Below are 288,358 nucleotides of genomic sequence, written 5' to 3'. Positions count from 1 at the left end.
AAAAACGTAGTGAAAATTAACATCAGTGACGTGCATCTTTCTAATGTCTGTACAATAATTCCTAAACTAGCACCATCCTACTTTCATTTCAGTATAGATAAACCACATACTTTTGGGCTAGACTGTTGCTTTCTCAAGTGACCTGCATACGCAGTAACAAACAGCACACCCCCCTAGAAACAGTACAAGGAAGGAAATGTACACACAGAACAATTCCCTCAAAGGCCTCATTGGCTTGAATGGCCACATACTATTCAAGTTGAACCAGATGTGCCGACACACTGAAAGGTATCATTACAAGGCAAGGTTCTCCCAATCCCCTCCACCAATTCCCAGGTTGAGTTATATAATTAATGAGTGCACAGCACTAGCTTGGCTCTTCCAGTTGCAAAGCCAATAACCATCCCTAAGGGAAGACTATACGATTTATTACACCACGATATACATATTTACAAGAATCCCATTGTTTTTTAAGGTTATCATTAAACTCATTAAATGCCCTCCATCTCATTTTTTTTTCAGTTTATTTTCTATTATCATTAAAATTACTCCATTGCTAAACTAAAAAAAAAAAGTATAAACAATTTACTCAGGAAAAGAGAAAGGTACATAAAAGCCAGCAATGTCTTGGAAATCCTAATAGAGCAGAAGTCCTTTCTGAATATGAACTCATCACAAATGCCCTCCATTAAAAGCTGTTAGCTTATCAGATACTGTAATCTTCCTCTTGTTGAGTCAAAAGCAAGTCATTCTATCTAGAATCATAAACTAAATTCCTCACTTGAATAGAATCACTTTATTTTCCTTTCAATTGTAATGGCATATTTGCAATTCAAAGGGTGTTGCTATCCCAAAAATGGATTCTGGCACTTTGTAGAGTTATTTTGTTGTGTTTTTTTTTGTTTGTTTGTTTGTTTTTAATCTGAGGCTGTAAAATAAGAGTGAAGAAATAATTTCAAAAAATTCAGTACTGAGGATAATCACAATGCAACAGAGTAATCAGAATACAAAACTGATTAAGGTAGCAGACAATGTTCTGAAATGCAAACTGAAATTAATTTACAGAGCGTAAACACCTTTCTTTTTAAGACACATTAGCTATACTTGAATGTCTCTCCAGCTGAGTAATACCACACTTAAAGTTCTTCTAGTTAAATTCATTAACAATTTGTGAAAAAATATTAACAAGAGTGACAGAATTGGGCTACACACCTGACAGTCACTGGGAAATCCCTTCACTTTCAAGTCTTTTAAATCAAGTCTATAACGATTAAGTCTGTTTTTAGTCACAGTAATCAGCCAGCAATAACAAACTGAAGCCTTCCAGTTCATCAGAAGTCAATTACACAGGGCTGCAGTAAAGTTAAATGATAGTACAACACGTGGGTACAAGGCACAATGCATGCCACAAAGAGAAAGTGTAGCTAATTTTAAAATGTGAGATGCAGGCTAAATTCAACCCAGACAGGATACCACATCAGGTGCACAGTAAAGTGTGGGCAGATCAATACTGCTCTGTTTGTAATCAGGCCTGGGTGATACAAGGGAGCCCTACCCCAGAATACAACTGGCCATACAAGACTGAGCTGGTGCAGTTTGTCTGCTAGCTGGACTTGCCATGGATCCAGCTTTGCTGCAAGGTATTCAAGTGACATTTATATCACAGCCTGTTCCTCAGCTGGAAGCACAAACCTGTGTAATATGCATTGTTTCAGCACTTCCCATCATTTGAGAAAATAAAATTGTGGAGAAGAGAGTCAGCCAGAAATTCTGGGCATTTGGTGTAGCTTACATATCAAAGAATATCCAGACTTGTGCTAACTGTTCTTCTGCCACATGTTAATATATGATGACCCTAAGGAGGTTCCTTCTCTCCCTTTCACCTTACCACATACCATCTGTCTTACGCAGACTCCTATCAGTGTCCAGCAATTCATAGTTCAAAGACATCTAGGCTGAGCCAGAAATGATATCTTTGTATTTAAGTGTCCTTCATGGGGCCATAATATCCTGTTGCAGTGACTGAGCTCTAAAATTTAGTTACATGCTGTGTGAAGTGAAGAAATACCCCTTTTGTTTTGAACATGCTCCTGATGATTTCATTTTGATGCCAGCAGTCATCATATCATAAGAAAGGGAACAATCGCTCCCTTTCTACCTTGTCTGTATTACTTGTGATATCACTGACCTTTTTCATATCCCTCTTTATTATCTCTTTCCAAACTGAGCAGTTCTAGACTATTTAACCATTTCTCATACGCAAGCCATTCCATTCCCTTGCTCTTTCTTGTTGCTTTTCTCCATACAATGCTAATTCAATTAAAGGTTTTTCAAACAGGGACAAGAAGCATATGTAGAATTCCAAAAGAAAGTTCAACATGGATTACTAACTTAAAAAAAAAAAAAAAAACTTTTACTCTCTACTCTTTTTTACTCTTTTCCTTTTGTTCATGCTCTATGCAGTTTACTGAGCTGCAGATATTACTCCACACTATTAAATTTTGTAGCTCGCTCAACAAGACTCTAAGAGTCCATGCTAACTACATTTTGTGCTGCCATAGCTACACATTCTAACACGTCTTAGGCTAGCTGAACACCTCTGGTGCATCTAAATGAGATGCAGAGAAGGTGCATTAGGTCAGGCTACTCCTTCCTACCACTTCCATCAATTTTGAAGTTCTTTGTGACTCTGATCCTTTTAGATGGAAACACCTACTTGAAATATCTCCTACCTGACAATAAAAATAAAAAAAAAGTAGCAATTTATAACAACTGTGTCATGATACAGATTTTCAATCACTGTGAGATCTTTCATACCGGAAACAGCAGCATTATTACCATATGCAATCAGATTGCTGGAATAGAGGACAAATTCCAACTTTCCTAGTTACATACTAAGCTGCAAATTGGGGTTGTCATCTGCCTAGAGGTAATCAAGACAGTCCTGATTTGATGAATGTGTCCTGACCACAGAAAAAGTAATCATCCTGATTGTGTACAGAATAAGCAAATCTAAATTCGGTCAGCAAATGGCCAACTATCTGAATAAAGACAACATGCAAATCCAGAAATGTCTTGCTTCTATCAGATCTAGTGTATCCCTCCAGCCCACCCTGAAGTTAATAAATGCACATGCACTGTTACATGTGCATTTATTCCCCTGGGTTTACTTACTAAAGGGAATAAAGTGTTACAGTTCCAGGTTGTAGCCTGTATTATACCATATTCTGTGAAGCATTCACTAACTACTTGCGTGTACCTTCAGACAAGAGAAAAAAATCTTAGGTTTGAAATGGTTATTTCTCGCCTGCCATCTTTAATCACTGGGCTTTGGATCCAACACTTTTTGATAAAACAGAGTAAACAATAAGTGTTTCTAGAAATAAATCAGTAATACAGAATTTTGTGCCTCTTTATTCTCTCACTTGCCCAGTTCTTTCCATATTTAAACAAAATAACTATAACTGTTTGTTCTTCTCTTCATAATTGAAAGTACTAGAAGCTGGAAGAAAATTAATGTTGGATAAATAACACACAATCAATTTACAAAATACCTCCTTCTGTTCAGAATGGCCCAGCCATATCACAGGCTTCCTCACTGTATTTGAAATTCAGCATCTTCGTGTAGTTTGTCTACAAGAAGCTGGATTAGACTGATGGGAACCAGCCAATCACTCAGTTTCAGTCTATTACCTTCAGTGTTAAAGAAATCTTATAAAGCTTTCCAATGCAAAAACACGCTGTCACATTTTAATCCGAGCTTCTATAACATTGTGCAACATTCTGATAAAATTGATTGTTTCCACTAATGTTTCCTTAGTAGATCTGCAATACTTTGCAGAATGATATACAAAAGGATCATAAAATTGAAGAACAATCAGTTCCAGGCAAACATTAACAGGACACCTACAAACACTACCCTTCAGCAGAAGTATTTTGAGTGAAGAGACTAACAAGGTTTCAACGTGCTTATATGCAGTATGGTCTGATGGGTAAAGAAAACTACATTATTATTTCCAGTTCTGTTGAGTCACGTCTCTTGGTAATAAAGTACAGGAGAATCCGAGAAAGGGAGGATCTTTTCTACTAAGAAAAGACTTCATAACATCCCTGAATACAACAGTACTAAATCCCCCAATATAAGATGTTAACAGATTACCTACAGTGACACTGCATTCTTAAAGATGGTGTCATTTATATTGCTGTCAGCTCACAAAATGACTTTTCTACTTTTTATTGCAATACAAAGAATTACAGAAAATCTTTTGTACAATTAAATGTCAAAAGAACTGCTACCACATTTCTACAAAGCCATGATTCATTCTGATTGTTGTACAGGTGTTAGAGAGATTAGTTCTGGTTTACTTTTCTGCTTATCTCTACTGAGAACTATGGCATATGTGATTCAGTAGAAACAGCTCTGAGAGAAATGTTTGCAAGAGCAAAATGTGTCAGAAAAGTGAAATTACCTTTCCATCATGATGTCAAAGAAGGCTGCAGATGCATATTCTCTGCCTACCCAACAAAAACCCACTGGAATTTTATGTGACTTTACTGCTTTGTAAAAAAAATAAATTTGATTTATACAAGATTCATAGCATTTTCCATGATCATTTAATTCTAATTCAAATTCACAGCAGATTTTTCAAGTGGCTTAAGTGTACTACAAAACCAAACCCTCCTCCTTTTTTCTGAGTAAATTTAAACTATTGGTAGGTCTTGGAATTACTCAAGGCCTTAAAAAGTTATCTAAGGATGTCTTGTTCATTAGATCAAATAGATCTTGTTCAGGATCAAATAGCATCAGCATTAATAAGAGGATTGATAAGAATACACTTGCCAAATTCTCCATGAATACTGTATATCCCATTGCTCCCATGGCAGGTGAATTCTTCATTAAGTATGCAAAGCTGCAACAACTTGCTTATTAATAAAATACAGTTCTCTCTGGATTAATCCTGTGCCTACCAACAAGGAAATAACAACCCAAAGCTCACAAAGTTCTATTAGTATTAATGAGTTTTTTCACAATTAAATCACGAAGGTGCCCAACAATTTATTTTAATGTGTTTTATGTATATTCCTATTATCATACTATTTTTCCATCTGTATTCCTTTCTTGGATGCCCTCCTTTGTAGTTTGTTCCCTTAAAAAAAAATGTTGTGTTTTTATGACTAAAATTATTAAATCTAAAGCATGATTTTATCTACGTTGCTTGCTTCTGGTTTTTAGACACAAGAATTTCCATCTTTAAAAGACCTACAGGTAAAACATGAATTATAGCTTCTGGGACATGAAGTCCACACCTGACGTTCACAAAAGAAACTAACACAAAATATTCAGAGATGATACACTTCAAAACTATCAGAACATGACAAAACCATTAGCTTGCAAAATCCTTATAGAGTTATAGTCAATCTAATCAGGTAGGAATAGCTTGTATTGTTGTCTTGTCAATATCAATTTAGACCACCCACTGGTTCCTATCTATTTTTTATCATTGATTCTGCATCTTTCCTGCCCATATCATACAGCTAAATTCATTCTAATATGACAAGGTCTTGAGGATTTATAGACAATTCTCTAACTGTAACAAATTGCTATTCTTGTTAGGGTTCCAGCTACAATCCCCATTGGAAAAATGTTATGAGAGAGATACTATCAAAGTGATCGCTGACTGCTGATGCAGAAATGAACACAAGTCATTTTTAGTTAAAATCACAAGGTGCAGAAATAGTAGTAGAGTGAGAGGATTTATTAAGTTACAGTCATTCACCAGAAAAACAAAATTAATTTTTAAAAAAGTAACACACTTCAAAAGTTTTGAAGGTCTGTAAATCCTAGGTTTAATAGTGCAGCTAAGAATCCTTATTTATTCAATAAAAATATACATGTGGGATCTTCTTGTAAACAATACTCAGATTTTTTCTTTAGAGATCAGATCACATGGAATCGTAAGATAAACTTCATATATAAAATGGTTTACCATTCCAAGCTCTCCTGGCTACTGCAAAATTTTTCTTTTTAATTTAATGTGCCATGTATTGGCATATGACCATTGATGGACCTCTAAATGTCAGGAAGATGCATGAACAGGATGCAGCCTTAGACAACATTTAGATACAATAAAAGTGTCTTCCAGTTAGATCAATTATTTGCTTCCGTCTTTGAAATATTCTGAAAAAGAAAAGGTCATTTTCCCTTCATCAATTTTTTTTTTGAAGATTTCACTGAAAAAAAAAATTCTATATTCTTTCATTCTTACAAATAACAAAAGTATGGCTTCTGTTTTCTAACAATAGGAGCTGCTCTTTGCTGAGATCAAGAGACTAGTAAAGTGGGAAAAGCTTGAAAATCTACTCTGACTCAGAATTTTTAAATATTTGGCATATGCTGGATAACTGGTATGAGTAACAACGGTTTGAGGTTTTTCACTTTGTCAAGGATTCCAAAAGATCTGTTCAGTGAGACTAAATTGGGTTAACTACGACCCATTGGCCCTGATCAGAGCTTCTGACAACGAAATCCAAACAGAAGAGTAACACAGAGGAAACCTAAGAGGGATCCAGCTCAGGACAGTTTCTACAAGTATCCTAATAGAAGAGATGGTATTTGACACCAGGAAGGAGCATCCAAGAGAGCAAAACTCATCATTCATAAGAGTAGGGTCTTCAGTGTTTCTGTTACTTTCCTTTTTGCACTCAGTATGGTTACATATGACATATGTGGTAAAATCTCTCACTACCAGCCTAGTAAAGCGAGCCTCCAGAAATCATGAGGCTATCATTTCCTTATTCTACATCCTATTACAGTTAACAAAGTGCAATTGAAGAGTTCGATAACCTTATTCGCTTTTCTCAGTTTATACCAAGAGCAGCAGTGTCGGAGTCCACCAAGTCAGATGAATTTCTAAAGGATTCAAGAGGGACACTATGCAAAGCCAAGGCTGCTGGACACTTAAAAGGGGTTCCTTAGTCTGATCTCATCATTTCTCTGATTACCTTTCTGTTTCTTTCCCTCTTCATCTGCTCAATTCTTCTATTCAGCTGAAGAGATTTTCTTTAACCTCTGTTTCTTGAATCAGTTTTTCCTCCCCATTCTATTTTCTCAACTTGAAAATGACATTTTTTTTTTGCAGAGAAAATCCTTATTTTCGATATTTGTTTCCTCACAAAAACAGGTGATACAGTGCTACAGGTAAAGGAGAAAAAAATACAGGTGTTATTCAGCTTATTTAAAAGCTTTTTTTTTTTTCCCCTCAAAATACACATTTACTGAATGTAAAAATGAATAATAGAAGAAAAGAAAAAATAGACCGAGACTATAGTGAAAGTAGCAAGCTGAAGTAGTCCAATACCTTGGAGGGGAAGACAGAGGTATACTTAGGTATGAATTCAATAAATATATAAAGATCATCTTATTTAGTGCAATGAGGAAGACATTCCACTTATTCCTGGTTTATTCTGGGAGAATACTATTTAAAGAAGATAACATGCTTAGCTACATCAAAGTGGGGGAAAAAATCAAATAGAGTTACTTAAATTAGATATTATGTAGCACATTTAGAGCCACTTGATAATGTTTTAACGATCTTCCAGTTAAAAGCTCTTTAAAAGAGTTACCACACAAGTATTTCGTAGGCTGGCTTACACCACTAATAAGAAAAGAAGCATTTAAGTGCAGTAGCAGAAGCTACCAAAGACTGAAGTCATTTTTACTTAGTAAGATGACACCAGTGCTATATAAGCAGCTAAGAGTGTAATAATGCTGTAGCAATAATCAAAGAGTACCCTCCTGTGTTGAAAAGGAGTTACTCTAGTTAGGATGAACAACATAATTTCTTTCCTCATCACAAATGTAAAATTAAAGATGACTTTATTGCAGTGATTTATTCTAGTCCTTCTAGACATTGTAACTATTGCAATAAAGATAATAAAGCATAGTTAGATGAAATTAATTACTAAAACATAACTTATCATTAATAGATAAAAATACTTTAAAAAGGGAAATATCAGTTGCTACTATTTAACAGTAAATTCTTACACTGGTTATTATATCAAGAGGGCCAAATAAAAGTACTTTGCATGTGTAATGTAAGTAAATTACAAATTTGACTAAAATAAATCACATTTTTAACATAAGAGTTCTTTCAGCTGAGACTCTAGTGGATACATCTGACAGCCCTGTATGCCACCACCCTGACGTACAGTTATTAGGAACAGTTTGTAACATTCCCGTTTTGTCTGTGAAAAGACACTTTAATTGAAAAATCATTTGCCCATAAAATTATCATCATCAGTTTACATTCTACAAAGGGACTGCATTATGACCATAACAGAAATTGTAAGTGGATTCATTTTACCACTAAATCACTTTACATTATGCTGTGAACAGAATGATTAAAGCAGGTTAGCATTTTCTTGGCAAAGTAATTATGTGGTTATGCATTTCAGCCACACCGATATTTATACTAGCTAGTCCATTTATCTTGGTGACAGAACATCTATACTAAATGGACAGAATACATTTTATTTACTTGATGCAGTTCATTTAATGCACAAAATACTTTCAAACTTAGTTTTTGTAATCATGATAGCTTTATCTATTTATTTATTTATTTCATTTTCTTGCAGAACAAATTTAATCTAGTGTTTAAGTAGTGAATAAAGTATCTAGTAGGTCAGCTACACAGAACTTAACATGGTTAGATCAAGGGAAATCAAGACAGTACGATTTGATGCACTACTCTTGTTTTAGGGACTAAAGTACTCTTAGTGAATTAGAAAAAGGAAATGCCCATTCAAAACTGATGGTAATGGCCACAGTGTTTCAGAACATAAACAACCTCAGTGAAAACTTGTTAATTGGCTTGCTGACTGTGGTGAGCAATAGCAACCTGAATATTTGGCTGAAAGCCACCTTTTCTCAATGCAGAGAAGACCAATCAATGGACACCAACTCCTAAAACATCCTGCTGAAATTTCACCTGTGACTTGGAACAGCACACTCCTGCTCTCACGTTCTGGACTGGGCTCAGTATCCAGCTCTTTGTATTTGATGATCCATATACACATGCCCACTAGACAATATACATGGGATAGTAGCACATTTTTATTTGACGTTCAACTCTTTTTTTATCTGAAGAAAAGAGGCTCCATTCCTGTTCAAAGTAAAGAACTCTCAAACTGATTTTCTCAGCTGCACAGCCTTTAGAAACTGGCAGAAGCATTACAGCTCCCCAGACACACTCCATTCTCATTAAATGACTAATCTAAAACCAGCCAACCAAAACATATCGAATAACTGCACAGAATACGAATGTTTTACTCCCAATGTAGAACTCAAATTAAAACAAATCACAGTTATACCTCAGGTCTGAGTGACCCACAGGGTAATGCTCTATGGTGTGCTTTGTACAACACTGATGACATGTGTTTTGTTTTTTTGGTTTGTTTCTGTTTTGTTTTAATCTAATGACCAAAATTCAGTTCATGAAAAACAATCAACTGTAAATTGTACAATTTTAAAATGTAGGTGCAATCCCTCAAACTGGAAACAGAAGTCTGGCAGTAACAGAGCACGACAACTCAACCACATTTTAAAGCAACATTAATAGAGCATATTTGTGCATCTACCTTTCAAAAATAATTTATCGCAAAAAAATGACTAGAAGCATTTTCCTTAGTAGCATCAAATTACTACAATCAGTTACCCACAAAAAATAACACAATATACTTATGAATTTCAACAACATTCTAGAGGCAGCAATTTATAGGCAGTTAAATATCTAACAATATTGGAATAAATAGACTTTGTTTAAAGATGTCAATATTGAATAATTCAAATTATTTCTACTTAGGAGAATATTGTCTGAAGCTAAACTTTATGTTTACCTAATTTCTAATATAGAACTTATCTGCAAATAAATGGTGTAGTGATCCTTAGAAATTGTTTGAACACAAAACACATACATTATCTTGCACACCAAATTAGACCAGACAATTATCAAGTATTATATTAACTTGCTCTATTCTATTCTTTGTACTAGTCGAACTGCTCCTTCCTTAGATCCAACAAAATACACTTACCTACGATGTGCACTAAAACATGCCTAAATCATACCCACTCATAAGTCCCAGCAAACCTCCAACTTAAAACAAGTCGCTTATACACAAGAATCTCCTTTGCTTGGCTGATATTTGCAGGATATATGTCAATTCAGAGACAGCACAAGCAGTGACAGGAGTGATGCTGTATAGTTTTGACACAAAAGGCTTTGGTCCCTGGAAGAAAAGAAACTCTATCCTTCCCTTATTGTCTCAATAACATGCAAATTCTCAGTAGGGATAAATCAGAACACTCCTACCACCTACTGACCCTAATACTCCCCTTTAACTGTTTATTTCCATTATGAACAAGGTTTTCCTGCCCCCCTGACACCTCCCCAGTAACTAAACCTGGTAAGCCAGCTTTAAGATAGCACAGTTTTGTGTTCCCTTGCACAGAAGTACAAAGCCACAGAAGACTCATAATCTTGTAGTCTATTAGGTACCTAAACGTGAACTGTAATTTGATGCGGGCAGTTGCTTTACTTTTAAATACACCAGGGTCCCAAATAATAAAACTATAAAGCAGCACACATTGTGCTTGTCTGTAGCACATACAGAGATTCTTCTAGTTCGATCATTCTCAGTTCAGAGGCTGAACCCTAACAATGCGTTATTTAGCCATCCCTCTAGTTGACCAAGGAGAATAAAAACTAGGACAACACTCAAACTGAACGTTGAGACATCAGAAAAACAGAAACAGAGTCTGAGAACCATGAAAAGGAAACAGGAAAGGAAAAACTAGCACAGGTCCCAAGAATAACAAAAGCACATCAAACACATGACTTTGAAAACCACCTATTTATTTCATTCACCTGAAAAACAGTGAAAATTAAAGCACCGAGACAGTACTGTAACAGCGTTCAGTATCTCTAAATAACTTTGAAATAACTTTGGAATAACTTTGAAAAACTGCCTGTATGTTGCACTGCCTTATGTTAAGATGCCTACTCCTAGGTAGCCATTTGAAAAGCAAGCATTTCAGAAAACACACTCCATGAAAGGGTTTTGTCTTTATTTTGCTACCAGCCCCTATGAGAATCCCCCCAAATCCAAATAAGACATTCATATCTAGCCACTGCAAACAGAAACTTCTTATAAAGTTTCCTTAAAACACTCTAAGCTATTTTATGGTCTTTCAGTCCACCTATGTGTCTACAAAAGCCAGTACTCATTTAAAAACCTTCAGAGCAGTTCTGGACAGCATCCATCAATATCTTTTGAACAATGTTTTTGCCTAACAGCCATTAGTGAAAAGTTTGAACTCTTTGTAGCATACCCTGCATGAAAGTGTCATTCACTGAATGATTTAAGCAATGGCAGATGACACTATGCACCTAAGTGCTTCTCGGTACTTTATTAGTAATAATGCAGAAAGACTGCCTTTCATGTGAAATTTAGTGGTCAAGGTTTCAGATGTGGAAGACAGCCAAGTACACTGTTTTAAGGTGGCTTCACGTACAATAAACTGTGACAACTCCATAGTTAACTTCTATGGACTTTATGGACTCTATCTCCCCTGTATTTTGTTATATACATTTATGAACATAATTATATTAATATTCTCATTTCTGTCTGAGACCTAAAAAATATCACAGAAGTAAGGCTTTAAATCAAAGGCTATTTATCTTGGTAGTGATCAGGAATAGGACCACAGTAGGGAAGCCTTTTATTTGGCGAAATCTCAGTGACACTAATGAAGGAAACAAAAGCCCCATATTTTCATGGCAGAGACTGTCATATGAAAACCACAAATATAGTTGTAGGGTCATAGTGATCATGAAACAAAGACAACACACGTGCGGTTTGATTGTTCTATTACACTTTCTCTAAACAGCCCAGCTATGCAGAACTCTAATGGAAGCTAACTCTCAAGAAGCTAATTTCTAATGGTTTAAATTTCTTATGGTTTCTGGTCTTATCTAGAACGTTTAACACAGGTGAAAAAAAGCTGATGCCATGCAATACCAATAACAAAAAGCCAAAAGACAACCAGAAAAGGATAAGTTATATACCTATACAACTCTATGGGGAGGAAAAAATTTAAAAAAAAAAAAAGCCTTTGGCAAAGTGCTGTCAAAATAAAATAACATAAATCTTAAAGCAGAGAAAGTTCCTTCTCATGTCAGAATCCCACAGGCCTAACCCCCAACACAGAACACAGGAAAGGATTGTATCCTACACCAATTTTGGAACAGGAATCATCTAACAGATGGAATTTTGTGTAACAATTTCAGTCAAAATCTAACTTCAGATTACAATGGAAATGTGGAACTGAAATGTCTGAATACAAAACCTCACAAACATTAAAGCATGAAAGCAGGGATTCAGGAATATGAAGGTGTATATAATTAAAATGTTCACATCTCTACACTTATTTTCTGAGCATGCATTTACAGGCTTTTTTTTCCCCCAAAATGAAAATATAATTTAAGGTTTTATACTTCCCAGAATTGTACTTGTAGTCAGGGTTATATAACAGCCCATAAGACTAACAGCTTTACAACTGTAAGAAAAAATTCATTAAAATGTGCACTTATATTTGGATTTGGGGTGCATTTTTGAAGATCCTGTGTTCGTTTGTTTGTTTTTTAACATGGTATTTCTTTCTCTCAACAGAGAGAAAACGTGACAATTCGGAGGCATAAAACTAAGTTTGCCTTCAGGTAACTTAACATCTGATCCTGTAGCTGGGCTGCTGTTTTGATGTCCTCGTTGATGATTCAATTTTTCCCAGAAGTCCTACATCTGTAGCTGGCTCATTTGAGCAAAGCTGCATAATACTTTTATAAAGAGTCTGATACTCTAGATAAATGTGAGAAGAAAAAAAAAGGCTTTGATAACTTAGAGGAAGAATACTCCAACTCTCCCTTTTAAAGGAGAATCTGAAGTTCTCTCATTCTGCTATTGACCTGCTGTAGAAACTTCCTTGGACAATCCATTTCATAACTCAGTGCTTCTATTTCTCTGTGTATTTACTGGAGGCCATAAATGATGATGATCTTCAATAGTAAATCATTTTGAAATCCACAGACTACATGTTGAATGGCCAAACAGGATTTATAAGTAAAAGTAAGCCATAGACTACATAAATAAATGCCTAAGGTTTTTGTGATGAACAGTTATATGGATCTAATTTATGAAAATATTTCAAAGTATTCCATTGACGCAACTGGTAGGTTTATGTTTGTCTTGCAAATGAACAACTCATCATATATTCCTTTGTTATACTTCTAATTAGTTATCTTAAATTGTCCTGTTCCTGCAACAAGGACTCCAAACAATTGTGATTATGATTTCTTAATTACCTCTTTGTAAACATGCTACAGGAACATTGCAAAGAGAAGAATTGACAATTTTAGATGAATTACTTCTCCCTCTGTTATTTTAACAATTCTAGTCAACAGCTAGACAATGAATAATAGTCTATGTTCTTAAAATAATACAATTAGCACTTTCTAAAAGCTTTAACTTAAGACATAGGTACTCAGCTGATGTAAAATATCTAATCTCCCATGAAATCAGTAGAGTTAGATTAATTCACATCACTGAAAAAAAAAAAAAACACCTTACGTTGTTTTAAAACAGTATCATGTTCTTCGTACTCTGTAATCCAAGTGTACTTCAGCAGAATATGCTCATGGAATACATGCATCTCTATATGAGTTTAGAGATCAAGGCGGCCAGAATCAAGGAAGCTATATATAATAACTATAATATATACAAGCTGTAATAATATATAGGTACATACTGTATCATCACTGGCACAATGTATGCTTTGCAAGAAATGTGTTTTATTTAAAGGGGGGGAGGAGAACATCAACAGCCCTCAAACATCAAGAAAATAAAACAAAGAGCACAGGACACCTTCACATAGATACTCAAAAACTATGCTAAATCACTCTTTTACAAAAATGATTTCGAGCATATTCATTCATTCAGTTATTTAATTATGAATAAAATAGTGTTAGAGCACAAGAGAAAAGTACAAATGTACTTGGAGGCCTTAAAAGTATATGTAAATGTAAAATTTACCTTAAAGGTAAATATACACTATAATAAAACCTAGCACAGTACTTTTCAGCCAGTGGCTCAAAGCACTCAGATATGCTTTTGGAGAAGCATAAACAATGCAAAAACCTATAACTGCAATGTCAGTCATGGTGTCCATACAGAATACCAAGTACAAAATCATATCTTACTTCATTTGTTTCCATGGGTCTTTGTCAAAATAAAAAACTACAATGCCAACTGTAGAAGCACAGTGTCCTCTGCTGGGAAAAATTACATCCATTTCCTACCTGAACATAAGAAAAAAATATAATCTGTAACTCTCATAACCAAAACTGAGTTAGACCAATCAATCATTGTTACAAAATCCCATTTTTCACAACCTACATAAAAATAGTAGGAGACAGAAGACCATCCTGCAGATACTGCTTCAGTGACTTCTAACAATTCAGACTTGATTAATAGCTCAATAGCTATTACTTATATAATTCACCATAAGTGATCTTAAAATACTTTACTTTTTCATGCATACTGTCATTACTGAAAATGACAGATCCAACCATTTGTCAAAGCTAACTAAAAGGGCTCTGAGTAACAAATGCTCTTAATCTTTTTTCCTAATGTCGGAGCTTAGCTATAACGTGTGCCATCTGTAAATTCAGAACAGTACAAGGACTGCAGGATAGTCAATAGGTCTCTGATTACTGGACGTGATCAATTCATTCACCTGAAGAAGTTGTACCTTTCTCTTCTAAGAAACTAAGATCTCATTCCTAAAACGGAGGCTTAAAAAATAATAATAATAATAATCTACACCTATCCTGCATAAAGTATCTCTTTTAACAGTCAACAGGGCAAGGGAGTAAACTTGTCAACAGGACACAACCATCAGAAGTGAGTCTCCAATTTAAAGAGCAAATGCACCATTTGAATATTAACTATAGCATTTGAAGGGAAACAAAAGAACAAATGCATAGAAAAATAGGAAACAAAATGATAGAAGCATCAACCACTAGTGCCCAGATAACAAATAATAGTCCTTGTACATAAATGAATTCAAACTCCATGCCCTTTATACATTGTTTCTGTATTTTAAGACAAGATGAATAAGAAATAAATCTTTTTTTAAAATATTCCTGTATATTTAAGCCAGCTGAAAGAGTTACATGTTTTGCTTTGTTAACCAACATAACCCTGAAGAAACCTCACAGCAGTGGTATTATGAATTGACATTACTTGTCTTCACAGACAAAATATATTGTGGCATACCACACTCATGACTGATGCTAGGCAAACATCATATTTTTAGCTTGCACTATTATAAGCCCCAACATCCACAAATGTTAAAAATTGAATGCACACCCAGTGTAGAAATGAGTCTTAGTAAGATGGAATATGCAAAGGACAGAACAGACCATAGTTTGTACCAATCTGAAACCCTGAAAAAGGTATCGTGGTTACACACGAGGTAAAAGAATGCAAAACAAATCACCTTCTCATATACTGGTTGCACCCCTAAAAATGCTATCTGCTGTAAAAAAGGCAAGAACAAGCTCTCCAAAACAGGATGGCAGTGTGTAAAATCTTCAACAATGCTACTAGTGACAATTTTTAGTCTTTTAGTTGCTGTTTATATACACCATATATACTAGGCTGGTTTAAAAAAACAGTAAAATTCTGAATTGTTGACTTAACAGAAACAACTCAGGTTTTAATTTCCACAAGCCCACTAAAAGAACACCCAAAAAAGAAGATATTTGCAAGATTTAACAAAATGGAGGAGGTGGTGTAACATGTGATTGGGCAGGGAGATGAATTTATCATATAGACGCATTAGTCATTCAGTATTACAATGAAAAGTGTATGATTCTAAAATGCATTAGAATCCTCAAATAAAGATGATACACCATACCTACATATTATTATAATGTATTTGCGTGTTTGATTTACAGTTATGTTTACCATTGTTCCATGTGCCCATTGCCCTGTTGTGCATGCCTTATTTTCATTTCTGCACATAACTCAACTTGTTTACACACCTGTAATTGTTATTTGCCTAAAGTTTCCAAACTCTGTTTTCAGATGAATTTCTTTCATTCAGAATATAGCTTTCATGAAAAGGAGCCAATGACACCTTAACTGTCATGCACATTAAAGTCAGCCAGGTACACAGCCAAAAAGCAAGGATATATATGTGTGTAAGTATACAGGGCGAAAAACTCTCAAATACGGATTCCTGAACTAAAACCAGATGTTATTTCTCTAAATTAAATGGTAAATTTAAAGAAAACAGGAGGGAAAGATAATTCTATTTTTCTATGTCATTCCAACTAAGATAATCATGTAGCAGTAAAATTAGCCCAGCAAGGTACAGCTGTGAGCAGTTATAAAATTTATCAGAATTGTACTTATGCTTAAGACTAACTTAACTGGATAGTACAGTAGCCAGTAGTTACTATACAGCAGATATGGTACCATATACCTATTTATTGTCTTTAAATATACAAATAAGTGCTTTATCTACAGGTTTGCATGGAAAGTCAGAGACCAGACAGCAAAAAAAGTAAACAGTTAGTCATATAAAAAGTAGGAAAAAAAGATTGGATCTTTTTTATTTAAAAAAATAAAATCCAGAAGCCATGACTGTATCTCTTCTGCTGCATGCAGGCCTTTTTAAGGCACTCCTCCACAAAACGTTACTGGAAAATCCACCCACATCAATTCACTGTGATGATATAACGTGTTTCATGGTGAATCACACACACACATATATACACACACATGCACGTTCTCACCAGAAATACCAATCCCTTTCTCCAGCTGTCCAGTTCTTACCTTTCCCTGTCTAAGCGCTGATCCCTGGCACTAGTCCACTGTTCCTATGTGCTGCTCTGAAGTCATCAAATCAGCATGTGTGTACAAGTCTATATACATATAAACATAGACACACACATGCACACATCTACATGTATATACATATACACAACAAAGCACATACTAACATGCAGTAAGAGCTGGATCTTATTAGCATTTCACTTGTCTCCTCATCTCTTTTAAAAGCCAACTGCTTTGCAATGTTTTCCTCTTTTTTTTTTGCACAGGACCTTTACACCCATCTCTGTTGTCACTCAACACACACTCCCAGGGAAGGCAAGCAGAAGAATAATGCCTTTGGTCTACATGGTGTTCCTGTAGCAATGCTCAGGAACTATTTCATTCAAACATCTCACTGGATCTCTAATGTCACATTATCTTAAGCCATCAAAGTCTAGAACTACCTATAATTGTTCAGTTAGTATACCAATATATTCATTTTATGGAACGAGGAATAGAGTTGACGGAGAACAAGGTCGTGTTGAACAGATGATAAAGGGGGTTGCTGTTTCATCTGCAATGGAATCCACAGATGTTTTATATTTCCTAGTCCACTAATGGAGTAAGAGTGTCATCACTCCTGTCTGCTGGTAAAACTAAGGAAAAGCTACCACAATTATTTAGTAGAAGTCAAAGCACAGCTAGTGTGATCCCCTAAGGCTGCTTTCTGAAACTGGAAATAAATGATTTTTCCTCTTTGTTTGCCATGCCAAGAAAAGATAATGCAGCTCATTCAGTTAACATTTGTCACTGAAGCACATTATCCCTCCAGGAGTAATACGTGGGAGTAGCACAGACCTAGTGTTTCAAATTAATCAGAAATAGGATTAATCATGCAAGAAACAGAAGAAAAATATAATATTAAAAAATAAAGTTAGAGAAGTAGCAAAGTATAATTAAAACATACTTCCTAGCTACTATTTCTGTTGCCATCTGAAGCTTGATTTCATCAGTTACCTTCCTCTGATTTTTAATTCCTCAGCCATAGCATGGACAAGCTTTACTGTATGCTGATCTGAATGACTTTAGAGCAGCATATGCAGACAGTGGACAACAGAGTGCCAGGGAGCAGTGCTTAGGCAGGGGAAGGTAAGAATTGGGCAGGAGGACAAAGAGAGCAATTTTTCCGGTGAGAATAGACAATGAAAACACCTTTTGACTGCTTTTGACTGCATTGCCAGAGCAACTGGTTGGCATCAGGGAGGATGGAAATTTACTAGCCAAACTTCAATAAAAACTCTCACATGGTGGATAGGATTCAAAAATGAATATTATGATTTTGTAAGCATAGCCAACAATGCACTTCTTCCGTTTATATCGGTGTCTTTGTGAGGCAGCTTTTTCATCTACAACAGCCATTAAAACCGAGTATTAAAGTAAACTGAATTTGGAACCTGACCTTTGAATCACTGTGCCACGAAGTGTTAAACCAAGATTTCCAAATACAATGCATATTCAATCATACTCTTCTCACTAAAAATATTATAATTTTAATAATGACGTTACTTGTAATGTTTTTAACAGTATTTAATCTTTTTGCTCTCAAAAGTAATTTAATAATAATATTTTCTTATGATTGTTTATTTTCAGGTTTTTAAATTTTTATGTTTATATTTTATAATGTGCATAAAACAACAGTGGTGTACATATACACATATTGTGGGTGAATGCTCAGAATTTATTTATTTTTACTAATGGCGTGCACAAATCAAAAAGGCTTGGTAACCACTGCAATCACATAGTCAGTATGATTCATTCAATCTGAGTGCACCTCAATGCAAGTTCGTAATTTATTTATACTAAAGTAAAAGAGAAAAGCTCAGTTTCATGGTATACTCAAAGTTATACACTGGACTGCAAGTATATTAAGATTTAAGAGCAAAATTAAAAATTCTAAATAAAGCTCCAGTTACTAGAAGGCATCCAGATTTTTTTTTCTGGATTTAGTAAATTATCGTTCATGCATAGCGCAAAATTTAGGACGACAAAAATCCTATTCTAAACGTGAACACCTTAGTTATTTAAATAAATCCTCCCGCCACAAGGTGGTAAAAGAATCCAAGAATCCAAAACATGCTTTATTTTCAAGGAGGCATAGCTTAACGTCAAGAATTTTTAAGTCTAGGCTAAATGTGCCCTTTTGTATAAACATCCCAATGAGGTCTGTTAAAACGAAAGGCATGCCAGATTGCTCCAAAAAGTCTCCAAAAGGTACTATTTAATGGCAACCTCTCAAGCATTTAGCAAGACAAACTCCAGGAGCAAATTCAGCAGAAGCTCTGAAAGAGGGACCACAAGAGACAGAAAAATCCTATGGGTTACCCTGCTTTATGATTCAAGTTTAAATCATTAATTTATGATAGAAATTACACTATAGATCTACTGGCTTGAATCAAACTACTGCTTACAGTAGGTCACAAAACAGTTATAACCTCATCTTTAAAATCAGCTTCATTTAAAAAAGAAAGAAGTAAAGTGTACTGAACAAAATACAAAACTATATTTGTAATCTAATAAAAGGAAATAATGCATGTAAATCTTTCTAGATTGGGGAAGAAGGGATGTGAATATTTAAACGTTGATTAGCTAGTTATTAACATCACTGGACATAGTTTTTTGGTGGCAGTGGTTTTGTGTTTTTGTTTGTTTGTTTGTTTTTAGGTCCGACAAATTTTGAAGTTTAAGAACAAAATTAAAACACCTAATGTCTTTACCTTTTCTATGAAATTTCCATTCTGGTCAATCAAAATCTTTCAATTATGGAGTTAATACTATTTTTAGTCTGTTTTTTTCTTTCACGCATACTAAAAATACCATTAGGTGAAGAGAAAATATAAATTGCGAGGGTTCTAAGTACCTTTCATTGCCTATTTGCACTTTTTTTTAAATTAAACCAGATTTTTTTTTTGTGGAAAACATACACTGCCCAATTTTTAAACTTTATGTCTACAATATTATCAGCAAATTCATTCGTTTTGTAATGTCCCTATAGCATATTTTAATACTATAAAATGTTTAATATATTTTGTTTCTAATATCTGAATTTCTAGAATTCATTACTGTTCACAGATGCATCGTAACTGGCTTTTTCCAGTTTATTAATGATGTCATGACTAATTATAATGCTTAATAGGCCATCTCAGGTAGAATTCCAAGAATACATTCACAAAACTGTGTTTAATGTGTGAAGAGGGAAATGTTAATGGAGAGATGAAGACAAAGTATGAATCAAAAATGGAGACTGAAGACAGGAGATTCAGAGATAAAGAAGTATCTGAAGAGAACAGATGTTGTCAACTGACTTCTCATTCAAATTGCTCAGCTGCCCTTTCATTAGTAATTAGAGCAGTTTCCTTTATCATATGCTTATTCAGATGAAGAAATTGATCTGTGTTTCCTGTATTTTTTAAATAACCCAGTCATGAATGCGGTCAAAAGTGCCTGCCTAGTCCAAACGGATCCATCTAGACCCACTTCTAAGGACTATGGAGGGTTTTTTTTTTCCTCATCACAACCCCAAGGTAAGAAACCTATACTTTTGCAGTAAATTTTGTGGAAAGTTTGTCATATTATTAGATATACACACCAACACCAGGACAGCCATTTTCTTCAGGAATTTACAAGAGAAACCTAATTTGTAACTTGTGTATTGCATCATTAATAACACGAACTTCAGTATTTTGTATGGCAGACAACTGCTTAGTGATATTATTGTTCATAATCTCGTGTCTGTCTCTCAATCTGTCTTTATCATGAGATTAAGTAAACTAGGCAAATCAGCACATTCTGAGGACATGTGCATTTCTGCATGTATTCACATCTGCCCACCTGTGCCTCTGAAATCTCTGAATTTATCTGCCAAGTTCAATCAACAATAACTGCATTGGCATCTCAAAGTTAATTACATTCTTAGATGCATTATTAAAGCCTGCAATATGAATCCAACTCTCATCATATACCAGAGAAAGAGTTATGAGCATCCCAAGCACAAGAAAAACTTTAATCTGCATTTGCTGATTTACCTTTTTAGATAAGAGAATCTAACCATGGATTGGAAACAAGTCTAATTACTCCCACTGCTTTCATAATTAACTGCTTGTGAAAAAGGTAATGAGGTTTATTTTTTATTCTAACACAGAACAGGAATGTCAGAACACTAACAGTCTGAAAAGCATCAGATTTTTTTTTTTTTTAAGCCTTGCAAGTCTGAAATCAGTTGGTTTTTAGATGTCTGGAAATGAGTGCTTAACAGCAAGCACTATGAATTCATAGTTATTGCTGAAACTTGTGACCTACATTCTTAAATTCTTCCAGTGTTTGCACATTTAAACTTCCTCTTACTAGAAATGGCAAATGAGAAACTATACATGTCCAAGGTTGTCTTTATCATTAATAAAACTGAAAACAAAATAGTTTAAATAAATCAACAAAAAACAACTAAACCCTTGGATAAGCAAAGGAAATAGGAAAAGGCTAAAATAAGCCAGAGACCTTTAATGAGAGAATTAAGAGCGTCAAGGAAAAATGAACTGTCAAAATAGCCAAGAAAAATATTCAACTTTCCCTTTAATTTTTTTCTAGATTTGTAATTGGAAAGCACTTTTCAATACTGAAGAATTTGTATTCAAACTTTACTTTCAAAAACTGTGTGTTATTTCAATTAGGAAAGCTACAGTTAAAGGCAAAACAACTTAAGGCTACCAAAGGATAGAAAGTGACATAGTAAATGCAACAAAAATTGTTGTAATAAAATTTTGGTGAAGTCTCATCCTTCCCTCAAGCACCACAGATTAAGAATAACCATTACTCTGCATTTTGATAGCAGCAGCCATCAGTAATCGACCATTAATTTTCTTTTTCAGCAATAATGAATCAAGAGAATCTGATTAAGAGAACCTTTTCATATGCTTCCAGTGGTAAGACTTATTCTACAGAACTGTCCAATGACATAACACCCAGAACTGCCAAACTCTTCTTACACATCTCTCAGTGTACTACTCAAATCATATATGTCCTAAATGAACCATTCTTATGCTACCTGTAGTTTTAGATTTAGGCATCTGATCACAAAGGGGCTTTAAGAAGTTACCTCCTTCTGAAATATTACTGTGTTTTGTGAGGTCTCACATCATTCTAGAGTTTGTTCAACTTCCTATTAACTTAAGAAGGAACTGATAAGGCTTGCATCTGTACACGTGTTCTCTGAGTATGTGACAGAATTTTGTCTTTAGTTTTAGAAAGCTTAAAACAGTAAAATTATTTGATAGCTTCAGCTGTCAAGCTCAATAAAAACACACTTAAATGAAAACAAGAGTCTCTGGTGTTTGTTTTATTTGAACTAGCTCTCTTTCATCAGCAAAGCTAAAACTAAGGGAATGCTGCTGTTCAACTAGAATTCCAGTTTATGTATAAATAGCCTTAGCAGATCCTAGCAGAGGTGACGTTGCCAGAAGAGCTGTGTCGTGCTCTTCACATTGTACCTCCACAATCTTGTCAATGTGTGATTGATTCACAGCAAAACTGAGAAATCTAAGAGCACTTTGGTTTAAATCTGCTGTTTCTGCCTTTGGCTTCTACATCAGGATGATTCGTTTTCTGAATAGCAATTCTGCTTCCTGAACAAAAAAAATACCACTTTTTCCAGCACTAACTACAGATATAGTCATTAAAATTTTGTCAATTGTTACTTTGTATTATATTAATTCCTTAAAGTCTATAATTTCTGTCATCTTTAAACAGATGATAAATGTAGGGGTTCAAGGAAAGGCTGCTCTATTTTTTGTTTTCTCTTTTTATAGGGAGACTCTGAATGTCTAAACCAACCTCCAACTAATCCCTTTACAATTACAGAAGTTTATGAAATATCAGAATCAAGTATTATTGAACATGCACTGATATAACAGAAATAAGTCAAAGAAACATTTCTATCAACATGTTTCAGCTATGGGGTAATTAATCAAAACGCCACAATGTCAACAAAATGTAAGTCCATACTCAAAGATATATGGCGAGGTCACTGAAGACAAACATCGAAATCTTAAAGTAGCTTAAATTTTAACTAGCAATTGTGATCAGTCCAGGACCACAAAGACTTACAGAGCTTTTGGTTCTAAAAGAATCTCTCAGTAATAGCAGTGCGAATCTATAAAATTTACTAACTGTGTTCAGTTAATCTGGGTTCACACACATTTAACAAGCCAAAATATTGACTAGGTTTGAACAGAATTATCCAGGAGAAATATAATATAGAGTCACACTTACAAGAAAGGAGTTCCTGTCTTGTCTAGTTTCTTCAATAAAATTGCTTGTTCAGGATTGTGTGTGGACAGTTCTCTCCACTCAGTTCACTTATTATTCTAGAATAAATTAAAATATGAGATACTACATCAAGGGGTTAAAAAACACATGGAGAAGAATAAAACAAAACAAAATAATAAAAAGTGGGTACTGAAAAACATAGTGTAATAGAGACTAGTATCTTTGTTGTAGTCTCTTTTACTACAGGGTAAGTTATTTAAATTTACCAACCAGAGATCTAAACAGTGTTAGTATATGCACGTATTTTCAAAATGAGTGCGTAGAACCTCATATGACTTCTCCTAAAAAGAAACTAACATATATTTCCCTTTAAGATCTAGATAAAAACTCCTATTAAGCTTTAAAATTGTTTCCAGAGTACATTTAGCTTTCCCAGCCTCTGAAATGTAACACATTCTTCAAAGGGCAATTATTGGAATTCACATTCTCAACGCTATCCATAAGAATGATCACAATGCCCAAATATCTTCTAAGTTTTCCTTTAAAAAGGAAAAAATCCTTGCAGTAAATCACACTTCAGTTAGCTGAAAACAGTTAAACTAATATTTTTGTATGGATATTGAAAGGTAAATGTCCAGAGGAACAGCTATACTAAAAGGTAGGGCCTGTGAATAGGTACAGTGTACTTTCAGAAGACTTTATAATGTAAGTATCTCTTGATATTTTCATTGTTGGAATAAATGACTACAAGACAAGGGCTTTTGAGAGGCTGCTGATTAAACTGCCCTTTATTGTTAAAAGCATAATTAAGTAATACTTGAATTTACAATTCTCTTCAGGGAGTCCCCACTCCTAAAGAAATTACAAAATGGTTCAGCCTCAAAGTCATCTAGTTAATAATACTTTTTAATTATCACAGCTAGCCTGTGTAACATTCACATTTGCAAGGTTTCACTTTATTTAAAGAAATTAAAGTGCAAATCAAATCATCAAACTCTCCTGTTATGCATTGTCCAAAGTCTTTTAAACAAAATATAATTTTAAAACAGCGTGGAGTTATAAATAGCCTGCTGTTTGGAATAGTCTGTCAGTCTGTTCCCAATTATATATGTTTGGCTAACAGATCTCTAATTAGCACTCACTTCTCATCCTGCAGCTCCCAAAATGTTTACATTTGAAGTCACAAATTACTGTCTAATTATGTCAGCTACCTTGTTTTACATAAAATATAAATATCTGTCCATGCTACAAAAGCAAAAGATGCTGTCATCACTGGGTTTCTAGAAGATATCCCATTGATATCTCAAGCCTTAGAAAATAGCATTTAATTAAAACACTTCAAAAAACAAAAAAAACAGCAGCAACTTTACTGCATCAAATAAAAACATTTTCAGTAAGAGAGACCATTGTTTCTGAAATTTATTTTACTTGGTAAACCAAAGTGGAATGACCTGCTCCCTTAACTCTGTTGAACCTCTCCTTTCAAAATGTGCATGTTGTGACATTTCCTTCTACACCCCCCTCGGAATTTGCCATGAAGGAAAGCTGATGAGCAGTGAGAGATGCAAAATGAAGTGAAGACTGGCAAAGAGCAGGATGAAGGTAAAGTGGGACACTTCAAGGGCTGTGTGCAGAGCCCAGCAGCTACCCCATGCCAGAAAAGAGCCAGCTCCAGCTGCTTCAAAAGAGACCTGCCGCTGGCCAGAGCTAAGCCAGTGACACTGCTTGGGCCTGTGGGAGAGCAGATTGAAAGAAGGGAGAACAAAACTGCTGTGCTACAGCAGCTGGGAGAGGAGTGAGAAAATGAGAACTGCCTGTTAACTGAATAACACTGCCTGTTAACACTTCCTAGAATAAGATGCTATTTCAGACACTTTCGGTGACAGAACTGCAGTATTTTTGGCAAGAGATGCATTAAAGGTACATGAATATCCCCATCCCATGTCCTTAGGGGCCGGCACTGAAAAGTTAAGAAGCCAGCCAGACTTGTTCTGCATTTTCTTTACAAAATAGTTGACCTCTGCTTGTGAATTATTCTCCCTCTCTCTCAAGAAGAAAAAAAAAAAACTACCAACAACAACAAAAATAATAATACAAAAAGCAACCACCACACAAACATGAAATAGAAGTTTCAATTTCCTCCAGGCCCTAAACTATTTCTTTTATATATTCTCGCATCCTTAATTATTAATTTGCTCTCTCATCTGACCTGTTTGGTGAGCTCTCCTCACAAGTACTAATGTATTTTTCAGGCTGCAATTTCTAACTTATAGATGATCCTTCACTATATTAAAAATCTACTCCCTAAACACTTCCCTATCACTAAGAAAATTAGCTGTCACAGATAATTAGGTTAATTTAGCTTTATGTTCGATGAAATGTGCACATTATTAATGAAAGCAAACATATGGAGCAGATGACCTTGCTTCTGCCAAAGAGTGTACTTCATATATTCAGCGCTTGGTAGGCATGGCCTTTACATACAGTTAATTGGCCAACTCAATTACACTGAATGATGGAACATTTCTGTTGATGCTAAACTTATTAGGGCCAAAAATGTTCCCAGAGGAAACATTACCAAAGCCACAAAATTTATATTAGATACTAAAAACTTTATAAAATAAAGATTATATTGCAATTAATGCAGCACTAAATTTGAAGGACATTAATCCTCTTTTTTAAAAGAATATTGCCATAGCTGTTTTCCAGAACCTGAAATTCCATGAGCAAATCAGAGCGATAAAAAAACAGAACACTGACATTTCAGGCTCAGACCCACCAATATGGGGCTTCAACCAATCACCAAAGGGAAAAGAAATGCACTTCCACTTCTTGTTCATCCATCGCTTTTAATTTGCACATGTCACTGAGGTCCCACTAGTTGTATCACACCTCGCCAGAAACTCAAAATACCTACTTCCTCAGCTCAATGACTGCTGAGGATGCTCTGTGAGTTTAGCAGCTAAGGATTTCCTGCAATAACCTCTGAGAAGCTTAAAGTATAAGAGCCTCCCTCCCTGTGACTCAATACTTTCTACAGAAATTCAACAATCATCTGCTACACATTCATAAGGACTAATTAGAATCTACTCAACAGATCAAGTATAAAACTGGTACTTCCCAGAAACACATTTTAATTTTGTTTCAGCCCCACCTCTTCATAACATAAATACATTATTAGCATTGTGTTTCCTAAATTTGTAGGGAAGCTGACACAATTATGAAATTTTAAAACCATGATCTCGTTAATTAATTTTTTTTTCTTCCTGCTTTGCACTTGTGACTGTCAATTCTCCCTGCTCTTGTGCTAGGTCTCAGTGACACATATATGTGCCACATCAAGGAGGCAGTCTTAGAACTTCAAAGTCATAAAAGACTTGAAATAGAAGCAGTTTCTCTGATGCTTGTTAACACAGAGGTGCCTATCTGGAGTGAACAGGGTACATGCACAGCCTTTGCACAAAGCCTCCAGAGTTACAAGCAAACACTGCAGATATCCTTAGAGAGATTCCCAGTGAATCTTTAGACAATACTGTGGTTAGTGCTGTTGCTGTTAAAAGCCATTTTAACCACCATTATTGTTTCTATGATGAAAAGTTTTGTTTCGATAACTGTGTTCCATAGTCAATATGTGGCAAGTAAAATTTGCAAGCTTACACGTATTTTCATTTTAATGAAGAGTCATTCCAATTTGCATTCAAATTGATTTTTTTGGTAAATATTTTATTTTAGATTAACTCTGAATAATTTTTAATCTCATTACTATCAACAGAATTCAATACTTGAGGGAGGAAAATTATGCATTTCATCTGGCTAAAAAGAAAACTTCGTTTGGTTTATGGTTTATTAAATTTTACTTGAATCCAGAGCAATCACAGCTGAATTCAATGAATTGTTAATTCCCAGCATTAGAGGCCTGCAAGTTGATGGAAGAAGATGAAATATATTAGTATTTAGTGAAACTTCACTTTTTTTTTGCCACCTAAAAAATTCTTTAGCTACCTGCCTGAGTACCTCTTATCTTCTGGATGAAAACTATTTATTTGTAAAGCGAGACACTTCACTGTTGCAACTAATGTGTCTAAGGCGAGGCCGATCAGAAAGAACTGCCAGCTCCACACTGGAGAAATCTCAGGGCTAATGTGAGCTGACTTGCATGCGTTAAATGTTTGTTTGTTTTTCTGGGTTCACTAACTTTATAATGCAGCTCCAGTTCACACTTGGCTCCTTATACCACCAAAAGACAATTTGTTAAAGATCTCTAGGCTGTGTGGATTCTCAACACATTTCCTTCAACTTTTTAAGCGTAAATAGAAAAATGGAACACTGCTTTTCAATATTTTTACTCCAATTACAAGTTTTCCTATGAGAGACAGGCATGTTGAACTTTTTAACATTAGATTGGTTTTATGCTTCGTCTCATTAGAATTCTATAATGCAATATTGGCTTTGATGTGTTCAGTTGGACCTGAAGGAAAAGAAACAAAAACAAAAGATCATGCTAACTAAGGAGCTGCATTCGTACTGAGAATGCGACACTCGCAGTAGCTTTGGTTACCACGAACTGTTAGTACTTTAGATAAATTCATTTCAGTTACACTTAGCTCCTTATTTTCTGCTTTAATTAGAAATTTTAAACTATTTTCTTGTTTTGATTTTGCAACCTGAAGCAATTTAAATCTGCTTTCTTGATTGACACTTCAGTGTGAAGCAGGGAAAAAAATCAGAGAAGGATGTGTTAGAGCACTATGAAATCAACATTTAACTTGTGATCATGGAAGACGGACCTTGAGCATTTCCTTTTGCTATGGGCAGCGCAGAATTTTTTCTTAACTCTCACTTTTAAATGAGATTTGTATTTCATATGAACCACTGTTTGCCTTTTTTGTTGTTGTTTTAAATGGTGAAAAAACTGCTAATGGTTTTCATCAGAGCCTGCTTAGCAATATTCAGACAAGATCATGTCAAACCATTCTTCCCAGTCCCATATGTCTACAAAAATGAAAGTTCTACAATACTTTGGTCACATGAATTATTCTCTATAGATTCTCTATAATTCCAACTGCAACTATTACTACAGAAAGCCTAATTAGTAATTTTTTTAATATATTTAACCACACAGACTTACACTGTAACCTCTTCAGAAACTAACAATAAGCAAGCTTTACCTTCTCTTTGTTAAACAGAAAGAACAGTTTAACATGATAGATTTAAATGTGTTCAGATTTATGTTGAAAGGGACTGTCAAGGTGGCATTATTACATTCTGTGGCTGAAGAGTCCTAGTCTGAGTAGTTATTCTTTATAAATTTCTACTCAGCTTCATTTCGGACTCTTGCCTAACCTATGAACCATTGTGCTGGGCAGATTTCCTAAAATCAGGAAAAATCCAGTGTACAGAGCAAAAGACTCCAAGAGACCTCAATGAAGGTGCTAGTTAATGAGAGTAAGTGTACAGAGGGTCATTAAAACTCCTCTCTCTGGTTCACAGCTGGTGAACAGGCTGTGGAAAAGGAAGGGTTGGCAAGAAATGCCACTGTGTTGTTTTCTAATGATCATGGAAAGCTAGTGATCAGAGGCCACTTTTTGTGAACAGAACTGGCACTGGGACATGAATCAAACAGTGGGTGAAGGCACCTGATGCCCATGTTCCTATGATTGGTGCAGGTGCAAGTGTATATAAGGAATCCACTTGTGTTCCATCTTCGCAGACTCCTTGTAGAATCACTTGTGGTGGTAGGACTTTGTCCAATACAACATCCAAAACATTTCTTCATATTTAATCATTTAATTTGCCTCAAGGGGTACAATAAAAATTGCCCAACATGAGCTACTGTTCCTTAGTTTCAAAGTACATAAACAAGGAAAATCACTTTCACAAGGAAATTGGCTTTAAGGAGGAATGAAATTTTGCTTAGAAATAATCACATGTACATAGATATTAACTTACCTGCTATACATCATAAGTCACGTAAGGGAAATAATGGTGGACTGTGAAAGAGTCTGACTTGGAATATCTAGAATTAGAATCCTACTCCATTAAAACTGTTTGCCTTTCCTCTGACACCTCACTGCGGTTCATCTGTTACTTTAGAAGTATGTATTACTTCCCTCACAACATGCAGAAGAGGGAAAATAAATTAATAAAATAAATAAATAGTCTTGTGGAACTATAGTATTGGAACCCAGAATTCTCTAAAAAAAAATTAAGTAGATTAGGAAAAAAAATCATGGAACCTGTTAAAATACTTAAGACCATGACAGGTTTCTGTTCAACTTTTAGTCTGAAATCAAGTATTTTCTAGGGTGTTTCAAGTGTCAGTATGCTATAGCTAAAGTTCAGCTAAACATAGCTTACAATTTTTTCATAGAAAATAATTTCTTGTTTCTCAAAAGAGCCTGTTTCTTCAGTATTTCAGAAATTACTATCATCACTTGTCATTAGCTACACAGATAAAGGCAGGTATCTGCTTTGTCATGTTACAATTTGCAAATTCCCTTAAATCCTTGCATGGCAGCATTTCATTTTAGTGCTGTCATATTTTTCTAATAGCTCATCAGCTTTGCTAAAAATGAAGGTTTTTAATCTTTCCATGACTTATCTTCGATAATTCTTTTTAAGTTAGCTCTGACTTCTGCGTATTATGCTCTGTTTGACCTACGCTTATTCCTGTACAGAAGCAAAAATCTCTCAGCCTCAGCTAAATGCTTACAATTTACTGTTCAGTGACAGCTGGAAACACTACACTCCCTCCAGGCACTTCATTCTGTTCTCTTTATTTCATAGAGAATTTGGAGGTAAAACAGCACTATTTTTGACTTCTCTGTCTCTTGAAAATTTTAAGACAAGATTAGCTGCCACCCTAAAAATACTAGCAACCTCAAAGAAAATTTAGTGGTCTGGGGTTTGGTCCTATACAGCTCAAGTCAATGGGATTTTTCTCAACTTAACTTAGGGTCTAGTATTTAGACCCTTGATGAACTAGTGACTGTTGTTGTGGCACATATTATTCAGAGACTAATTTGATAACAAAATAGTTCCTTTAAGGATTAAGATTTGTAATTATAAACAAACAGCATGACATCTACTGAAATGTCTGAATACAAGAAATACTGTAATTCACATCTTTAGTGAAAAATGTGTGCAAGCCAGGGTTTCTAGAGAGAGAGTATCTTTTACTAGACCCCCATGACAAGCCTTGAGAAATCACAATTTAAATATTTTTCTTTTTCATGACATCAACTTTTGCACCCTAAAAGATAATAGGATTCCTGACAATTTCAGTTCCAACACAGTGGTAAATCAGTATGTTTTCTGGAAATTTAAACAGATCCAGATCGCATTGCCCTAAATTCTACAGCAATCACTAAAATCCAAAGAACCCCAATAGCAAATCAATTTATATGACTGAATTTAGAGTGGTAAGCCTCCCTGTCATAGTTTTCTGATCCAAAGCTAGCTATGCTTTAAAAAGTTGAAACCATATTTCCAGGATGTCTTTTATAAAATGCTGTATACACTGTAAGCTTACAAAAATTGACCTTATCCACCCTGTGTCCTTATTCTCTCTCTCTCTTTTTTTTTCCCCTGAATGTAATTGTTTCATGTAACTGCATGAAAAGAATTCTTTGAATCTGAATTTAACTAAATAGCATCTTCCAAATCTTCCAAAAGCACTGTAGGAACCAGCAAATCTACCAGCAAGAGCAGAAGCAATTTTTTTTCTCATTTCAGAAGCATGACAGAACAATGCCACAGTTGTAAAACCTAAACCATTAAACTGATATTTATATTTATGCATTTGAAGATTCTGGATATAATGAATGTTTTGTTCCTTAAGGCCTCTGATAACCTAACTACATGTTTTATACAGAGGTTAAGAGTGTTATAAGGTTTTCTTTTAACACGGCAGTGTATAAGGATATAAATATGCAGAAATTAGAAAGTACATTGCATATGAACATGAATCAACTTTCTTATGTTTACTGATTCAAGCTATTTCCAGTCAGTTAGTGACTTACAGAAATTAAAAGAGCTAAGAGTCCAGATATGGCCTGATTAGGGTCAGGCTCCTGTTGTGTTGTAAAACAAAACCATAAATCCCTATCCTGAAAGCACCTCTTAAATACATTCATGAGATAACTGCTTTATCTAACAGGGTTTACTCACACCTTCAGGAGAGAGGTTCCTATCCCCTCATCTAATAGTTACTGTTGCAGAACGTTAACCACATGCCGGAAAGGCAACTGAACCGCAGAACTCATCCTCTCATGTGAGAGTAGACAATGTAGCTCCCTCAGGTCTCTTGAAGAACATACAACACCACCATTTCAGACTTGCAAAGTTTGTTACATATTATACATGCATCAGATAAAATAAATAAATAAATAAATGACAGTTTTCTGAGAAACCTGTGAAGTTTTCTTACCTGCTCCTCCAGCCACACAGCACTTCCAAATGAGAGGCTGTAAGTCGCATAAGGGACAGGAAGAAGCGTAGCTTCATCCTCAAAAGCAGCATGTTCTCCCTTCTCTTTTTGCTGATTTTGACTGAATAGTCTGCTCCACCTCAAGGAGGACTACCACTTCTTGCATAATCCAGAATGGATAGTCTTCCTTCCTCCTAAACAGAGAAAACCAAAAGTTTTGGCTTACTACTTCGGTATAAAAGGTTATGCACTATGCTCATCATGCTGTGTTAGCTACCAATGCAAATCATCCAATGCAGAATTGAGATGGGGAAAAGACACTGGTCCTTCTCAGGAACATCCCTCCAAGTTTACAGTTAGCAACTCCAAAAAGGGACACATAGCAAAATTATGATTAGTGCAAGGCGTACATAACAAATTACATGAGTATACATTGCAGGTTTTCTTCAGAAAATAGCATTCTAAAAATACTCATTAGAGCTGCACAGCTGCTGTCAACCTAAGCTAAATCTGTATATAACTTTCTAAGTGAGGCAGCATCAGTTTCAAGCCCTCATATTCATCCAATTCACCTACATTCACAGAAGAGCACTAATCTCTAGTTCTAACTTAAAGGCCACAAGCTATTTTCACATTAGTCAGAACTGCCCAACACCACAAACAATGACTGAACCAGGGAGCATTAGCTAAGTAATCTCAGACAGCACGTTTCATCTCTTGTGAAACCAAGAATTCATTTGTGAATCCTCTGGCATAACTTTTCTTGGGGATGACATGGGTCCTGCTAGTTCTACTCTGTGCACGCTGACTGGATTGTGAATTTATTGCAGTATCTGGTTTCAAATTAGGGGGACTGTGAAATGCTCTACAGGAAGTCTCACAGACCATCAGTAAAAGGAAAAAAAAAAATAAGTTTTTTCCTGCAAACCAATTACTTTTAGTCAGCCTATTACTGACACAGCCTTCAGTCTCTATACTGTTCTCAGGATATTAAAATTAAACTAAAACTGCCACAGTCTTCTCAGAACACCAAACTGGCTCTCAGTATATCTACAGTAGGAAAACTAGATCTGATTACAGCCCATTCCAGTGCCAACTTAACCTGGTTCCCATGGTGAACACAGAAGCTGTGACATGGGCTTTCATGTGTGCCAGCAACCAGCCATGCCCCTCGAGACACTGATCACTAATTCAAGCCAGAGGCACACCATGCCTGTGAGCTCCTGCTTTATCCTGCCCCATTTATTATTATTATTATTGATTATTTTTTATTTTTTTACTTTAAGCAGAATGAAGAAAATGAAGAAAGCAATAGTAGATTTCTTAAGAAATCACCTGGCAGCAAGAGTTAGGAGCACATCAATATTCAGCCAGCCAGCCACATAGCATGTAAGTTCTAACAATACTGACAAAGTACACGTAAAGGAACAAATACATATAAAAAATCAGGGAGAAGTAAAAAGATTTGACGCTTAAGTCACAATGTCACAAATTCATTGCTTGTTCTGCTTTCAGAGTGCAGAATTAAACTATTTTTGTTACCTAACCAAACAAAAGAGAAACAAAGCAGTTGCGAACATCCCACTCACAGCTGCTTGAAAGTGCCACAAATGAAGAGCTTTTCCATCCCACCTGTGTTTTAAAGAATTCTGCCCCCTGTTTTTGCAGTGACTCTGTAGGCTCTCTCATATTTTTACCTAATGTTTATTTCTAGTAAATATTGGACTCTGCCCTTCCTCTCCTTCTCCTCTCTCTTCCCTTTCTTTTTCTTACTGCAAACATGCGAACAATGTATGAAGTTTCTCACTCACTAAAAATACTTTAAAAAAAAAAAAGATTTTTTTTCTTAGTAAGGTTTTCAATAAAAGCATTACAGAAATTGCAACAAAGTATTTACAATATTGATGTTAATGCAAAAAAAGCAGCCATTAAGATTTTAAAACAATTTCAAAATTCTATTTTTATAGAAAGCAAATTTTCCACCTCATACCACTAATGATCAGCATGTGCCTACTACATACAAAATATAAGCACCATTATCTGTAATGTTTCTCTTGCTTTTGGTTCATTTTTTCTCATTTTATAATGTTTACTGTAGAACCCAATGCTGCTTATTGTTGCTGGCAGTCTAAGCCAGAGCAGTGTTCCTTTGCTTATGAGACATAAAAAACATCATGTCATAATTACAAGCATATTTGTATCAAAACAAAATGTTGGGAGGAGGTAGGGAGGTGAAGGTATAATCTACTTTGCTTAGGAAGAGAAACAGTTCAAATGGCTTAGATGCTGTTTTCATTTTGTGAGCCAAAGGCTCATCAGATTTCCAGGACCTCTCTTCCTTAAGGGTTGGCATTAATTCCTAATGCCTACTCCCCGCTTAGAACCTATTTCCTTGATTTTTGACCCTCAAATGACTTCTACCACAACCAATTACTTTTTTTTTTCCATGAAGAGATGAAAACTTTGATGGAAAAAACAGCAGGACTGGATGAACTCTTACAAAATAAAAAGCCAGTGTTGCATGCTGTAGATGTACTCAGTGGGGGTGGGGGGTGGGGTGGAGTGGGGGGAGTGAAAGCAAACATTCTATGACACAGGGCTTTTCTGATCAAAAAGCTTTCTAATATTATCTCTAGAGGACTGGACCAATTTAAAACTTTAAGTCATCTTTTGACTGCCCATTTAATATTTTTGAAAGAAACATGTAGTCTACCAGCCTTCTTATTGCTATAATTACATTCATACTCACACCCAAAAAGCCTATGAATAAATCTAGTAGAAAACAAGAATAAAAACTATTTATTTTGCTGTATCTACTTTTATCCTATCCTTTCAAGTAATTTAAGTAAATGTATATTATTCAATTTTGAGAACACACTATTTAACATCACCACTCTGGGGAGCAAAGGATGATGAAAAAGGTTTTATTTCAGACATCTGATGGAAAATTTCAACATGAAGTCCCCCTGGAGAGTTCCATGTGAAAAAAATATTCTAGATTAAGGTAGGGAACCCATTATTTTCCGGATTTTTACAGAGTTTACCTCACAAAAGAAACCATAACAGAAAATCACATTCATTCTTTTGTTTACATTTTAATGAAAAAATAGTAGAGTTCTGTGTAGATCTGGTGACTCCAACAGGCAAGTTTTAAGTGTAGCGTTGTTGGTTTTGTTTGTTTGTTTTGTTGTTGTTATTTGTTTTCATTTTTGTGGTGGTGGTAATCTTTTTGTTTCGTTTTGTTCTGTTTTGTTGTTGGAGGGGCGCTTTCTGTTGCTTTAGAGGTTGTTTGGACAGGTGGGTTTTCTTGTTTAGAATGATCTAATTCATTTAATCGAGATACCACTGAGCAAAATAGATCTGTTCCAGACTTTGTCCCAACTTGTTCAACGACCATCACAATTTTATTCCACTTCAGTTTTCAAAGAATAACAGAGAAATTTTCAGAGAAGAACAATACTAGTGTTTATCTAGAAAAAAGCAAACAGCCCAATATCTCTACAAACAGCCCTGTCAACATTTCAGTGAAGCAACATAATTTCCTGCTTTGTGATACCAGAAATAAAAATATTAGCAATATTTGGTAACTAATAAACTAAACACACTTCCAAACTGAGCAGAAGATAACACCATCAGCTACAGTTGTTTGAGACTATGCCAGGAAAAAAATATACTCCTAAATTTATACAGAGCTTGCTCCAAATCTGTAATCCAGCTGTGAAACACACAACGTAATCTTTCTTAGTTATAAATTATTAAATAATAATTAAATGTAAGTTGCTGCAAGTATAATTGGACCATTAATTTGTAGTTTTTTCTCCTGTAGTTATTCAACTTCAGCTTTAGTGGAGGTCTCTGAACAGTTTCCTATTACCTTATAATGACGTTTGGTAAATGCTTCTCTGCATCCAACAGATTGCTCTGCTTCAATATACTGTACTGCAAGAGGAGGAACTAACTGGAGAATCATCACCATGGACTAATTATTTATGGTTGGAAACGTCAAAGACCCTCATAACTTGCTGAAGCATAAAATTTGCCCTGCCTTTAACTTGTTATAGTCTAATGAGATTTCAAGTTATAACAGCACATCTCAATGCTTTCTCTGATCCTGTTTTAATCAGATTTCTTTTTTTGTTTGTTTATTTGATAGGCTTCAGAGAGAAAATATTGTCTGTTGTGAACATCACCTTAAAAATAATCTCTAGCTGTTAATGACCCACAAAAATGGCTTATGATTATCATACAACTTCCACAACCAGAAACTATTCAATGGATGCTATTTGCTAAGCTCTGCTATGTGCTCAATAGACCCAGAAGAGTCCTTTTGCAGCAAGTCCAACATTTCCTTCTTAAACAGTGTTTTGCTTCTGTCTTACAAGATGATAATAAAAAACTAATTTTAGTAGATTTATATCAGTAAGTCCACAACCAAGCACACATCACAGGACAATGCCATTTAAAAAATAAATAAGGAATAAAGAATATTTATCTCAGCTATCAGCTGCCTACTGAATAATACAGAACTACATGTGTTCTACTAGCCAGACTCCAGCAATTTTTAAGAAATGGTTTTCTAATTCCCTCTATTGCTTTTACAGTAACAACCACCTAACACATTCCTATGAACATTCAGAAATACAGGAGATTACCAGCCTGTTTCAGGGGCCATCCCTACTATTAATATGTGACAAGTTAACAGGTCTTAATTATAAAAGCAACACTAAAGCAATTAAGCAAACTGAGAGATTATGAAGAGTCCCAGCTGCGGCAGCATGTTTCTTGCTTTAAGATAACAAATATTTTCTATTGAAAGTGAGATTAATCTTGTAAGGTATATCAGAAATCTTGCCCTGACAAAGTTCTCCCCTCTTATCAAAATGAATTCTGGTTTTGGCAGTGACTGTAGAAATAACGTGCTCTGCATTGCTAGTTGTGTACAGTCACTTGAACTGTCACCCAGTGAGACCCAATAACAGTAAGAACGAGCTACAGGACTAAAATCATCTTTGGCCTCGGGCATTATGCCAGGTATTGCAATAGGCAAAAACAGACAAAAATATTCAGATGTTATTCCCTGGAATTGTTTTTCTGTGTATAATGTAACCTCCACACACACATTTTATTTATTTATTTATTGTTACCAAATCAGCTTATCACTTGCATAGACAACCTGATTTTCACCCACTTACCTTCAGGACTGTACATACAATTCTGGCTACATATAGCCAGATGTACTAATTATCACTGTGAGCTAACTGTACATGTAGCAGATGACAGCTTCACATGCCAGACCTGACAGCTTCACCTGTATCTCCGCAGGTTAACACCCATGTTAGAGTATTCCTATGCACACTAAGATGTTGGTGCAATGCATGCACCTTTGGTGGTGTATCAGCATCACAAGCAGATTAAAAGCATGTAAAATTATACACGCTATTGAATACTTACTGAAAACCCAGCCATAACTAAACATTTGTATCATCTTTAAGAATAAGAGTTTTTTTCTGCTTTTGGAAATCTGAAGCATTAGGAGGAGGAGTTTGGGGATGTGTGATATGTATTTTGCCAAGCTAGGAGACAACTTTCACTACTAGTTTTCTAGGCATTTCAATTTGAAATCCACTGTATGAAAATATAAGAAGTTAAAAAATGTTTCTCTACTTTATACACAACAATCTTGTACTATTACCTTTAACACACCTTTTGATGATTAGTAAATTCAATAGGCCCTTGCAAAACAAGCTTCTGAGCTGCAAAGCTGGACTACCTTGAGCAATCCCACAGCAGGTGTTTGCAATAATTGCTTGTAGTACCCCTGCTATAGTTGAGTTGAAAGTCAAGCTAGTAAGCGGCCTTTTACAGCAAAATATGAGTCTACAGAACAAACCACTGCATCGCTGTCTAATGAAAATCCACTGCATTGAGACTACTGAAATGGCCAGCCAGGCTTTCAAAATACTAATAGAGAAAATATCATTAGAATGTAGCATTAAAATGGCAAGTCTTGTGTTCTTCCAGGAAACACTCTTAATAAAATGAAGTTGAATTTCCCTCTAAACAACAACAACAAAAAAATCATACTGAGTCTGTAATCATTACAATATATTATACATTTATATTAAACAACTTACACCTATTATAAGCTTCTTTACACAAGAAATAGTAAGAACAAAAATGGGCCACCACATAACAAATTCTGCTCAGTCTTCTCTGCCCCCTTAGTTATTTTTCTTGAATAAATATTTAAGTTTAATATTAAAATACCAGCCACAATACAGTAGAGAAAAAAATAAAAATAAAAAATAAAAAAAGGAAGGTATTCATAAAGATACTATTACATTAAATTACCACAGGTATTTATTTGGCTTCTACCTGCTCCATTTGTTTCAGTAGTCACAATTAACACAGAACATGAGATATTTTTATGCTTTTTCTGTCATTAGCAGATGCAGCCTGAAAAAAGGCACATCGCTGTCCCATCAGATCACAAGTCATAAGCACAAACCTGAACATCCACATACTTTGCTTTCTTTCAAGTGCCACTAGTACCTAAGGATATCTAAACTGCAATTTCTCAATCTTTCAATTTCCCATGTTTCCCTTTTTAATACGAGTGCTACCACTAAGGACCCAAAACGCTGATACCCAACAGCAAAGAGCTCTGTACCAAATGGCCAGCAGATCAGCATTCTGAATGTATTACCTTTGGAAGTTCAAGCTTGCAAACAAGCTTGACTTAGTGAGCTGGAATTGATTTATCATACCTTATATACAACATTTTAAAAAGCTCTTCTGGGCTAATTACATACTCAGTTGATCCCCAAGTGATTTATAAAGTTCCTGACTAATTTTCTTTCTCTTCTGAACTGACAGATGGAGTACAGAAAACTCATCTACATCCCATAATGCAAATTTTTCCCATTATTGAATAAGGCTTACAGATAGAATAAAGTAGGAAGATTTTATCTCTGCTTTATTTTTACATTCCTAAAAAATAGAAACCAGACTCACAGATCAGGCTTATCTTTTCCTTTAGTTTTCAGATTAGGTCAGAAATCTGTTTGCATTGGCCTTTGTTTACACAACAGTACTATTACCTCAATACTTTGCAACAAACATATCTTTCATTGTACAGTTCAGAAGCTATTACCTTTACATATACATATGCCACCTAGAGCTGATGTAACATCACCACAGCATTTGTAGTCCTCATGTTTTTGCAAGAACTGGTGAAGAGGAGTTAGTGTCGCTCTCCTTTGTTTTTCTCACAAACAAAAAAACCCAAGGTGACCTTGGTGTTCTTTTTTTAAATTTCATAATGAATGCAAAAAGCAATCAAAAAAGATGTCCAGACATACAATTCTTTAATTCTTTAGAGATTGCTTCAAATACATTTGTCCCTTATAAGAACCAAAAGAAGAAAAAAAAAAAAAAACATCATTAATTTAGGCAATTAAGAGTACTTTGAAAGCAATATCCAGTATATTAAAAAACCTGTCCCTGAAGTGCTGCCTACAATCTATGAGAAGTTAATTTTTAGAGCACTTCAAATGAAGAAAGGCCATTTCCTAGATGTGCTCTACACATTACAATTTTTAATTAGTAACTTAAATGAGAAGTTACTTTTATAAATATGGAATGAATGGTTAAGTGAATTGGAAATGAAATTAAATACATGTATTACATTTATCATGTTGTTTTAAATGAAATATGCATACCAACATTTATCATTTCTTCCTCTTGTGTATCAGATAGGAACATTTGGTTTTCTTCTTTAACACTACACTGTGTACATACCAAAAAAAATTGAAGAATTCTCTAGAGTTGTAGATGAAAAAAATATACAGAGGACAAAAGAGTTAACATTAAATCTAGATAGTTCCTAGGATCAACTTCTATAAATGAAAACTAAATAAAGCCCATACAGACCGTAACTTCAGTTCTTCAGGAAAAGGGGAGTGACTTACAGCGCAACATAGACTCTGCCATACAACCCTGCCACTTAATGTTCAGGAAGAGAAGGCAGCCCCCCAAAGCATACAATAATTGGATTCTCTTGGCTCATCTACAAGTTACCAGTCACAATTTTGTGAAGTGCAGGAACAGATTACCTAAGTGAAATTTTACTCTTTACTGATAGCATCAATTCTATTATTGTATACATTTCATAATTGCAAGTGGAAATACATTAAATTATGGATAATTCTCTAAAATTATATCAAGAAGTAAAGAGTCTGAGACAGACAGACATAGTAAATTTCCCTCACAGCAAAGTCAGAGAAAGGACAATACCGTCACCGAGGCAGAGGGCTGTAATTAAAGTTTCAGTCCCCTCTGCAATAGACTTTCTATACAACTATAAACAGTGCACATCATGTGTAAGTTCCTCCATGTCTCATTTATTAAAACAGAAAAATCTTTCCACATGGTGCCGGAAGTACATGTTATTACTAGACAGAAACTTCAGAAGCACAATGAATTTATCACAAATTACGACAAAGTTGGTCCTCACAGAAGTTAGCAGTTTGTGGGGGATATTTCTCTTTGGTAAAGGCAATGTTAAATGCACTTGCTTAACCCTAGTGAAAGATAGTTTCCTAGTGTAATGCTGTAAGGTAATATTCTCTGATTTTTACACAAGTATTAAAAAGGTAACAAAATGTGGTGAGGAGGTTTCATGCATGTTCATTACAATACGGAAATGAAATACTAGCATAGAATCCTTTCCAAATTCATTCATATGAATAATGAAGCTAGAATAGATAAAAGCATGGGTTTTGTATTTGTTATTATTCTGTATGTCTTCAGAAATGCTTGATAAAATGTTCCCCATTTGATCCTTCAATCATTAAGAATAATTACCATAAAGCAGGAAAAAAAAATCCACAGAAAAGCCTACAGCCTAAAAAACTAGCGTACTCTAACTAAAATCTTTCCACAACATTAAAAATCATCATCAGTTTGGAATAAAGGTTTGTTTCAATTAAAGGATACAAGTACACATAGTCATACAAATTACCACATTCTGTCTAACTGGAAGACAGTAATAAACTTCAATTTGATAAAGCAAAAAGATTTCATGGGCCCACATTTCATAATACAAAATGTGTGTGCAAATATACAGGGAGGTAATGGTCCTACGTTCCCTCTCTTCTGCCTCTACTGGGTAATTCTCAACTGATGATGAAAAAGTTTGCGTGCAGGTTAGAAATTTCTTCCTCTCACACTGAAAAAGATACCAACCGTGCTTTAAAGGATGACTAGATACTTAATGAAAGCATTTAAAGAATTTTAAAGAAATAAAGGAAGAATTTAAATTATGACAAAGATAAACAAGGTAGATAATGAAATGGAGCAGAAAAGCAGATCTGTAGGGGATGAATGCAATTAAAAACATGGGCTGACAGGGCAGAACAGAGCTAAAATAGTATGGCTCAAGGTAGCAGAAAAGCACAGATCTGCAAATACAGTATGCCATAACTGACGAAAGAATCAAACTAAGGAGCCTTAAGAATAAAACCTTCTTCAACCACCCAAATGATCAGCTCACTCAACCTGCTGGCAGTGCTATTTGCAATGCAGCCCAGAATGTTGTTACCCCCCCTCCTTTTTTTTTCTTTTTTCCTGTAAAGGTGTATTGGTGCTTCATGTTCAACTTTTTGTCAGCCAGGACTTTCAGGTGTTTTTCTGCAGAGATGCTTTTCAGCCAGTCAGCCCTCAGGCTGTACCAATAAATTGAGTTATTCCTCCCCAGCCACAGGACTTTGCATTTCCTTCCATTGAACTCCACACAGTTTGTGTCAGCAGTACCCTTCCACAGTCTAAGTTAGTCATAATGCTGTAATAACGCTGAATACATTTACATCAAGCAACCCCACCAAAGACTGTGGTAAGCCCAGCATAACTCCACTGTGAAGTAGATTAGTTAATTTTTATTTTTAGCTTTTATTTTTTTAAACCACCAAGACCTCAACAGAGCGCCTCAGCAAGAGAATGGGCTTTTTGTCAATGACAAGAATATGAGGAAAATGCTTTTGCACTCCTCAAATAACTTTGTTCTTGAAATTTCTTGGTTAGTCACCACATCCCTCTTCTGTCTCTTGGTTGTGCCTGAGACCTGATCTCTGGACTTGATCCAGAGGTGAATGTACTATTCCAGTAAACGGCTTGGGCTAAAAGTCAGAGTTTGCATAACCTGAAGTTTTTCTCCTTTCTTTTCTTACATGGCTTACAAGATTATGCACTAAGTGTGCCTCACTTGTCTTTGTTTTAGAAATAAACCATTTTACTAGCCTTTGTCAGGCATGATTAGAAGTATTCCTTATCTCAAGCAACAAAGGTTGAGTCGAATAATTCTTCTGTTCCATTTGGGCATTGCTAACTGCTTTAGCTCTTAGACCACTGCCTACAAAGCATGTCATGTTTGTGCATCTTTCTGTGGTAAGCCATTTCATTGACTGTGTACCATTTAAAACTAAACAAACACCTTCTGTCTTTTTCCTGGCTCTACCTCAGCTTGTTAAGTACTACAGCATATGTCATCTGTTTCTCTAAACAACCTACATGAGCACAGCACTATGGGATTAGTAATTTAAGAAAATGAAGAACAAGCAGCAGTTGGCACACATATGCAGTCACATTTGATTTGCTTTAAGTAGCCATTTTAATACAATCTCTTCCACCCAATAAACATGTCTATAAATAACATTAAAAAATAACCTTGTTCCTGTAGGCACCACCTTCTTAAATACCGCAATACATGAGGCATTAGAAGAAACAAATGAACAGAAGCCTCTAAGCTGTCCTACAGAGATGGTAGAAGAAACCTCCTCTTTGGAGCATCTGCTGGAATTGTTCTTTAATAAAGCTAAATCCATTTTGTGAAAGTGTTTACCAGAAACAAAAATGAGTTTGTTAACCTAAAAGAAAGGTAATTATTCCAAGTGTTGTTCTAACCTTCCTTCTTTAACCTAGCGCAGACAATGTTGCCGATATTACCACTAGATAACTGGTTGCAAGTATGTTTATTTATCAAGGACAGAATCAGACATTTTCACAAAATATTCTCAACTCCTTCTGCATTGGCAGAAAAATGTAGCAAGGTCTAGAAGATAACCTATTCAATGCAGGAGCAAAAATATTTCCATTTTTGCGATGAAGAAAATTAACTACAGCACATGTGGGGCCTTAAACTTTCACTATGTAAGCCTGCACATGAAAATACAGCCATACAAAAAGTTGAATATCATTCAGTTGCAGATGAGTTTTATGTATATGTTCACATTATAATACTCTTCAGCCAGTTTAATTTCACAGAAGTCAATGGCCTGGCCTCCTAGTTATACTGAATTATGTCTGGAATTGCATTCAAATTGGACATCTCTGTTTGCTTGTTTTTCCAGTAGTAAAACAAATTCAAACACAGCCTCTGTATCACAGAAAGCACTGTGAAACCTGAATACACTAAATACATTTGGTTCAGGCAAAAATGAAATAAACCTAGAAACTTGGTAGAGATTCCCTCTCCTTTACAGCTCACTTTGTCATGCAGAGATGTCAGCAGAGATGCTCCTGAAGATCACTCCCCAGGAGAGGAACCTCCCTCACCTCATGGAGTTATCCTAACAATTATCTGTGGGGCTTTGCTGTGGCCTGGATCAGGGAACAGAATCAACTGAAATAAAATCCTGCTCAATAAGGTGGTTTACACATGTTCTTTTCCCTGTTGTGGTTCACAATACAGGCCACATGGTAAGGGAGCCATGAAGCTCCTTTGGTGATGCTGACAGTCCCACATAACTGCCCCATATTTTCACCTGACAGAATGGAAAACATTGGCACAGATGGTGAAAGGGGAATAAACAACTGTAACATGTTGCTTACAGTACTCACTGTGGCTGGCAGCAGGGGAACGGGGAAGTATAGTTCTAGTCCCCATTCCAATTAACTGAAATATGCTAAAACAGAACAGTATCAAGTAAATTAGAAAGATGAAAACAAACAAACAAAAAAAACCAGCATATGCAAGAAGTAAGCAGCTAAGGGAGAACTTGCAGGAGACAGGACACTCCACATCATCTCTGCTTTGACTGAGAGCTGAAGTAGGTATTTGAACCTGGATTTTCATAACTAGTTAGAGCACAAGCACTGGGGAAGAAAGCTTCAGCATTTTATGCTACCTTATTTTACAAATAATATTGAAACTTTTCAAAGTCTAAGCCAAAATTTCCAATGCCCTTCTTTAAAAACAAACACACACAGACACACAAAACACTAAAACTAATAAAATCAAAATATTTTTCTTTGAGGCAAAAAAGAATTACATGCAAGTTGAAGCTAAAAATGTTCTTTATCACCACTTGCAAAACAAAATGTGAAGTGAACAGAAATGAATTTATCTTAAGTGTAAAATAGTTTTTTGGGTAGAGGTTGTTCCCACACACACACACACCCCCAGTTACCCAAATGAAACATAAAGCTGCGCTCCTTCTAGAGCTTATTAGGAGAAATGGTCCTAAACAAATACAGGTCAAAAATAATTAATACGGATACCTACTGATTAAACATTTCTAGATATTTTTTCTGTGTGTAACGAAAAAAATGTTTGCAATAATCCATATTAATTATGTTGATCCTGTGAATTCCTGTAATCTTCCTAATTGGAAGGGAAGCCCTTCAAGAGATTTTAATTTTTTTCTGACCCAATTGCACGGATTGTCGAGAACGCATCAGTGATACAGTTAATGCCCCAGCTTTCCCAGGAGCAGCCAGCCAAGCAGCAGGTAGAGGACAAAGTTCTTCCAAAAGCTTTTTGGAGATGAAGACTAAAAAACTTCAGGGCATATTAAAAAACAACAGAGTGAAATATTCATAATCAAAATATACACTGCTTTTTGAGGGTCTTCCCAAATACACATACAGGAGTCCACATTTAAGCACCTGCATTTTTACACTAGTCACATTCAGTTGGTCTGATCATCAGCAAAGCTCTGGTTGCCTACAGTGGCTGTTATCTGTCCTACCAACATATCAGGTCTGCATTTCTAACTATGGTCCCCAGTAAGAAAGTATTACAATAGCTAGCCATTTAAAAATCGCAGGTCAAGAGTTCATTCATTTTTCCCAGTCCAAAATATTTTCAGACGCACAGCCAGTTCTAAAAATACCTACTTGCAAAAGGGATGTGTTTGGCACATCTGCTTTTTCACTCTGTCATGTGCTCCATTTCCTGTAATGGCGTAAGTTTGATCACAGTTTTGTGGGTCTGAACAGAGATTTCGCCTAACAACTAAATAAAATGAGAATGTATAAGAAAAGTTAGGGCTAAGGATAGCTTAAAACCAAAGTGATTTAATACAAGTGAAAAGGAAAATCAGAACACTTCTTTATAGTATACCTCTGAAGCCAGTGAAGCACAGAACTTAATGACAACAACCTGGAATATATTTTTTCTGCAAAATAAACAAGTAATTCTTTCTCTTCCCCAATACATTAAATAAACTGAAAAACAATCTGGACTGAAAAACAATCTAGCACTTGGGTAATTGAAAATGCACAGCACAACTCTCCCAGGATGACAAAAAAAACCTATGTCACAGCCTCCTATTTTTCCTTTAAAATTACAGTAACGCACTGAAGATTTCTGCCACTTATTTTTCTCAAAAACTAACTTTACTGCATGATAGGGAGGTAGATAAAATATTTAATATTAATGAAGTAACAACTTCCTTGCTTTTTAAGTCTTTACTGATAGGAAGTAGAGGAAGTGTACTAACCCCTGGCAACTTACAAAGACAAAAACAGGCTTTTCTCAAGTCATTAATATAACATAGCTAAGGAGCTTTACTTAGCGACCTTTACATTTTCAGCATTTGCTTGTCTATGGCTTAAAATACTGTCATTCTCTCCCAGTTCTTACAGACATTAGGAAAAGAAACGTTTTTGTTTTCATTCGAAGTTTATAGATGAACATGAAAACATTGAGTGGTTTAATGCTTGTCGGGGTCTCCCATCAAGACTCTATCACTCCCTTTGCAACTGATGGGGAAATCTGCCCCCTCTACACTGAGTGAAGCAAGGGAAAAAATGAAGTGATTCCTTCTTTGCTGGGAGTCCTTTTGCCAACATACTATAAGGGACATAACTCATTTTAAACTCATAACCTATCCTGAATCCAGATCAAGAACAACATCTGTTCAAGTCTGTATTTCAGGTAACGCATTGAAAGCAACTCCAGTATTCCCAGAGTAGCAAGCCTTGTATTTGTAGGTTCTAAGTACTACAACTAAAGTGAACACAGAGGTGGACCATTTACAGGAGTGGTTGCAGCAAACAGTCCTTGAATATCTCTCCGCTGCCTCCCGGAACCTCTGTATCAAACAGAACAGAATTCAGTCCTTAGCTTCTTCAGGATACAAAAGGGGTTCATTCTATGGACTCTGCAGATAACTTCGAAAACTCTTCATCCAAATCTCAGGCTTCATTTATGATTACTTTGGAGTTTTCCTACATAGGATGAATAACGTGAAGGACAGAAACATTTTTCATTTCTGCACATGCACTCCTCCCATATAGGTTTTATTTTCAATTTTGATACAGGTAAAAAAGGATATCATAAAGAAATACTCCCTGTAAGGTCACCTAAATTATGTTAATTTGCCTTTTCTGCCTAACAGAAACACTCAGCTGGGCCTAATATGATGCATTTTTTTTGGAAGTCTGAAAATAAGTTAGGAAAGTGATTTGGCAGGATTCAGCCACTATAAAATTCAGGTATGAATTAATTTACCATAAATTGAAAATGCCACTAGGCAGATCCTTCCAAGTTTTCATGGCTCTGTGCAAGTTACCTTCCTTGAAGTATATTAATTTTATCTTCTTTTAGAGTAAGATATGAAAAGAGCTTCTTTTCACATAAAATGCTTTCAACCAAACAAAAACTTGATACACTTCTCTTCAGTATTTAATCTTTTCTCAGCACTAGTCTGCTGATGTAAAACAATACAGAGTCATTAAAACATGTAATGCTGTATGGACTAATAAGGAAACCTGAGTATCTTCTACATTTGCTTCTGCTACAAAAATAATAATAACAATAATAATAATAAAGATGTATTCTATTATTACAAAAGGAATATTATATCTTCTCTTTTCCAATATATTACCAGTTAAGAAAAGACCAATACTGAAAGGCAAAGTTTAAATCTAGTATCTACCATCTGTTTCCCTTTGCATTCTCAAAGGAAACAATTCTTTAAAGAAACTCAAACAGGGCACAAAAAGCCAGGAAAAAATCAGTACTGTTAAAATATAGAGCTAAACTTTGCCTCAAGTATTTCGTAGAATAGTTGCTGCTATATCAGATCAGGCTATGCTCATGTAGCTATGTGGAGAAAAAGAAAAAAAAAAAAAAAGGTATTTGCCTACATGAATTTTATAGAACATGCAATAAATTACTTTTTTGCCTATTAAGAGAATACCTACGCAAATTTTACAGATACTTCTCAGATTACTTGTTAGAACAATAAAAAGTGCCAAAAAGGTGTCTCACTCAGTTTGTGGTTTGCGTCCCCCACAATAGCAATTATAACGTATGTATGTATTTTATAACATACATAATATAACGTATATATATTATAACATACATATAATGTATGGAACTGCCTGTCAGTATAATAGTTAAGTTGATGAATCAATTGGGGTGGGGGGGGGGGGGTTAGAAAGCTATAAAAAGATTAGGTGGTTAGATAATGAATTATAACTAAACTGATCAAATAGAGGGAAGCATAATGTTGAAGACCAGGTGTTCTTCCCCTCTTGATACTTCCTGAAAAGTAATAATCTACTTGATGTTAATAAATGCTGTTATTCTGTAATTAATGGTCACAGGCTTCCATAGAAGCTGGAAAGATTTAGACAACTGATATACCACTTGCAGGCCGGAAAACTAAGGACAGTATTCCATGAAAAGCAAATGCAAATGGCTGAAGACCATAAGGATGCAACCAGCCAGGGCTGGCTGAAATTTGAGGCTTCTTGGAGATACTGGAAGAACTGGTAGTGTTAAATGACAGAATTTTGAATATTTTACTCTCATTAAAATCTTATAAGTACTTCATCTGCTCTTAGACATATCTAAGCAGCTCACAGATTTCTGGTAACGTCTTTTCTAAATACTGTATTGTAAAGGTATGTATAGGACTAGGGACAAGGCAAATAGTTTCCTCTTCAATCATTTGGATGAGTTGCAAGTTATAAGAAATATCTATAAGGGAGGCTGCAGGCCTGCTCATATGGCATTACCGTTTCTGAAGTGAAAAGTACACACTCAAAGGAATACAACCAATCACAAAAGAACACAATAGCTAATTATGCACCTGCAATTTGTGATATGTTGCCTCAACCCCCACTTAGATTTTACAATATATTAACACAGAGCTGAACTCCTGACTTTCAGTGTGAGCTTGCTTAAAACAAAACAAAAAAAAATGAACAGAGTACACTTCCCTGAAGGAAGTAACTTGTAGTCTTTTTGTTAACCCTATTATGTGCAATATCATTTCATCACCCTAATACTCCCTGCAGCTGCAGCAGTCTGGCAAGCACAAGTCACAAGAAAAACTCATTTACATATGGCTTCTGGCCTTGTTCACTAGAAAAAATTACTAAGACAAATTACAGTGTCAAACGAAAGCTCATTAAATTTTTATATCAGATTGCTATGTTACCCTTAGCTCCCTGGGTATTCATCCCTCTTTCTGTCGTTAGTTTTCAGTTCTTAAGGCTCAAATATTTTCAAGGGCAGAAGAGGACCAATTATTTAAAAAAAAAAAAAAAAAGTTATTTGCTTACTGGTATAAAATGAAGCATACAACCATCACAAATTCACATTTACCAAAAATATAGCTCAATTACCATGTCACACTAGACTGTTGAATAGCAAGATATTCCCACAAGCATTTAATCTAGTGCCAGTATTTCTGCTGAGGCTACAACAGCAATTAAACATACAGAAATTGGGATTAAGCACTTTTTCTACCATTTGTCTGTCCATTACAGTGATGTTTTATGCAAAAAAAAAAAAAAAAAAAAGAACCCCTGGTCCATTTATCTAGCGGTTATACGAATGTTTCAAAAGATTTAAAAATCCTTTGACATCTGGAGAGGTTGTAACAATTATAAGCTTCACCTTGAGCAACAGTTGTGTCTGATATTTTCAAGGAACAGTCATTTAAAGAATTGAGGGACATCAAAGTTATATTCCCATACACCCATAAAGTAAGTACCAAAAAGGTAGATAAACAATCCAAAAAGTTTTTTTCTGCTTAAAAATAAGAATGGGAAATTGAAAAATGCTTATTTGCCACCAAAATCCCATTTTCAGAATTTATTATTTTTCGTCTGTTCTCTTTTTTTACTGGGTTTAAAACAAAAATGTTTTAGAAATAAGTACTTACAAATTGTGTGCATGGCTAATATTCCATTATGCATTTCAAACTTTAGCTTTAGCTCTTGTTCAAAAAGAAAAAATACATTAAAAATGTGATTTTATTCACCACCACTTCAAGACGTTTTAATTTGCTTTTAGGCTTAGCACATCTAAGCATCACTTGATGGAAGGCAGTCATTCCCATCTGGCCCAAGCCAGCACAGCAACAGTCAGGTAGGATCCAAATCAAAGCAATTGCTTCTGAAACTTCACAGCAGGTGGAATCTCTCTTACAAGTGTCATGGGCAGCATATGTTAACCTTGCAATGCCTCCCCCACAACTGTTTTTTTTTTTTTTTTAAAGAAAGCTTTCTAGGTTCTTAGAGTTTTGCTTAATCGGGATTATACTTTAAATCCAATGTCAACTCCTGAACTGCACTTTATCAGCTACCAACGGTTTAGCTAAATAACTAACCCAAAGGAACATCACACAGACCCCCTGTTTTTCAGATGCCTGGCTCACACAAGCTACTACTCACCATCACCTGAGCAGAGTCAGCTCACTAAGCCCTGGAACAAAACCATTGATAAACAAACAAACAAACCCTGCAGAATAAAGTAAAACAAACAATACCAGGTGCTCACTAAGAAGCACTTCCCCAGTAGAAGGGGAGACAATCAGGTATGCACTCCCCTTCTTCCTGGCAGGCAACCATATTAATTTGTCACAAATCCCATCACAACAGGCTACTACATCACACTTGGTCAGCTTTCACGATGCATGACAGCACGATGGCCTCGTTCTGGAATGAACCTGTCAGCCAGGCCCACTAAGCGGACAGGCCTGCAATGAGGGGATTCCACCGAGGGGGGTTAGTGGTGAAGTGACCCAGCCAAGCAGCCATGGCTTCTACCTGAATGTTACAGCCTTTGTGCTGACGAGAATACAGCTACAAGTCGGACTTACTGATATTTCAGAGGCTTTCTACGTCAAGTATCCAGCCATGCAGATGCACGTTCCCACCGCGTCAACTAATGACTGAAAGTTTCATGCATAACAAGACAGAGGAAGACTTCCTTTTGAAGTACTAATCAAATTTCAACATGGAAATTGAATTGTATTTTAAAAACAAGCTTTCCAGCAAACATTGTTTTCTGAACAGAAAGGCTTCTCCCTTCAGAGGAAGCACAGAGCTAATCCCAACAGGTAGCGTCTTGACTGACATTATCTCTTCCTGGGCAGAAAGCAATTTCTGCAAGAACTCTGCAATTTGGAGCTTCAAGTTATAACATACATTCGGGGAGTCATTTTTCTAACAGAAATTATAGGGATGTCACTTAAGAGGTTCAATACTGCTATTGCTGCTTCTCACTTTTTTTTTTTTCTCCTCACTGTAGCAACCATCTCTGGACACCATCAGAACTGTCACTATTTGCTTTAAGTAACAACACTGGAAGCACAATTTCCATTTTGCAAAATATCATCCTGGGACTTATTGTAATTTAGAGGATTTGTGGTAAGAGGTAAGGAGTATGGGTGCAAACCACTGGAAAAAAAATGCTGTGCCTCCTACAGATGAAGGTAAAAGTGGAAGGTACTGATTTTTTTTTTCTTTCCCCACCGATACAGAAATCAAAATCCTGCAACTTCAAATCAACTGGCTGCATCAGAAAAGAAACACTTGCTTAAAGAGAACTACCATTCCTAACTTCCCAAATACTTAAAAGTGGAAGCAGAAGACTTCTAATCGCATTTTAAAATTTATGTGAGGTTTGCCATTTATTTTGTAGAACAAGACATATTACTGAAGTTTTTCTAAATCTTGTACATGACTCTCTTGGCTCAAACATAATAGATTTCAATAACTCCTGAGGGAGCTTTCAGTCTTCTGATGTCAACAAACCAATATTACTCATGCACATTTCCAGAAACACTCAAAAAGTCCTCACTCTCCTTACAGACAGATGCCTACCACAAGAGCTGAGTGGCTTAGGCACCCACCAGCTGCCCCAGCTCATATGCACAGACCCTCTGCTCACTCCTATTTTCTACCTATTCACTAATTTATAAATAGCAAATTACATTCAGCTATTCATTTACTTGACTTACACCAAAGTATTTAATTTACTATGGCCTTTCTGACTGGAATTAAGTCAAGGGCAGAGCAACCCATTTGACATCTAATCTTCCTAGCTATTGTTGCACAACAGCATTTAATGCTGGAAATGGCTTGAAATTGAAAACAACTTGAAATTTTTGCAGACCAAAGGCAATGTAGATGAACAAACTTAATCGCAGGTAGTGCTTAAACACCTGAAGTTGTCTTCTAAATTTCCAAACATCAGCTACAGAATTGCATTTTACTTTCTGCTGCTAGCTGAGCAAGGCCGCTCTTTTATCCAGAACCTGTCACTCTCCTAAATTAATTAGAACCAGTTCAGTGATCCATATCCAGGGTACTTTCTACAATCATTGACAATTGATTTCCATCTAATTCACAACGGGACAAGCTCTGGCCTTCAGTATGACCCAATATTCTTTCTTCATCCATGTGTTACATGACGGCTGAATTCACGTAAGGATTTCTAATCAGAAATCTCTGCCATTGATGTCTCAGCTTTCAACAAGCTAATTATGGTATCTGTGAATAAATAACACTCAGGGGATTTTCTAGTTTGTTTTTTTTGGGGGGGAAGGTTATTTGACTTCTTTGTGAAGGCTCCCTTCCAAATTTATAATATTAACGAGGCAAAATTATCTGACACATGGTATGTCACTAAAATAAAGAACATTTACTCTAGACACATAGGTCCCACTGACTTCAGTGAAAAGTTCTGCATATTTGATATGCCACAGAAAACTACAGAAGATCAGGAGAAATAAAACTTCAGTAGAATCATGGCATCTGCTGACTAAAATTTGACACAAGCACATCATTCTTCATTATCCCACTTGAGACTTTGGGATTACACTGGTGCGACACACTACTGAATCAGGCTTTTGTCCATTGGGAATATCATGGGCCTTCTAGTGCCTGTGAAGAGAAGAGCTGGATATTGTTCCTAAATTTGGGCATCTACATAAAGGGTGCATTCTACCTACAGATGGTAATTCAGCCTTTAAACATACTTCTGCATAAGGTACTGTTTAAGTCAACATGGCTTCTGAAGCTTTCGAGGCATGATTAAGAAATAGAATCAGCCTAGTTCAGTTAACCAGTGTGATTAAGTCTAAACTGGCTATTTTTCCCATCTATAGCAATTTACCTTTAATTCACAATATATTCCATATTTGTTTCTTTCTCAATATTATTTTAAATCAACAGCGAATGTTTTTTTAACTGCTTTGAAAACTGTGCATTGAGCTTAGAATAAACAGAATAGTTTGAAGTGACTGCAACAGAAAAACTACATACAGAAATGTCTAGGTTTGGGGTTTCTCTTTTTGTTTCCCCCAATGCAAAGTTGAAGATACTTTTTTCCCCTTTTTCCTTTTTTTTCTTCCCATCAAGCAAAAAATAAATAAATATATATATGTATATAATATATATAGCTTGCCTATTTTTAAGCTTTTCAGCATGGAAAGTTATTTCTTTACAGATTCATTGGCATGAGTAAAAATTTGATTTTGCAGTTTAGTCATAGCCATCACTGTTAACAGAAAATGATCTCTTGGAAAACAGACCTTTGCCACAAATACCATCAATGGCTGTGAACATGTTTGCAATAATAAAGAATAGTATCACCACCTGTGTCCATTCTTTTTTCATATCTTTCATAGGACTACCTTTACAGCCCCATAAAAACCTATGTGACAATACAGGAACCCTTCTCTGCTCTTCATGGCAAACAGTGCTACTGGGATAGCAAAGCAACAGTGATCAGGATGTACCAGAACATAATGAGAGGCCTCACCTCCAGAATCCTACAGGAGCTGTAGCAGAAAAGGAGATAGTTGAGGCAAAAAGATTTCAAGATCAAGGACATCTAAACAGAAATGTTTCAGATTTTAGGCATTTAGCTTTTGAGAAATAGGTACTTTTCATGAAGTATTTAATTTCATTAAAAAAGAAAATGTTTAAAACATTCCAGCACTTTCTCAGCCTCTGCTAGCTTGTGAATTTCATTCATACTCAAAAACACTTAGTGGAAATACCCAGCAATGAGACAATAACCTGTTTTTGTGTCCTGATGAAGTTATAGATTTAGCAGCACTGAAACCTCAAAATAGGTCTTAAACAATTAATACATCTGTTAATTTCTGACAGCAGGAGTTTAACTGCATACAAGAATCTGGAGTTAAAAATCAAGGCAGTTAATTATGTCCAAACCAACTCTGGAAAACCAGTCTGGAGCAGTGGAAGCAAATGCTTCTTAAGGAGTTAGTCTGTAGCACTGTTGGGAACATGTTAGAAGATGCCAGTTAATTCTTTCTGAGTCATTGACAAGTTTTGTTTCCTCCCACCATCACATTATTAATCCAATAGACATCGATGCTATATAGAGAAATAGCTTACTGCAGAGGGGAGTTGCTTCTTCCCTGGGAAAAATAAACTGCGTATTGAGAGCAGTTATAACAGACATCTTCACCAGTAATTGTTGAGTTTGAGCTTAATTTATGAGAGCAATGTGCACAGAATAATGTTAAAAGAGGTAAAAATTTGATTTGTTTGAAATACTAAACTTCCTCTAACCCCCCAAAAATATGTTTTAAGTTCTGACACACCAGGTTGGAATAAGACATGTCCGAAGGTAATGGCCATCTTTTGTTATTGTGCTCAAACCAAAATCTGTTGTCATTCTTTCCGACAAACCATTTATCATATTTATTTCAAACTGCGAACTGACATGTTTCCAAAACCCTTTAGCCCATGCCAATGATTTTGCATAGCCATTTTAATCCTCAGAATGTTTAACCTAATACAGAATCAGATGTATTTATAAATTGTAACAGAGGCATCCCTGCAACATTTATTACTTGTAGCTTCAAATATTTGAGCTTTATAGATTAAAAAAAAAAATAGTATTCCTTGGAATTTTAACATATCAATGTCAGCACTGCCCAGATAGGAGTTATTCTCATTAGATTATCAAGCACTTGCACTTTTTAAAAGCAGGTGAATACTGTATCATTATAAAGGCTGACAGTCCTATGATTAAGATTAAAATGAGCTATTTTATTAGTGAAACCCCACAAAACACTGCAACTGAAAACCTTTGCTGTTTGTAATATAGCAAACTTTTCAAGCAGAAAAACAGTATATTTGTGCATTACCTCCTATATTGATTGGATGCTGCAAGCCAGTGTCTGTGGGGGGTGTGCCCGCTTGAGGAGAATTTCAACAATTTTTGCCTGAGCTGCACGTTAGAATTCACATCACATCTACAGTTTGTCATAGGCAGTACCCTTGATACCATTTGATTTCAAAGCTGCTTGCTACAAATCCTCTGCAATCAGGTTGTGCTTGTTATTAATACCTTTAATCTGACCTCAGACAGGAAACCTAGTGCAGCGTGGTTTTGCCAAACAGACTGAACAGTAATCAGTGACCATATCTGATGGATTATATTCTTTGTACACTATTTATGGTGAGCAAGGAACACAAAAATGTGTGTATGTTCATACCTGTGTGTTAATGTGCATGCAGGCTTTGGAGTTAAGTCCATTTGTATTCCCACCATTATGTTCTTTGCAACCAGATCAGTTGAAAAGAAACAGTATTTGGGGGAAAAGGGACATACTCTCCCTCTAATCATACGAAACATTCACAGCTTTTATCAGTTAAACATAACAAGTGCTACAATTTGCATGTACTATACATTAAGTAATAACTTCAAGCACTGCAGCATATATATTGCTTTCTTTTGTATATTTAACTGAAAGTCCAGGAGCTGCCTGGATCTTAGGGAAAATAAAGAATAACCATTTCTGTTCTCCGTCAGGAAAATGTCACTCATGACTTCACTATTACTCATCCCTTCAATTTCAGATTAATTTAAGCTGCCATTACAGCTGTATTTCTGAGACCCCTGAAACTAGAAGCCAGCCACTGTACTAAAGTGAACTTTCCTTCCAAGGAATTCATTCTGACAACTGCTCCTCCCTATTTATATGTTTTAATATAAATGTTAATCTTCTCAGAACTAATGTAAGTCACTCCACTATTCCACATTAGCAACCAGTAAAGGACAGCAACAACCCCTGCCTCTTTACTGTACTTCAGAAATGAGTAGCTTCACCAGCTTCAGGTATGTTCTCAAGACTCAGGACCTACTGAATCAGCACCTTAAGAAGAACGTTATGGAAATCCTAAAATGCTACCTTCAGTTCCCAAGATTATCCTCTTGCATTTGGATATACCTCCTAATCCAAATTCAGGAATCCATGCACTGCATGTCATTTTTATCTAAGCTTAAGAAACAAAAGGCAAATATGCAACAAGGATGTTTTCAGTTTAGTAACCAAGATCAAAATAAGGCTGAGGAATTTCACTGCAGAGATCTGGTGGCATTATGTATTACCCTGACTGCATTTGGTGAATAAATACCTAGATTGTCATGTGCAGAACAGACCGGAATGGGTCAATCACACTGATAGGCTGAAGGGAAATATTGATAATCAGTATCTCATCACCAAGATTAATACAAGTAAACATGTCTCACTCATAAAAATTTCCTGGAAAGCCCCTTTTCTGAAACAGTTTTACTTGTCAGATAATAATGATCATCACTGACACTCTGAAACATTTTTTGTTTGGTTGGTTTTGTTGCTTTGTTTTTGGTTTATTTCATTCTGTTTTGTGGGTGTGGGTTTTTTGTTTGTTTTTTTGGGGGGAGGAGGTGGAAACTAATACAGTAATTTCCATCTGCTCTCTATTGATTTTTTTCTACCACATAAGCATGGACCTGCATGTTTAGCTGCATCTAAAATGTTCGCTTATACTGATCTCTGGAGCCCACCACGTCAGGGTGGGAGAATAATTGCTCTTTTACTTTGTCATTTCCATTTACTTAACAATAGGCTTTTTTTTGCAGTTGTTCTTGCTGTTTTATCTAACTCTAGTGGCTATTTTAGTATTTTGGAAAAACAAAAAGACATTTAAAAAAACTAATACTAGAAAGAATAGACCATCTTGGGAGAAAGGAAGAGAACTAATAATCCAGTATTCATGTAAGTAAGTAGCAGGCAATGTGCATTTAAAATAATAATAATAATAATAAGTCAAACCAACTTAATTTCCTTCTATCACAGGACACCAGAGCTTGTAGACAGTGAATAAATGGCAGGCCTGTAACTGATCTGTATGACTTTTTTGTCACCATTTCATATGACAGTCCTAAGCAAGCTGAGAAATCAGAAAGACAAACTGCTGCACAGTAAGGAAGAAAATGGTTGAACAATCCCACTCAGTTATTAATGATTACCTGACAAGAACTCATGAAGAAGGTTTTCCCAAGATCTGTTCAGTAGTTTTGTGAATCACCTGAATGATGGAGTAAGGACTACTCCTAACAAAAGATGCAACTGATACAGAGCTAGGGACAACAGTCATGTTGTAAAACAGGCTTAGAATTCAACATGAGAGTATGAAACTTTAACAGTGGTCTCTATAGGATATAAATATTGCTACGCTTAAGGAATGATATAAAGACAGAAATAACCAACAGCCACTACTAATACATGATGATGACAAAGTGGTTAAGTAGCAAGTCTGTTCTGGAGTTGCAGTCTACCACAAGCTGAACATCTGTTAATAGTAACACTGCTGCTTAAAAGGCAAGTACCATACTGCAATATGTGACAGGAACACAGGAGAACCTCCCCATTCTACAAAGATTATTGAAGTCTCAGCTGGAGAATTCCAGCATGCTCTTTAGGTACCACACTTGAAGAAACGTAGACCAACCGGAAAGATTACAGAAACTGATCCCTGTTCTTTGGAAAGAGGTCAAGGAACCAGTACTACTTAATCTGCAGAAGTAATGACCATGGTAAGAAAAGGAGAAGAGTCTTGAAACATTAAAAATGCCACCAGAAAGAAAGATCAACAATACAGTGGAGAAAAATTAACATACTTATTTTTGCCCTCTAATCTTGAGTGTACAGTTAATGGCATAACGAAGGAACAAAAGCCAGGCATATTATACTTCCAGTATGTCTGCAAACAAGCCTTCAAATATAATTTTTCCATGAAGCTACTTTCTAAATCTTCAAGACCTTTGAATACAAAACCATTGTTAAGCAAAATTATGTACCCAGAAATACAGATGTTGATAAAAAGAGCGATGTCCTCAGATTTGGAAAGAGGAAGGACTAAAACATCAACATCAAAGCTGAGTGATGGGAGAGCTTGTGCAGTCTTTGGCAATATGCATTTAACAACATCCTCAAAGAAAAAAAAATAAATTAGTTAATGGAAACAGAAGGTAGGTTAGATAATTATTGGCATATGAAAAATCCATTCTGAATGAACAATTCATACAGGAGATATTAAAATAACTTGTATTTGTCCTTAAAAGTGGACATGATCATCATGTGGAAACCATCCATCATCATTTTATAATCCTGCTTACAAATGCCAAGAATTAGCTTGTAGATGAGTAATTGCTGAAAGACAGACAGCTATTCTCTGAAACTCATATCCCATGTACACATCCTTTCTAAGTCAAAAGGGGCAGGGACTAGCCCCTGCCTATTAAGCTCTAAATAAGAAGAAGGAAAAAAAAAAAGTGGTTCTTGGAGAGAATAAACAGAGAGAAAAAGAGAGAAAATAGGGCTGCTGGAAATGTTTCATTCCTACACATACATTCACAGGTTAACATTCTTATAATGCAACAGAGCATAGACTTGCCCCAGCTTTCTGGGAGATCACACAATTCATTTGTTGTTGCTTTGTAAATACCTTGATAAATTCCTTAGTAAATTCCTCAAGAAAAACAAACAAAACTATCCAGCTTGTCAATAGCCCAAATGCAATTTGTCTGTTTTCCTCCATCAGTTTATGCCACACCACAACATTTAGTAAGTAAAAGCACTACTCAGGCAACATTTGTCTAGGCTTTAAGTGAAAATCAGTTCAAAACTATTTTTAAAATGAAGAAATAAAATATGGACCTCTGTAAAGAGAAAAAATATCAAAGCATACATCTTAGTGAAGAATTTCCTGCCATCCTATCTTCCTTATATTGCGCACTGCTATCATTTTTACTAGGTAAAGTGTATGTATCGCTTAAAGAACAGAAACCAGGCCATAAAACATTACTGTTCTTGCGCTGAGGCACCACCTCAACCTAGTGTTTGCCAGTTAACAATTACATTGTTCAGTCTAACCCCATGCCCACTACTAATACATTCCTCAGTTCAGGATGAAACTCCCTTGCTGTGAAAAGACAGAAATGCTGACTTTATTAGCTTAAATTATTTTTAAACATGAGAAAAATAATGAATTCTTGTTTTGAATAAATGCCACAGCAGAATGAAAAAGCGCTGCATTAAGCACTTCACTGCTTGCCAACCCTAATGACACCTTGATTAACACAGCAATCAATGGTAAGGGAGCCAAGCAGCCTCAATGGGCCACACACAGCAATACCATGACTTATGGCTTTATATTTTCACATTGGCCTCTCCAGCACCATCTGATAAATCAACACACAAGTCATTAAATGGTTCATTATCCTAGTAATATGATTCATTCTCTCTGCCAGGAAACACAAGAGATGATGGGCACCTTCTACTTGCAACCATGACTGTCCATCAATATAACAGATTAACTGTATGAGGGAGTCCGGTTTGGTGTAGAGGTCAATGAGATGCTTCACATGATAATTTTTCTTCCCCAGTGCTTGACCTCTTATCAGGAAAAGGTAAAGAAAAGAGAGGAAGAGAATGTGGTTATCCTGCTGTGTGGATAGCTTTTAAAAACAAAACAATTGTGAAGTTAAAAAATAAGAATCATGACAGTGGACACAGAATCAGGGCTCATGTGCACCTAGGTGGTTATTTTCACACATGCAGTCAACTGACTTGAGTTAGACAGATTCCTTCTTTCTTAGGAAAGCAGAAATTAGTTGTAGTTTAAAAAGGAAAATAACTTGAATTATCCGAACATGATCACTTAGATAGTCCTTACTCACTCTATCTTAAGTTACCATAAAATCTGGCACAGTTGGTAGTCTGTTCTTAGAAAAGGCCAAAAATGAAAAATCATGGCAATACACTACAGACAAAGAGTGAGCTATGCGGTCAGCATTACATGTGTAAGCTGACACTTCTTGTGTGAGGCTAACAGGTGCTATCAGTTCCTATTGTCATTACCACTTAAGCAAGGAAAAGTCTTAGCAATTACCAGTACACTAATAGAGTTAAAATGTAAATGTTTGAAGTATACAGAGAGTGAACCTGTATACACTGAGTGAACCAAATCCAATTTTTTACTGTGCAAGCATACTTCAGATTGTCCAGAAGGTTCAGAAAGCTATAGAAATACCACAATGCACTGTATTTCTTAGTGAAGAAACAGGAAATTTCTCTAGAAGTCATTTGTCCTACAAACACTTTACTACCATTCTTCTGTTCCTAAAGCACTACTTAAAGATACCAGAGTCTGGCTAGATCCTTCAGGAACTTTGAATCACAAACTCACCAACTGGCTGAACTATGACCTGGTCCAGTTTTAAGCACTTAGTCAAAAGAGCCTTCACTTAAAACAATAGGAGACTTGGGCTAGCATTACCTGCAGTAAAAGTGATAGAAGCTCTTTCTTGATACTGATAGACATAAGAGCAACACACCCACTGTGGCTCCCCAAGGAGGTGAACAGCATTAAAATGCTGTATGTCCATGAGGTAACAGAGACACCATTTGTACACTGCTCATTCATGAGGCTGATTAATAAGGACACATCCGGATGTTCAAGCTACTGCTCTATTTTCTAACTAGTTAGACATCGATCTCCATTCAACATTAAAGTTCTCTGGCTACCAAGCAACATGTCAGAAACCTCTTACTTCTGCTTTCTTGACATTCAGTTTAAAATACCCCCTTAGACTCCACTGGCCTCTAATTCAGTAGACAAATAATCTTACAGTCAAACTGTCTCATCAAAACATACATTCTTGGAACTGCTACTGCATAACCAACATTTTTTTTCTGAGATTTACTTTAGTCTACAGGATTGTCTCAGTGAAGGAAATCAAATGTTTCTGTCCTGCAGTTTCAAGCATATTCTTCTGAACAGAAACTTTCACCTGTGGACCCCCAGAAAAAGTGAAGTTCTCACAAACTTCTGACTTGATATAAGCAGGCAAAAGCATTTGTGCTATACAAACAGATGCCTCTTGTGCCAGCCTTCCAACACTCACCAGTCAGCACGTGGATTCAACCTTCTTATCCTCAATGCTTGGGGTGGGACTGATTGCCTCATTACCTTTTTACTTGTGTTCAAACGTGAAGTTCATAAGGAACCTTTCTTTCCATGCACCTATACTGTGGAAAGAACAGCTCTATTCTGCAAAGTCAGGTTACCCTTGCTCTCTGCAGGTTTTCCCTCCTGCCCCCCCACTTACATTAAGCATTTCCTTGAGAAAAGGAGGGAAAGTTGTTCAGGTTAGGCTTTGTTGTTGTTATTTTTAACCCTCCTGGGAAGCATTCCTATGTTTTTATCTTAGAATAAGAATTAATCTAACTGCTTTAATAAAATCCATACTTGGAAAGGCAGAACCCTCCATTCCAGCAAGGTGACTTGGCAGAGTTAACTTGTATGTCTAACTGTTCTTACGCTTGAGAATAATCAAATGACCAAGTGTAAAACTACAAGCGTTCCGCGTCTTGCGGGATCAAGACTTCATTCTTGAAATTAAACCAAGCTTTTTATCACTTTATTTCTTCAAGGTGACATAAAAATTTTGTTTGTTTGGATTTATTGTCATATACTATACTATTTTATTCCTTGGGTTTTATGTCAGCTATACTTCGCACTCCAGCATTTTGAAAAAACATTTCCTGTGAGGTTTTAATTTTAAATGTCAAAGTATTCTAAACAGTCCTACACTTCCACAAAACATTGATTTCAACTTTATCCCACTTCAGTAAGTGTTCCCTAGGAACTAAACGGAAGTGACAGCATCAGAATTAGTTGTAGATAATATATTTGGAACCAGATTACATAAACTGGTATTATGTATAATTAATAGATGTCCAAACTGAAAGATCTGCCATTCTAAATTCAGTTACAGAAAGAGAGCCTTATGGCATATGTTTGCAAATCTGTTTTCCTATGCTTGGGAAAAAAATGTCTAATAATAATGCAATTTGACAGTCCTTCAAAGAAGAGATATTAACTTTCTCTGAAACTAAAGTACACTAAGTGAAACAAATTAGCATAGGATTAATATTTTTGAAGGACTCCTAATATGCAAAATTATATTATTGAAATTGACAGCAGTTAGGTCTCTCTCTTGACATGGTACTAGTGATGTGGAATCTCAAGAGGGACTGAGGTGCCAGCCCCGACAACTAAACAGGGTTCAGATGCTTACTAGAAGCACTGGAATCCTTTCCTACTACAGAAAAATGTGTCTGGAAATAATGTTTGAGCAGGCTTACCCATAAGACACAGTAAACTAGATATGCTGAGAAAAAAAAAAAAAAAAAACACATTTATGAAGTTTCAGATTCTGACATGCAACGTTTAGCTGTGCTGATCAGGTTTAATGCTGACATATACTGCAATTCACTAGTCAGGTGATTTCTTCCAATATGACAGCCTTTTCTGATCAGGATATATATACCTGCATTCGTTTTCAGTGAAGATTGGTTAAGTACTAAATGCTCTGTAAGTAATTTCACAGAAAACCTTTCAAAAATGTTGAGACTAAAAGAATTACAGTATTGAATTCCAGAGGTCTGGGATTTTTTTTATTTTATTTTTTTTAAAACAGTTTATAATAAAACTCCATATAGAGACAGAAATTTAATCAACTACACATGAAAACAAAAAATAACACATTATATACAATATATTACATGTATATCAGTTATCTGTAGCAGTGTTTTGACTTGAAAGCTATTGTTTTCTAAAGTACTCACTAAACTGGAAACATCTCGTAATATCACAAAACAGAAGTAATTTCCAAGTGCAACTAGATGACATAAAAACAATTTAGTGTTACTATAGCAACATTTTCACATTTCTATACTACTATGTTTATTTTAACTATCAACTGTAACACTGAATGAGTGTATTTTTGCACAAATACACAGTGGTGGAGTGACATCACCCCACAGAAGCCAACAGAGATTTGAGCTGATTCGATTTGGCCTGTGAAAAATCCCACCTGCTAGCTCAAGTCAGCAGTGTGTTTAGAATACATGTGTACAGGCCACAGAACTTGAGACAACCCAAACTCTTTCTGGTTTCTAAGTGCTACTTGTAATAATAAAATAAAAGAGTAATAAGAATCAACATACTGATTACCATGCATGCATATGCATGCAGTATGTACACATTTGAGCATAAGCACTGGTGTAGCTGGACAAATAATAATTTGAAGGTTATCATCTCATATAAGAGTGAACAGAACTGTCTTTAGAAGGAAACTGCTTAAAACTAGTCATGTTTGTTTATTTATGTTTTGTCCTTACTTAGAGGCAGGTTTTGTAAGCTGTTACGCAGGAAGTTTTATACCAGAGTGCCTTCTAGTGGTTACAGAGCTACAAATCTCAGCTCGAAATAGAAATCATAACATTGACAAAATAATTACTCAGTAAATGAATCAACACAAAAACATATTTATAAATATCTTATTGGAAATATTTGCTGTGTGTCAGAACCACAGTTTTACATTGTAATGTTATTTATAAATAGAAAGATAATTTAGGATTGAAAAGAGATTATCTACCACATAAATAAGCAAGAAAACAACTGATAAATACACTGTTCAGTTCTGGAAATATACCTTGTCTATATTGCAAGCTTATGCCATGTGTTAAGAATTAGCAATGCCATAAAATAATTTCATTGAACAGTTATATTAGCAGTATTTATCAGAATGATTTTAACTATAACTGCCACATATCAGAAGTTCATGTAATATTAAACTATTAAAATAAAAAATAAATTTAAAAAAGGCACACAAATTTATTCTTGACTGTGCTTAACAGCTTTCAGACAGCCACCTGCCACCACAGTAGTTCAACATCTAATAGATCGACACTGTACTGAGCCCAACCCCAACTACCCCCTTTGTTATCAACCAACTCAACTCTCAAGAAAAGGAGTCCCAAAAATGAAGCAGCAAATGGATACCATTGGCTCCAACTCAGCAGTTCAGTGCAGGGGAGCTAATCGTTGGGAAAGGAATAACCATAGACTGCTGCCTGATGCTGCAGGGCATTCAGCTAGTTTGTGACAAAGTACGGGCTGTAATTCTTGGAAGACACTACAGAACAAGACCAAGAGTCAGACCAGTACAGAAGGAAAGCACAGCAAGTATTTTGCAACAACATTCTCAGGCATATCAAGCGCCCAATAATCAGTCTTGGGGCTACAGAGGAATTACAGACAGACCCTCTGGCTTCCAAAGTTACAGGAAGAAATGGAAGCTACTGGAGAGGGAAAGGATGGGGAGGGATCTTTCTGCTCAAAGCGATGTGTGCATCTTCCCCTAACCTCCAACTTAGCTCACCAGCACTACATTGCCCTGAAGTCACTTCATCGCATGGCCTTTGTCTTTTCTGGATGTGTAACAAACCACCTTACAGAAGATACTGGGAAACTGCATCATAGCCAAGGAAAAGCAAAAGAGATTACACACTGAACAGAGGCTAAACTCACCTGAAGGTTTCATACACATTTTGGAAGAGGCCCTTACAGAAAAGCTAGGGAGCGGGCTTCAGTCAAATTTACACCACAACGCTAAAAGTTCAGAAAGACTCAGAGCCAACTGTAAATTAATTTTTACAGAAGGCAGATTAACAAGCCATACTTTCCATAAACACTTCTGTGACTAGCAACCAAGTAATCGTGTACGCATCACCAATAATTACCTAAGTCTAAAAGTAAACACTGCTGTTAACATAATCCCCGATGACAACTTCTCAGGACAGTTTTATTCCACAGAATTTATTTCTCTCATATCACTCTGCGATTAACTTATTTACATTTGTTGAAACGCATGGCGAAAGCTCCAGTAATTTATGGAATTATGCACGTCGAGAAAAACTGAGAATTATAAACACCAACTGAAGCATTAGCCCGTTAGAGTGCCCTCAGGCAAACGCCAAGCAAACCACCCGTTAGCCAGAAAAAACGGCTTTTCTTTTTCCCCGAGCACCTCCCGGCTCCGCCCCGGCCCGTCCCTGAGGAGACGGCCTGAGGAGGGCTGAGCGCCTCGGGGGCGAGCGGTGTCCGCAGCCGCGGCCCCGCAGCTGTACCTGGGGCATCCCGCGGCTGCCGCACGCAGCCCCCGGCGAGTTCTGGGGCGTGGAGCCCGCTCGAATGGGAACCTTCTGGAAGCTGCGGGCCCCGAAGCCGGCAGCCGGTGAGGCGTCGGCCGGCCGTTAGCCCCGGCACGCGCCGCCGGCCCCGCGCGCTGCTTCAGGCGTTCCGCGGCTCGCGACCAACGGCGGCCCCCGCGGCAGCCTCCCTCAGGCTCGTCCCGGCGGCGCTGGCGACACGGCTGCGCTTCCCCGGGCGCCAGGCGCCCGCAGGGAGCTGCCTCACGGTCCCGGGGCACCCTGCGGCGTTTGGGACAGGGCACTGCACTGCCCTGAGACTGCCGCCAAAACCGCGCTGGTGCATAGAGGCACAGAAGCACAGAATGGGTTGGTGTGAACGGGAACTTAGAGATCATCCAGTTCCACCCCCCTGCCGTGGGCAGGGACACCTCCCACCAGACCAGGTTGCTCAAAGCCCCATCTAACCTGGCCTTGAACACTTCCAGGGATGGGGCATCCACAGCTTTTCTGGGCAACCTGTTACAGTGCCTCACCTCCCTCTGAGTAAAGAATTTCTTCCTTATGTCTAATCTAAATCTCCTCTGTTTTAGTTTAAAGCCATTTCTCCATGTCCTGTCGCTACACTCCCTGACAGAGTCCCTCCCCACCTTTCCTGTAGACCCCCTGTAGGTACTGGCATCCTCCCTTTTGGGCCTGCTGAGCCTCTGAGAGGCTCTGCTCCCTTTACGTGTTCTCCGTTGTGATACCAACTGCTCAGGCCTCTGTTACAGTCAATGGGAATCTGTACCTGAGGAACCACAGACACCCAGGGTTTCTGTGGCATTCACCTTCAGCTCCCCCATGTACACACAACTGTGGCTGTGGCCTTACAATGAAGAGGCCATGTCACCTCACCCCAGCCCAGAAAAGTGTAATAAAACAATGTGCTTTGTTGCACAGCTTTCAGACAGCCCAACAGGGCTGTGGTATGGACTCACTCTGTAAGGATTTGCTGCCTCAGTCGACTGTATGAGAATAATACAGAAGAATAGTTAAGTAGACACCAATGAGGCTAACTCAGACATACAAAACTAAACACTATGGAAAGTAGAATCTTATATAAACAATATGTTTAGTATATTACCAAATTCACTGAGACTAAAGGAAGGCTTTTAACCAAAGAAGGGGTGTGCCACTGCAACAGCAAAAACTGATTAACTGCATGCATAGTTTCTTAGCAGTTATTGAGCAACCACATTGCCAAAGATAAGTGCTCTCCCACCAGCTGGAGCAGGTAGCCCATGCCATTGCAAAGCAAGGGACCTGCCTGTAGTCTACTTATCAGGACTACAAAAATGTCAGAATGCAATTATCCAAGTGAAGCATCAGAAACCAAGTGCAGGCTTCCACTCTTTCAAGAGATTTTCAGTTACAGTCTAGCTCAGCATAACTTTGTTGGAAATCTAAGCCAGGTCTGGTCTTCTGCTGTCTTCTACTTCAGCAATAATTGCGTGGATGGGCCACTTTTTAACCTTTTAAAAATAATTTTTACATGGAAAGGCGCTTATCTCAAACAGCAGTAGCCAACATTAGCCACAGATGGTAAAGCAGTTAATAATCAGTGAGCTCGAATAGTTGTTTAGCAGATGATTTCTAAGACAGGCTTCTTAAAGCTTCCTAGAGAAAACGGGAAGGGCGGGAGGTTGTGCCCTTTATAAAACTAGTAGTTATGAGCTCCTATATTCCCACCTTTTTGCTGGTGCTATGTAGTTCAGCAAGACACATAAGCTGTTTGTGCCAAGTTCTCCTTTGCAAGACAAAAGAACATCATTTACCGCATTTAGCAGATTTGTGAGAATGGATAATTAATTGTCTTCAAAATGCTTTAAAGATAAAGCAGGAATATTGTTGTCTTTTGTTGTTTGTTTGTTTGTTTGTTTTTCCTCCTTCCCCTGCCTTCAGCCTTACTAGAACTTTCTCCTGCTGTGTGCTGGTTATAACTGTTAGTTTTTCCAGGAGGCTCTCTGCTATACTCTGAACTTTTTCTTCTGTGACCTTTCTAATCCTCTTGTGAGTTCCTGCTCTTTAATCCAGAAATTATTGATTACAGTGGATCCATTCCATTCTACAAACTGCATGTCAATCAGCTATTTTGTAGAAATGCTAATTTCTTAATAATTTATACTGTATGTTTGACCAACAGACACTTTTGAACACTTCCATAGATTGTCTTTTTCACTGTTGATGCATATCATGTCAATAAAGACACTCTTTTAACTGATATCAAGTCCTGAGGATGGGTATTGTTCATTTAGTATATATGCTGACAGCATACTCTTGAGCTTTATTTCTGTTTGACACCTTATTTTATATTTCATACTTAGAGCAGATAAACACAATGGTAAAACATGGAAGAGCACGGTGGTATTGTGACAGACTGTACTCTGATAGCAATTAGAGAGCTTAAGTGTACTAGTATTTTTGAAGATTTCATTTCAAATCCAAACATTTCCTGAAGATTTGTTTTCTCATTTTTCAAATACATGCAGATGCAACACAAACAAAATTTTTCATATGCCCCACGTATGTCAATAGTTCATGATTAACCAGACAGCTCTCATCTAAGACTGCCAAGAAGAGACTGAGTTTGTTTTTACTGAAGAAAGCAATGAAATGGTATACAACAATAAAAAAATGCAGAATTATCTATAATTATGGAAATATAAACAGTATTTAACCAAGTGGGAAAGTTTCAACTAGATAGCACATGGATTTGGCAAACACTTATTTGCTAACACAAATAAATTCTGTCTTTTCAGAGCTTCAGTGAAGAGGAGCAGCACCTGTACAACTGAAGGAACTCTTCAAAGATTCTGGATTGGGAGGTATGTGTATTTGCTATATCAATACAGGTCATTTAAAATGGAAAGTAGTAGTATTGGACTGCTTAACTAAAGTAATTGGCCTGCTTTACTAAAGTAATTGAAATCCCAGCTTTATGGTTTTGCTCTTTATCAACATATTTTATTAAATTGCTTCATAAATAGTCTTACTTGCCACTGAAATGAGGAAAAGCTCATACTACTGCAGGTAGTGAATCGATGGAATCAATATCCATTTCTGATTGCTATCAGGTAGACAGCAGTTTAGAAGAACACTTTAAAGAGCAAGCTTTAATCTTACTGGAGACAATTATGTTCTAAATTTAAACTGAAGAAAATAGTTGTAGTACCTTCAAAAGTCTCATGGTTATGTTCAGCAGTAAGATATATATTATTTGTAAAAGGTAGTAATAGAGTGCCTTGTACACAAAAATATAAAAGACAAATACAAATTACCCGATTATCAGATGGGATTTGTAGTCATGTTTCTAGTTTGATTCATGTGCTGTCTGTAAATTATTATGTGACAGTTTTGCTACTCAAGTGTCGATAAGATTGCTTAGGACTCAAAATACATCAATGAAAACATGTGTTGTGAAGTTCCCAACCAATTCTATTAAGAGGGCTCAGAAAACTCTTTTCTAAAACTAATTTAAACTAAAAGCAAATATTACCTGTCTTTTATTCTTCCTTTTTACAAAAATCTTTGAGTCTAATGTAGAATTGAGATAATTTTAGTCATATTCTGGACTGGAAATTCTTTAAAGAAGCCACAAATGTCTGATCAATTATACCCACAGTTATGGAGTAAAGGTAGATTTTTGGCTTCAAATGACATACGGTATTTCATTGTCAAATATTAAGAATATTGGTTGAAAAAAAAAAAACACAAACTGGGTTGCTATCAACAAATCAGAAAGCAATTAAATGCAGTATGGATTTGTGTATGTAATACCAAACTGCAAAGAAAATAAGTTTATGTTTTTCAAAGTAGCAATGTTAGTTCCACAATAATTGCATGCACTAAAAGGTTTCATTTTACTTGGAGGTATTCACATTAACATCTTAGAATCACGGGTTAAGTTTGTATACAGGTCACTGACAACCTAGTATTTAAGTTTATGTAAGTCCATTGTCTGCAAATTACTTCTCACCTAAAAGGGTTTTTTAGGTACAGACTCACAATTTTGCTTCACCAGGGTTTTGGTATATGTAAGACTACAATTTGGCCTATGGGAAGTTGTTAAACTAATTTATAGTACAAAGAAGTAGTGACACAGAAAATGAAAGCAGATGCAATATCCATAAAAAGCTCTCTTATGAACATTCAAACTGTTACTTTATGTAATAGTATACATTCTCCTACTCACACACAGTCCAAAAAAAAAAAAAAAGGACATGACATTATCAGGAGAAAAGAAATTTGTGATGTTAGGCAGTCCAGGATTAAATTCCACTTACAAAGACGAAGATGTAAACTTTCAGTTTGGCAACATGTATTATGTAAGAGATTTATAATTCTACCTACATACTAGAGGCCTAAATGTTTAGATTTGCATTCAGAGGAGGTGTTGGGCAGGGCATGCAGAGTCTCATTTTCCAAAGGTTTACAAACCAGAAAATATCTATCTTTTTACAAATATATATCCCACACCCAAACCACAAGAACATGTGCACTCAGACATTGCAAATAATCATCTGGGAAGGAAATTAGTGTTTTGTTACCATTACGTATTGTTTGCTTAGTGTTGCTTTTGACCTTGAGAGAGAGATACCCTCGTAGGTGGGAGCTATTTTAAGTACTGGCTTTTAGAACATCTGAATTGCATCCCAGTTCCATGAACGTCTGTCCTGTACTGTATAAAGTGGGAAAGAAAAATAGCTTTACACATAAGTGGCCATGTGCCACGATTACTATAACTTGGATGGCTTTAGAGTGCATCCGTGTTTTGAGCCAGTAGTGGCTCAAAGCTATGCTCCCAAACACACCTCATATTCAAACAGGGCCAAACTCAGAATCACAGAATCACAGAATCGTCTAGGTTGGAAGAGACCTCCAAGATCACCGAGTCCAACCTCTGACCTACCACTAACAAGTCCTCCACTAAACCATATCACTAAGCTCTAAATCTAAACGTCTTTTAAAGACCTTTAGGGATGGTGACTGAACCACTTCCCTGAGCAGCCTATTCCAATGCCTAATGACACTTTCAGTAAAGAAGTTCTTCCTAATATCCAACCTAAACCTCCCCTGGCACAACTTTAGCCCATTCCCCCTCGTCCTGTCACCAGGCACGTGGGAGAATAGACCAACCCCCACCTCTCTACAGCCTCCTTTAACTCGGGAGCACTGCAGGACGAAGTCCCATGCAGTTACTTTCAGCAGACTGAAAAAGCCCAGGAAAGCTCTGGACAAGTCCCAATTCTCATATCCTATCATTTCTAGTGAAGAGCTCAAACAATTAAAGTACAGATGGCTTCTGACAGTCATTTAGACATGTGGGCACAGATCAAGGAGTATGTTATGCTTGAGCCCGTTACTTGTCCCATGCTATTATGAATAGCCTATAGTTGATAATACAGGCCCACAGAATGTACTAACACCCTCACATCATCTTGGAAACCCTGTTACTCTGCATAATTCATTGTATGCCCACTTTCCGTGACTGCATAGCACAAAAGTTCCTTTCCCACAAATTATCTATGAGAGCAGAAGAAGCTGCTTTTCGCCTAGACCTATTTTGCATGCCATTATTCTAGAGTATGTTTCTCTTCTTTCCCTTAACAAACATGGCTGAAAGTTTCCTTATTCAAGGCTGAGTGGAACGGTTCCCTAGAGAACTCTGGACACTTTGTGACAGATTTGCACAGAGGCCCCCCGGGATAATCAACAACAGAGCTGAAGTACAGTATCTTTTAAAATGAACTGCAGATTGCAGTTTATCTCCACTGATCCATGTGTCAGAGAGCTGACCCCACCCCTAGCTGTGGGAAAATTCTGTAGTGACAGGAAACAAATATAATTAGATACAGTCAGCTGTTCATGTCCTTTAAAATGAGAAAGTGAAAATTAAAAACAGCCTGTGCAGAACTCCACTTTATCAGGCAGCCCTGTAGCTAGACCATTTCAGAAAAGCCCCTCCGAATTTTATCTCTGCAGCTATTTATCAAATATAACAGAGGTAAAAAACAAGGCAAACAAATTCCACAACAAACAACTGGCATGGAAAGATTTTACTAATCCCTTCAAGTTTTCAGTTATTGCTGTTTTCAGAAAGACCATAGAACTCCTGAGGACACAGTGGCTTGGCACATTTCATGTAAAGCAAAAAATTGACCTTGAAATAGGTTTTCAGGTTATAAGATCTCTATCCATACAGCTCTTCTGCTTTTCTTTAGGGAATGGGATATTTTTTTTCCCTGCCTGAGGTTTCAAAATATTTGCCTTTCAGCAGCCCCTAAAAGTAATAAAATGTTGTTCAGTTCCCAAAGCCCAGGAATGAAGGAGAAAGAAAAGACACTGTTATAATCACTTAGTTCTTTATTCATTACTTGAGGGAAGCAGGAAGACATTTCTGTATAAGAAAATAGTGTAAGACACATTTGACCCTTTTACTGCCAGAGTGAACCTGACTGACAGAGAATCCATCTGTTCACTGTAACACCTACGTATTTGCCATTCTGTCAGTTGATCACTAGAGATGTTATTTATTAATGCTTTCACAGTCCTATGCACATACAAAGTATTCATCTGTGTCTTCAGTAATTAACATCACATTACCAAGGGGAAAAGCAGTTTCTCAGTAGTGCAACTAAACTCCCACCTTACAAATTACACATTATTCTACAAAACTTACTCATGTAACAAAGATCTAGCTTTGATGATGAAACATAAAAACAGTGAGCACTGCCAAACAATAGGCTTGGCAGCCTTCTCTACGTGGGTTGTCCCAAAGCCAAATAACAAAGTCATCCTATAGTAGTTTCACTTAGGAATATTTCTGGAATTATGGAAAAACGTCATATGAAGCCAAAAAATAAATCTGCCTGGCTTGCTTTTTGCTTTCTAAGTAGTACATCTCCTGTAACAGTTCACTGACAGTAGGTAGTAGAGCTACATCAGTCACTACAAAGCTCTAAGCACTTCAAGACTCAGATGGTATCATCTCTGTGATGGTCACAAAACTTAATACAGATTATTTTTAAAGTTGTTGTGGTTTTATAAATGTTTAAAAACAGAAAGAGAGGCTCAGCATCAAAATTCTCTGCAACTGAGCCTAAGCAAGTCTGAACACCTCTTACTGTCATTAGCTGCCTGGAAAACTAAGCACCACCAATTTTCTGCAAGAGAAACCTGAGTATGATTTTGATAAGAATAACAAGCCAAATTAAAAGAGACCTAATAAGGACTCCTGATATAATTCCACTGACTTCAAGAAGTTTATCTTAGCATTTATTTTACTCCTTCAAGTTTGTTTGAACCTGAAACTGAGCCAAAGGCGAAATCCTGTAAGGAGAGAATATGCAGGCAGACTGCATTTGCAAACTTCAGGATAACTCTTCCTAGGATAACTTCCTTTCCCAAACCTGGGCAGGGAGCCTAAACACTAAGCCTATTAAATATAAAAAAAATAAATATAAATATAAAAAAAAATAAATATAAAAAAATAAAAAAAATAAAACATGGCTCACTGCCTGTGCAAATATTTTTCATAATTACCTACAGTAGTTAATTGATTAAAACATGTTCTAACTTCTTTAAAAGTCCTTCTTCTGCACACAGAGGCCTGAGCTACAGTTCAAAGTTCTTGTTAACATAATCATGCACGGAGTATTAATAACCTTACAGAACCTACCCCTTGTAGCCACAGCCAGCAAGAACACTTTCCTCAGTAAAATTAGTTTCAGTTTAAAAACAGAAAACATTACTGCAAGGTGAGTTTCCATTAGAGAAATTTTCCAGTATTTCTTTAATGTAGACACAACCCTAGTTTTAAATAAACAAATACATACGTGCATGCACAAACTTCAGTATTTCACTGTTTGTGTCTGTAAGCAACTCAATACCCTTGTGTATAGGGGTAGATATTATCCCTTGATTTCAGTAGCATAAAACTCACCAGCTTAAGATCAGTATTAGGTGTTTTATCACTTTGTTATTTTGACACCAGCAAAATACCCTCTCAGCAAATTATGCTGTCTTCCAATCCATGTAAAGCTTCAGCAGACCACAAACACAGCTACTTAACATCCCAGATTCCTTCCACACCCAACCAATTGTATGATGCAATTACACACTTCTTTTTCATGATCTAAGCCTAACAGAATATCAAGAATAGGCTGAAAAAATAGAATGAGATATTACAGACAGCATTAATTAAACCAGATTCGTCTGTGCAGCTTGCAAGGACTCATGTGGTTTTACAAAGCACATAAAATACTACGTGTGCCGAGTCATTTCACCCTGGAAGTTCCTGTCACTGGTTCGCTATTTCAGCCAACATTCTTACAGCTCTCAGCTGGAAGTGGCAGCTACCAAAATGTTTGTAACTGTGAGAGCTGCTGATGCTGGGCCAGTTAACTGGAGGTGCATTAGAACCCAAAAATCAACACTTTGGCACAAAGGAAAGAGGAACTAACCTTTTTATTTCTCTTACACACCACACATTGAAGAAGCACAGAAAATCAACTTCTTGGCATAAATCAGGATACTAGTGAAGCATATGTCTTTCTCTGTCATGGAAAGGGAAAAGATGTTCCAACAGTCCAAGGCAGTACGAAGCTGAGAAGGAATTTGTACTGTTGTCTTTGGTACATTGCAGTGCCAATACTGGAAGGTATACAAGTGACTGCAACAAAACTACTGGAGCTCCAAGGGAAGAGGTGGGAATGCTTGCCCCTGTCACTGCACCACATGACCAAAATATGCAAAAAAATATTGGGCCATGTTAGTCCTCCAATAAATCCATCTGTCATGTGCTAATCCTGTCTGGATATCAGAGCTTTAACTCAAGATTGTTCTTTAAAAGCTATTTACTCTATATTCCTCTGCAGGAAAGGACATTTCTCTCTGATTTGTTGGCATTGACTTGTCTTTGCTTTGTATGCGTGCAGTTCAGAATATGATGGAGGCCTGCCCCTGTATGGTGCTCTTAGCTTTACTAAGTTGATTATAATTAAAATAGATTGTTGTTTGACTGATCCTCTTTTCTTAAGTAGAGCTAATGCAGATTAACTGTCCATAGACAGAGACTTTAAGTATCCAGTGTAAGAAAAATCTTGCATTAAATATTAGCAGTGGCATCACTACGTATCACCATTGTCATTTAACGTGTTGTGCTTTTTGACAATATAATGAAAATTTGCAACTAAAAATATACTGCTATACATAAAAACCTCTCTAGGACTTAATACTCACTTGTGTTTCTTATGCAGTGTCTCACTGAATGGCAGTTCACTATACAGAAAAGTAATCCTCAGGTGTCTTTCTGTCTAAGATTTAACACAGTTGAATATACCCTGCTGGTCACAATGCTTCAGTTTTTATATGATGCATATACACGCTGCAAGGTATTTCAAACAAATTCTACAATTTTAAACAAATCAGTTAATTTAACTAAAAATAATGATAGAACCTACATTTCATTATGTGAATGATAAAATTTTTAAATACAACCTCAATACATGTGATTCTAGGACACAAATAGATGTGGAATTTAAGAATATTTTTCTCCTGATGCTGTATGTCCTGAGGCTGATAAGGGGAAAAAAAAAGCAATGCTAGGGAGGTCTTTGATTTTTCACTATGCATGACACTCCAGTTTCTGGCCTGTTGGTCAGATTGGCTGGCAGAATAATTGCACCTACAGGAATGACTGGTATAGTTGCATGTGAAGCACAGCAGACAGGCACGCCTTTTTTCATTCCAACAGAGATGGGTGCTTAATGCTGCAAATGGCTGCCTCGGCCATGTGCCTGAGCATACATCCTAGGTATAAAGATACTGGTTGTGCAAAACCTCATACTGAACCACAACTGAAATGAGGATAAATGGAAACAAAGCAAAATAGAAACTAACAAAATTTGCTCCCTTCTCTGCTCACTGTATGAATACAAAGGTTAAGCATAGCCTAACTTAAGCTTTTGTAAGCAAAGGATTTCATCTCTATACCAGAGAGTACTTCTATTTTGAAAATAGATATTTTGTGCAAATATATTTCAGGCTTTGAATTACAATTCACATATACAATACACATAGAATTTGTTGTAAGGTGCATTACCTCTTTTAACTCAAGTAGCCCATATGGGAAGGTTGTTTCAATTAGGAGTGAAACGTGATAATGAAAGCATAAATTCTTTTTATGCAGCCATCCTTAATCACAAAGAACATTGAGACAAACGTCACAAATTTCAAAGGCAAAGTTGTTCACCTTCCCAGTCAAAGCTCCATTTAAAGTTTAATTCTTTAATTTAACTCTAATTAATTCTGAATTAAAAATTAGCTGTGCCTAACAAGTACTTTTGACAAAAAGCTCACAAAGCAGCACAATCTAGTACAAGTCAGAACCAGACTTAGTCATTTTTACTCCAGAAGCCTCCCAAACTAAGTTTTCTGGCACCTCTCTGTCTGCCTGTAGTCCATCTCCTCTCTAATTAACAGTGAAGACTTACTCATGGATTGTCAAGTTCTTTAGCACATGAAAGAAAATCTGTACGGGCAGTCCCAGTTGCGTAGCTGCAGCTGCTGGAATCAAATAGAGAAAGAACCAGCATTCAGGAGAGCTACCTCAGAACCAGGTTAAGGACTTCCTCTCGGTTTGTGATCAGCTAGAGCTGTAAGAGCAGCAACATTTGCTAGAATGTGGAGCAAATTCACAAGTTGTTTAAATTGGAGCTAAAAGATATGCCTCTGTTACCTACCCTACTAACTGAAACTTAAGTTCTGCCTTTGATGTACGTAGTTTACGAGAGTCTCCAAAAACATGTTATATGTCTTTTTTCTTCTATAGGCCCAGATTCAAAGCACACTATTGATATTAAAAGCTGAAAAATTAGGACTGCCCGCAAAGCTGTACATTTGAAATTTCTCAACTCCTTTTCAATCTTAGTTTTGTTTCTAAACACAGCCAAATGCATAAAATTAAAGAGCTGTGGAATATCAGAATGACAACTGAGACATGACAAACTCTCACAGTAGACATGACATTTCTCACAACTACATTCCAATACATTAAAAAATAAATAAAAAATAAAACACAGGACTTTCAAAAATACATTTGTTGGTTATGAACACGGGTTTTATTCTGCTTTGCAGGAAAATTCATGCTCAAGGAAATCACTTCCAACATAAGTAAGCAAATGAACAGAATTTGTATAACTTGCTATAAAAAGAACACCAAGGTTTGTTTGTTTGTTTGTTTTACAAAACTGTTTACCTAGGAAGCAGGTGGATGCAAAGGACTGATTAATACAATACTTTAAGTGAAATAAACAGTAGCCTTGTTACACTCTGATTAGTCCTTGCAGAATAGATTGTAAGTACTGTATCTCACTAGCTGCTGAAGGTACAACAATAAACACCTGTGAAATTGTTTCCACACTGCTACAAGTCTACCAGTTTGTTAAATATTCATTTGCTTGTCTTCATTTCTCCTCCAGTGATTCACAGAGCTCAGACTACAGCTATTTAAACCCTCCAAAGATATTCCTGGATACAAACACGAAAGGCATGAATTGAAGCCAGTGCTAGGGGAAAAGGAACATGTTTTGATTCCTAATGTTCCCACACACGAATACTCCAGAATTACTGAAACATCACAGAAGGGTTATTCAAACAAAATTAATCAGTGCAATGTTTGTCAAAGCCTTCAGAAGAAATGCACTTGCTTAACTATAGTCCAATTGCTAGATGAAGATCTTAGCCCAGCTTTGGGAAAGATTCTCACTCCCAAATAATTTTATTCTTCATATTTTGGTATACAAAGAAATCTATGAGCTTTTAAATCTACACAAAAGTGTGTTTTAACAAAATGTTTTGCAACCACTACTTTTTTTCAGAAAGAATATTTACTGAATTGCAGCACAAGCATAGGTATTTAATTTGACTGATACATTCTTGATACTCCACTGCCTTTTGGGGATAGAGGGGTGTTAAGAATATAGGGGTGTTAAGAAATAAATGACATGCCAAAACTTAGCCGGACTCATAGCAGTATGAGAGAACACTGATGACAGCCATTACATCAGTAATGCAGTATGTGTTTGCACCAAACTGGAAGGAAACACTTTTTTCAAACTGGTCGTGCAGGGAAGTTTTAGGTCTGATGACGTTTTATCTCAGATGGAATTTGGCCAGGAATATTAGGTTAACTATCCTGTGCCAATAGAAACTACATTACACCAGCATAAAGATTTTGGGTGAAGATTTAAACATCTTCCTAAGTTAATTGTCAGAGCATTTTGACATTGCCTACCTCCTACAAGAGAGTTCTGTAGCACACAGAAATGCAGCTGCAGTATCCAGTGACTTGTAGGGATGCCAGTCTTTTCAGCAGTCACTAGACAGAATCATCTATTACTATGCAGCACGCATGCCATACACTGTACACTTGGTATTGTAATTTAACTCCCATGCACTGCATGAATATCATTCACAAAAAGTATTTGCATGTGGAAAGAGTTCTGAGAAGCAAGAACAAGGAAGGCAGCAACTGGTCTTCAGAACACACAAATTGTATTGTGGCAAACAACAACAGCAGTCCAGAAACCAAGAATACGTCCAAGACTATTGTACCATCTGGTATTTTTAGAAAGCTTTGTATTCAAATTTAAAACCAATAACCCACCAAAATCTTATATAACGTTCCTTTTTCTTTAGCATAGCCTGCTGCCCAAGCAGCAAAAAGCCCAAGAACGGTACTCTTTCATGTTAAGGGTTTAGACTTCATAAATTTAAACTGGAAAAGAGTCCCTGCTGAGAGAAGGGAATGTGACAGATGGCATGAGATATTGCGGTAATCTTACTGACAAAACATTAAGCATGTGACAGAATTTCAAAATAAAGTAATATTTCCCAGCTGAAGCAAGTTTAACAGGCATTAATGTGGAAGTCAAGTTATCCAGAAAAGAAGTTATCTACACCATTGAAATGTATGTATGACTTTTTTGTTTCTGTTTTCCTGATGAAGACTTAAAACTTCCACTTAAGAAAAGAAAAGAAAAGAAAAGAAAAGAAAAGAAAAGAAGAGAAAAGAAAAGAAGAGAAGAGAAGAGAAGAGAAGAGAAGAGAAGAGAAAAGAAAAGAAAAGAAAAGAAAAGAAAAGAAAAGAAAAGAAAAGAAAGAAAAGAAAAGAAAAGAAGAGAAAAGAAAAGAAAAGAAAAGGCCAATTTACAAACTATCTTCATAAGCTAGAACAAGATTAAGAGGCCTGGAGCAAAACTTTAGAGCACTGAAGGAGCAGGTTATTTAAGGTACTGTAATTGGTAGCCATTTTGGATTTGATACAGGCAAATACTTCAAATAATTCATCCATTGAAACAAATACTGAGAAGTCCATACACTTCTGTTGACAAAGCTGAATTCAGTTTAAAGAAGCAAGTAAATCGGTCACAAAATTTAGTAAATTTTTTTTTCAGTAAGATGTTAATTCTTTATGGATAATCAAATCCTCACAGATAGAAACACTTGTGTCATGTATTGATACCAAAATGCTCTTGTCCAGCAAATGGGGACTGAATAAAGGATGATTAGACTGATCCCAGTTCTTCTACAGCCCTTTTGTGTGACCTTGGGAAAGCCACTGTCCCTCTCTGTGTTTATGATTTGCCATTTACACCCTCAATTCCCCTTTGTCAGTCTTGTCTGTTTTAAATACAGAAGTTAGAGATCCAACTGCAATGCAAACAATCAAAACCTCAAAAGAAAGCTGTATGAAGAGGAAATGAATGCTTTTCTGTGGAAAGAGAAAATAGTTCAGCAAATGACTGGCATGCTAACAGCTGCATTCAGTGGCATTTGCCACAATACCAGTATTTGTTATCTTAAGCAAAAGCTCACACTGTAGCACCTCAGGAGGTAAAATACAGAAACCTTTACAGAAACCACAATGCAAAGAACCAGGCAGCAAGACTACAAAAAGGACTTTATTCCAGAATTTTTTAATTCTATTTTAATTCTTAGATTTTTGATTTAATACATGGCTGGGGGAGGTTAAATCTCACAGATACTTTACTTGCACTTTCTCATAGAACTGAGGTGCACATTCTGCTTATCAACGAGCTGTGCTATGCTTTCGCTGCACTACCACAGCTAAAAGCAAGTCTGTTGTTTAAAAGAGAAACACAGTAAGTGATGGTAAAAGACATCTAACAGCCTAGAAACAGCTTCTTCACATGACCATCAGCTTTTATTCATATAGCCCTACACACCAAGGATAAGTAATGGTGATTTTCCTGCATAAATATGAAGAAAATTCTAAATTTCTCCCCGCTGGATTTCCTGAGGGGAATGTACTAACACTGATGCCTGTTATGTGCTACTGATTTTTTGATGGTATGGATTATCTGAGAATACACTTTTAAGAAACAGTACTTCTAAAGGATGTGAGTCTTTGGTGATTCAGATCACATACCTGAGAATAACAGAAATAGTACTGAAATGAACTGAAAAATAAAAAACTTAGAAAATATAATGTATATAATAAAAGAAAAAACAACAGCACAGCTGATAGCTTGGTTCCAGAAACCTGATTGTTTGAGTAGTATTAACAAGATAATAAAATTGGTTAGTGCTGGTTTTGATCAAAGCTAGTTGAGTGCTTTAGGAATGATAAGAATATTCATCAAAATGCAAATACAAAGGATATTTTTCAAAATGAGTAACGGTAAACATGAAAAAGAAGCAAGCAGCCAGAAAAAAAAGAAGTCAACAGGGTCATTAAGGAACATGAATACACTAATAGTGACAGATAAGGCTGGTGTTGCTGAAGGCCTGAATAAGTTGTTTGCCTTAACATTCATGAAAGAATTTGGAGCACATCCCTGAGACCTAAATACATTTTCACAGGGGTGAGTGATATGGTGAATGAAATATGAGACAGACATTTATTATTCCAGAGCTGAAAGAATAGTTCAATAATTAAGACCATTAAAAACTGACATAGCATGCTTAAATTCCAGAGAAAGGTTTAGCCTAACATTGGTAAAATAATTCCAAATGGCAGTGAAAAATATCAAAATAACAACCAAGAACATAGGGAAAGTGCATTGTGCCACACGATGGTATATGGCGGACTGTAGGGCACCTAGTGAAGAGAGGTCATGCACATATCTATCTGCTAGGAGACTGTGACAAAGCACGAAGTGTAAATAGCTCAGAACACTGCAGCAGATAACATAATTTAGGAACATCAGGTACAGGAAAAAATCTGAAAAGACTAACATGCTTGTTGGAACATCAAAGTAGAAAGTTTAAAAGGATAAAGACAGAGAAGAAATAAATTGCTCCTGGCTTGCTCTTTTCTAGTAGGAAAGATGCTGCAACAGCAGAGAAAGAAATGCTAGAAGAAGAGAGAGTTGAGCCTAGACCTACGAGAAACAAAATGTCTGAGCTGCTGGCTACAAGTTTCTCACTTGCTAGCATGGAGTACAGGACAACTGCTTGTGCTATTTGTACTCTTTTGGGAAATGTCATAGACCTCACTTATCTAGCTTCCAATGAATTGGCGTCAGGAAAGTATAGATAATATATCATAATCACAAGATGAATTTTAGGAAAACACTAGATTTTCTATTGAAGAAGAAAATTACTCCTGTTCTTTTTATGAATGAGCAAGGTCATCCAGGAGGAATCATTCACCTGACAGTCTTGTGAATCACAGTGCTGAGTTGGATTTGAGTCCCACAGGCTACTTGGCTACTTTTTTTTCTTTTTTTAATAAAATGAAAAAGCCTCCCATGCACATTTCAGCATGAAAGCCACATAACTCCTTATTCTTTGTACTGATTGCAGCACTTACCTAAGAGAAACATCTGCTAGAGCACAAATTCTGCGGAATAATCTTTTGGTTACCATTCTGTGTTGCCATTATGATTTTTTTCTCCCTAACCAGATAGCTGTAATAAAAAAATCAAATCAATCTAATGCACTATGATTAATTGTTATCACAATTAAGGAGAAAACTAAGATCGTAAAGACTTCAAGGCTTCTGCAGCGTCCATACCCTGTTGTAGGTGCAGAAGAAGGGACTTGATACAGATGGAGGAAACTGAAACTTTCCACAGACTCTTGGAATACCAGAAAGATCATATATGACTGACTTTATGTGTAGTAAATGTACCTTTTTGTTACCTAACTGTAAGCTATTTTTCATTGCATTGTATGCAGATGAGATATTTAAGTGAATTATCATCTCCAGCAGTATCCACCAGGATGTTCTAAGATGCTCGTTTCTAGCAGGCACACAGCAGAATCATACAGAACAGAGAAGGTATAGCTGCTACAGGTCTGCTGTTGCTGTTAAATCCTTTCCCAAATAAATACTTCGGGTCATTTGGCTACAGGTGTGATTTATTTCAGCTGAGTGCTTATGCAAATCTAACCTACACACAAGAAAGAAAATATCTGTAATCATCATGCCTTCTCATATTTTGTAGGAGCTTTAAAGGCTGCAGAGCCTGTCCCGTTTACTTGTCCACAGTTACAAGTATAACAGGGACAGCTGGTGGACAACAGCTTTGTGAAGACCTTTCTCTTGCTGTGAACTGTCAGTTTTCAGTAGCTAAATACTTTCCAGGAATAAGGTTCAACACAAGTCTGTGATGAATGTAGCTCTCGTTCACTCATTTTCAGTCTCTTCTTCCATTAGAACTTACCTACACATACTCTTTACTAGTTTTTTATTTCTGTAGAAGTCCTATTTCAGCTAACAACATTTGCTCTGTGCAGTATGTTGGTATGGCTTTCACTTCTGTGCAATAACTTGAAAGACCTAACTGTATTTTGATATATAAAACTGTCTAGCTTGGCAGGATACTGTACTTTTTATGTCCACTCACATTTCCTGATGTTTTCACCTTGAGTTAGAGCATGCCTTTAAAAAATATTTTTTAATAAATAAATAAGACATGTTAGAAGAGGAAAGGTGAACAAATAAAGTACTAGTGCTTCTTTACAGCCTCGCACACAAAACATGACCGATGTACCTCAGAGGAATCAGGAAGCGCCACAGCCAAGCACGCAGGTACGTGATTTACGTGAGAGGAACACGCTGTACTTCCTAGTGCCCTGATTTATGTGAGATGTAAATTGTGTGGGGATGCTACACCAGCACGTGGCCCATCTGAAGGAAAAGACAACAAAATATAAAACCTCTCCCACAGTGAACTAACAAATTTAAATGAGCCTCTTTTGCCTGTTGCTATAGTTACCTGCTGCAGTAAGTGCATTTTACAGAAATTTCAGGCAAAAGCTGTACAAATTGTTTATGTAATCACATTTTATATGTACACAGATCTCCACCTTAATAAAAAGAAGTCACTGTATCACAGGAGAGACGTGTGCTTTACTGGCTGCATTAGCAGAACAGATGTAATACCTGACTAGTATTAATAAAGCAAGAGACTGAATTTTCACTATGAATTTTTAAGTTACGGCACATCATTACTGCTGGTGTATCTGTTCTGGGATGTGAAATAGAGCATTCTGACCATAGGGCTGTCAGTCAAACACATCCGCCAGCATTAAATTCATTTGTCAAACATGATAAATTTTATTTATCTTAAATGGTAAATATTTTCCAAAATCAAAAATATTATTGTATAATCATAGAGCTTAGAGAAAATAAAAGTCCTTCTAAAGGGACATCTACAGCCTGAAACCTTAGGAATGTCCTCAGAACATACAATAATCAGTCAGATATAACTGATCTAGCTCTAGATCCTTCTGCCTACATCTAAGTTGCAAAATTGGAAAGTTACAGCTATTTGCCTACTGAAATTGAAATGCAGTTTTAACTAACTTCTTTTCAGCATTGTAAAAGGAGATTTAAAACATTGCACATTACAAAAAAAAAAATCTAATGAGAAGTTTTTTTAAGGTTTTTTTTAAACCTTCTGCTAAAGTATTTCAATACCAAATTTAGAATAGAGAATAAAGCATACCAGGCTTAGCTTTATTTACAGCAATGGATTTAGTAAAAAGTTAGATAAAACACTCTCCAAAACAGCTTTTGGGGCAGCTCACACTCCAGTTTTAATTCTCTGCACATCCAGTGTTGTCACTTTGTTATGTGGTTGGGTTTGGGCTTGTTTTGTTCTTACCACTTGCTGACACAGTTTTCAGGTAAGCATCTCACTGATTGTTAATGATCTCACCATCTCTCATTTAATTGCTTGTATTTCTTTTTTAAAGGAATTAAACTAGTACACAGGTCAAAAGGTTGTATTGCTGCTGTGGTTAGCAAGAACATGAACCATCACAGTCCTGTGAAGGACTCAAGAAGTCCTGACTCTGAAGAAGTTCATCATCTCCTTAACCAAACCATACCCAACTTCCATTGATAAACAAAAGAACATGCATTGATTATATCTAAGGAGACAAAGCAGCCTGCTTTCTGCTGATTAATTTTTTTTCCCAAGTGTTTGTTATTCTGGTCTGACTGTTTTGTCAATCTCTTTAGTGAGGTACTATGGGAATTCTGTTAAAATCTATTTTTTCCTATTCCATTTGAAAACACCAATTCTTTTCCCTAATTATGACCCTAATAGTTAACATTGCCAGAAAAAAAAAAATCTGATTTCTACTAAACGACATTGCATTTGTGCCTCCTAAAATAACCTTAGAAGTTTTTTTGCCTGGCTTTGTGTTAAAACACCTGGGGTTATTTTTTCTCTATTAGTTATTTGATTAGTTTCCACCCTGAATAAACATTTAGATATTTATCTGAGCATAAATATATTTATCAGAAATAATATTACCAGAGTATGACCCCTTAGTCTATATGAGTTTAAATTGTAGGGGTCATCCTTTTAGAGGGAAAAAGATTAGGTATTTAAGGAGAAATACAGAGAATTTTAGAATAATCTAAGTGTATAGTAGTACACTATTCCACAAATGTCACAGAGGGAAAATAAAAGTAATAGATGCTAGTGGCAAAAATCCATTCAGTATGTTTCCAATGGATTTTTATTTACTAGAGCTGGAAATGAAAAATTGCAAAGTTTTTCATGAAATTTTACATTTCCTAAAAATCATACTAACAAAAATATTTAAACATTTGACACAAACATTATGATGAATAGTTTGAAAGCAATGCTTTTTGGAAATTTTGTTTCTTTTAGAGGGCAAATACAATTTGTATTTGGTACTGCATTCAGAGTATGCTTGTGATGGGTCCTTCCTGGCTGGCATTTGGGAGATTAGTGGACTGCTGTTCTGAACCAGTTTCTCATAAACAGCTTTAGTGCTTTACACACCCTCTCCACCACTAGCACCCTTCTGCTGAAGGAAACTCATCTCTGCCAATGCAGGAGTGAGAGAAGTCTTCACTGCATGCTCTTGATCAAGGTCATTTGTATACGCCACCCACCTTATAAAGTGCAGCAGTTGATAACACCTCTTATTTAAAACTAGCCCATCATTTCCAGTAATGAAACAAAAGATTTTTAAAGTATATATTCTTTTGCCAGTTCCCCACCCCTCTTCCTCCTCCTTACTTTGTATGTGGATGTTTCTAGTGCCGTGCTGTTGTGGTACTTGGCATGTTGGTCTAGAAATGGATCTGACTTACATGTGGAAGAAGAAATTTATGCTATGAAGACAAAGACGACACAATTTAAAATTAAAATTAAAAAAAAAAAAATCAACAGCATTTCCCCTACAGTTTTTCTTTAAATGCATCAGGTAGGGAGGAAATTTTGACAAATGGTATTGGTAGCAACCAATGGCAGATACATACAGAAGAACAGAATTAACAATATTATACAAAGTCTTGTTGAAATAGCATTATTACAGTAGCAAAACTACGAGAGTACATTTCCTTGTTATAAGAAGGTACATCATAATTTAAGCTCACTATGCATTTCCCCTTAATCATGTAGCATGAAGTAAGTACTTTAAAGACTAAGAAAAGCAGTTAGACGCAAGTAGAACAAGTGCTTTCAGCAACTCCTGCCATCCCATTTTAAGGTCAAAGACTGTCTGTCTTTCCAAGCAAGATCTAGGCTTGCAGTACCTTATTATTTTTCTGCATGTTTTTATCTTGCTTTTTGTCTGGTATCAATGCACTGGGACCTATAGTTAATACAAGACATGCCTGCCTTGTGATGCCATCTGCCATCAAATCCACCAGATTTTGGATACATTTTAATGCACCTTTCTTTACAGTTCTATTTCTAAAATGAGCATTGAAGATTGTCAGCTTCTTATCATGACACGGAACTCAGAAACAAAAAAAGGAAGGGTTGGTGGGTTTTGGTTTGTTTGTTGTGTTTTTTTGTTTTGTTTTGTTTTTGTTTGTTTACCACATGGCATGAAGTTAAATGTTCAGAGTAAGCATACGAAGAAGAATTGAGGACCCAGTCTTCCAGCTGAAGCACAGAGAAACCTAGTTTAAAAAGAAGAATGGCTTCCTCTTAAATTCAAAAGAATAACCATATTCACAGTTAGTTTACATAGTTCATTATTTAGTAGAGCAGCAGTAATCATCTTTGGATACACTCCCAAGCTGACTGCTTGTAGGAAAATACAGATGTATCCATAATGCAGACTGACTCTTTCAGTACTCATTGGCTATTCCTACCCTAAACAGCAACTGGCTTTATTTCTGCTGTAAAATAGCTGTAAGAAATAGATGTGCATATATTCCCATTGCTGGTGGTGAATGTCGGCTTGGATCTGCTTTGTTCAGTTTTTTTATTTGCTTTTTTTAATATACAATTAAACTCTGCCTTGACTCATTTATGCATCTCTTATGAAACTAAAAACTGATGAAGTAACAAAGCAAACACCATCACAGGTAAGACAGATTACATTTCCTTCAGAATTTTCCCTTGGGCACACTTAAAATTACTCAGCTCATTACAAGTGAATACAGTATATTAGACTTAGTTTTCTGACCCACGTGGCACAAGCTGTAGTTTCACTTATGAGAGTGCTGCCAGGCCTGCAAACTTCATCTGCTTCTGAGAAAGCAAGCAGTGCTGGCTGGTTTCATCTCACACATGAAAAAATAAAATCCTTTTTACCATTTGCACCATATTAGAATGGCCTTAAAGAAAAACAGAAGCATGCTTTAGAGAGGAAATTTGAAGAGAAAATAACAGCAACAACGTCAGCCTGCAGAAGAAAGATTCATATGAAAACCTACATGGGGAAGAGATGAGAGCAGAGTGCAGAACTGGCCATCACTCAAGGACCTTGAAGAGCTGGAAGGCACAGCAGTGAGGTGACAGAGGGTGACGGGAGGGAATCAAGACAGGAATTCATTTGTTCAAGGAAATATCACAGGACAGCCTGAGCTAAGTTTATTTTCTAATTGCACAGCATGAAAATACTGTCTGTGCCAGTCACGTAGCTCAGAGAGCAGGTAGGGCAAAACTGCATTTGTGAAAGAGGAAAACTATCACCAAGAGGTGGTGGTGGTTTTTGGTTTTGTTTGTTTATTGGTTTTTAGCTTGGGTTGGGCTTTGTTTTCCTTTGTTTTGCTTGTTACATACCCTTTTCTTAGAAAAAACATGGGGGAAAAAAACAGAAGGGAAGCATGGAATATATTTGTGCAAACATGATTTTCTCTGTTTCTTCAATGCCATCTGACATGGTGGTGGCCAATGGTCACTCCCTTTAATGCATCAATCTGACTAGGGGGCTGAGAAGGCTGCTTCTGTAATGTTTTCAGCTCACTATTTCATCAACATCTGAAAGCTGGCAAGAAAACTACAGCATAGCCTAGAAAAAAGGGCAAAAGAAGTGAATAAAGTGGAAAAATAATGAAGAAAACAAACATGGAACATGCTTCAAAGACGGGAAACTAGCGGTTAGGATTACAGCTTGTGCAAATATTTGCTAAGTAACACACTGGTTTGAAGACGAATGTGCTGAGGTAGAAGAGTTGGATATGGTTATAATGGGAAAAGTTTCTGATGCACACAGTCTTGCAAAATGTTTTTATGTTTTCTTGAGGAAATTGTATGCAACAAATAAACTGTCAAAAATCTCCGAAACTGGTGCAGGGTGGAATCGACGGGCTCAGGACAGAAGAGGGGTTTAAAACGTTCCATTGTTAACTGTGCAGGCTAAAGCATCGATTTAAACTCTCTTGGTATTTAAAATAGAAATTAAACACTACAATACTCTGTACAGCAACTAACCCTCTATGGAATGTATATGATCAGTTCATATGTGTTCCTTGTGTAAGGGGAGCCAAGCTTCCTTCCCTTCTCACTTAAACATTAAACCTTGTCCTGGTGAGATGATCATTGCTCTTCACATCCTTCAGAGACATTCAGCAGGAGGTGACTGCCATGGGACACGACCACAGCACCAGCTCCCCTCATTGGTAACCAGCTGGATATGCCAGGCCAGGCCATATCCATTGCACATGGTCCACTGCCTGGGAGAGTTGAGCCATTTCCCTTGATGACCGCCTGAAGGGAAATTTCCTTGAAAGCATTTATGTGCTGTGGACTAAGATTTCTTTAATGATAGTTGTATACATACATAATCCTATTTGGATACAGGTGATTATGGACATGAATAGCAGTGTCACTTCCTGCACAGAGGGCAGCTGGGACATATTTTGGCATCTTACAGAAGTACAGTAGCCTGAGATATATCTACTCTCTTCAGTCCTGAGTCAAATCTTACCAAATTTATTCTATCTTTAAGGGCTTTCACTTGCTAGATGTTGACATCATATGCAGATATTGCACCAATCCCAGCTGTGCTGCAGTGTGAAGAGTGCAGCAGGAGATCCTGACTGTGGGCTGTTTGGACTGTTATTGCTTCCAATGCTACCATCTCTAACCTCATCGGAGGAAACTGAGACAACACCATAATACCCTGCCACATAACATGGCAACATTAGTCACAGCTATTTACCCCCTAGAGAAATAAATTGGGTGGAAGGACAGTACATGGTCAGATACTCTCCAGAGTATCTTCTGTTTGAGAATATCAAAAAAAGGGTTTTGGAAAGCTTTAGAAGCACTGAGCATTAGCCCACTTCAGTTCAGATAGAAGGTAATCTGCCAGCCAAACACAAACTTGAACCTGTGGTATTTCTCTCCCAAGCTGCAATGAGCTGTGGGCATATCAGGGAATAGCACTTCCTTTAAAAATAGCCCCATGGGGAGACTCTGAGGGTCAGGAATGTGCTAATGTGATAAATACCTGTGACAAACATGCTTCACTCGATTAAACAAGCACACCAAACCTGGAGAAGTGTTTGAACAAAAGTGCTTATTTTGAAATAAGCTTTTGAAGGGAAGATCTGAAAGACTTTGAGAACTCTCAATAAAGTGGTACTTGTGTTCTACCGCTGCTTTTAAGTTTTAATTTTCTGCTGACAGATTAAGGCCTACTAGAGTTGGTTAAAATGGCCTGGTCATTTAACAAAAATCACACAAATGCATCACACAGTGTGACACAAGTACTGTGGTCAGCAGACGATGAAACCTGCCCGTGGAGCCCCACAGGGCAGTAGTCAATCACAAGAGTCAGTCCAAAGCAGCTAGAAACAGCACGACTAGGAAGCTGAAAGTAGTTTTAACACTTTGTTGATGTTTCTGTATAATCCACAGCCACACATGTAAAAATGAGGAAAGAGCAACTACTTGTGCTAAACAGCAGACAGCTAGTGCAACTGGATAGTTGGTTCACCCAGTAAAGTAAGAAATCTGCTTGTCCAGGACATAAGGAGGAACTCTGAGTTGAGGAGCTTTGCACTGCTGAGCAATGAGAAGTCCAACATCTCCAGCCTGTTTCCAGCACACAACCTGGAAAAGCACCTTTTTGAGTTTCCTCAATATCTCACATTATCTAGCCTGTTACATATTTCAGCAATGTGAGCTTAGTCTCCCAGAGGCATTTGTAATATTACCAAGTATTCGGACAGTGGTGCTAGGAGCAGCACTGAAATGATGCAACACACACATTAACTTCCTTCTCCTTCATTTCTCTTTCCACCCCCAGGGGATCAATACAGTGGTTGGTTACATACTACCCAACCCCTGACCTATCAAAATTGCTAACCTTCTCCATTTTGCTTTCTTTCATCCTTTCTTTTTAATAAACTTAAAAACCAACAGGTGTCATCTAAGCAGACTGCTCAGTCAAGGATTTATTTTTTTAATGATTTGGGCCAATACAATAAAATTCTGTAATTGTGTTATAGTTGCAGGTTCAGCCGAAGCTTCTGGCTTTTTATTACAAAAATCCCAATTTGTGATAATTGTTATACTCTGAATAAGATTTTTAGTGAAAGAGGAAGATTGAAGTCAAAGGGGTACTATTAAAAGCACACTTTTAAGCCACATTGAACTAAGATACCTACACAAAATATTTTTTAAAGATCCTGCCTTAGCAGATGCAGGGGTACTACTTTCAATGGCAACAATTACATTTGTTTACAGTGTCATTTTTACATCTACCCACAGAGCACATCTGTAGCTTTAAAACTGCTAGCTCAGATACCAATGTGAGCTAACAGGACCAACCCAGGGCACTGGCTATTAAAGCAGTTGGTTGCTCAGCTGCTGCAGCTACCCTGGCTACAGGTACACTAGAAAGTAAGAATAAAACTCCATCAGGCAAATCATCAGAAGCTGTAATAGCACATTTGATCGCCCTCAGTCATCTGCTAAGGAAACCTTCTTACATCCAGGCTGTTACCAACTGCTGCTTATATTGAGAGTAGAACTCACACGGGATCATCCAGGCAGATCATCCATTACACCAGCTCATCAGCCCTTAGCTCAGACTTCCCAGGTTTTTAAGTCTTTGCAACAAGTGCAGTCTATAAAATTCCTTCTCACATCACTACACTCACAGCTAACTAGAAACAAAGATAGGAGGGAATGTGCTGCTAGTTTCTGGACGTAGAAGACTCATAATTACAGACTGGTACAAGAATAGGCTCAGCTAACTCCTGCCCTCCTTACCTTCTTCGGTGTTGATCAATACCTGTATTACTTGTATGACTCTTGATCCTCCCTTAACTAGTTTAGATATCACTCTAAAAAGTTGACTTCCAAATAAAGCAAAAAGGTTTTAAGAATCCGTAATCCACCCTTGAAAACAAGGCAGATCTTTTTAGAAAATAGGTGGATAACCCAGAACACTCACATTAAAAATAACATGTCAAAATACTGATCTTTCAACTCTAATTACTACCACCCTGGTATTAACAATGATTTATATTACCATTTTTTTTGTTTGTTTGTTTTAAAGCAGTTTTAAAACAAAGACATTGAAAATTCCTCCTTCTCAGAAATTCTGAAAATTATGCTTTCATTTTATCAGTAAACAGACGAACAAAAAAAGAGCCCTGCATAACGCTGTTTCAAATTGCATCATGCAGAAATCATGTCCGGCCTATAAAACATTAACCTACCAGTTTCAGATCAGTTTCCGTTTTAATCCTCAGTGTTTGTATATTTCCAACAGATTTTACGCTTGCAGGGAAAAAAACACTACACATCAGTAAATGATGCAAAATGTTGCCTTAAAAAGCTTCCAGCCAGCTGGCAAAATTCCTTCACACCAGAAGAAAAAAAAAAATTTGACACATAACAACATACTGCTGCTAACAAACCTGCTGCAACGCAAAATTATCATTTTGACAACATACATAGACATTGTTATTTAATTCCACATAACAAAGGACAAAGGCTAGACTTATTTCAGGTCTCCCTTACCTTGGAATAAGAAACAGGCACCTTGCAACATTGATTGCTCCTCTAATCAAGTCACATCAGCAGAAGTTATGCAGTAGCTTTTTTTTTTTTTGAGCCAAAGTTAATTTCATTGAGCTCTGTGTGTGTGTGTGTGTGTGTGTAGTATTTTCCAGATCTATGATGCTGAGTAGGAAATCGGGGAAGGGGAGCAGGAAACCTGCGTGGATGAGCAAGGAGCTAATCGATAAGATCAAAGGGAATCGATAAGATCAAAGGGAAGAGGAAGGTCTATGAAATGTGGAAAAAGGGCTTGTCCTCTTGGAAGAGTATAGAAGTGTTGCCAGGGCCTGCAGGGACGTGACGAGGAAGGCTAAAGCCCACCTAGAGATGAGGCTTGCAAAAGAGATAAAAGATAACACAAAGGGTTTTTTTAAGTATGTAAACAGTAAAAGGAAGACTAGGGATAATGTAGGTCCCTTGCTGAATGAGGTGGGTGTCCTGGTAACAGGAGATGCCGAGAAGGCAGAGATACTGAATGCTTTCTTTGCTTCAGTCTTTGCTTCAAGGACTCCCCCCCAGGACTCCTCGACCCTGGTGGGGGAGAAAGGGGCTGGGAAATGGAGGGCTCCCCCGTGGTTGACCTGAGGGTAGTTGGGGAGTGCCTGAGTGGGCTCAACGCACACAAATCCATGGGTCCCGATGGGATGCATCCACGTGTGCTAAGGGAGTTGGCAGAGGTGATCACCGAACCGCTCTTTATCATCTTTGAAAGGTCCTGGAGAACAGGAGAGGTGCCTGAAGACTGGAGGACAGCCAATGTCACTCCGGTCTTCAAGAAGGGCAAGAAGGATGATCCGGGAAACCACAGGGCAGTCAGTCTCACCTCTGTCCCTGGAAAGGTGTTAGAACAGCTCGTTCTGGATGTTATCTCCAAGCAATTGGAAGAGAAGAATGTTATGAGTAGTAGTCAGCATGGATTTACCAAGGGGAAGTTGTGCTCGACCAACCTCGTTGCCTTCTATGATGGCATCACCAGCTGGGTAGATGGGGGAGAGCAGTGGATGTCTAGCAGTGGATGTCACCTACCTTGACTTTAGCAAGGCTTTTGATACTGTCTCCCATGACATCCTGCTAGCAAAGCTGAGAAAGCGTGGGAGAGAGGAGTGGACAGTTAGGTGGGCTGAGAACTGGCTGACTGGCCAAGCTCAGAGGGTGGTGATCAGTGGCACAGAGTCCGGCTGGAGACCTGTGACTAGCGGTGTTCCCCAGGGGTCGGTGCTAGGTCTGGTTTCGTTCAACATCGTCATTGACGACCTTGATGAGGGAATAGTGTCTGCCCTCAGCAAGTACGCCGATGACACAAAGCGGGGAGGAGTGGTTGACACGCCAGAAGGCTGTGCCGCCATTCAGCGAGACCTGGACCGGCTGGAGAGGTGGGCAGGAATAAACCAAATGAGGTTTAATAAGAGCAAGTGTAGAGTCCTGCACCTGGGAAGGAACAACCGCACGTATCAGTACAGGCTGGGGGACAACCTGCTGGAGAGGAGCTCTGAGGAGGACCTGGGGGTCCTGGTGGACGACAGGTTGACCATGAGCCAGCAGTGTGCCCTGGTGGCCAAGAGGGTCAATGGGATCCTGGCGTGCATTAAAAGGAGCATGGCCAGCAGGTCAAGGGAGGTGATCCTCCCCCTCTACTCTGCCCTGGTCAGGCCTCACCTGGAGTACTGTGTCCAGTTCTGGGCTCCCCAGAACAAAAAAGACAGGGAACTCCTGGAAAGAGTCCAACTGAGGGCCACAAAGATGATACAGAGCCTGGAGCATCTTCCCTATGAGGAAAGGCTGCAAGACCTGGGTCTGTTCAGCCTGGAGAAGAGAATACTGAGAGGGGATCTCATCAATGTGTATAAATACCTGAGGCGTGGGAGACAGAGGGATTTGGCCAACCTCTTCTCAGTGGTTTGTGGGGATAGGACAAGGGGCAATGGCCACAAGATGGAGCACAGAAAGTTCTGCACCAGCATGCAAAAGAACTTCTTCACCGTGAGGGTGACGGAGCACTCGAACAGGCTGCTCAGGGAGGTTGTGGAGTCTCCCTCTCTGGAGATATTCAAGGCCCATCCAGACGCCTACCTGGGCAGCCTGCTCTAAGGAGCCTGCTGTGGCAGGGGGGTTGGACCTGATGATCTTTCGAGGTCCCTTCCAACCCTTTCGATTCTGTGATTTGGAATAACTCTGCAAACTCCAAAGGGAGGAAAAAAAGTCCTACTACTGTCAGGCTTTGTTTCTTTTGCAAATCAAGCAAATAACCCGGACAACTATAAGGCTGCCAGCCTTACAGCAATCATTGAAGTAACAATGATATGGGCCTCATAATTAAATGAAATACCAATCAACATGATTTGTGGAATACAAATCTCATCATTACAACTTTGAGAACACAAGATTTCTTGATTAAGGTGTTGTAGCATCAGTGTAGTACAATTATACAGCTATAAGAACTGAGCAACAGATCTTAGTATCACAGATCTGTATGGAAGTAACCATTAGTAGGTTTTAAAATTGTAGTACAAGGAAGTGAAGTGATTTTACCTCTGTGATCCTGCTAGAAACCTGAATCCTTGGCTTTGTGCTGCTCAGCAACGATAAAGAGACAGGGAAAAGGTTAAAGACAAAGCTCAAAGTTGCCAAGAGAATAAATAGTGGAAAGGCCAGACAAAGAATAAGCTGGATCATCAGTGTCCTAGACAAGCCATAGGATAAACTACATTGCACATTAGGGGCAAAACAAGGCAAGTCTAAGAACAACAGGCATACACACAGGCTGGGAAAATATCCTGCAAGCGATTTTGCAGCTGCTTAAACATTTCTTGAAACTAAATATTTTCATTAACTTTCTTTGACAGCTACGCTAGAACGCATTCAGGAATTAGTTTCTAATTTAGGTGGCAGGGAACATTCCCAGAGAAAAGATCATTAGTCATCACTGTAGCATCAAATACCTTTAAGAAAAGTTTAATAAGTTTAAAAAAATAAGAACTTCGAGGAAAAAAATAAGGAAAATATTTACACAGAGCAGAAAACGCAAACATAACCTACAAGCAAAATACAATACTAAGATGAAAGATGAGCCCACATCTCATTTTGGTCAACAGTTCCTTCAGTTCCTTTCCTTCATATTTAAACATACCTCCTTTGCACAGGCAAACCAGTTGCAGTATTGAAAGCAGAAGATGAATATTTTAACTTGTACCTTACCCGACTTAAAACTGAATTTTAAAAAGGGAGATAAGCTTTTTTTTTTTTTTTTTTAAAAAAAAGCAAAGCCAGCTTTAAGATGAATTGCAAGAGAAAGAAATACTATGTACACATCATGAAGGCAGCTCACTCAAGGAAAATCATGGTTTTGAAAAGATAAAAGAACAACAACATCAGTTTTAGCCCCAGTTCTTTAATTAGTATTACACTCAGGAAATAAAGGCGTAATATCAAAGCATTAAACATGGCATGTGACTTGTTGAATAGCCTAAGATACTAAACTAGTCCTAGCTTGAGCAATGGGTTTTCACCTGACTCAAGTATTTCTTTAGAGTCACTAAAATGCAAATATTTGTTGTTTTATGCAGGATGAGACACTGTAATGGTTTTCAGTCTCATTAAAACTCAAAGTGCAGTCCTGAAGTCGTGTCCTGAGCAGAACAAAGCCAGAAGCAGTGGGATAGAAAAGCTTCAATTAATGCTCCATGGTTCGTAAAAAAAAAGTGCTTCTAACATACATTTCTTCTTCTTCTTCCCATCAGCTGCTCACACAAATTATGTACTGAAGTGAATTTTGATTCCCACTGCAGTTTAAGAAACAGATGGAGTGAAAAACCTGGAGCAGACAACTGACATCCAACTTAGGCAATGCACTGCATTTCCAGCAAAGGTATATACCTGCTAAGCTACTTGCAGAAACTATTCTGAATTCTATTTGATGGCAACATGCTTTCTCCTTCTTAATACCATATTGTATAGGACATCCTGCATCACTTTTGATTATCTTCTCACATGTACTTCCACATATCAGTTCAAAAACTGATCTACAATAACCGAAGACAGTATAAAAATTTGGAATAAGGCATTTGGATTTGCAATTAAGGATCAAGGAGCACTGAGAAGGAAGAGTCTTCATTCAGACTGTCCGTTCAAGTCTTCTTTCAACTAAAGACTTAGAACAACAGTAAGACACTGAAACACCTTTGTTTTGCAGAATGTTCCACAGCTGTGTGCTGATGAGATTTCAGTGCAAAGTATTTTTATTTTTTAATTTTCCATTTATTTTCAATACCTCTGCTGCTACAAGAGGCAGAGCAGTTTTAAATATTTTAGAATAAGGCACAGAAATATACAGTAGGAACACACCTAACAGACACAAACAGCTGTTTTGTTTGCTCCTTATTCAGATTAATGGTTTATTTTGATGCTGTCTTCCCTAAGGAAAAGTTGCATAGGAACGGGTTGCTGTTGGAAATAAACAGATGGCACACAAAGTTGACTGAATGATGCTATGTTTCCAGATGCTAACTTTCCTGAAAAATCCTTCAAGTATAAAGCATGGCAGCTAACTACTACATTTCATAAGAGCATTTCACTAGCTTCTGTTCAACATAAAAATTCAGTCAGTCTCTCATAGGAGGCACCGCAGGCTAGTTGCGCTTTTACAAACACATGGAGGAAGGTGTACAAATTATTGCTGTACATTTGTCGTCCACTCTTCCATGGTGAGTCTTTTTCTGGAAGATTTTTTTTTAAGAGAGGTTAAATAAATATACTACAAAATTCATCAGAGCTAGCAAAGAACAAGTATGTTGATAAGCAGAGTTCTGTTTTCTACCACGTACATGCTTGCAGCAAGGAAGCAAAGTTTCCACATGCAATATATATGTTGTCAATAAATATTTGTCACATTCTAGTAACATTATGGAAGGCTGATAGAACATGTTAACTCCTTGGAAAGCAGGAGTGAAAATAACAGTTTGTGCAAATCTCTTATTGCAATGCCACTAGGAGTCAGGACAATCAGAAGAGAAATGTACCAAAACTCCCTTTCCCGTTCCATTTGAACTGATTGCCCACAATAGAAACAAACACTTCCTGTGACATTAAGTTGTCATCAGCTTCTGTGATTCCCAGTTTACTCAGCCTTTTCTTGTGCATCTGGTTCTTCTTCACAGAAGCAACACCAAGTTCATTTGCAATTTCATAATTGCCTTCAGTTTTTTCAGAAATCTCAACTTGCTCATAAAGCTCCAACTCATCAGTCACACATTCAGGTAGTTCTTGTCTGAAGTCCTCTATACATGCTCTCCCATCACCTGACAAGGTAGGCTGTGTATTCCCTAAGTCAGGAAACAATGAGAATGTCATCCTCAAAACAACCAAATCAGTTAAAACTCCTGGAATTATGTTTTCTTCAGTCTTAACATTTGCATCCCCCGTACTTTCTGGAAAACAATTTAATGGCAGCCATATATTTCAAATACAGCATATGATACTTAAAGAAAAGTTTTCTTCTTGCGATGTCTTCAGGCTTCCAAGTGACAATGATATTAGAGAAAGTTACAGTGGGTTTACACACTGCACTTGAAACCATGACACTTCTTGATTAAGACAGAAAAAGAGAAAGAGTTGTTAACATTTCATTTACTGCAGAAAATTTCTGTGCTGAGAGACTGGGCTAATCCATGTCTCAGATCTAATGCACAAAGGAAGAAAACTGTGCAGAGAACTATGAACCAGAACAGCTATAAGAGAAGCCATAGCTGCTTTCTTGCCGATTACACCCTTCTTTCTGTATGACTCAGGTAGCCATCAGTTATACGGGCTCTGCTTGATAGGGAGCATAGATCAGATGTCTAAGGACTTTAAAAGTGTAAGCATCCACATGACATGGAGCAGAGACATTCACAGGATTTGTGTGAAGTTTATAATCCATAACTATCAGAACAATGGAATTTGCTGAAGATGAAGATTTAAGCTGAATCAAACTATAGATCATAAGAAAATTTAAGATTCAAATTATGAATTAGGCAATCTAAAAACATAGGTATGCTATATTTAATGTTTTTACGATTTCCTCATAGGAAGTCAGAAAAATACCTTTCATTGCTGAAGCATCCTTTACATCAGAGGCAATTGTTGGTTTAACTAGGACCACACCATATCCTTCATTATTATGGATCACGTTATTGACCATGCTTATCTTGGGGATCTCATAATGTTCGTCTAAGAAGTTCTACAGCAAAGAAACAGATATCCAGCATGTTATGTCCAGCTAAAGAGATGCAAACCTTTTCACTTTTAGATAGTCAGTTCTCTGGATAGGCTAATAAAATGCTAGCCAATACAAGTGACAGTGCAAAAGGGATTTTCTTTCTGACAGATAAGGAATAAAACAAGTATATTGCTTTGGTGTACCAACCCAAGGCAAACAACAAGCACCATCATCATTAGATGTGACACACAAAGCAGCAAGTTTATAAGCCAATCTAAACAGCAGTTATTTGCACGAATTCTAACAGCTGTAAGAATTGAATACTAAGAAGAATACATATTTATTTTTTTAATTTTAAAAAAGTGCATTATGCTTTGAACTGACCTTTATAAGTATTCCCTCCTTGCAGTGGTGTATGCCATTGTCTAACAGGGTGCATGTACTCCCTGGATATATTTCCACACCAGCACCCTACAAAGTAAAACAGATTGCAGTTCACAAAACACAAATAATTTGGGGCACATTTACAGTTTGGCTTGACAACTCCATCTTTGTGCTCATTCAGCAGTTGCACAAGGTAAAATTGTGTTACCACTCCAGCTCCACAGCTCTGTGAACTAACTTGAGCAGTAATACAAACGTTGAGGCCCCATGAATAATACTATTGCCACCAGCCCATAAAAATCTGTGGTAAAGAGTAACCACACAACTTTGCATTGCTTTATTGATGTTCAGTCATCCACCCCAACACTCAAAGCCCCATCATTCTCCAAAGTGCCCTATTCAGAGTTCAATTCTGTGTTTATCATCATTCTGTAAGAATCAATGGATAAGGTGTCCAAAAAGGGCATTTAATTTGCCAAATACACGGTTTAATCAGAAAATTACTTATGTGCAAGAAAAAAAAAAGGAAAAATCATGTTAAAGGTATTGCAGGACAAGAATAAGTCCAGCAAGGCAGCAATCATTATTTCATAGATGTCCCCTGTAACTACATCATTTTCATATCATCACATACAAATCAACATAAGATACTTCACTAGATACTATTGAAGGCCACAAGACTGCTGTGAACAATTTCTTAAACCTATTAACGCAAAGCTGTCCAAGACACCTTTTAAAGGTACTCTTAAGAGTGACAGAAACCGCCCCTTTACTGAAGTATTATTTCATATCAGAACCCTTTATTTTAATTTAGGAAATTGCCAGAGTTAAGAATTCATTTGTACCTTGGCACCATACAGATCTGAGTTTTTCATCAATAGCTCAGCTGATGTTCGCACTGTTATGCCCGTAGTTTCACACTGTAACACACAATTCTCCAGAGTAGTTTTCCCATGATGGACGCCTATACACAGACAACAAATATTGTTAAATGAATCAGTTATGCAAAGGCAAATCCCTCCTACAGGTACATGACCTTGTAGCTTTTTCTACAGCGTGAGAAAGTGATCATTTTAATCATACTTTATGTTAGTTTTATTGATTTGCCCATGTGTAGTTGGAACTCACTGTTTTTCCTAATATCAGCAGAAAAACTGCAAGGGAGCCCTAGTCAAAGATTTGTCTTAGAAGTGTCTTTGTTTTGTGGTTTTGTTTGTTTGAAAGTGACAGCAATGATTCTTTTCTCTATAAGCCTAAGAAACCTCTGAATTAATAATGTATTAAATACAAGTATATGGGTATTAATAAACATTTTAAAACATTTAAAAACAAGGGTCCATCAAGGTGAAAGTATTAATTGGCACCTTCTGAAAAGACGGAAGGTCATGGCCAAACTCACTGGATACAACTTCGGATTATTTGAATGGCAGTTTGAATGCGTTTTTAGTAAACGAAGGTCTATATTTCTACAGTCTATGCCATTCCTCAATGGAGAGCTGGTTGTGTTCAGCTACAGGTGAATACTGCCATGGGAGTTCTTTTGTGGAAAGAGAAATTATTTTCTTTTCCAGGCAGCCTGGCAGAGGCTTTGCAGTGGTCAGTCAGGCTGCCGTAACAGCAGAAACATTAAGACAAATTATCTTATCCAAAAATAAGAATAAAACCTAAGAGCCACAACAACCTGAAAGTACAAACAACAGAAGTTATTTTGATGTCCACATTATAAACAAGTGGGAAAGAAACAAAAAGGAAGCCTTAACATTTATATCTGTAGGATTCTTTCCTACAATATTTTGTTAAAACCAGTAAATTGTAAGAGTGGATCCCAGATTTAATTCTAACAGAAAATTATAAAAGATTCACGAAAAGTTCAAGGTACTCTTATACTTACTTAAAATCCCTTCCACAGCATCATGTTGTATTAACTTCAAATTGGAGATCTTTACGTTGGCTCCTGTACAGTCAACAAAATTGTCTCCTTTCCCTTGCTTTTCTATCACAATATCATCTGGCAGGCCATAGCCTGAAAGCAGAGGTGAAAGACACAAGTTTGTTGAGTATCTGGTAATCAGATGCTCAGTACCTAAGCAGACATTCAGATTGGGTAGAGAGGGTTGGAACTTGAGATATCTTTGAGTATCTTGAATAGGATTTTTCCCCCAGTGGCCGAGGCACACCTTACATCTCCTCTATACCAAGACCCAGGTGCTCAAAAAATCCCACCACCAACAAAAAACAACCAAACTCAAAGTTCCCTTCCTTGAATGACACATAATATAATAAACTACAAAGTTATTTTAGCCAGTTAAACAAAAGGCTAACGCTGAGGGCAAAGTTCTTACTCCCCAAACTGCACCATGGTATGGAGGTGCAGTAACCACAGCCGCAATGGGCACCCACAGTCCGCTTCCAGTACAGCAGCTCACTGCAGCAGGCAGAGGCTCCAAAGAACACGGGGAGCAGGGAGAAGCAGTCAAGGAAACAAGTGCAAAGGACTCCACGTTGTTACTAAACTTCACTCAGCTTCTGTATTTAGATGAAGCCTGGGTCAATACTTGATGTTCCAGTGTTACATGGACTTCCAGATGAATTCAGATTAAAAAAGAAACTTTCAAAAGCATATGCCAGCATTGATTTACTAAAGCCATCCACACTTGTCAGCATTCAACCACTTACAGGGCAATTTATGAGCATGTAAAGCTTTTACTGCTTGTCACTGCCAAGAATCATGATAAGGAAAGCAATAATGCAACATCTATTAGAGCAGCATGAGTCCTATCGTTTTCTGAACACACACAGAAGCTTAGATAAGAAGTGCCTGAACAGGATGCTAGCTTTTAACCAAGTACATAAATAAATGCTCTAATGTGCAAGTAGAAAGGTTAAAAAAAAAAGAAAGCCTTTGAACAAGAGTTGGGAGAAAATTTTAAAGACAGCAGATTTAATGTAGTTAAGTGACTGATACTTAAGTACACTATACTACCCAGGAATCTTTTTCCAGTGCTGCTAGGGAGGAGATGACACAGAGCAGTTTACTTCCAGTATGTAAAGAAAGAGCATCATGGAACCGTAAATAGCAGATCCAGTTTAACTATGCACCAGTTGAAAAAGTTTTAGGAATAACTGTCCTACGGAGTGCCTACAGATTTTCTAACCAAGCTTTTAGTTTGCTTCACTTCTGAAGCAGCAGCTCTAGCAGTAAAGGAAGCTATTGACAAGGAATAGAGAAGGAATGATTCACCTGATATCAAATGGTGGTCAATACCCAGCCAGGTCAGGGCTGTATGCCCTGCCTGTAAGTTAAGGGACTCCACAGGAGCTAAAAGCAATTGTCATCCAGTAACACTCATCATGGATTTTGGACAGGTTGATGCTACAGGTTCCTTTCCAGCTTAAACTATTAAACAAGGTGGAGCAAAGTTCTTAAGTACCTTTGCTACAATTTTTTGTCAAGCGCTAAAGTTATCCTGACTAGGACTTCTGCATCTGTTACTGTTTTAACTTTACTTAGTTCTTGTAAGCCTTTGTTTATCCCTGGCTTACCAATCCTCATACTTTCAACCTTAGTACTGGCTTGCACCGTGACTGGAAAAGAAATAAAATCTCTACTAAGCAAAGCAACATTATTTCTTTGATGAGTCACCCTTTCATCCCAAAAAAGCCACCAAAACATCCAACTATTCAGATTAGTGCCAGCAGAATTTTTCTCGATGCTCTTACTTCAAATGTTTTCAGCTGCTATTGCTGCTATAAAAACTTCTAACAGAAGTCCATATAAGAAGATTAAACACCCTGATATATTCATTACCCGGAGAGTGGTTTGTACTAAAAATACAGTTATATGCCTTGCTCCTTAAAATAGAGTAGCTCATCCTTTAATAGGTGTGCTCTTTCACCATTTGCATTCCTGTTTCCTCAAAACTACAGAAGAAGTTGTCAAATACCATCCCACACAATTTTAGAACAATGCCATTTTGCAGACAAATAAAACAATTTGAGCTCCTTTATCCTGCAGGTGCATTGTCCATCAGCATTCATCTCTATGCAAACCAAACATACACAAGAGAAGGGCAAGAAAGAAAATGATACTCATAAAATAAGGACAAGAAAAATATAATCCAGAACAGCAAGAAATTAAACTCCCAGCCTTTCCCATTATGAAGCTTTGACAAGATAAAAAATGCAGCTGAAGAAGCATCTGAACAGCTGCACAAGCCCCAGTGATACACAGACTATTACGCTGCAACAGCATGCATACCAAAAGGAGAGACATTATGCTGAGGAAACAAGAATTGTGAGGAAGAGAAAGCAACATATCCTAGACAAGATAAAAGTATTTCAAACAAATATTTTGAGAAAAAAAAACAGGAACATACATGCTGCATCCGCTTCTACAGCATAAACGGGCATGTTAAGCCAATAGCACTCTCTGCATATGTGCTTCACATAACGCACAGATTCACATCAGTAGCCCCCCCACACATAGCTGACATGCAACAAATATCATAAACTAAGTTTGAATAGCACTTGGCTCTTTCTCTGTATTCACCAGTTCTACCCTGACAGTGAGTCTGACTATACCTCTGAGGTAGATCAGGACATGCAAACGAAAACAAGGACCTCTCTCAAGTACTTTAGAAACTGAAGCCTCTCAGAATGATTTTAGTGTTTATTAAACTAAAAATCAACACACTTGTGTTGCTGTTGGATCCCCTCTAGTACTTATATAACCAGGATCTATCCAGGCAAATAGTTAGGATGAAATAGCAAATTTGCCATTAATCAGCAGAAGTTAAAACTTACTTGCAGAAATAATCATGGGTAATGAAACAGCTTACTCCTTCCTGAAATAGACACAGCTCTACGAGCACAAATAGGAACAGTTCAAAGAAAAAAAAAATGCTCCAGCCAAACTCTGCAAAAATATAATAAACCTTTAAGCAGAGCTAAGTTAAAGACTCTTATTTACTTTATTTTAAGGACCATTATTCTAGCAAGCCTTCTACCTTCTAATTCAACAGAATCAGCAATGCAGAACACGCCATCTACAACATAATGACCAGGACAGATGATGACTCTGTCTCCTTCATAACAAGCACTTACAGCTGCCAGTGGATCGTTGTGAAACTGTAAGAGAAAAACAATATAATCAGCTCTTAAAAAAATGCTATAAAATGGATGCATTTATGCCCTAAAAGCTTGCTCTTCAATTAAATGTTGCTGCTTTTGCTTAAAAGAAGCCCTTTTTAATGGCACCAATAATATGCAATTTCTACTTTGAATTCAAGAATCATAGCACTCTCTGGACAAAAAAAAGCCTCAAAGCATTCCTTTGTGTTATGTCCATCCCCCCATGAGAAAAATGGGGCAGAGTGGCAGATTGAAGAACATATGCACCAGAAAGCAGACCTCAATATGGCCTGGATTCCAGGCCAACATTTGAATTCTGTTTCAAGTGACTTGTCATGAATTACTGAAGAAAGACATGACAGAAGAAAAAGAAAAAACTACAAGCAACTCAGCTATTAGATTTGAGCTTGGCCAAACACCACTGTAACTCCTCACTCCTGGAGCACGGCACTCCAAAACAGCATTTAGCTATTACAATGGCAAATACAGGGTCCACATGGCACTTTTTCTTGAAGAAAAAAAAAAAAAAAAAGTCAGTGCCTAAAGAGCACAGGCTGATGTCCTTCTCAAGTATTGGGCCATTCTGTATTGAAGGGTAAAAAATAGTACAGAAAAATTGCACATTTATTGCTTTCCAGCAAATTCCATGGTAAGCATTGTAAGAGAATTTTTCAGTTGCTGAGAAAAATCAGATTTATAGCCCAAGAGTTAATTCAAGAGTTTCCCTTTGGGTCTATTTTGCCCACCTGCAATTCACAAACATGATCAGAATACAGCAAGCAATTTAATTTGGGCCCAAGGATTCATAAGAATCATAAAATATCTCAAGTTGGAATGGACCCACAAGGATCATCAAGTCAAACTCCTGGGTCTCCAAAGGACCACCGCAAAAAATAAAAATAAATCCAACCATGCTTCTAAGAGCATGGTCCAACTACCATTCCAGACTGTTCTTAAACACTTAAGTGCTAAGTCCTATCTGAATTTAATTAAACTAAGTATATTTGTTCTTAGTAAGTATATAAATTTCCTACACAGAAGCAGAGCAACAGAACGCTTCATTCTTGAAACCCGATCTCATTATTAATAACTTCAAAAGAAATTGACATATCAAAATTTAAGTATTACACCTTAGCACATTTTATTATGGAATTACTACAGAAGGTTTGTTCCCCCCCCCCAACACTGCTCCTATAAAGTACTCAGACAAATTAGGAGAAATTACTCGCAACTTTAAAACATATTATTTATTGTTTAAATTAAAGTGCTGTTTTTAGACTGACAAAAAAAGCACTGTGCAAATGTAATATCTTCCACATGACAAATTAACTTGTTCTTCCAGATGGTTTCCTGAGGAGAAAAGAGTAATGGCAGATAGACCATTACTGTTACTTTACCTGTATTTCTAGTTCTTCACCACAAGATTCAGGGCAAAGTTTGTCCCTTATCAACGACTGCAGCAGACCTGCCATCATGGTGGAAGATACAACATGAGTGATCTTGGTTCCTGTTGGTCTCCGTCCTTTAGCTTGGAGACCACTGTATTTTTGGTAACCAAACACGTACCTAAAACATGAGCAAAGCCATCAGTTCATTCTTCAGTAAAGAACTTTCTACACACACTTTCCCACATGGGATCTCCTCCTTGCATTAAACCCACTAAGTACCTCAGCAGTGGATTCTCAATTAGTTTTAGCTTCTGTTTCAAGTGCTCTATTTTCTCATAGAGCTGAAGTCCCTCCACCATGGAGACGTTTTCTACTTCAGAGTCTGAATCGCTGCTTGATATGCTGTTCCTCACGTTTAAGAACTTCCTGTAGAGCTCTTCACCTTGGGACAAGTAATCCTGGTAATCAGCAACAAGCCCAGAAGGCACACGGTGTTCGAGGATGTCATAATGCCTGCAATTCAGAGCAAGGGGTCAGTGTATTTCCCTTTCCAATTTTGAAAGATCAAATACAAACCCACACAGAACCTGAGAAGTTCTATACCAGTACTTAAGTCAAAGCTCTCTGCAGTCTGCATCAACACTACGCTTTTTTTAAAAGCAGCAAAACCAAGACCCTCAGACACACACAAGTATATTACTTTCTTCTCTAAGTAGTATATAATTTTTAAAGGTGGATAGGTAACAGTCATCAGAGGCTTACTCTGAAACAAAGGTTTAGAGTAAGTAAAGTTGTATGTCATTCAGTTGTATGCTTACAAACTTCAGGATACTCATGCTAAGTTATGTGATTTTTAAAAAAGGAACTGAGCAGTAACCCATGGAAGACATAACAAACATATCGTGTCAAACGTCAGGGGAAAAAAAAACGCAGAAAAAAAAACACTTTTTAATTACCCTTCCCAGACATATTTTATTGTATGCTCTGGTTATTTAGCACCCTCAAAATTTTAACCAGCTTGTGCTCTTGTGCACTGCTCCAGTTTCATATAGCCAAATGGCATTAAAAAAATCCACCTTCAGTAAGCCTAATGCCAACTAATCCCACAAAGGAAAGAAATTAACACATTCCTCCTTCAGCATGACCAATTTACAAGTTTTTGTTTACATTCTGTTCCATTCTGGATCTTATTCTATGCCCAAAGGTATGAAAGCATTCCACACTAGCTTTAGTTAGGATTACATTTCATACAACTACAAGTTAAAGGAGGCAATAGCTGGATTTGGAGCGCCATCTGATGGGAGGTTAAAGATTACAGGGAAAAAACAAAAGTGCAGGACTCGAGCAGCAATTTCAGTTGCACCCTCTTTCTGTTAAAAAAAAATTTGAGCATCAGACAGTGATTGCTGCTAGAACAGACTTGCTTTGATTTACTAGTGAAGAGTTTTCTTTGAAATTTGTCTGTCACTATTCCCACATTGCCTTTCCCTGTGGTTCTACCTAATAATATCAAAGGTATCACACTTACAATCTCAGTCGAGGCTCAACACATCGCACAAAGTAATCCAAATCATCCTCCTCCTCCTCATCCCAGGTCCTCCAGATGTGTTGGTAGAAGAACCTTTTGAAGCAAAATAAGCGTTTAAACACAAAGGAGGCCAGATTTACTCAAGCAGAGACAAAAACACTGGAACTAGGAATGTTATCAATTTGAGAATCCAGCTCAAAACATCACCTCTCTCCCATTTCATGTCACCATCCTGTAAGCTATTTAGTAGTCACAAAAGTTATCTTTCTTGTCTGTTGTCACCTGCATAAAGAATTTTGTGTTTCGAGTTCAAAATTCATAACAGCCTGAGTCCCACTGACTTTCACCAAAATAGATGGAACAACTAAAAGCTGGATTTGAAAATAAGACCTGCATGCTCAAGATTCTAACGCTTTTTGGTTGGTTGTTTTTGGCTAGGCATTCTTCAGATTTCCTTTCTACCTGGAGTTTGTCACTTCCATAATACATGCTTATCTCTCTACTACTGAGCAATGGTCAAGACAAGGAGTCTCTTCTCCTTCTTTCCTCCCACCCCCACCACTTCTGGAACATAGCCTATTTTCTAGACAAGAAAGTCTTTCCTCCTGTTTTATCTTTTTTATCCAGTCCTAGTGTTAATTTGTAGACTTTTCATGCAGCACATAGTACATTACTATGAGAGAGATGAAGAAGAGACAGAGATGATAAAGAAAGGCCAAGAAAGTAGAATAAGTAAGACGTGAACAGACACCTGATGAAGAAAGAGTAAACTTAGGGGAAAAGACAAATTGCAGGAAAAGGAAGAATGAGGCAAAAGAGAAAAAGAGACATCAAAATGTTTCAGAATAGGAAGAAACACCACACTAGAGCCAACAAGGTGATACAGCCTGAGGAAGCCTGGGGTGGAGAAGAGAGGGAAAGCAATGCAGAGACTTCTTCCTCCTCCCACTCCTTTTGGCACAGAGAGTAAGTTGCTGAAAAGCGGACCTTGTGTTTGTGCTATCGCCTTCAGCTGCATAAGACAAAATAAGACCTTATGCATTTTTGTACCTGACATGCTCCACGGCTAGTGCTGTCTGATCAAATTCTCCTGACTCATCATACACAACCCACAGCTCCCGCAGTGGGATCTGACGCTCCTTCAGCTCCAAGAGCTCCTGCATGCATTCCAACGTGAAGGTGCTAACCTGCGACTCACACAGGAAAGGCTCGCTGAGTCGAACAACCGCTTTGAGAGCCGAGTACTCCACATCAACAACCTGTTGGAATGAACAGCTCTTAGGATTTCTCTAGGCAGAGCAATAGATGCAGCTGAGGAAGGTGAACATGACATGCCTCATGAACTGCCAGTTGACTCACATAAATCAACGCACACTGCATAGTACAGCAAAGGCAATCTGGTCAGCTGAAGTGATAACCCAGAACTGAGCTTCTCAGGACCAAAAGATTTGGAGCCTCTTCCACATTTACAACTTTGCTCAAAACCCTCTTAATATCCATATAAGGCTAGTAAATTGCTTCCCTATTATATTTTTTTCAGACAGGGAAAAGCAGTATTTTCAGACTTGAATCAATACTTTACAGTTCTCGTGAAATCCTTTGTAGCTCATTTTTCCAAGTACCCACAAGACACAGAGAAACCCCAGAGCTGGTCTGGGCCAGTGAAAGCCATTTTGTTACTAATTGTGCTGAAAAGCCAAGGGAATACAAAGTTCTTCCCCTCTGAAAACATACAATGGATGTCCAAGTTCACATAAAAAAAGATGAACGATCAGAGCCTGATATTTGAAAAATTTGTATTTCAGCAACCAGCTCTGAACCAAGTACTTAACCCCTCTGTGCCCACCGAGTCCAACCTCACAGCTCACTCACACTGCATTGGGTTCCTCCTTCCCCTGCTTCAGCAAGGACCCCTTGAAGATATCGCTTTCATTTAGGCACAGTCCTGCCACCAAAATATTGAGACACTAGAGAAGGTATCCCTGAAATTAGCCCACATGAGATGTTCTTGTCACAACCTTCACATAAGGCCAATTATACAGGCTTTGTATTGCCACATTGAGGTTGAAAGTCATTTGCCCAGCTCTTCAGAAACTCATGTAAAGGTAAGTGATTGTGCAGTGTTTTAACACATGCAAAGCATGAAAAAAATGCTGTACAGACTTTTTGGTTTAGCACTGATGAACCTATCCCAAAAGCAATAATCATGCGTTTTGTACCCTGCCAGGAATGCAAAGTCCAAAAAACCACAGATGACAAACTGTATCAGCACGATGGAACCAGATCAAGCTTATTCTCAAGATATCAATGACACTTTATTTTAGGTTGATGCCTCAAAGAAAATTAAATTCACCTACCTCACTGATTCTACTGTAATTCAACAGCAGAAGTAACTTAAATAGCAGAACAAATAACAGCCAAATTCCAAGGTTAAACAACTCAACAATGCCAAAAACAGCAAGTATATCTAGTGCATGGCTTTCTGGATTTGCAACACATGCTGCAGTCCTAAAGAACTCATTCTGAGGAGCAGTGCCTCACTGTCATGAGTGTCCCATGCGGGTTTGGAACCTGTGATCTGATACTCGTACTTTTAGGTGAAGGAAGCACACCAGCGCACAAGATAGTGCTTCAGAATAAGGCTCCTTTTGAAAGAAATTCCTATTGCTCTAGCTATTGCTGACAATTAGATACTGAACAGATATAGTTTTCTACTAGCTCATAAACTTCATAGATAAATTATCTGCCTGTTAGAGAGGTAAGTGATATTAATTGAAGACAAATGGCTGAACAACTGCATTCCATTTACCTCAACGACAACCTCAAACACATTAGTACGCCAGACTGCCTGCCATCCAGACGGTTCAAGGACCTTCTCCAGGTACTCAGCTATGAATTCTTTCACCTCAGAAGCCTTGCAGTCAGCTAAAAAGAAAATTAAAGCAGTACAGTTATGCAGGAAAAGTCCTCCAATTCACTGATAAATGAAATTCACAGTTAATATATTCCTCTAACTCATCTAAACTCAGACTTCATTCTGTTTTGCTCATAACTGTCAGTATTTTTGCTGCTTATCTCAGTAGCGAGAGAGATAGAGAGTCATCTGTTTTGTGCTTCTCCAGAAGAAGCAGTATTCAACCTCCCAGGTACTGAGGGTTTCAGTACCAGTACTATTAAACAGTTAACTTCTGCCTTATCTTAAACAGCCTTACTAAAGAAAAAAGTTCTAGTAATGCCAATTAAAACAAGGCACAGAGTCCAGCATTAGCATTTTCTCCTTTCGTTCACTCAGCTTTTATTTACTTATGTTAAAACCATTACCTCCTGCTCTACCAGTTAGAGAAGCTGAAGTTACAATACGATAATCCAACAGCAACAACAATACACTGCATCTTTTCTAACCCCTGTTAATAAGAGTATCTCACAGTATAATATGGAATTGATTCCACTTAAACTGGATGACTTAAGAAACCTGACTACATGTTCCTTTTCCACTAAGGAATTTCTTACCCAAAATGTAATCCTGGTAAGCTTTAAATCGCTCATAAAACAAAAGATGATCGGTACGAAAAATGTCTGGAAGAAGTACATTCCCATCTGGTACAGTCCGTCCTAAAGCAGTCCCTGGTTTGTCACGACTCCCATAGTCACTACTGATATCCTCATCTTCCTGAAGCAGATCTGGACAGAGGAGTTGGAACAAAGCACATCCCACAAGTTATCAATTGAATGCAATCATCACTCACTCCTCTATTCCCAGAGAATTCCTGTTCAGCCCAAGATCCATCACGGACCTGCTTTCTACAACACATCTTACAACACCTAACAAAAAGCCCTCCTACACCGAAAATGAAAAGGTGACTTTAATCATGTATAATTTCAGAAAGATTTCAATCAACTCCTGTAAAACTATAACTATATTACACACACACTGTAAATAAAATATTTTTACCCTTACACATCCCTGATCAAATCCAGCAGCTACGATAGCAATACCTGGCACAAATGCCAACAGGAGTCCCAGAGTACAAGACACCTTCCAGAACAATTTAACGTAGCTTGCTCATGGTTTGCAAGCCTATAACCACACAACACCAACCTGGCACCGAACAAGGGTACAAAGGTACCGAACAAGAGCCAACGTGACGGCATGGTGCCATTAAGTTCATTCCCAAAGCAAGCGCCAGCGACACCCGCGCCCCCAGCCACAGCTGCTCCTGCCCGGGCCCTCACCTGGTTTCGCCTCCTCGGCGCGCTCCCGCGGGTCGGCGCCGCGCCCGGCCTGCAGCGCGCCCTGCCCCTGCCCCTGCCCCTGCCCCTGCCCCTGCCCCTGCCCCTGCCCCTGCCCCTGCCCCTGCCCCTGCCCCTGCCCCTGCCCCTGCCCCTGCCCCTGCGGCCCGGTGCCGTCCATGGCGCCCGCCTGCCCCGCTTTCAAACTGCCGCCGCCGCTCCGCGACGTCACTGCCAGCGGCCGCCCTGACTGGCTGGCGGCGCGGCGGGCGGCTCGGGGCTGGGCGGGCGGCGGCCGGGCCGTTGAGGCCGTGAGGGACGTGAGGCGGGGCTCGCAGTGGCGCGGCCCCCTCAGCGGCCTCCGTGCGGCCCGGGGAAGCTCCCGGCGCGGGGAGCGGGGTCGGACCTCAGCCGGCCGCCGTGGGCAAACGTGTCAGTGAGCCTGCGCCTAGAGGACAAGGCACGGGCGTGCTGCTCGGGCGGGCAGTGCCTTCTGTCAAGCCAGGCACGCTTGTGCAGGTGTTTCGAGCACACGGCTTGCCCTGAGGAAAGAACCAGCCACACGCAGCCACAGAAATATTAAAAAACAGTAATTCACCACACAAATGCTTCACGAAACTCCAAGACGGTTAGCTCTGGCCTGTTGCAACACAAAATGTGCCTGCTCAAAAAGCAAATCATGCATTTTTTTCCCCTCAGTTTTCTCACTGCCTCAATCTATTGTCCTGTTTGTGTCTCACCCATTTTAGCATTAGCATCATGTTTCTGCCTTGCATCTCTTCAGGACCCAGCTCTCCAACCTACTTTGTATTTTGAGCTCTGAATTTCTTAGATTCTTCCTTTTCCATGTATTCGCCTCACCTTCCCTCAGACGGCCTCAGCTCCCCTGCTGCCCCTGCCCTGCCCGCTCCTGTGCCCAGGAGCTTGCTGCAGGGCCTAGTGCTCAGAAGAGGAGCCAAGCGGCGAGGCACTGGGCACCAGAGGCCTGGCACCTTCTGAGAGACGCATGGGTTCTGAAACAAGCCAGTGAAACAGAGATACTCTGAGATACTTGGCCAGATAAAGTTGAATGCAGTATATCTGAAGCACGCTGATAATTACAGTCTCATCAAGAAATAAAATTGCTGGATTACCTGCAAAACAGAGCATATGTCTTGGAGTAAAAGACACAGCTGTAAAAGACACAGCTTTTACTCCAAGACATATGTCTTGGAGCAAAAGACACAGCTAGGCTAGACTGCAAAAGACTGCAGCTAGGCATAGACCAGTGCAAAATCTAGACAGATAAATCCTCATAAATCCTGCTTTTAAAAGACACAGGGATACAGCGGGATTTCTGCTCAGAGATTAATCTTGCCTTCAAAGAAAAGTTAAATGCATACATGTTTCTACCAATAAAACATGCTTCTTTTGCAAAGGAAAATAAGCTAATTCTCACATCACTGGCAGACTTGCCAACAAAATCTTACAGCCTGGAGGATAAGTTACAAGGACATTTCTCCAAGTAGGCCATATTAGTGAATACATAAGATTTAGGTTGCAGCTTTCGTTTTTTAGTATAAGCTTGAACTTACAAGTCCTTTGATTAAAAAAAAAAATTTACTTGTCCATAGGAACAAATTTACCCTCAAACAGGGGCAAATGAGACTAACCAGCAGCCTCATTCCTCATGTTCAGTAATAATAAGTAATAAGGCAAATTTTAGAGAGCTGCTCCTGGAAATACCATCATTTCAGATTGATACCCCAGAAAAAGTATTTTTGACCAATATTAATACCACAGGTTGTTGGTGTTATCAACACCTTTAACAAGTGTAACATTACAGGGTAGATGTTTTACAGCGAGAGGCATTCATTTTTTTCTCCGAACAACGACTATTTTAAAATGTTTTTTTGAAACCACAATTGCTTCAAAACTTAAATGGCCACGAGGGGGCTGCCTTGGATTTCTAACCACATGGTTAAACAGCTGCCAGGCTGGAGTTTCTTCGTGCTAGCTTTCAAAATATTCATTGCTTTTGCAGCAGCAGCACGTGCCTGTAACAGTTTACACATTCACAGCAAACCGAGAGTGCTGTTTATCCCTACATTATACAAGTCAGGGTTGCCACAGATCTGCCGAAATCAACCTTTGCCTATCGTAACCCCAGCAGAAAAAAGCATGTCTTAGTCTCCATGACTTTTCTGCAGTATGCAGAATTTAACTACTATACTGGGTATGCACGTTTAGCTAATAGTCATATAGTTTTGATCTGTCAGTTACAAAATTACACTAAAATACCTAACTTTCTCCCAGAAGCTTATGTCTTGATGAGGTCAGCCTTCAAAGCAGAATATGTTTGTAAGTGAAGGGTTTATAAATTGATAGGTTTTAAGTAATTAACAATTGGAAGTTTGTCCCTACAAAACCTTCAATACCATTGAACATGGTATTATATTTGAAACAGGATCCCCTGTATCTAAGGAGATAAGTGACACAGTTAATTACATCAGTTCTTTGCTACAAATACACAGCATTGGGATTCTGCAGCAGGCAACACACGTTCATTATATTCACACAAGAATGACTGTGATATGAAGAAAACTTCACTGAATGACTAAGGGTTTTGAATCCAACCTCTGCAACACATACCAGCAAAATTGTATTCAGGCTGTACATAGTCAGGAGGAATTGAGTAATAGTAGAAAAGATAGGGAAAAAAAAGGTAAGAAATGGTCTAAACCAAAGGACAAATAACAGAGGAACAACAATAAGAAGAAATTTCACAATAGGAATGGAAGGGAAGAGGATGTTTAGAAAGAAAAGTAATGGAAAAGGGATATTCCACCAGGATGATGAAGCTCATCTTCCAGCGCTTAGGCATAACCTACTTTGGTGGGATGTTCCTTGTCCTGTACTGTTTTCAACACCTTAGCTTAGTGATATGGTTTAGTGGAGGACTTGTTAGTGTTAGGTCAGACGTTGGACTAGGTAGGTGATCTTGGAGGTCTCTTCCAACCTAGATGATTCTGTGATTCCACATCTGGGTGAAACGCTAGCATACCACTGCAAACAAGGCAGTCCCTTTCCCCAAATTTGTTCGCCTTTCAGCATGGGTGCAGCAGAACACGTTCCACTGTGTGAGATGCTTCCACAATGTTGAGTTAATTATCCCTGACCCTTGCAACAGAGCTGTTATATTTGAAAGAAACACAGTCCTAGCAGGGGTTGTTCCTCCTCTGCTACTGCATGCAACTAAGTCATGGACTGATCAAGCTCTATTGTGTTCAAAACACTCCAGTGCAGTAGTTTTTTCCCCCCCTCATATGTGAAATAGAAACTCAGTCCTCTTATTGTTCAAAGCCTTCCATTTGCCAGCCTGAATGTGCACACGCAATGCAAACCATCAGTTATTTTCTCAAGCTTAAACAGTCCTTTTTCATTCTACAGTGTTTATCTACCCAATTTATTCTTAGGCAGGAATTAGCTCTCTCTCTCTTTTTTTTTTTTTTCTTTTTCTTTTTCTTTTGCACAGCAGGCTCTCCATTCCCCTAATCTCACTAGTTGCTCTTCTCTGTACTTTTCTCCAGGCTTAATTTTTTTTTGTGAGTTGTGATGACTGGTCTATGTGAGGTGCAAAGGACTGGCAAATATTTACCTGGAACACAGTAACACATCTGTATTTGAAAGGAGGAAAAGGGAGTAGTTTGCCCTCACAGTCTATACTCAGCTCTCGCACTTCTGAATGAAACTGCATTGCAATTGCTCCTGTCAATAAAATATGTACACTTCAATCACCTAGGCTGGTGGTAATCCACACTCCCAGCTAAGAGGAGCAGAAAGGCAGAAGGGCTGCTAAAGCTGACATGTACAAGTCAGCCTGCGAGCCCATGTGGAGCAGGACTGGCATACAGTGGAAATAAATTTCCCCGGCCATTCATTTTGTATGTGGGGTTGCAAAGGAAAAACATCTGTCCACAGAAATATATATAGGATACAAACTTACTTGGATGGTTTGGACCAGAACTTCATTATGTGCCACTGATTTCACTGGGGCAGTGTCTGTTCATGCCAACTGGAACCTCAATTCTAAAGTTAAAAACCTACAGAAAAATAGTAGAGTGTTTTACCCAGTGCTCCTCTCCAAAGAAATAATATCTTTATTCTAATTCAGTGCTAGAAGAAAACCCCCTTGGTATTAGTTCTCCTTTGTGGATATATGTATATCTCAGTTGGGAACACAGGCTGTTTCTGCTTTAAGATGTCTTACAGTAATAGTAATATCTTTTTTACCACGTCTCATTACAAGGCAACCTTAAAATACAAAAAGTATCAAAAGATCAAATTATATTATTGCATGTATTGAAAAAAATGTTAGTTGATGTAAGACTTAGCAAATATGAAGATGTCTATCAAATATGTGTGGAATAAGCAGTTGAGACAAGCCAAGAAAGATTCACATAGTGATGGGAAAGAAACAATACAAAGGCATGAAAGGAAAAAAAAAAAAGAGAGAGAGAGAGAGAGAGAGAAAGAGAGAGACTGGTATATAAGACAGTAAAAAAATTCTGCATAGTTTTTCTGGTCTTGACACAAATTTCCTTTGTTACCATGGCAATCACTTTAGTCTCTCTAGGCCTCCATTTACCAACCAGTAAATGTAGATAATATTTTTAACTGCATATGTTTTATTAATTCATTTGTAAAACACTTTTTACCTCTGAGGATGAATGGCGTCATAGAACTGTAGACTGCTGTTAATTAGTTGGGAGATTAGCTATAACTGATATTCTTTGTCATGTATTTCATCATTGTAATCCTAAATTGAATGCAACTAGAAAAGCAATTAAACTTTTGCAAACCTGTATAGCTTCATTCCTTCAAAAAGTCAAATCCTTTTTTTCTTTTAAGAACTATTTTGGATCTTCACATATGAGTTCTCTCTTCATCCAAACTTCTACATATATCAAAGATGGAGCCACATCACTGTGATCAGTATATCTGAATTCCAGAAGTCAGAAAAATTAGAGGTGGAAATCACCTGCTTGCATTGCTGCTTGTCTTTATTAACAGAGGATGCTTTCTGAACTGTTTTCTCTCATATGTTTTAAGCAGTTTTCAGAATGTCCTCTACATAGGCTTCTTCGTGAACGTGCTACATAGACACTTCTTTTCTTGCAAACTTCTAAAGAGTTTCAAGAGTTATACTACTTTGTCTGCTGAGTATTGACTTTCTATTAACCACAAACATGCCTGGTATCGCTAACTCCTTAATTTTCAGAAATGCAAGCTTCAACTGACTGACCTTGCAAACTGAGCCTTTGCTTTTCTTAGCAGGAAGTTGGTAAAACAGATTGCAGCCTTTCTGCTCATTAAACAGGATACTGCAGTTTTGTTTCCATTCACCTCCTCATACCTTTTCAAGTTCCACTCTACAGTAGGCAAGGCATTTCAGCAGGAGTAGAATCAGGTCCAGCTGAGGACTGATGTAATGTAGGTGGGTTTTTCATTTGGAATTGCCATTATTTCACATTTATTGAGACTTATCTCCCTCTCGGCCATGCATTCATCTCAGGGGACATTCAATCTAGGTAATGACTTTGAGGTGGAAGCTACATAATGATGGAAAATTCAGGTCTATGCAGATTACTTGACTAAGATTCATCTACAACAAAAGTGCTATTGGCCATGCTCCCTTAATGTTGGATAGGCTGCTTCCCCAGACATGCAGCTCTCTGGAAGAAGACATGAAAAGAGCTAAAAAGTCCCTTTTCCAGGTGTTTCAAAGTTGCCCTCAAGAACCTAGCAGAAGAGACTGAACATTACAAGGTGTCCCTCAACTGACTGCAAAGACACAACAGGAACACAACTCATAATAAAATGGTTTCTTTCTTCAGAGACAAACAATAAGCAGGCAGATTTTCCAACAGATGTTAAAATATTGATGGGAATAAATAGCAACTTTGGGCAAAAATGGAATTTGTAAACAGGCTTCAGCTTTATGACTAATGTGAAGTTTATTTATCAGGCATTTAACATCATATAACGCAGTGAATGCTGTATTTTGCCCTATTACCATCAGAATTTTCATCGGCATTAGTAAGAATAGGCATCATTGCCATCACTGGCCCCTTACCCTTTCTGCCTCTCTGGAGCTGCTGACCACATCTTTGAACGAATAGCAAAGATGTGGGGATTAAAGATAAGGATGAAATCATAATTACTGCAGATGCAGAACACAACAAATCGTTACGCATAATTATGTCAGGAAGCAGGCATGCTTGAAAAGAATGAAAATTGCTTTCAGTGTTGATTTCATGTGATCACTGCACCTCTTCATTCACTGTAAACAAAACAAAATTAAATTTACTAAAGATGCAAAAGAATGCAGCTGTTGGTGATGGGGTATTTTGTTTTGATCAATCCTTCCTTTCGTTTCAGTTAAAATTTTGAACATGGCTGTTTAAAAATGATTCTCTTATAATTTTGTGATAGTTCAAGTGCTTTAGGATTTGGGTTTCTTTTTTTCTCAAAGAACAGCTGTGTCGTTATCTTGACGACAAATGTGTTGTAATGATGGCTCTCGGGTCTTAAAAATTAGCTTCTAAAGTGTGTCGGAAAAGAGATCAATTAGCATGAAGTGATTTCTGACAAACACTTGTCAGTGGGCTTATGATTATGTCTTAACAGATGGTAGTTTGAAAGGTTGGAAATATTTGAAGTATGCTACTTCAGCTGATAGCCAGAACAGTAATAGGCAGCCAGTTCATTCTGGACATTATAAGCCAGTCACATTGTACTTTTCTAGTTGTTTTTTTGGTTTTGATTTGGTTTTCTGTAGTCTGCAATCTGCTTAGTAATTTGTGCATAATTATAACAATTCTACTACATACCGCATAAATGTGTGTGTTTATGTATAATAACAATGCAACGTATAACTGCATATCTGCTCAAATAATAAAGTCAACACTTTCTCTAATGGAATTCTTAAAATATTTTGAAATTTTAGAAGTATATTTAAGACTTGTCAGGAAAAAGCATTTCAGACAAAATACCAGTTTTCTGCTCAATACAGCAGATACTGGAGTATATTTTGTGGTGGGTTTCTGAAACAACAGAATATGTGGCTCAGTAATTCCTGACAACTGCAAACTATTAATCTAGATAAAATATGCAAGAATCTTACTTCCTGTAGGTAGGATGGCATACATATTTGGAGACATTTGGGTTCATGGGTGTACACATTTCCAGATTCCACCCCCCAAAATGTTAGTAATAAATGCCCTGGTTGAAAGTCATTGTTTTATGTGCTTATCATAGTTTGTTCAGGGGGCTTGCTTTGGGGGGGGGGGGTTCTTTTGTTTTGGCATTGGTTTTAAATAGATAGAATATAAGATGGGCCTTTTGGGAAACCAAAACCAACTATGAATTAGATCAAATTCAATTAACAGAACACCTCGGGGGGGTGGGGGGTGGAAGAAAAAGCTTTTTTCAAAATATCAAAACCTATTCTGTTTATTTACTGAAATGTTTTAATTCAAACATGGCAATGAAAAATACATTTCAACCTGTACATACTATCTTTAAATTATATCCAAATTAATAAACAAAGTAATGGTTAGGCAGTCTAAAATTAAAATGTATATATTTTTTCTTTTGAATGAACTCTTTAGATACAAACATTTTTTTTCCTCTGGTGTTTCTGTATGTATCTCAAAATCTTACCCTTCAAAAACAGGTCTTTACTTATTCAAAAAAAAGAAAAATGCTACATTTAAATGCATTTAAAGCCACTACATTTCTTTCTTTTGTACACACTGCCACTCTGTAACAGCATCTATAATGTAGAACAGAATTGTACTGAAATGGAAAATATACCTTTTCCAGTTTAAAAAGAAAACAAGTTCTTGATGATGTTTGCATGCTTGTTTGTAGATGTCTTTTTAAGATATATCTTTTTTGTTTGTAGCAAAGCAAAACACTGCATGCTGATGAGAATCTGTTGCTATGTCTGTACAATCAGGCTTCTTCGCAAAATAACTAAAGATTGTCCTTAAAATAAGACAACTGATAAAGAATTGTACCCCTTGGTAGCTTTCCTCCTAGCTAGCCAACACAGGAAAAATGCAGAGGAAAAAAATCCATCACTGCAAGCTGTCATGTATAAGTAAAAATCCCCAATATGAAAAACAATGCTAACTATTCCAAATGTCTTCAAAACTATTTTGATAGTCTTAACTATTTCAAGGCCAGTAATTTTGGAAGTTCCCTTCAAATGTAGCATTACGCAGGTAACACTATACTGGACAGTAGGACTTCCCCAGGCTCAAGCCAGCTCACAGCTTTACCTACCATGTACAGATACCATCACGTTGCAACAACTCTTATGTGATTTATACAAGTGCCTCAAAACCATGGCAGATCAATCCTTACCACACCCTCATGGGGCCAAGAAAATCTTCTTTTGAAGATGGAGAACCAAAGCATAGAGGACCTAATTTCTCAGATCTATGGCCTTGACCAGCAACAGTTACTCAGGTAACCCCTGAGCAGCACTACAAGAAAACCAAATATTTTAGAAGAGAGCATTAAAGGCTTACTCTTCAAGTTCTGCAGAGTTTATGGGACCATTTGCAACTAAAAAGATGACTGAGGAAGTTTCTAATCTGCTGAATTCTTCAAATTGAAGGGATGGGTGAATTGAGTACATTGGATTATACCCAAGGAGAATGGACAGCAAAATGGTAGATTAAATATCCCAGCGACAAATGGGATGTAATGATGATGGAGAGAAAATTGAGACATTCAGATCCCTCAGTGCTTTTTCAATGAAATGCAGCCACTCAGCAAACCAGCCTCAAAGAGCTGCACGTCACACAAACATAATGTGTGTTCAAGGAACAGAACAGAAGACAACAGGCAAGTTAGCATGTTCTTACACACATGGAGGAGAGGACACTGAAATATTTGTGGCTTGCTCACCAAATTTTTAAAAAATTAAAGGGAAGACAGAAAGAAGAGATTCTTTTAGTGAAACGTGTCTAAGGAGAATGAAAGTCCAGAAAGATTTTGTAGCAAAGGAGACTGAAATTGAAGCTGTTAATTCAAGCATTAAATAGATCTTTTACATTAAAATGAATGGCTTTTCACATGCATACCAGTGCACACTAGCCTGTGAGGAGCTGGTCCTCTCTTCTGAGAGAAGAGAGGTGACTGTGATGGAAAATACACTACAGAAGAATTTACAGCCATCTCCTGAGCTACAGAATATCATGTTACTGTTCTGGTAGGAAGAGTTATCATTCAGATTGTATTTAAGTTTGGCCTCTGTATTTCTTTTTCTAATGCTATTGCAGTTCCTTTTAGAAACAGAGACTAATCACTAAGAACTTGTTCTCCCGCTGCATTAGGTTAAAACATAATTGCTACCTTTCAGCATCAGCTATTTCTGCACAGTCCTGCACAAAATGCTGCATTTGGGGTTCCTTCACTGAGAAGACAGATACGGGGGGGTACCCAGGGTCACAGCAACCTAATTCTCCAGCTGCTGTCTGGTGGTCTCCATACACCAGGTAGTATGTCCCAGCTGTGCTGCAGTGCCTGCGTCATGCCACAGCATCCTACTAGTACAAAAGGAACATTAATAAAGAATGGCAGCACAGCAGGGTTGACGGAGGAGCAGCAGTAAAGCAGTCAGTTTGGTTCAAATGCTTGTCATGCCACAAAGTCATATGCTCTAAGACAATGTGACTCGTGCTTTGTATCAAACGTACAGCTCAGAGTGCCTGTTTGTACAACTTTCTGTCTGTGGGAACTCAGCCTGGAGGCTGTCAGTGGAGTGAATCAGGCCCACTAATTAACTAATCCTTGGAGTTTTCAAAGACACACATGTTGAATATTTCTGTGAAGTGACAGAGTTTGCTGCAGAATCAGCTTTAGGGCTCACCCAGAGCTCCACAGCTCTTACCTGGAATATGAAGGGTCAGAAGAATGCTCTCAATGTTTTCTGATCTTTCGTAAGTTGAAGAGCAAAGCATGAGTGAGTGTTTTTTCCCCTATTCAGTCCCACTTTTAAAGCCAAATCAATTTTCTCATCTCTGATTAAGGAACCCAATGCCCAGTGATAGGACAAGAGGCAATGGACACAAACTGAAATACAGGAAATGCCATTTAAACTTAAGAAAGCACCTTTCTACTCTGAGAGTGGTCAAACACTGCAGCAGATTGCCCAGATTGGTTCTGGAGTTTCCATCCTTTGAGATATTCAAAACCCACCCAGAAACAGCTCTGAATAACTTGTCCTAACTCACTCTGCTTTAAATAGGGGGGGATTGGACTAGATGCTTGCTTGATGTCTATTCAGCTTAAAATATTCTATGTGACTCTGTGTATCCCAGCCCAGTAACTAAACTAATGTTTGCTGCTCTTGCAGATGCCCTCTGTGCAGACACCAGAATCTAAATAGCAATATCTGTAGGTGCTGAGGCTAGCGTGTCCCAGCCCTACTTTTGTTCCGTGCCATAAAATTCTGTACACTTTTTGCCATCTGGCAAATTCCCCGTCTGGCAGCGAACTTACATTGAAGGATTTGAAAGTGCCTGAAGCAATGTCACACACATGTATTGAAGCAGGGAAATGCGCGTGCCATTGTGTGGTATAAAAAAAAAAAACTTCTCTTGCTGATACAAGGCAACTCCAGTTATACTAACGCCAATATAATGAAATTTAAAAAAAAAAAAGACCTGATATTGTTAAAGTGCTATGAAAATTAGCAATATTAATAATTATTATTGGATAGCTAAGACTCTTAATTATTATGCTTTAGCTTTTTTCTTTGACTATCTCTTTTTAGTCCCCCCTCCTCTGATGTCAGTGTTCTTTGAATAGAATAGATGTCATGCTATTTAAAATAAAGGACAACTCAAAAGCAAAGATTGTTCCTTAGATTAAAAACCTCAGCCTCATATACAGTAGGACAGTGGTCCCATCTGTTGCCTGAAACAAAGTATTGGGGAAGCAAACAATAGAGCAGAAATTAAAGCTGCATTAAAATACAAGCAGTAGAGGGTGGCCTAATTCCCCCGGCTCCCAAGCAGTATTACTGTGGTGTACTCAGCACCTGTTCAAAGAGCTAGCATCCCTGGGAAGCGTGGATGTGCTCAGCAGGGGTGGGAAGCGGCTGGCAGCATGGTGTTCTCAGTGGACATAAACTTCTTTGTGTTCATGATGAATAAAGGCTGACTGGCTAACAGCATGCCCAGCTTACATCTCATCTTTAACATACTAAATATACAGCTTTCGGCTAGACTGATAAAACTCCAGCACTCCCAGTCTTGTCTATAAAAAACACCTTTTACTAACTTCCCTCTACTACTGTTGAGCATTGTGCAACACCCATAACTGCACCACTAGCATATATTTGTCACTGGAGTTTGTATCCCTTTATTATCTAACTTTATTCAAAGTAATATGGAGGCTTATATGCTGCCAGTAGCAATGGTACCGTGGTGCCCTACATGGTATGCTATCTCCTGTTCTCTTGCTCAGGTCTGGAGGAGTGAAGCTCTTTCAGCAGGCCTTATACCTGAAAAGCCTTTACAGGTATATGATCAATATACTTCTAATAAATGTGCTCAGTGAAGATCACATTTCTGTCAAACCTGGAAACAGACTTCTTTCTCTCAAAGACTTCCAAGAAAATGCACAGTCCTTGTTCCCTGTATGGGGCTATGTAAAAGGTGGTAGCCAGGGGTTAACACTGGTACCTACCCAGATCTTTCACCTCTGAGAGGATGAGACACAGAGAGAGGCAGAAATACTGGTTTTGTTCTGAGCTCTGTACTGAGGACCAGAAGACGTTTTTGCTAACTGTACCAAACAAACCTGGTCCAACGTGGAATATTGTGAGAAACTAAGTTGTGTTTTTGCAGTAGAGAACTAATTTTCTGTATTCAAAGGTAGTTGTGTAGTCATAACAAAGAGAAATGCTAAGCAGATAAGTGGACAGTAGAAGGCCTCACTGTTCCAAAATAAGGTAGAAGCTTGAGAAAAACAGGATGAGCAGTGTGAGAACAGTAAAACAAAGATCACAAGTTCTCAAAACTTAAGAAAGGGGAAAAAAAAAAAAAAAAGAGAAAAAGGAGAAATTAAAGGGTTGAAGAAAAAAAATTGTACATATATGGTATAGAGGAGCGTCGAGGAGCTTGTGAACCTGTAGTACTCAGCCAATGAGGAAACAGGGGAGGTGAGCAGGTGCCAGGCAATAGGGAATAAAAGGTTATGATTTGTTTACTAAAATGTGCTCCTAATTGGCAGGACGCCCGCCATTGCAATTGCAAATAAAATAGCTTCACAGAAGATCCTGTCTGAAGAAAATTATTTGAGATTTTTCTCACAATATCCAGCGTTTACATGCATTTGTTTTCTTTATGCCTCATCCCTCCTTATCGTTAGCTATTTCCTGGAATCTGTCCATCACACTGTATGGAAATCTGCATCATACGAAGACAGACAGGCTTTTCAACATATATAATAAGACAAAATGAAATGTCCTAAATACTCCACTGGTAAGACTGAAAAAAGTATTCACCACTTGCCAATGAATGATCTTCCTGAAGAAATAATGAGCTTCAAGTTTAAATTGCTATTTCAAAGCAAACTAGGCATTGACTTTGTTAGTGATGTAGAGATACTTAGTGTTTAACAACCATATATGCTAATTTAGGATATGCTGGTACTCTGTGGTTATGGTGCTTACTCCAAGTAAAGCACTAGACCCAGATACAGGTACAAGACAGATACGAAATTAAAAAAAAAAAAAAGAAAAAAAAAGAAAGAAAAAGAAAAGAAAACTAGGAAAAGAGGGCTGTTTACACAGGGATCAAGCAACTTGCTTTCAGCCTCAAAGAAAATAAGTGTCACTCACACATGAAATGGATATTCAACAAGAAGTTCACACTATAGGCTGGTAACATTTGCAGAATCCAAGGAGGAAACTTATTCTTCAAAAGAAAAAAAAATGACCTTGACTCATTCAAATTATTCATGACCAAATTTCATCAGTTTTAATAGGCAGAACAGGGACCCTGGAAAGAGGCCAGCGAATAAGTTTGTCATACCTTAAGGGAAAACCTAGTACCAGCAGCTGGATCTCATGCCAAAGTCAGCAGCTAAACAGTACAAGAGGAGGTTGTAGAAGGCCAGTCTGCAGCTAGAAATACTTGCACAGGGACAGTGGGGACCTTGAACCTCCAGAAAAATTAAAAAATGGCTCAACCTGAAGAATCTATCAGATCATGTCTTCTGTTTGGCACTGGACACTGAGTATGCCTGGTTTGGGTTATGCAGTTGAATTTGTAATGAGGCACAGCTTAATGTGTGTCATCAGAACAAAATTTTCAAGATACAGCTAAAAGATATATTAAATTTCCATTTTTCATGTGCTTTCCAAATTCAAGCATTCCTTTAGGGAACAACTCACAAAGAAGTTTCACAGAGTTTAAGTTCAACTGACACTTTTAATTTTAATGAGTAGTATGTGAATCCTTCCTTTATATTTCTAAGTATTGCCAACTTTCTTAGTTATGTAAGAAAGAGTACCAAAAAACTCTCATTACTGCACTAGAGAAGGCAGAAAGAAAAAAAAAGTCAAGACAAAACTGTATGCAGGAGTCCATGCAACAAAGACTAGAATGAGGATGCTGTGTTTGTTACTCAAATGAACTTGTCATTAAAATGCGCTATAACCCTTCTTCATTTTAAGATATAAATGGGTAGAAAAATGCAGTATGCTTTTAAATCCTGTTCTTTCTGATACAGAAATGTCTACTACTGCTTTAATATTGTTTTTTTCTTCAGTTGATATTGCTTAAGTGTACACAGGTGGGCTATTGCTAAAAACATCTCTGAAAGTGCTGACTTGCGATTTACATGACAATGACTAACCAGCAAATAGTTGAGAGAGATTTTACACAGCAAGACAGTTATTTCAGCAGGAAAACAAGGCCATGCTGCACACTAGAGTCAAGCTGTATTCCCATCCAGGCACTGCAGAAATTCAGCTCTGCATCCAAACCCCTTAACATGCAAGTTCATTTATAGCAAAGCAGCATTCCAACACTGATACATATACATTGAATACATCTATTTGGGGATGTGACAAAGCTAATCTGGCAATAACCTTCACACACTGGCCCGGAAGCACACAGGCAGGGGTACGGTTGCACAGCCAGGCAGATTCCTAATTAGTCCGTTTTGTAGCAGCGTGTCCATGCCAGGGACAGGCTGAAGTAGCATCACTGCCAGTACCAAATGAAGAACATTCCTCTTCCGTTAACGCTTCTTCCAAGTGATTTTGTAGCACTTTGCAATGAGGATTGTGCTAGATAGACATGGAGCTCTCATGGACGACGCATACGGGCAGTGTACTACAGAAGAACATTAAGAGGTTGTGCACTCTGTTCACTTGTGGCCTGTGCAGAAAGCAGCATGCCTGAACGCTGCATTAATGCTTACTGCATTTTGCCCTTGCTAGCCTATACTCAACCAATCCACTTGATTCATAAAGTTCTGGGAAGAAAAAGAAAAAGAAAAAAAAAACACTATGGTTTCTTGTTTTATTTGTATCGATAATCGCTGTCCAGCTTATTTGGAAATGGCTGTGATTGGGTATTAGGTGATTGGCCCTGGAGTTGTTGGCACCATCTTGCTGGCAGATGTCTTAATCTTTCTGACTTTGGCAATGCAACTTTGGGCTAGAGTTTCCTTTGAACAAGTTAATGCTGGGAGATGATGCAAAATATCATGCAGTGATTCCAACTGAGTGCAGCAGTGTGACTGTTCCTGGAGTAAACCAAATTAGAAGCCAGCCCAGAAATGGCAACCTCCACAAAAAAAAAAACAAAACTGAAAATCGAGACATGTTTTTCAAGTTTATACCTACAATAGTAATGAAATTGTGCCCACGTATAAATAAATAATAGCAGGCTTGGTCCTCCAATTAACGCAAAGTAAAGAGAGTAGCCAGGACAGAAGCTCTGTAATGAGTCATACACCATGTCATACACGGCTTAGCCTGGAGAAGAGAAGGCTCTGGGGAAACCTTACAGCAACCTTCCAGTACCTAAAGGGGGCCTACAGGAAAGGTGGGGAGGGACTCTTTGTTGGGGAGTGTAGCGATAGGACAAAGGGTAATGTCTTTAAACCAAGGGAGGGGAGATTTAAATTAGATATTTGGAAGAAGTTCTTTACTCAGAGGGTGTTGAGGCACAGACACAGGGTGCCAAGAGAAGCTGTGGATGCCCCATCCCAGGAGGTGTTCAAAGCCAGGCTGGATGGGGCTTTGAGCAACCTGGTCTGGTGGGGGGGGTCCCTGTCCATGGCAGGGGTTTGGAACTAGATGACCTTTAAGGTCCCTTCCAACCCAACCATCCTGTGATTCCCCAGCTATGAGATGGAAGATATGTCCATACCGCACACAGCACTGCATTGCTGGGACACCCAATGCAGGAAGGTAGTTGGCTACTGGAAGCTGTGCTGAAAGGAAAGGATTCTTTATCTCCACAGCTACAGAAGCCCATTGCCATACCTGGACTGCTTCCCACCTAATGGCCATGCAGGATAGACATACACAGTGCCAGTTCTCCCTTTTTTCCCGCAGGTCAGACCCTTTGTTCTTCAGTGCTCCACACAGGTTAGTAACAAGCAGCACAGGAGGCAACACGCGTTTTTTAAGTGGGATCCTGATCTCACTGAATTGTCTGGGAATAGAATTAGATCCTTGAAAACATGATTGTTTTATTGGAACCAAACAGATGGGAGACACGGACTACTGAAATAGCAGCTGGAAAAGACAGCTGGTTCATTTAAAGCAGTCAGCAGCTCTGCTTATTTTTGAGGTGTCTTGTTAGCAAACTAGAACTGAAGCGGAGCCTGGTCAGGATTTGGAGATGAATGTGCTCTTCTGCTGTCTGTGCAGCTAAGAAGAGCACGGGCTGCTCAGGGAGCAACTCTCCAGAGACTAGCTTAGGAGCAAAGTTTGTATAAGGTTTTGAAGGAGAAAATGAGCAGTAGGCTGCTATCAACATATCAAATGTTAAGAGCAAATTATAAGCAAATCCTATGGCCAAAGGGAAACAAACAAACAAAACAAACAAACAAACAAAAAAAATTATTTTTCTTAGTTTTCTTAGGAATACTTAAAAAAATAGCGTTTTCTAATAGGCAACTGGGGAGACAGAAGGAGAACATTTAAAGTAAAGAGAGACTCATTTTACTCTTTTCAGTCTGAAATTTTCCAAAAAATTGTTCACCCTGTCCATGAAATAAGTAAGGCTATTTCTGTGTCAGACAAATAGTTCTGAAGGGATTTCTGATGGAAGAAAATCCATTAATATCCATTATGAGATGACAAGTTCATCACACGGCCGGAAGTGAAACACGTACATTTCACTCCATTTCTATTTTATTCTTTGTACATATAGTAAAGGCTTAGCTCATCATCAAAGGAGAGTGAGTAGTCGTACTTCTTCCACTTACCACAGGAGCTAGTTTTCTTACGTTACTATAAAACAAAAATACATAGCAGAGAAGGTAAGGCAGATACCTATAAATAAATAAATAAATAAATAAGACAAAAGTTATCTTCAGTGTTAAACTATCCCTCCAAACCTAGACTATATTTGAGTATAAATTCAGCACAGCAGTATTTGTGTGCATGGCTGATTTTATGCTAACTCTGTTATCTCTGTGTAAATGAATTTATAGCTAAAGGTATTTTGCTAACCGGGCCTAAGCAATTTATTGAATTGTGTCCTGAACATGACTACAGGAAGTCTAGATTGGCTTTTACCCTAAATATTTCAATATGAAACTTAGATTTTACAGAGAAATGAGACATAGAAAATGCCATCCTATTACTGAAGGGACGTCTCTCAGCAAATAAAGAAGTGTGTAATGGCAGGAATCAATTCAGTTGTTTTATTTTAACAGAGGTGCAAGAAAGGTGAACCTGAACATAGAGTATAAGAAAATTTGAAGAGACAGGAAGAAGAATGGAGAGAAACAGGAGAAAGGGCTTGCTAAGTCTTTATCAGTATCATGAGCAACATCCAACCCTTTCTTCATCCAGCTAGACATACCCATTTCTAAATTAAATTCCTTCTCTTCCTCAGCCCAGTAGGCCATACCCTGACCTGTCTGGGATATTACCTTAGCTCTGTAAGTGCCATTGCCTAACTCCACTCCACAGCATCTTGGGAGAACCATTAATGGAAAGCCATGCCCCGGGGCTTGGCCCAGAAACACAGGGCTGCAAGGGGCTCACACCATGGAGCATGGAGTAGTCCCTCCACATTTCATAGGTAACCGTTAACGCATATGCCCCAGCCATGACCGTGATAATAGTTTATGAAATTGGCTCTTTCAGCTATACACAAGCTGGCAGGAGAGGGAGCAACACTTTCAAAGTTGGGTTGCTAAATTCCTGGTTTTGAATTGCCATTTCTGAGTAATTTTTGTTGCCTGGATTGTACAACACTGGGGGGCAGCCTTAAGAAATGTCGCATCCTGCTGTGTCTAATTAGCCAGTCAGCACTTGAACTTTGTTTGGCTCAGATGTGACTGAACAGGATGAAGTTTAATGGGATAGAAATCCAAACCATATGTCCATATCTTAGTTTTATGGCTTTTATTTTCCTTAGAATGTGCCCAACTTTGAGTTTTTCTTTCAACTTCAAAAGGTTATCTCAACAGGCAAGATGGAAGCAGTGCTATTTCAGCCATGCAATTTTGTCTACGGATATTAAAACAGATGTCCAGTAAGTTGGCATAATTATGTAAATTGCCCAGGAAACAGGAAATACAGGACTACATTGCCAAGGAGACAGAGATATATTGAATTTCCATTCATTCTTTTAATATCTGAGGCCTCATTCTGCAGAATTTGCTTAAGTACACACAACATATTTAAAAATATATATCTTATTTTTAAAAGATACTTACTAAATGTGCCATCAAGTAAATATCTTTATTCCATAGTGCATTCCAAAGAACTTACTGTGTTTTCCATGAGCATGCTGTTTCATTATATTACACTGAAGTTACATTATTAAGCTACTACAGTCTAGTACATAAAGATTTCACTGTTGTCAGGGAGCTGCTCCTTACACTAAGAGTTATTAAGGATTATTTGTATCCTGCCCTAGAGAAATTGAGCTCCAAAACCTTACATAGCAGATTTCTGATCATCCTCCTTAAAAGCAAGATTAAAAAATAAATTTGATAAATCTACACTGTGTCAATAGTCCTATTAAATAGACATGGGTGAATGAGTATACACAGTAACTTCAGGCATCTCATTGCAGTTCCTGTGTTCAAAGCCTAGGTTACTGTATTGGCCTTTGGGAAGCAGAGACACCAAACTTCAGTGTCCTTACTAACCTTGGGAGGCACCTACTTTATAGTCTCAGTCAGCAGCATTTGGTAATTTACAGCCATGATCCTGCAGCGCAACAGAACAAAAGACAAATGTAACTCAATTACACTTTCCACGGGGACATGAAGCTATGTGAAGAACACAGGAAATTCTCATCGATTTCAATAAATTCTAGATCACTTTGTTCTTCTCACTACCCTTAAATATTCAACAGTCAGCGTCAGACAAATATTCCACTCAAATCTGGATTTTGACTCACAGGCTGCATACACAGGTTGTTGTGATGATGATTAGAAGGCTATGAATATGCAGAGCAATGTCACAGCCCCCACCCCCCCATTATATGAGTTAAACGTAGTAACTGTGCATATACTGAAAGGTCAGTCTAATTTCTTGGCTGAAAGGTCAACATTTTTGTGAAAGGCTTACAAAAAATATATTTTTTTTATAAACAGGGTGAGGTCACTTGAAATATGGAAGGAAGTATAAATCAAATCAAGAGTAAAATCAAAATGTTAACAACTGAAGGAAGATAAATATTATAATGTGATCTTCATCTCTCTAAACAATAATCTCTGATTTCTCTGAAGCCAGCACACTTCTTCAGAGAATGCTTTGAGGAGTGATAAATTACACACTGTGTTTTCTTGACAGTGGAAGAGTATCCTTATTATTAAGCATTTCTTTGCTATATGATCCTGAAGTTTGCAAGTCTCCTGTGAGAGATGTCAACTTCTCCCATGTAGCATTCAGATGTCTTTAATGCTAATTATCCTGTCATTCCTTAACTCTCTGTGGAGAGTAGTTTGTAAGATTCTGTAGATAACAGGTCTGTAGTTCTGTTGATTTTTTCACCTTCAGAAAGTTATATGATATTTATTCCCCCAAGCAGAGACTATCTGTGGAAATCTGTACAATTGAGTGTACGTGTTGCAATGCCCCTTAGGCACTGTTGTGCCTCGTAGAAGCTAGGCTCCCTGTGCAGTACTCAGACCACTTAAGTTAGGTGCTTTGTTATATTCTGTGGCACTTTAAGAAAACATTCACAAATATTCAGCACACTAAGAAGGAAGGCACAAAAGCTAGTCAAAAGCAAACACTGAAAGAAACACAGTTCGATTCCTTTTGACTCAAATTTACATGTCAAGTTCCTGTTTACAAGGAGCGATATATGCTGGAATTCAACAGCTATGGCGCTGTCTTGAAAAGGAAATAGAGAAAAGGAAATAAATAGACAGGTTATACATTTAAAAAAAGTAATAATAATAATAACAATAACAATAATAATAATAATAATAATAAACCACTTTCAAATAAGCAGGTTGCAGTCACATTGCGCCCTTACCCCAGTCTTCCTGCAACAGCCCTTATTACAGCTCTAGTGATGTGAGGAACCCAAGTTCAGCTCTCTCCTCAGTCTTTTAGCTTTTTCGTATGCATGAAGAGATGGCTAAATGGTTCTGTGTCACATCAAAGGCAAGTAAAATGTAAAGAAACAGCTTAAAACCCTTTGTAATATGATGCAAGTTTCACCTACATAAAGGTATAGGTGACAACAATATAAACGAGGATCCCCCAGAAGTTTTCAGATATACTGAGTAAAAACCCTGCTATTTTCTCAACTGGAAGGAAAGAAATCCCCTTTCAGAAAATATTCAATTTATGTATTTCACAGAAAAGCCCCAGACTCCTCAAAGTTGGAAAAATATTTTTGGTAGTCACTGAAAAGGTTTCATTTGTTCCCTGGCATTTCTACTCCCTTCTACACTGCTCCCCCCCCCCAAAATTATACCACGTCAGCTGTAACATTCTTACAAGACAGGATATGAGTACTTTTCTCTTCTTCCCTTCCTGACATTAAAACGGTGAATGAACTGACTATCCGAACACAGCTACAATTCATCTAACATTAATTCAAAACCTGCCAGTTTTCTGAAGTCATCCTCACAATTTTAGCTGTGAGCTTAGCTTCAAAGAAAACTTCATTGATCTGACACAGATACAGTCCCAAGTGATAAAAGAGGAAGGAAGAGCTGTTGAGTATGCATGACTTCTCCGAGGTCAAAGTCTCATCAGACTAGCAGGCTATTAAACATCTTCCTCAAACATTCAGACTTTTCAACTTGAAATGGCCGTTCTTAGCCAAGGCCTGACATCAGTCCAGATCTATTCACTGCCTTTCAATACAGATGGCTAATTCTGATATTCCCTTTCAAATTTTACAAAATACTTCTGATAAGTCTTCCTCCATTATCTGTTCCCTACCTTATGAATGCGTGTTTTCACAACTGAAGTTGATTTATTATTTAGTCTCACACCATCCTGTTAGATGTAGGCTGCTACCAACAGGGAGTCCCTAATTATGTTTCCTTTTGATGTACATATTCATCACCCGGCTCTGGTTATGATCAAGGGAGAGATTTTGAAAAACAAGGGCTAACATGAGAACATCCAGACCAGGTCAGACCAGTCTCCTCTCTCACAGAAACTGTTGCTTAGAAAAGAGAAGGAAAATAAATCAATTGTGTAATGAAAATTGCCCAGAATGTCCCCCATCTCCAAGGATTCGCAGCATGGGTAATTGTTGACAATTAAGTTGCATCTTTTTGTTTAATAATTCTCAATGGATAAATTCATGAATGGAAAATCCAATTTCTTTTGGAACTTAAACAAACTTTAGGCATCCACAATTGTTATTTCGTGTGAGGAAATGTCAACTTGGAGTTTTATTTGTTGTCCTTTGGTTCTTGAAGAGACTGTGAATATTGTCCCCTATGCCTAAGTGGTATTCCACTCATTTTACAAGCATTCATCATTTCCTTTGTCAATCACTTCTCTTCTAGACAGAATTGTTTGAATCTAGTTAATCCATTTAATCATTCATGTGCGGAAACCATTCCATTTGATGCATATCTTCTCTGCAAGTTCCCCAGTTCTACTACAACCTTTTTAAGACAGAGGGCACAGGACTATTTGATAGTAGACCATGTATCTACTTATTGCCATAGTAACTGTCATTTATTATGGATGACACTCATTTGGAGTGTGCTTTATAGCATGGCAAAAATGTGGGACATGATGGGCCAAGGACTTCATGTTATTGCTCATACCTGTACAGCTTTCAGTGCAGAGATAATGCCTGGCATCACAAAAATCAGTTTTCCTTTGGCCACAGTGGAAGATCTGGTCTCTTACCATGTTTGGCCAGGATTGTGGCTTACAGACAATAAAGATAGCATGGACTGGTGTACATGGCCCATAAGATGTGCACGAAGACTGACATGAGAGCCTCCCACACCTCAGGGAAGGGCATTAACAGGGTTAGTACCTAGCCCAAGGGACTAGTCTTTCTCTCATTCTTGCTTGCCTAACAGGTAGAATAAAACAGTCACATCTTGAAGAAAGAGTTCCTAAAAGCTTATTTTCAATTCTAAAATCAAAAACACGCACGCAAAACAAACAAACAAATTTGAAGACCTAAGTTTACTGGACTAGAAAGGTCACTTACCATTCAATTTTTTTTTGCCTCTTTCTTACCCACTGATGCTCTAACACTGAATCAGGCAGTTAGAAGCAGACAGGGAAGAAATATCAAGAGACGAGGATAAATATTCATCTGCTACAGCAGAACCAGAGTTCAGGAGAACCAATATCAAAACAGAAGACAAGAATTCACAAGTAGGCCTTGATGTAAACTCAGTAAGTAGAGACTTCAGTTGTCTACGTAGAACTAGCTACACAAAACCCCTTTTCCCTAGGGCTCATTTTACCACAAGGCTCAACTCAATGCACTCTCCCTTCAAGGTGGCTTGTGCTGCAGAAGAGTAGCTTGCTGGGCTCAGCTGTTTCTTGGAGTTAGAAACATCTGAGACAGAACCTGCTCAAGCTTATTCGTTTGGCTGCAGTGCTAATCAAGCGGGTTAGCAAAATCCTCGTCACCCTGCTTCTGACTTAGGAGAGGTTAAAACCTCCGCTAAGGAAAAGCTAGTGACTTTCTGAGTTTGGTGGCAGGTTTGTTTTAGTCACCTTGCTGTGCTGCACCATTAGCAGATAATACTTAAAGGCTGTATCTCTTTGTGCCCGTGTTACCTTGTAAAGGGGTAACAAGGCAGAGTGCACTGCTGACAAGCCTTGGGCAGCCACAGAATATCTCTCACCACTCTCTTCCCTGTACTCTGTTCAAGTGAGCTATTAGCCACTCTGGTAAGCAAAGGTGCTTCGCTTTTGAGTGGCTAAGAATGAGATTGCTTCCCAGAGCTGAAGCTATGAATGGAATGACTGATTCCATTAATATATCCGTGCAAGCAGTGTGGGTGGACGTTGACAGCCCAATGCACCATACTGGTTCTCCCTTTGGATGTGCATAAGGAACAGTAGGGTGCTACAGAATGCCAGGTAGCTGCTTCTCTTTTGCAGCAAACCACTGTTACTGGATTTGATAATGGGAAAAACACAAATAGCTCCTATAGCAAAAGCAGAAAAACAATCTGAATCTGTGCTGTATGTTTCATCAGACAAATGAATTCCCTAGAAATTTCATTTCAAAGCAATACTAGATTATCTTCTCTAATAAGTATAAAATTGAATGAGTTCAAACTGGCGAGATGACATTCATTTTAATGAAGAAGTGCATTAGTACCTACAAATCAATTCCTTGCAAGATGCAGGCTCTGAACAAACAGTTTCTTGGATGTTCACAGCAATCAGTGCGCTGCTGAAAGCACCAGACCATGCACCTGAAGTCTGGCATGTAGTTTCCACTCTGTTCTGAATAAAATACAGTCACTTTTGAATATAAGAACCAGTCCCCCATTTGAATGAGGGGATTATGAGAATATTTGTACGCTTACTGCACTTTGCTATATTCCCATGGGATTATTTCAAAACATGTTTAGCAGAAGAAGAGTGTAAAAGGATTTGGTTCACACCAAATTCAATGTTTTTTTTTCCTTAGTTCCATGCTTGAGACAATAAACTATTCTATCCCCTTTTTTTCCCAGTACTTAGAACAATTTTGAAATGAAAACTCCCTTTCAAATTGAAAAGCTTAAATATTTCATTAAAAAATAATGCTCCCTAAACATAACATTTCAACATAGAAAACAACTCTCTACTTTTTTTTTCTTTTTTTTTTTTTGAGGGAAGGAGGGTCAAAATTTTATGCCAAATACAGACTCTGAATTTTTAATGATACTCACATTTACCAAAATAAATTCAGCCAGTTGTGCTCAATGCACAGATTTCATGGTTTGGAGAATCACTGAAAAAACAGACTCAGATTTGCTCATCTTTTACCTAAACACACAGAAGCAATGGTTTTAACATCCACTACACAGCGCTTTAGATAGGGCTGTGATATTTCACTAGCACATAAATGAGTACAGACTTCAAGTGTATGAGGAGCGGCAGTGGCTTATTTAAGAAGAAATAAGTGTTTGTTGGGTTCTGGGTTGCCTTTTTTTTTTAAGGATGATTAAAGGCTATCATTTCCTCTTAATGTTTCATAATTGGTTATTTAACTCCCACTGACACTAATGGGAACAGCCTGCTTAATCACTGCATGCAAAGATGAATACATTTGAACATGCAGTGGGTGGGAGCTGCCTTGCCTACTGAGTTTAACTACAAACAGAAAAAGGATATGAAATCTAGTGCTCTGTTGACATTGTTTTACGGATCTCTCTAGCTGTGAATTTTTAAAGCTGTAGTTTCTAGAATATATTTTCAAAAGACTTAAGTACCCTGTCCCATGCAAGAATACTGAGACACACAAAACCTGAGTGATTTTCTATGAACCCGAATTTACAAGTTTATGGCAGAGCCAAGAACAGAACATGGGTTTCTGCCTCCTACTTATGTGCCGTAATGTTCTCTCTGCAATTATTTAAAACTGATCCTTTTGTGCTTTCCAGCAAAATGTGCAATGAGGAGCTGACTCAAGTACACTGAAGTCAGTGAAGGAACTCGGTGGCTTTTGGATCACTTGCTATATATTTTAAGTGATACTCCTCTTTCATAAATTGATGATTTATAGCAACAAAGACTGCCTACATCCATGCCATTGCAAGGTACAGCTGGGAGGGGGGATCTAACCACGTGCATACTGCTGAGTTTTTGTTTTGCCTGGTAGCACTCCTGCTCAGGAGGCCACTGTACATGGAGGAGTTGGTGAACCACAGTGGAGGTAACTTCAGCAGACCCAAACCTGTGCTGTGCTGCCACGTGTGTGCTGTGCCAACAGCCTGGCTTCAGGCCTGTGCTGGACAGTGCAACTCCCTTGGCTGCAGGATAACTTGTAAGTGTCCTTTGTGTGTGACAGTAGAAATGATGAATAACATTCTTTTCTTGTAAGAAAATCACATAATAGCTTGAGTGACCCAAAAGGAGTATCTCAGAAAAATTATTCACAAATCACACTTCTAACAGAAGCATGTTCACAACAACCCATTCTCCATATGCTCATCTACTTCTTGTGTCTTTAAAAAACTCATTTTCTTTTTCCTAACTTTAGTTCTTTTTATTTAATTATTTTACCTTCTACCCAATTGACCTTTTCTTGGTTTTGATCTGTTGTATTTGAGATCTGCCTAACCTAACAAGAAAATGTCTTTGAAGTGTCCTCTCTTGTTTTGTTGTTGTTGCTTCTATTTCTTCAAGTTAATTTGTTAATTACCATGTAATGAATCAAGGTAATGATTTAGTTTCATTAAATATGTTGTTTTTTTCTTACATGAATACACTTCTTCAGTTCACTTTTTCTTCTTACTGAGGGAAAACCTGAGGAGTAAATTAAATGAGGAAGCCCGTTTGTAAGGACAGGGCCTTCAACAACATGATCTGACTCCAAAACTGACCCGGTTCTGTGGTCCACAGACCAAATGACTTCCAGAGGACTCTTCCAATCTAAACCATTCTATTGTTTTGATATTGTTAGTCTTGAATTTTGAGTTTTTCAATGGGCTTTAGCATTTGGTTCCCTCAGCAACATGTTAAACACATCACTATTGGTTCTGTAAAAAAACATACAAACTTCACCAGTACAGGAAAAGATCTGGATCCCTTCAACGTCTTCTTTTAAAACTTGTGACAACTAAAGCTCAAATAACCACCTGATTGGCCTGTTAACTAGAATTGGCATGCTGCTATATTCCTTCACGTCAAACTGTGCTTACTAGTCTAGTGACCACCAACTACTTTGCTATGGGGATATATAAACGTTGCAGGATCACAGCTAACACGGAAAACAGCTGAACTCAAAACACTATTACAGACCCAATTCTCTACAGCCTATTTGAAGCTGATATATGAGTAAAGAATTTCCTCTCAGGTTTTCCTCATTCAACCTCTAACCACCTCTATGTGCCTCTAACTGACAAGACACAGGACCACTGCAGACCTGCAGAATTACAGAAAATAAGGCTGGAGGCAGTCTGGGAGATTAGCTAACCCACTTCCCTCCCCACTGCAGGTTCAGTCATTTTTGCATCACTCTTAATAGGTGTCTGCTGAAACTCTTGGTGGTGATTCCTCAGTAGTTTCAGACAATCTGGTAGAGTGTTTTACTGCCATTAAACTATTGTTTCCTTAATTTCCTCTGCTGACGCTTAAGCCCACTGTTTCTGCCCAGTTCCTTATGGTCCCATGTCCATAGACTTAAGGACATGAAGAACAGTCATTTCTTCACAAGAACTGCTTTTTATTTAAAGACTACAAAGTCTGTCTTTGGCCAATAAAGTTGGAGTAAAAATACAAAGCAAGAGAGTCATACAGACTTGTATTCTTTAATGAACTGGAAAAGGCTCTTACAAAATGCTGCAGTTTTCCAGTCCAGAATGAAATCTTGAAAACACAAAATTTCATTCCAAACTGATGTTCAAGTTCCTACTTATCCTGTTAAGGACAGTGTAAAAAAGACATAATCTTAAATAATATCTCCATGCAATTCCAAAACACTGCATAACAATGCCCTCAACCATCCAAATACAGAACAGAACAACAAGGTACAATTTGCATGGACAGTATGACAAGGGTGTTGCACTATAAAATTCCAGTGTAACACTGACCATGACACAACTAACATCTTATACGTGGATAAAGAATCTGTGTAATTTTCAAAGGTCAGATGAAAACAAATAGGTCTAGATACAGTACGGCAGGCATTCATTGGGTTCCTGCATAAAGTGAGAAAATTGTTATGAGAGAGTACACAAAAGTAAAGTTTGAAATAAAGGAAAATAGAGTTCACGCCTTTTTCCTCTGTTAGAATTTATACCACACAGCTAACATGAGGAAACAAACGTTATCTGTTAGTATCAGAATGGTCTGAATCTGACTTACAACAACACCTACACAGCAGTAACTGGGTCGCTAATTAAGAATAACGATAAGCCATCCTCTCTGACACCACTAACTTCAGCTTCTGCTGGCAATGCTCTCACACTAACTCCAAATTTCACACCCTGCCTTTCAACCAAATAGGCATTAACTTCCCAAAGAGTCACAGGCACTAAGGTCACAGTGTTTGGGGTTGCTATTCCAACTGAAAATGAAAAATGGACAGCCTCAAGGAAAAAATTAACCCTGAGTCATTCTCAAAGCTGTAAAACTACAATAGCTACGATGCAACTACATCTACTGCTGATACAGACATAGAAAATCCAGAGACGCTTGGGGGAATATTATAAACCCGGGTCCGTTAGCAGCTTGCTATGGAAATACCCTCCCAGCTTAGGTCTGAAGGAGATGCAGAAGGCTGTCAGGCTCCCAGCTCGTTCCTGGGGATCGCCATCTACTGGTGGAAAAAAAAGAAGTTTCGCAAGCGCATCCAAATGCCAGAAACGCTGGCGCTTTGGTACCATTCTGGCTAGAAGTACTGTTGCACTTACAGTACACTATGCAGGCGGGAAAGATTACGTACCTGGACATTATCAGTGCAAGGGAGGGAGGTGACTGGCCAGAGGAAAATTAACTTTTATACGGATTAAGGAAGAATGAATTAAGAAAGAGAAATAAATGACAGTCTGGGTAGCTCTGATTTTTGCAGTGTCCTCAACACCAATATACTGTTAAGAGAGTTTTTTGGAAGTCTGTCCAGCTCCCACTGAGCTAAAAGAAATAAAAATCAACCCTCTGTAATGTTCTTGCAACCAAGAGACAAAATTATGATGATACCTTCTGATGCTGGCTGCATGAGTGAAACTGCCTAATTGAAACATTAATACATCAAACAGCCAGGATGGGAAGGACACAAATGCCAAATATGTTGCATCACTCAATTGGTAATACAGGGTACAAGTAACAATAGGTGAAGCTGTTGAACATGTTCAGGAGAAGCATGAAACTCCTCCTAGTGCCTATAATATATTTAGCTCTCTTGCTTCTCAATACTAATATAATTTTGGTGTGACTTTGAGGGAGTTGCCTGTGGGATAAATATTTCTTGTACCTTGTTGAAGTCTGATTTCCCAAGTGAACTAGTTAAATCGTATTTCAAATTTCTGATCCATATTCATCAAAATCGTGAGTACTTCTTTGCTTTAATGGCCATTGAAACACTGAAGCCAGACCTAGAGGTGATCTCAGGCCATGGCATTTGAATGAATTCAGTGTGACATGGCAGTAATGACACTGTAAGTGCAGAACCAAGTCAGCCCGGCCTGGGCCCTATTACCTCCTTGATACTGCATTCTTGTTTACATGTAAACAACATGGGACTTCATGAAGCAGCAAATCACACTTGAAGTGGATGGAAAGCAGTTTATTAAGTCTGAACAGGTGACAAAGCTGCTCATAAAGACTGAGCAGATAGCAGTATTATTCTTTTTTGCACTAGTAAGGAAGTAGCATACCCATTTGAAGCTCTAACCATGCCTTTACGAGTATCTTAAAACCAGGTGGAGGTACCTACAGCCAACTGTTAGTACTGATACCTACACCAAACCTTACTATCCCACAACCCTCATTATGCACAGGACTGAATCCTACTGACTGTTTCTTTAATAAAGAAAAGAAAACGCATAATCAGCAGATGATAACACTGAGTACTCTGAACTGGATGTCCTTGCACTGGCACAGATCGAATGGGTGCTTTTTCTCCACACGTGCAGTAACAAGTTTTTTTAAAGTATGAATTGCATCATATGCATAGAGACACCTAGAGAACATTAAACAAAACAAAGTGAATCACTATGCAAGCAAAACCCTCACTGACAAAGTGTACAAGGTTAATAGGAAATGATCATTGCAGAATTTAGTTTTCCAGCTTAACTGGGATCAGATCTGTTTGACAGCCGAATTTGATTTAGCGGCTTCTTTCAGTCAGTCTAAAAATCTTTTCCTGGCGAAGGAGGCTTTTTTTTTCCTGTCAAATACCAAATAGTAGAGAACAGATGATATAACATATACATATTAAATGGAACTATTACAAAGTAAATATTTTTTCAGAAATTTGCAAAATTCTGTGAATATCTTCCTTTATGTAAGTGCAGGTTCCAGCTATGGTATGCTTTCATGTACTTCACTGAAATTTGCAACAATTGCTCTTCAGTTCTCTAGAAAGCATAGCTTAAGTAAAGCATTGTACCAGCCAGCTTGTGGCTCCCCAAACCATATCACGAAATAGTTATCCCATAAGTGGAGTCCTGGGACTAAACTAAGTATCTTTAAAAGGAACAAGCAGAGGAAGAACCATTATGTACAATATGTTATTTGGTAAAAGACACAACAATTAAGCTTTCAATTAAGATTCTGGCAAACATCCAATGTAAATGTGGTTACTACATCAATTGTGCTTCAAAGAAGGTATTAACAGAGAAGGTCTTCTGCATCTTTTGAACCTATAAGATACGTAGCCAGCTGGAATCTACCTCCTCTCAATGTGGTTGCCCAAGTCTATTTGGAAGCTGAATTTGGCCTGTTCTGGAAAAGTGTCATCTGTCTGGGGTATGGGAAAAACATTCTGTTTTTCTATCATTTCGGTAGATATGCTCACCCACATATGCTAGTCATGGGAAACTGCATGATTCAGACAGCTCCCTTCTCAAAAATCACTGAAAGAAGTCTTCTGGAAATGAAAATAGTCATCACTAAAGAAATCGTGGACAAAAATTTAAGAATTTCAGAACATGTGAGTATTGATATGCCCTGGAAAATGTTGCATTTTCCATGATTTCCTTGGGCTATTATTATTCCTCTGTACCAATTCTAATAAATTATCTATTGCTCCAAGGATTAGATAAAGACCAGTAACAAAGTATGCTTTCAGAAGTCTTCAATTCAGTCTTACACAAAGACATTTTACAAAGAGCTCTTCATCTCTTCTTACTTCATCCTGCCAAGCTCCATTGTCAGCGTACTCTCCCTCCAGGACAGGCTGCTCTGACAATGGAGCAGATGAGGTGAGCTGTAGCTCTCTTCTCTCATCCATGCGTGTTTTACACTTTTTTCCCCACAGTGTGCATATATCTGTACCATCACAATATATATTTTGAAGGGACGCTTTTCTCCCAGTAATTGATGTTCTTAAAAGAAAATCAACGTAGCTCAGTAAAAAAGGCAGTAAGTCACTGGACCTGAAAATATCAATTTTAAGGGAAAAAAGGAAATATTTGAAGCCAGCATTAGTAAAACCTGCTGTTCTGAGTGTGCTGGCCACCTAGCACCATTTGGATTTGGTATCTGCAAAGGTCTCTGGCCAGCACTAGCATGGTCTTCAACAATAAGTTGCCACAGTGCAGAGCTATGCAGTGATGGTTCATCCTTTTAAGAAGACAATTTTTTAAGAGTTGCAGTCATTATGCCTTGTCAAACTAGCAGTAATAAAGGAGCATCAGAAAACAGTAATGCTGGTTATTATGGGGCTTACTGAGAATCTCAAAGTCTGCCAGGAGATAATACACTACAAAAGCTACTTCAAATATAATACACAAGTGTGCATTCTGCAGACTCACTGAACTGCTAGAAAATTACCTTACATTGGAGAAGTTGAAGAATATAGTAATTATTAATGTAAGACTAAATGAATTCTCTCTTGTTCTCCTGGTGATTGAGATATTTATTTTCTCTTCTTTGTGTCTCTTGGCTGCCTCTTTTATCTTTTATATTCCGCAGCACTATCAGATAGCAGTAATTATCAACAAGCTTGATCCCGCCCAAACCGAAGTGATGGAAAACTGCCAGTTGAGCTCAAAGGGAAGTGAAAACGACTCCCCAAATTAAGGAATAATCACTGTGGTAATAAACTAGGACTTCAGCGTTCCTGTCACTTGTTTTGTGTAGCTTTTCTTATTTGCTTTAGGGAGATAATGATACAGTAACATGTAAGAAGAGTATTTTGCTCTCATACATTGGATATGCAGTTGACATTTCTGTCTCTAGACTGACAAAAATAGAGAGGCTATATTATAACTACTGTAAATTGCAAAATCTCCTCTGATGAGATACTGATTTACAGGAATTACCTGGCCTAGAATCTGTGCTTCCAAAATTGACAAAGGCTTGATGCATCTCTCTGGGGAAAAGGCCAGTCCACAGTTACTCAGAATACACACTCAACCTCAGACAAATAACACACAAGTTATTAAAGAGCTGTTCTTGCTTGCCTTACCTGATGTCCAAGTGAAGTCCTCTCTTCAGAAAGCTGTTGTGATTGCTTTTAAAATTTGTTGTTTCAAACTGCAGATTTATACCAGTCTTTCACTGCTTGTATAAAAGTTTACCACATGTGAAACAGTGGTTGAATTAAGTGAAAGTTATGTGCATCCAGTGATTGTTTTTGAGCAAATTGTTTTATTTTAAGTAGAAGGGGGCCATACTGAAAGGAGCAAGTCCCTAACTGCTTACAGTCACTAGGAAACTCTTGTGGAAAGAAAGGCAAAGGCTGTCAATGGCCTCATATTTTAAAGCAGATAATGATCCAATGGGCCAAATCAGGAAGGCAGCAGAAGGTTGTATCTCCTCTCTTAGATTACCCCTCACTCATAACAGACCTCAGTGTGTCCCACTCCTCCTCAGTGCTGGGTCAGTCCTCTTGCCAGAAGCTGGAAACCTCCTACCTCTTTCCCAGCTGCTCATGTTCTTTGATTTCAGGTACAGATCTGCCTCCTGAGAGAAAACTGGCAGTCAAACATCGTCATAACGCCCTTTGAAATATCATCTACATTTCTTGCCAGTTTTGAACACAGAAGTCTCAGAAGTACTGCGTTCCTGTCAGTGTTTGTGAAAACAAGTAGTCAGGTACAGCAGAGGCCTTCCTGATGCCCCCACAGAAGGGAAGGCTGCCGTGGGCAGCAGGACTCGAGCTCTCCTCAGGCAGCGGCCGACGTGATGCAGGACCTGACTGGGCTAGGCCAGCTGAACACGGGGAGCCTCCCAAACACGGCCAAAAGTGCAGATTTTCAGGGCATGCCATGGGACAGGGGGATCTGCAGCTACAGTGTAAGGCAAGAGCCGTAAAAAAGAAGGAGGCAGGTGAGGCTGCCGAGCCAGCGACAGCACGAGGGCCATCAGCGAGCCGTTGGGACAGCCCACCGCCGGCGTGGAGCCGCCTCACACGAGCAGCTGCGGAGCGGCACCGCGGGCGGGCCCCTCCCGCCCCTCAGGACGGGGGAGGTGGGCGGCTGCGGGCAGAGCCCCACGCCCCTCAGGGCTCCCCATAGCCCGCCCCGCCCGGTCCCGTCCCCCCCTTCTCCTCCCGGGGCGGTGCCAGGAGCGGCTCGGGGCGGGCGGCAGAGACGGGCAGAGCCGGGCCGGGCGGCGGCGGAGCGCAGGGAGCGCCGCGGGAGCCATGGGCCAGGAGGCGCCGTGGCTCAACCACTCGGGCAGCCCGCGGGCAGGGGGCGATGCCTGCGCGGGGGACGGGCAGCGCCCCGGGCCCTTCTCCGCCGCTGCCGCTGCGCTGCTGGCGGCGCTCATGGGGCTGCTGGTGCTGGCCACGGTGCTGGGCAATGCCCTGGTCATCCTGGCCTTCGTGGTGGACCGGAGTCTCCGCAGCCACGGCAACTTCTTCTTCCTCAACCTGGCCATCGCCGACCTGCTGGTGGGTGAGTGCCGGGGCCGACGGGAGGGGTGCGGGGGTCGCGCTGCAGGTGTCACCGCCCAGCTCTGTCCGCAGGCGGCTTCTGCATCCCACTCTACATCCCCTACGTGCTGACAGGCGAGTGGAGGCTCGGCCGGGGCTTGTGCAAGCTGTGGCTGGTGGTGGACTACCTGGTGTGCACTGCCTCGGTCTTCAACATCGTCCTTATCAGCTTCGACAGGTTCATCTCCGTCACCAAGGCGGTAAGGGCTGGGCAGGCTGTCCTGAGCTGCAGAGAGCTGGGGGTGGGAGAGGGGAGCCCACAGCACAGGGCTTGGAGCAGCTGCATGGACTGAGGGGGGGCTGCAGAGACTCCAAGGCTGCCCCATCAAGCAGGAGGGGGGGGCTTAGGTCTGCCAGCTCCCATCCCAACTGGGCCTCAGCCACCACTGGAGAGGGGAGCTGTCCAGATACAACCTACTAGGTTCTGGGAGACAGCACCTTGGGCAGGAAGGGCAGGTGTTTCTCCTATTTACAAGAGTAAGAATTACACTATTTTAGAAACTGGCACAGGTGGTATATGCTGCTGGTGAAGCTAGAAGGGCAGAGGGAACACTGTTTACTTATTTCATCCCCAGCCCCACCTTGGTTAAGGTTAAAAATGCAGTACCCAGCTGAAACGAAGCATTTCCTCAAAACACAGCAATACATCTATCGACAGCAAGGTAGCCAACTGCATCTCAGCTACAGCGTAAAGCAGAACTTTTTGCAACAGGTACCAGTGCAGACAGCGGTGCATGGCTTAAAAGCGGCAGAGTGTAAATTAACAGTAACTAACTTCCTTCAAAAGAAGGAAATGCTATTTCGATGCAACAGCCACAAAAATAGCCTTGCCTCAAGTCATGCAGCACATCAGTTATTGGAAAAGGAGTAGACTAGACTTTCCAAAGAACAAAACCTAACTTCATCTTCACTTCATAATGCCACTAAATATTTTACATAGTGCTGAAATAACACATTTTGTCTGCTCATAGGTTTCACTCTTCTACACACAGTTTGCAGCTATTCTTCAGCGCCCTGTTCCACCCACATTTCCTTAAACATGAATTTAGCTTCATTGCTCTTTATAAATCACAGTGAGGCAGTGATACCTTTTCAGTAAATAGCACAAAGAGGATACAAGAGCACTTAAACAGATTATATGCAACTTATTATTTACCAACTTTTTTTTCAAGGGAGGAGAAATGAACAGATTAATTCTCAAATAGTCAACACAACATTCCTTTATTTTCTAAGTTTTGTATTAGCCATGAATTTTACTTTCATAAGCCACACTCATGACTATACACACAGTATAAATATATAGACTGGATAGTTACAGAAACAGAAGGGGAAACTGTAATAAATGAAAGAATTCAGCCATTTGGAAATGTTTCAAATTAATCTTTCATATAAAAATCTCTCCCAAAGCAAGAGTACAGAAGCTGCCTGTTGGGTTAGGGCAGTGTAAGAACATACGAACAAGATTATATAAAGTTCTAAATTACTCTCTCAGTGAAAGTTTTGATCTTCCTACAAGGCTACTAATTATTTCAGTAGCAGTCTTGTCAAGCATTGCAAAATTAGACCCAATTCAGACAAACTCAGACTTCCTCGGCTGCATGGGTATTCTAACCATGGGTATTCTAACTAAAACAGCTTTGGAGATCAAGATCCACAGACTGGGGCAAGTAGGCATGAATCCTACACAGAATTCAAGCTCAAGGACTTCATATTCCAAAATATTTCTTAGAAGTCCACAAGGTTGGCCACTGTAGAGATGTGAAGACTGAACTCCAATTCATTATATGAACATTGTCCAATACACCAGGAAGTTAGAATATGGAATGTTAGATGATCTTAAGATTCTACTCAATTTTACTGCTGACATGGCTTATTGACTTAATATTACTGGCATACTCACTACTTTTTTGCATCTTAGATTCTCTATTTTTCCTAAAGGGCAATTACTCTTCCTGTGAAGCACTTCGCAGACCACAACACTCCATCTATAAATCTTATTTGCACATAATAGTTCTGCAAGTAACTCAGAAAAGAAAGAAATTAGGGATATCAAAAAGAAAAGCTTACCCATTTATTTTTATAGGCAGTTTTCACATTAAGAAAGTTCACATTAAGAAAGGGAATTAAAAGAATATCCATGAATGCTATATTCTTTTATTAAAAGTTTAAAATCATTTAATTTAAAATACATAAATGAATTCTAAAGGGCTACGTCTTTAGATAAGCTGGTGTCACAGCTAATGCCGTAGAATACATAACTGGTGTCACAGCTAATGCCGTAGAATACATAAGCAACTAGTGACAACCAATTCTAGAAACTGCAGTGGATATTTGCTCTGGAAAAGCCTTTGTTTTCTGGCTTGTAAGATCTGATGCACGTTCTCAGAACACATCCAGTCACCTTGATAATGTTTGTTAGAATGGGTATTTCACAAACACCTTTTCTGTGGTTCTCGTAAGTTTGTTATAACCCCTATCTCCAAAACAATACATCATCATTGACTCTCAAACTTGAGAGGGTCATATTCCAAGGTACCAATAGTACCTGTTGAGATACTACTAATATACGTGACTTCTGTGTTTCTCAGGTGAGTTACAGGGCACAGAAAGGGATGACCAGAAACGCAATATTGAAGATGATCATTGTATGGATTGCTGCTTTTCTTCTCTACGGTCCAGCCATTCTCAGCTGGGAGTACATTGCCCAAAAGAGCATCCTCCCTGAAGGAGAATGTCATGCAGAATTCTTCTACAACTGGTATTTCCTAATGATTGCCTCTACCATTGAATTCTTTACACCCTTCATCACCGTTACATACTTTAACTTAAGTATTTACCTCAACATTAGGAAACGCACATCCCACAGAAATGAAAACATATCACCTGGTCAAGAGGACTGTGAAATGAGTTTCCAAGGGAAAAAAAGGGAGCACACCATATTTTTTGTAAAACCTTCTAACAGACACAAACACGAGAAGAGAGCAAGCAGCCTTTCTCCCCCCATAAAGGCTCCACGGCTCAGACTACATAAGTTTGACAATCAGTCGTTAAATCTGAATGTCAATCAAGACCTTCCACCACTTCAGGTGGATGTTGAGACCAAGCCTCGTAAGAACAATTTCTATAAAACTGCAGAAAACATATGCAACATCACCACCAGAGTGGACATTGCTAACACTATGGCAAATAGATTTAGACTTTCCCGGGATAAAAGAGTAGCAAAGTCTTTAGCAATTATTGTCTGTGTGTTTGGTTTGTGCTGGGCACCATATACGCTTTTGATGATCATCAGAGCAGCTTGTCATGGGCACTGTGTGCTACATTCACTCTATGAGATTTCATTTTGGCTTTTGTGGGTGAATTCAGCCATTAACCCTATTCTATACCCTCTGTGCCACATGAGCTTTAGGAAAGCCTTTATAAAACTCCTGTGCCCAGGAAAAGCCAAAATCCATCCTCATATTTTTATGTGAAAAGAAAGGAATTTGACAGTAAGTACATCTTGCTTTCAGTGTGAACATAAACTGGCTAATACTCACCTGCAAATATTAAGTACACTGGGTGTTTAAAGGAATACTGCTAAGTAGATACAAGCATAGATATTTAGGAATGTATAGAAATAGTCATTCATGTAGGTGGAGAAATAAATAAGCAATGAAATCAAAGGCAATTTCTCAAAACTCTTTGGGAATTATGCCAACAGTGTAACTTCTGGTGATAGTGCACTAGCATTAGAGTGCCAAAAAGGGAATACAAAATTCATAGCCCATAACTGGGGGGGATCTCACTTTTAATATATTTCAAAGTATTACTAGTAAGGAATTTCATTAAGTGTTAATTTGGGCCTGTTATATTTTATCCCCAGCCCCACCCTTTAAGGACCTCAGGGTGTCTTAGCTGTTAAGTGTACCATGAATTTTGGGGAGGATATTTCCCCAATCCCTACAGTACTGCCCCCCAAAGTAGGGGAACAGGTAAGATTGTGACAAATGAAACAACTAAAGAGTAGTGTTTAAGAATAGCATGGGACAAGAGGTGCCAGAACAGCCAGATTACTAGAGAAGCTGAGCAAGTATAGCAGTAAGGGAGCATTGATTTGGGTGGAAAAGGTGATTTGCTTCCACCAACATATGCATCTTCTACACAGTTTTACAGACATTTTCCTTTGCTGACAAGTCATAGCTATTGAACAGCCACCGCTGTCCATTGCCACAGCCAAAATGCATGTTAGTACAGTTGACCTTAAAGTTCATGGACAGAATTGTGAAGTATACTTTGTCAAAACTCCAATAAAAGTAATTCAGAACTGTGGAAGTCATAACTTTGTAGCCTTATCAAATGGCACATGGAAAAAAGCGCCAGTCTATACCATTTGGGTAACTGCAGCTGAAACCACAAAACTGTTATTCAAAGGTAATTCCTGAGTTACAAGTACTGACCTTGAGAATGAAACAAACATGGTTCACAAATATTGTAAGCTAAGAGTGCGTATTCTGACTATATGAATGTATCTACATGAACATTATAATTGTGTTCTGCTATGGATGTTTTCTAACATAAAATCTGCTTTAACCTGTTCTTTTAAATGAGTGATGGTATCAACAGAAACAGATCAACATAAAGATTTTTGAATAGCATTAGTTACACCACTAGCCAAGTGAGGTCATAAAATTCTCCCCATTCTTCCTCCTCCTCCTCCAAACCAGTAGAGCAATGACCTAAATGTTGTCTATTCCATAATCCTTAGGTTTCCTAGGATCATATTTGCCCATCAAAAACACATGGTGATAAAGTTATTAGACAACCCACCGAGGTCTCACTTCCTTATCCAATCAAGCCTGGACAATTTTAATAGCAGTAACCAAGTCAGGGAGTGAGGAAGTCAGTCAGGTAGCTTTAGAACACTGCGTTCAGTTAAAGTAAAGCAAAGACATTTCAACCTAGTTTTTAACAACTGGCATTAATTAACAGACTAGATCAATCTCCACGAGAGTTACCACTGGGAACGGTTCTACCACTCAAATTTCTACAGCTTTGTCATTTAATTGCCACCTGTCTGTTTAGTACAGACCTACAACCTACAGGGATTCTGCACCACTCTCAAGTCAGGAAAGTATTCTGAAATGTGAACACACATCCCCTCAGCATCATTCTTCTGTCTCTTCAAAGTAGAGGTTCCTTGGCTTTTATCAGAAGGTAGCACTAGGTTCAACAGGGCTCTGAACAGACATGAAACAACAGGTGTTAATAGCAACTTTATTGTTTCACTGGTGCAAAATCATGATACTGAATAAACTTGTGTAATGCATTTTCCCCTAAATTTACAGTAATGAAGGTTATACATATCTATATAGATTGCAATTTCTCTATTTTTATACTATTTGGAACAAAATTATCTTGATAAATATTACCTGTGCACAGTATTGGCCCTCACTGAATGTCACAGAGCCTTAATATGCAAAATATAACTTCTGTTTTTTGAACATGGTATTTTAAAACTCTCCAAACATGCATTAATATATTCTAGGTTTTAGGGAAAAATATTACACTTAGTCTTAACTTGCATTAAAAGGAAAGCACAAGCAGAACCTGACATACAATAATCCCAAAAATCTGATGCTCTGTAAGGATCACTCACAGTTTCAGATGACAGTCACTGCCAGTTTAGAACTCTAGTGCTACAGAAGCAACAGTGAACAGACAAGAGAAATCAGAAACAGAAGAGCCCTACCATGTCACAGATTCCAAAGAAAGTTTCAGCCATGCTAACTGATGAAACCTGTAGTTGCTGGTCCAACCTTTCAAATTTGTTAGAGTACTCAACACAAGTGTTTGAAGTGCCAGACTGAACACATGAATGTTAACTTGACATTTCTGAAAGGCACAATCTATAATCTATCTTAAAAAAACATAATGTACGTAAATGAAAAGAAAGAAGTACAGTGCATATCTTCTTTAAAGAACAAGACCTTCATAAATTGGCCCCTCAGATTCTGGCGATTCCCTCCTCAGACGCAAGTGCTCCAGTGTGTTGTGAAAGTGTTTGTTGATTTGTTCTGTTTCTTCAGTAGATTCAAGATTTGGGAGATCTTCTCTTATCTTCTGTATGAGCTGATTCAAAACCTGAATTGTCACCTACAGGAGAAGGTATTCATAACCAAAGTAATTGACAATTATGTACGAGCATATATTTGTTTTAACAGACTTAGTATTTCTAAGAACTGTCCAAATATCAATAGTATTATTGGTAAGAGTGTATGCAGACAAACTACTGGACTCTGCCTTCTCTTGCTCCTCATAGGAGGCCCAATACTTCCATTTTTGGATTTCTCTAAGTTCCCCCTGATCCCAGCAAATGTGAACAGCCTCTTAAGTCATTAGAGCCTATACTTTTTTTAAAAAAAAAAACTTTTAGCACAGTATTTCTCTCCAGTTAATTCAGTACAAACATAAAAAGCTTTAAACAAATTAAGCACACAATCAAGTTGTCTATGCAACGTCTTGTAGAAGTCAGTCAGGATGGCAGTATCAGATTTAAAGTTATTAGTGACCTGATCACTGCCCAGGAAAGTACAGCGGACTATAGTATCAAGTTCAGCATTACACCAAACACTGTAGCGCAAAATGAATTGCAGACCACCTCTTTATCAGAGACTATTCTTACACATCTGCTCAACGCTTTGAAATTCAGTGTTTCACCTTCATCTACAGATAGAGCATTTCCTATTCTAGAACAGTACTATAGCAGGAAGTCAGTTCAGATTCTAGAAGCTGGCAAATCCTTAAAAATCCTGTAGTTCAGAGGCAATGTCTAGAGAGGTATTTATTACAATTTGCTTCTGATTAAATGATGACTTAAGAGGGGACATGGATCTCTATTTGATCAAGCAGCTTTTCAAACTTAATAAATTCACTAGCTACGTAGTAACAAAAAAAAGTATGCTGCAACTACTATCCCAGTTTTCAGATGCAGAATTTAGACTGGCATATGAGATGTTATACCAGTCTCTTGAGAATAAAGCTTGCACCAGTCTTTTGAGTATTCCTAGCAGTGACCTTGAACAACTGTGAGAATCATCTTTCCCTGAGTACATGTTCAGTTAGATACCTCTGAAGTTAGATGAGAAAACAGCAAGTCCTAGTCAGTTTTTGTCAAACAAACGTTTCAAGTATCCAAGTCTCACAAGTTCAGGGCTAGATTTCAGATGTTCAGTGTGTTCCTTCCCCATGTAAGGAAGAATTAAGTTTTATCTATAATGTGGAGACTTCTGTTTTACTAGCATTTCAAAAATTGACTATTCTGTTAGTATTACTAGAACCTGTGTTTCTCAAGAGATGGTACTGAGCATGCTGAATAGATATGATTTGGGGTATAAATGAATAAAGAGCTTAAATAAATGCTCTGTAAAAAATTAAATAAAGAATATTTCTACTCACTGCCTCATTTTCCTTTTCGTAAAAGTAGATGTATCTATTCAGAATTTCTATGAACAGTTGGACTTGCAGAGAAGGGTCCATGCACTGATTTGCTATTTTTAAAGCCTTCTTCAGACATTCCATCACTCTCTTTCCTCCATGCAGCTAGAAGGTAAAAACAAAATAGTTACAAGACATAGAACCATAGGGAACAATAGCACTTATTTCCCTTTGCACATAAATGGCATTTCCCAGTGGTCTACTACAAAAACAGACTGCATAGAACAAAAACTGTACAGAATAAGCTATCATTAGAACTGTACCTTACCTGACTTAATAGTCTGGGTAAGCATTCTGTTCAATCAAGCAATAATAGGAACAGCTGCTGAAAGCCTTCAAGTATCAAACCATAAACTCAATTTTGCAACACATACGGCAATGCACACTTAAAGAAGATTTCAAACAGCTCTTCATACATACAACAGATCATTTGAGAGAAGCAGCCTTTTATCTTCGATTTGCATCTCCGAAGTTCAGTAGTTTATGCACCAACACAGCTACTATACAGACATGCAAAATGCAGCAAACTACTTGGAGAGTCAGTCTTAAACTCCTTGACACTCACAGAAATTGCATGGTACTTCCTTCCACTTTTGAGTTTCTTAACTTTCGTATTTATGCACCTTACATTGCTGTAAGATTTATTAGCTTCATATACTGGAACACATTCCAACCATATCTCCACCACGTCACGAAGTGACGTATCCACTTTAGAAGTGAGTGCCTTCAGAAGGAAGGCACAACTACGTAACCAAAGTAGGATGTGTTATGCTGTTGTCACTTCATTTTTATTTTATTTGCTTATTTATTTTTACCTCCTCTCCATTCTTGTCAGTGTTTCGGCCAGACCAGAACAGATGGGCACAAGTGCTCACAGCCCGGCACTGGTCTGGTTTCTTAAGGAGCTTAGAGGCTGCCAATGCACACTGAGTCCTCAAAGGCTCATGGTTCTCCTCACTGAAGCACTTCATCCTCTCAAATGTCCCAATTATCAAGGTGATTGCAGCCAGCTGTGCTTTTGAATCACTAATTTCATCTTCATATAGAGAGAAGGCCTAGTCAAAGGAGAAGGCAAGAGTCTTAATTATTGCTTTAGAACAGCATCAGGAAAAAAATATACTTGCATGTCACGTGACAATAAAGCATCCGTTTTATATTTGTTAAAAACTTCACGCACAAATAAGATCTTCCACTGAGACTGTCAAAATCAAGTTAAAACCACAGACTGGAAATGAGGCTTGCAAGAAATACTTCTTAAGTAGTAATAGTACAGGAACGTAATCCTCACATAGTATTTGAAGATTGAGTTTCTCCTTATTTCAAGCATATGTTCAAATAAGAAACTTCAGAAGCAGAAATAGTCACTGAAAAGGATCTGGCTCTTTGAAATACACACTACAGTTCATCAAAAATTTAAGTGGTAGATCAGTGACTACAGAGTGGGTAAGAAGTGTCTGCACTGCTGCTGTGTGGGAGAAGGAGCCTTCAGAGAACACACAAGACTAAAAATCTCAAACCATTATCTCTAGTAGAAGGTACATAATTGTCATGTTGCTCTCATCTTCAGAATTTTATCAGTGGCCCTTGTGGCACAGCACAACATCGTAAGGAAAGGCACAAGGTTGTCAGTGATTCATTTTAATGTGCGTTAGTGGTGGCATTAGAGGAAAGATTAGGACAAAGCCTGTAATTTGGATACCATCAACTAAGTCAGTTCTTAATTTGATATGGACGGGGGAGACCTTTGCAACAACAAAGGCTTAAGTTATTACCCATTCTGAAAATCTACTTTACCAATAATGTTTCAACAAAAGTATTTTTACTAATAAAGCCCAACATGACAGCGATAAACACCACAAATTTTACAGAACCTCTGAAGAATGCTTGTGATCATGACAATACTAGCTAGACAAGAGGAGCTGGGAAGTGATCTTAGAAGCAATGAAGGAGCATTCTACATTGAGAAAGCCACACTCCTCCAGCAAACCAACTATGTGAGGAGGAGGGAGCAATGCAGCATACCCCATGTTATCAGACTGAGTATTCAGATCAGTAGCAATGGAGCTTAATTCTGGGAAGCAAGAATGAAGATCAGGAGTTTCTACCTAGTAGAGCTAGCTGTCAATTTGGATGTTTTAATCACACTAGAAGTTTCAGTGTTCAGGAAACTCACCCAAACCAAATTCAAGGTAGCGCAGGACAGTGACTAATAGGTGGACATTTACCTGGGACATGAATTCATAGGCCACAGTTTCATGATTCTCAAAGCCAATCTCTCCTGCAGCTAGCGCTCCTTGTAGGAAGAGACGGAGAGGCAGCTCTGCCAGCTCTGCTTTGATCAAAGCACTGATGGTCTGATGAGCAAATGAGAAGATCTTCTGGCACTTCTTTTCCCATTTGTCATCCTAAAGAAATGAAACAAGTCAAAGCTGGAACAAGACCCCTGTTACAAGAAAAAGAAACTGGGTTGAAATAGAATCTGTTAAGTGCTCCAATCTGTTGACTTCTGCATGCTGCTCCAGTCAGTTGCTTGCTGAAGTTAAGTGTGCTGGTATAGGTGGCCCTAGCAGTACTGTGTTGACCTCAGTGGGTCTTCACAAAGCCTTTCTTCTACTTACAGAAAGCTCACATCTATTTTTCTTGTCAGCTCATGGAAACCTTCCTCAGAAGTCTACATTGAGTTGGAATTACCACAGCTGTGCTTAAAACACAACTGAGCAAAAGCCTAAGTAGTGAAGTGTAAAAAAACTATTTAGTCATTCATTGGAACGTTAATCAGAAGTACAAGAGGATTTTAAAACATTCAACTTGAAGTGCTTTTAAACAAACAGCATTAATTTATTTCCCCACAATAAGGGAAAAATACACATTTAAGCTAACACTTCCAGTAAGAAAGCCATAAGGAGACAAATGGAATAGTGATTGTTTTAGTGTGCACTTTTACAACTACTGTACAAGATAATCTGCAGAGAAACACTTGCTTTTAGAAGGATTACAATAGTATAACTACATATTTAGAAGCTCCTGAAGTTCAGTATCTAGATTTAAATCAGTTTCACACCATCACTTGTAGTATTCATAGTTCTCTGGTCTACATGCAAAAACATGATCAGTCACCTTCAGACTAAACAGAACTACCCAGTTTCTGCTTCACCTCAAATACACAAATATTCCTCAAATACTGAGGTAACTTGAGTTACTAAAAAAAGTCCTCCTTAAATTAAAAATCCATCACATCTCCAGTAAAAACTTGCTTTGAGGGGGGAAAAAAACACTAGTATTCTGTATCAAGTCTTAGTATACTATTAGCTGTAGACAGAAAAAAAAAGCCTCCCCTCCTCTTAAAGACACAGAAGCAAAAAGAAACAACTATCCAAGAGATATCTAGAGGTCAACTCACCACTTTGGAATTCTCCTTGTAGCGAAAAGCAAGCTGGTATGCGGCAAAAACCAAGGGTGGCAGCGTAAAACGAATACGTTGATTCCCACCTGCGCCAAAGTGTTTCCGAGCGGTGTTTAAGATCTAAAAACAGAAGCACTGGAAGCTTAGAGAGTTCTTGAAAGAGGTATGTTATTTGTACCTATAACAATTCGCACTATTAGACGGGAACATCAGAAAGACATGGAGTAATCAGGTAAGTTGCAATGTTTTCAGTGCGTGTAGGGAGAAAACATACAAGTTGCTTTACATGAATTATATTTGTGCAGCATATGTAGCTTTTTGCGCGCTCTGTGATGAAGCTTTTTCCTACAGCTGCTTAATAAGCATTAGGCAACACTTGTACTATATTAACTACAGATACAGTCTGGACTGTATAGTGAGATGGAAGTTGCCTGGGCTTGCATTTAAAAATTGCATCAGATATATTCTATTCTCAACCTAACTGCAGAAAGAGCTGTCCTTTCTTACAGCAGCCTGTACAAGACTGAAAAAAAGTTCATGAAATTAAACACCTAAGTGATCCAAGTCTCACCTACTGCTTTTTAGAGAGAGAGTTATATGAAGTAGAATGCTAATCAAGAGTTACCACAAACTAATGTAGTTACATCCGAACTACCACCTCATGGGACTAGAAGTTTAAATCCACAATTGTTTTCAAGTCCTCACCCACTACTTCTAAATAAACAGCATTTCACACTGTTATACATTTTTCATTGAGTTTGTAGTGCCAGAGCAGTGATACTCTAGCTTCCAGCCACACTAAATCCGTTATTGTAAGGCATGCAAAACTGACACTTCACAGAGCACAAACACACTCAGAAGCACTGATGCCATACCAGATACTGTTGGTCTGGGTCATCTGATCGTAAAAGATGAATAAATCTTCCCACAAGACTCTGCTCATCAGCAAAGTCCTCAGGGTCAGGATCTTCAGCAGGCTGATCTGGTTGATCCTGGATCAGCGTGGATACCAAATTCATGATAGCATCAACCTGTTAAATGTAATATAAGCTCTGTTTAAACCCAAGTAGTCTATGAACATAAGCTGATAGCAACTGGAAACATCTTTACAGCTATTCATTGTGCTGACAAAGCACTAGGAATGTTTGGTAACTGGTGATGCTTTAGGACTCATTAGCCTTATTCCCTGAAGAAGAGTCCCTCTCAGCAGAAGCGGAACAGCATAAATGTACAAACAAAATTCAGATTCCAGAAGCACTATCCAACCTTCATTAGGTAATAGCCTAGCTTTAAGGGGGTTCAGGGTCTTTGTTCAAACTTAAGAAGTAGTCTCTAGGGTGAGGTTAGGCAAGATGTGTAAAGATAAGGTGTTTGAGAACCTGGGCAGCAGAATTATCAAGCAGGACAAAGCCTGTACCAGTAAGATGGGGGAGGGAGGGGTACGGAAACTAAGCATGCTCTGCACAAGGTCACTTAGCATGTTTTCAACTCTTCAAACAGTAGTTTAGATACCTAGAATTTCCATGTCAGTTGACTTATGTCATACCTGTTCTTGGGATACAATTTCTGTGTTATAATCCAATACATTGCTAAGCACGTAGCAACTCATGCTCTTCCTGGACTCATAATCAAAGTATTCAAAGAGTGGGTGGAAATGTTTCAGTTTCAGAACTGTCAGGATATTGTTGTAAGTATCAACAGGGATTTTCAGAAGTCTAGTCAGCTCCTTTGAAACAGCACTACTTGTTGCAATACTAAAAGAAAATAGATGCAAAAACACAGTTAATTATTAGTTCACACATAGACAGATTTAAAGTCTGCCTCAATACCAATTCTGATGTATACCACAACACCTAAGCAACCCACTTCTAGGACGATTTGAAATAAAATACCAGAATGAGTCATATCTTGCTCTTTGGGACATAGAATGGGAACTGCATGATTTAAGTTGCTGACAGCAGAAAGACGATGTCTGCAAATTAAGCAAGAGAAAAACCTCTAGAGTGCCGCACAGGATGAATAGATAGCGACTACACACAGCTTGGCATACACATTGTGCATCTGCACAGATATGCAGAATGATTTAAGCACGGATGACTAAGTCTTGGGTAGTCACACTTTCCCCATTGTAGTTTATCATGAACTTCTATAGCTTGGACCAAGAGTAGTAATCTTCCACATCTAAAGCATGACTCTTTTCTATCTTACAAAAACATAATTAAAAGTAGAAGTCAAGAATTTAAAGTAATTACCACTCCATAGAGAATGCAACAGACATTTACTTACTGTTCCAGGTTAAGTTTATTGAATATTTCCACAGTTGTCTCCAACACCTTGTCAACATAGTCAACACGGTCCGGGTAGCATTTCATAGCCAGGTTAATGAGAGAAACTTGCAAGGATACCACATCCTCTGAGGGCATGTCTTGGCGAGACTGAGATTTAAGACAGCACTGAGTTGATTAAAAGCATGTAACTGCAAAAAAAATAGACCACATGCAAGAACACCCAGCATACCTGTATCACAGTAGCAACCTGCTGTGAAAAGATGTCAAACAGTTTGATATCCGCTGGGATACCAGGGCCATCTTCACGATGTGCAAATAAAGCTAACCTAAAAAAAGAAAAAAGCAGCTTGGTCAGGATAGTTTCTCCATTCCTCAAATACGGGCCAGAGTAAGACACTAACAGAAAAAAAGCACATCTTTTAGGTGTATATACAAGCTTCATTGCAGAGCTTCATTACAAAGCAAAAAGGACATTTGTGGAAATTAGAGGCTGTAAGAACAATCGAGAGTGGTAAATATCAGTCCTGGAAAAGAACGTTGACAGTGACAGCAGGATAAAGAAAGAGCAAGAAAGAAGTTTCATAATCTCTGCTCTTCACCTCGCAGTTAAGTGTTCTGTCTCTCCAGCAGAGAAAGAACTAGAGTGACCTAAAGGAAGAGCAAATGTTCTGCATCTACTCAGTGATGTTAGACATCCATTTCCTGCAAAATAGTCTCAAGGTGGTGGTGGTGGTGGTGAGAAACTTAGCTATGACTCAGATATTCCTTGTCTCCAAACTAATTGCAGACCAACATGTTTGGTACGTCTACTGTTTGTAAAGAGCAAAATACAAAGTATGTTTTAAGTAGAGAAGATTGTTTTGTGGGGATTTTTTCCTCAAGAAAAACAAAAAAGCAAAGCAAGAGAACTGCTATCCAGCAAGCACCCAGAAGACGTTGTAGATCTACCTTTATCCGTAACAGGAGAAAGTCATGTGAACCACCACCTCTGTAGAAATCAGAAAAAATAAGATAACGGCTATAGGAAGTCGGCACTTTACCAAAGCTGCAGCTTGAGGAAAATGTAGTGTTACCATGCTTGCTTTCTAATTTTTAAGAGATTGTTTTCTTCAAATTACAGAAAGATGTACAAAAATATTTAGAAAAAGCCACCTGATTAAAGTTTATGATTATTTCTTACAGGGTTTATAAATGTCAATTCTGAACGAACTTTGGGCCTGAAACAAAAAAGCAGGTAAGAAAAGGCTGAGGTTCCAAAAATATTCACTGCCACAGAAAATAAAAATTCAACTCTTATATTGCGTTGGGGTGGTAACAAGCAGACTTTCTAAAACCAGGAAGAATCACAGCTTCTCCCAACAACAATTCAGAGGGTAGGACTGACAGGCTTCAAAATATCATCAAGTTGCAGGCAGATGGCAGCATAATTACAAACTATGAATAGCATAGTAAATCAAGAAGGATCCCAAAGCAACATGACTTCTCAAAAAGATTCCTTTAATGGAAAAGACCCATGGGAATAGGTACGAAAGCTTCACGAGTTCCTCCACTTCACTAATGTCCAGTTTCAATTATTCCATGCCAGAAATCAAGATAAGAAATGCAACAGGCACTATTGTATGGGGCACATCCAGGTCTTAAATACACAGTACTGAACTACATAATAATTGTTCCAAACTACAGTCCAAACACAAGAACGAGATCTATCCCACATGGATTCTAAGAGCTGATACAAGCATATCCTCCAACACTTGGCCTAACATTGGTCAAAAGCAGAAGTTGCCATGCTACATAAGACAATCATCATGCTGTTCCCTTTTTATTGTTATCCTATCTCCAAAGGAGAGGGCTCCAGAGGACACTAATAGTTGCCCAAACAATAAAACATGGCAGTGGTAAGTTTAGGAGGACAGCAGGTTCACTGCCAGTCAGCTGTTTACTGTTGCTCATCTGTAACAGTAAAAACAGAAAGCTTACTGTGGAGGTAATACTAAAGCTCTTCGAGTCCTCTAAGCAGACATGACAGCAGAAGGCACATAAGGAAAGCCCCCCTACAAGAATTACATTGCTACATGCTAATGTAAGAAGCTATCAAAGATCCCGTGATGTCTATTGAAGGCAGTCTCACAAAATAGACAGGCTCAGAAATTAGATTTACATGCCATGTTTGTTCGTTTTTAAATAAAACTACAAAAAAATCTCAGCCCAGGCAACAAACCATAGGAAACCAAATGATTTCCTATGAACATCCGATTGAAAGAAGGCAGATCTGCTTCCCCACCAAATGCACAACACAGAAGATACTCCAAGGTGGCGCCATCCCATGTTCGAATTTAGTGCAAGCAGTTTTAAGTGGTACCTCCACAGGAAAAAAACACTTTTAAGAGAACAGGAATGAAGCTAGACATAAATTAAAAATTAAGAAGGTAGTTCCACCTCCTACTAGCTCTTTTCTGAAGAAGTAAATATAAGATTAGCTACTAGAATCTTCAAGTTTTCAAGAGGTACCTATGATGGATATAGTTGTCAAAGCAGAATACTGCTGCCACTTTAGTTCAGAACCATAAAGTTGGTCAACATTAAATAACTTGTTTCCTGGCTTGATCTGTTTACTTTAATCCGTCCTTAAAGCAGGATACACTGGAAGCTGTCCATCAAGCAGAAACTATAGAAATAATATTCTTAACAGCTTTAATTGCAGATGAAGACAACATGGAAACAAAGATAGACATGAATAAAATATGAAAAATTGAAAGCTTTCAAATGCTAGAAGAATTATTATCTACTTATGTACAATACACATTTCATTTTGAGCCAATTTCCACCCCACTGGTCACTCACCTGTCAATTAAAGCAATTATTATATTTTTCACATTCACATTTTGGTGCAGCTCAGCACAGGCTCTGAGAAATGGATTCAGGGTTTGGAGATGAAATTCGTCTGGGAAAACCTGAAATTTTAGATCCATAGTCATCCAGTTATAAACTTAATCTACTCATTATTACAAAACAGCAAAATGCAGCAGAGTCACTGAAAATCAGATAGCCACATATTAAAACAGTCACAGGACAGACTGTATCTAGGGTTCCCAAGGCTGACCTTGTCTGAGTAAGCACATGAAGTAACAGATGCAAGACAAACTGGTGAGCTGATGTCCCAGCTACCTACCACAACTCTTACTGCAGGCATAGCTACTCACATAGTTTACAAGTTTCTGCAACGGAAGGAACACAGAACGCATACCTCTCCACTCTGCCCACCCACTGAAGAGTAACATGCATCAAGCCACTGGGTAAGAGACCCGGTGAAGAAGTTTTCCAGTTCACAAGGAAGAGGTGAAAGTAGTCTGAATCTGACTAAAAGCACAGGAATAAGCATCCCCACGTTCAAAATCAACGAATCAACGATGCAACTGAATTTAAGCAGCTTACCTGTATTATACACTCCATGAGGTACTCCTGAGCTAAAGCATCTCTACAATTTACAACCTGCTCCAATATTCCAGGCAGAACAATCTGTAATAAGAAAAGTCTTGCAGTGTTTATAGAGCCATTGATCTTATATTCACAGATGCATTTAATCCAAGTAGAGCGTTATTTCTAACACTTCTCAGCTTACTCTTCACAAGAAAAACTTTCTGATAAAGACTCAGTGTTCAGCAGTTCCATCCTTCAGAGAAAAAATTTGCTGGTCCCAAACCTCTGTCCCTTTGGTACATTATATTAAATCAAAACCGACAGTTGTGTTTGTTGGGTTTTTTTTAAAGTCAGGAATGTGCGTTGCTGGCACCTATCACTACACGGGGGTCTCAGCAGCACTGCTATGGTAGAACTTAAAAGGGACAGACTTTAGATAACACACATTTGCTTGGCTATCTTTTCATGCAACGAACAGTTCACTTACCAAATGCTTTGGGAAGCATAACTTCATTGAACTTGTAAAGTCTACTACAGAACACCGTGTACATCTCTCTAACTCATTCTCTAATTAAAATGGGAATCAGTAAAATGAAGTCATAAAAAGTCATGCCAACCCTACAGAAGAGCTTATGGGAAAAAACGCATGAGTCCTATCCTTAGCCTGTAAACGCATTATATATCTTCATTAGCTTTCAGAACTTCCAGTTAATAGCAGTTCCAGAAGCATCAGGATTATCAAGCTTATAGCACAGCTGTTATACTTCCTAGGCCGCTGATATGAAAATCCAAATTGGTTTCATGTGGAAAAAGTAGCAGAAGCTGGAAAGCATGGACAGACATCCTACCTGCTTATATCGCTCCACATTAACACCTTCCAGCTGACTGAGGCGAACAAGGTTTGTTCCTACCAGGATTCGCAATTCCTGCCTTTCCCGCTCCCTCTTCTCTCTATCACGACTATGGCCCTGGTGTTGCATTCGCACCCAAAGTTTGTTCATCTCAGCAAAATTCAGGAGCACAAAGTCCATGGAATCACTGATGTCTCCAGTGGTTTCTTCACTGCAATTGAGGAACAGATTAGGAACAGGAAAAGCTTGTCAAAAGTATCCATCTTTCCATCCACTGGTAAATATCTTTCTTAAGATAGGAGGTTGGGGAAGTATGTGGTGGAATGTCCAGGTTCGTAACAACTGTTCATATCCTCACTTAAGTGAGGAAACCTTAATAATTCCCTTCCAAAACTACCAGAACTCAGTAGTCTCGACAGGTGGTTTACGTTTTAACATACCTACTTCTTTCAAATCTAAAGAAAATCATACAGGAAATTTAAATATGCTGATTAAAAAAGTTTTTAAAGTTAGTGCCTGTCTTACTCTGTTTGCTCGCCTTCATCTGGTAAAATATTCCTGGTACACTGCAGGAGATAGTTCCGAAGAAAGAGGCCTCTAAGAGGATGCTGTACTCCACGGCACATCTCCACCAGGTCTTTCAAAATATCTTTCCTGGACTGTGGAAATGACTTGACATAGACAACACCTACTGTTATCAGGAGATACCTGCAACAGGCACAGAATACAACAATAAATAGTTAAGTAATAATACAATACTGCATTTAAGGCAACAGCCCACTTCTACTCCAACAGCATTATCAAAGCACAGAAAGCAATTAAATGACATACCATACCTTCAAGTACCATAACTTCAGATAGTGTCAGCTTTCAGCTCCTGTTCTCCTCTGCTACAGAGCACAGGAAGTCTGAACAGCTAGGTGACCTCACTACAGGGCTTTATACTTCAAATGTATGAATGCTCAGCATGCACAGTTCTGAATGCTTTCAGACTGGCTTGTCTATACTTCCAACACCCTGCAAGACTGGAAAGCAATTGTGGCCCATACAGATAAGGTATGTATTATGGTGAAGCACTTAAGCTTCTTTCACACTGTAGTCTAGCAGGATGTGGACTACACTCCTCCGAGATCTCCAGGCCTGTACTCACTCCATCAGCATCTCTATGTTCAGCAACAGGCAGAAGGAACACGTGAGACACAAAGGACCAGTGCACCAGTATACTTGACTCCCCTTCAGCTTAAGAGAAATAAAACTTACAATCCTCAGAACTTGCAAATATGTGGTTTAAAAGCCTCAACCCTGCATACTTCTCTAATTCATGCATGGATATGCCTCCATGAATACAACAGAAGTGTTCACTGGGGAGAAACAGAGCCTGCATCAAGCAGGTAGGAGGACAGCAAATGGTTATGCAGAGCTAAAGACATCGTGGCAGCCAAACCCCAAAGTCCGAATGAGGGTGCAGCCTGGTATACCCAAAGCCTCTTTCTGGCACCACCATGCGGTCAGGAATTAAAAACTGCAATGCCAAGCAAAATCCAAGTCCTAACCCTGAATATCTAGAAGATTCACTCCAGTCCTACAGCAATATATTTAAACATAAGCCTTTCAGTATCATCTCTACCATGTTAATCCATAGTCTAAGAACTATATACTCAAACACAAAGCTTTTAGAAGTTACAAAAGCTTTCAGCTTCCTTCTCTCACATACTAAACATGTAGTTGATCTTACTGATCAGAATGAGGTACCTGGTTAGTCCTCTACTGACCAGCTCTTTACCCAGAAGTCTGCTTTATTCCACATCCAAGTGCTTCCATCTTCCTGCCAACGTTTTCGTTTTTGCACACGATCAAGAACTGACCTTTTGCAGTTGCACTCTTGGCTTAACTCTCAGAAGTCTCAAAGGAATCCGCTCTTAAGATATGTAGAGGTAATATTTACAGCTGCAAACAGGTCTTGTTGCCAAGCAAGAACGCAGAGTCTATTATCAGAACCCAGAATCTGACCATTATCTACTAGTCTTTAAAAAATAGTAAAATATATACACTTACAGTCTTGGAATAATATTTCCAGCATACTGTACTAACTCATAAAGGTCTGCCACTTTTCTTCCCTTAGCAAATTCATCCGTCAGGTAGACTTCCAAGTAGTGTAGCTCATCAGAAATTGCCATGTCTTTTTCTCTTAGTTAAGGATTTTAGTTCAGAATGTCTACAACAGATCTACAGAGATATTTGCTTATTCACACCAAGGAAGAAAGACACTGTTCCAAATACAATCACAAGGTTCAAAAAAATCAAGCCCAAGTGCGTAGTACTTTAGAAAAAATCATCAGTACTGACATAAACGTGCAAAACTAACCCCAAGCCTTCAACTATTATTTTCAGCATATTAGAAAAGAACAAGAAGCACAAGCGAAGTCAAAATAGCAAGCAAATGAATGCAATGGAACCGAGTAAGTAAAGGCATACTACACGTCACAGAAGAATCTCATCCTCATCAGCACATGTGGAGAAAACAGTATGCAAATATAATCACATTCAATTCCCAAATTTCATGAAAAGCCTCCCTCCCATTCTTCAGGTATGACAGCACAGACAAGCAAATACATTATGGCACTTGACTTAGGGTTAGAATCTAAGAAAACAAAAGGCTAAAAAATAAGTTGTTTTACAGTTTTTTTGTGGCAGCATACTGCAAGCAGAACTTTTATTTAATAGAGCTCATTTTTATAGAGCTAGACTCCTGAAAACTCACAATGGAAAATATGAAAGACATTAAAGACCTACTTTATACCAAAGGAAAAACACTTGCACAGTGATCAGACAATTGTACATTCTCTTACAATACATCCAGATAAGTAACAGAGGAGAAAAGTGCTACTACATATCCAAGATTAAGGAGATGTCCTTATAACAACAACAAAAAATCAAGTGAACGTATCATTCCAAATTCAATATTTCAACCATTTGGTCCTCTAATCTTCAAAGGATACAGAGCTCATAATAGCTCTTTGGAGACAGCATAGAAGTCCGCAGCTCACCAAGCTTGTTGGAAGCATGTTTCAAAGCATCCATGAGCTTGTTTTTGTCCTTTAGGGGAGGTGAAAAGAACAGCCTGTCACGAATAATGCTAGGCAACTGTAGTATTTAAGAAAGCTACACTTTTGGCTTTTATAAAAACCATACAAAGGTTAAGTATCTAAACATCAGAAAAGTGATAATTCCAATTAAAGCAAATATCTAGCTTGTACTACATTGCCCATCCAAACTAAGTGGAACATTATACCTGAAGGCGGTGAGGAGGCTTATCTTAAGATAGAGCTACAGTAAGAAAGAATTTTGGAAAAAAGGTTTTGCTTATGTAGAAATCACACACACCATTCAAATTCTATTCAGCAAGCCAAACAGTAATTAACTTTCTAAAAATCATCTGGCCTGGTGTTTTGCTCAGATCTCATGAAGCAGCCTCTAGCAGTCAGAGGACACGCATGGCCAGCAGAAGCCGCTGTTAGAATTTGATTTCTCTTTCCCTTCTGAAAGAGACAGTTTATTACTCCACATATAACATGTGCTCATGATGCATACAATTCCCTGGCATCACAGAGTGCAAGACAAACTTCTAGTCTACCACCTGTACATACTTGTTGAACACATAAGAAACAGCCTTAAGTTTTGGAGGAGAATGGAAGGAATTGCTAGGGTCATCCACTCACACATAGGAGTAGAAAGTTCAGCTGCAACTACTTCAAAGATTTCAAAAGCATTCCACACAGTGTAAAACTGGAAGAGGCATTACATTTCTTGCTACTGTCATTTGGCTACAAAGTTAGCTTGGCTAGCCCCATGAAAATATATGGGAATATTTAAGTTCTTTCATTGCTGATTTAAGCAGTTTCTCAAACCCAAGAAAGCTTCACACGATACTGTCTTGCTGCATTGGCTAAAATGTCAAGACAAATACCTCAGTACTATCCTAGTCAATGTTTCTTTTCCAGTCACAGGAGAATTCACACATCAGGCTGCAGTTCATTACTACGTTTATCCTACTCAGCAGATAATGAATTACTAGCATCGCAGTCTGTGGCTCATGAAAAAAGACTACAGTGAATAAACACCAGTACGCTGAACATAGACAAGGATATTTTATCATCATGTAGCTCCATGTAGAATGCATTTGAGCAGTAACCTTCTGGTGACAAGTGGCAGGCATATTCTCAGTTTAGCCTCACTCAAATGCAAGCACAAACCAAAGTAGATGCACCTTTATAATGTATTTTGAGAAACACTGTGACAAACGCAGGTATAGGCATATAAGGAATACCGAAGGCTCGATCTCATTGAGTAGCTGCCTCATCCATTTGCAAAGGTTCTGCCACAAAGATGCACAAAGAGTTAAGTTTCCTCACAGCACTAGAGATTAGCATTGATTTACTGTTTCACTCCTAGCAGATGAGAAGCTTCATTGCATTTTAATGTCACATTCTTACCAAGCATCTCTTCATTTGGAAAGACTGCACCTTAACAGCCTGAATTGCTTCATCCAGGAGTTTTTCCTGTTCATCCTGAGGAGATTGCTGTGTTGTTGGCTGGAAGAAAAAGAAAGACTATTTTTATCATCTGCTTATGACTTGATTCAAACTGGTTCCCCATGGTTTAGAACACAATGCAAGTGGCACTGCAGTGTGACCAGTCAAGAGCTGTCAAATAGCTATGTGATATTTAAGGGAAATTTTTTTTTACTCTGCAAAAATTTGAGCACAGGGAAGAGATTAGTTATGGACAGCCTCTGAGCACCATTGTCTCTTAGAGTGCAAAGAACGAGGTCAGTTCTGCCCTTCTTTTCCAGCATCTGCAGGTCAAAAATCCAATACGAGTATCTGGCAACAAAAAGCTTCGTGAGAACACAAAGACATCACTGCACTGAGGGAAAGCGTCGGTACTCCTTAAAGCAAGGCCTGGAGCACTCAGATCACAACAAGTCACAAGCTATCAGCAAACTGCCATCTGAGCCACACAGCTCTGCTGAGGACAAGTTCCAGATAAGCAAAGCAAAGGATAAAGTACAGTTAGCTCCTTCTGGAAGGCAGAAATGACTTGCCAAAGGCAATAGAAAACTGAAGAGAATCGTCATTTCTTGATGTCCCCTCCTTGTCCCAGTGACCCTCTTCCTCTTGCTTCTCCTCAACGAGGAATATTCCAGGCCTTTGACATTCAAAACTTGCAAGCTCTTTTGCTTTTCCAAGGACCATACTGCATTTTTTTTATACTGACAGACTTACATGTCCCCCCAACCCAGCTGTTAATGGGCCCTTTCCACTGCACCTACTCCTTGCCCTCTTCCAGACTGATGAGGTTAGTTTCTACAGGCTTCTTTCTTTCAAGTTACCCTCTAAGATGTCCAAGTGTACTCCCATCCAAACTCAACCCCATACTCACCTCCTTGTGACTCCAGTAGCTGACGCTGCACTCGACAGAACAGAGCCTCCAAGGCTCTGCCTAGCTACAGCCATCCACCTATTGCTTTGGCCTGATCTTCAACACCTCCTTAGAGCCCACCAGCCTCTCCCAATCTTGGGGTTCCAGAGATGGAAGCGTTGACTTCATGTCCCAATTACATCTCCTCCAGTCTTGACAAATACCATTTACGTACAAAGTCATGCCTACAGCTGGCTCTCCACGTCTGCAGCCTCAGTAATTTCTCAACTATTTTCGCTTGTTCCCCCACCCACTGTGTTCAGAAAGCTCCCGGTCTCCTCTTTTTAACCAGATATCTTGATAACAAGCTAGCAGGCCATGAATTACATCATCCCGATGTTCTTAAAAACAGGATCTTCAGTACTCATTTCTGTTGCACAACTCATGTTTGGAGTCCCTGTAAACACCTTTTAAGAATCAATATTATAATTTAGGTCTTCATTTAGAATAAAAGAGATGCTTTCATTTAACACCAATTTAACAGTGATCGGGCATTGCAGCCTTGACATACCCATGTTTTCTTCTTTCTCCCATATCCACCATTTTACTTAATTCTTTTCTGTAACTGCAATTCCCTGAGTGGCACAGAGCATCTCTCACACGTTCTCCCTACTTCCCCTTTCTATTTACAGGAAGCAGACAGTGCCAAGCAATATTGTTCTTGCCTCGATCTCATCTGAACAGGTGGGGTATCTCTGCCCATGTAGGTTTCCAATCCTGCAGCCAGACAAGAGTCAAGGCTGATCTGTTCTAACATCGGTGACAATCCTGCTTCAAGCAAGAAGCCATACATGATAGAAGTTCCTTCCAGCCAACACTTCTGTGACTCTCTGGGTCTCAGTAATAGCCAAACCATGCACAATAGCTAATTAACACCTCTATTTTGTCAACAGAAAGAGTTGCCTCTGCTAATTAGCGTGACTGCACCCATTAGAAAGCTCTCTTTATAATTAACCACAAAGCGCATGCCTTCCAAAAATGGATTTAAACGTAAGGCAAAAGCAGTAGGGGCAGGCAGCCTTATCGCCCAGGCAATTCAGCAGCTACAAACCAGGCAGCTCGACTGAAAGCGCCTTCTCCCGAAAGAACCTTACATTCAGCGTTGAACTTTATTCCATGACAGATCCAACTTTTTAAGGAACAGAAACTGACAGTGCTGGCACGAGTGTGCAACAACCAAATCCACACACCACGCAACTGGCTTGCTGAATTACATCCTTGCCAAAAAGCTTGTCACGCCCTGCAGCCCCCTGAATTCACACCAGTGCTTTACACACATCGCTGCTGAACCAGATGCCACGTAACCCGACCACATCATGAGCCGCTGTGCTAAAGCACAAGTCAGAGGAGCGGAGTGATGTTAACACCAGGCACAACTTCCCAAGCCCCGTCCCGCAGCCGGCAGGCAGCCTGCAGGGCTCCAGGCCACGGAGTGCTGGGAGAGCTGCCCAGGCTGTAAAGCGCCCAGCAAGCAAGAAAACTGCCCCAACTGAGCTAACAGCCTACCACTCACCTTGTTCACCCTATAAGCACACAAAATCTTGAAGCAGGGGTGTGGAAAGCAGGCCTTTTGAGAGGAACACCAAGTGAAAGCACTTGGTGAAGCACTCAGTATTTTCACATCCCCAAGGTGGGTGTGCATGTGCTCTGGCAGCCGCGTTTCCTTACTTCTCCCAACTACAACGAGCCAGCCAGCTTTGCATCAAATTCTGTGTGCACCAACAGAGGACATGGACGGCATTTTCATTCCTGTTCTAAATTTGAGCAAGAAGGTCCCACACTATGTTTAACATTGGGACTGCAGTAAGTACGCTTCTGAGTTCTTCCATTAAAGCACTTCCCTGTTATCACCAGCCTGGCAAGGTGATGGTTCATAGCAAGAATGCCTTCACTACACGGTGCTGGGCAATGACAGCATTTCACCATCGCACAGGTGGTGAGATAACCTACCAGTGATCGCAACCAGCATGCAACTGCAGCAGCTGAGGTGTTGGGTTTGTAGCAGCTTGGCTTCTACAGGAGATAAATGCCTGAACAGCAGCACTGCTGAGCAAGTCCCTGCTCTTCCTTAAACACTCAGACTTTGAAACCCGAAAAGCATCAGCTAACCCTTTTTATTTACTGTAATAAGCTTCAAAACTATATGGTGTTTCCACACGTGACCAGGTTATTATCAGGTGCTAGACACACAAGCCTGAAGTTTGTGGAAGAAGCAGCAGAAGGCAAACAAAGTGAAGATAACGCACAGCAAAGGACTACCAGGGACAGACGGCGTGGCTCCTGTCACACTAGAAACCAGTTCTGTCAGATACAATGCTGAATAAAGCTGTTCAAGCTCTTTATCATCCACTTCAAATTGGGAACCTAGTAACCGAAGAAGGTATTTTCAAGTGTTATTTAACCAAAAACGCAACTGCGCCGTGGAGTCCTATTCCAATCTACAAACACCAATCTTCAGGAGGAAGTGGTGGATGCATGGCCACGGGAGGAAGAGCAGCAGCACCCTCATCAAGGCACAAGAGGTCCTGCCTTCTCAGCACTGGGTACAGGGAGGTATGAACTACCGCAGGAACACAAGATAATGGAAATCAATTATGCAGCCACTTAGACTTAAATGCTTGGGCCTTAGCCCCCATTAGATACACTACAAGCCTTGAAGAAAAAAATTGAGGTTAACAAAGTTTTCTACTGTACTTATTCCAACCTTTCTCCTTGGAAGTCACAAGGAAGAGCAGCAATGGGAAGCAGACACAGAACTGCCTCTTTCGGCTGCATCTTCAGCTGCTGTACAAGAAACTGTAGCTTTCTTTTTTTTCAGCCAAAGATCGTACTGCTGCACCTTACCGCAGCCACAGTAAGGAAGTCATAACACAGCAGCTTAATTCACACAGAGATTCAGTATTGTTTGTGTTGGAGTTTTTTGTTTGGTTGTTTTTTTAATGGTGTGCTTTTTTTTTGAGAAGCCTTAAGGCTGCTTTCTGCCAGTTTGATGCTAGCAAACAGTAAGTTGCCTTGGGGAAAAAAAAATAAATTGTTTTTAAGTCCCAAACTAGCTTGGAAGAATTTAACTGGTATTACCCCCACGCACACACCTTGATCAGCCAGGCAGCAATCTTGAGGATAATTAACGAAACATACTGCAAGCGTTGTTCTCGACCATGCCCAACCTCGTAATAACAACACAGTTAACATTACACCTACTGTGTAGGATTTACTTGGTTTCTAACACCCATCTCCCCAGGAAGACATCCATTCATAGTTTGTTTTATATTTCAGACTTGCAACACTCTGGAGATGACTATCATTTTGGGTCATTGCGTTGACAAGATGCTTGTTTCACTTCTATCAGTAAATCACTGTATTTAACAGAATTATCTACAACTAAAATACACGGGGTTCAAGGCAAGCTTGTGGAACCTCACAAGCAGTCTGTATTCTGGCAAAACAGGTATCTTAAGCTGAATGGAGAGTATACATAACAGAGCAGAAGATTTCACTTCTGTTCTAAAGTGCATTTTCATCTACTGTCCAAGTGATTAAGCACTTTGATTTAGATGTACTTCCAGCCTATTCCATATATGACTTTTCCTTCTGTTCACTCACGTGCTTGTGGTTAGTACCTCAATGAACAAGACTCACCCACGCTTCTCTGTCTCCTCCCAGTTTTATTAGGACTGCCACCCAGTCACTATCAAGACATTTAACATGAATGTTACCCACAACAGAGGACAGGTCAGTTACAGAGGAAGATCAGGACAATCGCCATCCTACTGATGGAGCCTGAGCGCACACAACACATCACTGCAAACATCACGGGGTGGCTTGATATTAACAAAAAAATGCCTAAGCATTTTGTACCATATTGGAAGCAAAACCCTGCAACACAGAAGGCAACCCCAGAACTTCTGTTAAGTCACACAACAGTGCACACGGATGAGCCAAAGAGAAGGAAACATTTTTCATGTTTAAGCTGGCGTTTGCTGCCACGGGAAGCCAGGAGACATTAACAAGAATCAAGGGGCTGTGGGCTTTTTATTCAGGGAACGATCAATAAACGTCTAAGAAATCCAAGTCTAGTTTAGGGTACTTAAACACTGCTTCAAGGCTTAAATGAAGCCTGGCCACTGGAAATGGCAATGGAACCTAGTCTGGTAGAGGGGATTAACCCACATTTAATAGCTGGAAGCTTGGGTTTTCTTTTCCTGAGTCACCTGCTATCAGCTATTATCAGAAAGAGGACACGAGAGCAGGCAAGTCTGAGGCCATTTCCCATGGAAATGACAAGCAGAAGAAAGCTGGGCCACCTCTGAGCTACCACGGGCACTGACATGGGGGACAGGGACCGCAGTGCGGGTGGACGCAGCACTTCCATCGCCGATTAAACATCCCCATTCATTTTTCTAGCCACACGCTGGGTTTCACCACCCCACACACACCTCTGCAGGATGCAGCACTAACCCATTCCAGCAGACACAACCTCCCAAACGCGAACCTGCCCCAGAAGCCCAGGCACTGGGCAACCCCCGCTTCAGAAGGGGCTCGGTGCGCGCTGCGCACAGCCCAGCCGGAGTGACCAGCAACCGGCGTGCCGCCTGGCGCAGCGAGCGCCGTGTAAGGTTTTACTGAGCGTTAAGCACCACAGAAGCCCCCTGAACGAGGCAGTCTCGAGTCCTGACAGAGAACGGGACCCCCCCGCGCCGTTACCCAGGGCTGAGGCGTTTCTCGCCCCGAGGCCCCCAGGCTCACCGCGGGGCTGCTGCCCCCCCGCACACACGGGCAGCTGGGCCCAAGGGGCCCACCAGGAGCTGCCTCCCCCCGGCACCGGGGCGGCCCGGAGGGGGCAGCTCGGGGCGGCCGTTACCGGGGCACCCCCTTCCCCTTCCCCTCCCCCTCCCCCTCCCCCTCCCCTCAGCCCCCCCGCACCGGGCGCCGGCCGCCAGGCCCCCCCCACCCACCGATGGCGCTCCCGAGCCGCAGCCGCAGCCCCAGGCCCGGTCCTGCCCCCGGCCCTGCCCCTGGGCCGCCCCCTCCCGCCCGCAGTCCCGGGGCCGCTTCCCCCCCTCAGGGCCCCCTCAGGGCCCCCCCGGCCGGGCCCAGCCGCCGCCGCCGCCGCCCCTCACCATGGCCGCGCCGCCACGAGCCGCCCCCGCCAGCCCCGCCCCGCAGCTCCGCGCGCCGTCACGTGACCGCCCCGCCGCTCCCCTCTCCGCTTAGCCATTGGCCCGCTCCGAGGAAGCGGTCAGCTCCGAGCCCATTGGCTCGCGGCGAGGTGATTGGCGTGGGAAGCGGCCAGTGAGGCGCGGCGCGGCGCGGTGCGGGGAGGCCGGCGGCATGGAGCGCGGTGCCGTGAGGCGGCTGGCGGCCAAGGCGGGCCTGGGCGAGCCCCGCGTCGTCAGGTGCGGGGCCGGGGCCGGGGCCGGGGCCGGGGCCGTCACGGTCACGGTCACGGTCACGGTCACGGTCACGGAGGGCTCCCCGTGTGTTGCAGGAAGGCCGAGGAGTTCCTGCGGCTGTCCCAGGTGAGGTGCCCGGGGCTGATGGCGCAGACGACGGCCACGGGCAGCGCCGTGATGTGCCTGGAGCTGGCGGCCCGCGCCGCCAAGAGGCCGCTGGACAAGGTACGGGCGGGGGGCGCGGCCGGGCTCTGCTCAGCGAGCCCCGGCTGTGGGCGCGGTGCCCCCACGGGCTGCGCTGCCGCCGGGGCCCTGCCTGAGGTGCCAGGCGGGGGGCAGCGCCGCAGGCACACCGCGTGGTGACCCGCGCTCGCCTCGCCGTGAGTCCTAGCCCGTGTGCTGACAAACATAACGCCCGCAGGGGTGCGGGAGTCCCCATCCAGCCCGCGTTCAGGAGCCACGCCTGTAAACATCCATCTGCAGGCCCAGCTCAGTGGCGCTGAGCTGACAAGTAACAGCTGAGAGGTGCTCCTCAGTGTCTGTCCGCAGAGGAGGAGAACTGGGCCGCATCTGGGCCCTTGAGGAGCAGCATGAGAGCATTGGTCATCTCTTCACATTGCCCAGAGCCTGGGTACCTTTGTTTTTAACTTTTGGTTTTTTGTGTGAAAAAAGGGTCATGTCATCTTACATAAAAAAGACAAACTTCACTTTGGGTGAAAAGGTCTAAAAATAATACGGCCTTAGAAGATATGGCATTCTTGTTGGTTAGTCTGCCTGTATGCAGTGAAAACTTACAGCACTCATTGCACAAAATTGTTTAATATAGCAATTGAACTTCACTTTAAAGTCGCATGTGGTTACTAACCCATTTCAGTTGTCTGAATAAGATGCCAGTCTTCTGCTAATCCTTGGGGCTTGTCTTTATCTTTGAAAGAGCTATTTTATTAAACTCTCCGGTTTGAACAAGACGACCTACCAGAACTCCATCAAGTCTTTGGAGTGTTTGCTAGAGGTGAACCCAAGACTGGGAATACGAGACCTGGCGGTGCAGTTCTGCTGCACGGAGGCAGTAAATACCGCTTCAAAAATACTGCAGAGGTGAGGAAGCTCTCAAGATCGCACCAGTAATTGCTAGTAAGAGTCTTTGTTAAATGTGTAAAGAGCTTGTTGTTTGCAAGGGTCAGGTATCTCCCACTGACGAGTCCAGTGAGGTAAGTTCTTAGCACTGACAATCTAGCCACTTATCTAGGCCACTTTCTAAAAACGCGTTAAAAAGACTTAGCTTGTGAATCTTAGTAAGTCATTGTCTGAGTCCCAGTTCTTCAACTCAGAACAATATAAAAAAGATAAGACATTTAGTCATAGTTATCCACAGAATCACACTTCCACATGATCATGTCAGAGTTTAGAAGTAATGCTCAGTAGAAACAACTCCTCCTTTCTGGAGAAGCAAATCTCTTAAAACACACATTACTCTACATCTAAAAACATCAGGTAGAACACTTCAATGGTGATTCAACAGATTTAACTAAAATCTTGCTCTCTGTAGCATCTACTTTAACAAGAGCAATCACTGAAGAGCTCTGGAGTGCTGTTACCCTTCTAGCTTGTTTAAAAACTGTCAGGGATTCAAAGTATTGAGTTGCAGGACAGGGAACAAAGACCTGTGTATGCTTCTGGGTGCTTAATACAAACTAAAACAAATAGCCTGTGGACAGGGGACAGGTGGACGGTAAAAAATTAAATTCTTCACAGTGCTGAACATCCAGAAGTCATCTGCCATATATTGCACAGATGAAGGCTTAAATAGGTATTATAGAAACTATAACAAATAACTATTAAGGAAACTATAATTCTACCCCATATAGTAGGATGGATTTATGTAAAGTATCTTAATACAATTTTTACATGTAATGTAGAGATAAAAGCAGATGTAGATGGGGAACACCAGATTTCACCGACGTGCTTTGATTCCGACCCCTAATTTGAAATACCTTTAATTCAAATAGAGGAGGTGATCCCCACTCCCTTCTTTTCCCTGTTTTGCTCTACTCAGCCAGCAACAGCTGTTTGTGCTTGACTAAGTTACAAAGGACCAAGTGATCCAATATGAGACCTGTTCAACTGCTGAGTGCCATGTGACAAATTAGTCTCAAGGGCTTCATTTGTGGAGAATGCATTATACAATTATTGTCGTTTTTTAGGTATGAATCCAGCCTCCCCGAAACACAGCAAATGGACCTTGATTTCTCAAAACCGCTGTTTACAACAGCTGCATTATTCACTGCATGCAAGTGAGTACAGCTTGAGGGATCTTCTATGGGCTTAAATACCTGGTGAGACATCAACAGAAATAGTGCCTACAGTGTAAGCAGCTGATTTTTTTCAGCATGCCTGAATAGTCAGAAGGCTCTTTCCTCGCACACCCTGCTTTCTTTACTCCTGGAGCTGGAGACAGGCCTAGCAAACAAGCCTACACTGCATTTGCCTTCGGGAGGAAGCAAAAGTATTCGTATCAATTACACAGAAAAGAATCTTGAGATTTTTGTCCTAGAAAAATGAAATCTGTCTTCCCTGGTGTCTGATGGATGCTGTGGATAATTCCATTAGGACATATTATCCATGCCAGTAGTTGAAGAACTCCTGTTAGTGTTTTGCACTTTGCCCTTTTGCACTTTGCCCTCCTTTTCAGCCTAACCCGTGTAACAATAGTAACATTTTTAGATTTAATGAGAACTTTTTTCCTTTGTCAGACTAGATTTGAGCTAGGCATAAATCAAAAAGTTGTACATGGCTTTTGGTGGAAGACTGCTCAGAGTTGCAAGAAGGGCTTGCTGGCTTATGTTTGAGCACCAAGAAGCAGCTATTCAGAAGAATGAGAAGCTCTAAGCCCTACACCAACGCATCCCGTGGCTCTAACCTCTGGGAGATGGATCTGTCTTAGCTGTAGGCCTGTATCAGCTTGGAAGACAGGTGTCAGGAGAGCCTGACTCAGACAATGCTTTGTAAGAATTTGCTTGCACACACGTCTTCCCTTTTTAACAATCTTCGGAAGCAATTCAGGTGCCACATAGTTTTACAGCTCTTGACAAATGTTCTCTGAGAGTGGTCCCATTCAGCTCTTGACAGTAGTAGGCTTTTGCCCTGGTTCCCTTAAAACCTGTAAAGTATCTTTTTCTAATAGTTTCCCCTTGTAATTTGTACTAACCATGGGATTCACTTCCTGATTTGTCTTGATCAGGTAGTGTAAGGGTCTTTTTTCTTTCCTTTTTTTTTTTTTAAGCTAATTTTTTTCTAAGTGAGGAAAGGATTAGAAAGGACAAAAACCTCTGGCATACCTTTCTTCATTCTCACAGGCAGTGTTGGTACAGTAAACATCACCTCACCTGAGTGATACTTGCTGAAGTGTTGTTTCCTACAAGGTTAAATCAACTTTCTGTTGTAGGTGCTTGAAGCTAAAAGTGGACAAAACTAAAATCTTGGCTACATCTGGGGTGAAAAAAGCAATATTTCATCGGCTGTGCAATCAAATGGAGAAGATAAGCCAGCAGCTCAGCAGTAAGTTTTTGGCCTTACCGTCGTACTACAGCATACCCATCACCTGGCCTCACAATGCCCCTCTCCTTTTCCACTGGTTATTTCATTCTGATCACTTTCAGCTGTTCCCTTCTAGTCAAACCTGCCCACCATTCCAGTATGTTTCCTGCAGTCCGGTTCCCAGTCATAGTCTGGGACTGACTTGCTTCTGGGGAAGTCACAACAGCTTACAATGTGGCAATGCCAAAAATAACCTGTTTTCCTCTCTTCTCAAATGCTCGCTGCTCCATAAAATTTCTGCTGCAGTAATTTATTCCCTGCTTCTCCCATATCTTGGATTCCTCCTCCTTGCCTCCTTTTTGCATCTTGTTAACATAGCAACAAAACATGGAAATTACCATAAACATTTTGCTACCTCTGTTGCTTTGACTGACACTTCTGTGTTTTCCTTTCCTCCACTGCAGTGTTAACACACATCTAAGCCTTGATCTTCTGGTGGTAGTTCAGCCATTACCTGACACCAGGCCTCCACATGCAGCAGGCAGACATGAGGAGAGTCTTTCTTACCTGTTGTTGGACTTGCACCTCTCTTCCTTCCTTTTTGTGGAGGAAGATTGAAACACAATACATGACTTCCCATCCTTGTATTTCTGCTCCTTCCTACTTATCTCCTTTTTTCCTTTCCCAGACTTTCATCCTCACGCTGCCACTGCCAGTACCCCTGCTCCACTTGTCTTCATATTTCATACATGATGTTTTCTGGAGCGTACTGCCTGAACCCAGACCAAAAGCCACTACTCTCTACCTAGGCATGGAGCTGCCCATAGCGAAGTTACCCCCCCCACAGACAAGCGGCTAAGGGCAGCTGGTAGTTTCTGTATCAGATTAGGGAAGAATGTGCATCTGTATACAGTCTCCAGCATGTTGTGGGCATCTGTAATACAAAGCAGATGTAATGACATTTTTTTTATTTCTTTTTTTAGAGGATGATGTCCCCCTGGCTGCAGAGACATCCGAAAGCCTGCAGACTGACCCGGAACACTGCGAGAAGGAAGACAGTAAGTCGCGTTTAGCTATGAACTAAAACCAGAGCAGTTCTGGGCTTTGTTACTGCTTACTGATATTTCAGTTATATAATATCCTGTAAGAATCAGTTGACAGCAGCTTATACAATTCTGCAAGCCACTGCCTAACAAATGAACTAAGTGAACACAGCAGAAGGACGATGGTATTTATACTGTGGAGTTAAGTACAACTCCTAGTGGAGTTAAGTACAACTCTTCCATTCAGCCACAGAAGTGAAGAGGTGACTTGTGGGAGGCAGGCAGAGGAGCAAACCACAGGATTAGGATAATGCAGTGATAGTCCTTGTACAGAGATAAACCTATCAATGTACACTTGCTGGTTATTCCCAGCACCATATTGCCCCTGATGGCCCATCATGGACTTGCTCTTTTTATCACAGGATCTGATGATGATGATGATGTGCCATGTAAACAGCCAAAGACTGAAACAAAGCAAGACTATGAAGAATGGAAAAAGAGAATCCTGGAAAATGCTGCTAAGGCACAACAGACCAATAGGGGTACTGGTTCTGTGCCACCTTGTAATATCACTGCTGCTTGCTCATAATTTTCATTCCCCCTCTGCTGTAACAAGTATTCCAGTAGCATATGAGTGACAGCTAGCTGCTAGTCAGCTAATATTATTTATGAGCTAGTTTTTAAATATTTAGGATTTTTTTTATTAAATGACATTGGTATTCAGATGATTTTTCTAAAAAGCATGTTTGATTACTTGCCAGGCTGGTACGTAAGCAGTTGTGGCATGTGGCATAAGATAGCTTTGTTTTCCTTGCTGCAAGAAGCAGGTAACATTTCAATGCCATGTTAAATGTGAATACATTTTAAGTTACACGATCTTGTGCCTCAGGCTGAAAGTAGTCAGTGAAAAGAGAGGGAGGGGACCAATGGTGCCTTGTTAAACTGCACAGACAGCCAAATTAAAGTCTGATAAAGTGTTTTCACTGTCAAATAAATATTTTTGTCACTGAATTGAACTTAGTTTTTATGACCTGTGTGGGACTGAAGTCTCTTGTGCATGTAAGGGGGGGCCCAGCTGTTCCAAGAAACAAAGACACCAGAGAGAAAAGCTTTTTATTATACCATCAGGTTTTTGGCACTCGCTTTTCACATGTAAAACCCTTAGAGGGCAGGCAAAATAAAAGAGAACAGTGCTGTGGAAGATATCTAGGGAACAAGTATTTCAAAGCCAGGGCAGTGGGTAATTTGCATCTCAGGGGCATAAGCTTCAGCTGAAGAGGAGAGGACTCTGCCCCATAGTTCTTGGAGGCAACTTCTGCAGTCCTACACTTTTATCCCATCTATTATACTATATTGAAGGAAAATCACAACTTCTAGCAGTGCAAGGCTAGCATAACTTTAATTAAAGTCAAACCAAGCCTGCTGCCCCTCTCTCTTTCGTGTTTTCTACGTGACTTGTGCATACAGAAATCAATTAACATAAACCCTCATTTCAAAATCCATGGGAAAGTAACTCCTCTCTGAACATAAAGATTTGAAACACTGTCCTCACATGAACTTCTCAACAGTATTTTAATGGCTTGCCAAAAACTCACCACAGTGCATCTTCCCTGCTTACGTGGGTGACACTGATGGCAGCAGGGTTACAGATAGTTAATTCCTGCTTTAGCTTTCAGTTTATGGAGACAATTTTTTTTTCGTACTCACTGTTCCAATGTCCTATAGACCATGTGTCATTTTAGCTTTTTGCAGACCCCAAAGCAAAATGCACAATTTCACAGTGTGAAACATCCCATAAGGCTGCAGAGACGGTCTTCCTAGACTCTGCAACAACATCATTCTGCAGTACAAAAGGGATTTCTTTCTGTTAAGAGCTCAGTAGCAATTCTACAGGTCAGATGCAGCCTCTCTTTGTAGAAAATGGAGAGGAAATAGAAGACAGCAGAGGACATCTCTATTTATTACCCTCTTACAAAAATAGAGGAAGAAGCACACTAAGTAGAAAATCAAAACTTACTAAACATTTACCTTTCATTTCTTTGCCTCCCAATGCAATTGAAACATTAAAGAAAGGAAATAACTTCTGGTCAACTGTAATTAGCAAGAGCCAAATTAATTCCTGATGAGAGTCCTGAAATGAACCAGTAACTTTTTCAGGGAACGGACTCCAAACAAATGCCTGATGGGCAGAGAAAAATCTTAAGTTAATCAACCCCCACTGAGTAGGAGCTGTAACAAAATATCTCCTATTAAGTCTCATCTAATATGTGGCAGAGGGTCCTCAGGATTGGAGAGAACCCAAGCTAGTGGATGAGCATTCTGTAGTTAAGACCTATTCAAAGGTGCTATCAGGTCTGTTTTTTTATTTTTTAAAACAAAGAGGAGGATTAGGCCTGTTCCATTATAATGTAATTTATTAGTATTAGTTCAGAAATATACAGACCAACAAATATAATCACATCTAGCATGCAGAACCACTGTGGAAGAAAAACATAAACAAAAGTGGGCCTTCACAGAAGGTGATACATTGTCAAGATTACCTCATTTGATTTTAATCATTTTTCCCTGTGTTGATTCTGGAAGTGCTGCACAAGCCCAGAATCCAGGAGTAAAAAGTGAGAAGCACTGGAGTGGAAAAGATGACAAGGGTAAGCCATTCCTGAAATCCTCTTTTTTTCTTAGCAACCAACCCTGTTGCTAATTCGAGAGATATAAAAGTCCATAAAATTAATGGAAGCTTGACGCCTTTGCTGGAAAGCTAATTTTAAGAAAAAACAGAAGCTAATACTACTAAGAGCTCATTCAGCTCACACCGAGTTTTGCAGAAACCATTATAGGAATAAAGGAAACCATAGGTCTAATTTTAAAAAATGTTATACTTCTAGCTGCAAGACTGTAAGTGGCTCCAGCTCTTTATACATCAGGAAGAAGTTTTAATATTGCAAATAACTAGAGTGAAGAAAGTTTAATGTTTGAGAGCAGAGTGGAGAAAAAGGGCTTCAACCTCCCAGCTGGGCCAAAGGCAAAGTCAGGCAATATGCTATTTCTCTGCCACTGAATAGCATTAAGATGTGTTTTGCATATCACAGCATATCCATTTTCCATATAAACTTCATTAGAATTGTCACAAAGGAGAAAAAAAATCCTCAAACTAAAACTTAAGTCACAGCCAATGAAAAGCACTCATAAAATTTAAATGTGTAATCAAGTGTCTGGAAATCTTTTCTGGACAACATGAGATCTTTTTGCACAGAACCAACAGTCATTAGGTAACTTTTATTCGTGGCAGTTTCCCTTATCTCCCCCCAAAGTAAAAGTTCAATCAATTCAGCTCAACTCAGTTGACGATAAGAAAAAACAGTAATGGACAAATTGACTTAAATTGTTTCAAACCAGATTCGTCTTATTTGCTAACTAGGCAATACCTTCTCTTTAAAGGAGAATAGGAAAAAAAAAAGAATCAAAAATTCTCGAGTAGTTGTACTGAATCATCACCCTTACGTTTTAGAAAAAAATAATCTTTATGGAAAACTTATAGAATAAAAGGATGTCCAATATCCTTTTTTTTTTCCTAAGTAATAGACACCTGAGCAAAAAAAAAAAAAAAAAAAGTGCCACTCTTCTGGCAGTGCTCTGAAATTGATGATGTACAGCAGTTGTGAAGAAAGCCTTTAGAGACCCCATGCTTAGTGTGAGAAACCGAAAAACTGCCCAGGTGTTTTCTGGTATAAACAGACCAACAATATACTGCAGAACCAAAGCCTTCAGCAAGAAGTCAGCCCTACTAAATGCCATATTCTTCCATCACTATGTACAGCTAAAAACTTGTAAAAACAAACCAAAGTGTTTTCTGGTTTCAGAAGTCATTTCAGTGCCTCTGCCCCAAGGCACTTCAGGAACCTAAGCACTAACACACAATATTTGAGAAAGGCAGATGCAAAACTTCACGTTATAAAAGAAAAGGGTAGAAACTATTGAAGATACGGAGTCCTTCTCCCATGGCTTCATGCCTGTCTTCATGAGTGCTAGATGCTTCTTACAAGCTTATGGAAGCTTGACAGCCATACTCTGAAATCTCTTCAGTCTGTTAGCAGCAGCCACCACATAAAAATGTTTCTGTGAACGAAACAGAATAGTCCAAGTGTGAGTGTAACTGAAGTAAAGGACTTTCTGTGGCCGACATGGAGTTTCTTTCAGTGCAGAAAAAAATCCATTTACCTCTAACCACCCACACCTTGTGTGCATCGCTGTGCATAACAGCTGTGTATTCTGTATTTTAAAGACTGCTTCAGCTGGTCACTGTATAACCAAAGTCCTACTTTTATGAAGGTGCTGAAACATGCTACTCTTGGTGAAAATCTGAGGTGGATAAAAAACTGGCCAAACAAGCAGGCCCAATGTTCTCATCACTGGAACAAAGTTAGTTGGAGGCCCATTACTAGCGGTCAATATTGGGTCCAGTCCTGTTTAACATCTTCATTAATGATCTGGATGATGGGGCAGAGCATTCCCTCAGCAACCTTGCAGGTGACAGAAACCTGGGTGGAGTGGCTGATTCACCAGAGGGTCATACTGCCACCCAGAAGGACCTCAGCAGGCTGGAGGAATGGGCTGACAGGAACCTCATCAAGTTCAATGAGGGGAAATGTGGAGTCCTGCACCTGGAGAGGAACAACCCCATGCCCCAGCACATGCTAAGGGCTGACTGGCTGAAAAGCACCTTTGCAGAAAAAGACCTGAGGGTCCTCGTGTCTTTAGATGATGTAATTTTTAAAACACAAATGCAAAAGTGTGAGAAGAAACAGCTGGAGTGCAAGAATGGAGAAAGCGTAAGTCTCAAGTCTAACTCCTTGACAAGGAATTACAGCTCTCCAGTGATAGGAGAAAAGGAAATGGACCTGAGTTGTCCTCACATTTCCTCCATTGCTTATTCGTAAAAGATTACAATGTTCGCCTTTCAGGATCAATTATTTACAATCCAATAAAGATTCCAGTAGAAATTCTCATCTATCATTTTTTCAGCCAAAATTTGCTTCTGAAAGAGTATGGGCTTATCGGAAAGGTCCTGACGAGTTCTCTGGATGTGTTTAAACCTATTTTTTTTTCTCTTCCACTCTCTGCAGTGGGAGGCACAAAACTGCCTTATGTTGTACCCCTACCCTATAGTGACAACACAACAAAGCAACTGTTGTCAATGCACAAATATCTCCATTATGAAAACAAAACAAACAAACAAAAAAACACAAAAAACCATTCAGAGTAAGCTAAACAGCATTTGAAGCCTCTGCACTTGTAAAGAAATCAGATGTAAAACTTTAAATACTAATTAGAAGGAGACTTCCCAAACTCATGTTAACAAGAAAAAACCCTACAAGTAAAAGTAAGCCAAGATACAAAGAAGCAGATAATGTCCCTGCCTGTGCTGAGCTGTTTTTCCTCTGGACATAAATTTTCCAGGCTTAGTCTAGTTACCTTCCATTTTCTCTGAGCCATGTAACTCTGCAGCAACAACTGGGACTTCAGGCGAAACTTGGACTTCTTGGCTTTGGCAGGCAGATTGTTTAACCACTCGTGTTTCAAACACTGTGTTGCACTCATCCGGCAGCTGCAGGAAAGGAAATCTAACATGTAAACACAGCCACCTTCTTGCCATTCTCAGAGCCTTGTGCTCCTCAATCTTACTGATCAAAGAATTTTGCCTTAAATAAACCACGCAAGTTCTTGAAATGCTGTTCAACCGAGATCATAGGGTCTTAACGACATCCTGCACTCTCCAGCATAAGGAGTGAGTGGTGTGAAAAGCTGCCAGGGGGTCTGCAGTGGGTTGATTGTCCCGTCCTTAAATATTCAGTTGTGCCTTTTTTTTTTTTTTTTTGGGGGGGGGGGGAGGTGTTTTGAAGCAGCAGCTGTACAGGTTCATCAGTTTATGTATCATTTTGTTATATGCATCAAGAACTGCTGAGAGAATCACTTCATACAAAAAAATATTTTTGCTGTTGCCTATCTATCCCTATAGTGCAGGCTTATTCTGTGTCTCATATTTAAAAAGCACAAATGTCTGTTCACCCTAAACTTGGATCAAGCTAAGCACAGATTATACGCTGACATTCATCAGCAGGCCCAAATGTGAAAACCTATACAAAAGCTTTGAGAAATACAGTAATAGAGAAACGAGTTTTATTTGGGAAGGTTTGGGGGGGGGGGAAAGCAGCAGGGGGAAGAGAGACAGAAAAGGTTGAGAAAAAAATTGTTCAGAATGTAATTAGTAAGCTAATGGATTTGTCTGATTTAGGTAGTGACCTCGAAGATACTAATATTCTAAGCACTTCTTTGAATTCCCCTCAAACACACAATCTACTTTATTGTGTGCATCGTTTCGTGTTTTCATTAGTTTTGTATCACTACTCAGCAAGAGAAAAAAACTTTCTACCCACTTACCCCATCCATCTCCACAGTCATAGTCTGACATCAACATCACCCTCACTCTCTTGGCATTTCATATATACAATTGTTTTTTATTTCACTGTAGCCCAGAATAAGAAGCCACATGCAGAGTTAAGTCCCAAATGCTCCCTAATATCTACCAAATGCATTTAGACTACTTTTGAAGAGAACTATGCACGTTTTCACAGCTGCAGCTTCCATTTATCCTCTGTGGCATTCAAGAATTTTTTTTTTAACGAAAGAAATAGCTTTTGCTCAGCGAAGGAATATTAAAGACAGATTCCTACAGAGCAAATCCTTCCAGATTTCCTTTGTTCTGCCTGTGTTGATGCTGCTGTGAAAGGCAACATTCCTCAGCCATGGTACATAGACATCTTCCTTTTAAACAGGGGCTTCTGAATCACTGAGAAACTGCCCAGTAAGCACAGGTAGAGGGTAGAGCAAACAAAAACGTCACATAATAAGTTCTCATTGTTGACTAACTCAAACAGTCAGCTAGGAAGAACTTCATGTTATTAGGTGCTCAGAGAAGGAAAGTACCTTTTCTCTTTCACAAGTAGTCTGGAAATAAAGTCTTTTGCTTCCTCTGATAGCTGTTCAAATGCTTCTGCATCAAAATCCCAGCTGCAATTGACTACATAATTCATCGTCTCTGCATCAGTTTCTCCCAGGAATGGGGACAGGCCACTAAGCCTTAAAAAAAAGAAAAAAAAAGAAAAAAAAGTGGAATGGGAGGTAAGTAGCTATACACAAGATGAGTTTCTCCTCTCCTGAATCCTCTGCTTTATAATTGTAGCTAGCTTATCATGAGGAAGGGCTTTCAGTTATGGGGGGGTTCAAGTTCTCAGTCCCTGTTAAAGATAAGCCAATAGTTCGAAGTAATAAAGCATCATCATATCATTACTGTTACTGTCTAGCGCCTAAGTCAGGGAGCACTGTTAACGGATCCCACCAAAAAAAATAATTCAGCAGGGATTTAAGTACATACTTCAGTGCATTCCCAGCTAGGAAAGCTAGGAGGGCTCAAGAGCTTTCCTAAACCAAGGTGCATATCCCAGTTTGGCCTGAATTAAACTGAATTCTGAACAATAGCATCCTGTTTTCAGTTAGTTTCTAAGCCCTGATTAATTGTTTCAAAAATTTATTCCTTCATTCAGCTGCTTTTTGGCTAACAAATTTAAACCAGAAATTTATCTCGTTCACAGAAAGCATCTGTGCAAAATTCTGAGAATTTTTCAAACAGAATCAGCTTGTCAGAAGCCACAGATTTTGGACAGACAAACTCTCCACAGCCACCATGCAGATATTGGAGATGTTTTACCCTCGTTTGTGACATGACCTGTGGTCTAACATCTGACATTAACCCCTCTGTGCAGATGCATACCAAGTCCCAGCTAATAAAATAATCAGACTGCAAATTTGAAAATTAATCTATATCCTCAAGAATGCAATCAAAATGGAAATTTAGACATGATTTAGTGCACTCCTCTGAGTAATCATGACCTGGCCCACTTTAACTTGCTAAATAAGTTGGTAAATACATTTATGTATTTATCAAAAGGGTTACTTGTTGTTTAGAGACTTAATATCCACCTTATATCTTCATATTAAAAGGCTGTGGCTTGGGGTTGTTTGTTTTTAACAGAATGAATTAGGAGTCACATCCAAATGGACTCAATGGCTGTTGCATTCCTGCTTTGCAGATACACTTGACTGGTGTCTTCTTGCGGAGCCTTTCGTGCTATTACCACAATCCCTCACAGGCTTACTTACAACATGTATGTGATGACTCCTACACTCCACATGTCTGTTGGGAAGGAAACAAACTCATAGTTCACTACTTCAGGAGCCAAGAACTCTGGAGTTCCAAAATTAACCTTCAGTTTTTCACGAGGCTTGTACCTTTATCAGAAAGAGACATGCATCAGTGCTGAGAGCAGGCTGGGGAAACAAACCTCTCATTTGTAAAAATCAAGGCATGCCTAAAAGGACAGAGCATCCAGACTCACCCAGACAACCAGGACAGCATTAAGGTCTTAAAAGGATAAATTGGTGAATTTTGCTGTGACCACAGTTGTAATAAACCATCAGCTATCCCCTTGCCAGAGCAAAATAAAAAGGAAGACCAAGGGCAGTAAAACCTGCAAAGGCCTCTCCCAGAAAGTCATAGAAGACTCTCTGCCAGGCTCCACAGGATGCTTTCCAGCAGATACTGTCCAACACAAAATAAATAAACCAGCTTCCATTGAAATGGGTTAGAAGAGCATTAGCTTTGTGGGATATGCCCAGCTGTACCTCAGGGTAAAGGTCTATATAACAGATATGAGCACAGTATAACTGCTAAGGTGGGACTCTGAAGAGGATTATATTTGAGCTTGGTGACAAGTAAAACAGTGATCCATATAGAGAGAAAATGATACTGTTTTATTACTTAAAAGTGAAGGGTACAGACACGGAATAACCAGTAATGTTTCACATATAGCAGCTGAAGCCACATCTATGTACAGAGACAGAAAACAATTAAAGCATTGCTTTTACATCTCCATTTCCTCAAAGATTTTGTTTTCAATCCTGCTTTAGTGAAAGTTTGCATCTTTACCCTCCTTCTCAAAATGAAAATAAATTAGCCTCAGTATATCCATTTGCTTTCATAAAATACTTCTAACAGAAAGGAGTCCTTGGACAGATGACAGGGTTTGATACATACGCACACATTGGTATGTCTATGTATGTACCAGGTTTTGGCTTAACAAGCCCCAAAGCGTTTAGAGAAGAAATACACATTTTTATTGTTATACCAACAGGATTCATTCCTTTCTATTCTAGAGGAACTGATTCATGCTCCCACAGCTTTCCTCTAACAAGGCAAGCAAAGTAAAAGACAGAAAAGTCTGTATTTCTCTAAGGGTTTCCCATTTCATGGGGGATGGCTCAAACATTTTTGTTTAGCAGATAATTTCCACAACCAGAACTTGCACAACAAAACTCAGCAGTCATGAAGTCTCTAGCACCTTCATGAAGTCCCTAGAGTAAAAGCTCTACATGGGGAATCATTTTGAGATAATTAGAACAGCAGCATAGGTTTATCCAACAGAAACATTATTTGAAAATGTAATTAGATAATTAATGCACACAGCAGAAAACTCATGACTGCAGAAGCATATCAGTGATCTCATTCACATATCAGAATCACCTTAGGGACCCCAAAACACAAAAATATAACAAGAACTACCAAAAAAACGTTTATTTAAAAAAAAAAAAAAATCATAACTGAACTCTTACCTCCTTGCTAATCCAAAATCAATAATTTTAATCTGGTTTCCTGTGTGGTTTACACATAATATGTTTTCAGGCTATAAAAAGATGAGAGAGTATTTTTAGTTAAATTTATGTCTGAGAAACAAATCTAGCAAAAGAGTAAAAAAACCTCAGAGACAGTAGTCATAATTTTTAGGATGATTCTTTTCCTTCTATTCCCATTACGGAAGAGATTTGACTGGCATACTGAGTTAACGAATGGTTTGGTTTTTGATCTATAAAGAAGTTTAACTTTTGTTCCTGTGAACTTTTGTGTTCCTCTGTGAAAACAGAGTCGAAGTTTTGCCTTCAAAAGCAAGCTACCAAATAAACATTGAAAAAATACGAATCTCTAAAGCTTCATTCACTGTGACTACTCAATTAAGGAAGTCTTTTTTTTTTCCTTTTTTTTTTTTTTTTTTTTTATAAATAAGTCAATGAAATAATTCTCTTCTTGCAATTAGAGACTGTAGTGGTCCAAACCACAGCAACACTAAAGAGTAAAGAGTATGAACTACTGACCTTCAGATCTAAATGGAGAATATAATGCTGGTGCAAGTAGTGGACTCCTTCACAGATTTGTTTGGTAAATAAGATTGCATCCAACTCTGTTAGATGGTAGTTTTCATCTATGATCCGGTCAAATAATTCACCACCATCAAGACTAAAATTTTGACATAGAGAAGTGTTAAAAAAGATAAAATTCCTCATTAGCTCAACTTATTTCCAAGTTGGAAACTTAAGTCCTAATTTAGCACAGGACCTAACATTACCATCCAGTAAAAGTGTATCAGTATTCTCAATGGCTTCAGGAAAATTATTTTTGAGTGTGAGATAAAGTATTAATCTACAGCACCTTCCAAATTGGAAAACTTGTTGCTAATATTTGGTGGGTGCAGGGAGAATCAAACAAACTCAAGACCACACAACCTGGAGACCAGATGGGGAACTGGAGAAAGCCTAGAGAAAGGAACTCTTCAAGCTACGCAGTGTAATGAATGAAACTTCTAAAACTGAAAGCTGCTTTACATGAGCTGACAATTGAAATTAAGTCTGCACAAAAATTAAGAGAACATTACATCAAACATAGCTCCAACAAGGTTCTGCAACATAACAATTCTAATTTTCTATTTTAAAAATTGTAATATACACATTTTAAATGTACTATATTTATATTTGCTATTTCATTTTGTTTCCTTTTTTCCTTCACACCATTAACAATTAGTTCTGTAGTGGAAATTTGGTTTGTTTATACATGAAAAGCAATATGCAACTACACAGAAAAGCCAGGAGGCATACATCATTAGATCTCCCTTTTGTGAATTCCATATTTGATTTAGATTTTTTTTTTTAAGCTGCAAATGGGAAGGCATGCTTATTAAGCTTCATATTATTCAAATGGGAGCAGACCATGGATGTAAGGAATTTCTTTCTTTCTCCATGTCTATTCTATTTCTACTTGAAACACTTCACTTCTCCTCTTGTCTGGGTCTCTCACATTCACTTTTTCTCTGAGGTTTTACTTACCCTCAACACTTCTTTAGAATTTAGTAGCTAGGTACAATGTTAGGGGGCCTGTAAGTTAAACTAAAATGAAAAATGAACCACAGTGAAGTTCTGTTCATTAACTATCTTGTAATTTGGTTCGTGCACTTGAAGATAGCTTCCTTTCTTGGCACTTGCTTAAACCACAAGGTTGCCAAATATATATATTTTTACCTGAAGAAATTACCTTGAAAATAAGTATTTTCTACTCTCACAGGCTGCGAAGCCACTCAAGACTTTTTCACACCTTGGAATTATCATTCTCAGTTTCTTTTAGTGACCAAAGCAAACTCCAAAAACTGGCACTTTCTGAGATAATTTAAACTTACTATTCCATGATCAAAGTGATATTATTTTTGGCTTCAAAGGCATCATAAAGCTGGATCAGATTCACGTGATTTAATTGGTTCATAATGTGAATTTCATTTTTCACTTCCTCCTGAAAAAGGAACAAATTAACAAAAAATGAGCAAATATGCTCCTTAATTTCTAATATATTCAAATATAATTATTTAAAACCCTACAGCAGCTGTACCGCAGGCCTCATGTGAACAAAAGGCTTGATCACAAACACTGGAGATGACAAACAGTCAAACAAAGCCCAAGCTACTACTTAATAAGACAGATTTTACAATATTTGATACTATGCAATGAGAAGTTGACTTCTATGGTCTGATTCAGTGAGGTAGTGCTAAGGTGTTTGCAATACGCTCATGTAAAACGAGCAACAGTATTCTCATTTAGGTTCACAGGAACATGGTTACCTTTTCTTTTGCTCCTTTCACTTTTATGATTTTGGCTGCCAGATTGAGACCAGTTGCTATTTCCGTGCACTTGTGGACTTGCCCAAAACGCCCCCTGTTGACACCAAACAAAAGTTGGAATACAGATTAACACAGCTCACTGAAAAAAAACTTTTCAAACTATTCTTATCATTGATTTAAAAATAGCACAGTACAAAGTGAACAGAATCAGGTGGCCAGCAGCATGAATCTCCTCTTTCTCTCAGCTTATGAAGGATTAGTTTTATCTTTCCAGCCAGTTGTTCAATGCTTACATTAAAATATTATGCCCCCTTCGTATTACTACGTTTCATAATGGTATGATGACCTGATGATATTCTTTTTCGGTTCTGTAACTGTACCCACTTGCTGTCCTTCAGTGATGTGTTAGTGGGTATATTAACAAGGATATTTCTGTCTTGATCTCATAACTTTTAAAATGACTAACACCCATAACCGTAGCCGCTCCACAGGCTGCATTTCTTGCATGTTGTAAATTCTCCCGTGTCACCCAGATACATTAATGTCCCTTGGGATATTTCTAAACATCATCTTCCCTGCTATTGCATCATCAGGCTTATACTTGAGCCATATACATACTTGGATTAGCCTGTTAAATCAAAGCTTCTTGTCAGATAAGTAAGTATACAGCCACACAAAGGCTGAAGCAGCTGCAGATTTCCCATGAGTGAAGACTAAATGCAAGGGCAACATAATTATAATTTTTCCCCTTAGTTTTCTTTCACAAAATATTCAGCATGGCAAAAAAAAAAGAGCTTTAGAAGCTGCCTGACATAGCGGGCTTTGGTGACTTGAAATGCTTTGAATCTGTCTGCCTGAGGGTTACAAGTTTTTATCTCAACTCCAGCTGTGGCTAGGATTATTACAACAAATGCAAAAGACAGTCATCCAAGATCACTGTCAGGAGTCTGAAAATCGAACTGGGGCAGAAACCAGTAACCTAAAGAACTTGGAGGTGCCCTTAGATTATATACCAACCCACAGACAGGTTGATACAAGGGAAACTATCATAGCCCAAAAAAAGCCGTGAGGATGAACAGAGGCATAGAAAGATCTGACATCCTATTTGCATTCTTTTTCCTTGCTTCACTATCCTAGATAAAATTTACTCTTTTCTTGCTCTACTTTCAGTTCCAACCAACTTCTACAAGGCTTAAGGCACTGAGAATGTTACAGAACGTGACCATATCAAAATAGAAGAGAAGGTATTCATAAGATATACCAAAAACAGGTAGATACATTTGAATCACTTTTTGCTCAACTCAAACCCACGGAGTAAAGAAGTGAGCTGGTATCTGTCGCTCCCCATGCTGCTGCACGTTGGAGCCACCTGAAGATGATCTCTCTAGTTCTTGATCTAACTGCATTTCCTTGTGACTTAGCCACCACCTGCAGTACAGCTTTAGGGACACAGAGACTTACCCCCCAAGTACTTCATGACGACACACTGAGTAGCACATTGTCACTTCTGTTTGCTTGACACTCACTATGCGATGTTCAAAAGGAGCCGGGGGAGAAGGGCTGTCATCTAGAGGAGGAAACCAAGTTATTGAGACATTTTGCCACATAGTACTGCAACTTCAGCTTCCTCATACCAATGTTTTTGGTCCACAAGACATGCATGCCACCTTGTTGTGTTGGTCAGTAAAAGGATACGTCTCAATTGTCTTTTGTGGTCCTGGTACCTACAGCTCCACAAATCATATATCCCCTTACTTTCAGCATCACTATTCCTGAAGGGGCAAGCCCAGTTTCTCAGAGATGAATTGCTGAGGCAGAGCTGGGAATGCAAAACACAAACACAGCTCTTCCCCTGCTGCAGCACTCAGCTTTTCTGTGGAGTAGGGCTCTAAGGGAAAAATACCAAGGGCCCAGACAAGCCAACCACAGACTGCTGCTGGTAAGCTGCTCATGAAAATGCTCAAAACAGAACTTTAGTATAAAGCACTTCAGTACAGGACTACCCTCTCTCATCTTTTCTCTTTGCTTCCTGTTCATCTACCATGTCATCACCTTTTCTTCTACGGGAATTTGGATAAGCACTGCAGTATCTGGATAACATTAAACATGAAATTCTTTTACTATTTTTAGAGTGGAATGAAAGTAAAATATCCAGAAACAATGGAATTATTTCTTCATTTTAAACGAGAATCAGTTGAGTATGCAAACTCAAGTACTTGGGTTTTTATCAAAAAAGTAAAGAATAAAATAGGATTACAAAAATATATACATTTGCATTTGTAGAAAGCCATAAGGAAGGTACTGAAAACATCCGAAACCTCTCTATTGCTTCAAGTAAGGAGCTTTTACTGCTAACAGTCTTTTACAGATGAGGAATAAAGGCCTGTAACTGAGGATAGGATTCCACCTCCTGACTCTCAACCCTGCTTTTTTAAACACAGTAAAATCACAGGACACTTTGAGTATTAACATTTTACTTTATGCATTAACAAAAGATATCACCTGACAAAATTATCTGGAAGTTTGAAAAAAATTATATTTGATCTTCTTTTCATCATCGAAGGTATCTGTAGTGTTTAGGTAAATGCTCTTGAACTGTAAGACACAGGTGGTAGAGCAAGTACCACTCCAGCTATTATTTTATCTATAATACACATGAGTAGCCATATAAAAGTGTAAAAGTTTCCAAAAGTAAGTACAAGCAACCTACCAATGACCACTTCATCCTGTGTGGAAGGCTCTTTGCTAGCTTCCAATGACGTAGTGTTCTGCGGTACCATTCCTGCACATTGGCCTACATCATTTTCACTTCCTCCTGAAGATGCAGACTCAGATTCTCTCTTCTCAGACCCAGTAACTGTCAAGGAATCTTCTGCTTTTATTGTTTCTTGATGGATTTTCACTTCTATCCCCAGATCTTTCTTTGGCTCTGTTGCAGAGGTATTTTGTGAGGCTTTAGGCTTACATTTTAGTTCTGACTTGTCTTCAGTCTTTTTACCTGGTTTGGGCTTGTTCAGTAACAGCTGTTGCTTGCCTGTTTTTGATGCAAGATCGTTTTGCTTACTGTCCCCTTTCACTTCTTGATTTGGTTCAGTGCTGATGTTCTTAGGACTCTGTTTAAGTTTTAATTTACCAGGCAGCTGTTCATGTACTTCTGCTGATGTGGAGGATGGGGATTTTACTTTGGGACATCCGTGTCTGTGATCATTTGAGATTTCTTCTTTGGTCTTGATCTTTTCTTTCATTTCAGCCACATGGACATTGATGGATATCCTGCAGAGCAAACAGTTGACATTTCATGCAGATGGCTAGCCTTGCTGTTGTAACTTTGTGTGGGTAGAAAATTAAAACACAGATTTCTACAGTATTAAAGAAACTTAACCATATCAATCCTCTTAAAAAATACAGCACTAGAAAGCACCAAAAACCATGCTGATGCTTCTTCTGTGTTCTTGTCTGTGCATACGTCTGCCTTCTCTGAACACAAGATGTCGCACAGACTGAAAAGTATTAGCCCAACCATTTGAAAGCTCTTCCATTTTTTGCAACTATTATAGTTGGTCTAATAAACTACTGCTCGTGGGCAGAAAGGTGGTAGTGACTATCTTCACCAACTACAGTAAGGCCAAGTACTTAAGTGTCTGACTGTTCATACAGCTCTACAAATCTGAATGTTCACATCCATCCTAGTCCTCTTGCAGCTTGCTGACTTGCAAACTCAAATGTGTGTTTGTGTTTTATGGGATAGCATTCTTCCCACAGCCAAGTGTTAAAAACACAACTTTCATAACTCTCACTCCGTTAATGCTATTCTCCTTGGTGTTTCAGCTACAAGAAAAGTTTAAACATTTTCCCCCTCTCTTTTGTTGCCTAAAAAGAATATGGTTTAAAATCAAACCTCTATAACCTACAGTTCAAATACACTTGTATTGTAATTTGAGTCAGCTATTACTGGTTCAACCGTCAGTAACAGTCTGATTTCAGTGAGGCTGAACTGAAGCCTGTGAAGCCTTAAAGTAGATTTCATATAACTGAAATGAAAGAAAATTTCTGAAGTCTAGGGGAAAATGCATCCCATTTCCCAGAAGTTACTGCCTGTTCCAGAGGAGCTACCTTATTACAAAACATGTAAAATAAAATTGTTTCCACTTTTGCTTAATGAGTCCAAAGTTTCTCATGTTTAGCACCTTTAACGCTCTGTGCATTGTGCTATGAATCTAAACTGCACCAGGAGTGAGCTACTGGAGCAGCTGAACACTGCTCTGAGCAAACACTTCCACTGCTATCTAGACAAGCCTGAACTTGACAGGACTCTTGGGCATTTCTCCAAACAGGAGAACACAATGTTCTTTTGACACTTCTGTGTGGGCTTACAGCCTTCATTAAAAGTAGCATTCATTTTTAGAGACTCACTTACCAAACTCACAAGCATAATAGGTACCTTGTTCAGGAGGGCTGCCTTCCTCTGGGATTTACTCTAGGTTCTGCCTTCTAGTTAACCGTTGACCTCCAACCCCCCCAAACCAAACTCTCTGGGACTCACACATCCCCTCTGTCCAAACCACCCAGCTGCTGTCTATCTGTGAGTTCCCCCCGGCATAGCATGTTCAACCAGCACTGACTTCTAGGGGGGTGCACAACTGTTCATCAACTGCTTCACAAACACCTTGAGCCAATCTCAAGGTGGGAGCCTCTGAGGCAGCGCAGACCCATGCCAGCTTGCTAGAAGTAAGGTGCCTTCAACTCACAAGCCAAAGACTATAACCCACAGGCAAAATACAGGGAGGTCCCTCCATTCATAGTGCTATTACACCAACCAATTTGGAGATAACAGTGTCTATAACCTGTATACAAAGTTGCTCCTGAATGTTGGCACGAGGCAGTGGTGGTGAAAGCTTCTACTGCTTTCTCCTACCATGTCCTTACGCTTAGCCTCTTAGGAGAAATAAACCCAATGAGCCAGTCTTTGCAGCGTCATTTCTCTCATGAAGCCTTAGGTGCTGAGATCAGGACAACTCTCTCTCTCTCTTTTTTTTTTTTTTTTTAAAAGGAGTCCTGTAAGCCCAGTAGACACCTACCCAGTGCACAGGAAAATTTAGATGAAATTTAGATGTCTGCCCCATATTTGCAAGTACTGATAAAATTCAAAGCTTCCAAATTCAAGTATGCACATACAAAAGTAGTATCGCATTCTTGTCTGGGCTTCAGGTATCAATTTGTACACAGAAGGAATAGGGTAATTGCACACACACACACAGTAATGTACATTTATACTTATGTGTGAGTGTGTATACCATCCATACACACACATATTTGTGAACCCCAACAGGGAAGGCATGGCACTTAAAGTTTGTCACAGAATTGGCATCTATTGGGGCTTGGTTGGTAGGGTTTTGTTTTTAATGGACTTAAAATCAAATCCTGATTAAATAATTTAAAAGGAATTTAAAAGGAAAAGGATTATAAAAGATATATTGCAAAGCACTTATATGAGGAAAAGATTAGGCTAATAAAGAATAAAAAAAAATGAACAATCTGGTCATACCTTTAAGTAATCAAGTAATCAAGGCATGAAAAAAAATCCTTGAAAACACTGAGGATGGGAAATGAAAAAATCTTCAGTTTTGTTATATATTAGTAAATAACTTACATTTCTTTCATCCTCATGTTTAGAGAAAAAAGAGGATTTTGAAAGGAATGATTTATGGAAGTCCATCTACGTGAGCTATAGAAGGGCAGTCTCATTCCTATCTCTAATACACAGTAGCCCCTATCACATCAAAGGTCTCCCATACGTCTAGCCCTCTAACTTCTTGGCTTCATAAAAATTTACAGGGGGCTTCTGGTGCTTTGCGTTTTTTTGCTTTAACCTTTTGTAAGGTCTCACTGCACCTTTCTTCAGCATGGCTGTTTTACCTCTCGATCATGCCTAAGCAGGAACTGCCTCCTTTAACAACATTTTTTTTCCTTCTAACACGTGAAATGGTTTCAGATCATACAGAAAACTACCAACAAGACCATTACCTGGTATGTGTCACCTCACACCCTGTGTCAGATATAGCCTGGGATGTCGAGGACACAGCTTCCTGGGATGCCACACTTGGCAATGGAGGTTTGTTTTCATTCTCTCCAAGTTTCTGATGAACAGGCTGCCTGGAGCACTCATCTAGGCGTGGGGCTCCATCCATATCATGTGCTTTAACAGGAACATTTTGGTTGCCTACGTGATCTTGATTTACCAAGGGAAGACCATTGTGTTGATTCAAAGCTTTGACACCAACGTCCTTTTGCTGTTGACAGCTCTTAGAGCTCTGTTTCTTGCCAGCACCTTCTACTGCTTGCTGCTGTGCTGTCCTCTCTTTAGCTTGGGGTTTCAAGTCAGCTTTGTTGGCTACAACACTGGAAGCGTTCACCTTCTCACATGCTTCATTGTTTAGATTCAGCTTTTTCACACATTTAGTCTCTGAATAAAAACATGCCATTAATAAGCTGTCCTTGACAAAAGTGACAGCAAAAATAAAAGGAGCAAAGTAACCCAGCCATTCAAAACAACCTATGGAGTTAGGTACATCTGAACAAGTAGCAAGAAAGCATCCACTGAAAGGTTTAAAAATCCTTACACCAACAGGCTGGAGACAGCCATTATTAACGCTCATGGCTTAATCAGCGCCTTAACTGCTTTTCCACAAAAGGGAAAGAAGGTTCTTCCATACCTTCTCATGACAATGATTGTGCATATTAATAATGGAAATTTCTATGGTAACTTCTTTCATGGTTCAGCATGCACAGGTCACTGGCTATCGAGATCAGTTCACTAACTTGTGTAGCCTTGGACTCAAAATTGTGATCAGCTGTCTGCTTTATTTTTGTTACTTCCTAAATGCTGAAGCTAAAAAGGGACTGTCCATTATTTAAAGGATTCACTGACATTTTGTGAAGACAACAGCAATGACAGGGTCTGCTCAACATCACGTTCACCCTGTTGCAACTCACAGGCAATGGATGCAACACGGCAACACACCCTATTTAGGATGCAACACAGCTACACCCTATTTAGGAGTCTAGCCCTGACATGGCAATGAAACTTGCTGATTAAAAAAGATATTCCCAATGTCAACATGTCCCTATTTCAGAGAGGGAGAGGGTTGGGTCAGTCATACGGTTTAGGTTTGCTGTGCGATATTGCCACCACCTTCATGGTATCTCACAACAAGTACTGATCTCTTAAATCAGATCACTGTTATATGAAAACAAAGAAACTGTAGCCAAGCAAAGACGCTGCTTTTAGTTCTCGGTTTTTGTGGGGTTCGATATGGGGGACAGATGTTCTTACATAAAATGTAATCTATTTTCCCAATACTGGTGGATGAAGTTACTCAATCACATTTGAGTAATTCAGGTAGTGGGAAACGGCAGGCTATGAGCTTCCAGTTTGTCTGCTGCACATTCTAGAGTCAAAGACTGTAGCATGCCCAGAGCGCCACATACCTTCCAAAGGCTTTTTGTTTTCAGTTTGGGTTCCTCTGTTACTAAGCCCATGCTTGGGTTTTGCGCCACTCTCTTCAGGCTTATCTTTGGCCTAAAAATGACAGCGGAACACAAAAATGACAGTTATAGTCAAGAGTGCTTATTTCCCACTAGGTTCCTCTAACTCTGTAGGTACTGAGACCCTGTAAAATGGACACTGACACCTCTGACCTTCTGAATTTTTAGGTACTATTGTATTTCCTTTCCGCTTTCTTGAGTTTCTCCCTGCTTTTGCAAAAAGGCATACTTCTAAAACATGATGACACAGAATAATACATTAGATCTCTGCTTTCCAAAATTTTAACTGTAAGAGATTTTGCCTCATGTAATCTATATCCACACCGATTAAAAAAAAAAAACAAAAAAAAAAAAACAGGATATATAAAGCATAAAAAATATCAGAAAAGGAAATTGCATTGTATTTCTGTCACTTGTTGACTGGTGACTGAAACACAAGCAATATCTTTATAGATACAGTAATATATTTGTCTCAAAACATCTAAAGATTCATCATTTGAACTACAATAGAGGTGATACAGACAAAGAACCCTTAGCTTTATTGCAACTCTTGTATACGTACTTGACATTATATGTCACCTCTGTCATGATTAAAAGCAATCTTATTTTAGCAGCACAAATTTATTTCAAGCAAATGTAATCCTCCAATTAACACAGCATAGAGGAGGGTTATTTTTTAACAGCATCACTAAACACTTTAAACAGCAATACATTTGTAATATAATTTAAAATAAATAACAAATATTTAGCAAAAAAACATTACAAAAATAGGAAAAGGCATAACCTATTTCTTGGATGACATATAATTAAAATCTAGTGATGAGCAGCCTCTTATCTTCATTTATATAAGGAAATAAACAATGCCTCATTTTTTTCTGCAGGTAATTGATTAGAAGTCTACTGCAAATCAGACCCTTCACTTGTTAGTAAAAACAGTTATGGATTAAGTTTTTTATGCTCCAACCTTACAGTTTCCTCAACAGAACACACTCCTCCATCCCTTCCCCCCCGAAAAAAAAACCACACAACAAAATACCCCAAAATAGTAAAATATCATTACCATTTTTATTACAGCTCTAAGCAAACCTGCAACAATGACCAGGCGCAACATTATTCTTGCAAAATCCTATGTGCAAAGAAAGCCTTGGATAAGTAACAGTATAATGCTGTTTTGTTGTTGCTGTTGATTTTTCTTTTTTTTTCCCCTTTCCTTTTTTTCTTTTTTTTTTTTTTTTTTTTAATTAAAAAAGTGGCTTGGATCCTATGAAGCTCAGTTCACAGTCTTTTATTAATTTGACTCCAGCCCAGAAAATTTCTTCCATAAACTCTCCTATGGCATCCCTGGAATGCTGTCATACCATCAGCAAACAGCTTCACCCAAAAATGAAAACATAACCTCCCCACTCCCATCCCCATACTTAGCAACCTTGTGCAAAGCCAGCTCTGCGATAAGCTGCATGCTGCTACAAAACAGCAAAGGTTGGAGAACAGCAACAAGCAAATTATTTTTGAGTGCAACCCCAGTGCAACTGAACATTTTGGACATGTCACAAAACAGGCTGAAAAAACGGGACCACCAAAGTTAGCACGTAACTCAGCACAAGCTCATGTGTTTCTAAATTCACCCACGCCTTGCTCCACATTACCCCTGCTAGGTCACGTACATATGCTACCTCTCTAATTGAAACCTAGGTCAAATATCATAGACTACTCAGCAGCCTGTGATCAAAGTACAAATATATCTTAAGGTCTTATAACTAATCTTATGCTCCAATTTCAAAAACTGTTCAGAAACAAAACAAAACAAAAAAAAAACAGAAGCAAAGAAGGAGAATAACGATGGTCATTTAGCAAAGGAGGAGTTAGCCCTGCAAGTCTGCTGGCCCAATACACAGCCTGTTCTACAAGCAAGACAGCGGTTAGAGCCTGGGACAGAGACTGCCACCCCCTCCCAGTCCATCAGGTCACCGAGAAGGCTTTTTCACCTCTCAGTCTCAATCCCCCTACCAATAAAACTTGGATCAAGTTCTGACCTCCTCAGACCTCCTCTTCCACAAACACTAATGAAGCAGCACATAGTGGTTAGCTGACACCTAATTCTGACAGCATGCAAGAAGGCCACCTGAAATTCTCCACAAGCATCCCTCTCCTCACCGTTATCTATATCCCTCCTTACTGTTTTTTTTTCACTTGGAAAATAACCATTCGGTAACAAAATCATCTCTACATTCAGCATCACCTGGCCATTAACACACTGCACTGTCAGCTCAGTTCAAGGTATAAGCCCCACAAAGCACCCTGTCTGTGTCTAGGCCTTACACAGTGACTGCAGGCAGTAACTTGTAACAGCAGTTTTAACCAACATAAATCAAACTTAGCAATTTTTTTCTTTCCAAAAATCTGTAGAACTGAGAGTTCAAGTACAAGTATCATCTCTATCTGGTCTTGACACTAACAAAAACTCCTTATAAATTCTTCTGTCTCTGTGCAGTCTAGCTTACTTGTCAGCCTCTGACACTTAGTGAGACCAGAAGAGCTCTCAGAAAGCCCCAGAAAGCCTCAGAAAGGTAAGCTAGCATCTAACATTGTCCTGTTTTTATAAGAGTTTAGGTGTAACATCTACCAAAACATTTCACAGATCTGGCAGAAACATTTTGACCAAGATAGGAATGGACATTCGCATTCACGCTAGAATTGTCCTTACTGTAATTAACACCTCTATGCAGGTGTGCAGAAGATTTCTTGGAATGAACAAACATATTCCAACTCACGCAGTCCCTCTCCACATTTTCTTTTTTTTGCCTAGGATACAAGCCACTGGGAAGACTCAAAACTCTCATTGGCCAAAACTAATTCCAAATGATTGTAACTTTTAAAAAGCAAAGTTAATCAGTTCCAAAATACCATATCAACTACATACCAGTCTTGACCGTTGCTTCCTCACTATATTAAAAAATGTGTGGGAGTTGATATGTACAAACTGATGCAAGCTGCTCTCGTGAAACCCAAGAACTATTTGATTTAAGGAGTGCACAATGTCAGTAGAGTTCATGAAGTCACAGGCCCATCATAAAGACATAGTTATAAGACAACTTAGATGCCTAGGCTGCTCAGTCCTGTGAATAGAAGTCAGCGTAAGCTTTGCTAACTGGTGTTGTTTTTGGAATTCACGATCAATCAAGAAAATAGAAGCTTCTTCCTTCAGCAAACACTTTCCAGTATACAATTCATACTTTCACAGGAACCTCAGTTAAGTCACTTATTTGAATGACATTGCTGATCTTCAAGCACTGTTAGAAGCTGAATCTTCTTTTACAGTAGCAGTCTGCTCCTCATTGCTGTTACAAGATTGCCTGGCACACTTGGGGCACTTCAGACATAAGCCCGCAAGACACATTTTAAGCCTAGGTCTCTGTCTCAAGAGGCTTGCAATTCAAAGGTCATGGCAGTAACCTGTAATAGCAACACTACAGGGAAAATGGGAATTATACACGTCATACAAGAAACCATCAGGAGAGCCCTGCTACAGCACAAAGAAGGGTATTAAGAACAGTAAAACAAAACCAACCTCAACAAGGATTTCCAGCAGACTTCCCTTCTTCCAGGGCACAATGCCCTTGAGAATAAAATCCACTACTTTAGAATTCCTTAATACTTCTCCCACAAAAGTAATCACTTTATCCAGTGTATCAACCCTTTTCTCTATCTTTGCCAGCCTCTCCTTATGCTTCAAAGCATCTAGCTGGGCCGTTTTCATCAATTTCAACACTTCTGAGCATATGCTCTGGATATCAGTCTGGTGAGGACTGTCCGATAGCTTTAGGCCTTTTTTCATTTCATCTGGCTCATCAGGAGCTGCTCGGGATACCGTTAGCTTGTTAATGCCTTTTTCTACATCATCAATACCTTTGTTAACTCGCTGCAATTTGCCTGTCAGGTCTTCTTGGAAATGCAACAGTTTGTCCATCTTTTCGTTCAAGAGACTCAATTCTTTATCCATTGTACTTAAGCTGTTCACTTTCGTAGGCAGTAACTTGGTCAGGGCATTTCCCTCTGCAACGCCCAAGCTACCCGCAGACATTCTGTCCAGACAGCAGGATGTCAGATAGATTAAGCTGGCTTTTCATTAATCATAAATTAGAAAATGAGGGTCTGAAAGTTCATCTTCTTTAGCTATTCCTATTCCAGACAACCTCACTTATTGGAGTCAGCAGAGCGTATCATTAGATAGCTATTGCACAAAAGATTTATTTCTGTGTTATCTATTTCTTACTGCATGCTTTCAATGATGGAGGTAATTTGGCACCAGACTAAATTTTCTTGGGCCTCCTTGACGTCACAAGACCATTTAAAATTCTTTCTCAAGTGGCTGTTGATAGGCGAGCATCTTAGCAATCACCAATGCCTGCGCAGACCTCTGTAGGGAGAAACACTTCATGACTTGTTTTAGTTCTGTGAAAAGAACTTGCTAGAGCATTTCTCCTCATTAAACAGAGCAAATAGAAAAGTAAATTTGGTGGCCTCGTGCTAAGGCTTGGAAGAGTTCAGCTTTCCAACAGAGGCAGAACATGCAACATAGACACAAGCTGTACTCACTAGGTTGGCTGTCACTTGAATTTAAAAATAGAGTACAATGACAAGGATCTGAAATGCGTACCTAGCACCAGCATGTCTTTGTCAACTGAAACGTCTAAAATTAAATCTTTCTCCCAGGCTCTGAAAGTGAACCAAGTGAAAAATCAGAGCAAGTGTCCAACTGTTTGCAACAAAATTATTAAATCATAAATCTGATTTCACAGATTTGTTTCTGACCTGCTTTCACTTCTGAATTACATTAGCGTGTCTCCAACAAAAATTACAATCATGATTCTTGAAAATTACGAAAAAAAAGTGAAAAAAGTGAAAAGTGCCTTTTCACTGTTGCACATGTGTAGAGCAAGGGGGAAAAGTACTGGGGAAATATCAGTGCAGCAAGAGACCTGGTGTGAACCACATCAAAGCCACAGGTTTTGTAATACAAAGCATGCCTTTGCCTCCAAGCCCTTCCTCACTTTTTAGAAAGGGCATAGGGGAAGAAGTTGCAATTCTTACAGTGAATTTTCGGTATAAGACATTCTAGAATTTAAAACCCTTCTTCTGCACGCTGCGGAGTCAGTAGTACCAGCATTAAAATTACCCTCTCAAGAAGGTGTTAAGTCCTTGCCATTTCTGTGAGAGAACGTGTTTATCTGCACAAGAAAAACATTGTGGTAGGACTACTTAAGGCCACTGAGTGATTAGAGCCAACCTGGCGGTTCTGCAACATTTAGAGGCCACTAACCAGTTTTGCAAATGACACAAAGAGCTCTAAGACTTTGATTGTTTATTACCGTCAATATATATTGGTCTGAATACCAAGAAATTACTTCAGAAGAAAACTTGGCCTGTGAAAATTGACAGGAGTTGGCCATTTCATGCCATGTCACTTTTAATCAAAAAGATATTGTCAGTGGTACTTTCACAGTGGTCTGGGATAGTATGATACAAGTTTTATGATACCCCATCAGCAGATTGTGGAGGTTCTCCCCTTCCTGATACTACTGTGCATCTAAAGCTTTATCACAATATATTTAGGAGCAGAAGAGAACTAATTGCTGGGCTGCACGAATTCACAACATAACACTTGTCAGCATTATATCAGGTCCTAGCTAATAAGTGAAATTGCATTTTTACTATGTTGAAAGAAACTGAGAGGAGAGAAACAAGTGTTATGGGGTAGTAGCTGATATGCAAGTTTTCAGAACAAAATGGAACTCTATTGTGTAAGCTACAGGAATTGTTTTTTCTTCCTCTCTTTTTCTCTCCTACAAATAAACTAGATTCTAGAGCCACCTGCTTTCCATTCAGGACCATGCTTAAAATACATGTTCAGTTTTACATGATTACGAGGTGATACTTTTTTCTGCAGTCGAAATTCAAGGAAGGTTATTAAGTTTAAGAAATGACTAATGCTGAAGAGAGACACTCTCAAGTCTTTCAATACTAAAAGAAAAAACCCATTGCAGATCACTGTGTACCCATCCTTACACTGCACAGGAAAAAGCGCGGTTACTGCAAGAAATGCATTAGCCTATTAAACTCACATTTTCTTTGTGAGGACCTATTGCTTATAATGAGATTTTGCACTTAGTACATATGTTGCTTCATCTACAATACCTCCCAAATTACATTTGAGGAGCTTGAAGTGTTAGGTGAGTAATGAATACCAGGGACTCCCGCAGGATCTTGGTTCATGGCAGAGCTCTGCTCAGTCACCCCATGCTGTCATTGACTAAACAAACTGGTGAGCCACATGAGTCCATCACAGTCTGGATGTAAATTTAGAATAAAGTTTCTTATTATAATTGGTCTCCTGTTGATTTCTGCTTGTTTCTTTCCAGATAACAAAAAAAAATGAGCAGTGTGATCTGGAGTGTGTAGGCAACTGACTCCATTCCATGAAGAGCTGAACTGAAATGAACCTGTAGAATACCTTTAAAATATCTCCAAGCTATCAACTATCTGAGGAGTGCCAGAAAAAAGAAACACAAATGCTGGAGAACCAGAACTGCAAGCGACCTTCAACTGATGGTGCCAAAGAGTCTTCTGTTCTCCAGAGGGAAATGAGAGTTTATTCCACTTTGGCTTCAGCCCCACACACACTCCCAGTTGTGAAAGACTGATGCCAAACAAGAGAAACATTAACATTCAACACAAGGAATGGTTTAAGAATCCAGGACACGGCAGCTCAGTTATGATCGCCCCTCGCTAGCTCTCACCTAAAGGAATGAAAAAAAGATAAGCCGTAGGAAAAAAGATGAAGCAAAGGGGGAAAACAAAAATCTACAGCATGTACTAAAGTGATACCAGAGGCTTATGTCCCAAACAGGAAATGTCACAGAGGTTAAAACCAGCTGCTCCAACAGATCATCTCATTAGATTATTGCATTGCTTCCAGCAACACAGTAAAACTGGAGGTGACTGAAAATACACAGGTAAAAGGGAAAAAGAAAAGCTTTTTAAGGCCTAAACAAAGCCAAAGCTTTATAGAGAACATGTGGACTTTGGGAGAAGTTTGCAATGGTTGCAACACAACAGAATTCTAAGGAGACAAAGAACTAAAGGTGGTAAACATTAGGACTTTACAAAAAGCAAAAGACAGCAGACAACCTCAAAATCTGGCTACATTTGCTAAACACTACTCAGGCAAAAAAATACTAATAAATATCCTTTACATATTCAGCAACCAGCTGGCAACTTTTTCAAGTTATGCTGAAAATCTGCTTAATTTACATGTAGTTGCTGCAGCTTATAAACATCCAATTTTCTACCCAGCAAATGAAGAGGTAGCTAAGCTTCAGGGTACTTAAACTTTTGAAAAATTAAGCCCTACACCAGTGAGTAATTTCTCACAAGCAGTATGTTTCCTAGACGCGTAAATATAATAAATCACATCCACAGAGAAATGGTGCAGCAAGATACCAATTCTCATGACATATGGCAAGCCCTGAAATAGGCTTCAGCTTTAATTTAGAGGAATAACTTCCAAAATCAAAATATGCCATACAGTCTGGCTAAGTCTGCCTGGTCCAATAGTTGGGTTTCCTGCTGAGATCAGACAAAAGATCTCCATCTGCCATGTTTGGTGGTGAACTAGGAACTGGCCCACACCTGCTTTAGAAGGCCAAGATCCTGACATTTAACACATTACTCACGTCAGCTGTTGGTTGAAATCCACTTGCACAGTAAAAGTGTCTATAAAGCACTATCAGTCTCCCCAAGTGACCCTGGCATAATAAATTTAAATATTGCCCAGTGTACAAGAGTTCAACTTTATGGTGGTATCACATCAACTAAACAATAATATTCATTATATAAACGTCTTTTTCCTTTTTCTGTATGTTTAATGACAAAACTGTTAACACAGTAAATTATGAAACTCTCTTGCCAATCCTGCCTTCTTCCTTTTTTATTCCTTTTTAAAAGGAAAATAAAAGGAGTCTAAGTATAATGCTCATAGGCAGTGGCACAGCTAAGGACAGGTTAATGAATCTGAGATCATGTTTATTATTTTAATGCATCTCTGTCAAGCAGCTGACAGCAGATAGCTGAACAGGTCAATTATGACATTTCACTAACATTAAAGTGACAAGATTTCTAGATAATACTGTTTACCATTTGCCCACATGGCTTAACAAGAACCTTTAAGTTCTTCCTCCAGGTTGCTTTCCTCTCAGGAGGCCAAGAGAGCACCTGTTGCCTGCTCACATTTATTCAATTGACCCCAAGCTCATTCTCACCACCAGAACTGTTACCCACAGAAACAGCATTAAGAAGCTGTCTCATTTTCTTGACAACTATTTTTTTTTCTTATCTGAACAGGTAATAAAATATTTTATCAGCCTGGACAGAAGGCTGGTCATTGGTAACATTTCCCTGGTATCGTGGTAATGATTCTCACTCCTCCTTCTTCAACAAAGAGCTCTCTGTAAACCCGAGAAGTCCTGCTGTGGTTCTGCTCTCCCTGAATTTCAGTGATTTTACATAAAATGCTGACAGTTCCTTGCAAAGCCTGCTGATTCAAATGATCTGCCATCAAAGCTACCCTTGGATTTGAGAAGCAAATTGCTTTGGCTCTCATTTACAAGACTCTTTCTCACTATTACTGTGAGCTCAACAGAGAGCCCTAAGGCACCTTTTATACCTACCAAAAGCTACTGTGTCTACAGTAGTTTGCTCAGGTGCAAGTAATTTTAAGTCAGCAGGAACACACTGAAACACAGAAGAGTAGCCTTGGTTGTGCAATAAGGCCCACAGAAATAAAACCAGCAAAAGCAAATTCTTGCCACTGAAGTAATGAGATAGGCCCCTCTCTCTCTCTCAGCTCTGTTGCCTAGGAAAGGGTTACTCCTAGGCAGTCAACTTTTCATAGGAAGACCTTGCATAATCCAGAGTTTGTTCTAAAGCACACTAAAACTGGTACAATTATTCTTACTGACTTCAAATTTCACTGGCTTTCAATCAGATCCCTCAAAAGATCCCTCAAAAGATCCCTCAAAAGATCCCTCAAAAGATCCCTCTGCTTTGCCAGCAACATGTGATTTCATTAAGAGAAGATGGAAATCACTGAATTGCACTGTTTGATGTTGTCTTTTGTTCCCTTCCTACTTTGGAAGATTTTTTTCAAAGATTTTTTTTCAAGTTTGAAGAATTGCCACAAAAATGCACACAGAACTATACTAACTTACTAATTTATAATAATTGTTTTCAACTTCATCAATGTAACAACTAACAACTGCTGCAAGAATATATCTGAGTTTTTCCTTCACTCCTCCACTCATTTTTCCAAGTTAAGAGGCAATAATACCGATCCCACAGCTACTCTTCTGCCCTTCGCAGTTACTGACTTAAGTATGATCACCTCGAGTACAATTTTACATCGCACTGGTTTAAGCGTTTGAAAAGCAAAACACATGAGCACAACACATTATGTCAGGCTGCACTGGAAGCAGGTGAATGAAGTGTTTGTGGCCAGCCACACCAGGGGCAGCTTTACCCAGAACAGCCCCCAAGCCCCTCACAAACCATTTGGCTGAACGTGAGAGTGCCTTGGCTGCTGATGTACTTTCAGAAAGTTCTCCCAAAAGCAGTTTGCACAATTGTTTCAGGCCTTCCAGAGCCCCAGTTATTCTTTCTATCACATTTCCGTCTGACCATTGTGGTACAGCAAGCATCAGGTACTACGCTCGGTGTTCCTTGCTAATAACGTTCTTTACAGGAACCTAAGAGAGGGACTTTTATTTTTATTTTTGAATAAGAGCACTCCTTGACATTGCTATTATCCACGAGTAACCAGAACACCATGTAAAGAAAATTAAAGATCCAGTAAAAAGTCATCTCGCCTATACTGAAGTCCATTACGTGCATCTGCTGATCTAGATCTCTCTGACATTTTGGTTTGACGTCATTCCCAAACACAGCATTATCTGTTCAACATGATGAACAGTTCATTAGTATGTTCAATTAAATTAATAGACTAAAGCTTTTTATGTGATGTTGCCATAAATAGACAAGAACATCATGCAGCTCCTTCCATATGATGCATATCTAGCCTCCTGAGCTGCTCTGTTTTTAACCTTATAAATTATATCAAAAAATAATATTCTAGTGTTGGACATATTAGATCCACTATGTAACAGTAGATTAATCTGTGGCTTTGGAACAAAATTGTACCTGTTGAAATTTGTAGAAATTTTGTCATTTTCTCTAACTGTACCAGAACTTTGTTTATTAGTATTTATTTAGTTCATTTACTTCATTGGCTCTTTAAGGAACTAATACGATAACAAATATAAACTCTTTAAGAAAGCCCATTAGAGCTATCATTAAGCAAGATATGAGGCAATCCTTTCTTCAAATTTTTGAAAGAAGTCTTTAAAAATAAAACAAAAATCTGATAGTTTCCCATGCAAAACAACCCTTGTAATTTATTTTTTAAATTATTTTAAACATTACTTGAAAATTATTATATATACATGGCATTCTTTTTAAGGTTGAATAAATTCATTTTTTGCTTCTATCTGGATGGTAATGGTAATTCTCAGCCAGTAAAAAAAAAAAAGTAGAAAATATGCAAGCAACCTGAAGAAAACAAATAGTGTTTTCCCCAGACTCCCTGCCACTATAGCAACTGAAACCTAACTCCACAGATAGCCTTAAAACACTGATGGATAGGTTACAATGGCAGAAAAGTAGATCTCTATTCCCTGTTCCACCAGAATGATGTCTCTCTCTTCTTGTTTTGTAGTCTGTTGATAAGCAGTAACTTTCTGGACACAGACTCACTTTTACTTAATTTCCTCAGATCCTTGCCCAATAGGGTTCTGATATCAAAACTTTTACATAGTACCACAGAACACACATTACTGAGTTATTGAGCACATGGTGTTCAAGCTGACTGCACTGCTTTTACCACAGGTTAAGTGACTTGATGCAGAATTTGGCTCCTCGTGAAACTGTCTCAGCATGAGCCTGCCTGACAGATTCATTGTCTCGCAACTCCCGAGACATATGATAACTAAAGCAAAAAGCTGTAACAACTGACCTTCACGTAATTTGAATGGCAGTCTGGCACCCTACTCTACAAATATACCACTTGGAACAGAAGTTTAATGTGTCAAGACTCTCACAAAAATAAATTTATTTACTGAGGCAAAGCCTACACTCAGCATTTCAGAGGTACCTCCTTGACATCGGCGGGTGGTTTGCAAGCAGACAGACTGCACAATTCGGCCACGCATATCAAACAGACACAGCACTTTACAAACAGCACAGAAACCAATACTATCCTGTCCAGTAAATTTTCACTTTCAAACCGAGGTCATAACAAGACACTTACCGTAAATCTCTTTATATAATCAGAAACACAAAATCCTCCCATGCTTAAACGAAGGGATCTGTGCAGAGAAGATTCTTGATACAAAGTTCCCATCTTTTTTGGCTTGTGTGGTGGTCTCCCAGGTACCCTAAACCTTTTAGGCTTGAATAAAGCTGCACAGCCTCCCTAGATCTTGCTAGAATTCTGCTTCTGTGATAAACTAGGCATTTCATCTTATCTAACACTACACCAGGCATTTCAATCATTTCACTTCCTTATCAGCAGCACTAAGTTCTATCTGCATCCCAGCAGCTCACTTCCTGAATTATTGATAAGAGCTACTGTAAGGCACGGAAACAACATAACAGCAGATGACAGCCAAATCTCTTGAAGTTACTGAAGAGTCCCTTCTTTGCATTTGTCTGTTCCTTAAGTCAATTTTGCCCAATTTAACTCTGCTATAGCGGTAACTTACAGAAAGAATGTTTCAGCTAAGCAGTGACAGGACTGTTATCTGACTGCTTTCCATTTGTTCAGTAATACATCATTTGCTTTAATAACATGATTATACATATGAGTATTTCTTTCATTTCATATTTCTTAAGCTATACCATAGGAACAAAGGGAACAAACAAATGGACAAAAGAGGACAAATATTCATCCTCCATTAGAATTCAGATAGCTATTTATGACTTCAGGCAGCATTTCTACAGTCTGACACTACATGCAGAGCCATTCACTTCAGTTTGTAAAATACCTTATGGTCAAACAACGTGCTCACACATGTGTACGTTGCCTTCAAGTCCATGTAGGCACGTCTCTGATCCTGTAGATTTAGAATCTCCTTTTAAAATTTTTCTACCCAATGTTAGATTAATAAGCAGCCATAATGCACCCAAACAACATTGCTCCTCATGCATTTGGTCCTCACCTAATTAATTGCTTTTTATTTTGCCTAGGGTAAAATATACTTTTTCTTCTTTTAATACTGGTCTCTATAAAACTATGTCAGTGGAGTACAAATGTACAAAGACAACAGATACCAAGATGCTGAATGATCTAAGAAGGAAAGTAAGTTCTAGAGATGTAAGAGTAAGTCTGCTTACAACATTCATCTGTGCTGTGCCTGCATTTCCCACTGTCAACAAGCTGCAGTAAAATTAGCTCTATTTTATTACTACTTACAAGTGATCTCCCATTAACCTAATTCACATCAGGCACTAGTACACAAGCACAGCTACTCACAAAGGACCAGTGACTTTTGCACCGATGGACAAGCAAGCCCAGAAATATCTGGGCTTAGCATGGGCCAAGCCTTCACTGATTAAATCATAATAAAACTGTGTTTTACCACAGGGTGAGTGCACGTCAGTTCTCCTCTAAAATAAACAGGCAAGCAATGGAGAGAAGATACTGTACCTTTATCATTACGACCTAAGAGATGTCAGGTCCAGAAGGGTGGGTATAGATCTGGCTACCCTTCTCACAGCTAAAACAAGTGCTTCGTTTCCACTTGGGGTTGTATAGCAAGATGACCAATATGCTGTTGAAAAAATAAATACAGAAAAAAGAAAAAAAAAAGTGAATTAGGATGATTGAGTAACTCACAGGGCAAAAGCCAGAGATGAGATGGCCGTGCTTAGTGTGTTGAAACTTTTTTTTTTTTTAAAAAAAAAAAAAACAAACTGCCTGACAGGGAATGTTTATTAGGCCATTCAACAACAAGTGAAAAGGCCAGGGGTTGCCTGGGGTACAGGATGATTTGACTGCAGCCCACAGAGGTGAGGTAGTTCTACCAAAAAGTTGGTAGTCTGACATGCTGGTATGAGACACAGGCAACCTGAGGCTGCCTGAGACACCGGCCTTAAACCTCCATAAATCTGAGGCCCATTTCCACTGCCAGACTCCTGAATAAATTTTAACTTGAGCTCTGTGCCTTGCCTTTTCCACCTGTAAGACTGAGTTAAACCCTTCCTAGCTTCCAGAATGTTTTTAGAGCTTTAGAATCTATTATTACTATTCCCCACTTTTAAAAGGCAGAACCAACCCAAGAATTCTAGGTCAAAACTGCCCCAAAATGTTAGGATACACCAGCTGGCTCCATAGAGTGGTACAAGAAAATGTTAGGTCTTCCACGCAGTAATGAGTAATGCTGCTGAGACATTGTGCCTGGATATGGCAAGACTGTTACAGGGTTTATGGAAGCACTTAGAGCAGTATTCCTAGGATATGGAACTACAGCTATTCAAAAGGTGTAGAGCTTTAATGCATGAGTCCAGAGATGTCTATGTCCAGGAGAAAAACAAAGGTGTTTTTATGACTTTTTCCAATAGCACAAATAATCATGTTGTTACTTCAGATTTAATCAAGAGGTGATATTACTTAACGTGGCAGCAGAGGCATGTACAGCATGTAAGTGGCATGCCATGGAGGAAAGCTTGCATGACAAAGAGAATCCTTTAGGAAATTTGGCAAGTAGTCCGGAACAAGCAATGCTCAGCCTGCAACCTTCCATTAGCAGATCTAAATACAGAACTGTAGTGTAAAACAACACCTTCCTGCAGTATTTTCATTAATTAAAACTAAGAATATAATTATTATGATAAGCTTTACTAGCTTTGCTTTTTCTCTATTTCATCTTTTGAAAAAAAAAAATTGATCTTTTTTCATCTCCATTGTCATTTCGTATCTTACGATACAGATTCTGGACTGTGCTTTCAGAAAGGTATCAAAAGCAACAAAACAGTGGCAGCTACGTAATATTCCATCCACAATAAGCAAACAGTCCCATTTTCACAAAACTAAGTGTACTGACATGGCCAGAAAACAGGCAATGGACACAGGGCTACATTTTCTTTGGTACTAGAGAAAAGTCTAGTGGATTTTACATACAAGGAGAAACAGTTTGGTCTCTCGCCCTATAAAATACTAAGAGCGAGAGGCAAGGAATGTGCTCGTTTTGAATATAGGTATTCCGGTATAGGCTTTGTAGACACCATGAGATGTCATTTACTTATAGAATAAATGCAGAAGTTTTCCAAAAATCATGCAAGTAACAGCCAACAAATGAAATCAAGATCAAGGTTAGTTCTTTAGCTTTCAGAGCAACTCTTTGAATCTGCTACACTCACACTCCAAAAACTCTTCTTTCCAGCAAACGGAAGTGTTTGACAACTAGATCAGTGCAACTCAGAGCAAAGAACAAGAAAAGAAAAAAAGGTAACATTAAGAGACTTAAGTATTACTAACTTCCCTAGCCAGTTGCTGACACTCCAATTCCTGCACTAAATACAGTGCAAAATGAAAAGGATCAGCATTTTTAAAGTGACCTCTCTCATCTCCCAGCTTCAGGCTCTGTGAATTACGAGGGCTTTCATTGCTCCACAAACACATCCTACGTTCATGGAATGTATAATCTAAACAACTTTCCTTAGCTGAAATTTTCTGTTAACGTGGCAGTTAATACACAGTTATCTTCCTTCCTGAAAAAAAAAATCAATATGTAGAAGTTTTAGTCCCCGGGGAATTTGTTTTGTACTGTTAAGAGTTACTGTACCACCTCAATATTTTAGAGCCTTTTTTTATCAATATTATTAATCAGGAGCAGGGAACTAGTGACACTGATGCTGCCCAGTTAAACTCACCATGACTATGCCCAAAACATCTACCCAAAGGTTCACAGTCCCCTTCCAAAATAGATTTCCAAACTCTACCCACAACTTACCCTTTCATTACTCTTCCATCCATGCAATGAGCTAGAATGGAATGCCAGCATACAGGACCATTCGCATGAAAATGCAAACAAAACCAGCAGGGTATTGATATCAGAAATATTCTTTGTGTATCTGATCAGGACACACATTCAGAAGTTTGTGACTGTTTTGTCTGATGATGCATCTTCAAAGAGCAGTCAACTCCTGGTTGTGTCTGTGCCAGCATCAGTGCATTTCTAGAGCTGCTCAACTTGCAATGGATTAGTAGTAAAGGCCAGGTCTGAAAGCCTCCCCACCTCATTAATATTAATTTTATATTTTAAATCCTAGGTACACATGGACTCATCTCCAAGACTAGAAGGCTCATAAATTATATTCCATTTTTAAACATGCAGTATTCACTCTTACTGTTTCAGAAGGAAAACACCAGCAGAGACAGCCTTAGACAGGCTGCTTTCATTTAAAAGAATAGGATCTACTGGGCTTTATCTTCAGCTCTGCTTTAACCTCATTAGCCCACAGATTTGCACTAGAGTGAATCCGGCCTGCAAAGCACTAACACAAGTACAACTGCCAAAAGATTTTCATTCTTTCATTATTCTGCTTTTGTTCCATTTACCAAAGCAGGTGGGAATAATGTCCATGGCTGTATAAACTCATGAAAGCCAACTTACATAGTAAATGCTTGAAAAGTAGCTACAACCACCATAAAATCAAACTAAGGAGGCAAAGTAACTCACTATCTCTCTCTCCTGGCAACACGGAAAGGTAATTGTACAAAGCATACCGTATCGCATAGCAAACCTGGCTTTAATCATCTTAAAGAAGGTCCAGAGGAGAACAGATTCAAGCCTTCTCTGTAAGGATGGGGGACATTTGGGGAAAGTATCTTTTACTTCTGTATAGCACAAACCTCTGTTACACAGGTCAGCCCTACAGGCAATAACAACTAAGTTCAAGATGCTGAGGCAGAGAGTCCCTGCAGCCTTCTAGTGTCCACTAGTGAAGGAACGTACAGTAAAAGCAAGAAGTAGGAATAATTGTTCTATTTTTACCTTATTCTCCTTTGCAAAGCATTTGTCATAACGGATTTACTGCCCAACAGCTTGTTTCTAATGGGAAATACTACAAAGTGTGGAGAGGTAGCCTTTTGCAAAAACCTGAAACCAGAAGAATTCCTCCACTTGCCCTCAAAAAAAAAAAAAAAAAAAAAAAAAAACCTACAAAAGTGAGAAGTGCAGATCAAGAGCGACTCCTGGAAGAAATAAAATGTGATATGCAGGCTGCCACTTGTATTGGATGACAGATTTTATCAAGCTCCCACTTAGCACATGCACTATTCTGTACTTCATGAAGAATGCATTCAATTGACACAACCCTCTCCTACCCTCTTGACCTCTCTGAGGCAGCCACACAGCATAGGTGGCAATTGCAACCTCTAAGTTTAATGTTCTATTAACTAAAGAACACAACTTCTCTGAATAAGGCCCATTAAGTACACATGCACCAAGACTCTATGTGTAAGGAACATATATACATAAAACAGATTTTCAGGATTCTTTACATTTGAGTTTGAAATTCAGAAATAAGTATTTTAGATGTATTTTAACTTTGGTGATATGAATTGCTGGACACTCATCTGAAGAAAAGTATCACTAATAAAGCTCAAGATTGTCCTTGAAAAGCTTCTTTTCAGAGTCAATTCAAAATGAAGAAACATACTGCAAAACAGGGATGAGCACTCCCAACACCACTCCCAGTGGTGGGGGATCTCGTTCACCTTTCGCATCATGTCTGAATCAGCTTCCCAGTAGCTCATAACCACAAGAAAAGCCCAATAAATGCACAACCAAGGATATAGATGGGAAAACCCAAACAACATAGAAAAAAAGATACGCTTTGGAGCACTCATTGGTCACGCTACCTAATTTTTAGGTAAAAAAAAGGAACTGCTCAATTCAGAACAGTTTGAGCAGCACTATTTTTACTCTCTTCTATAAATGCAGCACCTCGCCATTCATTTCTCCCTCCTCCGCCAAACTTCTCTTCTTCTCCTCACATCTCTGGAGACCTGAAACCCATGCACTGCCTTCTCCCCCGCAATACCCCACAGAAGATCTCCATGTATCTCCCCTAGCAGCCTTAACACACCGATGCTTAGTTCTTTTCATTCTACCCTTCTCCAGCTCTGTCTAGCTTAACCTCTATCCCATGCAATTTCCAGTGAAATCCTCTCCACCACTGACACCTTCCTTTCCTTTTCTGCCCTGCCTTTTCCTGACTTGTGTAGTTTTCCCAACCCATTCTATGTCCTGCTCTTTTCCAGGCACAGCTTTCCTGCCCAGTCACTCTGGTCTCTGCCTCCTCCTCATGTAAGGCATGAGCCACAATTACTTTCCTTCCTTTTGCTATATAAGGAAGCTCCACTGCAGCTCTTACACTGGCTAATAATGAGAACTGCATGCCTGAGATCCCAGAAATTGGGATTAATGTAATTATTTACACTAACAGCCTCCCAGTGGCCTTTTAAGTCACAGGGCTTTTTAGGATTACTGCAGGCAGAAAGAGTACAAGCTGTCAAAAAACCTTTAAGATACTACAGCTTGATCAACAAAAAAGTAGTAAATTGACAAGCAGCAAACAACGACTGAATCTATGAAATAATTTATCTAATATAATCATGACACACGTGTCTAAAATACCTATGTCATTTTTCTGACTTGCTTAGATTTCCAATGTTCAAATAATACTTTTGTTTCCCAGGAATGCATTTATAATGCAGACATTCAAAGAAGGATGTATCTCCTGATGTTTGCCATGGTTTTGATCTTTATATAGTTGGTAGATGTAGGTTTTTTTTCCCTGAAGTTTTTGCAATATATAACCAATCTAATAACGATTTTAAGACAAAACATTTTACAAGATTTATTTTCCTATACACAAGTGCCACCAGTCTCAAAGTCAAAACTGCTGAACAATACAAATTGTTAAAGTATGTTTCCTCTTACAAATTCTGAACTCCTTTAACCCTTCTTCCCCCCCCCCCAAACTACATGTAGGTGCACCCACAGGAGCTATATGTAAACGTGAGCTTCACAGTTGCTAAGTAACTCCGTGCCAGTAGACAGCGTTGTGAATGTTGTCAGCAACATCACAGAAGTTGCCAAGTTCATAATTTGGTCAGCGCCAAGAAATGTAAGCTATATACTTTGGATGAGACACTCAGATCTTCGTAAAATTGGCATGAGCAACAATGAAAGAAAATACATTGACAAGCAACTAGATTCATGAGTAATCCAAGGACACTTCTCTATCAGGACAGTTACTGACTATCCTTGAGAATGCAGCTATTAGTATTTATCTAAATTTATCTAAATGAGGCTTCTCCATTTCCATTCAGCGACGTGAAATGAAACATTTCTCTGCTGTTATCCAGGTTCAGGAGCTGGGACCCAGACCATCTCCACAGACTCCAGCCATGCAGCTAATCACTACTAGTGCTCACACGTGCATGTACACACAAACATACATTCTGTTCTACAAATTCTCCAAATAAAGCAACTCAGATGTCAGTCTGAAGATTTTTCTTTATTAGCAAGATATATTCACAGTAAAACATTCAAAAGCTCTTTATTCCAACACAGAATAAAACCCTCTGAGACTTGGAAGATTGCTGGCCTATGTTTGTACTCCCAGTATCTGGAACAATCACTGTTCTTAACAACATATTATGGCCTTCAACATTGTCCAGGACTAAAAATAGTATCCTGATGACAGAATTAAAGACTAAGTTACAGTAGAAATAAGTGCACTGTAGAAGACTGAAGGCAGTAAACTAACTTTCTTAAGATGGAGCTCAAGTTCTATGTACAAAGCTAAGAACCACCACAAGCAGCTTGCAGGGGCAGGAGGAAAAGAAGAGGAAAGGGTACCTGACTCTTTCCTGGAGAATATGCTGCATGATGATACCAAGCGATTCTTGAGAATCATGTTTTGAATTTGAAATTGAACAACTTCAGTGAAAGCAGCTTTAGGTGTTTTTTTTTTTGTTTGTTTGTTTGGTTTTTTGCTTGTTTTCTTCTTCTTCCCTGGAGAAAGAAATACACGCATTTATCCATTTCCACTGCCTTTTAACTAATGTTTTTCTTGTTTTTTACTTAGATTGCAAATCTAATTCAACAGCTAGCAGCTGTGAACAACCCTATCTAAAGAGCAGAAAAACCACATTCTTTAGTACATTAATTTACAGACTCTATTATGAATTCACAATATCTACTAAAAATACACAGTATGTTATTGCACTGTTAGATCAATTTGAACATCTTCTTCCTAATGGAAAGAATATTTAACCAGACATAACTCTGGTGCAGTCAGACTTAGAATCTTGTAACTATTAGTGAGTTCTGAAAGTGACAGCCTAAAGAAGAGGAAAAAAAATATATATGTTTCTAATGCTTATTAGAGCTGTCTTACCACCACTGCTACTTAAGTAGCAACCTCCAAAAGGGGGATGAGGCAAACAACTAGGGAAAGCAACATCTTAAAATGCTAGTTAGATTTGCTAGAGGATATCTACCAGAATCCATACTGAAATAAAGTAGGAAACCTACTACATACCACTGATGGTATTGTAAATTGAAGGACCAACTGCTTTTAGACTCATCTGAAAGTACTGGTTAAACTCATTTGTTTTGCTATATTTTCATAATAAGCAAGAAGTATGGCACAACAGGAAATCTACAGAGTTAAACAGTTGGCACTGAGAGCCCAACATCTGCTAGAGGTAGACCAGGTCCTGAAGATCAAGCACCCTCTAACAGCTAAAAGACATCTTCAAGGTCAATTTCTCCTGAAAGCAATCTAGTTCCTGCTCCCCATGACCATTCCACGATACAAACAAAAGTACCAGAAATAGAGACTATCAATAGATTTGCTTTAAAAACACTAATTCAAACAAAACACTTGCATAGAAGTGCTTAGAGATACAAAATACAGTACGAGCAATACCTGAATGTGTACGTGCATGTAAGGGAATCATATGCTCAAGATCAACAATTCAGAGAGGTTTAAATTAAACCGTGGTTTAAGATAGCTTTCTGGTTATTCACAGATTTATTCACAGGTTATCAGTATCTTGAAGGACAAAAGGCAAGCACTATCTCCTGTTAGGCAGTAAGACACTAAGCACCCAAGGAAAGGACACAGTGCTGCTAGTAGCTTCCATGCATGTTTCACATTAAAAAAAAAAAAAGAAAGAAAAAAAAGATAACCCCCGCAACAAAAAGACTTCATACGCACTAAGCAAAACCACCCCGAAGACCTCATTTGTGACCTGAGCATCATTTGAAGCAAGTCTCTCAGAACACCAGTCTCCCCTTGTAAATCCTTCTGTCCTGCCAAAGGATGATTCTAACCTGCAAAGTACTCTCCTTCCCTTGTCCTATTTTCAATTCTTTTAATCAGTTATAACACTATTGGAGTAAAAACAACATATTAGACACGTCTGTAAAATTTGACCAAACAAAATATTATCTATAGCTATATCTGTCTACAGATAGATAGATACGACTTCAGGAGAGCTGAAGAGTTTCCTGAAACCATTTTTATTAAGTTGCCACCTGAATGTTCAGAGTTATTCTGTGCTCCTGACAAATTACTTCTCTCCAATTTTCACAGTTCAAGAGCTAACCTCCCAAAACAATTGAAGATACCTATTGTCACTGCAGATAGTAAGAAGCACCTATTAGCATGATTTTAAACTCAAGTTACAGACAAGCAAGTGACGTTCTAAATAAAAATTACATTTCATTGTGCTTCCACTGAGAACTGAATACTATGCTCTTTCAATAGTACTAATGCCTGAACATACAGTAACTGTCCTTAGAATAAGGCTGCCATCTAGTAGCAGAATAGAGTAAATGCAGAAACCTCAAGCCACAATTTGAGCTGTGAACTCACTTGATGGCCTGACATGCTATTATTACAAGCTTATATAAACACAGGAAGTATAGTTCTTCAGAAAAGGAAAAGTGGCCGAAAAATAGACCTTGTTAGATGGTGGTTTCTAAGCTGGCAGTTCTCCCGTGAAATCCTAAACTATTCAGTTCACAACATAAAATTTATCTAGACAGATAAGTCAACAGAGGTGGTATTGTGGTGAACCAGTATTTTTGTAGTTGTTATACCTTCTTTCAAGTTAACGGAAAAAAAAATGCAGCCTAATTGACTCTTTCTCAAAGAAGCCTATTCTGTGCAAAGCCTCATGCTATAAAATGCAATGAAGTCAGATTGCAGATTGGAGAAATGCAGATTAAGTCAGACTGAACCAAAAAAAATTCAAACGCAGGGCAGGCTGTATAATCTCACTGAAACTAGAGTAAAAAAAAAAATGCATCCGTTAGTTCCTGAAGTGTTACTTATGCTTGCTTCTTGAAAAATATGCAGTTTCCAAGTCAGAGCTACTGTGAAAACAGGCACAAACAGCCTGCAATACACAGGATTTTACTCTCTCATCATTAAGCTGTCATTGGCTTTATTTTAATTTTGTAGACTGAGATGTAATTTGTAACTGTAAAGTGTATTGCAATGACTTACCACAGTGTTTTTATCCCTTGAGCAGCTCTAACACACAAAGAAAGAGCTCCTGAGATTCCATCTTGTTAATGCCTATTTCATACAATACAAGACACTTTCCAGTTCAGTCACTGAATATATTCCAAGAAACCTATGTCTTAGGATATTACAGCTACAAAATTACCGGGGCTTTTGGAAGGTGCCAAAAGTGTCCTGTCTAGCTATGAAACAATGGTTTGTTTTTCATTGGTGGGAAAATACAGTTAGTACTCTTGCTTTGCAAAATCCATCGTGGTCCACTAACAGAGAACCACCCCACCCCTGGGATATTTTCAAGACTACCTGCTTACATCACAGCTTCCTTTAAGAAAGTGGAAGCCAGAAAGGGGAAAAAAAATAGCATGACCACAACTGTGAAAGAACTGACAGCAAAGACATGGGAAAGACAAAGGAAAGAAGTACAGAAATAGAATTTAACTACTGGTTCAAGATTCTCCACCAATGAAGAGGAAAACTGGGCCTTGCACTTTTGAGAGGCATGAATGACTTTTCAGTACTTAACAGCAAAGTAAAGGTACCAATCTAAATGTAATAATCTTAACATCACATCTAACAACATTAGCTTCAGTCCTCTGAAAATAACATCTATTAGTAGAACTTTAATTCCATGTATAGGAGCAGAAAGAACCTGTAGGAATTCAGGTTAAAGCACCAAAGAGACAGCTTGACATTAGTATTTCTCTTTATCCCTTCTTAACACAGTAAAACTCATTCTGACAACAGAAGCAACACAAACCTGATTGTATCTTAAGATTTCAAAATGAGAACTTCCCTTTTGTCATTCTGACTTTAAAAACTTACCATGCAAATAGGCATTGTGATGCATATTCTCTATTATTAAGAGTTACTCATCTGTCCTTACTACTTTTATCTGTGACAGGCTACAGTTCTGGAAAGCAGAAGTTTATATGACATAGGGAAGTAGGTCTTGTGTTCACATTTTCTCATTTACTGGAATTAAGACAAATGTAGATTAATGGTTTAATTGCATTTCTACACCCATCCCCCTCCTCCATTGTTAAAAAGGACCCCAATTACTCATTAAGAATTAAAAATCACTTTGTGTTTTCTGCTTCTGCTTACAAAGTTTGCATCTAAGATGTCCCTTGTGGCTTAACTAACTCAAAGCATAGCTCCTTCCTTTAAACAATAACTAAAACTGTCAAACTTTGACAGTCTAGCTTTGTTAATAAAATTCTCTGCTTCCAGAGATCATCTCTGTAGCAGAATCTCTCAAGGTAATTCTTGCTATTAACGTGGTAACAAAAAGCATGAGTAATACTACAGAAAAACCAAGACATTTAAATGCATACCCCTTCTTAGAAGAGAGTAAATGAAAGGTGATAAAAAGCAAGTACGTCAGATTTTATGTGTGATTGCCTCCCACAACTCCTCCCTCAGGGTTTTACAGTGTTTGAGGTGTTTTTTTTTTTTTTTTTAAATGAAAGAAATACATGCTAATGTAGGAATTTCAGCTCAAATTGCACTATTCCACTTTAACAAAATGATTACTTTGTTGAATATTTTCCCAGAACCTATTTCTATCAAAACAGCTCAGTTTTCCACACTCAGAGTTTTGCTTTGGTATTTACCATCAAAAGTCCGAAGACAAAACTGCTAAGAACTATACTTTTAGAAAAACAACAAAAGCCAATGAGAGTAAAATTAACCAGCACATTCTCATCTCTCGGAAACACTAGTGAGAAGATGCTAGCTGCCAATCTACACCACGACTATTTTCTCTTCCTTTCCACTAAAGGATAGGCCAAGAATACAGGATAAGTACTTACCAGCTGGACAAAGCAGCCACACAGCAAACAGTCACAATACACGCATTTGGCTTTCAAACCTCAGGAGTCTGACCCCCAAAAGTATGTGTTTTTTAAAAAAACAACTTTCTGTAATAGGGAACCCTTTTCTAGGGAGAATTCATAAACAATTCAAATTTGTAAAGCAGAATAATCCTCCAAAATGAAATGGCTTGAGTTTTCTTCGTATTACAATTATATCACATCTATTTAAAAAAAAAAAAAAAAAAAAGGCAAATCTAAAGTCATCCCTACAATGAATACCGGATTTCTAAGAGGATTAAAACCAACACACTTTAAATATCACAAATGTACTTAATTTCCAGTTCAATAAAATATTGGAATATCCATTTATTAAAAAGTTAGGTGAACTGTACATATGTAAACTGAAATACAGCTGAAAAATCTGAAATATATAATTTTAAATGAAAATCATTTCTTTCTGAAAATATTTAAAATATTGCATTTCTGGCAGCAAATCTAAAAGAAGTGCTCTAGCAAGTGTGTAGTCTCTCTGTGCATTTGTCTAGCATTTGTCTTCAAGGCATAAAACACTTCTGCTTTCTGATTTTCATAGCCCAATCTCGAGAGCACTTTCTTTCTGACTTGTAGAGACAGAATTTGATTTCCAAGAACAGCAGCAGAATTTTAACAGGATATATTATAGTCCTTTTTGGTGCAGACAACACACTTTCCGAGAGTCCATGACACCTTGGAAATATGCTAGCCATTCCGCATATAAATGCATCAGATTGTGCTTACAAGTTACAAAATAAGTCTTTGATTGATAATTTTTCTGTTTATTTCCGCCAAGGCCACTGAAAATACGAAGGCCTTTTCATCTGAAAGGTTAGCATACATGTCAACTTCTTTTTCTTGTTTCTCTGTAGAAGAAAAAAAAAGTCACTATTAGAAGCTTTTTCCATTATCTAAAGTTAAATTAACTACTATGTAACTTGCATTATTATAATGTTGAATGGTGTATAGGAACTGAAAAGAAATTAGACAATTCCTATGCAGGGAGGGATTGAGAGAGAGAAGCAAGGGAGAGAGGAACACAAAGGTACTAGAAGAGTCACAAAATTAGTCATCCAAATGCATGACTGAATTTCTGTTCTTTAATGATGAAGGAAAAATGAGTCATTAACATTATTTTGATTCCTGGCACAAAACTGTATTCAAGTGTTCCTTCAGTTTTTCTGGGGTTTGGTTTCCTGGTGGTGGTTTTTTCTTTTTTTCTGTCTTTTACGCAAACAGCCCCCATCCTAGAAAACAATGGTTCACAATATCCTGATTAAATACAACATTCATACCCCTATTTTACATCCAAGTAACAGAAACCCAAGACACTAATTACAGTGACCAAGTGCAACTGGCAGACACATGGCAGAAGACAAGGTCCCAATTTGTCACCATAAACATTTCTGGACTTTCTATACTGGAGACTTTCAGTCTTATCCCAGATAAGATCATGGCTACAGACGCATAACAGCAACCCATCAAGAAGCTTGCACACCACGGTGCTCAAGTACATTAGCAGATGACAAAACTTATAGAACAGTACTTTCATAAATACTATTTACTCTAGGTCATGCCTATTTATCTTCCAGTTTAGCTAGCCCCAGGTATCTGACTCATTAGAAGAAAGCAAACAAAACTAAAACAGTTTTATCAGCTGAAGACCAGGCGTGTAGACACAGATGAGAGAAACACATATAACACACAGCTCTAAAATTGGTGTCTAGCTGTGGGGCTCCATTTCTACTCCCAGTTCCAAAGTGCCCTAGACTAATTTGCAATCAGAATATGATGTTCACCTGACCCTTGTCTCATTAACACAGACACACACATGCATACTTTTTGAGTGCAGTACACTCTGACAGGCTGCTCCACCTAGATGTTTAAGTCATCAATGGGTAGGTGAAATACAAATGTTTGATTGGAAAGTAATGGCGTTTATTCAACAAGCTAACAGTTGTTCATCTCTGACCAAGTAAAACCTGTAGCACAGTACCTAGGTAGTCAGAGAAAAGCATGCACAAAAGACAGTAAGTTCCCCTGAGCTCAGGTGCAAAAATTTTTGCAAGGATGCACCAAGCCCTTCTTCATTAATGAGAAGACAGAGAGCATTTCATTACATAAAAGCACCACGTGGAAAAAAGATCTCCTGTGTCCTTGTGGCACTAAGGGGCACGGTTTAGTGATGTGACTTGGTAGGTTGCAGTGACAGTCTGACTTGATCATCTTAAAGTCATCTAGGTTGGAGGAGACCTTCATGTCCACCTACCCACACTGTTATTCCTCTACTGGGTTCATACTCCTAACAGCATCTTTACGTTTGGCTTCACATCTATGTTACAGACAAGGACACCATTCCAACAGCCTCCCTTCCCTGGGAAGTCAAGTGCATGTGTTAAATTACTAAGTGGGAGAAACTGAAAAGTCCTTTACCACTGTGCTCTGACTAAATGCTGATCTAGATACTAGGAGCAAAACCCTCTACCTAAAGATTTCTAGGCAACTTAAAATCGTGTACATTTTCACCTTTATCTGCAGGGAAGACTGGACACACCAAGACATATCTCAGCATTTAAACTTCAGACATGAAACTTGCCGTAGCAAAGTACTACAAATCAAAGCACGTTTGATATTTGGAACCCAAGTGATTTCTGTTGGTTCCTTGGCTACAAAAACCAATATTCTCTAGTGTACTGAGTTTGAAATGAAAGCTAAGAAACAGTTTCACCACAAGTCCTTCCCTGTAGTTTGAGACAAATTTATTTCTACGTGTACACAGTCTGGATTGCTCCACCTCCTCCCTCCCACCATTTCCAAACTAACAATGCAGGGAGTTGTTCTGAGTACAGACGCTGTATACACACTACTTATTCCACACTAATCTTTTCCGTTTTCATATCTATAACCCTCCCCTTTTTTCAGACTTCCTGATCCAAACAAACCTAGACGCCACCAGAACGTGTCAGCACCCAGCAAAATTAAAACTACTAATTTTTTCATCCATTTAATGTTAACTTTATAGACTTCTTCACCAAACAGACTTTCCCAGATTTCCCTTCTCTCCTGCCCTTCTGCAGTACTGGCTAGTTCTGATAGACTTCAGTTTTGAAGAATTAGTTGAAATCTTCATATCCAACAGTACTGGGAATTAACACAGGTTTGCAAGCTTTATGCGTTCTTAAGACAATTTCAGCTCTCATCAGTAGCCAGTGAAGAGCTTGCATCTGGCTGACGTTTCATCACATGCTATTCATAGGATACCATGGTTTCTACAGACACTATTAAAACTTTCCACTTCACATTCCTATCTGAAAGTAGTTTTGACTCACTTCTCTATTATTAGCTAAAGACTGTCTTACAGAATCACAGTACCATTTCTTTAAGACATTAAAAATATCAAGTATTTTGCTATACAACTAAGAGGCTACTTAGGTGAAAACATTCAGTCTTTCTGAAGCATGTCTCATGTCCCTAGATCCCACCCAACACACTGGACCTACAGCCCTTTAAATTGTCACCTGTGCATAAAACAAACGTAGACCCTCGCTCCTCACAAATTCTGCATGGAATCAAAATTCAAAGTGCTTCGATTCTAAGAATTCTTTCTAGCTACCCAAGACAGAACACTACTTCAAGTGTGCACATTGGGTGAGCAAATACACAAATAATGCAGTAGGAAATTGCTAGGAAGGAAAAAGTTGGGTCAAGAAATTTTACTACTTCACTTTAAGTAGCATCACAGTACCGCAATGTAATAGTTTTACAAGATTCGCACCTTTATTTAGGCTGTAGGCCACTCCGATTATTGAGTCTCACTTGATGGTAACCTCTCTGAGGAACAGAATAACCAATACCACTTCCTGAAGCATACAGTTTTGGAGTGGTTTTGTTACATGTTTCTCCTCCACTTTCTTCTTAAATACAATCAAGGTTGTTACCTAGATAAGACAGCAGCCTGATAACCAGCCTGGCAATGTACTGCAGTCCCACACAGCAAAACAAAACCATACCAAAACAGCATCGAAATCAGATTACTATGAAGTGTTTCTACTTTCAAAATATATCGTAACATTTCTGACAAAAAAAAAAAAAGGATATTTTCAACAAACCAAGCCTTCAGTGAGAAGCTCCTGTTTTGCAGGGTCATCACATGGCTTTGACATGTTATAGAAGTATCCTCTGGGTCCCAGAGCTCTGCCATATCCCCTCAATCTATGGCTGCTTCCTCTTTCCTCCTCCCCTATTCCTTCTTACTGAATCTGCAGGAAAAAGAGCTTATTTTAAAAAGCTCTTTTGCTTTTTCTATCCTTCTTATCTTAATTGCTGTTGAATTCTACAGCTCTTTCCTCTAATGCGAACCAGTCAGGAAGGATACAAAAGAACTAGTCAAAGGCACAGACTAACAGGGAACAAAAGACTATGTATGAAAAGAGCATTACCCAAGCAGGGAAGCAAAGCTACAGATGTCACGGGTGTTTTTTAGGAAGGAAATTTTCACAGTTGGGTGGTCTTCAAATGGACAAATTATCTACTCTTGCATGCTATTTTAATTCAGTTATTCTCTGTCCACCTGTTGTTGTTCTACAAATGCATTAGGCATTGCTGAAACCTAACAGGCATCAAATATCTAGGAGCCTTGCAAGCAATGGCCTCTTTTCAAGTCTTTTGTGGGGGGTGAGGAAGAGGAGCACTTTCTAGTGGCAAGCAAAGTGTACCCAAAATATCCTAGAAACATAATTCAGCAAGGAAATAACATACCTGAAGTCTAACACAAAACTACTGTCTCACAGTCCAGAGCCATCCTCCGCAGAATCAGAGAATTCTTTGGGCTGGAAGGGACCCTTAAAGGCCACCTAGTCCACCCCCTTGCTACGTGCAGGGACATCTTTCACTAGATGATGTTGCTCAAAGCCCTGTCCAACCTGACTTTGAACCCTTTCAGCATTATGCTGACTGATACAAGGACTAGCAATGTGAGTCATGCAAAAATCACCTTGACTAGAGTAGAATTAAAGTTGCTTAGCATGTTTTTACATAAAAAATACTACCGAGCAGCAGGAACGGAGAAGGAAGAATATTTCTAAAATTCCCACTAATTACTCCCCACATAGCAGCTAAGCCAATTTTATAAACCACAAAAAAAGGAGAAGTCAATGTTAACTTGTTTTATAGTAATTGCTTACATGATGATGAGTGCTCTGCTGAATGCATTTTTATAACCATTGCAGCCATTCGTATCTTAAAAAAATATATCTGCCCAATAATCAGAAGTAAGAAATACTATAAGCCCACTTATTCCTGGCCAATGACGTGTATTGTACTGGTGAGGAGCAAATATATTACCAGTGGGCATGAACCCAAGCGCTGTACCTGGTTCTGCAGAAGAGGTCAAAGAAGAAACAGTAGCAGTAATTGCAGTACCAGTAAAGGACATGGTAGGACAGGACAAGAAGATGAAGGCAATCTTCTCACGTGAGATTCAACAACAACAAAAACTGCACAACCACATATGTGCTCTTACGTGACGACCTCACTGCATTTGTATTGCTGGTTTTCCACCTCAGATTACTGGCACATTGTCACACTTCAGAGTATGCAGCAAGAGGTCAAAAACATCCAGCCTAGTTTTCCATTCCTCGTGTTTTCAAATTCCTGCTTTTCAGAGACTACAAAGCATGCACAAAGAGTATGGATCTTTTCCTTTGCTTAAATTGCTTTCCTCTTTTTCAGAGCCAGGAAAGAAGATTTACTTTTATAATGCAACCCAACAAGCTTGCAGAAGTTTCAAACCAAAGCTGTGTTTGAACTAGACTGATGGTAAAATGCCTCAAAATGATCCTGTAGGTGTATGTAGACAAGTCCAGCTTGGATCAATAACAGGGAAACTATGAAGATACACACATCAGTAAGCCACACGTAACAACGATAGCAAATGCAATGCCAACAGGCTTTTAAAAGACAGGAGTCCTAGGTGATAGCCACATGCTTGAAGGGCGTCAAAATTACTCAAGTGCATGTAGCTGTCTTTTTATTCTATAAAGACTAAAAAACAGCAGATCACCAAGGCACCTTAATAAGCAAAGAGGCATTCTTTCCTCTGGAATATTATTCTATAGAAACATGAGATAAAACTTCAAGTCATAGTAGTGACTCAAGATGTTCTTTTTACTTTGGGCCCCCTAAAGAGTTTCAAGAACTTTTTAAGCAACCCAGTCATCCTAATTACTCTCTGACAACAAGCATCATTATCTTGTTTGTCCTAGTGATCTAGCGCAGTGGTACCACAAAAACAAACAAACAAACAAACAACAAAAAAACAACCCCCCCACACACTAAGCACTGCAGTTCCATGGCTTTCAACCTGTGTGATGAAACTTGGTACAGTGACTAAAAATACTGATTTAATCTTTTAAATTTAGTTCCAATCAGGCACAGAAGCTTCATAAAACCAAAGGTCCCTACATATGTGCAAAAGACCCTTCTCCATATTATAGCACAGGGTATTGACAGAACTAGACTAGTTACATTGTTTGTAAAGGTTTACTGATAACACAACAGTTAAAAAAAATCTTCATAGAAATAAAAACAATGAATATATGTCTCCAATTCTCATACCTCTTTCTTCCTCATGCTTTTTGGCTGAGGCACTCTTAGGTCTTCCTCTTCCTCGTCTGCTATGATCTGAATGGCTATTAGACCTCGATCTCTTTCGGTTTTCTAAGTCTTTATTTACCGCAGAATTTATCTTCTCTCGCTTAACTCTCTCGGTTCGTCTCCTTTTGGCCTCACTCTTGTTTTCTGCACAAATGAACAGAGATGATGTGAGCCATGATTGTCTTCAACTTTCTTCTTAACTTACTCTTAGTGCTTACCCCTCCCAACAATCTTTCTCCTTTATATTTTAGATGTCTGTACCTTTACAGAACAATTACATCTGCATGACATCCATACAGAAATTAAGGTGTCAAATGCAGAATGATACTTCACTTCTTGATTACAGGGATCAAACCTTTAATTACTTCAAATGCAGATAGCATTTTGCAACATGAGACATCTGCTGATGTACAACAAGTTCTTAGTTTCCCATTACAAGATGGGGGAAAAAAATAGAGATCACAGCCATCAAGACAGTACACTGCATCTATTTCCATTAGTCCAAAAAAAAATAAAATAAAAAATGTGTAGTTCATCACAGGGCAGAACAGTGAAACGCTACTTCTTTTGACGCTAACACTGAAATTGTTCCCCCTGCTCACACAAATCGAGATACTGATTCAATGATGCTATCAGTAGATGTCATATTACATAGCACATCTCCCCCACCAAACCCAGCCTAAGACAAAGCCTCATTTTACTTGATGCTGAACAGGTCTGCCTACACACTTGAGAAGGAGTATTCACATGAGTTTCACTTGAAAGTTAAGTACGGATTAGTGAGCTTGGGTAGCGAAAATAGTATACCAACCACAGCACGCTATTCAACACAAACCAGCTGCACACTTGCAAGGCTGGAGCACCTACAGTAACTACATTGTAAAAATATAAGCACAATACAGACACACATATACCTTCTTGGGGAATCAAGTTTCCTTTTGCTTGTTATCTCATTTATCTCACGTAGACACAGGCTATGAACCGGACAGCAGGTTAACTTGTCACTAATGTTAATACAAAAGCTGTATTATACAGGAGCTTTGCTCTACTATACTGTGATACTATGGCCTTCAACTTAATTTGGTAAGTTTTAAATAAAACAGCTGGGGAGAGGGGAAAAGAAAATTGACCAACCCTTCCAGACAGTACTATGGACTTTGCTTTTACCTGTCCCACCTTGAAAGTTCAGTTATCTAGCATAAGATCATATAATTCCTACTAGCTGGTGAACTACAAGTACCCCTCAAAATAGCAATTAAAAGTATCAAATTCTTATTTTTGTATACCTCTTAGATAATTAAAAAAAAAAGAAAAAAAAACGGTATAAATCAGATTGTTTAAACAAAAACATCTTCCCCAACAGATGCCTGTTCTCACTAAACCCTACTAGGACTTGAGGAACTAATAGAAATTGAACGTAAAGAGAATGTTAATCATGCCAGAAAGCACACTCAACCAATATCTAAACATGCACATCAACAACAAAAGACATGTGAGATGGACACAAAAAATCACTTTTCTTTTTTTAATTTAACCATGCAGAAAAAAGCAAGACACACCTGGTCCGAAATCAGACATACTCCCAATTTTATACAAAGTTCCATTCATGTATTCATGAATAAGTACAATTTAGCATAACTTCTTCAAAAAAGAGGATTACTGCTTTCAGAAAACCCAGTTTCAATCAGCATGTACTCTGAAATCTGATCTCTTTGGCACATCTAGACATTGATCTTCAAAACATGATTAACAGAAAGCTTTCTGTAAGGAGTTATTTTGCATAGTGACTAATGCATGCAGCTGGATAATGCCAACATCATAAGTACAAAGGAAGTAAGACTGAAAACACCAGACTTTCCCCCTCAAAATTGAAGAAACATTAAATCTAATATGCAAAAATTCAAAAGAAAGTGAACTGACACCAGCCAATTTACACAGAGACATAAAATATTCTATTCTTTGCTTCCAAGAAATAAAGGGAAAGAGCTGTTGTCCCCTCCTTCTGGACCTTCTAAGTATTACCTGCAATGGGTGGCGATCTCTCAGCACGTTTCGCATGCAAGAGCTTTCGACTAATAAATATGTAGCCACAGGGACATGATTTGCATGCAACGGGAACCTGCGAAAACAAAAGCATTTCAGATCATTTCAAATTATGACAGAATTCCTGCCTGATGAAAAAAACAGTAGCTTGCATTGCACCCTCAGAGATACCTCTTCATACTTAATCTGTACTGAAAAACCATGGCCTGGATCATTATATAGTTGTATTCAAAACTAGTAAAACCACCCAGCAAGCCTTCTCTTTATGCAGTAGTTAGAAACCAAGCTTGAAATGTATAGCTGTTGTGACCATTTTGTACTCCAAGCCCTTTTCCCCAGGCTGTCAGAAGGAGGGTGAGGGAAAATGGAAAGCACCAAAACTGGAGTGACTTAGAACAGAAATGTATCTTCAGAGCTCTCAAATATCCCCAGTCAAAACAATAAGCCATCCCTAGTTTTGCTTCCCTCACTTACATAAAAAAAAAAAAAGAGTGAAAGAAAAAGCGTAAATTAAAACTGCCAATACATTCTGAATACTTTCAACCTCGGAAACATTCAAAACCAGCTCTTTGCAAGCAGAGCAGCTTTAGACAGGAGGCACAACAGAGCTTGAAGCGAAACGGATGCATTTGTACCACAATCTACAACAGGTTGTAGACAAGGCCAGGTAGTCACAGAACAACCTAGTTAATCCCAAATGCAAACAGCCTACCATGGCTAGTCAAAAGCTGACTGCAGACTGAAGAGTTTGAGAGGCTAAAGAGCTTCTCTTGACCAGCTGAGCAGCCCAGAGCAGTACTTTCCCCCAGCACACAATTTAAAACAAGATGAGAAAAAATTGGAAACGCCACACTTACACAAACCATGAGAAAAAAATTACTCTGAGCAATTAAAAAAAGCAAGGCTGATAAATTACAAAACCCAGTATCTTCACTTAAAGCCAAGATCTTCTGAGATATTTTAAAGCAGTAAAGAATACACCATATTGCTTTGATTAGGTTTAAGGCTGAAAACACAAATTAAAGCAAGCATAAACAAGAGATCTAGGAGAGATTAAAATAACACCCATTAAAATCAAGTCATGTTGAAGCAGGACAGCAGGGAAAAGAAGCAGGAGGTAATTTCTCAAAGGTAATTCTTTATGACAGGTCTCTACAAGTTTGCCACTGTCCACTGAAACAACCAGGAGTACAGAACGATGACTGTCTGCTGACTTTTACCAGACACGCAGAATAAAGTTTCCAATGTTCTAATGGCTAGAAAAACAAACGTAAAAATAGTACATTAATTATAAAGAGGAACTTACCAGCTACTCAGAATAAAGAAACAACTTTGCTTTCTGCAGCACATCTTAACTCCTGCACTTCACTTTAGGAGCAGCTTACAAATCAACTTTTGATTCAGTTGAACTAACTGGAGACATTTTGATTCCCTCTAATGTAAACACTGACATTAAAAACAATTCTAGTCAAGGTTTATTTAACCCTGGCAATATTTATTTATTTATTTATTTAACCCTCTAAAATTCATCAGACTTGCCTGCGTGCTTACTCTTATATTGGCATGCGAACAATGAGATATTGCACCGCACTACCTAGCAGACAGTCACCTGCCTTGTTAAGGTGATACAGGATTGCTCGTACAAACCGGGTCTTTCCACCTTTCTGGGTTCAGCCTTAAAAGAAAGTAGGGAAAAACAATCAAAGAGCACTGGAGCAAACCCAGTATTTTTTCAATGAACTTCACCATGTTTAACAGAGCAACATGATTGTCATGTTAAATGTTTGGCACTTAGATATGTGCGTGTCATTTGCAGGCAAGGTTAGGTGGGAAGGGGCTTACTCATTGAAGTCTATTGGTTATCCTTTGAAAATGACCTACTACACATAAGATCCTGTAACAATTATTATTACGGCAACATAGTCCTACAAACACTATTTTAACTCTGTTCAGTGTTTACCTAGCCAAAATAAATCGAGTTCCTCATACAAGAAAGATTACCCAAAGGTAAGTAGTATTATTTCCCGTGATTGACCACAAGTATTCCAGACGCCCTAGTTTACTAGGGCTGTGCTTTGGTGGTGAAAATATGATCAAAACACTTCTCTCACAAAAAAAAAAAAAAAAAAAAAAAAACACAAACCACTAAATGGCAATTACATATCATCTAAATGTCATCAAAAAAAAGTTTAAAAGCCTAAGAAGTGTTACTCAATATTATACTCCAATATTTGTGGCTGTCTAAATATTTCCATGCATACCACTTGAACACAAAAATCAGAAACAAATGCAAAATCCTTGTTTATAGCAGAATTTTGGAAATGCCTGTACTGAAGTGTCACATGAAAACTTCCCCCACACTCTGCAAAGGGCTGACTAGTACCCTGAACCAGCTATTCTGGGGCAAATAATCTCCCTTTCAAAAGAAGCTTTGAGATCTAAGTGCAGTAGGGCAAGGCTTCACTTCTTGTCCTCTCTGAGAGCACTTGGCACTGGAAAACAAGGCCCTGTGAGCCATCCTTATGCCAGGGCAGGACACGCATCCACATAATTCTTTGTTTAGCTACAGAAGAGTTGCTAACAAAAAGCCTGTGTTGACATATGCATATCATCTGTTTTAGTTTTAAGGAGCAGAACAGAGTGAAAGTTTCAGCATCAGCTTGAAAAGCCTATAATATTTACTTGCCTTCCCCATCACTGGTAGTTTGACATTTACATTAAACTAAAAACCAAGAGAAACAGAAAACACACACGTGCCACTCTCATCCTCAACTCCTAACTCTTTTTAATTTTGTCTTTTCAACAAACTAAACACCAGAACTTGGCACGTAACTTTCTTTTCTCAGAAGCAGCACTGGAGTGACGTGCTTAACATGGAAGCATTTGCAATGGTTCATCTATTGCTTAGAACATGAAAGGACAGCCCAGCACAGCTTCACATTCCAAACCACTGCAGGATGAGTAGGAATGCTGTCAAAATTATGCAAGTCGGAACAACTAAGATTACCTTTTAAGATCTTTTACGTAAAGAAAAATGGTGTGAGAGGGCTTCTTTCTAATTTATTTCTAAGTATATCTAAGGTAGTGTACACCAGTCATGTTTCAGGATCAAATAACAAATGTGTTTCCCATAATTAGATGTAAGAGCCTTCTCCCCTACCCTGAGCCCCACAGCAGCCTCCTGCAATGCTGTGCTATTGTTCCGGCGGAGGAGCGCTGCTGTAACAAGCCAGCCTACTTTTATTACTAACATCATCGCAAGTAGAGAGCATAAATGAAGACAAGCCTGGAATACAGTAACAGACCAAATAAACTGTTGGTGATGTTGAAGTGCAAATAAGGCCACAGCTTGCACATTTAAAGCACTGCAGGAAGCACACGTCTGGCCCAAATGACAGAAATTACAGCACAGGTCACGGTGTTGCTGCCTCTGAACCCCCTCCAAGAAGCCAAGAGCCCAGCGAGCCCTCTCCTGAGCGGCCTCAGCCACATGAGTCATCCGGAGGCCGAGCGACATTGTACCAATTACAAAGTTCACCAGATTTTCAATGAATTATTAGCTACTAGACAACACTAGCGCCTGAACAATAATACATGCCACACCAAAATCCCTGGGCATAACGCAGCTGTTACAGTGCCTGCAAGAGGCACACATTTAATCCGCACCGCGACCAGAGGCAAGGCACTCCACAGCAGCTTCTCCCCCCCCCAAACACGGCTCAGCCAACCTCTCCTCACGTTAACGCTGAGGACGCAAAACCTCCAGCAAGAAACCACGGCAGCCGGAGGGAGAAAGCAGGAAGGAAGGCGGCGGTGTGCAGCGGGCCCGGCCCCGCCGCTCCGGGCCCGGGGCGGGCAGCAGGGCTGGGGGCTCGGCCCCCGGCTCCCCCTGCCGACGCCTCACCTGCTGGTCGCACTCGGGGCAGGACTTGGTGGCCATCTTCACTTTCTTGGCCCTGCTCGAGGACATGCTCGCTGATGCTGCTGCTGCTGCTGCCGCCGCCGCCGCTGCTACCGGAACGCCGGCGCCCCGCCTCCGAGGCGGCCGTGGAGGGAGGAGAGGGAAAGGAGGGAAGGCAGGGCCTCGGCGCCGACCGGCAGCAACGAGCGCGGAGCTCCGCGGGGCCCAGCCCGCGCCCAACGCCCCCCGCGGAGCCGCTCCCCGCCGCCCAGCTCCGGCCCCCCGCGGGCAACGGACGCGAGAAGCCGGCTCCGCCGCCCGGTCGGCTGCGGACCCCGCCCCGCCGGGAGTGGGGGGGCGCGGAGCCGTTGAACGGCCGCGTCAGGCGGGTAACGGCCCCTGGCGCGCGGCGCTGAGGGGAGGCGGCCGCGGAGCTGAGGTGCCCGCCTCGGGCTGAGGTGGCCGCCTCTCGCTGCCGCCCCCTCACGCCGCGGGGGTCGGTGATATCGCCCCTCTGAGGGGGTCTTCGCGCGGCTGGGGACTGGAAAGCCTTTCACAGGCTTGCTGCCCCAGCTTCGAAATGGCTCCACAGTCGCAAGTCCCCTTTGTGAGAAGTAACTGAGGGTAGGGCAGCTCCTTCCCTGCCCTCCCGGCTCAGCGAGCCCCCTGGGCAACACTGAAAGGTGCACAAGTGGGCAGGCAGCGTTAAACATCGTTTTTCTGGACTTGATTTCAATCAGAGAAAGAGAACGCTGTATCTGGGGCGGGGGGGACTTTGCCTTCTGTTCCTTTGAGAGCCTGCTGTTTGAACGTTTGGGGTGCCTCTAAACGTTATGCTTGCAAATTGGATGTTTTTATACTAGCATGTTAATTTTCCTGTCACTCCCACCTAAAAATATAAATAGCTAATGTAATCTAAATGCACTTTTATGTTTCTTATAAAATACGTTTTTAAAGAAAAATAGCAGTTCTAAATACTAATTTCCACTCCAAAATTCCTTCAAGCTAGAGCTGAGACTGTAATTTGGTATCAGCATGGAAATGCTTCATATTCCCATAAAAAAGTGTGTATCTGAATCATTTACCTCGAGCTAAAAAAGAGGAAGGTGAGAATGACAGTACTGCTATTAACAAGAGTTTGGCTGATTTTTTTCTTGTATTACGAAACACCTACAAGAGAAAAGTGCTACAAAGTCTCAACAGAAAATTATTTTTGAAGATTATTGTTTAAAATAGCCTCAAGTATAGCTGCCAGCGCATATTAAAGAACTGTACTAGATCTGTAATGTTTTTACATGGGTAGCAATGAGTGCATCTGTGAAGCTGGCACTGAGCCCAGTATAACAGAAATTTTTATTTTGCTTTTGTAGTTTAGACTTGAACTCAGCTTGCTGCATCTAAGTTTTGAGAAAAAGCATTGGAGGAGAGACCTTTTAAATAAGACTTTTATCTATACTTCTCTTTTAAGGAAATTAACCTAAAAGCAGTTTAGGGGATGCTTTTAAAAGTGACTTGTATAGCTATTTAGATTTTAACACTGTCTACTAGCTCCTTACTGAGTTACTATGAAGCATTTGATCAGTTCTTGATGGACATGAATCCACCAAGAGTGTATTTATTTGTCTGCCAGGACAGCCCAAATAATATTTCCCTGTTAGGCAAATTCAAAAGACACTTCATTCAGGCAGACTAGCACTTTCCATAGCTCCTCATGGAGTAAAACTCTCCCTACAGCTGAAGGCCTAATGGCCTTATCTTCCAGTGGCTGATTGACTGCCCTCACAGAACAGACAGCTAACAGTACCCGAGTTGCCAAGTAAGCTTGCCTAGAGTCTCACTCAGGCTTGGTTCATTCAGCTTAGCTGTTGACACTGTTTCATTGCAGGTTCCGTGAAACTCAAAAATGGAGTTCCAGATTCATAAAAGTCCACACATGCTCTAGATAGGCAATGTTTTTATTACAGATTTCTAAGCAATATTATTGCTGTGCATACCTTAAATGCAGACTGTAAAAACTGAACTGTCTTCTGAAAGGCCACATAGAACAACAAATTACATCTATGTATTCTGAGGAAAATTGGAATATTTAGGAGACAACACAGAGGAGTCACATGATATAAACTTAACGGTAACTTGGTCCATCCTCACCTTAATCTTTTGAAATGTGGTTCCTCTTAGTAATCTTGACAGTTAACCTTCTCATATGACAAGGTCTGCAGGTAAAAATATTCCCTTTCTAAACTTGAAAAACAAATCTCTTTCATTTCGTACTAACCTTGATCTGAGGAGTAGAGATTTCTCACCATCTGAAGTGAGAGGTTGCAGTTCTGGGTCCAAGTACAATCACTCTAAGTCATTTACCATCTTCTCTTGTTGACAACTCATCTCTGTGATTATCAGGCCAGATCTCCAAAGAGAGCTCCTGGACAAAACAGAATAACACAACTATAGACTATGCTGTTTTCCACGTACAAACCGAGGAAATGGAAGGGTTACAATCACCTCTAATCTGTCGAGGCTCCACGTTTCCCACTTGGCCCAAGAGAACATCTTCCCACCCTTTTTTTAGCAGTCATCCTGCTCAGAGCATCCTCGTGGACAGGGGCATACCTTGTAATGGAGAGAAACTCCATGAAGCCACCTAAATGCAGATGATTATGATCTGTATTTGTACAAAATAATTTTCATATTAATTGATTTCATATTTTTTCACGTATTTATATTTGTATACTAATCAATATATGAAAAGGAATTAAAAAGAATGAAAAATCTATTCCAGTAATAGACCAGCTGTCATGTTTCTTTGTTGTTTTGCATTCCGCTTAAAAGAATTGATTAAATATAAAACTGTTACAAAATTCAAATCACCAGAAGGCTCTGTTTGGTAAATGATTTTCCTACCTGTTTTTCACCAGACGTCCAACATGTCACAGCTGATTCCAGTGGAAGCTTTTGTTGCAGCACGAAGGATTATTTGACTTTGGGTGAACAAATGCTGACAGAGGTAACAACTCCAGACAGCTTTAAATTTTTTGCTAGGGTAAAAAGTAAAGACTGTAAAATAACTTCAATGTTTTGATTTTAAACTACTCACATAAAGCGAAGGACCTTGTTAAACTATTCTACCAGTATTTCCACCACTGGAACAAAGAGTACGTAGCCTTTAAGTGTAATGCTAATTTCATGCACACTACTATGAAATGAAAGCAATGTTGGAGTGCATGAATGCTATGAATTGTAGACAAACAAAAATCAATTCACAATATACATATGGTCAACATATAACTGAAAGTGTTTTAAAATCCTAAATATTGGTAGTAGAGAACATCATTGTCTGAACTCTGATTGTCATCTCTCCACACAAATATAGTGGTTTTCTACATGCCCTGAGTATTTTAAGTCACAATGAGCATATGTAAGTATTAACTGTCTTTTATAGATAAATGTAAGATATACAACTGTACAGTTTTGTTCAACCTACTTTTCCTGATTCTCTGCCCAGTGCCTCAAAACCATCCTTGCTACAATCTCAATACACAAATTCCTGTCTCTGAACACCACAGTGAATGTTCTCAGACAGCAGTGTCCTGCTACAGTAACATTAATATCAGGATCAAAACACCAGGAAAAGTACTAGACCTCTCTATGTCAGCAGGGCCTGAATTTATCAGAAAAAAAAAATACATTTATACCCTCAAAAGTTCCCTCAAGATTCCCAGTTTGTAACACCAACCCCCTCCACCCTTACTACTAATATATTAATAAGATACCAAACACTTTTATTATGTGCAATATCCTTTCTTATAACAGTACGGCCTACCGATTTTTTTTCTACCCTTCCTCCTCAAGTCTCATTCTTGACAGTTAATCTTACATTCCCAACAGTCAACCTAAGTACTCTGTGGCCTCTCCGTTTCTCCTACCCTTTCCCTTATTCCTAGGCAGTTACCATGCCTATGAACTCCACAGACCTGTTGGTTCCTCCAGGCCCAGCTCCCACACAGGCATGAGAAGACACTCTTCGGCACTTGTGATCATCTTGGGCTCCCCCATGTGTGTGTTGTGGTTTCTGCTGCACACACAGTGACTGCACTGGCCGACCTGCCCTTTTCCTTTTCTTCTGAGTATTTAAATTCTCTCTTGGAAGGTGGGTTTTGCTTACCTTCTCTCTCTGTGTATTGCTTTCAAACTATAGCAATCTGTTGCCAGCAGAGGTCTTTTTTCAGAGATACACCAAGACAAGTTTATTTTTTATATAAACTGTGACTGTTGCCAAAAGCACAACTGTGTTCTATATAGGCAGGACATGCAGATTTCATTCCTGGATGAAGACTAAATTCCATGCAACTAGGACCTTCAGACTACTTCTGTTTTGTTTTGTTTTGTTTTGTTTTTCATCTTAACTAAGAAGGTCCAGACAGCAAAACATAGAAAACTAATCAGGTATTTCAGAGGGTCTTTAACAGCAGGGGGCTCTGCTGCGTATGTAACAGTATCTAGGAAAGGAGTTAATGAATACGCAAGAGAACTAACACAGATCTACTACAACATCCTGTCTTCTTTTTAGAGCAAATAAAATAGTCAGTGACAGCTCTTCAACTACTCAAAGACAAATAAAAATATTTCCTTATTGAATGCAAACAAGACAGCATTCATTGCTAGACAACTGATTTTTAAGATTTACCATACAGATATATAGTAAAGGTTGGGCCTAGCAATATTTCAAGGTCCCTTCCAACCTGGGCTGTTTCATGCTTCTGTGATGTTTTTGTTGTTATTCTAATTTATTATTACATTAGTTTTGAGTTCTGAAAGTCCAGGACTACTTCTTTTGTACCATTTCAGAGGTTAATGCAACACTGAGAAAAAGCAGCAAATATCTTTTTAAGGGTACCGGTACTTACTCTCTTAGAGAGTCTGTAACGGTAGTACTTTGCAGGACTGAGCCTCATTTAAAATGTGTTTTACACTAATTTAAAAGATAAAATAATAAAGTTATGCAATTTCTGTATTTTACGAAAAGCTACACATGAAGTTTTTCTATGCCTGCCCTTGATGGCTTTTCTTTCCAGTTGTCACAATACAGTCCAGCTGATATGAATGAACTGAGATCTTGGGATGCTCTCCTCCTTCACTGGAATGCAATGTATATGCCCACCACACTGGCTTCTTGCATGCTGCAGTATTTTGATGTGCAACTATAATTTTTCAAGCACAAAATCCAGAAGTCATATATTTTCCATAACATTACTATGCTTCTTTTATAATTTGAAAGAAACATTTAAGTTCCTAGCTCCCAATATTTTAATATTTTTCTATATGAGTAATGGAAAAAAAAAATCCTTCAACTTTTCTATTCCACTATTTGATTTTACTTGATTCTTAAAGCAAATATGTCCAATACAAGTGATAAAATATGACCTTGTCCATATATTTTGTAACACTGAGTCTTTGAAACCCTCTCAGAGTAAAAACTTGGTGGAAATATCCCTCCCTAATCAAGCTGGAACATAATCTACGAAATGAGTCCTACGGGCCAGGTCACCAGTGCTTTTTTAACAGAGATTTATTTGCTTTGTGAAGCAGATGCCTACCACCTGCAGATGGTATTTTTAAACAAAGCTTTCATTGAAATACTAATAATTTAAATGTCAGTAGCAGCTACCTTTCCATAAAAAAGGCTTCCAACATTTTTTTGTCTCACATATCGGGTCTTTTGCATGGAAAGCTATTAAAATCCTCACATTGTTCAGAACAGTTTGGTTTCATCAAAATCATCATTTCTCACCAATAAAAAAATCTGAGCATTTTTATTTGAAATGTTTTGTGTATAAAATATCATTTTCAAAATAAAATCCCATTCTTTTCATAGAGCACCTTTTCAACTCTTCTGAAGAAAATTTGGTGGACAACATCATGTGTTTCCTTTTGGGTTTGTTTTGGGGTTGGGAGTTGGGCTTTATTTTTGCATATCATGAGAAATGAGAGATGGTGTATGGGGCTTACGTGGTAAGGGTTTGGTAGAGGGGGAATGCAAGGGGGGGCCTCTGTGAGCAGAGCCCAGGAGCTGCCCCATGTCAGAGCAGAGTCAGCTCCGGCTTCTCCAAAAGGGTGGATGTGGCCTGGAGGAGGCCCCGTCCCATGGAGAGCCCCCGCAGGAGCAGGCCCCAAGCCAGAGCTGCAGCCAGTGGGGGTCTTGTGCTGGAGCAGTTTGCTTGTGACGGATGGACCCCATGGTACAGACCCATAGGGGAGCAGTTCTTAAAGAGCTGCTGCCTATTGGCAGCCCACGCAGGACCAGTTTGGGAAGGATGGCATCCCATGGGAGGGACCCCACTTGGAGCAGGGGCAGAGAGTGACCGTGAAGGAGCACTAAGATGAAGTTTTAGGGACTGACCACAGCCCCCATTCCCCGTTCCCCTGCACCACTCAGGGGGAGGAGGTGGAAGAGGGTGGATGGAGTGGTTTTAGTTTGCTTTTAGTTTCTCACTGTTCCTGTCTGCTAGTGATAGGCAACAAATTATATTAATCTCCCTATGTCGAATCTGTTTTGCCCATGATGGTAACTGGTGAGTGACCTCCCAGTCCTTATCTCAACCCCTGAACCCCTTTCCATGTTATTTTCTCCCCCTGTTCCTTTGAGGAGAGGGAATGAAAGAGTGCTTGTGGTGGAGTTCAGCTGTCCATTGCGGTGAAACCACCACAGCTGGTAAACATTAAGATACGAAGTCACTGAACTGGCACTTTCTCCACCGACTGCATAGGGCTTCAGACCAGATCTTAAAGGTTTATGTTGAGTTATGTTCAGAACAGTTAGAACAGTAATTTCTCTGAAGATGTTCATTATATTCTGAACTACAACCATTCCACAGGAAACAGTCATCCACCATACAACTCAGAACACAAAAATAGTTTGTTGTTTTTGCCTGAAACAAATAGGTTTTGTAATATGGTTTACTTAATGTCTCATCAAAGTCAGATTCCATTTAAGTAGGACTTAATTATTTATATATAGTTAACAATACTTTGTCCTTGTAAAGGTAGTTTTCTATCCTGTGCACTTATTTAAATGAAACAGCATAAGAAAAATGAATGCTCAGTTACCACATGCCATTATTATAATCATGTGGTTTAAACCACGCAACCATTCGTGACAAACAGCCTGCTGTCTGTCGTAATGGAAAGATGTGACAGCAGCTGTTAAGTCCATTTATCAAGGCTTTTCTCCAGCTCTATATCTCTCTTTCTATCTACGTATGCATTTGCTGTTGTTCTGTATCTCTAACTCCTCAACATCAACATGAAATTCCTTTTAGCTTCTTATGACTGCAAGAAAACTGAACTCTATCTTTCTTTATGACCAAAGGTGGAACACAACATGGGGATCAAAGACCTACGCAGTGCTTGCCACCTTCTTTGTCAGGTTACTGAAACTTGCATTCATATGATTTGTATAGGATGTATAAATTGCCCAGCGATCATGCCAGCTGATCATCATGGGCCAACCTGCAAAAGCCTTAGTCTTTCCTGACAGGTAATAGCGTGAGCCTGCAATTACGCATGCTATCTGCCGTTCAACTCAGGGGCAAGAGGAGTGAGAAAGGAAGATTTCCATGAGTAAACTCAAAAAAAACCACTTCATCCTCAATAAGTCATTGCACAACATTTTTGCAAACATGCATTAACTAATTCCACAGTACCTTTGCTCACAAGTTAGGTTTTCTTTTCCTCATTTTATGGATAGATATGCTAAGCCTCAAAAAGTCAGAGCAGCACACACAAATAGAGTCACGCTGACTTTGGAGTGGCATGCTGACTCCCCTGAAGTCAGTTGGAGTTTTGTTGTTCATGTCCAAAGGCGCAACTTCACCTCAAAACTGCAAGTTCATCACATGCTATTTCCTTTCCTGAAAGTATTCCTATTAAAATAAACTGCATTTATCATGATTAAAGCAACAGATACTTTTTCTATAAAACAAACATTTCATATGATGTTGAACACAGAAAGGCTTTTTTCATCCTATTCATTTACTTTGTACATTTCTAAACTTGGGAAATTAATCGGTCTATTGAATTTCAAGTCTGTTTATATTCATTCAAATGTTTTATTACAAACATATACTTTGGCTTGTGCAACATGTGTTTTAAGATTGTTAGTGTTATTTCGATGCTGCTGTGCTAACAAGCAGCATTACAGAATTTGCAAACAAGGCCTTGTTTGGATTGTCAGCTAGAGGCAGGACCAGAGATGTCAGGCAGCAGCGTGTACCTTTACTTTCTCGGGGATCAATCAGAGATACCATGGCAATGCTGACTGGAAGCTTTCTGCTACGCCAGCTGTTTCTGGGGGGCGGATTGGGGGTGGAACAGGGTGGTCAAGAACAAAGGTTAATTTTTGTACTTCCCCTAGCAAAATTAGTGGTTCCAAATCCAGTGGACTTAGATTTTTAATAGAGTGGATAGCGTTCTGTCCTTGATCGCTAATGAACCCTGAAACACTAACAGTCAAATCAAGATGTCTGGCAAGTCCACTTATACCCAATGAATGTAAATATCATTTTTTTTTCCGAGAATTTATATAAGAATTCAAAAGAAGTTGAATATTTTGGGTTATTTGGTTAAAGCTTATTGCAAAATCAGTTTCAGGTTATTCAATGAAAGCTTATTGCAAAAGCCATGTACAGGCTCCAAAACTTCACATTTAAAAAGTTAAAGAAGGTTTAAAATATGGAAGGAAAAACAAACAAAACAAAACAAAACAAAACAAAAAACAGTAACAACAACACAAAACAAAACAAAATGAAAGAGATGCAGACTAAAATATCCTGAAACACTTATTGAAGCTGTCCTTCTTGGAACTTGAATTTCTAACATATGTGCTCCATCAAGCCATTTTGTGAAGTGAATTTTGGAAGGAGGATATGCAGGCTCAGATGCACTCCACCCAAGAGCCTTCACAAGCTGAGCAGTAAACAACAAAAAGCTTTCATTACAGTCAGTACAAAGACTGAAATTATAAAAAATGAAATTCCTGGGTAAAACAAATGGGTTTTCTGCACCACCTCAGGACGGTCCCTTCAGCACAATACGAAAATCCCACCTCTGTTATTTTGATAACTATGAATTGACTGCAGTTCTAGAGTTGTGATTGTTTTTTAAATTGGCACAGAGCAAGAGTTAAAATGTTGCACTCGAAACAGAATAAGAGCTGGAACTAATTAGTTGTGGAGTTAAACACTATAGCAAGCAGAAGCTCGTTAGAAAGAAGAAATAGTAAAGACAGGAAAAAGAGTCAAGACAGAATCATATGGAACAAAATAAAACCAAACTCAGTAAAAGCAGCTTGCCTTCCCCTTCCTCATCAGCTAAGGAGAGATACCAAAACATGCGGAATAGAACCCAAGTCTTGAACCATCTAATTTAGGTACCTAAAATAGGAAGCTGGTTTCTCTAAGTCAGTGGAGGAAGAGAAAGTAAGAAAAAAAAAGGTCCTACAAAAATAATTCAGAAAGAAGCCCAATTTACAGGCCAGGCTCTTACTCAGGGAGGTAACATCAGGTCATAGGAATATTCCTGAGTGAATGATCCCTTATTCCACTCTCTGAGCACAAACAAGGCGCCCCTTCAGGGCACCAAGGTTGGGTGAGACGGGCCTTCTCCTCCCCACGGGTGGCGAGGAGAAAGCAGCTGCCCCTCCATCCCCCAAATTCTGCTGCCACCGCATTTGATGGCAGACCTCCAGCCATTTGCTACGGAAACAGAACAGAAGCCGAGTGAGAGGACCATTTCCATCACATGGAAACAACGAGGATGCTGTGACGGAGACCAACTTGTGCCTGCGGGCAGGAAACCTCGGCCAGAGGTTCTGCTTGGGCCGGGGGCAGCAAAGGGGCTGTGACATCCCCAGGGTGCACATCGAGCCTCTGCCGCGCATCCAAGGGCACGGGCGGGCGGGAGAGCAGAAAACCAGCCCCGGACAAAGGCAACCACCACCACCACCACCATCACCACCACCGTCACTACCACCACCACCACCACCTCACCGCCACCCCCACCAAAGCGCATCTCCGGCTGCAGCAGCGGGCTGGGGGCCGGTGGCGCTGTGGGTGCGGCAGCTCCCTGCCCATCACCTGATGCTGTGGGCAGGCGCAGCCCGGGGCTGCAGGAACTACAAAGCCCGCCCGGCAGCACCGCCTCCCTCGCCGGGCCGCTGCCCATCTCGGCTCGCCGCGGGGTTCGGGGGGGGGGAGGCGGGCAGGGGGCTGCCGGCGGCTCGGAGGATGGCTGGCCGTGCCCGGCACCCTAGCGGGGCCCTCCTGCCGGGGCCGGGGCTCCGCGGCGGCATCTGATGCAATGCTGGGCCGTGTTGCTGCTCTGGTGGCGGCGCCGCGCCGCAGCACCGCTCGCACCGCCTGCGGGTAGGCTCGGGAGCGGGACGGGGCAGGGCTGAGCGCGCCCGCATCCCTCGCCTCGACAAGGGCCGCGGGGACACGGCGATCCGCGGCGCCAGCGCCGCTCGGGAGCCTCGGGAGCGGCCCGGCGGGACGATGCTGCGGCTCCTCTCGGCTGCCCGGCGCGGCGCGGCCCGGCCCGGCGGCGGCGGGGGGCCGGGGCCCCGCGGGAGCGGCGGCGGGGAGCGGCGTCCCCGGCTCCCGCAGCCGGCTCGGGAGGGCGCGGCGAGCTGGAGCAGCGCCGCCGAGGCCTCCGCGGTGAAGCTCAACGAGAAGGCGAGCAGGGAGAAGATCCTGACGCTGGAGTCCATGAACCCCTACGTGAAGGCGGTGGAGTACGCGGTGCGGGGCCCCATCGTCCTCAAAGCCGGCGAGATCGAGAAGGAGCTGCGCAAGGTGAGGCGGGGGCAGCGATGCGCGGTCTCCCCGGTGGCCCCGCCGCCGGCCCGGCCCTGCCCGGCCCCCGGGGCACTCCTCCGCCGCCGCCGCCGCTGATTGGGGCGCCGGGGGGCTCGCCGGGGCCGGGGCCGCCCTCCCCGCAGCGAGCCCCGGGGCCGAGTAGCGCGCCGGCTGGCAGCGAGCCGCTGGGAGCCGCTGGGAGCTTTTCCGCCCGCCCCTGCCCCTGCCCCTGCCCGACCCCCGCACCCCGCCCGGATGCTGATGAAGCTGCTAGGTGCTGATGGAGCATCCAAATGTGGCAATGCTTCCAGCGCGTTCTGCGTGTTTTTCTCTTATTTCTTAACTTACGACTTAATATCGTGGCGGGGGGGGGGGGGGGGGGGGGGGAAACAGCTTAGCAATTCAAGTGAGGCTTTTTGCTGTTCACAGCTTCCCTTGTCACCGCGAGGACTGATTTCTGTTTTGAATAAAGCATCTGGCACGGTTACTTCTAGGATTTCAGATATTGCTCCCTACCTTCACCGCTTTAGCAAGCTTTGCCGACGGTGTTATTACCCCGAAGAATTTGACTAGTACACGTTTTGTACAAAAACAGTGCTGCAGGAATGCTAGAGAGATTATTTTAAGGCTTTGCTCTTTGTGTTACTTGGCTACCCTCATCTTAGAAGGCCACGTACGCTTTCAGCTCACTGCGTATTATGTTCATCAATTACTTGTGTATATCTAACCCAATCATTTCAATTAGAGCTGTTCAAAATAGCTTCCTTTTTAGAATTCTACCCCAAACTTTCAGAGTGGTGATAAAGGTTCTGTTTTGAAACACGTGCTTTGATTTTTGTCCAAGGACCTGTTTATAAAGGTGTCATTGCCGTTTCATGCAATCAGATTCTCAAAGAGGTGCGTTTGCCAGGAACAGAGAACAAAACCTTCCAGTGTTCTCACTGGGTATGTTTGTTTTCAAGTTACCATCGCAGAGCAGGAGATATTACTTGACAAAACAGATACACAGTGATCCTCACTAACTCCTCCCAGCTCCCCTGCTTTCTTCAACTACAAGCTGAGTCATTGGCAGACAGAAAAATCTTCTGGGCACTTCATAGAAGATACAAGGGCAAGTAATTGCCAATTGCTTTATTAAAAGATTGTTATGCCAGCTTTGTGTCTGCTTACGTGGCATTTTCCATTTAAAAGCCTTCTTCTTGAACCAGTCCCATGGAATATTTTCAATGGCACACAGTGTTCGTAGACAGATGACTATGTTCTAAGATGACTAAAGCAAACAAAAACAAGTACCTGTTGGCAGGGAAGGAGGAGAGTGTTACTGTGAAAGACCACAATAGTATTTGTGTGCAAAAACCATCTGGTTTGGCTAATGTACTAAATTTATGTGTTAGGGCTTTTGCTTGGTCTGTTTTTAATCTGGTGGAAAAAAAAATCTCTTTCTACTTATTGCTGAGAACTGCTATGGTTTTTTAGACAATACCCTAACTCAGGGCAAAGAAAGTATCATCCCTTATTCTTTAACACATTTGTATTAGTGTGCAACTCTAGTGAGCCAGATTCTGTCTACCATAATACGAACTAAACAGAACAAAGACGTGCAGGAATCTTTCTTAATTTCATTCAGGCTGAATTCATTCTCCTTCTACATGTTTCTTATTCTTCTTTACCTTCTTATTCGTAAATGAGAGTGAAACAATGTTGTGCTATCAGTGACCCTGATAGTTTGAAGATAACCTATTTCTAACCATTTGCATTACTCAGAAAATGCTGAACTTCAGCCTCAGATATCTGTAATCTTTATCTGGAATCTCTGTTCCTAGTTCGTAATTTAAGATTGAAATGCAGCTCTTATTTAGGCAGTTGTTTATATCAGCAAACAAAAAAGCAAATGACTTGATGTAATCAATGAGTCACTTTCAATTATTTTAAGTGAACCGCTTTTCAATTCCTGCCAAATTTAAGGCCATGTAAAATGCTTTGACCCTGCTAAGTCAGGATCATATAAGTTCAATTGTCTTGTCTTAATGCCATTTCCAACCACCTATTTAATTGCAAATGAAAAAAAAAAAAGAAAAACCCTAAATGCTCTCAGTTATATATGCCTTGAACTGGATCTGCAGAGAGAATTTGAACCTCATTATCTAGAATAAGCTGTTAGCCACGCTATTCAGCTGTAAGCCTCCAAATTTTGGCATACCTTGGAATTTGTAACCCTGGTGAATTCTAATATTTTGGTCATTGTTATCTTTGCGTATCTGGGTTCTGATCTGTCACTGAAGTCCAACACATAGCCAGTATAAATTTGCAGCTCATTAGTCTGCATGAAAATCCTGTCATGGTTTGAAGGCTTCCCTACCATTTCTCATACCCAAATATACACTAGAAAAGCTATAAAATTGCTCTTGCCTTGCTCATTTAGTCTTTATGTTGGCCTTTACTTTCAGTTGATCTTTCTTATTTAAATCAATGGTGTTTTTTGTACCAGCCAGTTGCTGACCATTTTCCCCCTTTTTTATTGTCATTTTAAAGAGCTGTGATGGCTAACCAACATCCTGCAACTGTTTTCCCTCTGTTTTCTTGATCTATTCAATTCCTCGCTGGTAAAACAGCTGTCTGGTCAGATTTCAGAAATTAAGAAGCATTTAAGTATTCATGGTGATTGCTTAGCACTTTTGCTGTTTATCATATAGTGCCTTATGATGAAACATCTGTATATGGTAAAGTAGGGGACATAACATAATGCATATTTAATGTAAATAGTCAGAAAATAAACAAGCAAGCAGTGTATAAGCAAATTCTAATATGAACTAAAGGTTTCAAAGTTTCTGTTGTTGGTGGATTTTTCAAATATTCTCAAATCTTTTTAGCTTCTTGACTGATCCCTCCTGCCCTCAGGTGTATCAAACAAGTTGTTCTAACGCTGGCAATTCAGAAAGCCTTTCTTTCAGCTTCTCTACCTCACACTGCAGTCGCCAGGCAAGTCAATCTCTTACTTGCAGCTAGCAGAAAAATGAACAAACACTTAACAAAAAAAAAAAAAAAAAAAAAAAAAAAAAAACAGACTATCAGTCATTTAAAACTGTGTCACAGCATCATTTCTATAAAGCATTTATGATCTACTATTGTAAAGAAATGCATTAAGCTTTAAACTTCTGTCTTTTCTGAGATTATGCACTGTTTACTTACAGCCATATGACAAAAAGGAATTCTTTATCATCTGTTTCAGCCCTAACAGCCTATTGTGAATTATCTCCTTCTAGGGAATCAAAAAACCTTTTACTGAAGTAATTAAAGCCAACATTGGAGATGCACATGCAATGGGACAGAGGCCAATCACCTTCCTTCGTCAGGTTAGAATATAATAAAATATTATTGTTGCTTTTTTTGATTATATCATGAAGAATACCTTAACATGTTTGACTTTTTTATTAATATTAATGATTCCTTACATGCATTTACACTTGAAAGCCTTTGATAAAGAATTACAAGTTTGGATTTCTGCTAGAAGTCCTATAACTAACACAGTAGCTTTCCTTACTTTTGAGATCATTGCCCATCCATCCTTTCTCCTGACACTTCTATATTATCAGCACATTTGTTATCAGTAATGCACTTCAGAAAAGTAAGTGGTTGTTCTTAAGAAAAAAACCAAATGCCTTTCTTCATCTGACAGTATACTTAAAGAACTGCTTGCAGTTGGGTGCAACTAGTTGTACTGCTCCTGATTTTGCAGCAGTATGCTAGGAAAGAAAAAAAAACCACCTACTATGCTATTTTGATAAATACTATTTTTATACTACTCAAATTTTATATTACTATGTTATTTAATAAAAGTAATAAAAGTATTTTTATACTCTTTAAATACTCTTTAAATAAAAAGCTTACAAGTAAAAATAGTTTCTGAACATCCCTTACACACGCGTAAAATAATGAGCCTATAATACTATAAATTCAGAGAATTTCAGAGGCCAAACTGAAGCTGTATCAATATGGGGGTCCACGTGCCAAGATTATAAAACTGAGCTATACAACAAACTCCATCCACAAGGTAGAAAAAACAGAGTTTCTTTCAAATTAATTCAGATCCAATGTTATTAAACAAAATACTGGGTGAATGGGAAATCCTTTTTCCCCCTGACTGTACGTGCACACAGTTTAATTCTTCAGTCACCTGCCCACGAGATGATGACAGCCAATCCATATTACACCATGTGAATGTAAAAATGAGAGAGACTGGACCAAATCCAAGCTGATCTCAAGCAAGGCCTCTAGATTCTTTGTCTTACATTTCTTCAAAAATTTAATTCTGCTAGGTCCTGTTTCTACTTTTACTATGTTCTACACCACCATTTCTTTTTTAATTATTTCTCACAACTTCATATTAGTAATAACTATAAGTTATTTGGGGGAAGGATTATAGAACATGAAATTGGGACTTAAAACTGATCACATTTTTCAGTTCTGCTCCGTATTTAAACTCTTTATTTCTTGTCAATAAAGTGGGCTAGTAATACACAAAGAGTGGAGGACAGAGCTATTTAGAGATTTCCTCTTCTGAATAATTAACTGTTTTGCTGTGTTTGCACCATGCATAGCTCACTTTGACTCCAATCTTTACCATCTGTAATTCAAATAGCTAATACTTCTATAACTGTTTTTAGTAGCAGAAGTTGGAGCTTGATAAGATTCTTCACTTCTATAAGCACTACCCTTAAAGAAACAACTGCAAACCCTTCATCAACAACCTTTGTTTTAAATTAGCTTTAAAAATTTAAGTTGTGATCTTCATGTCCAAGGAAAGTTAACAGTAATGTTACCAACTTGAAATAACCATTGAGCAGTGGCAAATTTACAGCTTTCTTGGCACTCTAGGTAGTGGCACTGTGCACATACCCAAACCTGCTGGACAGCCCAAGTTTTCCAGAAGATGCAAAAAAGCGAGCCAGACGGATCTTGCAGGGTTGTGGAGGTAACAGCTTAGGTAAGCATCTGTTTCAGTTGCTCTTATGTGCAATAGAATCAACTAAGGTAGTTTCGATATGTGCAGTACCGAAATTTCCTAATCTTGGTCTACATGATTACAAGTCAAATAGGAGATGGCCTAGGGCAAAATGGTAGGAGGAGAATTCAGTGTGGCCCACTGATAAGCAGTAATGATGCAATTTTTTACAAGACTTGTCACAGAAGAGGGCAAGATGAAGATTATGCAGTCACAGGGTCCTCACCACAACACTTTCTAGGCATAACCATAAACATAATGCTGAGCTTTTGTGTATCAGAAAAGTGTCACAGAGTGCTATTTCTATAAAAATGTCTGTTAGGCATTGTTACTGTTCTTCTGACATCTGTTAGTCCTGGACTGACAGCTATGTCTCCTGCTCGATCCTACGAGGGGCTATTTACAATTTTATCAACTCTAGACGTTTCCTCTCCCTGCCATGAAGTATACAGTCACTGTAGTGATGGGATCAACAAACTTTATGTGATCTCAGCTGATCCAGTTCACAGTTCTGTACCTTCATTTTGAACCAAATGCACAAATATGTTTGCCAGGATATGAGCTGGGGTATCTGAAACACACATACCAAGGTGATAACGCTCTGCAAAGAGAGAAGTGCATACTCAGAACATGGTAGCTTTTTATTTAGCCCAGATAGTTCCAACTGAAGATATCAGAGCCCCATTTCTCCAAGGCAAAATAACCCCCAAAAGAACTAAAGAACTCTGTTCTTCAACCAGTGCTCCCGCAAGAGTATAAGTATAATCTACACACAAATAAGTACAAACATTGCAAATTCAGCAGAGAGAAAGTGGAAGGGACAAAGTGCTTCTCCTCTATCAGCTGTGATGTCTACTTGTATCTGGGAAATGTCACTAGAAATTCTACCGTGAAGACTGTGTTACAGCTACAGGGTAGGGCAAAGAGTCTGGCACACTAAACTACCTTCTTTCAGGTACAAAAACCAGTGAACAGTGACATTTCAGAGTACATCTGAGATTAACTGGCATATTTCTTAATCTTTGTGATTGCAGTGGCTATTTGCTCTGGCATACTTTTTGAGTAGGTAATGTGAAACTTAATAAAATAAACAAAATCTAATTAGGGGTTATATTAGCAGTATTTCAGCCTTAGACTATTCCTAACAACACAGCCTAATATAGAATGTATTCTATCCTTACCTTTTTTGCATTGGTTTTTTTTCTATACAGAGAACATAAAAAATACAGTTACCAAAATGAAGAAATTATTCTGTATCCATGAAATCCTTTCCTAGCTTACTCAGGAACAATTCATCAACACGATACTAATTGCCATGTGAAAGTTACTGAGGATATAACTGAATTTTTCATCAATCATTTTTGGTGGTGATTTTCAAGTTTAGGGGTATAATAAGAGAATTATAAGACTTAGAATGCTGAGTCTCGGTCCCACACTTCTGGAGTAAGCAGAATGGAATTCAGCCTTGTATGATATTTCAGAAATATGTGATTCTGTACAAAATCTCTCTTTCAGCAGATCATCACGTATTTCAAGTAATTTGCATTAGCTTAGTAGGCACAGAAGTAGGCCTGAAACTTTTGCAACATTCTGAATACACCCTTTTAATTTCAGTGGATAAATGTAAGTTTTGTAAGTCAGAAACTGCAGTCTTGGATGATTTTTTTTTCCCTGCTATGGTATGTACCAAGAACACCTGTCCCTCTGAATTCCCTAAAACCAGGAACACTGCAGACCTTATTGATCTGCTCTACTGATTTACACTTCCCCTCCACCCCCGTCTTCAGTACCATATATCAGCCCCTGCTCTCGGCCTCAGTTGCCCATCAGCCTCTGTACAACGCTCCGTAAATACGCAGCCTGAGGTGAGAGAATGTGCAGCTGCGTGGCACTGGCTCCGAGCACTTCACTGACAGTCTGAAAACCTGTTGCTGGTCTCTGTGGCTGAGACGGAGGAATTCGCTTTCTTGGGAAAAATCAGAAGTCAAAAACTGATTCTTCCACGTAGCTTTAAGTGCTGTGTTCTAAATAAATTTACTTCTAAAACATTTTTCAGTTCAACACAGAAGTGACTTTGCTATCTATATATGTTTAAGCTATTTGAAGTGGTGTATTTGCATCTATATTGGCCTACTTAAGTCTATTAATTGCAAAATTAATATGAATTACTTGACTTCTGAGTATGAACTAAAATAACCTCACTTCTAATGAACATTCATTTGGCAAAACCCTACTAGTAGTATTGTGTCTTGTTACTCCCAGACCACATGTGATGGCTCAGACATGTCCTCAACTTCTATTGTGTTCAAATACTCTGGGATTCTTTTGACTTTTTTTTTTGACTGGTTTCAATTGTTTGTTTGTTTGTTTTTAATTTATCTGCATGCCACAGTGCAAACTAATGGGTTCTAGTCAAAGTTATCAACTGAGTACAATTAAGTGTAGGCCTGAAAATTGAATTCTGGTCTTCTGTATATTCCCACTGAGACTCAGCCTTCAAAGGAGCACAAAACTGAATGATAGCTTAGCTTTGTTCCCCACTTTAACAGGGGCTTCCTTGCTGTGGTAGAAGATCCTTATACAAACCCAGTATAGATTATTGTTGTGTGAAAGTCAGTTTTTAGGACACCAGGGAACCTTGTGCCCTGAATAGCCACTTGGTGCCATACAGTTGCACAGTACTTGCAAAGGTTCTTTGTCTTTGTAAATTATGCTGCTACAGAAGCATTATTAGGCTGACTTCTAGGATATAACTGAGCGATGAGAGTTAAGTCAGGCACAATTATTCCACTCCACCCAAAAGGCAGAGAAGACTCTGCAGCTTCATGACAGTGTTCTAAACTAAATGTACACTTGTCACTTCACCATCCATCAGTCTTAGGCTTCATAGCTTGAATCCATTCCTTGCTTAGGCTTATTTTTACTGTTTACTCATTGTACATGCTCAGCAATGATGCACACAGCATCTAAAATCTTACTTTATTGAAGATTATTAGTTGTGCTGTGTAAACTTCACAAGCCTTGTGTACTGGTGTGATACTAGATGTTTCTGCTACAGGTAACTGCAAAATGGTTGAGGGAGATGCTGTGGAGGGAGAGGGAAGCAGTTCAGGATTTTTTTTGCTTTTCAGACTGTGGGAAGAAATGGTTTCATGCTCTTTTCATATTGCAAATAAAAATCTTATTTTTGTCATGAATTTTTAAAAAGTTATTTTCTCTCCTATTGCACATGCCACCTCTGTTCCTTGTTCCCATTACTTAAATAATTGTGACTGACCTGAAATGACTTTCAGCATAATGAAAGCAACTGGGAGAAAGTAAAAATGGGATTGCTGACCCAGTTTGCAAAGTAGCCTTTAAAGCCTACTTTTTTATCAATCCACTTTATTATTTTTGTATGTTAGTGATACTTACTGTATTTGTCTCATCCCAAATGAACGCTTTTGCTCTATCAACAATCCAACTCCCTTTCACGCTCTTTGGAAAGCAAAAAAATCCCGGGGATCCAAAGCCCTCGTATTTAAAAACTTCATACACCACCAGCTCAGGAGTTTTTCTACCGAACAGCAAATCTGACGTTCATTGTACTCAACTCTCATCTCATTCTCTTTTTCACAGGAGCTTACAGTGCCAGTCAAGGTATAAATTGCATCCGTGAAGATGTTGCTTCATATATTGAAAGAAGAGATGGAGGAGTTCCTGCAGATCCAGATAACATATATCTTACCACTGGGGCAAGTGATGGCATTGCTGTAAGTGTTAAAATTAAACCTGTCTCTTCCTGATATAAATTATAAGTCATTAGTTACCTTCAGAAATACAGATCTCTGTTGAACATCTGGTCTCACAAACTCCTGTGAGTTTGATCTAATAGATACAGAAGTCACACTGAATTAATAACAAATACACCCAATTATGAGGATTTAAGGTGCCAGCTAAGAAACAGGCCCATGGAGTCTCTCAATATATATTGACCAGTACCTTTTGTATAGGCAGTGTCAGCTACATACATACTACAATATAGATATAGGAGACGGACCACTAAGACTGAATGATGTCCTCCGTAGTTAAAATGTATTAAGCACTGAAGCACTTTGCCAATCCATGGCAAAGAGGTGAGAAGTCTTGGGAACTCTTGTTCCTAATAAACTCTCTGCTAGTGCAGATTAATGCCAGTGAAAATCCCAAAGATCCATTTCCATAGCTATCTTATTTGGGAGAAACTTTAGGTTTTGGCTTCAACCAAGGTTCAAAGATGATAATCAGTTAAGAGAGGAATAACTGTCTCTGTTAGATTTTTACTTTACACAGGCACATTTGCTGATATTACATCAACCAATAATTCTTTGCCTTATTTATTTATTTTTATTTTTTAAGGCAGACTTGTTTGTTAAAGTTTGCTGTTGTTTTTAAATGACATCTAGTGGCAGAGTTCAGAATGGCAATGTTTGGACATAAACAGCTCTCCACATGACTTTAGGGAATTGGCTTTCCAGAGTTTCCGATGCCAAGTGTTATACTGGCAGCTTGTCAGAAATGGCAGCATAGCGCATCAAATCTATACCGTGTTTATGTGATTCTGCTATTGGTAAAATGTCAGCAGTACAAAGAGTCTCATTATTTGGAACTTCCAAGGATAGAACAACTATTGTTCCATAACCTGGGGGACACAGAGTATTAAATACTTTATTTTAAATTTTGCATTTAGTCCTGATTACACTTGTTGGATGCTTGGTATTTTTAAACCAGTGGTGGGTACAAAATGATGTTGATTATAAATCATTAGCTTAGCAACAGATTGAGTACGTGATGAGAGGCGCAGAAAGGCAGTTTTGTTCCAGAACCCTGGGAAACTTAAAGGGTACTGCTGTTACATCTGAAGAGCTATTTCTGTTTTTACACTATAATTACATGTTGGTAAGGATGCCTGCTCTGATTGTACCTGTACTTCAGTTCTCCATGGATTCTAAAGGCAAGAAATCTTTCCCCTGCCCACACCAAATGTACTTTTTTTATCTAATTCACACATAAAAAGCCTACACAGACACACAGCTGTTGGGAACAGGTAAATCCTCTGGACTTATCTTAGCACAAGCATTACATTTCTGCCTGTGTTTTCTGGGCAGAAATTACATATAATGCATAAGATTTCCATCCTAAAATATGTAGACTTTTGCTCTCTTGTATTTCTTGAACGTGAAAGCATAATGCCAGTCTCTAGCTTTGGTGCCACCTGGCCACTATTGCTCCTAATCTGAAACAGGTCTCTCCATTACAAAGGAGAACCTCTATGTGCCCCAGTGCTAATTTCTGGTTTTATTTCTTGGCCTCTTGTGTTCACTGGGACAATACGAGTGGAAGGCAATGAGCAACAACTAGCTGATGCTTCTTTGCTTATAACTGTAATTGGGCACGGTAAAAAAAAAATGTACTCATGATCTTGATATTCCTTTTTCCAACTTTCCCTCCAGCCTTGTGCTCAGAATTTTTTTTCTAGACTTTTAAGTAGATCAGACATCATCTTTAGGAGCTGTGACATGCAGAGGAATTCTCTGAAGCTCAGTTAGACCATCCTTACCCAGTCAGTAACTTAACTTGAAAAAAATAAATACTCTTTGATGTAAGAAAATGACCGTCAGCTTTTAGAAATCTATCTTAACTCTAGATTCTTTTAAGAAGAAAGATCAACAACATATTCTAGAGTATACTATTAATTCTGACTTCTGACTTTTTTTTTTTTTTTTAATTTCTACTTTTTCCCCAGACAATTTTAAAGATCCTGGTCTCAGGAGGTGGAAAATCCCGAACAGGAGTGATGATCCCTATACCACAATATCCCTTATATTCAGCAGCCATATCTGAACTAGGTGCCATCCAGGTGAACTACTATTTGGATGAAGAAAATTGCTGGTCTCTAGATGTGAATGAACTTCGCCGCTCCTTGAATGAAGCTAAGGCATATTGCCATCCAAAAGTCCTCTGCATCATCAACCCAGGAAATCCCACAGGTCTGTAGTGGTTTTGTTGTATTGATGTTTGTATTGATGTTTCTCTAATACATTTTTTTTCTCTTTCATTCATTTGACATTGCAGGCAAATCCAAAATACATACCAAATATTTAAAGCTGAGTTCTAGAGGTCAGTACTTTATGTAGGATGGTACAGCATACTTTCAGAAACTTCTTTTCTGTATCATGGAATTCCAGCAACTTGGGGAGAGAGAAGGGAGCAGGTTCACTTCACTGCATCACATCTGAAGTCATTGCTTCCATTTAAATTCTACAGTCTTGTGGAATGACTTTCAGTCACTTTTGGTCTGTATCAAGGATCTCGTCTCTAAGATGCGTGTAAGGCAATGACTGCAGATGACTCTGAACTCAGTGGCAAGCACTGCCTCTCTCGGAAAGATCTCTTTCTTTGCTTAGTTGAGGTTGCTTACTGAGAAACTAGCTCGCACTGTTCCAGATTCGTTTGAGCTGTGGAGTTGCAGCTATTCTTGCATGAGCTGGACTCTGCAAGGCAATGTTTTGTCTTCCACAGTCAGTGGGAAGATTCCTACCTAAACAATATTCCTGCAGAAATCCTAAGGCTCCCATGGGATCAAGTGGAACCTTAAACAGTGTGACAAATACAGAAGGACCAGGACTCCTTCACCAAGCTAAAAGAAATCAAACTTTCAAATAAGATCCATTTGCTTCAACCTATTTGATACTACTAGGACAAGTCAATTGTCAGTTATTATACACATCAACACAGTGTTTATTAACATTATTTTGCATTACTGTTAGTGGCTTGGGGACAGAAGGTAACAAATAAAATTAAATGAGTGTAAACAGCCGTAAGTGGTCTTCCTGCTGCTTGTCAGGTGAACTGCAGTAAAAATCTATGTGCATATATTCATAGCTCATTGCACTTTTGCAGAAAGTTGGCTTGAGTCAATACATCTTACTTGAGTCAGGAAGGCACAGTGTCAATTACTGTGGCTTGGCTCACAAACAGGAACACAATAATTCAACTCCTTGCAATTATCTGTCAAACTTGTGCTTAAACTGCATTGTGAAATAACCTGTTTAATCATTACACATGTGAGGATTTCAAATGATCACTTATACACAGACTACTCTTAGTAAGTTACTGATGCTCATGCTTCCTTTGTTTGGGATGGACTAAGTTGCCTTGAGCCATAACACCTCCAAAAATGTTCCTTGATTTCAGACTTAGTGAATTGTATTCTAAAATTCAACAGCCCTTTTCTGAGACAGAGGGGTATCTTATTGAAAAGGTAGTTGTCTAACTAGGTCTGGACTAAAAGATTTGTCGGAATGCTCCACTAACTTTATTTTTCTTGCTTTAAAAATCAAACTATAGGACAGGTGCAAAACAGAAAGTGCATTGAAGACGTGATACACTTTGCTTGGGAAGAGAAACTTTTTCTTCTGGCTGATGAGGTAAGGGTGTATTCTGTTCCCTCAAAAGCAGAGCTAAGAGAAAGCATAAAAAATGTGACTTTGTTCCATATGTGGTAGTGGAGCACTTTAAGTACGAAGAACAGATTCTCTGTTATCATATAAAGACATGGACAAACATGCAAGATTATTTATTGGAGGGTTAATGAGAGGTGGCTTGATCTGGATTTGAACTAGAGAGAAAGCGTAGGGGACACAAGCAGGAAACAGAAGGAAGAGCCTTTGCCGGCACTGACCTAAAAACCTGTATGATATTCAGAGCACTTAAAACGAAAGCAACAGAAGGAAAATCAATTTAAATGTACAAGTAAAGGACAAATTATATAAAGAAGTTCACTGTTTTTCCAAATGCTAAGCTATTAAGTATGGCTACATGCGATAAAACATATCATTACAGTAACTATTACTTAACAAAGAACCTTGTGTCCTCTAAAGGCTTAAGTTTCAAGTGTTACAACTGTTTCTTCAGTTCAGATCTGGCTCTCTAAAAGGCCGTCTTTTATCCTTAGCTGGAAGAACAGAGTACATTAATGTCTTCTGACTGTTCAGGTTTACCAGGACAATGTGTACTCTGAAGGATGCCAGTTTCATTCCTTCAAAAAGATTCTGTACGAGATGGGACCTGAGTACTATAACAATGTTGAGCTGGCCTCTTTTCACTCTACATCTAAGGGATACATGGGCGAGTAAGTCTGTTTTCATTTCATTTTTTAATTTTAATTTTTTAATTTAATTTTTCATCTTCCCCATTAATCTGATTGGACATACATTTTGCATTAGTGACCTGAAGGTAATCCAGTGTCTTCTATTGATTTTAATTTAAAAAATGTTAAGAAAAAGAAAACAAACATTTAAGCAGAGTGATGAATTAGCCCTGTGGTTTTCAGTGTACTGAATAGTACATTACGAGTGTATTTATTTCAGACACCGAATGCCTCAGTTCCACAAAGCTGAAATTCTACAGTCCTAAACCAGACCTGTGATAAAGGAAAAGAGGCTTTCCAAAATCCAACGGAACAGCTTAAGAATCACTAGGACATTTAATATTACAATTGTTTGGGTTTGGTTGTTTTGGAGAGGAAGAGATGGAATAAAAAGAACATTCTGATTAAATAAATGCATTCTGTGACGGCCATATGTGCTTGTTCTGAAGAGAAAACAGTCCATGTTGATAGTTAACTTGTCCAACAGGGAAGCCACATGTACGCTATTTTCCCTGTATGGGATACTAGAGCTTAATGGCATGGTATTTAGTTCCATCTTAAAACGATCACTATAGCAGCTGTTTCAACACCTGTATGTTACATATTGCAAGATCTTAACCGTCTTTCCACTTTTGCAATTATTTTCATCGCTTTTCCACTATTTATACACTTGGGGTCAACTGATCTTTTCTGTTCACTCCATAGATGTGGCTACAGAGGAGGTTATATGGAGGTCATCAACTTGCACCCAGAAATGAAAGGACAGCTTGTTAAGCTGCTTTCTGTTCGCATTTGTTCTCCAGTCTCAGGACAAGCAGCAATGGATATTGTAGTAAATCCTCCAATACCTGGAGAAGAATCGTATTCACAGTTCATAAAGGTCAGTGATAACATGCTTATTCTTTTGTACATTTCCTAAACCTATCCTGAGTACCGTGAACTCAAAATATGCATAGAGACCAGACTTTTTTCTTTAGTTTACAGAACTATGCAGGTGTGGTTTTTTTGTTATTGTTGTTTGGTTTTATATTAACTGAATATATCTACCTTAAAAAAATATTTTTTATTCCTTTTATGGTTCCTTTGCTTAGGAGCTAAAGAAAAGCTAAGAAGGCATTATCAAATCACCTCTCCTGCTGCTAAGTTCAACTTTTCTTCTGCGTTTAGCATAACAAAAAAAATACATATATATATTTGCTTTTACTAAAATCTAAAGAGGAATGTAAGTTCAAACAGAGTTATAAATTCAGCCTTGTTCTTAGGTATCCAATACCTCTATACACTGAACTATATGGCATTCTGTGTTAAAGTATACATATATTTTTTCACCTGTAAAAATGAAACAAAATATGACTTAATAAATTACAGTATTGAGTCAGACCGAAGGGTTCAGGTACCATGGTCTTAGAAGGAAGAACGAAAGAACAGGGCATGCAGACAGAGGTTTGAACAGGTTATTTTCTGTCTATAACACTTCATAGTTGTATCCTGCTAATGCCTTTTTTTGCATTGCTGGCTGTAAAAGTAAGACTGGATTTAGGAACATCACTTGTTCTAAAAGCTCAGCAAAGTCCTAGAAATGCTTAATTCTGGGTGGGCTCCTTGCAGCATCCCATTTTTCTCTAGCATTTTTACTGCCACTTCAAATATGTCAAACTGAACACCTTCCTTTTAAACAGGAGAAGGAGTCTGTTTTGAACAATCTTGCCAAAAAAGCAAAACTGACAGAAGACATGTTTAACAAGGTACCAGGAGTTCACTGCAATCCGCTTCAAGGAGCTATGTATGCTTTCCCACGGATCTTTATCCCTGCCAAAGCCATTGAGGAAGCAAAGGTCAGTCGTCCATTTTTCCCAATCCATTTTAACCTTCACACGCTTGTGCCTGCCACTTTTAACGATGAATTTTTATTCCAGAGGTAGAGTAAGCCCATGTAAAAAAAAGTACTTAATTGACTATGTATGATCTTAAATATAACATGACCTTTACTTAAAAAGTAAACAGAGCATTTCTCCACGCTTGTAAGACATCCAGGTTGAGAATGCTAACCAGGGAGGGTAGTGTTAAATAAATTAAGTCACAGGACAGACAGGTAGCTGGACCCGTGCACATGCCAGATTGCTGCCCCTGCCCACGCTAGGTCGGGCCAGGTTATGTGCCTGGCACTGTGACCAGCTGAGCACTACTGACCCTGTAAAGAAGCCACATTCAGCAAGCATGGGAAAGAGAGAGGGAGGTTGTCTTACCAATTTTAGTTCTGCACTATAGCTTTTTTTTTTTTTTCCACATTGGGGTCAGTCAACTGTATCACTAAATGACAAGTCTTGTTGTTCCTAGCTGGAGCTCTGTTACCCAATATGTTACATTTTTTAAAGGGAATTATAACTACGCAGCTGAGGACAAAAACAGGGCTTTTTTGCTGATTCTGTGACAAGGTGTATAACCTGCATGTATGTAAGAACTTCCATAGTTATTAATCAGGGGACTTTCTAGTCAGCAGATAGTTCAAGGGAAAAAATAGTAGCTGCTAACAGAATTGGAACACACAGCTCTAATTTCATTTTGTCAAATGTCAGTAGCTTAGATTTTTGCAAGTACAATTTTGAGACTTTTGACAAAAAGCTACAAGCCAGTCAAGGAGTAAAACAAAATTATACAGACGCTTTCTTTTGAAGCAAATATTTTATGTAGGTTCTTCACCCTTGCTCCTCCATGAACTACTGTTATTTAATTAAGGGTGAACTGTATAATTAGGAATTGTTCTTCATGTATTTAGTAATAGTTAGAATAAAAACTAACAATGCAAGACAAGGTTTCTGGAAAGAAAAAAGTCATGAAATGAGTTATATTTATTTGGAATATTTTGACTTCATTAATTCTAAAGCATCCATTCCACTAGGCTCATAAAATGGCACCTGACATGTTATATTGCATGAAACTTCTGGAAGAGACTGGAATTTGTGTTGTACCTGGAAGTGGATTTGGCCAAAGAGAAGGAAGCTACCATTTCAGGTACAGTTTCTGTTGATTTAAAATCAAATGAACTGTAATAAGCTAAGTACCATCCCAATACTTTATTTTCTGATTAAATATAAGGAATTTTATTTACATTAATGTTGTCTCACTCTACTGACATTTTCTGTGGTTGACCAGCTAGGTTGAACAGACCTGATCTGCTAGATGAGCTATTCAGGTTTTTACGGTGTTTTCCCAGCTTGATGACATAGCTTTATTCTATTTTTATACACTGACATTTGAAATGTCTTCTCCACAAATAAAAACAATAATTAGTAGCTTATACTCTAAGCTTTAAAGTTGGCTAAGGCATTAAAAGGCGGAGGGGAATTTAACAGTGTTTCAATATGGAGAAATCATGTGAAAGATGCAGTACCTTCCCCTATAAATCTGCTCTACACACACTGAATTATTTTGTTACTGAAAAAAGAAATTGGACTAAATCTGTTAATACCAAAACTAAATACAGACTCCATTGCTCTTGCTTCCAATAAACAACATTTTATTAGAGTCAAGCCACTGATAGCTGCAGTTTATCATGGAATTTAGTCTTGTTTGGTCTGAAGCAATGTAACAGAGGGTACTATTAGCTATGCTAGTTCAGCAGTACAGATAGCTGAGTTAGATGTCTGGGTGCATGCAGCTCCAGGGAAAAGCTATTGCAAGTCCATCCCTGTACATGTGTGGAAAAATGTTTGTTTGTTTGTTTGTTTTTTTCTCTGTAATTCTTGCATACGGGTTGATAACTCAATGTGATCTTCAGATTATGCTGAAGGAAAAGGGGGACTTAAACATGCAGTGTGGGATGTTACATTGTTTTAATTGTACTTAATTTCTCAATTCAGATAGAAATGTACATCTACTCAAAACCACCAGCCCTTCATACTAAACAAAAAGTATTTGACATAACCGCCACCAAAATGGAAACTGACTCACTGATTTTTCTTCCTGATAACGTTTTGTATCACTCAGCAAAAAATAAAAATTCTCTAATTCCTATACATTAACCAATGGAAACTAATTGCTCCAGTTTAATATTTTATTAAAGCATAAATGCAGAAAGTTAGAGAATCACATCAAAACAGATGTTAAAATTTACATGTCACTAGCAGTGCCCCGAGATAAGTCAACATCTGTGGCAAGATTACACATTAGTTTGTTCTGAAGACAATGTTGGATATATTTTTTCTTCTAAATATTATTTTTCAGAATGACCATACTTCCTCCAATAGAAAAGCTGAAGATCCTACTGGAGAAAATGAAAGACTTCCACATAAAGTTTCTTGAAAAATATGCATGAAACTGCTGTGGCTTTTTCCTCCATCCCCTCCCTTTCAAGGTGAACGCAGAAAATGAACAAGAATCTGTTAAAACTGTGCTGTTCATCTAATTAAACTAAATTCAAAATAGATAGAACCTATCTCAGATACAGCTACAACTTACTGGATTGAATTTAATGTCTGGTAATATGTGACATTGTTACAGAAACTTTTTTTTTCTTTTAAGAGGAAGGGGAAAATGAGAAGAGAACGGTGGAAGAAGAAGTCAGTAAATGATTTTGTGCCTTGACTGGAAGTTACATTCTTGAACTTTTGACTCAACAGGTTGGGGAAAGGAGTTGGTCATGACATCTACTACTGCTGTTTGGGGGGGTGTTTTTGTTGTTGTTGTTGTTTTTTACAAGACAGAAATGCTCGGAGCAATTGTTTAGCTAGGAACATGATTCCCATCTTAAAATTCTAAACAAAAATTCAGAAGCCTACTGCAAGGTATTACAAGGTACTGGATTTTTTTTTGTTTTAAGTATGAAGTGTTCTCTGGATCTGATTAAACGTGTAGGTACAGCATGCTTATTTAAAAAAATCACTGGCAGATGTATGTAGATACCTTTGAACTTCTGTTAAAAAGAAATCCTGCCATCACAGCATAATCTGAGTGAATATAGAGTTTTGATCACAGGAGTGAATATGCTGTCTGTTTGAACCCTATTTGTATGAAATTGAAACATAATGAGGAATATTAGCTTCTTATTCATATACTGTTGTACTCTTATTAAAACACAGCTAAATCAAGTCATCATCTAGGAGTACAGCTGTATTACTCCACTAATCCATGCTAGTTCCACTGAACAGAGAAAGAAGGCTTCAGTTTGTCTAGAGTTGGAAGCTGGACACCTTCTGCTAGCACTGGCAAAGTACTGAAGAAACATAGCTTCCTTCCAGTATTCAGCCATGAAAGCATTAACATTTGTCAGGCTTAGGCTCAGCATTTCACAGAGTTTATTCATTAAGAATATCCCATTTCATCTAGTCATTAAATGATTAAAGTAAATTCATTTTAATGTCTACCAGCACTTTGTTAGGCTGCCTTTGTAGCTGCTTCAGCATCCTATGCTGATCCAGGTAATACTAAAGCCAAGGGCTAGAGAATCAAGATATGGATAAAGGATGTGCCAAACCATTATGTGTAGAAGACAGAGACGTTGACAATAATTGTCACTGCTACAGCAGCTACTAGGCTATGATGTAGCATTGGCGGTTGGTATACTTCTCACTGCTCCTCACAGAAGTTTGTGAGAAAAAACTTAGCACTTCTCAATTGTCTACCAGTGGACACAGGTTCAAAAATGAAAATCACATGCTGCTACACAAAGTAACTATGGAAGCTTGGGGAAAAAACATTTCACAAAAAAATTTACTTTCATCCGTGATGGATGAAATGATTTCTGGGAGGGCAGCAGACAGGGAACACTTACATTGCTACTATCCATTGATAAATAAATGCAAGCTTTTATCTGTTAGCACTCTCCCCTTGGCATCCTTAACATGCACTAATAAAACAAATTTATAAAGCAAAACTGTAATAAGAGGTTAGAACGTTGATTTAAAAATATGACAAACAACGCTTTCCTATTCTAGAAATGTGTCTAAATCAGATCTGGCTTTCGACTTGCAGATTGAAACTTGTAGATTGAAGCTAAAATCTAACAACGGGAGTTAGAATATTTTTTATATTTTTGTAACTACAGCTTTTTCATTGGGGTAGTATTTGTAATTTAATAAGTCGATAGATTTTATATTTGCCTTGCATTTGCACCTGATACTTCTGGAAAAATGTAAAGGTTTACAAGTTTCTAATGATACTTTACAGGTGTCAAAGGCTTTTTGTTTTAAGTCAGGACAGTAATTCTTACACTTTTAAATCAAAATATAATGGCATAAACTGAGTTTTATTCTAAACATTCTATTATGGTGCCTTTTATGTTTCTGACATTATAAGAAATAACACTTTGTTCTTGATGCATCTCATATGGAAGGGTGGTGATTTCTATTGTCCATCCACAATATTTGTATGTACTGTGATAAGGTAGATGTGCATTTTGTGGATCAATCCTGTAAAGCTAAGAAAGGGGGTTTATTTTCAATGTCTATGAAATATTTGATTAATAACAGACAATCCTTACTTTCAAGTGCATGCTTCTAGGTTTGATTTTCCTACAGGTGCTCCTTATAATGGTACTTTAGATGTATGAGACTTCCAAATAATAAAGCACATGTTTAAAAAAAAAAAAAAAAAAGAAGAAAGAGCAATAGTCCTCCATTTCCTATGTTACTGAAATGAGATTTCCTGGATTGCACTATGAGGCATTTAACTTCATGTTGAAACTAGTATTTACTTTAATCCATGTATTAGATCATTAATTTATGCATTGTTCCAATTTAGGGATTAGAAATTTGACGGACTTGTCATCACAAAATGATTCCTCATCATTGCAGAACTGAACATACAGATGATCTTAGACATACTCATAATTATTCAAATATTTTTCTTTAAGGAGTTGTAACCAGGAGTTAAGCAAAACAGATTTATTTCTTCATAGAGAGGCTCAGTCAGTCAAGACTGAACAATTGTGGCCTGAAAGGTTTGTTGAGGGGACTGTTTGGTATTGTGTTTGTGTGTTTTTTTTTTTTTTTGTTTTGTTTTGTTTTGTTTTTAAGTCTTCTTACATGGTTTGTATGAGATTAAACTTACCGAGCAAGATGATCTTGTCTTTTTTGCAGTGATACCTCACAATTACTTTAGCGATGTTTGGTAATTCAAAAGAAAATACAGTTTAGGGAAAGGGAAGATAGTCCTGCTTATGTGTATAGCAGCACCGCTAAAACAAAAGCAAAAGCTGGCTATATCCTTGTTTGTGTTAGGTATTGGAGTGTTTTCTGGAGCTGAAGCATTTACTTGGGGGCATTTATTTGGGGGCATTGGGGTGGGGTTGTTTGCTTTACAAACAAGAACATGGTCTGATCTAAAATGATACTACGAGTTGTCAGTCTGAGTTTACAGCTTTGTCTGAGTGATGTAGTCCGTCCCACCTGGTTCAGTAGATCCTGAGGTTGTGCCAGTCATAAGAAGATATGAAAAACCTACTAACTTCAGAGAGCTTACAGCCTGAATTGTATACACTGTATGAAGAAAACCCTAGTGTTTTACAACATTATCTAAATTCCTTTTTATGCAGGTCCTCAATCAATAAAGAATACAGGTTAGATTATTTGTATAAAACCTAAAATACTCAAACCTCTGGTGTGTTTTTTTTATTATTATTATTTGGATTCATATAAGGTCATACATTTCTACTAGGAATTACATTTTTAATATGTATTTGAATATTTTAATACATTCAATACTGTGTGTATTCTTGCCTATCTAATGCTCCACACCATTACATTTTTCTCTGTTCACCCGATCAGAGTTTACACAAATTGTAAGGATTTGCATAATAATTTGCAGCAGAACAAGCAGTAAAATAACGAAGTACGAGGCCACATGAGGTCCCTCCTACTCGACAAAACGGCTTTCCAGCGCCCGCCCCTGGCAGCACCACCACCACCAGATGTACCAGCAGTACCAGTACCGCCACCAGCAGTACCAGTACCATCAGGACCATCACCACCAGTACCACCAGCACCCCGCAGCCCGCAGCCCAGAGCTGGGTACGACTCACCCCGCCGGACGAAAGCGGCCGTAGGCGCTACCGTCGCTCCTCCGGTGCCAAGGCCAGCAGCACCTGCTTCAAAGCAATTCATGAAAACATATTTTAAAAGGAATTTCTCATTTTTCTCCATCAGGAGAAAGCGCGTGTGCGTGTGTGCGCTTAAGCCCGCCCACCTGCTGCGCTCGGCTCCTGTCAGGACGCGGCAGCCCCGTCCCCGCTGCGCCTCTCTGGCCGTGCCCGGCCCCGCTCCGGGCCCCGGGGCTCCCCGGGACGTCCTCGCCGCCTCCCGTCTCTCTCCTGACGAGGCCGGCCAGGGCCCCCCGGTGCTTCCAGCCCCCGGCTCTGGGCCGCCCCGCGCCCTCACAGCCGCCAGCCCGTGCTCGGGGGCCGGGGCCGCCCGTTATGGCCGCCCGCAGGGCGTGCCCGCCCCGGCCCCGGGGCGGAGCGGGGGTAGGTAGGGGGGGGAAGCCCCCGCTCTTAAAAAAGCTCCCAGGGTCAGGAGCCGCCCGCTTGTCTTGAGGGGTCGCAGCCATGCCCCTGAGGAAGCCCCCGGTCAAACGACGCAGCACCGACTCGGGCGTAGAGCCCGACCGCGGGGCGCTCTCCCAGGAGAAGAAGGACCAGCGCATCGCGCTCTTCCTCAGAGACTTCGACCAGCAGGGTAGGGCCGTGGCCCAGGGACAGACCCGCTGAGGCCGGGGAGAGGCTCGGGGCCGGGTCGGCAGAGCTCAGACCCCCACGAACGGCCCCCGCAGGCGCCGCCGCTCCGTGAGGGGCCGCCCTGGCGGCGGGTGTGGGGGCCTGGGGCTGCTGAGGGTGCCCGCTGCCTGGTCGCCTTCCCCTAAGTGCCGGCCTGAGGCGTTCGTCGGTGGTAGGTGTGTGCTTAAAATGTCTCTGCGCTGCCTGTGGTGCTGCCACGCTCCTCCTTAGAAGGTGGGCAACAGGGTAATCTGCTCTTGTGTTAGTTAATGTCAGCATTTCAGCAGTCAGCGTTGTTCATCGATCCGCTCTGAAACAGGCACAGCTGTGCAGAGCTGCCTTAACTCGAGGCTTACTTGCGAATCACTTTGACTCCAAGTCAAATTACCCTATCTAAAACATTAAGTTGTTTTATGCGATCCAGCAGTGATTTTACTTGGAAATATTTAACACGCATGGCAATAAAAACCGATTTTGTTTTAAAGCTAAGGAAAGCATCCGGGAAATGAAGAAAGAACTTGATGCGCTCTTGCAAACAGCTGAGAAGGCATTCACAGTGGAGTTGCTGAAGATACCACTTGCCATCAGAAAAATGAAAAGAAAAGACTTGCTTAGTAAGTATGTGTGATCAAAGCATTTGGTATTTGTGAGCAAAGCAGACATCAGTACTTCTACATGTACCCTTGACTAATGTGAGAAAAAGCTGCAAGCTGGGGGACTTTTATGAAAAAGGTTTTGTCACCTGCTAAATATTTTAAGCTGAGCAGCAGTGGTGTTACATTGCAGGTGACCAGTCAGTACTCTTGTTCAGGTAGACTGATCTGTGTAATGCAGGGTGTAGAATTAGTAGGTAACAGTTTGGTCTGGAATCTTCTTTTGCTTGTGCTCTTAAGTCATCTTACTTAGAGCCTGAAGAGACAAGGAGTGATTACAAGTTTTTAGTAGTGTCTGTGCTTAAAAACTTAAGAACTGCTTTTCATCTGAACATGTTCATCCTAGCCCCAGAGATTGTTTTGTCTTTCTGTTAATCTGAAGTCCTTGACTACTGAGCTTTTCTCATGTAGTGTTTACGGGTGGCGATGCATAAGCAACTTTAATTTTAACCTCATTTTTATGCAGCATTTTAAGCTGTGGTGGACAGTCAGCATCAGATGTATATTCTGCTGAGAACTGATGTTTTTGGAATCTTCCTTGCAGCTGAAGTTGCAGGGGCAACACAAAGATCAAACCTATGACTCTTGAAGACCTTGAATTTACTGTAAGCCTTTGTGCTGAATGCACATTCGAATGCCTTTCTTGAAAGCTTCTACCTAACAGCAGTAGCTTTCAGCAGTGCAATGCTTTTTTTATTTTTCTCTGAAGTCAGGCTACATACTGTGTGACTAAGCTTACTATACTTTTAAAGATTAAACATACTGAAGTAGCCTAAGATTTTTCTTTATTATTGTTTTGTGAACTGACTATCCTAAAGGACTTGTTAGCTAAGATTATCTATTTAAGCAATTGCAATCTGGAATTACTTATTCAGTTTCACAGTCTGTAAGATAAGAACCTGCAGGTAACAATTATGCAAGTAATAGTGTATGAACAGGTTATACTTGCTTGTGTTACAGATTTGCAGGGAAGGGAGGAAGTGGCTCTTGCTGCTGCAGTGGTAAGTGTGTGTTTTGAAACTTTACCACACCTTACAGACTAGAGATCTTTTTTTCCTGATGTAAAGATCTCAGGCAAATGATTTTGTTTGGCTATATGTTTAAATAGAAGATGAGATGAAAAGGCTATGCAGCCAGCCATGGTGCAGTTATGAACACTACCTAGAGATTTAGGATCACCTGTAGGCAGCAATCTGGATGTTCCTGAAAAATAAGCTGGCATTTAGCCAATCCTACTTCTGTCACTTACTTCTATGCCCTTTTGTTTCACTGCCTTCTGTAAGATAATATGCATTTGCTGGGTAAAAACTATCAACCTCTTTGTTGGATAAACATTTTATAGAGTGACTCTTCCCTAGAAGATGTACCAAATCCCAAACTGATGAGGACCAACAGCAAAAAAGGCAAGTCACTCTATTAGTATGTGTTTTTGCTCTTAATTTTTGTGTTATTTTAGTGGTTTCAACTGTGTATTTGCAAAGTGAATGTTAAGCCTGGAGAATATAAAAGGGTAAAGTGTGTAGCTAGAAGTATAACATACAGGACCCCCCCAGTATTTGGTGTGGAGGATCATGAGCTATGTTACTGTTCAGGTACTTGAAAACATGAGTTTCCCGCTCTTTGGATTTATCACTGAAAATAGTGAGAAGAGACAGATTCAAGTGACTTGTCAGTGCATCACAGTATAACAGAAGAGCTGGGAATGTTCATGTTATCTCATAGATTCTGCTTTGACCTCCTGTTCTCTGAGGTTTGCAAGGAAAATAGTATTCCTCTTTGTACTCCAAACTGTGATAAGAAGGACAGTACCACTGAAATGCAGTTCTATTTTATCTGGGGGTTAAAGGGTTATCTAGTGCCTTTTAACTATCCAGTGCGTCACCATGTCTGTGACAAACACACAATTTGCTTTGAACTCTGTCCCAGGCAAATGACCATCAAATAACAGAAGTGATACATAACTCTGAGTGGGTAAATAGACTTAAAGGAAAAAAAAGGGTCCTATGATCTTCATGAGATCTTTATTTTCCTCATCTTTCTAATATATTTCCAGTTAAGGTAACTACAATTGTTGAATATGAAGATGCCAAGCATACTTCTGCAAAGAAAGTATCTAAAAAAGTAAGTTTTTTCCTAAATAAACAACATAAGGGTCTAATCAGACCTGCTATGAACCCTGTTAGGTCCATAACCAGGCAGGCAAATGACCTGTTGCTTGTTTGTTTGAAAAGTCAATTGCTTCAAATTCAATTTAAAATAAGTTAAGCAAGGCTAAACTGCATAGTATATTAACTTCATAATAAAATATGGGATCTGCACTTTCAGTAATTCATTCAGACAGACTTCCAAATACTGAAGTAGTCATTCTCTCTTGATTTTTGAAGTCTTGATGGTTTGAGGGATTGTGTTTTGTTGAAACTTTTTCTAGTTACTGAACTTTGTATTAGAATAAATGTTTTTCTATGTTTGTATGACTTACACATTTTATCCACATTGCTCTCTAAAACAAATAGCAAAGGTGTATTAATTTTACCACCTCAGTCCTTCTGTGGTATGCAGTGCCTCAGCCAGACACTGATGTAAGTGTAAAGATGATGACTCAACAAAGGCAAAAAGATTATATGTGGAGTTACAGGCATTAATTATAAGAAGGCTACAAGTTGGAAGGGTGTATGTCAGAAAGGCTGTCGTTTGTACTGAACTTCGGTATGAACAAACATGGTTTGACATTTTTAAAAATCTCTTGTTTTAGAATGCATACCTGCCATTTTAAATATATGTAAAACTACAAAAGGCAGCACTATAGGGCTTAACTGTTCTTTTTCAACAGGGAATTCTTACAGTATTCTTCCCTGGAAATATCTATCACGTTGCCTTAGAATGCCACTTCTGTTAACTGCAGTCTCATATGCACACTTTCAGGTATGCAGAACCAAGTCACTGGTTTCATTGACCTCTGGTTTAAGTAGCAAACTGAACCCTATTTCTAGGTAAGTCTTGCCTTTGATAACTTGTGTAACTTACTTCCGCTTATAAATGCTGAATAGAATTATTTTCACATAAAGTAGCTGAGATTTGAGCCTGATAAAAAATAAATCTGATCCAGATGCCTTCCATAACCTGTATCAGATGTATTGTAGCGATGTGAACCTTGAAGAAGAAAGCACCTCTAGCTGACAAAAAGATGTAGTTGTATCGCTCACTGAACAGTGCACAGTCGTGAACTTTATCAGTACAGCTTTCCAAACAAAATACCTAGTGGAATAGAGTGCATAAGGGAAACATCTTTGTTGCTTCTTGTTATGAGTAATAAACTGTTGTGTAACATAGCTGAAAGGAAGTTGTCATTAGCGGGGAAATAGATACTTGCAAAACCACCTTAAAGATACTTAGTACTATGATGGAACAAATTCAAGTCTCATTATAAGATCTAATGAATTAAAAATAAATAAACCAGTGGATACCTGCATGAAAAAGTTCTTTGAGATGTTCCTGTTCTACCTCTGACATATATACTTGAACCCATTGGCACTTGTTTTGATACATTCAAATTGTATTCAGAAAGACAATTGAAATAATGTATCCAGGTGCCTAAAAGACATTAGAAAGTCTTAGTCACATTTAAATTTTCTTGAATTGGGATTATAGAATTTTTGGCTTGATGAAATCGAACTACAGAAGGCCGCTTTGCCTGGGGAAGTCTAACTTTTCAGTTTTCGAAGGCTGTGTTTATTCAAGTACAGTAACATTGGTCAAAACCCATGCCTTTACAGTATCTTCAAAATGTGTGTGGGAAAAGGGGGGGGGGGGGGTGCGTGGTGCAAAAGGAGAGTGTGAGGTAAATTGCTGTCATCCACAGCTCTGTGAATGGAGTTAAAACACAAAACTGGAAAGAAATTGTTCTCTATATTCAGGTCAACCACACAGAACAAATGTCCTAAGAACCTGTAAAATTAAATCCTGCTGAAAAAGGAACTTGCCAAGAGATTTTTTCACACAAAGTTCTGGGTGATCTCTTAAGTATCCCCAAATCAGCTACTGCAGCCCTCCCTTACCTACTAATATAACTAATCCTTTCATTCCCCTTATGGCATTCGGTTTTAATATATCATGTCTACTTCAGGAGGGCTTCTTCACTTATATATAACTAGATATGTCATGGAACACTTTAACATTCTCTAATTCACCACCTATCTTCATCCAAGCTAAACCTACACTAGAAATAGATGAGGAAATTAAAACGAACCAAGAAACAAATCACTACTTTAATTCTTTTTTAGGTCTGTTCACTCTTCTGCAAGTGTGACTGAGGCTGTTAAGACTGTTGCCTCTGATTGCAGTGCTACAAATTCAAAAGCCACGCCAAAGGCATCTAAAAGGTAAGGAGTATCAAGACACTGTATATCTAAATTAATATAAATCTAGATACTAATCAATCATTCTAGATTTACTAGATCTTTATGGTCTGCCATTAACTTTGGTAGTGAGGATGTGAACCAGTCACATCTGCTTTGAGTGTGGGTGTTTACTTAGGTTTTCATGAAGGTACAGGATGCAATGTTGTAACTGAGCCAGTTAACACCCACACATACTAAAAAAAAAACACAAAAAAACATGTATTTATAATTTAAGTTCTGTTCCCATCTACTGTTCTTTATAGTTTACAGCTTAGACTACCTCTCAGAGCATAAGCTTGATTAAAATGTGACCAATATGCATGCCTGTGTTTAAAAATAAACTGACAATCAGCTCTTTCCTCATTGAACCGTTCAGATTTCAGTTACCATTTTCCATATACTAGAGTTCCATTTTGGCAGAAGTCATCAGATTGCGGTGGGTGGAGAGAGAGGAGGAGGAGCTTGATAGTTAAGTGGGTCATGGAACCAGCACCTTTCACCGTTTCACCTTGGCTTACTATAAATGTCAGACTTCTTGCCATGCAGAAGATAACCAAATCTTACATTTTTGTGGAGTAAAAACAATTGTATTAAGAAAGAACTTTAGTTATTTTGTATGACATAAGGCATGCCCTGTACCTCAGAGCTAGCAGCTTCAATATTTCTTGCTACCTCCCTCTGAAATAGACAGATATGCTGCAAGTCTTATCTTAAGCCCAGATGCATGCAGTTTCCTCTTCCCAAAACTGTTCATTCACTGTTGATATTAAGAGTGGATATTCTTGTTAGTGAGAGATCCAAATGTCAGCTTGCCCACTGGCCTGTAACAAGGACTTAGGAAGGTACTGCAGTGTTTCATGGTCATAAAATATTACCTAGTGGTGCTTCTGGCAGCACTGGAAGAGGCAAACACGATTGCCTTTTTGTTAGGTATATTTGCTGTGACATACGTTTGTTTCATGTGTGAAAATCTACAGAGCATAGGAAGTTAACCTTAAAGTAACGTTTTTTTTCTTGTATTCTAGTATTGGACTACAACAGACTGTCTCAAGAACTGCACCTATCAGTGGAAGAGTTCAAGGCATGTTACTAAGAAGTAGATCAGTACCCCAACACAGAACTGTTCCATTTGTAAACATTCCCTTGGCTGATGGACAGGTATCAAACTTCTTTTTAAAAAGTTTTTTCAGCTTAGAGTAGCTAAACTGTGAATCATGTAATACTAATAATAGCTGTTATTATCCTTAAATGAGATGCTGCTATGCAAAAGAAAGAACAATTCCTAAAATTCCACAACGTAGCCAGGAAGCACATGACTTTCAGAAAAATAGGCCATGCAAATAGAAACTTTCAGAGTAGTTTTTTCATCTTAAAACTGTTTCTCCATGTTTAGACGCTCTGTATGGCTGGTGGAGACCTCCGTAACATTGATGTGCAACTACTAAATCAAGATACAGTACAGCATATTCATAACTTAGTGGTAAGCTTAAACTAGTAGGCTTTTACATGTAATTATTCAAACACCTTGTCTTAGATTTTCATGTGAGACACTGTTATGGATGTCAGCTCTAAGTGCATAATCCTTTGGGGTTTAAACCTGAATTTGTTAGCATAGGTTGGAGGGAGAAATAGGGTAAGGGAGGAACAGGGAGGGGAGAACTGCTGCACATATATAATGTAGAAAAGTGCACTTAGAGAAGCATGTGCAGTTTGGTAACTGCCCGGGGGAGAACAGAAGCATAAGCTCTACTTTCTAGATTGCTCTGTCTGTCCCTCCCTGGGTGCAAGCTGCCATTCTCTATCCCATTCACAGTGACTTACAGAAATACAGCAAGCTTCAGTTCTTGTTACAATCTATTCTATGTCCCTTGTTGAATAAGAACTACTCCTGGTAATTCTCTGCTGTATTTGAAATACTAACTACCTTACGTTTGGTTCAAGGAAGTAAACTGTTTTCAAACAGAATGAAATTGAACGGAACTTTGCTGCATATAGTGCCTGACTTTCCTAAAGACAGACTTTTAGATGAATTAGTCTGCAGCAATAAATATCTATCTAGGCGTAAGGAATATTAGTTGCTATAGTCTTGCAGGTATTAGGATTCAAATGCAGCTATAATGAGTTAAGATAAAGACCTAGCTGTCTTATTTTATATCAAGGTCCTGCCTCTCTAGGTAGAGAATAGGGAGTGCTTGCTCACTACTTGCTTTTAGCAATGGTAATTTTTCTATTTTTTAGAAGAACTGTTTAGTACCTTGAACTAAATTTTTTCTCCCCCCCCTTAGAGTGAGCTGACTGTCCTATATGGAAAGGCCACAGCTAAACCAAATTAACGGAACTGTCTTCTGACTCACGGAATGTGTGACATCTCTTGCTTGCCTCCCCTGAAGTGTTCAGAGAATGTTTATAATGTCTTAATAAAGCTGTATATTGCCCAGTAAATGTTTTATATAAAAGCTTAAAATGTGATGTGTTCTTATCTCTGTAAAGCATACAAATGCAGAACAAAATTCTTCCAGTTTCCCAACTTTATAAAAGCTTAGTTAACATTTTAGTTCATTTCATAATAAAATGAATAATAGATTGATGGAGAATACAAGCTTTAACAAATATTCTAAATAGTATTTTTTTTATATAACCAGTCATAAATAGAGAGCTATTTAAGGTCATTCTTTCATGCATGCCACAACCAACATAGTTACTACTCTTTTATTAGTTTACTGTTCATGGGGTCTTCCCACTGACAATCACCTTGCATTCAACTCAGGACTTCAGCTGAAGTGCATGCTTAAGCTGAAGTGCATGTTTTGAAGTGCTTGAATAAAACTTGTAATAAAAACCTGAATAACACCATGTAATTTCAGTTTGGTGGTATTATTTGCAAATTTGACACAAACAATTCTCAAGTCTTGTGCTATGATCTAATATGTAAGATCAGGGTAACTCAGCTTTCCTCTGAAACACCTTTTTTCTAATAATATATTTTTCTGAAAAGACATTTGATATCTCTTCACCATGCCCGTCCCACAGTTACTGCTTAAATATTTCTGGAACTTGAGGATGCTCTTGGCTTTTACTCTGCCAGCAGTGGCCTCAGTTAAAGTGTTTTCACTGTGATAAAAGATGGTATGGAAGAAACATACTTTTAAAACTTAAAGACTAGCTTCTAACAGTTCTTTTAGTTGATGGAAACAAACTTCTACCCCATACTTCACTTTGTGGTGGGTTTATGTGGCAAGGTTTTGGTAGCAGGGGGCCATGGGGTGGCTTCTGTGAGAAGAATCTACAAGCTGCCCCATGTTAGGTAAGGGCCCCACTGCTGACCAGAGCTGAGCCAATGAGTGATGTTGTTTTGCACCTCTGTGAGAGCATATTTAAGACAGCAAGGAAAAAAATCCTGCACCACACAGCAGCTGGGGGAGTGAGAGGAGTGAGAAACAGCCTTGCAGGTGCCAAGGTCAGGGAAGGAGGAGGGGGAGAGGTGCTCCAGGCACTGGAGCAGAAGTCCCCTGTGGCCTGTGGTGAGGACCATGGTGAAGCAGGCTGTCCCCCTGCAGCCCATGGAGCACTACACTGGAGAAGGGTTCCATGCTGTAGCCTGTGGAGGAGACCACAGTGGAACAGGTGGACCTGCACTGACAGAGACTGCAGGCTGTGGAAGACCCCTGCCGGAGCAGATTCCAGGCCAGACCTGTAGTCCGTGGAGAGTAGACCATGCAGGAGCAGGTGACCTGGCAGGAGCTGCTGCCTGTGGGGTACCCAGGTTGGAGCAGTTTGCTCCTGAGAGATGGACCCCATGGTACGGACCCATATCTGGAGCAGCTCCTGAAGAGCTGCTGCCTATGGGCAGCCCACACCAGATCAGTTCACCAAGGACTGCATCCTGTGGGAGGAACCCCACAGCACAGGGGACGAGAGTGACCGCAAAGGAGCAGCGGAGAAGAGGCGCTATAGACTGACCATAACCCCCATTCCCCTGTGCTGCTCACAGGGAGGAGGTGGAAGAGGGTGGATGGGGGGAAGGTGCTTTTGGTTTCTTTCTTTTGTTTCTCACTTCTCTAGCTTGTTAGTAATAGGCAATAAATCTTACCATCTCCCTATGCTGACTCTGTTTTGCCCGTCACAATAATTACTGTGCGATGTCCCTGTCCTTATCTCAACCCTTGAGCCCTTATCATCGTATTTTCTCCCCATTCCTCTTTGAAGAGGGGGAGTGAGAGAATGGTTGTGGTGGAGCTCAGCTGTCCACACAAGTAAAACCACCACACACTGACTGAAACCATGATCAGGTATTTCAACTAAGGAAAAGGAGAAAGCTTTCTAGGACATAGAAGACAACAGTAAAGAACATGAAGTTAAAATACACGTTTAAACCTAGATTATTAAAAAATACACCTGCTCTCACTTGGTAGCCAGAAAACAGATGAATAAGCCTTTCATTCAAATTACACATGGAGAAATCTATAGCATGTCTTCACTTTAAGTCATTAATGAAAACTTTGATGTTAATTAAGATTAAACTATTAATTATTCACAACTATTTTAACTTAAATTGATGAGCATCACATCACCATGGTATCAGCTTCTGGTTATTGAAGACAAATGAATATTTCAACATGAATAATTTAACTATTCACTCCTGTACTACACTAATGTATATGAAATTACAAAGCAAATACTGGAACCTGAACTTATAATTGCAGTATTTCACAATTTTTGGAGCCAGTATAGTGTTAGGTATGGCTTTGAAAAACAGGTCAACACACCCTCGTTGTGGACCTTGCTGGGGTTTAGGTATGGAGGTAGTGATAATACCAAAATAGCTTATTGTTTAATCCAGGCTGCTCTGTTAAAGTATCTGAGTTTTTAAATTTAATAGCCTTTTAGTCACAAAGCTAACTTTAAGAGCAGGGGAAGCATTTCCAGGCCCTCTAACAAGGCAAATTCAGAAGTTACACTAACTTCACAAGATACACTAACAAAGCAGAGCTTTTCAATCAACTGAAGTCACTCTTGGATGACCAAGCTATGAAGCTTCTATCACTCTGTTCCTACCTCCTTTATCCCAATTGTTTTAACTTCATACCTCCATTAGCCTAAGACTATATGGGAAGGCTATAGCTAAAAAAGGGTTAGTAACCAAAAAATAATTCCTGATGTTCAACTATCTACTTAATATGCAGAAATTTCTAAGGCTTCTAAAATATTAAGTCTAACAAACTTTTTTCCCCAAACAGCAGTAATTTGTGCTCCACTGAGTATTTTTTAATTTCTTTGCAAACAGATCTTCAGCAGAAGAAAGCTATATTATTATTTTTTGGTGACAAGAATCATACCACTGGCATCATCTTATCAATAAATATTCACCTGCAAACACTTTGGTAAATTAAGCACATTCAAGAGGAAAAATATGACTTTCCATAAAAGTCAACTTTAGGTCAATTTTACTCGCTGTACATGTGCAACTAAACTTGTCCTGAAATAAACTAGACTAGACCTCATTTTTTATTCTCTAGGCTTTTTGATACCATATGAAGACATGAAAAGAATATTAAAAGTGGTTTTACTACAGTTCTGGTGATCACATTTTCTTCTGCCAGCACAGGGAATACTCATTCCTCTACAGTACTGCCTCCAAACTAAGTGCTCTAGTTGAAGCTGTTTATTAGACAATACTAAACTAATGTTTATTTTTCATAGGACAATCACATTGACCTAGTTAAAGTATTAGTAGCTGTAGTAAAACAATGAAGTTTAGCTGTAAACTAAAAAGCATTAGTTACTGTAGTAGTATATTACTTCCAACTTTAATGTTGGAACCGAGGCAGTATAGATGTTAAATTTATATATAGTTTTTCTACACTACAATTTAGTAAAGGGGCACCCTCTTAGTAGAGAAGAGGATGCATAGAATAAAGGCAATTCTGAAAGTCATCACAAAGATGCTGCTGTCAGAAGCCTAAATGAACACAAACTGAACTTAACTCATACTACAGCGATGAACTCTACATTCCCTCACCCTTCAGCTCAGTATGCTGCCACTAAAGTTACCATAAATCCCGTCCTCTACCCCTGACCCCTCCCAAAACAAATCAACAATTTGAAGATCAGAAGATACAAGTTCAACATACATACACTGCTTACCAAGGAAAAAAAGTGAAAACTACTACGTAAGAGCAGAAAAGTGTGTTAATTATTAAACACTACAACTTAAGCTGATTGACTTCTTGACAAAACAATCCAGGAGAAGGATCACCATGTAACCATGGCTTCATGTAAAATCAACTTGAAGTTTTGGTAAGTAAAAATAAGCAAAGATTCACTAGATGAGACTGCCACAGTACAAATCAATACTGAAATACAGGTCAAACAGCATTCTATTCTTCAGTTTTAGAATTTATGACAAGGATATTCAGCAACATGCCAATGCCTACCAAAGTGCATGAAAAATCTTGGAGTCAGTCCCTCTAATCTCACTGGTTAATAGTTGCTTGGATAACTGTTGACATTTCAGTTACCCTTCAGCTTTGTAAAGAAAATTAGGGGTATCTTTCAACTTCCTCTACTCAAGAGGGAAAGGAGCTACGCTATATAAGTGGCTAACAGCAACACACACTGTTCCTTAATACTGTAAGGAAATAACATATCTGTACCTGATAATTACTTAAGATTTTTTTGGACTTTTAATTTTAAAAGTATACAAAACAGAACAGAACTGCAGCTGGGAAACTCAAGACCTTAACAGTCAAAACAAAAAATTGAAGCTGCTGAACAAGTAACAAACCCAGCTACATTTAGTATGCTTTGAGGTCAAAACACTTCGTCAAGTACAATGCTTATCTCCATCTCTTCACAAGCTATGTTAATGCAACCATAAGTTGCCAGGCACCATGTTCATTTTTATAAGATACTGTTACTGTGGGATTTAATCATCTTAATTTAAGAGGTTTTGACATTTTTGATTGCACTCAGAAACCCTCTTATTTTCTTCATACAAAGGGGACATGGCTGTGGCCTCCCCTATGCTCATTTAGTCGTAACCTCATTTCAGGAAAAGACTCTTCTACTCAGCACACAATTCCTATTTAACTACAACCTGGTCTTAAAGCAACTTCAGCCTCCCTGTTTGTAAGATGTCCACCTCAACAGAGGCAGTTGGTACACAGAACAGTTAAAACCACTAGAAAAGTAAAAGTTACAAGGCAAAAGAAATATATTATACACCAACTGCTTTTATTTATTTCAGAAACCGTTCACAAGATGGTAGAAAAAACTTACAACCACTTCTAATTTAGTCTTCCATTGTTCCCAGTCAGCTCTAAACCCATTATGTGCAAAGCCCATTTACCATGCATCTAGATGATAGATACAGGCTATGAAATTCTTTATTCTACTTGTAGCAGCTTATGCAGGTGCAGCCAAATACCAAGCCTCAGGACAAATTGTACACAAACTTTACAATGTAGAAGTCGAATTTAAAATATGAAACCTAAGATCTACACAAAACTGGTAAAAATCAAGCACAGATACGAGGACAAACTTAAAACCCATGTGAAAAGGAGTCTCGTCTTCCTTTCAAGTGCTTTATTCTGCTACACAGTCAAAATGAAGATGTAAGCTTTGTGGTTAGTTTAAATTACACTCTGTAGATACTATAGACCAATTTAAAAGTTACACATACAGCAATAGATGTCCATTGGTTCATCTGGATTACTTATACAATCCAGTTGGATTGTTGAAAACAAGTCAGGCAAAATTTGAAAGAAAATCCTTGTGCAACTTTTTAGACAAATGTTTACTGATGGGCACACTGTACCCCAGGTCCATGATGGCTGCTTTCTTCATCAGAACTATCATTATAAGCTTCACGTCTCTGGCCACCACCTGAGCCACGAGTGGTATCAAATTCCTGAAGATCTACCTCTTCTGCATCACCAATTACATTGGGAAATTCTGGTCTAGCTGGCAGAAGATCTTCAAGTTCCTGCCCCAAAAAAAGAAGTGCATTCAGTACTGCATCTGCAGCTTCCAAATAAAATGAATAGTTCCCCACAACTTCAGAACTCCTTCTCAGAGCAGGTTTGGTTTATAAGACTAAGCTGGTGTCAGCCTTCCAAGTGCGTAGTCATTTAGGAGTATTTGTATCAACTGGAAGACATCTCTTAAAAAGACACACAACAGCAGCTCCACATGTTGTCAGAGTGCAATCAGTAAATACAGCTGCACTCTGAAAGATTATCACACAGTAGCAGAAAGGTAATTCCTCCTGCTCTCATCTGCCCAATATCCACTTTGCTTTTAAAAATGGGTTCCAGAAACTTGAATGGGTATTTTCAAGTTACATGTTGCCTACTAACAATATTAACAGAATGATTTAATTGTACTTCTATCCAAATTTAAGCACTGGAAAACAAGTACAGGGGCTACAACACAAGTACTTTGCATAAGATGTCCAATAAGACCACCAAGTTTATGCTTGAAAGACTACTTACTGAAAGCTTTTCTGGGCTAATCCAGTTATTTTCAGGAAACTGAACGTCAAATTTAATGTAAAGATCCCCCTTCTCAAAAGGATTGCGATACTGCGGCATTCCTTCACCTCTGACTACACGAACACAACCTGTAATTCAAAGAAGTAATCTGTAGAGTGCTACTTCAGAATAAGTCTCACACTATCAAATTCTCTTCATTTCTCTAGCCTGGGTTCAGGTAACAAGAGAACAAGAACAGAATTAAGTGTTTAAAGTATTTAAGAACCACAAAAGCATGGCAAAAGGAGTTCTTATCTGGTCAGGCTTACCTGGTTCAATTACTTTTCCAGGAGGATATTTAACCACAATTTGGCGCCCATCAAGGTGCTTAAATGTGAACTGAAATCCACACAGTGCTTCAACAAGTCCTATCTTGTGCGTCATATGCAAGTCATTTCCATCCCGCTGGAACACCTGAAAAACAGAAATGAGGGATCTTTTCTAGTACTAAAATTGTACCTTCACAAGGCTTGTTATTTAGAATGCAGTATTATTAACATCAGCTAACTTAACACACTTGGAAAGTTTTTACCTTATGAAAATGTCATCTAAGATAATGCCAACTACAGTACGTAATATGATGGAAGGTGCAAATTAAACAAAGGCAGCTTGTATACCAGTAGTGCTTCCTTATACCAAGGTCTTCCACACAACCAACCTACAAACAAACCTTATGGCTGTTTGCCACTACTCCCCCTACATCAGGTCACAACAACACATTTTTGTTTCTCAGCATTTAAGCAATAGTTGCACATACCTGCTTCTCCTAACTACCTACAGGGCAAGTTTTGATCCAGAACTGTCTTTAAGAGATCTTTAAACCATACCACTTCGGATTCTTAATCAGAATATATTAAGCTTTCTCTACTGGCAGACCTCCAAAAACATTGCTTTCATCGCCTTCCCACTTCAAGAAAGATTTTAAGAACATTAGAAGCTTGACTGAGCATCAGTCTAGTTTTACTCAGTAGGACACACGGTACGGTATTTTTCAGAATGGTTAATGCTGTAAAGCCAGATGTAGTTCATTAGAAGACTAAGACAAGTGTCATCTGCCATCTGGAATTTGATGCTGTTATCTGTTTTGAATGCTTACAGACTGTTTCTCCCTTTTTGGTCCAAAAAAGAAAAAAACAACCGAGATTCCATGTTTCATCCAGTATCACAGGAGTAGAAGTGTAAGGAGCTTTACGGAACTGATTTTGACAAAGCAGCAGTCCTCAACACAGTGAAAAGTTTACATAGTACCTAATCTTCAGATAACCAAAATATCCTTACAGGTGACAAGAACTTAAATCTGTACCCAACGCTATTCTTTGAGACAGAACGTTTTGATTTTTATACCACCATTCCATTCGACAGTTTCTTCCCCCAGAGTAAAATGCACCCTTATTTCTTCATAGCTTGCTTTTGAAATAAAAGCGTTCAAAAAGTCACCCCAAATTTGCCCTAAGAGAAGGTTTAACATAAAAAAAGATTTATATGCAATATTTAATTCAAAAGCACAACATATATACTCCAGAACATTAATATAAAGCTTTAACAACCTAGCATAAACTACTCTCGTTTCTTAGTGTTTTGTTAAATAATCTGTTAAAATCGGCATTGTATTTCCAGATCCAGTAGAAGACAGAAAGCACCATCTGTGCTGTCTAATAGGAGCTCCCTGACATGTCCCAAAAGATTAATAAAAGCAACACTTAGCATTGTTAATGTCACAAGCAAAGAACATTCAGTTTGAAATCTCAAATAGCTCTTCACTATGCCTATGTCTAGCAAAGTCATTCTGAGAAAGCTACAATTTATTAGCATGAGGAAGCACCAGAATCTGCATGTCCTCTGGCTAAGACTTGCAGTCTTGCAGAAGTTTTTTCTGGCTCACAAGTAAAGCCACATTACTTGCTATAGATCTATTAAAAGCTATTTCCCATCTCTCCCAGAGGTGCAACAACATGATTTACTTTAAAATGAAATGCCATCCATATCACTTAAATATTGAAAGACTAGAACAAAAGGCATTTAATATATAAACTGTAAAGTATTACCTCATTCTCCTTTTCTTGGAGTAAGAGGACAATATCACCTGGTTCCACACCTGGAGCCTGATCTGCTTCTCCACTGAATGTAATTCGTTGCCCATGTTTCATGCCTTTGTCTACATGAACTTCAAGTATTTTTACCTCTTTGATCACCTTCTTCCCTTCACATTTTTTACAGCGGTCTTTTTCATTAATTACTTCACCTAAGGATACAAATTTGGAGTTCAGAGATTTCCACATGGTTGCATATAACTCTGAAGAAAAACACACTAATTTTAAAGTAAGCTGAAGAATGCATGCAAGAGAACTAGTTATTTCAATGTCACTTTAAGCATTCCTCACAAGAAGAGAGGCAGGCTCAACTTATCCTGGCTGGGAAAAGGGGAAGGAAAAACAAAAAAGGGAATACAAAGATACACATAAGCTTCCAAGCTGTCTTATCAAGGATTTTGAAAAGTGAATGTGCTCTGGAGAAGAAAGGCAAAACAAGACTTTTGTCTACAATTTCTACCTTTCTTTAAGTCCAAGTTCAATTCCAGTAGCCTTACCACTCAACTTCTCTTTAAAATAAAAAAGTCTGCATTCCATTCTTTGTTATGCTGGAGGATGCCCACTATAAAAGAAAGGATGAAGCTAAAACTGAACAGAAGTGCCCCCCCTCCCTTAAAATTTGGAACACAAATTTCAGACTACTTTACTGAATTTAGGAAGCTTAGTTCCACTTCTTTTAACAACAGTGAAAAAAGGATTACTGTGAGAGCCACATATTGCAGTATATTACCACAACACTGAAGTATTACATAAATGCAGCTAGTAAATCTGAAGACTTACACACAAAAAGGGGGCAAAGACAGCTGGTCAAATCAACTGCGTATAAGGGAAATATATAGATTCTCCTCCAGAATGGATCTAGGGTCTTCTGGCATATATGGAATTTCACTTTTATACTACTCCAAAAGTGAACAGTTTTTCACACTGTCACCTCTACCAAGGCATTTACTTTTTCCAGCAAGCTTAATGATAATTATCCAACACGCCTTAACTTCTCTTCTACTTGGTCTTTATTTTTCCAAGTAAGCTATCGTCTTTGTACAGAAAAAAAACACTATTTGGTCATACACTCTACAATTTTCAGTGCTTATTTACAGTACTACTTTAAGAGCTACAAGTGGATGCACTTGGCTTAAGACAAAATTTTCCAGCTTAAACCACACCTTTCTGTGAAACAAAACACAACATTACGATGCAGCTGAAACTACGTATTTGAATTGTGAAAACCACATTCAAAAACATCATTTGCGAAATATTTTTACTTGCTACAAAACACAGCTTTGTAATTTGCAGGTATTGTCCAGAGTAAAATCTACAAGGTAGCATTACTACTGTGAAAATTGCAGATGATCCAAATAGAAATCACATGAAGTACAGAGCACATGCTGATCTTGTTCTCCCAAACACAACAGATTCAACAAAATCCTATCTTACAAACTTGAATTTAACTTCTAAAAATGTAGGTTTCTGTTTTTTAACCTATATCTGTCCTTGGATAATAGGAGAAATAAAAATCCTTCCACCAAAAACACTTCTAAAAAAACAAAATCTTGGTCTTTAATGGAAGAATAATAGTAGCAAGTAACATTCGTGTCACAAGTAGGATGACTTCTCCATATTGGGACCAGACTGAGACCCAATTGACTAGATGGGAGCAAAATTCTCCTGGATGAGACAAAATTTGTTATATGATAGGAAGAACTAATATAATAATTTCTAATAGTTAAGATAAATATTTACATCCAAACAAACATATTTAGGAATATAGAACAGCTGGCTTACCTTCTCCGTTGCAGTCAGAACATACAGACTGCATCTGCTGAACCATTCCAGGAGCCAGCTGTCTGATCATGATACGTACACCTCTACCCCGGCAAGCATTACATTTTTGAACAGCTCCAGCCTTCCCTCCCTGACTAGAATAGAAAACACCAGTTGCATGAAAAGCAATCTTTTTGGAAACATGACAACATCTACAGCAGTAGGTTAATATGCCTAATTACACTGACAATTAGTCACCCCCCCCAAATCCCTTGAATAATTCCAGTTCCATCAACAGTAAAATTCAAGTTCAACGGTTTTCTAATGTGAGAGCAGACTCCACTAAGTTAACTACTGATAGAAATCTGACACAAGATATGCTTCATTATATTGTATGTCAACAAAGCAACCAGAGAACCCAAAAGTATAACCAAACTTACCCATTACATGCACTACAAAGGACATTCTTGCTAAGTTGTAGTTTAGTGGTCTTTCCATTATAGAGATCTTCTAAAGAAACTCTGCAAAATAAAACATTTTCTCCTGGGTTATCATTTAACCACTTACTTTCCCCACAAAATTAAAATACTTGCCCAGGACAAGTTACAGAAAAACAGTTCTTCATAAAAAGACTAAATATGCTATTAAAATAAGACTCTTGAAAGCATCACTTTAGCTTTCACAAGGAATCATTAAAAACTGTTCAGCACACACGAAAACAGAAGCAATCCCAAATATAATTTAGAGAAAAGCTGCAATATAATCAGCAGAATCAAGACCAGATTAGTTTGTTCTCTCAATAGGAAACAAGCCAACATACTATTTCATTTTATTACAGTCACTTCTGATTTTTTTTTTTCCAAGTTCTACCAAGCAAGTCAAAAAAGAACCTCTCTCTAGACTGTCCTGATGGTATGTATGGCACACATACATAAGAATATACACAGAATATTTACAGTATTGAGCTTTTCACTGGAAAGCATAACATACTTGGGGGGTTTGGGGGGGAGGGGGGGACGACGACACACGACATGTCCCCAAAGGCTATTTAATTCTTTAAATTTGTTCACACTTTTTTCCCCCCAGCTCTTAAATACATTAGTGAACTCCAATAACCTTCATATATTGATAGACATTTATGAACAGTGCTTCTCCTAAAAGGATTCAAGTTAGTGGACAGAAATTCCAATGTACTTTCAGCTATAAAAGGTTGCCTGGCATCAGTGTTTACAAATAACAGAACCAAAGCTCATTAGTAATATAACACACAGTATTAGCTACTAACCTAAGCAACATATAAAAGTAAACAGACTTTAAGCATGGTTTGCCAAACACAGAAAAGATGCAGCTTTACTTATAGAAGTTAGAAAGGAGCCACTCAGCAAGTAAAAAGCCAGTCATGACTGCAAGCAAAGATGTATAAAACAGTTAGATATGCTATTCAAGCTTTTTTTTTTTTTTTTTTTAAGACTCTTCCATTAGTTATGTAGTTTGCACTTCCAGCTAGTAAGCTATGAATGCATGTCTTTCAAGAGACTTAGTGGCTCTGCAAGAATCCAGCAATTAAACAATGTATGTCTGTTTAATGCAATTTCAGATTACAACTTCCAAACATAATTGAAGAGCAATACCATGAAAAAAGTGTAAAGTATTTACAGGCTAATAACCAGGCAAATCAAAATATCAGATACAAGATCAACCAAACATTAAAAGTAACTCAAGATAACTTGAGTTTGGCTTTCTGGACTACATGTGACTTGCAGGTCTTAAAAGTAGGTACAAACTGCAGAATCTTACCTGAGGAGCATACCAAGAACATAAACTAGAGTACCAATCAGGAAAACTTGAAAGTGAATATAAATTGCAGCATCAAGATACTTACTTGAGCGGGTGCATCATATCTTCTCCTCTTCTTCTACCATTACGACTTCTACTCTGACCACCCATGAAATTGAACAATCCACCACCAAAGATGTGGGAGAAAATATCATCCATTCCACTGCTTCCACCGCTACCTTCTCGAAGGCCCTGTTCTCCATATCTATCATATAACTCACGTTTCTCTGGATTTGACAATACTTCATAGGCAAAGCTTATTTCTTTGAACTAGAAGAGGGACAGAGTCAAATCAGTGCATGGTAATTTGTTACTTCAAAGGAGCATTTTACTACTGCTTCTTGCCCAGCACAAACACCTGATAAAGGCGGCACACAACAGAACAATTTTCCACCCCCTTTATATTAAGGGAAAGGAAGGCAAATTTGGGCATAGTTGTGTTACCTCTTGCTTTACCATAAGCAAATGACATTTTATTGCAAATAGCCACTGACATGCTCTTTATTATTCCTAGCATAAGACAGTATTTGTACAAACAGGAAAAAAAACAAGTACACAATACTGAAGTAGCCACCAGGCAAGAACACAGTTATACACTATTGGCAAAGACCGCAAGACTTGTTAGGCACTTAAAACAGGCTCACACTTGAGCAACTTATTAAAATGCATATTAACACGTTTGTCTACAAAACAAAATCTTTTCGTAGTCATCCCTGCTGAGTTCTAAACAACCTTTAGAACTTCAGTTCTGTTAGAATCAACTGAGTAAACTGAATTAACATTTTTTAGCTGCAATTAGTACAATATATCTAATACAACCTTCCCACATATATGATGTGTTCTGTGCTGCAGTTTTAAGTCTCTCCACACAAACATTTTTCCACATATTAGCATACTTGTTGGAAAGAACTGGAAAGCGGGCTGTCCATCTTTTTGAAATACCTATGTAGATGCCAATGACAGCTGACATCATCTTGGCAGATGAAAAGCAGCAATTCTCCCTTCAGCATTACCTTCTCAACCAATTTGACTCACTTAACCGGTGCATTTTGTCATGAGGTACACGGGGAGATTGGGAAGAAGTAGACAAGACACTTCCCTCGCACATTTCTTATATTTTTTGAACAACCTGCAATACCCAGCCCCCAAAACTTCTATTCAGTCCCTTAGATGCTACTGTAATAGCAAACTTCAATAGTTTAAAAAGAAGCCTTACTTTGTCACCTGCATTTGGATTCTTATCAGGATGGTACTCCTTAGCCAGCTTTCTGTATGCCTAGTTGAAAGAGGTACAAAATTAGTTTCAGTCTTGAGTAATCTATTCTTTTCTGAGAAATTCAAGTAGCATCTTCAGTGAGAAAGAAAACCTTAATAAAGTAAAAAAAAGAGTGTTTTGAAGTGACTCATACATTGAAATCGTACATTAAAAATTCTGACTTTACTATATGCATCAATTAACTACTCAGTCTTGGATTTAAACACAACTACAGCACATAAAAGCTAGAACTAGTTTTCCTGCTTATCTTCATTAACTTGCATGAAGAACTACACTGGAAGATGTGCTTCATTAAGACGACGTACTCTACAGATCCCCCTCAAAATCCACAACAACCTAAGTTTCAACCTATTCATCTCTCACCTCACTCACAGCAAGACAACAAAATGGCTGCCTCAGCTTCTCATCCAACAGTCTATCAGTCAATCCCCACAACAATTATTTTATTCTTCCTTACCTATCAGTAATGGAAAGTTTCAGCTCACATTGAAATAAGCGTATGAGTTACAAGTGCAGAATGTACAGATCACTGTTTTTATTTAATTTCATTGTTCCAAAATAGTAGGAGTAGTAAGTACAGCCAAATTTCCAGGAAAGATTTTTCAGTATGCTTTTTTTTGACCAGCGCCTTGATTCTCAGGACCATGACTTTCTACAGCAGTACTTCTGTGGTTTTTTTTTTTTTTTTTTTTTTTTTTTTTTTTTTTTTAACCTTAGAGATAAAAGCCAATAACAGGACTTCTACAATTCGAGCTTTTGACAGTAAGGACTGCAACTCTTTCCCCACTCCACCAAAACATTCCCCAATATCTGTCCCCTGATTGTTAATAAAACAAATGTTTTTGGTTTTTTGTATTATACATATTAATAAAATCTGCTACAGTGATGCAACTGCAAATAATTGAAATGCACCAATTCTTAAGGGTGTTTTTTTTAATAGCTCTATTCCTGTAGAACTGAGCATCTAAACAAACTCCATAGAACTACAGCTCTAACAGAGCTTTACACACAAAGCTTTATAGAGATCCCAACTTTTCATTTTGTACTGGGATAAATCAATATCCTTTTTTGTATCTGCAGTTACCTGTTTACTGATTACCTTGAAATATTCTGCACTTACGCATGCAACCAAGAAATAAAGTTTGAAAGGAAAGTAATGAAACAATACAGAAAATGAATATTACAAGCCAAACATTCTAAAACATAGTAAAGAACAAATTCATAGGTCTTATAGTACAAATTAACTATCAGTAACAAAGCATAATCTTTCACAAACTTGAATATTCTGTAATAAAAATGGATTTCCCCCATATTTTAAGCAGTATAATCAAGAAAAAAAACATCTAAACTGAAAACCTACATAATGTTATCTATTCAGCTGAAAACGATTTTTGTGTGGTGATCTTGAAAAATATAAAGAGAACTCATGCCTTTGTTTATGGCAGCGTACTGGTTTAGAGCAATCCTTTAGACTACTCATGGCCCAAAAGCAAGCTACCACTATTTAATCTATCTGAAACAGATCCAGAATCACGGCTTATATGAACACCATACTATAGTTTCGATAGAAATTAGTTTAACTCATCGGTGTTGTGTCAGACCCTTTTGATCAAGCTATTATAGATTTTATTAGTTTTACCTTTTCTATACTTTTATATCTACATTAAAATATTAGACAAATAAAGAATCCACACGATCTCTTTGTGACAATAAGAGATGGATGAACTTCTCACTGCTGTGGGCAGCCCAAAACTTTACATGCCAAGACAAGCATAACACATAGCAACGAACATTAAGCCACACACATTATTGAGTGAAGGACTGCCGCAAGTTCTTTGTGCTTACAGGGGACAAGACACCCTTAAGAGAACTTAGTAAGGAAAAAAAAAAAATCTACTTGATTGTGTTCAGGAGCTTCTTGCCGCATGCCTTCCACCTCTAACGCTATTTCAACACTGCAACTCCCTATCCCTGCACAAACTGGGCTAGCACACGCATGACGGGGGAGTTGTTAATTCCAGCACCACCCAGCAGCAGAAGCAGGTCACCGCCAGTAAACTGCCTACTTAGTTATCCTCCCTCACGTGTAAATGGCGCTTAATTTCTTTTTGGGAAGAAAAAAAAAAAAGTTTATGCACCACTGGGCGAAATGGATGCGGTAAACGATGAACCGGCTCCGAGCTCTCTCCTCGCTCCTTTCTTTACCTCACCTTGCCGCCCGCAGCCTGAAAACGACCAGATCCGGGAGCAAAGCGAGACCCCACCGAGGCCTACACGTGGGGCAGACAATGGCAGCGGCCCCCACCTGCTGCCGCATGCCCGTTCCTCCCCCAAGGAGCCTCTCGCCGGCTGCGAGCGCCGCCCAGGAGGCAGGCAGGCGGGCGGGCAGGCGGCGCCGCGGGGGCGAGACGAGCAGGGGCTCCCTCGGCGCCGCGAGGACCTGGCGGGGCCGGGCCGCAGGGAGCTGACGGGGCCTCGGGGAGCCCGGCCGGGCCCCGCTCCCTCCTCCTCCTCCTCCTCCTCCTCCTTTCCCTCCTCCCCCTCCCGCCGCTCTCCCCCGGGGCCTACCCGCGGCCTACCCGGCCCGGGCCCCTGCCCCGGGCCCGGGCCCCCCCCGCCAGGCCCCAGCGCCGCGGCCGGGCCGGGCCCCGCCGCCTGCGGGTCCCGCTCCCCCCCCAGCCCGGGGCCTTCCCTCAGCCCCGGGGCCCTGCCCGGCGGCGCCGCCCGGCACGGCCCGGCCCGGCCCAGCCGCACCTTCTTAAGCTCGTTGTCGGAGGCGCCGGGCGGCACGCCCAGGATGTCGTACAGCTTCGTGTCGGCCACGTTCGCCATGGCGGCAGCGGGCGGCGGCGGGGCCGGAGCGGGCCGAGGGGCGGTGAGGGCGAGCCCGGGAGCAGGACGAGAGCCGCTGCCGACGTCACGCGCACACGCCCGCGTCACCGCGCCGCGACGCGAAGAGGGAGAGAGGGAGGGAGGGGAGGGGCCGCGGGAGCCCCGCCCCTTCGCCCTTCGGCGCCGCGGCCCCGCCCCCTCGGCCCACTTCGGGCGCCTGACCCAGTGCCGCCGCCTGGCGGCAGGGGGCGCCGCCGGCACTAGCGGCCGCGGGGCGGGAGGCGGGAAGGGGCTGTGCGGGCAGAGCCCTGAGGGACAGCGCCTGAGGGGCCGGGCGGCCGCCGCTCCGCCGCGTGAGGAGCGAGGCGTGTCCCGAGGAAACCGTGCCCTCAGCCTCCCCCCCCGTCACCCCGAGCACTGTCACTGAGGGTGGCCCGCGCGGCCTCACCGCACACGCCGACAGATTTTTCCTTCAGGCGCGTGTTACTAAGGCTTCGTTGGTTATAAATAGCGCGAGTGCCCGTCTGCTCCGTGTTTTGTAGGGTTTTGCTCAGCTCCTGCGATCTCAAAAAAGCACGAGTTGCCAGGCTAGGCCTGGAGTGATTCAGGAACAAGTGCTCAAGAGGTGCTGATGCCCCAGCAAGACACCACTTCTAGCTGGCAAATAAACAGGCCTGTTGTGCTTCATTAGTGCTTAGTCCCTTCAGTGTGGCAGCGACTCGAGCCTCTCCTCACCTGGTGCCTCTCCTCAGGTGCGGCCACCTGGCCGCCAGCCCCTCACCCAGCAGTGGCCACCAGAAAGCCCCAGAACCTGTGGCCAGTGCTCGGCTGAGGAAGGTGGAGTTGGCTGGGGCCGGGCCCCTGAGGTGGCAGAGGACTGAAAACGCCCTCCTGGGTGCTCCCAGGGCAAGCCTAGAGCATGTCTGGGAGAGGGTGTGCATAAGGACCGGGTGGGTGATGACAGGCCCTGGGGAGAGTCTGCTGGGGTGGATAAGTGACTTGGCCTGTGAGAGAGAGCGCAGAAAAGGTGCTTTGAAGTGATTCATGTGTTTGAGGTGCAGAGATCTGAGTAGGCCTTCTGCCTCAGGGGAGCAGATCTGACTACTTGGAGGCTTCTTTCCTCATCATCTGGAGGGAGACTTCATCTTTAGTTACTTGCTATAGCTTGTGGTTGCAATGGCTGTGTTGGGCAATGCAGTCTGCTGCTGGTTTCTCTGCTCCTTCCTAGGCTGTTGTTTACAGAACCCTAAATTCCATCATTGGGTTTATTAAGTCCGGCACAATCTAGTTTAGTGCATCATGGTAATATCTGCCTTTGGTATTGTAGGTGTGGCAGCAGTCAAGAACTTCAAAGGGAAATGGAGACTCTCTTTAGAGAGAGGAAAACAGTGACAGGGCAGAAAACAGCTACTGGAAAGACAGTCGCATAGACTCTAATTATTAGTCTGGCTCAGAGACATGGAGAAAGAAAGAAAAAAAAATCATAAGAAGAGGTATGTTTCTTCAGTATTTTCAGAAGTTGTCTGCACAGTCTTCAATAACTGTATGGATTAATATATGTGGTCGATTCTAGTAAGGCTTCAATATTTAGTTTACCTGTGTCTTGTACTACCTAAATTCAGCTTTTATTTTGGTAAGGCTGTATTTGGACTTGTCAGCTACTTTACAAACTGTCTGACATGCATACCTGCCTTGGTGATTTTCCTTTGTGCTCACTGATTTGTATGCTTCTAGATTTTTTTTTTCTTTTTTTGTCATACAGGATTTTCTTATTAGTGGGCAGTCAGGTAGGAAGAAAAGTTATAAGGCTGTAGAGAAGCACTTTTTTCTGCAAATCAGCCTGATGTGTTTAGGAGCTAAGCAGAATCAGTAGGACTGGTAC

The 288,358-nt window shown here is 39.0% G+C and overlaps 9 protein-coding genes and 4 long non-coding RNA genes across 23 annotated transcripts; 7 read left to right on the top strand and 6 right to left on the bottom strand.

Annotated features, from left to right (window-relative positions):
• Nucleotides 1–32,619: 32,619 nt before the first annotated feature.
• On the top strand, nt 32,620–34,213 carry LOC121076512. The gene is made up of 3 exons (XR_005823546.1): nt 32,620–32,893; nt 32,968–33,067; nt 34,133–34,213. It is a non-coding gene; the product is annotated as an uncharacterized LOC121076512 (long non-coding RNA).
• Nucleotides 34,214–64,661: 30,448 nt separating this feature from the next.
• LOC121076511 lies at nt 64,662–81,104 on the top strand. Of its 3 annotated transcripts, none has more exons than XR_005823545.1 (3): nt 64,662–64,935; nt 67,368–67,433; nt 80,815–81,104. It is a non-coding gene; the product is annotated as an uncharacterized LOC121076511 (long non-coding RNA). The 3 variants fall into 3 exon arrangements; XR_005823543.1 differs by lacking the exon at nt 80,815–81,104 and adding an exon at nt 76,089–77,645; XR_005823544.1 differs by lacking the exon at nt 80,815–81,104 and adding an exon at nt 73,104–75,477.
• A 12,293-nt stretch (nt 81,105–93,397) lies between these two features.
• Nucleotides 93,398–109,490, bottom strand: SHCBP1 (SHC binding and spindle associated 1). The gene is made up of 13 exons (XM_040571155.1): nt 109,237–109,490; nt 108,514–108,684; nt 107,813–107,928; nt 106,054–106,262; nt 105,004–105,096; nt 103,755–103,988; nt 103,485–103,653; nt 101,964–102,084; nt 98,849–98,980; nt 97,803–97,921; nt 96,958–97,044; nt 96,459–96,594; nt 93,398–95,698 (listed from the first exon to the last, which is right to left on the bottom strand). Exons 1-13 carry the CDS (start codon nt 109,412–109,414, stop codon nt 95,379–95,381), a joined length of 2,085 nt encoding a protein of 694 aa, XP_040427089.1. The 5' UTR covers nt 109,415–109,490; the 3' UTR covers nt 93,398–95,378.
• A 31,891-nt stretch (nt 109,491–141,381) lies between these two features.
• LOC121076650 (histamine H3 receptor-like) lies at nt 141,382–146,822 on the top strand. Its single transcript, XM_040571149.1, has 3 exons — nt 141,382–141,684; nt 141,756–141,922; nt 144,311–146,822. Exons 1-3 carry the CDS (start codon nt 141,429–141,431, stop codon nt 145,193–145,195), a joined length of 1,308 nt encoding a protein of 435 aa, XP_040427083.1. The 5' UTR covers nt 141,382–141,428; the 3' UTR covers nt 145,196–146,822.
• Nucleotides 146,823–146,964: 142 nt separating this feature from the next.
• Nucleotides 146,965–169,839, bottom strand: VPS35 (VPS35 retromer complex component). Its single transcript, XM_040571147.1, has 17 exons — nt 169,759–169,839; nt 163,651–163,749; nt 162,157–162,253; nt 161,213–161,336; nt 159,683–159,865; nt 159,155–159,368; nt 158,322–158,405; nt 157,731–157,840; nt 155,119–155,215; nt 154,888–155,036; nt 154,148–154,355; nt 153,477–153,632; nt 152,599–152,721; nt 151,424–151,603; nt 150,014–150,253; nt 149,160–149,303; nt 146,965–147,857 (listed from the first exon to the last, which is right to left on the bottom strand). Exons 1-17 carry the CDS (start codon nt 169,759–169,761, stop codon nt 147,678–147,680), a joined length of 2,391 nt encoding a protein of 796 aa, XP_040427081.1. The 5' UTR covers nt 169,762–169,839; the 3' UTR covers nt 146,965–147,677.
• Nucleotides 169,840–169,907: 68 nt separating this feature from the next.
• On the top strand, nt 169,908–175,618 carry ORC6 (origin recognition complex subunit 6). Its single transcript, XM_040571153.1, has 7 exons — nt 169,908–170,034; nt 170,127–170,256; nt 170,966–171,129; nt 172,236–172,325; nt 173,477–173,589; nt 174,552–174,626; nt 175,034–175,618. The coding sequence occupies exons 1-7, from the start codon at nt 169,970–169,972 to the stop codon at nt 175,198–175,200; spliced, it is 804 nt and encodes a 267-aa protein (XP_040427087.1). The 5' UTR covers nt 169,908–169,969; the 3' UTR covers nt 175,201–175,618.
• Nucleotides 175,594–224,409, bottom strand: MYLK3 (myosin light chain kinase 3). Of its 6 annotated transcripts, XM_040571144.1 has the most exons (15): nt 217,738–217,924; nt 213,247–216,898; nt 207,021–207,144; nt 194,150–194,240; nt 192,686–193,124; nt 189,372–189,934; nt 188,123–188,228; nt 186,662–186,755; nt 186,227–186,336; nt 184,875–185,016; nt 184,338–184,408; nt 182,829–182,957; nt 181,596–181,748; nt 180,084–180,216; nt 175,594–178,727 (listed from the first exon to the last, which is right to left on the bottom strand). In XM_040571144.1, the coding sequence occupies exons 3-15, from the start codon at nt 207,027–207,029 to the stop codon at nt 178,656–178,658; spliced, it is 2,112 nt and encodes a 703-aa protein (XP_040427078.1). In that variant the 5' UTR covers nt 207,030–207,144; nt 213,247–216,898; nt 217,738–217,924; the 3' UTR covers nt 175,594–178,655. The 6 variants fall into 6 exon arrangements, with proteins under 6 accessions (XP_040427078.1, XP_040427079.1, XP_040427076.1 ...); XM_040571145.1 differs by lacking the exons at nt 213,247–216,898; nt 217,738–217,924 and adding an exon at nt 224,389–224,409; XM_040571142.1 differs by having other exon boundaries at nt 213,247–217,924.
• Nucleotides 208,258–210,556, top strand: LOC121076656. The gene is made up of 2 exons (XR_005823646.1): nt 208,258–208,820; nt 209,645–210,556. It is a non-coding gene; the product is annotated as an uncharacterized LOC121076656 (long non-coding RNA).
• On the bottom strand, nt 218,075–230,663 carry C12H16orf87 (chromosome 12 C16orf87 homolog). Its single transcript, XM_040571154.1, has 4 exons — nt 230,375–230,663; nt 226,450–226,546; nt 224,389–224,571; nt 218,075–218,639 (listed from the first exon to the last, which is right to left on the bottom strand). The coding sequence occupies exons 1-4, from the start codon at nt 230,438–230,440 to the stop codon at nt 218,521–218,523; spliced, it is 465 nt and encodes a 154-aa protein (XP_040427088.1). The 5' UTR covers nt 230,441–230,663; the 3' UTR covers nt 218,075–218,520.
• Nucleotides 230,664–240,991: 10,328 nt separating this feature from the next.
• GPT2 (glutamic--pyruvic transaminase 2) lies at nt 240,992–258,803 on the top strand. The gene is made up of 11 exons (XM_040571148.1): nt 240,992–241,218; nt 244,485–244,574; nt 246,097–246,205; nt 249,842–249,975; nt 251,988–252,231; nt 253,592–253,671; nt 254,239–254,375; nt 255,099–255,273; nt 256,073–256,228; nt 257,293–257,405; nt 258,618–258,803. The coding sequence occupies exons 1-11, from the start codon at nt 241,132–241,134 to the stop codon at nt 258,706–258,708; spliced, it is 1,416 nt and encodes a 471-aa protein (XP_040427082.1). The 5' UTR covers nt 240,992–241,131; the 3' UTR covers nt 258,709–258,803.
• Nucleotides 258,804–260,640: 1,837 nt separating this feature from the next.
• Nucleotides 260,641–262,711, bottom strand: LOC121076655. 2 transcript variants are annotated; one of them, XR_005823645.1, is made up of 2 exons: nt 262,575–262,711; nt 260,641–262,473 (listed from the first exon to the last, which is right to left on the bottom strand). It is a non-coding gene; the product is annotated as an uncharacterized LOC121076655 (long non-coding RNA). The 2 variants fall into 2 exon arrangements; XR_005823643.1 differs by having other exon boundaries at nt 260,641–262,476; nt 262,575–262,685.
• Nucleotides 262,712–262,801: 90 nt separating this feature from the next.
• On the top strand, nt 262,802–271,010 carry LOC121076651 (borealin-2-like). Of its 3 annotated transcripts, none has more exons than XM_040571150.1 (10): nt 262,802–263,062; nt 263,586–263,714; nt 264,714–264,754; nt 265,096–265,156; nt 265,807–265,874; nt 266,676–266,743; nt 268,034–268,132; nt 269,176–269,308; nt 269,544–269,630; nt 270,436–271,010. In XM_040571150.1, exons 1-10 carry the CDS (start codon nt 262,933–262,935, stop codon nt 270,481–270,483), a joined length of 864 nt encoding a protein of 287 aa, XP_040427084.1. In that variant the 5' UTR covers nt 262,802–262,932; the 3' UTR covers nt 270,484–271,010. The 3 variants fall into 3 exon arrangements, with proteins under 3 accessions (XP_040427084.1, XP_040427085.1, XP_040427086.1); XM_040571152.1 differs by lacking the exon at nt 262,802–263,062 and adding an exon at nt 263,091–263,334; XM_040571151.1 differs by lacking the exons at nt 265,096–265,156; nt 265,807–265,874.
• Nucleotides 271,011–275,362: 4,352 nt separating this feature from the next.
• DNAJA2 (DnaJ heat shock protein family (Hsp40) member A2) lies at nt 275,363–286,644 on the bottom strand. Its single transcript, XM_040571139.1, has 9 exons — nt 286,399–286,644; nt 283,585–283,644; nt 282,415–282,638; nt 280,973–281,053; nt 280,554–280,687; nt 278,727–278,923; nt 276,951–277,095; nt 276,643–276,770; nt 275,363–276,134 (listed from the first exon to the last, which is right to left on the bottom strand). Exons 1-9 carry the CDS (start codon nt 286,474–286,476, stop codon nt 275,946–275,948), a joined length of 1,236 nt encoding a protein of 411 aa, XP_040427073.1. The 5' UTR covers nt 286,477–286,644; the 3' UTR covers nt 275,363–275,945.
• Nucleotides 286,645–288,358: the final 1,714 nt, after the last annotated feature.

The sequence above is a fragment of the Cygnus olor genome, chromosome 12 (genome assembly GCF_009769625.2).
Source record: "Cygnus olor isolate bCygOlo1 chromosome 12, bCygOlo1.pri.v2, whole genome shotgun sequence".
NCBI classification, from domain to species: domain Eukaryota; kingdom Metazoa; phylum Chordata; class Aves; order Anseriformes; family Anatidae; genus Cygnus; species Cygnus olor.
This window is presented reverse-complemented; position numbering and strand designations above follow the sequence as displayed.

What these genes read in the sequence shown, in the direction of transcription:
- SHCBP1 (XM_040571155.1), bottom strand. Translation starts at nt 109,414, where the DNA reads ATGGACGGCACCGGGCCGCAGGGGCAGGGGCAGGGGCAGGGGCAGGGG. An exon ending in CGCCGAGGAGGCGAAACCAG is followed by an intron (nt 108,685 to 109,236) that starts GTGAGGGCCCGG and finishes TCCTCTGTCCAG; the next exon opens with ATCTGCTTCAGGAAGATGAG. An exon ending in AGGAGGGAATACTTATAAAG is followed by an intron (nt 96,595 to 96,957) that starts GTCAGTTCAAAG and finishes TCTTTGCTGTAG; the next exon opens with AACTTCTTAGACGAACATTA.
- LOC121076650 (XM_040571149.1), top strand. Translation starts at nt 141,429, where the DNA reads ATGGGCCAGGAGGCGCCGTGGCTCAACCACTCGGGCAGCCCGCGGGCA. An exon ending in CATCGCCGACCTGCTGGTGG is followed by an intron (nt 141,685 to 141,755) that starts GTGAGTGCCGGG and finishes CTCTGTCCGCAG; the next exon opens with GCGGCTTCTGCATCCCACTC. An exon ending in TCATCTCCGTCACCAAGGCG is followed by an intron (nt 141,923 to 144,310) that starts GTAAGGGCTGGG and finishes TGTGTTTCTCAG; the next exon opens with GTGAGTTACAGGGCACAGAA.
- VPS35 (XM_040571147.1), bottom strand. An exon ending in TCCAAATGAAGAGATGCTTG is followed by an intron (nt 162,254 to 163,650) that starts GTAAGAATGTGA and finishes CCTCCCCTAAAG; the next exon opens with GACAAAAACAAGCTCATGGA. An exon ending in ACAAGGAGAATTCCAAAGTG is followed by an intron (nt 151,604 to 152,598) that starts GTGAGTTGACCT and finishes TCATTTCTTTAG; the next exon opens with GATGACAAATGGGAAAAGAA.
- ORC6 (XM_040571153.1), top strand. Translation starts at nt 169,970, where the DNA reads ATGGAGCGCGGTGCCGTGAGGCGGCTGGCGGCCAAGGCGGGCCTGGGC. An exon ending in GCATTATTCACTGCATGCAA is followed by an intron (nt 172,326 to 173,476) that starts GTGAGTACAGCT and finishes TTTCTGTTGTAG; the next exon opens with GTGCTTGAAGCTAAAAGTGG. An exon ending in GATAAGCCAGCAGCTCAGCA is followed by an intron (nt 173,590 to 174,551) that starts GTAAGTTTTTGG and finishes TTCTTTTTTTAG; the next exon opens with AGGATGATGTCCCCCTGGCT.
- MYLK3 (XM_040571146.1), bottom strand. Translation starts at nt 198,287, where the DNA reads ATGTCTGCGGGTAGCTTGGGCGTTGCAGAGGGAAATGCCCTGACCAAG. An exon ending in ATCACTTTGATCATGGAATA is followed by an intron (nt 185,017 to 186,226) that starts GTAAGTTTAAAT and finishes TCAAAATTTTAG; the next exon opens with TCTTGATGGTGGTGAATTAT. An exon ending in TTCTCCATTTAGATCTGAAG is followed by an intron (nt 184,409 to 184,874) that starts GTCAGTAGTTCA and finishes ATCTTTTTATAG; the next exon opens with CCTGAAAACATATTATGTGT.
- C12H16orf87 (XM_040571154.1), bottom strand. Translation starts at nt 230,440, where the DNA reads ATGTCCTCGAGCAGGGCCAAGAAAGTGAAGATGGCCACCAAGTCCTGC. An exon ending in GCCCCGAGTGCGACCAGCAG is followed by an intron (nt 226,547 to 230,374) that starts GTGAGGCGTCGG and finishes TTGTTTTCGCAG; the next exon opens with GTTCCCGTTGCATGCAAATC. An exon ending in GAGATCGCCACCCATTGCAG is followed by an intron (nt 224,572 to 226,449) that starts GTAATACTTAGA and finishes TCATTTGTGCAG; the next exon opens with AAAACAAGAGTGAGGCCAAA.
- GPT2 (XM_040571148.1), top strand. Translation starts at nt 241,132, where the DNA reads ATGAACCCCTACGTGAAGGCGGTGGAGTACGCGGTGCGGGGCCCCATC. An exon ending in GGGCAAGTGATGGCATTGCT is followed by an intron (nt 249,976 to 251,987) that starts GTAAGTGTTAAA and finishes CTTTTTCCCCAG; the next exon opens with ACAATTTTAAAGATCCTGGT. An exon ending in TTTTTCTTCTGGCTGATGAG is followed by an intron (nt 253,672 to 254,238) that starts GTAAGGGTGTAT and finishes CTGACTGTTCAG; the next exon opens with GTTTACCAGGACAATGTGTA.
- LOC121076651 (XM_040571150.1), top strand. Translation starts at nt 262,933, where the DNA reads ATGCCCCTGAGGAAGCCCCCGGTCAAACGACGCAGCACCGACTCGGGC. An exon ending in TTCCCTTGGCTGATGGACAG is followed by an intron (nt 269,309 to 269,543) that starts GTATCAAACTTC and finishes CTCCATGTTTAG; the next exon opens with ACGCTCTGTATGGCTGGTGG. An exon ending in AGCATATTCATAACTTAGTG is followed by an intron (nt 269,631 to 270,435) that starts GTAAGCTTAAAC and finishes CCCCCCCCTTAG; the next exon opens with AGTGAGCTGACTGTCCTATA.
- DNAJA2 (XM_040571139.1), bottom strand. Translation starts at nt 286,476, where the DNA reads ATGGCGAACGTGGCCGACACGAAGCTGTACGACATCCTGGGCGTGCCG. An exon ending in CCGACAACGAGCTTAAGAAG is followed by an intron (nt 283,645 to 286,398) that starts GTGCGGCTGGGC and finishes TCTTTCAACTAG; the next exon opens with GCATACAGAAAGCTGGCTAA. An exon ending in TCCAAGAAAAGGAGAATGAG is followed by an intron (nt 277,096 to 278,726) that starts GTAATACTTTAC and finishes TCTGTTTTTCAG; the next exon opens with GTGTTCCAGCGGGATGGAAA.